Raw genomic sequence first — 205,504 nt, 5'->3', positions numbered from 1 at the left:
ATTAAGTTCTTAACCAGAGATACCACTGTATATTGAACAGGAAAATGTTACAGAATGCTAGCTGGAAGCAGAAATACTAGATTGTCTGTTATCTAACACCCCCCCCCCAATTGTTTCGTGTCCGGATGTTCACTTTTTGAAATATGGGAACCCTAAAAAGGGGGGGGAAAGAAAAGGAAGACGTTTCCTTCCTAAAGCCCAGTGGCCATCTGGCAGGGGCTTCTCTCTAGGAAATTAATAAAGGGAGGTGGGCGAGGAAGCAGAGGACGGAAATGAGAAGTGTGGAAAGTCGTGTGCGTGTGGATGAGTCAGAGGCGGAGGGTCTCCTCTCGCTCTATAAAGCGCGCCTGGCGAAGGTTGCGGCTCAGCCCTCCAGCCGCCAGTCCTTCGCGCTCGACGGCGCGTCTCTGCAGGACTCCGAGCCGACGTCTGCAGGACTCCGAGCCGACGGAAGGGCGGGACAAGGCGGCGGCCAAAGGCAGGAGAGGGCGCGCGTTCGCCATGAGGCTCCGCGGGCTGCTGCCCGTCGTGCTGCTACTGCTGACGACCGAGCTGACCTTCCGGAGCTCCCCGGCGGCCGGAGCCTCGGCATCCCCCCAAGACGGCGAGTACGCCGTGAAGCTGTGCGGACGAGAGTTCATCCGCGCCGTCATCTTCACCTGCGGAGGGTCGCGCTGGAGGAGGGTCGCCGAGAGGCCCACGGCGCAGGCACCACTAGGCTCCGCCAGGGCGCGCGCTGGTAAGACGCTCGCGAGGCGCCGTCGGGGGAAACGGGGGTCGCGGGGGGGTCGGGGGCGTCTCGTCTTCCATAGTGTGCGGTCATTATTGTTAATAATAAAAATAATAACAATAAATTAGACGAAGCGCTGTGGCTCTTCCCGCTGAAACATGGTGCCAAACGAACATCTCCAATATCCAACCTCGTCTTCGTAAGACCAGGAAAAGTACAGATCCCCGGAGAAGGGGGGGAGGGAGTTTTCTCTGCTCGCCTCACGCTCAGACTTTCAAGATCCTCGCTTCTAAAGCAGGATTTAGGTCGCGATCCTGCAGAGTAGACCCATGTCTGGGGATAGGTCCCCTCTCCATGGAGCTCGAGAGAACCATTTGGAGACTCGTGCGTAAAGACGCACTGCCAAGTCCGTTCTCCCGAGCTGGATGTGGAACAGCACCCACGAGGGTCATCTAGTCCGACCCCCTGCCCCTGCACTGCAGGAATCTTTTGCTCAGCAGTGCGACTCGAACCCACGACCCTGAGACGAGGAGGCTGCCGCTCGACGCGAGCTATCCATAGGGCCGCTTCTCAACACAAAACGCATCGCCGAAGATCGAAACGTCAAGAGCGCCCCGCCACTTTGCTTTCCCTACCCTTTAGTATAAAAGCAATGGTGGTAATTTTATTATTTCTGTGCCGACCATCTGACTGGGATGCCCCAGGAAAATATCCGTATAAAAACCACAATGAAACCTCAGACATCAAAAACTTCGCTATACAGGGCTGCCTTCTAAAAGTCGTGCAGTTGTTTCTCTGTTTGACATCTGGTGAGAGGGCATAGCTGTCAACTTTTCGCTTTTCTTGCGAGGAATCCTATTCGAAATATGGGAATTTCCCTTAAAAAAAGGGAAACGTTGACAGCTATGTGAGAGGGCATTTCCCAGGGCAGGCTCTACAGCCCCTCTCAGTATACCGTCTTTACCTCGTTGTTTCTGAGTCGCTAAAGCTTTAGCTCCCCAAAACTGTAAATTGCCCCTGTTGTATTTGTTTGAAAGTGGATCTAGGGAGCATCATTCTCACCTGAAGCCCCTGCATCATGGCAAAAACTGGAAACACAGAGTGGTAGGCAGCTCAGCTGATCTTGTGAATAAGGCGGTGACATGTTAGTTTTCCCCTAAACTTCAAGGAGGCAGATGCAAAAAAGTGATATCCAGTTTTAGGCTGCCATTGTGCCTTGCTCTAGTTTAACCTCAGATTAGTCTTCGAAACACTAGCAAGCGTGAATACATACAAAAGCAACTTCTCATTTAAAATAAATGGGGGGGGGGAGGCAAATGAAATATGTATAACCCAGCCAAAGTTAAGTCTTTCAAATGTCTTGCTGATTTCAGTGGTGCTTGTGCATTCTCTTTGTTTGATTTGAAGGAGACTTGTGGAATTTGCATACCACCCCCCAACTTGTTTGAATTCCAATTACTCTCTGTGTGTGTGTGTGTGTGTGTGTGTGCGCGCGTGTGCTTGCACCACACATAATCTATTGTTTCCTGTGATGATATTGGGTAACAAGTAGAAGACTGCCTGCTGCTCACAGCTTCTCTGATTGACATGCTCAACTGGTTAACTAATTCATAAAGAAATGTCTTAGGCGAGTGCTTGCAGATTATGTTAATACAATATAAAGTGGTAAATGAAAGTATATAGCAGTTCTACTATAAAGCCCCAGCATATGCTATAAATCTTGATTTAGACACTTGGTTTAGACCAGAAGCAGTTTGATGAATAAAAGGAACTTAGCATGGGGATTTGCCCCAGTTTGAAGATGAGCACCAAGAAAGGCAATAACAGCTATTTTAATTAGGACTTCCAATATTCCAATATTCATGTGCCTTTAAATTTCAACTATCCTTTTGAGGAAAAGACTGGAAACTCAAACATCTAAATCGAGGACTTATAAAAAACATTCTACCACATATAGTGGCACAATCTCATTTTATATAGCTGTTGCATCTGCAAATGTACATTTTTCTGCTGTATATATTGGAAATGCCATATCAAAATTCAGTTGCAGCATGAATGAGTTACAGAAATTGGGGGGTTAGAGTTCAAAACTCAGCCGCATCCAACAGCTATCTCTTAGATAAATTCCAAGTTTTAAAATGATGTATTGGGAATTTCCAATAGTGATGTTTGGCAAACAGGTGTTCTTTTTTAAAAAAAGCAAAATACATTGGATATTCTGCATGATTACCTAGTAAATAGACCTATTGAATTAAATATGGCAATAATAACTCAACCTGTATTATAGAATCAGTGAGCTTTTCGGAAACGTGGTGTGAAAAACCATAAGTGGTCTAAAATGGAGAAGGGTCAGTGCCATATCTCTAAATCACAACCTTACTACATGCTCAGTATTTCAAGCTGAAGACACTACAGTGGTACCGCAGGTTACATACGCTTCAGGTTACATACGCTTCAGGTTACACACTCCGCTAACCTAGAAATAGTGCTTCAGGTTAAGAACTTTGCTTCAGGATAAGAACAGAAATTGGGCTCCGGTGGTGCAGCGGCAGCAGGAGGCCCCATTAGCTAAAGTGGTGCTTCAGGTTAAGAACAGTTTCAGGTTAAGTACAGACCTCCAGAACAAATTAAGTACTTAACCCGAGGTACCACTGTATAAGAAAATGATGTGGTTGTTTCTTTTGACTGGGATAATTATACTTTCCTGTTTCCTGTAATATATTTCTATTCTTCAGATCCCTACCTCTTTACAGGAATCACATTTTGAGTCCCAGATTCTAGCAGCGAACTTAGAACATTTGCTCAGCAATTTCTTTTTGTACTTGAAATGTTTATGGGTAAAAGAAACCCCAATTATTGAATAATAAATCATTGGTATATTTTGGACTTGTTAAAATAAGATGTATTGTTTAGTCAGGGTTGCCATACACCCAGAATTTCCCATACATAGCCCGCAATCAGCCATCGGAAGCAGTGTCCGGGCTGAAATGTCTGGGAAAATCTGGACATACAGCAACCCATGTCGGCATCGTCTGGTTTTGGTGTTTTTCCTTCGAAATAGGTCAAAAACCTCATTTTTTTTTTGAGATTTTGTAAAAGAAAAAACCTCAACAATTTTGGGTAAAACCAAAAAAGCTCAACGACAATATGGCAGCCCTAGTTTAGTTAGCAAAATTTGCATATCACTACTTATTCTTGCAAGCTGCTCCTGAAATATTTTGGTGAACCAGTGGGGTAAAATGTGTATAGGTAAATGCATGAATAATACTCACAGTATCACTAACAAATTTCTTCCAGAAAATTCAGTAGACATTTTACAAAGGGTCACCTTTTGATAGTTTCCTTTGTTTTACCTTAACAGAGTTTCTTCAAACTAGCACGGACAAAGGACTGGATAATATTAACTTGCAGTCTGTCTTGGATCCTGAACTGGCGCAACTGCAAAGCATCAGTCAACAAGCTGGAAAGCCGTCGCTGAAAGACTTTTTAAATTTATATGATTATTTTAATGAATATGTTCCTACTTCCAGTGAATACAATGAATACATCCGTCAATTGGGAGATGCAGCCCACGAAAGGAGAAGCGAAACTGGGCTTGCCAATTCCATCAGCTCATATAGCTTCCCTTTGGTCAAACAGCCCAGAATAAAGCGTGCAACTCCTATGGGAATGGCCGGACTGTGCTGTAATTGGGGATGTACCAAAACTGAGATTAGTAGATTGTGTTAAGAATACCTTTATATTTGCACATCCAATTTTTCAGGAACACCCAAAATTCAGTGTTGTTTGCAGTGCTTTTTAATTGAATACTGCCTGTACGAAAAAGAAGATTGCTGACTTGTAATCTATTTTGTCTCCAAATTATTGATGGTGTCCTGGTTTCCTGTAAAAAAACCAAAACCAAAAAAACCCACATGAATTGCCATTATAATTATGTGTAAATGTATTTGCATTTTGTTATGCGTTCATTTTACTACTCCAATTCTTCTAAAATTATGCTGATTTCTGTGCCACATTTGCCACTCTGAAGAGAGAAACCCAACCTTTGATTAAAGTGTTATATAGTCTACATTCAATGTGCATGTGTGAAATTGAAAGCTAATGGATATAACTCAGCCAGGGATATATTTTCCTATGTGTTCCCAATGTGCCTGACTTCCATAAACACAAAGCTAAATACATACAATAAAATGTAGTTGTCCTAGATTACCATGAGCTGTATTGGTTACACATTGCACATAAAAGTGAAGAGGCTCTGTAAGGGAACTGCCATCAGCTCAGAGGCGAGAGGTGGAAGGGCAGCTGGATTACAGAGAGCCTCCAAAGTGTTAGGATATTTCCGTTCCACCTTAAAAGGGAGCAGGCTTTGAGAGTCACAGAGTCTGCGTATTTCCTGTTCACAGAATGTTTATGTTTTCTGTTGCTTTCGTTTTCTCTCTGTGTCTGGAGACACTGACGCAGGCAGTCATGTCTTTCTTTGTTCTGATCAACGCTGAATAAAACTTGTAAATAATGCTCTCCTGAGTGTGACTTTTGCTGTGCATTATCTGCTGATAGAGTGTGCATGAGCTCTGGAATGTGGCAAGATATTTTCTAGAAACTCATGTCGCTAATTGCTGATACTACGTGCCTACGGGAGATCGCTGGATCGTCCGGCAGACGGCTTGGGGCCATGATGGACTTTGTCTCTCTGGCAGTATCCCAACACAAAGACCGTGAGAAGCAGCACTTCCTCTGCGGAGGAAGGATGAATATGTTCCTACTTCCAGTGAATACAATGAATACATCCGTCAATTGGGAGATGCAGCCCACGAAAGGAGAAGCGAAACTGGGTTTGCCAATTCCCCACTCTTCCTCTAGTGGGGAAGAGATGCTGGGCTCAGAGGATGCAAGAGAGAGCCAAGACACTGTGAATGGCCAAAGGGGGGGGAGGCAGGTCCCCTTTTAGCCACGCCCTCTCTGCATGGTAGGTTTACACACAGAGAGATGAGGCGTCACATGGGGGTCAAGAGACTACTCTGCTGAGGAAAGTTTAAGGACCGCCCACTCTCAGATTCTGCTAGTGACTGAGCAAGACATGGAACTGAGATGTTCTGCACTGTAAATGTTTTTGCACTGATAACAAAGCCTTTTGAAAAGACCAGTGAGGATCTTGCCTGTTCGCTCTTGAGCAACCACGCCGGTAGGCATAACAGGCTCATTCAAGTAAATAGAGAAAACCATGCAGGAATTCATGGGCTCAGGGATGGCCACATCAGAATTCCCCTTTAAAACTTTCAATCTACTAAACCATGGTTTGCAGTTTTTCCGCCAGCATGCCTAGCTGTGGCCAGAGATATGGTACCCCAGAGCTCTCCAGGACTCTTCATCATAACACCCAGAGCCATGTCCTTTCTAAGTCGGTATAAAACATGACCAATCTGACTAATGCAGATAGGTGTTCTATACCAGGGGTCAGCAAACTTTTTCAGCAGGGGGCCAGTCCACAGTCTCTCAGACCTTGTGGGGGGCCAGACTATATTTTGAAGAAGAAAAATGAACAAATTCCTATGCCCCACAAATAACCCAAAGATGCATTTTAAATAAAAGCACACATTCTACTCATGTGAAAACACCAGGCAGGTCCCACAAATAACCCAGAGATGCATTTTGAATAAAAGGACACATTCTACTCATGTAAAAACACACTGATTCCCGGACCATCCGCGGGCCAGATTTAGAAGGTGATTGGGCCTTAGTTTGCCTACCCTTGTTCTATACCAAGCCAATCCCAATACCCTTTCCTGGTTTTGCTTAATGTCTAGCTTACCAAGAGTACCGGTGGACTCAAATTCTTGCTCACTATTTTATGACATCTTAGTTGATCACCACAAGGGGATTTTGGAATTCTTCAAACTAAAGGTAGAAGTTGATCCCTTAGCCACACATGCGTTTTGTTTTTCCCAAGGTTATAGGTTTTGCTAAAAAGAATCATGACATGAGGGCCACTGTTTTCAGTACTGGGACAACAAATAGTCTGTCTCCATCCTCATCACCAACTCCAGCTCCAACTTACTAGCCAACCTGGTTTAGCTAGATGACACATTCACATTTATTTCCTTAAGACATGCTCAAGAAAATGGTATTTAACCAAAAAATACCCTGGACCTCAGAAAACAAATTGGAAATACAGTGGTACCTCGGATTACATACGCTTCAGGTTACATACGCTTCAGGTTACAGACTCCGCTAACCCAGAAGTAGTACCTCGGGTTAAGAACTTTGCTTCAGGATGAGAACAGAAATCGTGCTCTGGCGGCGCGGCGGCAGCAGGAGGCCCCATTAGCTAAAGTGGTGCTTCAGGTTAAGAATAGACCTCCGGAACGAATTAAGTACTTAACCCGAGGTATCACTGTACTATCATCTGAAGTCACCAACAACGCACAAACCACCCCAGGGCAATGGAGTGAATGGAACGCTTTTGTTAATCCTTTGCTTCGTATTTCCTATCACCATACATCCCCAAGCCACAATCTTACTTAGATGAGAATCTGTGAATGTAGTCAATATAGAAGATGCTCGTTTCACTATCTGCATCCTGATAACCAAACTGTCACAATTTCCAGACGATTCTTCAGTTCTCAGATAATGTCTGAATGAGTATAGAAATATGATACCAGAAACGGAAGATATGGTATTTTTAAAAAAGGTAAAGGACCCCTGGACCGTTATGTCCAGTCAAAGGTGACTATGGGGTTGTGGCACTCATCTTGCTTTCAGGCCAAGGGAGCCGGTGTTTGTCCACAGACAGCTTTCCGGGTCATGTGGCCAACAGGACTAAACTGCTTCTGGTGCAATGGGACACAGTGACAGAAACAGTGACAGAAACCAGAGCACACGGAAACAGCATTTAGCTTTCCGCTGCAGCAGTACCTATTTATCTACTTGCACTGGTGTGCTTTCGAACTGCTAGGTTGGCAGGAGCTGGGACAGAGCAATGGGAACTCACTTTGATCGACAAGCCCAAGAGGCTCAATGGTTTAGACCACAGTGCCACCTGCAGCCCAGATAAGCTATTAGGGGAAAGGAGGGGGGTGGCTATCCTGTACTTGTGTAGTCTTGCATCTTGAAGCTGAAATATTCTGAAAATCAAAGGCATCTGCTACAGTACTTTAAGATAACTCATGTTCTGATGATGAGAATGCAGGTGAGGAACAGAAGGCACACAAAGTAGACAGCAGATACTGTATGTTAAGGCTGGACATGTGGCTAAGTTTTGCATTTGTTGACTAGGACAAAGCTACCTGGTGACAATAGTGTGGATGATCTGATGCAGTTCTGCACCCAAGAAGTAATCATCAAACTACCGTATATGGACTTAAGTGCAATCAAGCTTGCATATGGAACCAGAAGACTAGTGTGAATGGACTGATGCAGTTCTGTACCCAGTATAATAATTCCTATTGCTTTCATCCTGGCAAGTGTGGAGAGGCAATTTGGAGAGGGAAGCAATTCTATGTTTGCGAAAGCAATCTGAATCAATAATTCCCATTGCATTCATGATGGCAAGTGTGTTATGAATCACATCTGCAACCAAATATTTTATTTCCGTTGTGCTGGAGGTCAAAGAACCACAATTCTTTGCTCTCGTACTACTTTAATTAACAGTGTTAAGTCTCTCTTAAGGAATTATAATTTCCATGGAAAGTACAGCATGAGATCCAAGACAAGTTCTAGAAGAGAAGGGGTGTGGATGCATCTCAGCAAAACTACTGCAGAATTTTGCAATAGTTTGTGACTGAATTTTCCTCCCACAGCTGCTGAGCGCCGCCGTCCACGGAGGAACTTTCCTGCCCTGCTCCGTCCGGGCGGCCCTGGTGTGCAGCAGTGCCGAGTCAGAGAGCAGGGGTGGGAACTTGCCGCCGGGAGAAATCACCTGCTGCACCCTGGCCACAATGGCGGGAAGGGCGGGTGGGTAGTCAGCCTCCAGCCCTGGGCTTCCTTGGGATCCCAAGAGTGGGAAGGAGGTCAGCGTCGCCTGGCACCTCATGGCTCTCCTCCTTCTCCTCCACCCCCCACGGAATAAGTGGGGAGAGCCCCGGACTGTGGGAAATCATCCGGAGCCTTCCCATCAGTAGGGATGACCCTGGCACTGCAGAGCGGAACAGAGTCCTAGTGCCTTCAATGGGCGCTGGACGCATGCAGGCACCAAATCCCCACTCCGCCTTGCTTACCTCCCTGCTCTCCCCTCCCCAGACTCTCCTCGGACTCTCCGCTGGGCGCCCTCGAGAGCGTAGCGCCCTGGCGCCATGCACCACTTGCTCCACCGGGTAGAGACGGCCCTGTTTTAAAGCATCTGAATGGCCAAGCCCAAACCTCTCCTTCTCAGAACAGCTCTGATCCCAGTTCCGCATGGATACGTAGCCATAGTATCATTGTCTTTTGGGCCAATAACAATCCAGATTGTCAAGCCGGGGCTCACATGCCGTTCACCTTTACCTGGTTCCGTATCAAGGAATGATCTGGGATCAGCTTTGGTCACTAAGCAAACAGGCAGGTGCAAGGCAGCTACCAGAGCTGGTAAACTTGCAGCTGGGCAAAAATGATCTGGAAAACAGAGAAGGCCTCAGCCTCACAGCCAGGTTGCACGATGACCAGCTGCTGTCCCCCTCAAGCTCAGTCACTCTGCTCACCAACAGTGTCCCTTTGAGCTCCTGCTTTCCTAGTCAACAAATGCACACCTTCGCCTCCACCTGCCCAAACTTCACATGATGTCCATGTACTCTGGCTTCTGTCTACTTTGTGCCTTCTGATCCTCTCCCTCACTGCTTTCTCATTATGATAACATGGGAGATCTTAATGTACGGGAACAGGTGCCTTTGATTTTCAGACTATTTCAGCCCCCACATGCAAGAATGCACAAGTACAGGACACCTTCGCTTTCCCTCAAAGGCCTTGTCTTCTTTTTCCAGATCACAAAGTGTTGCACCTTATTTAAAGGCCAGGCAGGTGGAGGCTGAGCTCAGTGTTTGCTGGCTAGGACAGAGACACCTGGGAGCTCAAAGGCAGACTGAGGGAGAGCAGAGTCAGTGGAAATGGGCAAGATGAGCTTGCTATTGCTGTTAGTTACACTGCCAATAGAAGTGCTGCCCCAACACATAAGAAAACATTGTGCCCGCCATTACTTCAAGGCAGTTGAGTATATCTGTGAAACTTACGATCATGCAAGCTCCCTGCTGGACGATCTACGCTATTCCGGTCCCCCACGTGTTGGTAAGTGATTCAGCCAAAGTTGAGCTACCAGCCAGTCCTTCACCATGTAGCTTGCTGCTCTTTTGTATTCCTGTTCAAGAGAAGTAAGGTGGCTTCTATAAGGGAGTGCATGGGATTTTCCATATTTCGGGCCAAAGCTCCAGTTTTTAGTTATAATCTGTATAAGTGGGTACAGGAAGAAAAGAAATGGATTAGAAAGCAGTTCGGTTTAATGCACAGTCTGCAGACGGATGTTTTGTTTTGTTTTTAACCCAAGTGAAATGATCCATGGTCAGCTTTCGGAGAGAAAATGTTTCTTTTTACTGCTGTAGTTGATGTTGGATTTTGGCTTTTTACGACTCAAAAGACAAGATTTGATTCCATTCAGAATTCATCAAGGATATCTAGTCTGACATAGTAGTAGTAACTTAATTTAAATTTAAGTTATTTAATTTATTTATTTAAAGTAATTTAAATAAATAAAAGATAGTGGTCTTTTGTCAACCATCCTTTTTTTCTTGCAAAAGAAATGTGCATTTGTTTCTCATTTGTTAATACTAAGAGTCATCTTTCAGTATTGTAGTTCTGTTGAAATGGGAGTATGGAAATCTTTCTAGACTCTTTCGTAATGGTCAGACCATTTTCTGGTAGGACTTAGGCTTACAACTGCTTCTGCTCTTCACAGGTATTTAAAGTGGGTTTCCCCTGAAGGTTGATGGAATCTGATAGATTCTTAAGGGTCTTTGGGGAGTTTACAGCTAGCATGGCTGGCATTCTCTCAAATAACTAGTTACTCCATAGAATAGAGAACCGATTGATTATTTCACCATTACTTGCAAATGCCCTTTCTCACAGGGCACAGAGTCTTGCTGCTAATTTACTAGAGAGCTGGGGTCAATGAAGCAGATAGGCTTGAATCCAAGTGGCAGAAAATATCATGCGGAAAGAAACACAAGAGCACATTGGCTTTGCAGAGAATGTATTACAATAAATCATTAAATTTATTTAGTTCTGAAAATTGTTAGGTGCTCTGTTAAAAGCAGAGATAAAGAAATATTCTGAAGAATCAATGAATGTTCTCTGAGATGAGAGCCCAAACTTTGTAACATGCAATGCATTGTTTTTAAATTATTTTAATTCCACTGTTAATCTTTATTTCTAAAAAATGCAATTTGTTGGTACAAACCAGAATATCGAATGAAGAGGACCAAGCAATGAATGATATTGTGCAGTGTTATCAATACTTGTTTCTCATCAATAGTTGTAGTACAATTTTTTTAAAAAATTAAAAATTGATTACTTAAACAAACCACCCCAAAATCTATTCCCAGCACCCAATAAAGCTAGCATTCCAATATGTCAACAATACTTTTCTTAGTTAAGATGCACAGAGGATTCATAATTGATAAGGACTTTTGCAAACCAAAGTCAGATAAATTTTATTTAAAGTAACTGAGGCTGCAATCCTGGGCACACTTAGCATGTGAGTAGCACACATTTAATAGGACGTACCTGTGTCAGAGAAGGCCCTAAAGGATGACGGCAATGGAAACCAAATCTTCTGTTTAACTGCATTTCCTGTATGCAATAGTTTCAGAAGATGAGCTGAGAAGCATAATGGTTTTGTCTTTCCTTTTCAGAGTTAGCTGAAGACCACCACCGACCCAATGCAGAGCCACCGCTGGGACATTTCTTTGATTCAAATAACCCTCGCAAGAATTCTATGGATGCAGCTGAGGAGAATTCTTGGCAGAAGAGAAAATCTCCAATAGGCATTGCCAGCCGTGTTAGATCAGGTGGAGATTTCGATTTCTGCTGTAGTTGATGTTAGATTTTGGCTTTTTAAGACTCAAAAGACAAGATTTGATTCCATTCAGAATTCATCAAGGATATCTAGTCTGACATAGCAGTAGTACCCTGTGATTTAAATAAATAAAAGATAGTGGTCTTTTGTCAACCATCCTTTTTTTCTTGCAAAAGAAATGTGCATTTGTTTCTCATTTGTTAATACTAAGAGTCATCTTTCAGTATTGTAGTTCTGTTGAAATGGGAGTATGGAAATCTTTCTAGACTCTTTCGTAATGGTCAGACCATTTTCTGGTAGGATTTAGGCTTACAACTGCTTCTGCCCTTCACAGGTATTTAAAGTGGGTTTCCCCTGAAGGTTGATGGAATCTGATAGATTCTTAAGGGTCTTTGGGGAGTTTACAGCTAGCATGGCTGGCGTTCTCTCAAAGAACTAGTTACTCCATAGAATAGAGAACTGATTAATTATTTCACCATTACTTGCAAATGCCCTTTCTCACAGGGCACAGAGTCTTGCTGCTCATTTACTAGAGAGCTGGGGTCAACGAAGCAGACAGGGAAATAGCTTGAATCCAAGTGGCAGAAAATATCATGCGGACAGAAACACAAGAGCACATTGGCTTTGCAGAGAATGTATTACAATAAATCATTAAAGTTATTTAGTTCTGAAAATTGTTAGGTGCTCTGTTAAAAGCAGAGATAAAGAAATATTCTGAAGAATCAATGAATGTTCTCTGAGATGAGAGCCCAAACTTTGTAACATGCAATGCATTGTTTTCAAATTATTTTAATTCCATTGTTAATCTTTATTTCTAAAAAATGCAATTTGTTGGTACAAACCAGAAAATGGAATGAAGAGGACCACGCAATGAATGATATTGTGCAGTGTTATCAATACTTGTTTCTCATCAATAGTAGTAGTAGTAGTACAATTTTTTTAAAAAAATAAAATTGATTACTTAAACAAACCACCCCAAAATCTATTCCCAGCACACAATAAAACTAGCATTCCAATATGTCAACAATACTTTTCTTAGTTAAGATGCACAGAGGATTCATAATTGATAAGGACTTTTGCAAACCAAAGTCAGATAAATTTTATTTAAAGTAACTGAGGCTGCAATCCTGGGCACATTTAGCATGTGAGTAGCACACATTTAACAGGACGTACTTCTGTCTGAGAAGGCCCTAAAGGATGACGGCAATGGAAACCAAATCTTCTGTTTAACTGCATTTCCTGTATGCAATAGTTTCAGAAGATGAGCTGAGAAGCATAATGGTTTTGTCTTTCCTTTTCAGAGTTAGCTGAAGACCACCACCGACCCAATGCAGAGCCACCGCCGGGACATTTCTTTGATTCAAATAACCCTCGCAAGAATTCTATGGATGCAACTGAGGAGAATGCTTGGCAGAAGATAAAATATCTACCGGTAATAGGCATTGCTGGCCGTGTTAGATCAGGTTTCCCACAAGTCAAACGCTTCAAAAGACAAGAGATGTACCTGCCAAGGAAGTGTTGCACAGTGGGATGCAGCGTGGAGGAAATTATTGATGCCCACTGTTAGAAATACTGGTTCAGTTGCAGTGCTGCTTGACCATTGTGTACACAAAGGAGAAGCACAGATGATTTTTAACCCCGTCTTGTATGCAATTAATTGTAGGCTTCTTAGTGCCTTGGGAAAATCTGGGGTGGTGTCTTTGCATTGTGACAGCAAACCATAACAAAATTCTGCAGTGGTTTTGCTGAGATGCATCCACACCCCTTCTCTTCTAGAGCTTGTCTTGGATCTCATGCTGAACTTTCCATGGAAATTGTAATGCTTAAGGGAGACTATTCACTGTTAAATAAAGTAGTACGAGAGCAAAGGATTGTGGTTCTTTGACCTCCAGCACCATGGAAATAAAATATTTGGTTGCAGATGTGATTCATAACACACTTGCCATCATGAATGCAATGGGAATTATTCAGATTGCTTTAGCAAACATAGAATGGCTTCCCTCTCCAAATCTCATATTGTTACCAAAGTTGCACACCCAAGAGGTAGCTAGATTTTGGGTTGGGGGGGGCAGTTTCTAGGCACTCACCCAGGGTCTGTATTCCTTTGAGAATCAATACGTGGTGGAGACTGTCATAAATTTAAGACTCCTGAGTTTAGATGGAGGGAGTCCAGATCTTTAAGTCACAGGAAAGGGGTCTCCAATTAAACATCAGGAAGAACTTTCTGACAGTAAGAGCTCTTCAATAGATGAGCAATCTCTCTCGGGAGGTTATGAACACCTTTATTTTGTAAGCAGAGGTTGGATGGCTATCTGTCACAGATGCTTTAGCTGAGACTCCTGCATAGCAGGGGGTTGGACGGAATGACCTTTGGGTTCCCTTCCAGCTCTACAATTCTATGATTCCACAGCACTGTGACAATCCTGCCCTTGCTACTGGCCTTCACAGAAGCTTCACCCTTCTCCCCCCTTCCTCCAGCCTCCCGAATTCCAAAGCTAGATTTTCCTGTAACTTCACACTCAGGTGTGCTAAACCTACAGAGAAGGCCCTCTGCCTGGTGCCCTGTAACCTCACTTCTTGCAATGAGGGAACTGCTGGAAGACCCTCGGAGCTGGACTTCAGTGTCTGGACAGAATGATGGGGGTGGCGACGCTCCTTCAGGTATACAGTGCCAAGGTCATTTAGGGCTTTAAAGGTCTCACTAACACTTTGAATTGTGCTCAGAAACAGACTGGTAGCCAATGTAGACCCTTCAGGACAAGAGTTATGTGGTCCTGTTAGCTGCTCTCAGTCACAACTCTAGCAGCCACATTCTGGGTTAGTTGTAGTTTCCATGTCACCATCAAAGGTGGCCCCAAGTAGAGCGCATTGCAGTAATCCAAGCAGGAGATAACCAGGGCATGCACCACTCTGGTGAGACAGTCTGCAGGCAGCGTACCAGATGGATCTAGTTAACAGCCACCCTGGAAACAGAACTGACCTGTGCCTCCATGGACAGCTGTGAGTCCAAAATGACTCCCAGGCTGCGCACCTGGTCCTTCAGGGATACTATTACTCCATTCAGAACCAGGGTGTCTCCCCACGCCTGCTGGTCTCCTGTCCCCCAGAAACAATACTTCTGTCGTGTTGGGATTCAGTTTCAATGCATTAGCCGCCACCCAACCACCTCTAGACACTCACACAGGATGTTCACTGCCTTTACTGGTTCCAATTTAAAGGAGAGGTAGAGCTGGGGATCATCCACATACTAGTGAGCGCCCAGCCCAAACTCTGTGATGATTTCTCCCACTGGCTTCATATGGATGTTGAAAAGCATGGGGGAGACGATGGATCCCTGAGGGACCCCACCAGTGAGCTCCTAAGGGTCCGAACACTCATCCCCCTACACCACTTTCTGGACACAGCCCAGGATGGAGTGGAACCACTACATGACACTGCCCCCAGCTCCCAACATCCCCTAGATGGTTTAGAAATATACCATGGTCAATGGTATAAAGAGCCACTGAGATACAGCAGAACCAGGAAACAGCTTTTGCTGCTGTCCCTAGTTCACCAGAGATCATCTACCAGTGCAAACAAGGTGGTTTCAGTCCCATGATGGGGCCTGAATCCCAGTTGGAAGGGATCTGTCAGGGAACTGACATCGGAGCAGAGTGGAGAGGCTAGGCTCCCAGATTCTGCAGGAGAGGGAACGAGTAAGGGAAGAGAGAGGACGTCCTCTGGGGAAAGAAGTCCAGGTGACACCAGGAAGAAGGGAGAGGCAGAGAGCACTTCGGAGGGGAGGCTCCGAGACTCTTCCAGTGAAGTCAGTGAGGAGAGTGGAGGACCACCGCTTGGCACGCCCACTCTGCGCAGAAGGCTTCCGTGCAGAGAGTCGAGGCGAAGGTTGTCCATTAAGGAATTCTTATGCTGGAGGAAATTTAGGAGACACCCACTGACGGATTCTGCCAGCGATTGAGCAGCAGCGCATAAGGGCTGCTCAGCCGGGGAAAGACGCAACCACCCCAAGCAGTTGGGAACGGCTGGAGGTTTACACACAAGCAACCCCAATTCCCATGATAGGATCCAAATGGTCTTCATCCTCCAGGCGTGCTTGGAGTTGTTCAGTGACCCCCCACCCTTGCCCAAGAATGGAAGATTTGGGGTCGGGCAATAATTGACCATAATGGCCAAATATGGTTTTTTATGAAGTGGTTTAATAATCGCTTCTTTAAGTGGGTCTGGGAAGACTCCCTCACAGAGGGAAGCATTCACCACTCTACATTGTCCAGCACTTCCTGGCTCGGTTTTATGAGGTGCAACCCCTTTTACATGAGGTTCAACACTTTGTGATCTGGAAAAAGAAGACAAGGCCTTTGAGGGAAAGCGAAGATGTCCTGTACTTGTGCATTCTTGCATGTGGGGGCTGAAATAGTCTGAAAATCAAAGGCACCTGTTCCTGTACATTAAGATCTCCATGTTATCATAATGAGAAAGCAGTGAGGGAGAGGATCAGAAGGCACAAAGTAGACAGAAGCCAGAGTACATGGACATCATGTGAAGTTTGGGCAGGTGGAGGCAAAGGTGTGCATTTGTTGGCTAGTAAAGCAGGAGCTCAAAGGGACACTGTTGGTGAGCAGAGTGACTGAGCTTGAGGGGGACAGCAGCTGGTCATCGTGCAACCTGGCTGTGAGGCTGAGGTTGAGGCCTTCTCTATTTTCCAGATCTTTTTTGCCCAGCTGCACATTTACCAGCTCTGGTAGCTGCCCTGCAGCTGCCTGTTTGCTTAGTGGCCAAAGCTGATCCTGGATCATCCCTTGATACGCAACCAGGTAAAAGTGAACCGCATGTGAGCCCCGGCTTGACAATCTGGATTGTTATTGGCCCGGAAGACAATGATACTATGGCTACATATCCACACGGATCTGGGATCAGAGCTGTTCTGGGAAGGAGAGGTTTGGGCTTGGCCATTCAGATACTTTGAAATACTTACGGAACACACGCACACACATTTTACACAGCTGCCTGAATGCTCATGAAGTTGTGTGGGAAGAACAAGGGACCCATGAGGAGATTGGTGGGGAAGATGAACCATTCTCATTCCAGACATATTCTGCTATGATCTGTCCTTTGGCATAGACAGAAAACAGTGCAACAAAGAAAAACAGATTGAAATTGATCCCATACAACATGGCTAGTCAGAGTTCTGGTGCTTCCTGGTACAGATTTCCCGTTCGCCAAGAATTTGCAAAGGTCATAGACAAAGGTTCTGAGATTATATCCACAAACTCCTTTAGTACCATTTTACCAATCTTGGGTTAAGTACATCTCATTGCCATCACAATCCTGCTAATCTCATAGAGAATATATGGTTTATCAGAGGTATGTGAGCTACAGAAAGTAATTGGTCTCTCTGCTAAAGGGATTTGATAATTATATTGCGTTGGATAAATATGTATCCAGTTGTGGATGTCATTTTGCTAAAAAAAAGGACTTTATTATTATATAAATTTTCTGGGTGGTCCCTTCCAACTATTGGATTCTGTAATTCTATGGACTTTTGGTTCTATATGTGAGCTTTATTGCACTTAATTCCATAGTTTTCTCATTATATCTTGGGTGCAGAACTGCATCAGTCCATTCACACCACTGTCCTATCCCCCTTCTTCTTTTCGTTTTTCTTTGTTGCACTGTTTTCTGTCTATGCCACGGGGCAGACCATGGCAGATGTCTGGAATGAAAACGGTTCATCTTCCCCACCAGACTCCTCATGGGTCCCTTGTTCTTTAATACTTACTCAATTAAGGAGGCAGCCCAGTATCTTTGGGAGGGTTTCTCCTCTGGTTTTCGAATTCCTGTATCATTCCCCCCAAATTCAAGAAACCCACTGTGGCGTTTGCCTCCTAGGTGGGTCATATGGAAAGGGTTAAATGCGTGTGATGTGATTGGCCAGAGAGAAACTGAAAGGAGTTAGTGTGCGGAGTGTGTGGGTCAGTTGAGAGTTGGTGAAGGAAGAGGGAGGATATAAGTCTGTGGGGGTTGGTCGTGTTGTGTGGTGAGAGTGTGAGAGGAATTGTTAGGTGGAGTCAAATAGCTAGTTGGAATAATCAGTTTGAAGTTGTTAGGAACGCATAGGACAGTTAAGGAACTAAGATTAAGAAACTGCCAAGAAAAATTAACTGAAACCATAAGCTTGTTCATGCCTATAAATAAACTTGATTATTAGTTAATGTTAACAACTGTCTGGACTCCGTGTGTACCCGAGGGAAACGGGTTGGTGGCAGCGAAAAAGCAATCACAGTGGTGGCACAGGGTCAATGGACAGTCAAACGTCTGGGGACCCTGTGTGATCGCCACACCCACCTAACCAAAGTCAGTTAGGGAGATGCCTGAGGTGGCAAGAAAAAAGATAATAAAGGAAATTTCTGCAGGGCCGATGTCCGGCCCCTTTGAAAGTCACCCTATTCCTAATCTGCATCTCTCACCATTAGGGATCGTATGCAAAAAAGCCCCGGGGGGATTTCGCCTTATTCACAACTTCTCTTATCCCAAAGGAGGCTCTGTAAATGACACTATCCCAGCCGAACTGCGTTCTGTGAGATATGCCTCCTTGAACCAGGCAATTAAGCTCATTAGGAAATTTGGTAGGGGGACCCTGCTGGCGAAATATGATGTAGAATCTGCTTTTCGCCTTCTTCTTGTACAACCTCAGGATTTCCAATGGTTGGGTTTTAAATCTGATGGGGCCTTCTATGTCGACAAGGCAAAGCCTATGGGATGCTCGGTGGCTTGCGCCGCCTTTGAAACATTTAGCACCTTTATAGATTGGACTCTTCACTTCTTCGCTGTTCAGTCCGAAGGCCTCAGGTTTTTTTGAGGAAGCTTCAAGGGTCACGCGCCAGTGGTGGGAGGGTTAAAAGCAGAAGTGAATGGAGCAATGGTTGCTATGCACAGCCCTCTCTATCCAGGCAAGCAAGCGTTATTATCCAAGCTCAAGACACATTCCAATCAAAGGAAAAACACTGGAGGCGAATGTGAATCAGAGACCGTGAGAGGTGTGGCCTGGGGACAGAGGTTTTGGTCAGATAAGAGGGCCTGGAGAGTTGCATTTGGCCTCCTGGCCTGAGATCCCCCCCACGATTGCAATCACAGAAGTGTTCAAAAGATTACCACCATCATCATGAGAATGTAAGTCAATCATACTATACTAGATCAAACAAATACATTTTTATTTACTTAAAAACCACTATGGAAGAACTCTTTGTTGCATTACACAAAATTCCCTGAGGTTTCTTCCTTTTTTTTTTTTTTAAAAAAAATGGAATATGAAATCCTTGATCACATAGAAGATGCGCTTCTGTCATGGTCAGACGGCTGCATCTGTTTATCCTGGTACCTGTTGTCGCTTTAAACCTTATGCTACTATGATTTCGGTTAATACGGAACCTAAACAAAAACAATACACGTAAATAGTCTACAAAAAAGAAAATATATTTCATGTACAACCTGTTTTAAAATCAACTTCAAAGCAATGTACAAATGTGCAATGTATTCGACCAAAAGCAATTTAAAAATATACATTGTGAAACTGTCTCTTATAATGCAAACATTTCCAGCCATTTAAACATAACGTGATGTTACAAAACATGGCTACCCACAATTTCAATCCCACGTTCTCCTCCTTCTGCCAATCCCCCGGCAGTTGCTTGCATAATTCTCTACTCTTACAAATAAGCGCGTGTGAAACACCCCTGAATGATAATCTCCTGCATGTGTGAAAGGAGAGCTTCACACGTACCCAAGAGCCATTAAATCAGCACATGCCGGAGCACACAGGGGCACAAAATATTGGTAGACTGGAGCTCACTTGCTAAGTAATTGCAACTTTTGGAGGTACTTCTTAGCCTCATGCAAAACTCACATCGCTGCACCCTCCTCCATTTTTGAAGTAGGTACATAAGTTCATAGCACATCTAAGCACGTTCTGCCATACACCGAAGTACATTTCAAGTTTTCATTCCGTCTCCATAGTGGAAAGCAACAACCTCTTTCAACCGACCTCCCCCCTTTTTGATTTTAGGAAGCAAACATCTTCTCAGCACCTTCTCCCAAGGAGGATACTTCTATCGCAAGTCACCAAAGCAAGGCTTGGTGGGCAACCAGTGAGAGAAGAGGAAATACCCAGTGCCCTTCTGTTAAAGTACTCTGGCCAGCTCTGAAGCGGACAGCCAAACCATTAGGGGCAAGAAAGAGAGTCTGATGCTACTACCTGCTTATTACTCTCTGCGTTCCTAGGCTGGCAAATGCAAATTTGCGCCACCGAGTCCGGTGCGCAAGGAGTTACAGTGTCTTTACATTTAATTTACAACTTAGGCTGTGTACAAGTAAGGAAAAATCACATGGCTACCCTTACACAAAGCCAAATTGTTCAGTAACCTGAAGAAGACTAGGAGGGGCCAGATGGGTGACATTTGTTCTTCGTAACATCGGAAGCCTGCTTTCTATTTCGTGCTGACTGGGTCACCCAGTAAAAAGTTGAAGAGGGTAGAAAGGAAAAATGCACCATCCATGAAGGTTGGCGATGCTAACAAAGTTTAGCATGGGGAACATATTAAGCTGCTGCCGATGACATGATTTCAAAAAACTGTGCCTTAAGGAAACGCGGTCAGCGCTTGACATAGCCACAACATAAATAGGAAAATAGACTGCTATATATACTTGTTCATTTAAAAATGCAATTTTCAGCAGGTGTTTGTTTAAAAAAATATCTCTTCTTATTTGTTCCCTTTCCTTTGAAGTATTTACAGTACATCACACTGCCTGAACAGACATCTCTTCTCTGGCTGGCTTAGACAGGCACACAGAAGTTGCTTAAACGGCTATTTTTCTTCTCTTTTTTTTAAGCCTTTCTTCTACACATTAAAGCCGTAACGGCATGACAATGTAAAAAAAGTTTTAAAACTAATAAACAGCAACAAACCCTTTCATAAAACAGTGGCTCTTGTGCAATGCATGGAACAGGAGGCTAAATCGCTCAGATTTCACTGCAGGAAAAAGTCAAAAAGGTATTCCAGCGGCTTCTTTCTGCAACTCAGGCTTACTCAGCAATGGCTTGCAGGGCACAAAACACTTCTGCAACTGAGCCTCAACTTTGTACTGCTGCCGTGTTTTGAGCGGATCTTTGGCTGGCACAGCATTGGGCAGTTGTATGACATAAAAGCTATCGCCAGGACCCATCAGCAATCTTCTCTCATCCTGACTGGTGCTTTGTGTTTCTCTGCTACACTTATATTATCCTTTTTATATATATATATAAATCTTTAAGTCTCTCACAGAATTGCATAACTGCACACACCTAAAGAAATGTTCATTTATGCAAAGGAACACACCATTCCAAGCTACGTGAAAGGTAGCCTCGTCTGGTATACCATCACCTCTTACGGCAGGCAAAAGTGGACAAAGGTAGCAGGGGGAGGGAACAAAATAAGGGGTAGCGAAAAGAGGAACCCATGCACTGGTAATTCCATTAAGTGCAAACATTTGCTCTTTTTCAAAGTGGTGCAGCTGGAAGGGCAAAGTCTTCTGGTAGCTGTGCTACCAGAAACCTTGCAAGTCAACTGCTGCTGAAGAGTCCTATATATAGCTCCTTAGAAGTAAGTCTCATTGGTCAATAGCAATCCACAGGTAAGCAGGCACACGATTGCAACCTAAATCGCCCAATCTTCTTATCTTTCCATAACTCCCCTGTCTGACATCATCATTTTTTTCTGCAGTTGTCCTATTAGGCAAACCACGGTGATGCTTACTGATCACGCTGCGCTATTCTGCTTCAAGATAAAGGGGGGGGGAAGCAATTCCTTCGCTATCAAAGTGCTTTTCATCAATGCATCGCGCTAGTATTCCCGATGAAGAAACTAAGCCGCATCCTTCGTCATCACGGGCGAGGTTGGATGGGATTGTTTTGCGGCCGTCTCTGAATGGGTGCGGGATAAGCAACGATCTGCAACGTCCCGAAGAACAGGACACACTTGCTGTGCGACAGGTCCCTTTGGGTGAATTCCGGCATGTTCACCCACCCATGCTCTCCCTTATGAGATCCACTCTCAGAGCAAGATCCCTGAAGGAGGGTCTCAGGCTGGCGCTGTTGTTCCAGCACTCCGTCATGATGGCATAGACCTTGGCAAGAGAGAAAACACCAGTATGAGATGAGCAGAAATAGAAGAAGAAGAAGAGTTTGGATTTGATATCCCGCTTTATCACTACCCCAACTAGAGCCAGGGCTTTCTCGGCCGCGGCTCCAATCTGGTGGAACGCTCTGTCACAAGAGACTAGGGCCCTGCAGGACCTGACATCCTTCCGCAGGGCCTGCAAGACAGAGCTGTTCCGCCTGGCCTTTTGTTAGGGCGCAGCCTGACCCCCTCCTCTGGCAATCTGCACAAAATTTTGCTTGATGGTTGCCATTAATTTGATTTTAATTTGATTTAATTAATTTATAATGAATGTTTTAGAATGTTGGACTATTTTGATTGTTGTTAGCCGCCCTGAGCCCAGCTTCGGCTGGGGAGGGCGGGATATAAATAAAATTTATTATTATTATTATTATTATTATTATTATTATTATTATTATTATTACCCTAGGGAGTCTCAAAGCGGCCAACATTCTCCTTTCCCTTCCTCCCCCACAACAAACACTCTGTGAGGTGAGTGGGGCTGAGAGACTTCAAAGAAGTGTGACTGGCCCAAGGTCACCCTGCAGCTGCATGTGGAGGAGCGGGGAAGCGAACCCAGTTCACCAGATTACGAGTCTACCACTCTTAACCACTACACCACACTGGCTCTCAGTGCGGTGCGAATACTCGTGCGAAACCTGTCAGCAATCCCAGGCCAGCACATTTCTTCCATACCTTATGCAAATCCCCTCTCTTCATGGTTTCCACCATATACTATATCATCATCATTAGTATAATAAATAATAATAATAATAATAATAATAATAATAATAATAATAATAATAATTTATTTATACCCCACCCATCTGGCTGAGTTACCCCAGCCACTCTGGGCGGCTCCCAATTGAGTGTTAAAAACAATACAGCAATAAATATTTTAAAACTTCCCTAAACAGGGCTGCCTCCAGATGTCTTTTAAAAATAGGATAACTGCTTATTTCCTTGACATCTGATGGGAGGGCATTCCACAGGGCAGGCGCCACTACTGAGAAGGCCCTCTGCCTGGTCCCCTGTAACCTCACTTCTCGCAACGAGGGAACTGCCAGAAGGCCCTCGGCCTTTCTTGTTTCTAAAAAACTAAGTTGCTCATGAATGAGAAAGCCCAAGTTTTTGGTTTTACAACAAAACTTTTGAAGGATGGGAAAACTGCCCACGCTACTAGGCTTCCAGGTAAACACGGGAGCAAGTGTTCTGCTATGGTTGTCTCTGCCACAGGAACAATTCAGAGGCACACCATGACTGACACGTTACACCAAGTGAGAGAACAGCATGATAAAGTGATACATTCAGGTACCTCATCCGGGCATCCATCAGGTCTGAGCAGCCTTCCGTTATTCTTCAACAGCTCTATCAAATGGAACACAATCATCTGGTTCTGCTTATCATTCCCAATCATGCGCATAAACTCCTAAAATAAAAATTCCAAGTTGAATTTCTGTTAAGGTTAATGACATCAAAGCATCAAAGAATTACCTAGTTTCATAGGAGGAGCTATGCAGAAGACACACTAGTCTTTGTTGGATAGAACACAATATGTCACAGAGGCAAACCTTTAAGGCCTATAGAACATCCCTCTTTCAAAAAAGTAAAAAAGAAAGTCTATGCCAATCTGAAGGTTTTGCAGACAGAAACTTGCTTTTATTTATTTGGGAAATTTATAGTTTGATTTTCAACATTTGTTCTTGCAGTAGGTTAATGCTGATTTTTTTTTAAAAAAAACTAAACACTAGAGCAACAATAAAATACTATCAAGAGTGAGATTTTTTTAAACAAAGAGCTGGTGCTAATATATTTAGTTATAAAAGGCTTGCTTGTTTAAAAAGGCCAGTCTCCCAGATTTACATACACCAAACCTGGTAACTAATTCCAAATCTTGGAGCCAGCTACTGAAAAAGAGCTACTTAACAGGGGGTTGGGAAGACAAGGGAAAAGGTATTTTCTTCTGTTATTCTGGATTCAGACTGTAAAGAACTTGCCCCTTACCACTTTCTGCCCCAGAAGTAAATCTCAGCACCTTGAATTTAGGCTGGAAACACACCAGCAACCACAGTGCTAGGAATCTTTGCTACGAACTCTGCAGCAATACTCTGGCCCTGCTGACATTTCTAAAGGGCCCTCAAGGGCAGTCCCATGCACAGCACATTGTGCTTAGAGCATGCCTCCTCCAGTGTAGACATCCCCAGGCATTAAGATCTGCCAGGGGTGGGGGTGCCATCACCAGTGGCTTTTGCGAAGCAGCAGGACATGGAGGGTCTTCTGCGTGGTGGCCCCCCTCGGTTGTGGAATGCCCTCCCTACTACAAGACACATCTCCTTGGAGGGTAGAGGTTGAGATCAGAGTATTACTCCCTCTGCAGTGTCGCTGCTGGTTTTGCTTCCTGTGTGACAGGATGTAATTGACGATTCAGCTGTTATGCCACTAAGTGGCTAACTTGTTTGAGGCTGCTGGTAATCTGAGAGCGCATGAAGCGTGGGCTACAAAAGCATATAAATAACTGCAACTTCAGACGACCCTAAAAGGCAGAAACAAACATTTGCAGGGAAAACGAGACCCTGCAGTATTTTGTGCTGATCAGCAGCTTGGAGGGAGGAGATTGTGCTGCTCATCTGACCGCAGCTCAGCAGGAGAGAAGAGGGAAAGTGAGAGATTCCTGCTGTTAAAAGTGAAAAACTTATGGGAAATGATATATAATGAGATGAAAAAGATGTTGAAATATACATTTATTAAGAAACCAGAAGCATTTTTACTTGGCATTGTAGGAGATGAGATTAATAGACAGGACTGTAAGTTGTTTTTATATGCAATGACGGCAGCAAGAATATTATTGGCACAAAAATGGAAGCAAGAAGAATTACCGACGATAGAAAAATTGGCGGATGAAATTGATGGACTATGCAGAACTGGATAAATTAACTGGAAGGATTCAAAACCTGTGGGATCAGAGATTCTTGGAAGACTGGAGTAAATATATGAACTATTTGAAAAGTAATAGTAATGAACAGATTACGCCAGTAGGATTGCAAGAAGTTTTGTAAGGAGAATTATATGAAATATTACAAGAAAGACTATGAGGAGAAATATTAGTTGATGATAATTAAGAGTAAAAGAGAAGCAGGGAGAAACAGGAGTCCCTTTCTCAATGTGCAGCAGAGAAGCCAAGGGAAGTAGCTGTTAACTCCTAAACACTTTGAATCAACAAAATACAGTGGTACCTCGCAAGACGAATGCCTCGCAAGACGGAAAACCCGCAAGACGAAAGGGTTTTCTGTTTTGGAGGCGCTTCGCAAGACGAATTTCCCTATGGGCTTGCTTCGCAAGAAGAAAGCCCATAGGGAAATCTCCGGGGACCTCTTTTAAATGCTGGTGGTGGGGAGCAAAGCCTCCCCCCCCCCGGCCTTCAGAAGAGGTCCAGGAAGGCCGGCGGGGGCCGAAAGGCTTTGCTCCCCACCGCGAGCATTTTAAAAGCAGTCCGGGATAGCAGGGAAGCGCTTCCCGCTATCGCGGACGGCTTTTGAAGGCAGGCGGGGGGGGGGGAGCAAAGACTTTCGCCCCCCCTGCCTGCCTTCCTGGGAGAGCGGAGAAAGGCAGCACGTTTCTCCGCTGTCCCGGACGGCTTTGGAAGGCAGGCGGTGGGGAGCAAAGACTTTCGCCCCCCACCCACCTTCAGAAGAGGTCCAGGACCTCTTCTGAAGGCGGGCGGGGGTCAAAAGTCTTTGTCCCCCCTGCCTGCCTTCCCAGGGGCTTTTACATCGCCCCGGACAGCGGAGAAGTCCTCCGCTGTCCCGGGCGATTTTAAAATGCCGCCCGCCAGCATTTTAAGATCGCCCCGGACAGCATAGAAGTCCTCCGCTGTCCCGGGGTTTTTTAAAATGCTGGGGGTGGGAAGAAAAGCCCTTGTCCCCCCCACCCAGCCTTCAGAAGAGGTCGGGGGACAGACTGTCCCCGGACCTGGTCTGAAGGCGGTTTCCATAGGAACGCATTAATTGATTTTCAATGCATTCCTATGGGAAACCGTGCATCGCAAGAAGAAAAACTCGCAAGAAGAAAAAACTTGCGGAACGAATTAATTTCGTCTTGTGAGGCACCACTGTATGGCCTAGTAGGGGCAAAAGGTCCCCCACCCTCTTCTAAAGGGGATAGTCATAGCCCTAGACCAAGTATACACATGTCGGTTATATACAAACCGCTGGGGGGCTTTTGTTCTTGTCTATATATGTGAAGAGTTCATAGAGGACCACACCAAAACTCCACATATCAGAAGCCACAGAAAACTTGTTGTCCGTCAGTGATTCTGGAGCATACCTATAGCATAAGAAGCCGGGGGAGGGGGGGGAGAGGAGAGATAGGGGACAGGAGGGGGGAAAACAACAGATCTATAAAACGAAAACAATTTAACACATTATACCCTTAACAGGTCAATTCTGTGTCCAGGGGGGCTGTCTACCAGCTCCATCTGATACGCCAGCTGAGACCCTACCTGCCTGCGCATTGTCTCGCTAGAGTGGTACATGCTCTGGTTATTTCCCGCTTGGACTACTGCAATGCACTCAGCGTGGGGCTACCTTTGAAAGTGACTTGGAAGCTACAACTAATCCAGAATGTGGCTGCCAGACTGGTGTGGCTGCCGAGACCATATAACTCAGGTCCTTAAAGGTCTACATTGGCTCCCAGTATGTTTCCAAGCACAATTCAAAGTGTTGGTGCTGAGCTTTAAAGCCCTAAACAGCCTCGGCTCTGTATACCCGAAGGAGCATCTCCACCTCTCTTGTTCAGCTCCAAGAGCCTTCTGGCAGTTCCCTCAATGGAAGAAGTGAAGTTACAGGGAACGAGGCAGAGGGCTTTCTCGGTAGTGGCACCTTCCCTGTGGAATGCCCTCCCATCGGATGTCAAGGAGATAAACAACTATATGACTTTTAGAAGACACATGAAGGTAGCCCTGCTAAGGAAAGTTTTTAATGTTTGATGTTTTACTATGTTTTTATATGTGTTGGAAGCTGCCCAGAGTGGCTGGGGTAATAATAATAATAATAATAATAATAATAATAATAATAATAATAGGTAGGTAGTCGTGTTGGTCTGCCATAGTCGAAACAAATATATATTTTTTTCTTCCAGTAGCACCTTAGAGACCAACTAAGTTTGTTATTGGTATGAGCTTTCGTGTGCATGCACACTTCTTTAGATTCACTGAAACAGCAGTCACCGGACCCTTATATACAGTGAGAGGGTGGGGAGGGGTATTACTCAGAAGGGTGGTGGGAATGGGTGATTGGCTGATAGGTGTGGTAAACCTGTTAACGACTGTTAATGACTGCAATTGGTCTTACAGGAAAAAGTAAGGGGTGAGATGGCTAATGAAGTAAGAATCTAATGTCTCTATTCAGACCAGGTCTCTCCATGGTTTTAAGTTTGGTAATAAGTTGCAATTCAGCAACTTCTCTTTCCAGTCTATTTCTGAAATTCTTTTGTAATAAGACAGCTACTTTGAGATCTTGTATAGTATGTCCTGGGAAACTGAAGTGTTCTCTTACTGGTTTCTCTGTCTTGTGATTCCTGATGTCAGATTTATGTCCATTTATACTTTGGCGTAGGGTTTGGGCACACCTCTCAGCCAATCACCCATTCCCACCACCCTTCTGAGTAATACCGCTCCCCACCCTCTCACTATATATAAGGGTCTGGTGACTTCTGTTTCAGTGTATCTGAAGAAGTGTGCATGCACACGAAAGCTCATACCAAGAATAATACTCTAGATTGAGTAAGTTTTAGATGCATCGATTTATTAAATTCCAAGGGCCAAATAATTTATGCAGTATTGCATTCCCCCCAAATCATTTGCCTTGTAATCAAGCAGCAGAGAGAAACATACCAAAATATGGGACTCTCTCCTGGTTCCTTGACTTTGTAGTATTCTTTGTCCTGAGGCAAAACTTTTGTCAAGCCAAAGTCGCCAATTTTAACTCTGTTTTCATTCTCCACCAAGATATTCCGTGTTGCTAGATCTCTGTGAACGTATCTTTTTGAACCCAGATACTCCATACCCTGTGCGTACACAAATGGTGTTATGAAATCAGTGTTGATGGGTTTAATAAATACTGGCGGCTGAAGAGATGATGAGACATGTAATTAATGCCTGGCTGTCAGAATCCCCCCCCCCCCAATGCTTATGAACATCCCGCATATCAACATAATCCTATGCTATTAGGAAACAATTAACAGACAGGAAGGAATAGGCAGCAGCTGTTCCTAAAGTTCACCATACCTCTACCAAACTGTGATCCAAGTACCACTAGATGTCACCATTGTGTCTGCTGCAAAGCAATTGTGCAGAACGCTGAGTTGACCAGCAGCGTTCTTGACCTTGCTGCATACAGCACTGACATTATAGACACACAGCTATCGTTCTGACCCTGAGAATAACCTCATCCATTTCATTGATGCTAGAAATTCTAAGTCTTCTCTCTCAGAACCAAACATTTATTTTATGTGTGTGTCTTTACATGATTCTCCTATTTTCCATCAGCGGGGGTGGTTCCCTGTGAAATTGTTCCATTTCTTTACTCCTCCCACATTCATTTCTGCAAATTTCACCTCGTGCATTGGACGAAACGTGGCCAAGAAATGCTCTGTGGGCCAGCAAAGGCTTGTTTATGTGACGGCTAAGCAGGCTAAATGGGAACTCTGGAGCAGAACATGACAACATCTGAAGAATAAATCTGCTGTCACCTCTATGCTGTTTGCTGTCTGGCATGAGTGAGTGGAAGAGAAGAGGCAACAGTTGTGTTTTCGATTATCTACAAGTTTCCTCCAACTTTATGGTTCTATGACCCTTCACTGTACTGGGAAGGAGAACTGCAAACAATCTGCCTGAGCGTTTACAGTGGTGCCCCGCAAGACGAATGCCTTGCAAGACGGAAAACTTGCTGGACGAAAGAGTTTTCTGTTTTGGAGGTGCTTCGCAAAACGAATCTCCTATGGGCTTGCTTCGCAAGACGACAATGTCTTGCGAGTTCCTGCTGGTTTTTTTCCCTCCCCCCTTTTTCTAAGCCGCTAAGCCGCTTATCAGCTGATCCGATCAGCAGATAAGCCGCTAAAAGCTGCTAAAAGCCGCTAATCCGCTAATCCGTCAATGGGCTTGCTTCGCAAGACGAAAAAACCGCTAGACGAAGAGAATCACAGAACGGATTCTTTTTGTCTTGCGAGGCACCACTGTATAGAGTTTGCGGCAAACAGCTCCGGTTCCCACACCACTTGCACCCACAGCAGAATTTGGTAGAGTTCAAGATACCAGTAAAATGTATTACCTTACATATCTGGGAGGCATAATGCAGGAGTTTCTTATGATCCAACCTGTCTTTGTGCTTCTGGAGATAGTCTCGCAAACTTCCGTGGGGCAAGTACTCCATTATCAATTTCAGATTTCTCCGGCCTTCCCAAACATGTGACGAAAGAAAAGAAAAAAAGATTCAAAATTATGCTTTACAGAGCTTCCTTCATATAGCACGTTATAAGCAAAATGCACAGACCATCTGCAGCATATATGCAGTGGAAGATTCCATTATGGTATTCTTTTGCCAAAAATCAAATTTAGCTAAGCTTGCTGTTTTCCAACTGCGTAGAAAGAAACTCTGAAGATCGTGAAACAGCTAGTTACACGAGGAAGATGTGTTTGATGAGTAGTAAGCAGAGTTACATGCTGCTACTTTAACACGGGCAACACTAAAAGATAAAGTTCAAAACAGTGACAGCCCAAAATGGGCTACCCTGGCAAATGCATTTCTGGAATGAAATGAAGTTGTGTAGCAAGGGTTGACAGTGCCCGGGGCTGCATGAAGTGAGAGGGAGTGAAATGGAAGGAGTACACATGCGCATTCAACTGCCTAAAAGTGTCCCTGTCACCCAGGAGATTGCAGTCACAGAGATTAAAAAAGAAGAGTTGTTCCATTGTTTGGAGAGGTCACTTCCTGGTTCGCACGAAGAACATGTTTTCAACGGAGCCCAGCGAATGGGAGCGCACAGCTGTATTGGAGCAGCAGGCCGGGAGGCTGGCGCCGCAGCAATTTAGGCTGCTGTACACGCCCCCTCGAAGGCACCTGGTTGGGTGCCTGGCCGTGGGCGCCAGCCAGGTGAGTGGGAGGCAGGGAGCTAACGCCCCCTGCTTGAGGCGGAGACCGGCTCCTGCCCACAACCACTCCCCTCGCTTGCAGGAGGAGAGTCTTTCCAGAATTCCCTGCGAAGAGGGATTTTGACTGTTAAAACCATGCAGGGAAATGCAGCTCAAATGCTGGATTAAAAGCTAAGCCTTAAACAAAGAAGGATGCAATGACATTTACTGAAACCACATCTCGTTTAGTTGATGTTTTGGAAATTGTTGCAAGTATATGCTAATAATTGCAGAGACTCTTGACAGTGTGATCGTGGCTGCTCTTTAAAATGTGAACAGGAAAGGTCACTCTCTAATTTAAAGAGAGACTGTTCGGACATCTCCGAATTCATGCTAATGGGGAACAACTAATTCACACTAATGGGGAACATCTGATAAGTTATCAAGGGATTGCTAGCTTTTGCTTAACAAATAACATTAGAAAACGCATGTACCGGCACTGTAGCACACGCCTTTGTACTTCACAATGTTGTCATGTTGCAGAGATTTAAGAATTTCAATTTCTCTTTCGAAGTCCCGCAGGTGTTCTTCCGTGCTGTGCTGCAGCTTTTTAACAGCCACCACTTCCCCTGTGTCGTCCTGTAGTGGGTCATACCGGCACATCTCCACACTGCCAAAATTCCCCTGCAAGGAATATGAATAGAAACATTTATTTATCAAGCCCGGGGGCATGGCGGGGCAGGGGAGGAACCCTGCACTATTGTTTTGACAGCTGATATATTTATTTCTATTTTATTATTTTTATTTTATTTTTATTTTTTATGATATATTTATTTTTTATTTATTTATGAGACTCTTGAGAGTCCCATGGACTGCAAGAAGAACAAACCTCTCCTTTCTTAAGGAAATCAGCCCTGAGTGCTCACTGGAAGGACAGATCCTGAAGCTGAGACTCCAATACTTTGGCCACCTCATGAGAAGAGAAGACTCCCTGGAAAAGACCTTGATGTTGGGAAAGATGGAGGGCACAAGGAGAAGGGGACGACAGAGGACGAGATGGTTGGACAGTGTTCTGGAAGCTACCAGCATGAGTTTGACCCAACTGCGGGAAGCAGTGGAAGACAGGAGTGCCTGGCGTGCTCTGGCCCAGGGGGTCACGAAGAATCGGACACAACTAAACGACTAAACAACAACCTATTTATTTTTAGGAGCCATCCAACTCATCCTATAGTTGTAAGCTGCCCTGGGACTTGATGGGCAACAAAATCCTAGAATTGAAAGAAAAGACAATGGGTTGTTTCCCCAGTGCCACACAGTACAATTCGTGCCTGCATAATGAGTGATCTAGCTGGTGACACAGCCAGGAATGGGATCCCACCAATGACTGAGCAGCGCACAGAAATGCTGTTTACCTTCCTGCCAGAGTGGTACCTATTTATCTACTTGTACTTTGAAGTGTTTTCAAACTGGCAGGAGCAGGGACCGAGCAACGGGAGCTCACCCCGTCGTGGGGATTCGAACCGCCGACCTTCTGATCGGCAAGTCCTAGGCTCTGTGATTTAACCCACAGCGCCACCCGCGTCCCTCTGTTAAAACAAGCACTTCCAAAAATACTATGCAAAGTATGCAAATTATTTCAAATTAGCCATGGTTTTCTATTCTATATCTTATTTGTTTCTAACGGTATCGCATATCCTTGCAATAAGACATCTTCTTACCTTGCCAAGTTGTTGCAAAAATTTCAGGTGCCGCTCTTCAAAATAAGTCGGGTCCCTGGCTTCGAAAGCGCCGGAAAACCCAAGAGCTCCAATTCTCATATTTGGTAACATATCACTTTCTTTCAATAGTTCGTAATCTTGAAGAAAACACACACACACACACACACAAAAGAAAATATTATGTTCAGCTAGGCTCCCCTACAGCATCTGAACAGAAACAGATCATCAGCAGCAGACAAATTAACTTGTGCAGCCCTAGAAAATATAAACATGCTATCTTAATTTTCAATCACAAAATACTGTCCTGCGTGGGAAGATAATAGTAAAGGTAAAGGTACCCCTGACCGGACGACTCTGGGGTTGCACACTCATTTTGCTCTATAGGCCGAGGGAGCTGGCGTTTGTCCACAGACAGCTTCCGGGTCCTGTGGCAAGCATGACTAAGCCGCTTCTGGCAAAACCAGAGCAGCGCACGGAAACACCGTTTACCTTCTTGCTGGAGCGGTACCTATTTACCTACTTGCACTTTGACGTGCTTTCGAAATGCTAGGTGGGCAGGAGCAGGGACCAAGCAACGGGAGCTCACCGTGTTACGGGGATTCGAACAGCTGACCTTCTGATCGGCAAGCCCAAGAGGCTCAGTGGTTTAGACCACAGTGCCTCCCACATCCCATGGGAAGATAATAGAAGCAGCCTAATCCCTAGTGCATTTCAAAACTTCCCACTCATGGTTCATTTGCTCATTAACTCTACAAGCGCAAACAAATTTTGATACAAGAAGAAAAGTTATGTGTGCAACTCAAATATATCTGCAGACAGACATGTTCTATAGCAGTGGTGTGGAATCTCCTGCCTACAGGTCTAATTAACCCCACTAAGCCAGAAATTGGCCCACCCAATCATTGGTCAACCATGCTCACCTTTCCCAAGCCTCTGATGTCATACAACATCAGAGGTGGGGAAGTTCAAGCTGAAAAAAAAATCAAAGCTGTGTAATGTGCAAAATGGCCCTGATTGGTTTAACACAGCTTTTAATTATTATTTTTTTAAGTACTATGGATCTACAGCCTTGCATTGTCCCTTCCCCAACACACACAAGTTTAAAATACTGGGTTAAATTGGAGAATATTTATTAATAGGCTTCACTTGCTGTACGGCAATATTAAGAGAGATTTATCCATGAAGTAAAGTGTTTCAGATAAATAATACATTACATTCATGTAGCTCTTTACAGAGTTCATAGTGCTTTCACATACATCAACTCTATAAAGTGAGCCCAGTGTTGATATTCCTATATTGCAGATGGGCGGTGAAGCTACAAAAGCTGTGACTTGCTTGACAGGGCTCGTGACAGATTAAGGAGCTGAAGCAGGGATTTCTCGATCCATCATTCTGCCCGGACACTGGGGTCCAGCTCTGAGGTCCTTCTGGCAGATCCCTCACTGCAAGAAGTGAGGTTACAGGGAACCAGGCAGAGGGCCTTCTTGGTGGTGGTGCCTGTCCTGTGGAACGCGCTCCCACCAGATGTCAAGGAAATAAACAACTATCTGACTTTTAGAAGACATTTGAAGGCAACCCTGTTTAGAGAAATTTTTAATGTTTAATGTTTTATCGTGTTTTTAATATTCTGTTGGGAACCGCCCAGAGTGGACGGGGTATGTATGTATGTACGAATAAATAAATATTATTACTGTATCATCATCATCATCATTTCTCGATCCATAGCTTAGGCTCTTAGCCACTAGGCCACACCAGGTGTTATGAACACATTCGGAACAACATCCTTCTCCCCTGCAACAGTTTGCCTATGCCAGTGATGGCCAGACTTGGCCCTCCAGCTGTTTTGGGACTACAACTCCCATCATCCCTAGCTAACAGGACCAGTGGTCAGGGATGATGGGAACTGTAGTCCCAAAACAGCTGGAGGGCCAAGCTTGGCCATCACTGGCCTATGCAGTAGATTCTACTCTAACTGCAGATCAGAAAACATATTGCGTCTTCCACCAAAATTTAGTTACCTCTTCTCCATTAACATACCTGGAGCGAACAAACTGTTAAGGTCACGTATAACCGCTCTAAAAGAGGGTCTGAAGTCTGGCTCATAATCCATGCAGTTGTTTATAAGGTTTGCTAGTTCTGTCCAATTAGGAGCAGGAAGTTGATGCCTATCCTCATAAAACTGTAATTTCTAGAATTCAAGAAATGACGGTGATTTAGGACAATTCTGAGTAGCTTTTTTGGGGGGAAAGAAAAGAGATACTTTCAGCAGCAAAGGAGATTCTTTTACACGTCCAAGCAAACATCAAATACAACACTTCTTTGTCTCTGACACAAACAACTTCGGTTTAAGAGATGGAGAGGTTCCCTCGTACACACAAATCGTGTCCACATGCTGGTTTTCAAACCATACCATAAAATACAGGGTTTCACTATCAGGGGACATGTTGCACCTGCCACATGGTGCGTATCCTTTGTGCCATGTGACTTTAAATCACAGCATGTCTGAATCGCTCCCAGGAACATGGGAGCATGACAGATTTTGCCATAGAGGCCCCAATCTACTTGGGACAAACGCCACACTTACTCTCTGTTTCCCAGAAGAGAAAGAGGAGCACAAGGAGATTACCAAAAACTAATTACAGGCTTTATCCAATCGTTGCTTCTGGGGAAAGACTATTGTTTACAAGTTCCCCTGTAGTTTAAATAAACCTGCCTAGCAGGCTAAGGAATCTTTACTAAACGTTAAACCCGATGAGGGGCAGAATCACATGTGGAAGCTGTGTCCAAATACTTTAACCGTGGCTTATGCCCATCGCTGCACAGTATGTTCACCAAGACAAAGATGTTCAACTTCACATGGTACTTACTCTTTGAGAATCCAGCAAACTGAGAGGCTTGTCTCCTCCGCTGCAGATTTCCCACAGAGTGGTTCCAAAACTCCACTTGTCCGCTGCCAAACTCAGCTGCTTTGGATTTTCGATACATTCAGGTGGAACCCATGGTATTCTCTCAAGGAGAACTAGGCAATCGTGAAAAAACAAGGCAATTTGTTACTAGGATGAATCAGAAGGCATTTGATTTATTTACTTTTTTTGGTAGGATGTTTAAATTGCTGCTCAGCTGTATTAGGTAATCTATGAGGACCTCTGGTGCAAATGTGGTCTATAAATATCTTTAGGGCTTGTAAATGACAACAAACAAGCAAGCAAACCTGAAGCTCCATGTCTGCGGCCTTTAAGAAATATTTTAGAAATTCTCACATGTAGACTTAAGCATAGGAGGCATGAGCTAAAGGGTGCAAACACAGTGAGAGCTTTTGATTCTCTTGGTTCCTTCAGATAAAAATCCTAATCCCAAGGAATTCAATTTGTAAGGAAATAGAGAAAGGGTATCTCACGTTACTCTTCAGGTGAGACAAAAATGCTTTAAATCCAACAAATGGATCAGTTTGTGTGGTGTCTTCCAGGTGGACTCATCCTGCTGGCTGGATCTAATGGGAACTGGAGCTCAGCATCATATAAAATACATTGCACTGGCTACTCCTGAACCAGATTTACCCTTTTCAGAGTGTTAAAGGGGGATTCTCAGTGGGTGAAAGACTAACATTGGCTACAACTCTTTAAGAACTGAAACTGATGGGTCTATTCTGCTGGGTTTTCCATTTCCAGCAGTATTTTTGTTAAGTTGTGGGTGAACATATCAGACGACACAGCGATTCTTCAAACAGCTCTTGTTTATTCACAGGCCAGAACAGAACTGAACTGAAGGGTTCAGTCAGCCTGCTTATATAGAGCTCCAGTACAACGTAACTGTAACAACTTTCTGTAACTATCCAATCACTGAACGTCACTTTCGATCCCTTATTTGCATATGTGGACCTGAACTATCTACAGTATTCCCCTGCTGGCCCAGGGTGAGAACTTCAGTACATAACAGTTTCCACCCAATCCTTTCTCATTCTTCTTCTGCAGAAACGAAACAATAACAACCAGGGTGACTCTTTTTCACGGGCCAGGCCTCTTCCAAGGACATGCCAAAATCCTAACATCTTTCGGGCTTTTGTTGCTTTTGTCACTTTCGATCCCTTATTTGCATAACTATCTACAGTATCCCCCTGCTGGCCCAGGGTGAGAACTTCAATACATAACAATTTTCATACCAGTTTCAATGGAATATGCATTGCTCATTTTGTGCAACAGGCATGCCCGCTGGCATGAAAATAGTTTTAAGTAGCAAAATGATGCCGGCAACAGAAAAAAGCAAAAGCACGCCCCAAGCTTGTGGGAGGTTCATGGCTTCCCAAACAAGAAAAGCGGTACACAACGAAATGAATTTTAAGTGCAATGAGAGGAGGAGATAATCACTCAACGACATTTTCAAGGTAGCAGGTGAGTTGCTGAAACAGAGGAGTCAGAGACTTACTGTCTTTTGGCAAAACTGTAATGCTGATACCAGGATCGCTGAGCTTGATAAAAGGAAGGTTCCCAGATTTCCTATCTTCTTCTCTGATAAGCAAGATGTTTTTTGCACATACGTTCCCATGAACAAGGTTTTTATCTTCCTAATAAAGGCAAACAAGCATTGCTTATTTTTCCTCCTGAGCACAGATCAACCGCCAACTTCCTAACTGCATTTCAAGCTGACACATTTTGACATAAGCAAACACTTCGAGAAATGGACGTAAGAAGGAACTGGGACGCAGCTTTAAATGGCTAATTTACACAGTACAGTGCCTGGCTTGAATTTAGTGGCAGCAGTCCAGCACCTCATTAAATGCAGTGAAGAGGAGCATGGCAAACTTCACCACAGAGGCCCTAATCTATCTGGGACAAACTCCACACTTACTCTCTGTTTCCCAGAAGAGAAAGAAGAGCAGAAGGAGATTACCAAAAACTAATTACAGGCTTTATCCAGTCGTTGCTTCTGGGGAAAGACTATTGCGTACACAAGTCTGCTTTACTCCTGCTCCCCCCCCCCCCAGATAAAGCAGAAGTTTCCTGCATTTGTTTAACAGCACAACTCAGATCATAGTCTTATCACACATAAGACACCAGATTTTTAAAGGAGTGAGCGTGAAAACAAGACGTGTGTGCAAGCTGTCTGGATCCTACAAAGAGAAACACCAATGAATATGTCTAAAAATCTTAACCAATATCTACTAGGGGTAGGGGGAGTGAATCCCTGACCTTCGGCATTTTGCTAGCGGGAAATGTAAGATACTTACGAAAAAATGCATTGCCATTGCCAGCTGCTTTGCAACTTCCAGCTTCCACAAGATGTTTATAGAATTTTTATTCTTCTTCAAATAAGTATCCAATGACCCAAATTTCACATATTCCTGTACCAGAATATCTAATTTGAAACACAGGTGCAGACAATAATTAATAATAATAATAATAAAATAATAATAATAATAATAAACGGAATTTTAAGCCAGCCTTGCTTTCTAGCCACAATTCCTTCCAGCCACATTTGAAAACATCTGTTTCATCCCTGCAGACTGGTGCGTGCTGCAAATTATGGAACTGAGACGCTTTGTTTCCTCAGCAAAATTAATGCTAAGCCATTCTTGGGACTCAGAGATTGTAGAAATGTTTTCTAGTTTACACCCCAATCACAAATCATTTAAACGTCAACACAACTTTGTTCAGATATACAGAGAATGCAACCACAAAATAGCAACACCGTGAAGTGAAAGGTAAGATTCTGATGTAAAACTTTTAATTACATACTGTCAATGTATTAAATGCGTACTAGCTACAGTTTCTATCATTTCTTTTCAACAGCTGTTTGGTTTATTAAGTTTTGGGTTGTTGTTTTTTTAATGGAAAGATCTATACAGTGGTACCTTGTTTTGAGTCTGGGATCCATTTCGGAGCCCTGGACGCTCGACGAAAGGGATGCTCGACAGGGCAGCTTCTGTGCATGCGCGAGCAGCAAACCCAGAAGTAACCCATTCTGGTACTTCCGGGTTTGCTGTGGATGTTCTCTGAAACGGATGCTAGACAAGGCGGACCTTTGTGGAGGTATTACTGTACCAGACATGTTCAACCAGTCGACCGCGATGTACAGTTAGACTGATGTGGTGCTCCAGGTAGATCGCCGGGATGGTCCTGACTGATTGCGGGGAAAAAATTAACTGGGCAATGAATGTCACTGCCGCCTGCCCCTGGCGCAAGATGCCATCGCTGTGAAAGCTTGTCTTCCCTGTGGCGCTGCAGATTCAGTGGCGCGACAGATTACGTTAGAGAACCAAGGTACCACTGTACAGCCTGGAACAAACTGATTACATCAACCTAGGGCATTTGTATCTCTCATTGTTTCGCACCGACACTTGTAGTTCCTTGCCAGACAACATGTACCTGATAAGAAGGCAAATGTGTTTGGAAATAGCTATTTGCATACAGGAAGGTAATAACAGAACTCCAATTAGGGCACACAAAACAGTTAATTGGCTTTACTCACTTTCTTCTCCGTAGACACAAACTCCATAATTTAATACCAAGTGCTTGTAGGATAGCTGGCTCATCATGCTTGCTGCTTCGAAAAAAGACTGCAAGAGATAGGGAACAATAATTAGCAGAGTGAACCCTAATGGGAACTGTTTGGAATAAAACTTAATTAAAAACCGCCTGCACTTTCACATAACTTCAGCTCCCCACCTTCCGCAACGATACCGTGTAATTAATATGGTGCCGTTGTTCTCTGCAGGCCTGTTTTTAATCATTGTTTCTCACAACGCCTAACTGCTTTAATAGTGAATCATGTCAATTTACTGGCAGTAGGAAAATCCCCCATGAGGATACAAGGACTCTGACATCTGCCCACAGCGGGGGGTGATGATGGCGCTAGTTTTCAATGCATGTAACAATGCATGACAGCTCCAACCGATGAGTAACTGGCAAGCGTTTACCGTAAATTTCGCTCTATAACACGCAGATTTTTTGTCCTAAAAAGTAAGGTGAAATGTCTGTGCGTGTTATTGAGCGAATGTGTGGTCCCTGGAGCTCACTCGCCGGAGCGCAGGGGTAAAATAGGCAAAAATAAGATCGGGCGGGCGGGCGGAGGGAAGAGGGAAGGCAGAAGCTTTCCTGCATTCTGCCTCAGGGTCTTACTGCCCGCCTTTTTCTGTTGCTGCGTTTGCTCAAACTCAACAAAGAGCAGGGAATCCCCTGCCCTCCTGGCAAGCAGAGGGTTAAGGAAAGGATCGCGTCCTTCCTTCTAATCTTCCCTAGTCACACTGCGTGCAGGCTCCAGCCCACCACTTCCTCCTCTCCGTGCTCTAGGGACTCGCAGCTGCCGAAAAGCATGCAGGTGGGAGAGAGAGAGAGAGGGCTGGCTTGGGTGGGGGGGGGGACGACTTTTGCTTTACAATGGTAGGTTTCTCATTTCTTTTCCAAAAGCAGAGAGCCCTGCCCCCAGGCCCCCTCCAAATTACAGCTTCTCCAAGCAATGTACTGCTGGAGGGAGACAGTATGCTTGTTTGGAAGAGAAACCCTGCTTCCCTGCTCGTAAGTAACAGCAGGCTGGATTGCAGAGTGAGACATGGAAATCTCTGGATTTATATGCTGTATATCAAATATCTTAATCTATACTTTCTACACGCGGCTGGTAAATCAGAATCTTTTTTTGCTTTTTGCTTTCCTTCCCTCCCCATTTAAAATGTGGTGACAAAGCACAGATCCACATGGATCCTCAGGATTTTTGCATTGGGTCACCCCAAATTCACCATCAGATCACATTACATGTCCATGGCTACAGTCTGTACCAAAAAAATCACGCACCCACTGTTGCCTGGGGCTGCAATGGTGCAAAAATGTGGTTACAAAGCATGGATCCACAGGATCTTTGCACTGGGTCACCCCAAATTCACCATCAGATAACATAGCATGTCCATGGCTACAGCCTGCACCAAAAAAATCACGCACCCACTGTTGCCTAGGGTCGCAGTGGTGCAAAAACGTGGTTACAAAGCATGGATCCACATGGATCCTCAGGATTTTTGCATTGGGCTACTCCAAACTCACCGTCAGATCACATGTCTGGCCACAGCATGAACCACAAAAATCATACATCCACTGTTTCATTTAGAATATTTTTTTCTTCTATCAGCTACGTCGTTCAATCAGATTGAGCAGCCTTGACCTCACATTACACAGAGACACTGTGAAAATGTCCATGTTTATCTCATGAACATCTGATTGTGTGAAACAGCAATCATCCCAGACAGGGCCGGATTTCGGTTTGATGAGGCCCTAAGCTACTGCAGGTAATGGGGTCCTTTATATGTTCAGCTGTCCTTTGTCAACAACAAACTGTCACTATTTTTTGTGTTGAATACAGTGGTACCTCGGGTTACATATGCTTCAGGTTACATACACTTCAGGTTACATATGCTTCAGGTTACAGACTCCGCTAACCCAGAAATAGTGCTTCAGGTTAAGAACTTTGCTTCAGGATGAGAACAGAAATCATGCTCCAGCAGCAGGAGGAGGCCCCATTAGCTAAAGTGGTGCTTCAGGTCAAGAACAGTTTCAGGTTAAGTACGGACCTCCGGAACGAATTAAGTACTTAACCTGAGGTATCACTGTACTCTTGTCTGTGGGCAGGGAGAGTAAGTGGAGTCATACTGCCTGGTCAGACTGTGGATAAAAGGATCTGGGCACTGTATAAAGGACGGCCAAATGCACCCCCCCCAAAAAAAACCCCACTCAGACTTTCTCTAGGGCAGCGGTTCTCAACCTGTGGGTCCCCGGATGTTGTTGGACTACAACTCCCATCATCCCTGAGCTCTGGCCTTGTAGGTAGGGGTGATGGGAGTTGTAGTTCATCAACATCTGGGGACCCACAGGTTGAGAAAGGCTGCTCTAGGGAACATGGATGTTCTGCAAGGTGTTTTCATGCCGTACACTGCCAGGGATCTTCTGGTAAAGGGCTGTATATAAATTGAATTCATCATCATCATCTTAAAAATTAAAGCTGAGATCCCATATTTGCTGAACTCTGCATTCCTGCTCTGCTGAACTAGCCCTGCATATGAACTATTAAGCATATTATCCAAGGAGTATGAATACAAACCTCAGAATAATTCCTGTGCACTTTATCCAGGACTTTGAGCAGCACTTCAGTCTGATACAACTTGCCATAGTCGCCCACTTCTTTCCTCACACCTTTGAAAATTTTAGTGAAGGTGCCCTGGCCAAGGCTTTCGTTCTAAAAGAAACCCCAAATAAATAAGGGGGGGAGGAGTCAATCGTCTGCAAAATTCCTTCACGCTGATTTTAAACAAAAGCATACCTAGTTTCAAGACTAATACAGGAGCTGTCTCAGCTGAAAGGAAACAATCATAATGTAAAAACAGTTTAGCTTAATAACTGAACAGATCAAATGCTTCATATAATTGCATATTCCGCGAGAGAGGCTTTGAGACCAATCCTTGTGGGTTCACCCAAATGGAAGCACAACTGAGTTCAAACTTGCTTTGAAGCCATTCACCATTTGCCCTGCAAGCAGCCACCTTGAACGGTGTTGCTGGAATGCAAAAAATGACTTCTCTGAGGGTGAGTGGAGAGACTAGGGTAAGCTAGGGGCTTCTCATTTTCCCTCCTGGGGAGACAGCCCCAAGTGATCCTACATGAAGTCATGGGGGGGGGGAGTTACACCAAGGGAGGTCCTTTCGCTGTTAGACAAGGAAAATTATGTTATTTGTGAGTTTCTCTAATTGCGTTGGCAGCCTTGAAATCAACAGCCAGATGTGTGGCTGAATTCCAAAAGTCTTTTAAAATCTTTGCTATGGTTTACAACATGGGATGCGGGTGGCGCTGTGGGTTAAACCACAGAGCCTAGGGCTTGCCGATCTGAAGGTTGGCGGTTCGAATCCCCGCAATGGGGTGAGCTCCCGTTGCTCGGTCCCTGCTCCTGCCAACCCAGCAGTTCGAAAGCACGTCAAAGTGTAAGTAGATATTAATAATAATAATAATAATAATAATAATAATAATAATAATATCTTTATTGTCATAAATAGGTACCGCTCTGGCGGGAAGGTAAACGGTGTTTCTGTGCACTGCTCTGGTTTGCCAGAAGCGGCTTAGTTATGCTGGCCACATGACCCAGAAGCTGTACGCTGGCTCCCTCGGCCAGTAAAGCGAGATGAGCGCCGCAACCCCAGAGTCAGCCACAACTGGACCTAATGGTCAGGGGCCCCTTTACCTTTACCTTTATGGTTTACAACAGGGCTGGGAGATATCTTGTTTTCAACATCGTGAAATATCACCAGCCCAAAAATGTGATATACAAATAGATCACAATGTCTAAAATTAAGGATGGAGCTATGTAGAAACAATGGCTGGCTTCACGGTTTTCCCCGCATTGTGATTTTTGCCAGCGCCTGCTCTTGTGATTCGCTGCTGCCCTACATGAAGCAGGGGAGAGCTGTGCTGCCAGAATTAACAGTGGCTGCAGGAATTGAGAGAAGCCTTGACTGGCTTCACAATTTTCACCACATTGCAATTTTTGCACAGCACACACAGACACACACCATGATTCGTGTGATATATTGCCAGGTCAAAAATTATGAAACCGATATCACAATATGGACCTCAAACTGGTTTTGGACAGTATATCGAATATTGATATATCACCCAGCCTCAGTTTACAGCTAAAGAAATAAAATTGTTGCTGCTGCTACTACTACATGGGGTAGTAACTTCCATTTAATTCAAGGGGACTTGAATTTCAGAGGAAAGTGGCCTAGGGTGAAGTTGCCACACAAACATCTCTCTGATATATGCTAGTTGTCTCTGTATTTCTCCCGTTCCTGGCTGATGCATGCACTATTATTGGTGAAGAGGCTTCAGGAGTGCAATACTCTATAAAGTTAAAAGCCACAAAACTAAATTGATTAATTTGTTTGAGAACGGAAGGTAGGAAGGCTGGAAGGGCTACTGAAAAGAAAATATGATGATTAGGACATCACTCAGTTTAAACTCCCACATTTATCTTAATAATAAAAGTATGAACCCACATTAAAAAGAAAAACCACACATGCTGATTTTCAATTAATTTAGTCACACAGCAAATGAATTTATGTAACGGAGTGAACACTTCCACTTCCAGGTGCACTTATCACAATAAATACCTAGTTTTCTGTAAATACAATTTCCCACCAATGTGCACATTATTTCCAGTAACACACACCACTGAGAAACAACTCTGGTGCCTTTAAATTAATGGGACTTAATTCAAAGGACTGCGCTGAGGATCAGAGTATTACACAAGCGAGAAGATACGTCTCGTGAACTTACAAAGATCAGGTCCTCATTCCGGATTTTGTGGAAGACCATCTGGTTAACGTTATTATGCCTCTGCAAGGTGGGCGATGAGGGCAGGTCAGAAATTCCATTGCTCCTGAAGACAAGAAGGTTGGACTTATCTGTAAGGAGAAGGTTAACAGAGTCCTGGTTCACAAACAGACAGACTTAATTTCATTTTATTTATTATACAGTGGTACCTCAGGTTATATAGGTTTCAGGTTACAGACTCCGCTAACCCAGAAATAGTGCTTCAGGTTAAGAACTTTGCTTCAGGATGAGAACAGAAATTGTGCTCCGGCGGCGTGGCGGCAGCAGGAGGCCCCATTAGCTAAAGTGGTGCTTCAGGTTAAGAACAGTTTCAGGTTAAGAACTGACCTCCAGAATGAATTAAGTACTTAACCCGAGGTACCACTGTATTTATATTCCACCTCATCCTCCTGGGAGCTCATGGTTTTCTCCTCCCCATTTCTGGCCTCAAAATAACCCTGTGATGCAGGTTAGGCTGAGAGACAGTGATTGGCCAAAGGTCACCTGGTGAGCTTCATGGCTGAGTGAGGATTCGAACCCTGGTTTCTAAGTCAACACTCTCCTACCACCACCACCGTGGGCCACAAATCCCTGTTGCTTTTATTACTCATGCCACGTTTTGGAGCTTGAGTGTGTATTGGTTATTGCGTCAAGTAGATTCCATATTGTATATGACACTGTCCGTCATAGAAATATATAATATACTGAATGCTACCTATAATCCACATAGATAAAATTGATTAATCAAGCCACTCTATTAAACTGAGAACCTGCTTTTGAAAAGTCTGACTCCAGTTCTCTGACTTTATTGCTTTCATTGCAGAGTTCTTCTCATTTCAAACCCTCCCCACCCCCCCGGTGCAATGTATTCATGTTTTTGCAAGTCGCTCTGGTCAGATTTTATTACAGAAAAGCAAGGTCTAAAACCAAAAAACATTAACACCACCGCTTAAGGGAGTTGTGAATCAGTTACCTTTTGGCTTTGGAGGGCAACATCTGGTAAACTGAAAAATTATACTGTCCGACCGGACAGTTTCTGTCCGATAACAGTTCAAGAGATCCATGAGGTTTGTAAAACTTCTTCTAGTTCCAGTGAGATTATATTCGCCGTTCTCATTTTTTGTGATCAAGCAATGTTTATAGTCCGTGGTACTGTCCCGCTGAAGATTAAGAAATGGTAAGAAAGATGTTGTTTTGAAACAGCTCTTTTGTTAATAATTGAATTTAAATTAGGAATCATACCTTTGTAGACAAAATGGCGCCATCCATGCATGAGAGGGAGGTACTAGCATAGTAGGCTCAGAGAAACCCCCAAAACTTATAGAACAATAATAAAAACTTCAGTGACACATCCAGCGGATTCATGTGGGAGTTTATTCTGCATTCCTGATGTTCACCTAACTATTAATTTCTGCATTATATTCGAGCCTTTACCTGACAAAAAAGCCACTTCCAGAAATATAGCAGATTATAGCACAAGTTTAGCGCTAATTTCTGTATTATTTACGAATGGTTTTTTTCTCCCTGGAAGCAAACAAAACAGAAACGAGTACTAAATTTGAGCTACGTTTCCAGAAGGGGCCTTTACATTGTGTGGAAACTCAAATATAACGTGGAATTTAACAGAATCAGAAATCAAAAAAATCTGATTATCCTGGAAGATGACATGGTTTGCTGGCACTGTGAACAGAAGCGTGTTTCATTGCAGGTTCCACCTGTATCTGTCAATATTTTACCATCACACACTGCATGTCGTTTGATGAACAGCAGAAAACCTGTCCTTTAATCTTGCTTTAAGCACTCTGCTAACATGACATTGATGGTTAAAGCAAGGATATAAAACCCCAACCTTATCAGATGCTTTTATGAGACTTTTGAGGCCTTGAAGAGTCTGCTAAGGTTCCCTAATATAGTCTGGCAAATTTGCTCTTTTCTCTTTTTTTAACTAATTTTAAACTAAAGAAGCTGATCATTTTCCAAGGAATAATTAGGAATAGCATTTTGAATACAGTACTTTCATTTGTATTTAAAACTAACTATGTTATATTAAGCAACTGCACAGATATAAGTAAATAAATCTTTTTTTTAAGATAAGCTAGTGAGAGTATGTAGAAAGCCCATACTCATATGAAAATAGCATCAATCTCTTGTTATGAAGGGACAGAATACCCGAATCCTGTCTGAAATCAACCCAGGCTTCAATAATCACCCCAGGCCTCAAAACTGTCCAAAACTCCTTTTGTCTTCTAAAAATCCAAAACAGCTTTTCTCTGTTTGTCTCTGCTTTTCTCACAAGTTGCTGGTACATAGGCAAAATGTTACTTTTAAAGGCTAATGAATAGGCTCTGTCATTGCCAAGAATACTCAGGCCTGAGAAACGAATCTTATCTCATTCTAGTTGCAACACATCTGAACAAGCTGAACGCAAGGCTTCTCACACACACACCCACCTTTCCTGGGAAGAGTCCAATAGTCCCAAGACAGCTTTCTGTTCATGCTCAGAGGAACTCATGGGGCAGGACTCTTCAAGAAGGAGGAGAAAGGTGGAGGGAACTGGAATGGGTATATATGCTTGTGCACATGACTGTGAACTCGTGCATGCTTTTTGTGAACTATCACACTTGCTCCTTCTACCAGTTCATGGATAGTAGAAATAAAAGTCTTTTCTCCGAAACTATTCCTTGAGTGTCTGTTGACTCCCACTTCCCTTTCCCGGGCGCAATATTTTTCCCACCCGAGGGCAAAGCCTCATAAGGCTACAGTTACTTGTAGCACAAATGGTGCCTGGTTACCTACAGATTGTCCAGATATGCTAATATTAATACAGGTTTATTTTTAAGTCACAAATAGAAGATATGGCTAAATTCTAACAGTTAAATTACCATTACTCGGTGCCTGAATGAACATGTCAGAAGAAAAGGAAAGTTTTATTTCTTCACTTTTTCCTGATCTTTGCGGACTGTCATGGGTATGTGCACTGTTCACAAAGCACAGAGATTACTGAGAACTAGAGGTGGCTGAGCTTTTAAAAAATTATTCAAAAGCACAGTGGTTTAACAGGTAACACTTATAATCAAAGTTACTCTGAATCCTCTCTTGTTCACAGCCAAAGTAACAGCCTATTCTGCTCCTATTTACTAACCTGAACTGCAAAGGTAAGAAAGTATTTCCTGAACTCCTTTGGACTGCAACGAAGAACGTAATAGCCCGTCTGATTGCCAGCTTTCTTCAGTTTATTGATTGCGAAGTCCATGCTATTTTGGAAAAACAAGAGAGAGGGAGCACAAGTGTTAAGAGCAAGCTTTTAAAAACTAGCAACCTTTGAGCTATGCAGAACATCTAGAGATTATCATATTTCTATCCCCGGTAAAAGTCTGTGACCATCCACTTACAGCTGCCTGCAGGTTACAACATCTGGGCACTTATGGCAAACTCCTTTGGCAGCGCGAAAGGGAAACAGACTTACTACGAATTTCTAAATTGATGCTAGAGAACAGTCTCCCCTCTGAGTAAGGGAGGCAGAACCAAATCCCCGTTTCGCTAGCTGGAAGGGGTTCATTCGGTGTCTCATTTGAAACCTGGCAGAACAGAAGAGGCCAAACCACTAACAATACTAACAGATTGTTGAAATCATTATGGCAGCAGTTCAAATGCAAGGGAAAAAATCTGGCAAGAAAATGGGGAGGGCATAAGTATCTCTAGGATCTATTAAGTGTGGTCAGTGCCAAACTTGGATTTTATTTATTTATTTCCCACCCTTTCCCCCTGACAAGGACTCAAGACAGCTAGTAGATGAAACAGGAAATAAAATAAAATAGAAACAAATAAAAGTAATAATATCATTTTTCTACACAAGAGGCAGCACATGCAGCTGCAAATAGGTAAGTAAAAATGCATTTGTTTTAGACCCCTAAGTAGTAGCAGTTGGCCAGGGCATCGCCCCATTCACCTCTACATAGCTACATCCTTATTTCATACTGGTATATCGCAATGTTTAGCTGGTGATATATTACAGTGTTGAAAACCAGACATCCCTCAGCCCCACTGACAGCAAAAGCTGAAAATGACCCTATAACACAATATTGCCTTTCCTATGGAAAGCACGATGCCTCTCCTCATGTAACCTCCTTAAACTTTATTTAGAAAACTTATGTCTCATTTGATATCTTCAGGAAGTTCTCAGAGTGGCTCACCAAAAGATTCTCACACTCAGAATCTCGTAATATAGTATAGGGTCCTCATCCTTATTCCTGCCTAGTGACATCTAGAAAATGTGGCTCCTTGAAAGCAGTTTCTTGCTTGGGGTGGCTGAAGGGTTACTGGGTTAATTCCTACTTTTGCACAGGAGAATGCCGTGACTAAGTTTTTAGGTCTATCCTCTTCCTTCTGACACCTCCCTAAGTTTCTGTCCAGCTAAGAGACAAAGATCTGAGGAGGAGGTGTCAAACAAGGGAGGAGAAATGTGGCTTGGAGTCCAGCAACAAAAGCCCGAAAGATGTTAGGATTTTGGCATGTCCTTGGAAGAGGCCTGGCACGTGAAAAAGAGTCACCCTGGTTGTTATTGTTTTGTTTCTGCAGAAGAAGAATGAGAAAGGACTGGGTGGAAACTGTTATGTACTGAAGTTCTCACCCTGGGCCAGCAGGGGAATACTGTAGATAGCTCAGGTCCACATATGCAAATAAGGGATCGAAAGTGACGTTCAGTGATTGGATAGTTACAGAAAGTTGTTACAGTTACGTTGTACTGGAGCTCTATATAAGCAGGCTGGCTGAACCCTTCAGTTCAGTTCTGTTCTGACCTATGAATAAACAAGAGCTGTTTGGAGAATCGCTGTGTCGTCTGATATGTTCACCCACAACTTAACAGAAACTGAACAGAGGAAGACAGTAAAGGTAAAAAAATGCTGGAGTTGGAAAGTTGCACAGACAAAGACACGTGTTCTGCCCTGGACGAGGCAAGGCAAGGAAATTCGAGAGAAGTCACCAGGAATGGAATGGACCTCAGAATGTGGTCTCATGGTTCCTTGCTACTCTTGGACAGAAGCAGGGATGAAGTCAGTAAATGGATACCTCCTTGAGCCCAAGGAGAGAGTAGGAATTAACCCGTGTCAAAAGAGACTTACGAGACTGTGCTTGTGCTCTGGAGGTGTATGAAGGAAGGTGAGCAATCCAGTTACCCACTTGGGGAACTCCTTTTCTCTGTCTCTCCTACAAAGGAGTGGGCGAGCCAGCAGCTCATGCTCAAAGCACCTTTGTCACCAAGCCCAGGTGGAAAGGAGGAACTGTAGGCTCCTCCTTCCAGCTGTAGAAGAGGAAGTGCAGTTTGTTTGGGACAAAGTAAACCACAGAGCCTAGGACTTGCCGATCAGAAGGTCAGCGGTTCGAATCCCCACAGCGGGGTGAGCTCCCGTTGCTCAGTCCTTGCTCCTGCCAACCTAGCAGTTCGAAAGCACGTCAAAGTGCAAGTAGATCAATAGGTACCACTCTGGCGGGAAGGTAAACGGTGTTTCTGTGCGCTGCTCTGGTTCGCCAAAAGCGGCTTAGTCATGCTGGCCACATGACCCAGAAGCTGTACGCCGGCTCCCTTGGCCAATAAAGCGAGATGAGCGCCGCAACCCTAGAGTCGGCCACGACTGGACCTAATGGTCAGGGGTCTCTTTATCTTTAGCCAAGAGCAATCTTCAGATGCTTCCTATAGCTGTATTTCTTCCCAAACCGGGGTGGAGAATAATAATAATAAAAAAAAGAATGGAAAGGACAGAAAGTAGAGCTCAAAAGAGACAGTCTGCAACTCTTGCCCAACCTGGAGGTGAGGACAATCCTTTGCCTTCCACTAGCAAGGAGGTGTTTTCTACCCCTCTGGTTAACAGGCTGAGAAATCCCTATGACAGACTTTTAACTGAAGCGCACAGAGACACTTAGCTCTTCAGAACCAGGCAATACTACACTAAAGTACAAAAACAACCCTCACAGCCGGAAATATTTCTTTTTCCTCAAGCCTACAGAAAAGTTCACAAGAAGGGAACACTTAGCCCAAAAGCAATTTCCTTTGCTAGCAATGTTCTGTGCTCAATTCCAGATATTGATATCTGAATTGCCTTTTCTTCCTCCACAATTTCAAATTCTATTTCTGCCAGATCCTGCAGTGAACCTATTAAGAAGTTCTCTGTCTATGACCGCATATACCATCACCATGGTTATGGCTGGGAGACCTTAAAACTCACTGTTCTCTATTCACTGCATGACACATTCAGAACTGAACTGAGAATGAAAGAAAAAACATCTTAAAACTTTGCATTAAGTGTTGTGGCTGAATAAACATGAATTCATTACAAAAGGAAACACTGACAGACCTTCCCACATGTTTTTATCAAGGTTTCACAGTATTTCCAGGGGGAGAGAGAGAGAGATAGGGGAAATATATTATTGTGTATTTAAAAAAACTCAATGGCAGGTGCATTTTTTAAAGTGTTCCTGGATGAAGGTGTATACATCCAGCCACTTCCTGCTGTGCCAAAATGAGCACCACGAGCCAAATAAAGCACGTATCCAGCTGCGCATCTGTACATACCTAAAAGATTTGGCATTAATTATCCTTGATGAACTAGGCAATTGCCTCCCAAGCAAAGTGGAGTTTCTTTCAGGGTTAAAGGGGGGAAAAAACTTTTCAACATCTTATAAAACATGCCACTTACGAAATTGGCCCATGACAGTTGCTCTGAATATTCTCAATGATGGAAGGGGGTGCTACTTCTTTACAGAGGAAATGATGGGCATCTGCGGTTAATCTGTAATATCCATCAATCAATGCCACGAAAGAAAGAGCCTCTCTTAGTGAATGAAATTCAGCTTCCTGCAAAGGCAAGGGAGAAAGATAGTAAGATATTTATTATTTTTCTGGTAACACTAATCACATGAATATGCTTCTGATGGTTGATCATTTTGTTGCGTTACCCACAAACGCTGAAATGAATAATCCATTCATTTCCATGACAAGGATTATGAACGGTTTGGTCAATGCATTAAGCCATGGGTAGGTAAACTAAGGCCTGGGGGGCGGATTCGGACCAATCGCCTTCTAAATCCGGCCCGCAGATGGTCCGGGAATCAGTATGTTTTTACATGAGTAGAATGTGTGCTTTTATTTAAAATGCATCTCTGGGTTATTTGTGGGGCATAGGAATTCATTCATTTTTTTTCTTTCAAAATATAGTCTGGCCCTCCACAAGCTATATCGTTCCGTGTGTGTGTGCAGAAGCAGAGCTCCAGTTATGGGGTGCGAATGGCACCCCAGAATGGATCGAGTTTGTAACTAGAGGTACCACTGTATATCATTAGACTATTGTATTTTAATATTCTGTTGGAAGCCACCCACAGTGGCTGGGGAAATCCAGCCAGATGGGCGGGGTATAATTACTAAGTTGTTGTTTTTGTTGTTGTTACAGTATTATATTGCCCAGATATTGCCCAGCCCTACAACCTAATGGGGATTAAAAAACAAACAAAAACCACACACATTAGATTTTTAGTAAGGTTTGTCTAACAAAGAATGGGGGGGGGGGAGAATGTCTTCCACCCATTTTTCAAAATTGTGTAAATGTGCCATCGTGTGGGGAAAGACAGACAACTATGTTGGGATATTGCCAGGGAGATATAGTCCATCATGGCCCCTAGCCGGCTGCCGGACGTCCATCCATCTCCCGTAGTCAAGCAGTATGAGCAATTAGCGACACGAGTTTCTTCTAGAAATACCTTGCCACATTCCAGGGCTCGTGCACACTCTTATCAGCAGATAATGCACAGCCAGAAGTCGCACTCAGAAGAGCATAATTTACAATCTTTATTCAGCGTTGATCAGAACAAAGAAAGACATGACTGTTCTGCGTCAGTGTCTCCGACAGACAGAGAAACGAAAGCAATAGCAAACTTAAACATCCTGTGAACAGGAAATACGCAGGCTGTGACACAAACATCCTGCTCCCTTTTAAGGTGGAACGGAAATATCCTAACAAACTATGGGTCTCAGGCTAGATAGAACTGAACAGGACTCCACTACCTCCTTATGTGCAGGTATTTCAGGAGAATGTTTCTAAGCCACATGCTCTGCCACAGCCCTTTACCATGGGCAGAAAACAGGGACTGTGCTAAGCAGAGATACCGTGCTCAAATATATGTACGATCTCCATGTGGAATCACTGCCTTCTTTGTGCCGGGAAGGAGATTGGATTGAGCATGTGAATTTGAGATGCACTCCCAATCTCAGCAGAGGGAGAAGGAGCATCTGAGCAGGCTATGATTTGTTGCACATGTGTGTATTTACATCGTTCTTCTGTGGTTTAATGACTACGGCTAGGAATCTCAAAATGCATGAGGAAAGGAAAGGCCTATGGTGTGGCCGCCTCAAAATGGAACAGGAGGGTTGTTGTTTTTAAGAACACAAAGATTGCTTTGGCTACATTCTGCGAAAGTCACAGTCTAACTTACTTGCCTAATTGCCCGACACTGCAGATATATACATCCTCAAGGTCCCAGGCCTCAGAGAGGTTAGGCTGGCCTCAACTAGAGCCAGGGCCTTCTCGGCTGCGGCTCCAAACTGGTGGAATGCTCTGTCACAAGAGACTAGGGCCCTGCGGGACCTGACATCTTTCCGCAGGGCCTGCAAGACAGAGTTGTTCCGCCAGGCTTTTGGTCAGGGCGCAGCCTGACTCCCTCCTCTGGCAACCTGCTCAGAATTTTGCTTAATTGGTTGCCATCAATTTGATTTAATTAATTTTTATAATGAAGTATTTTTAGATTTTGTGATTATTTGACTGATTATTTGATTGTTGTTAGCCGCCCTGAGCCCGGCTTCGGCTGGGGAGGGCGGGATATAAATAAAATTTATTATTATTATTATTATTATTATTATTATATGCAAACAAGGCAGGGCATCAAAATCCAATTTGTTTAGATGCACAGAAATGTAAGGTAATCAAAAGAGACAGCCACTCTTACCAAATTCTTGCTGTCTTGCTTGTGAATGGTTACAATTCTATTCTCGCCAGAACCTTCCTGGTTTGCTTGCTTAATACTGACATCGATAATGTCGGGGAAATCGCAATAGGTCTGTATTTCCTGCGAAAAGATGTTGCTTTATTAGGAAACGAGTTATTTGTGAGTGTTTTAGTCAACCTTCTAGCCATCAACTGAAACAGAGCAATTGTAACATTATTCTCAATAGCATGATTCTGAGGTAATAAGAAACATCCTTTCCTGCCAGAAAAACAAGTTTGAGCCTGGTGTTTGCACGTTACTTCTCTACTCCCCTTTCACAATATTTATCAATGGCAGCTAAATTCTTGGTTTTTACATCTTTACCACAAGCTGCAAACCTCTGAATCAGGCAGACCTTCAAGGGAAGAGTTTCCCAAGGGAAAAATCCCTCTCTATGGACTGATGTTCAGAATAAACTGATGAAAGGCTAACCTTGACCAGTTGCACATATTGCAGAGAAACAAGAGCAGGATTGGGGTCTTATTTCTAAGAAGGCTACCATCTGTGTGCACAGACAGCATTACTCAAGTTGCTTATCTCTGTTTAGATAAGAATCATCACACGCTTTAAGTGATGCTGCCACCACTAACAGATGAAATTTAAATTACAGAGAAATTGAAATAGCAATGTTCAAGCAGCAAAATCCAAAACACTCAAGAGAAAATCCCCCCTTTGCTTAACCCAACCTACAGTCTATAAAGTACCTAGAAAGGAAATATTTTATCAATTGAGTTAATTGTGTACCCCCGTGCATTAAAAAATAATAATGAACTGTCAATGTATTATCCTCCTAGAACACCACTGGAGAACAGAAAATGGTAATCTTCACTTCTCAGGCACATCTACTGCTAATCCAATTTATTTCCATGACAGTAAGGGACGCGGGTGGCGCTGTGGGTTAAATCACAGAGCCTAGTACTTGCCGATCAGAAGGTCGGCGGTTCGAATCCCCGTGACGGGGTGAGCTCCCGTTGTTTGGTCCCTGCTCCTGCCAACCTAGCAGTTCAAAAGCACGTCAAAGTGCAAGTAGATAAATAGGTACCGCTCCGGCGGGAAGGTAAACGGCATTTCCGTGCGCTGCTCTGGTTCGCCAGAAGCAGCTTAGTCATGCTGGCCACATGACCTGGAAGCTGTAAGCCGGCTCCCTTGGCCAATAAAGCGAGATGAGCGCCGCAACCCCAGAGTCGGCCACGACTGGACCTAATGGTCAGGGGTCCCTTTACCTTTAAGGCTAGTAATCTTAAAAGACTTGGGTGAAATCCCATTCAATGCTAGGCACAAATAAAAGCCAATAGGAACTAGAGTCTGCATTGATACTAAGGATTGGGACCCTGCATTGCCCAAGCCACAGAACAGAACTGGGTGTGCACTAAAAACCCACAGAACCTTAAACCAGCCTCCCACTCCTCCCTCACCATTTATATTCTGCAAACCTTTTCCTGCAAAGTACTTGCCACAATACTTTCAACTGACTGTACATTGCTAATTTCTACTTGGCCAGTAAGAATTCTATTGATGGAACAAATCATTCTGCTTCCAGTGGTATTCTCGAGGCTTTCATAGTAAACTAAATACAGAAGTACAGTCGTACCTTGGAAGTCAATCGGAATCCGTTCCGGAAGTCCGTTCGACTTCCAAAACATTCGGAAACCAAAGCACGGCTTCTGATTGGCTGCCCCACCAGACATTTGGCTTCCAAAAATAGTTCGCAAACTGCAACAGTTACTTCCAGGTTTGCGGCATTCGGGAGCCAAAACGTTCGGGAACTAAGCTGTTTGAAAACCAAGGTATGACTGTATATTATATGAAATTACCTGTTCTGCCAATGTCTCACTATCCTTATGCTTCCCTCTTGAGCATTGAATTCCACCATTTCCGGATATAACAATGGTTGCAAAACTTTCTTCACCCGAAGGCTCTCTGCCGGGTTCCTTCACTTCAAACACTTCTGAATAAAAGGCAGACTGGAGGGTCTCCAAATTTATGAGATATTTCAGTTTCAAGTTTCTGGCGGTTGCTTTGCACTGGCCAAACTGCTGGATGAATCTGCGGAATCTGTATCTTATCCTCTTTCGTGTCAGAATGTGATAATCCTGGATTTTTTCCCTGATGCATTTTGGCAAAAACATCTTGTAGCTGTGGACACAAAGACAACCAAGTGTGTGGCAAAATATTGATGAGCAGCTCAAAGGGGGCAGGTGGTATTCTTCTACAGAAGATGCAAGAGCAACTATCAGGTAAGTCCTAATTCCTAAAATCTTTTAACTTATGAGCAAGTGGGACAGAAAACTGGGAGGCGAATTCCGCTGGCGATGTCAGGGTTTGCATCCTCAAACTTTCTCTCTGCAACGACCAGAACTAGGAACCACCAGGCTGTATAAAAGAGGAATGTCACATCTGGTGAAATGGAACAGGCCGCAACTTGCTCAGATCTGCAAATGCCTTATCCAAGTTCAAACTCTTGCTTTGCGGTGAAGTTGACTGGATCACCTTGGGCCAGACACTTATCTCTCAGGCTAATCTTAAAATGGGGAGAGTCATGAACTGGAAACAAGTTCTTTGGAAAAAGGGGTAAGGCAACAGGCAATAAAAATAATAATGGTTTGGATCCTTATTTCCATTTCATGCTTTCCTGCCTCCACCCCACCCCCCTTTTACTCCTCCCTTCCCCATTTGCACAGCTGCAGAAGACGACATCGCAAAGAGAGTTACCTCATAGAATTGTAGATGCCTAGTGGAGTTTGGTCCTTTTCTTTGGCCATCCTCATCATATCAAGAACAGCCATGCCAAGACATTCTTCTTGTGTTTCATGAGTGACAGGCATCTTCACCCACCCATGGACAAAGTCTTCCCGCCACTGGAGGCAAAAAACGAAGGCACAGAAATTCTGATGAATTTGGCCTACTGCTCTTTTCATTTATTTTCATCGCAGCTTGAGTTGTCTTCTATTGAATCAACTCGGAACTTAATTTGAACGAAGAAATCAGCTCAGATCTCAAAGGGGAATCAACACCTTGGTGCTTCTCTCAAAGCTGTCGTATTTTTATTTCACAGGATAATTACATATAATTATTATTATTCCTGTGAAAATATCCATATTTGGATGAAGACATTCATTTCCAGCAGTAAAAATGCGGAGAAGAGCCAAATATTTTTTTTTTTTTACAAAATTTTTATTGGTTTTACAAACTTTTTTGAAAACAAACAAACACTTAAAAAGACAAACATACACGTATAATATCATAACATATTTTCCTAAACCTCTTTTCTAGGACTTCCCCATACCCCCCCTTTCTGCATCCCAATGTCCAAAATTTTTAGCAACTCCCAATTGTTACTTTCAATCTCTGTCATCCTAATCCTCTCTATGTTCTAATCTTATATCGCTGTATCCCTTTGTTTCTAGGAACCACAACACTTTAACATTCATTAAGTTTATGATAGTCCTTAAGATAACTTTTAAATTTTTGCCATTCTTCTTCCACCGTCTCTTTGCGTTGGTCGCGGATTCTGCCTGTCATCTCAGCCAATGAGAAGAGCCAAATACATCCATACCCAAATAATACGTTGTCAAAATTTTACCTGAGCAAACAAGTAAGACATGACAATGTCATCAAGGACAGGACTCTCTGCACCTCGGGAAACTCCGTACCGAAATGCTCGTACATTGCTGTTACAATACCAGTGAGGGAAATAAAACCTGTTAAGAAACAAAGACACATATCAGTGCTTTTGCAGCCAAGACCACACATGTTACAAACATGTTTTTAATGAAATTCAGGCTGCTTAAAGGGCAAGGGCTTTGAATACTTTCACACAAGTTCAGATTGCCACTAAATTATTCCAGCTTGAAATGAGCCATCTCCACTGGAGTTGGTATTTAGCCAGCAAATAACCAAACATCAAAACTCATAGCCAATTTACTGGTCAAATACCACCACTCATTCCCCCCCCCCCCGCCTCTTATGTTTCTATCTCAACTTTCTTCCATCGTGAAACCCAGAGTGATGTACAACTGCCCATTGAGACACTGACCAGACCCAGAACTACTTAGCCTCAGTAAAGCAGTGGTCTTTAGATAGTAGTGAATGGGGCATTAGGGTGGCACTGCTTCCCTGGCTTCCTTCAAGCCAAGTTGCTCCTGAATACCAGGATGGAGAGTGGGAGAGGCAAGGCAGCAGTGGTGCAAACGCATTGGCAGAGGCAATCTGGTGCTCCTGCTGGCGTATTTGCACCACACTGAGTTCTCTGCTTCTTCCCTCTCCCTCTTTATTCTGGAATGCCTTAGATATACTATTGTGGTCTGACTCCGAAGGAGGGAGGTCACAAAAGGAGCACACCTCCCTGGCGTTGTCTGCAACTGCCTCTGGGACTTACATTCATGCCTTACAACTGCTACTAAATAATTTTGCTAATTTTTAAAGCCTTGTCTTCTAGAGTTTGCAAAGTACTATGTCAGATCACAGAGAGGCAAATACAGCTAGTTCTATGAAAGTCTGGATTCCTGGGCACTTGCGGCCTGTGCTACTGTGATGAGTAGAATTTGGACCTGCTCATATGTCATAAGCCATGGCTTCCTGTTCGGGGATTCTTGTAGTTCCAACACATTGTCAGAGCAGGGGAGCACAGAAAGTAGGGCTGGTTTTCAACATTGTGATATATCAGCAGCTAAATATCTCAATCTATGGATATATCGTGATGCCTGAAATGTATCTCAGCTGCTTCTTCCTCCCCACCTTAAGCAGCTGAGATACATCACCCAGCCCAACAGTTGAGTGAGCCCCCATACTACTCTCGCTCATGTGAGCAAGGGGGGGAGAGCAGCTTCTTCAAAGGCCCACGCACGGAAGACAGAGCCCTAGAAGGTGCTCACCTGCCTGCCTCCACCTTCGCCCAATTGGCCGGGCTGCCTCTTTCCTCCCCGTCAGTCGTTCCAGGAGTGACCAACCAGGAGGAAGCGGCAGCCCACCTGCAGGGGAAAACTGGAGGCAGTCAGGAGGGTGGAGCCTGTGTACGTTGCAGGTGAGCATCTTCTCAGGATCCCGTCTACCTGCCTGCCTATGCCTTTGCTGTCTCAGGGCAATTTGAGCTGGCAATACATTGCGGATGTATCGAGTCTGAAACTGGTATCACGGTTTGAACGTCATACGCCGGTTTCAGACAATTTATCAAAATATATCTCAGCAATATCGCTTTAGCATACCCAGGAATCAAAAGTTTTGTGTCTCTTTTGTAGTAAATGTATACTTTCTTGTGCATTACGCAATCTCCATTTTAGGAAGCATGGCTTAGTTGGGAGAGGATAAGCTGTTTCGAGACAATTGTCAGGCATGGTACATACGCTTCTGAACAAAGCCTGTATCTATGTATTTTATGGACTCTGGCAAGCTTCCCGAAACTCCTACCCTTGACACGATGACATAAAGGAACGGGCGGTTTGGCCTCCCCAGAAACATCATGGCAAAATGGTTTAAAAATCTCCTTTATGTTTGTGATGCAAGTCACACTGTGGTACATTGAACCTTAAGATGGGGACTACTCAATGGAAATTTTTCTAGACTACAGAAGTACACACACTGATCCGCAGATGTTTTACATTCTGGAAATATATGCAAAATGGTTATATGACTAGAGCAATGGGAATGCCTTGGTTGCTAGGACACAGTTGAAATGCAGCCATTGTCCAGACACAACTGCTTATTTAAACAAAATGCTGCAACCTCATACATGAATACCTGGAAGTAAACACCCACATCTGCATGCTTAGAATTGTACAGTAATTGCAATACAATCCATTTATTTGAAGAAGAGGAGAACATTCCACTGAAATTATTTTTTATAAATGGGCCCATCAAATAAATTAAATAGCTCTGGGTTTAAATAAAATAGATAATCAAGTTTACTCCAAGGAGGTCATCAAGGAGGTCATCAAGGAGGACCAAAAGTGGTCACCAAGTGATTCTGTCAGCTTTCAGGGGTCTGCCCCTGCCTCCATGTGCATTTGCTATAACCTCCATAAAACAACACATGGAATAAAACTGACTGTAAAATGTATGGACAAAGAGTGTTATTCTTATTATGAACCCCTCTGATGTTTAAATGGAAATAAAAAAGTCGTAGGAAATTAATCAATTATTTCAACCTACATTATAGTCCTTTAGTTTAAGAAAAATCTAATTAAACAAAAACCATTTTGATTTAAACAAAAACAAGCTATGATATTAACCTTATCCGGTAGAGAACAGTGAGACTGGTTGATCCCTCTACTTGGAAGGTGTGGTTTGGGGGATACCAACATCTGTCTGTCTGATTCATTAGTGCAAACATGTTATGGTACACCGGCAAGATACCTAAGGAAAAGAAAAGACAACGATGTTTTATTTGCAAGATCTTTTTCCTGTGTTGAAAAGGTGTTGCTAAGCAGTGTTGTACTTGTCACGCCTGCAAGGTTTTAATACTTTCTTTTGGATTTTAGGTATGAAGAGGTTGCCATGGGAAAGCTTATGAAAAGAAAACATTCAGATCACACTGAATTTGGTTCGGCTAAAGCAACAGATAACGCCAATACAATAAATAGTTATAACATTGCAGAAAGAGGGCTGAGACAGGCTTGTTCATCCCTTAATGTGGTACCCATTCCAAGACATGCTTCAGTAAACAGAACATCTGCTTCTGGAATACTTTTAACAGCTCCAACACCCAACTAGAACAATTCTTTGTTTGCTTGTTTTTGTTTCTTTAAGGTATGTTTATACCACTATTTGGATGGATCTCACAGAGAGGTTTATAAAATGTTATTTATATCCTGTTTTTCTTTTTTCTTTTTTGATACAGTGGTGCCCCGCAAGACGAAATTAATCCGTTCCGCGAGTCTCTTCGTCTTGCGGTTTTTTCGTCTTGCGAAGCACGGCTATTAGCGGCTTAGCGGCTATTAACGGCTTAGTGGCTATTAACGGCTTAGCGGCTTTAAGAAAAAGGAAACAAACTCGCAAGAACTCGCAAGACGTTTCGTCTTGCGAAGCAAGCCCATAGGGAAATTCATCTTGCGGAACGACTCAAAAAACGGAAAACTCTTTCGTCTTGCGAGTTTTTCGTCTTGCGAGGCATTCGTCTTGCGGGGCACCACTGTATTTTATCTATTTATTTATACTTTTCAAGTTTATACATTTCACTAGTTTTATACATCTCACTAATTTTACATTCATTTTGACATTTCAAAACTTGACTTCCATCCCCCTCTTTCTGCAGTTCCTTAAATTTGTTTTTAATATCTTCTGCACATCCAAATTAACTTAATTTGCACATTTATTCATCTTCTTTAAATATATACACCCTGTTTTATATCCTGTTTTTTCAATACACAATCCTACCAGGGCAGGATCTTTACGAGAGGCATTAAAATAAGTTTTAAAAAACCACAGCAAACAATAGCAAGCGTTTCCCAAACTTGGGTCTCCAGCTGGTTTGTTTTTTTACTGCAACGCCCATCATCCCTAACCACTGGTCCTGATAGCTAGTGACGATGAGTGTTGTTGTCCAAAAACAGCTGGAGATCCAAGTTTGGAGAAACCCTGCATACAGCTCTATCAGCATACAGCCCAGTTCACAGTTTTCCTCACCTGGTTACATTCATGTGCATTGTGGAAAGGAGGTTGTGAGTGCACATGGGAAGAGCAAAGTGTGAACTAGCCCCACGACAAAGCAAGACAATCAGCAAAATCAGGGAATGGTGCTCAGTGAAGAGAAAGGTTGCTTTTAAGCACCAGTGCTCTGCGGACTGGCTCAGGCAACATGATGAGAGACAACAGTACTTTTGTGTAACTTCTGTCTCCTTGTGTTTTGAAAACTATGGCTCTAGATGGATTAATATATACAAGGTTTAAGACATGGCTAAGAAAAGATGCACAACAGAAGATGGGAGAACGTTACCGTGAGAACTCTGCTTGACCTTGTCTGGGGCAAGAGCAGCTCTTCTTCGGCTAAAAAGCCCCAAATTTCAACCAAAGCAAAGCAAAACATTCAACAGCTTCTGTTTGCATAGAACCAGTCTTCACATATTGCAGCAATCACTTGCTAAGCAAAAGGTGACTCATTTGTGAGTCACTTTGGACATCAATTTGGCAGAACAGCATTCAACCATAACTAGAGGGAGATGAAGCTTTAATGAAGCACCTCTCTCGGTGCCAACGGAATGGCAGAATGAGCCAACATTTGTTTGGACTGGTTTGGCAGCTGGTGGTTTCAAATATATGGAAAGTCCCAGCTTTAAAGCAACGTGAGATTGGTTAGCTTAACAGCTTTCCATTTGAAACAAAAAGCTTATTTGCCTTCTATAAAAACACCCGAGAACAATGGCCAATGAACAATTCAGCCTAAAACAGCAATTCATATTTATTATTTGCAGGAATGTGTTGAAATTTCATGTTGTAATAAGCAAGCTGGACTCTTTACAAACCTGGTGAAGAAATAATGATTCAGGATGAACGTTTGATGTAATTTCCCGTCATTTCTACAAAGCAGCCCACAGCTATTTGTATAGAAGAGTGTAAAATACAGATATTTGGGGCTATGGATTATGTGGGAAAGGCTGGTGTCACACCGGGGATTTTCCATAACCAACACAAAAAGGTGCATTTATCCTTTCCTTATACACCCTTGTAGCACTTCCATGAACTCCAGCCGTTCCGCAGTCATTTCAAAACGTAAGTAGATAATGAATAATGATAAAAACTAATGCACTTCAGAAAGGCTAAAAGCACCAGAATGGAAGGAAACTAATGAAATACTCTGAACCTCACTGTTTATCCCAGTCCCTACACTTCTGCCATGACATACAGGTGGCGCTGTGATCTAAACCACTGAGCCTCTTGGGCTTGCCGATTAGAAGGTTAGTGGTTCGATTCCCTGTGATGGGGTGAGCTCCTGTTGCTCTGTCCCAGCTTCTGCCAACCTAGCAGTTTGAAAGCACGCCAGTGCAAGTAGATAAATCGGTACTGCTGAGGTGGGAAAGTAAATGGCATTTCCGAGCACTCTGGTTCCTGTCACGGTGTTTTGTTGCACCAGAAGCAGTTTAGTCATGTTGGCCACATGACCCAGAGAGCTGTCTGTGGACAAACGCCGACTCCCTTGGCTTGAAAGCAAGATGAGCGCCACAACCCCACAGTCACCTTTGACTGGACTTCACCATCCAGGGGTCCTTTACCTTTTTTTTACCTTACTTTTTGGATACTGGGTGAAAATCTAGTTTTCAACACTGTGATATATCAGCAGCTAAATGCTGCCATGTACTGATATATGGACCATAAAGAAGGCTGAAGGCTGATCGCCGAAGAATTGATGCTTTTGAATTATGGTGCTGGAGGAGACTCTTGAGAGTCCCATGGACTGCAAGAAGATCAAACCTATCCATTCTTAAGGAAATCAGCCCTGAGTGCTCACTGGAAGGACAGATCGTGAAGGTGAGGCTCCAATACTTTGGCCACCTCATGAGAAGAGAAGACTCCCTGGAAAAGACCCTGATGTTGGGAAAGATGGAGGGCACAAGGAGAAGGGGACGACAGAGGACGAGATGGTTGGACAGTGTTCTCGAAGCTGCCAGCATGAGTTTGACCAAACTGTGGGAGGCAGTGGAAGACAGGAGTGCCTGGCGTGCTCTGGTCCATGGGGTCAAGAAGAATCAGACACGACTAAACAACAACACCAACTGATATATCACAATGTCTGAAATTGCCCAGCTGTACCCCATACAGCTCCTGCATGCCGGGTTGTTTGGTCTGGGGACTTGCACAGGTCAACAAGCCCCCATACCATTCTGGCTCCCATGAGCAGCAGCTATATGGGGACAAGGGTGGGCAGCCTCCTGCTGGCCCCTGAGCCTGCTGGCCCCTCAGAGAAGCAGTTTAAACAAGCTGGCCCCCACTTCAGTTTGCAGGAGGTGGACGGGGCTTGATCAGCTGAGAAACGAGTTTCCGTAAAGTGCCCACCTCACAGCTGATCAAGGCAACGTGAGCTGGCCCTACATCTTGGCTTCCCGGCCACCAGCTGTGGGCCAGCTCAAAAAGTTTGAAACCGGTATTGCAGTTTGAACATCATACCGGTTTCAGACAATTAATCGAAATATCGCCCAGCTCTACTCTGCAGTGCCTCCTAAAACAACCCAGCTACCGTTAAAGGGCTACCATTATGCATTCTGGAAGGGCATTGGTCATTAAACTGCATCATCATCTGCTAAATACTCTACCTAATCTCGATTAAAACTAGTTTTCCTTGCACAAGAAGGTGAGCGATAGGGAGCACGGCAATCTTACTTTGCAGAGATTTCAAGAGGAACTAAATGTGTCTGTAACTTGAGCTTTCTGTGAACAAGAACAAAAACCACTTTTTTAAAAAAAAAAGAGCACGGGATTAGGTGATTTACCATTTTGGCAGCAGGTGTTAACCCAGATAGAAAGGCTAGCGATAGAAAAGCAAGATTTTCCAGCTCTGGCAATTACTGTGGAAAACTGTAAGTGAAACTTTCTGGCTGTGGGAAAAGATGGCAAGAATGCTAGAGGTCACAGACACATCTTAATCCCCTGTCTGACTCGGCTGTCATCCCAGATGGATAATCTTAGCACCAGAATGCATTTCTGCTCTGCGGACTGATAGTCAAATCTAAACCCTTCTGCAAAAGTGCAGTACAGATTTTGAGCTGGTTGTTTACATACACACACATTGCATACTGTTGAAAACTGGGTGTTATGAGTATTGCAAGCATTTTTAAAAATAATCGTTTTTATTAAATCTTCCAAATTATTACGTAACTCCAATCATGTGTATCCTTTTTTTGGTTGCACATTTTCTTCTTGACTTCCTGTCCCTCCTTTCCCTGATGTTTTCCCCTCTTAGTAGCTGCATTAAAACACATCTACAGTTGTACCTTGGTTCTCGACTGGAATCCGTTTGGGAAATTCATTCGACTTCCGAAAATGTTCGAAAACCAAGGCACAGCTTCCAATTGGCTGCAGGAGTTTCCTGCACTCAATCAGAAGCTGTGGAAGCCTTGTCGGATGTTCGGCTTCCAAAAAATGTTCGCAAACCGGAACACTCACTTCCAGGTTTGCGGCGTTCGGGAGCCAAAACTTTCGAGTCACAAGGCATTCGAGAACCAAGGTACGACTGTATATATTTATTTCCTAAGCTTCCAAAGTCCATTCTTTACATTCTTCTGTTGCTCCTATCTTAAATCCTGCACATGATTTCAAATAAGAATGATAGTTCGATAGGATATAAGAATGATAGTTCGATAGACATTTCAACCATTTTGTAGCAAGGCTTCTGTGCCACTACATGACAAGTAGAAAGGAACTGAGTGTGGCTTTCCTCACTAGGAAGGAAAATACTGAATTTACAGTTCCATCCATAAATACTACTTCCCAAAATTGCTGTCATTTCACAGGCTGGGTTGTTACTTACAGTAGCTTAACAAGTTCTAAATAAATTTCAGTACAGTGGTGATGCTGCTCTTGTCACAGAGCCAAAACATAGGGGAAGATAGATTGATCATATTTATTATTACATTGATGAAGGCTTTCCAGGCTTTCCAGAGAGACTACTAGGGCTGGGCAATATACCAATATATTCTCCAAAACCAGTTTGAATAATAATAATAATTTTATTATTTATACCCCGCCCATCTGGCTGGGTTTCTCCAGCCACTCTTGAAGTCCATATTGCAATAACGGCTTCATAATTTCTGACCTGCCAATATATCGTGAATCATGGTGTGTGTGTGTGTCCTACGCAAAAATCACAATGTGAGAAAAAACTGTGAAGCCAACCAAGGCTTCCTGATTCCTGCAGCCCCTGTTAATTCTCCCAGCTCAGTTCTCCCCTGCCTCTTGCAAGGGGCAGCGAATCACCAGAGCAGGCACTGGCAAAAATCACAATGGGGGGAAAACCGTGAAACCAGCTAACGCTTCCACATAAAGGTAAAGGGACCCCTGACAATTAGGTCCAGTTGTGACCGACTCTGGGGTTGCGGCGCTCATCTCGTTTTACTGGCCGAGGGAGCCGGCGTACAGCTTCCGGGTCATGTGGCCAGCATGACTAAGCCGCTTCTGGCGAACCAGAGCAGCGCACGGAAACACCGTTTACCTTCCCGCCGGAGCGGTACCTATTTTTCTACTTGCACTTTGACGTGCTTTCAGACTGCTAGATGGGCAGGAGCAGGGATGGAGCAATGGGAGCTCACCCTGTCATGGGGATTCGAACTGCCGACCTTCTGATCAGCAAGTCCTAGGCTCTGTGGTTTAACCCACAGCGCCACCCACGTCCCTGATAACGCTTCCACATAGCTCCATCCTTATTTCAGACATTGTGAACTATTGGTATATTGCAATGTTTAGCTGGTGGTATATCATGATGCTGAAAACCCAATATCGTCAAGCCCCACGTGTTCACCTCTTCCATCCTTATTTCAGACATTATGAGATATTGATATATATTGCAATGTTTAGCAGGCGATACATAGCGATGTTGAAAACCAAATATCGCCCAGCCCTAGAGACTCCTGCTTATTGGGCCTCAGTCACTCCCCTGCCTCCAATAGTATTGTTTTTCTTGTTGTTATTAGGATTCCTACTGCATTTATATCTCACCTTTCCCCCAAGGAGCTCAAGGTGGTTCTCCTCCAATTCAATTTTATCATCACAACAACCCTGTGAGCCAGGTTAAGCTGAGAGACTGCGACTGGTCCAAGATCACTCAAGATGCTTCATGGTTGAGTAGGGATTTGAACCCTGGTCATAGAATCATAGAGTTGGAAGAGACCACAAAGGCCATCGAGTCCAACCCCCTGCCAAGCAGGAAACACCATCAGAGCCCTCCTGACATATGATTGTCAAGCCTCTGCTTAAAGACCTCCAAAGAAGGTGGAGTCTCCCGGTCCATCACTCTTAACTACTAAACAACACTGGCATATTCTTTTTATGCTATCCATTCAGTTCAGCTAGGGAGAACATTTGCTGCTTAGGTATTTGAATAATTTAAGTTGCTTTCAGTTGTACATTTATGTAACTGAACTAATTTATTTCCAGTGCTGCATATTCCAGAATAGGAGACTCATGCATGTATGCAAGTGTAATAAATAGCTTTAGACCAGGACTGAAAAAAGCTTCTACTGGGCATATTTATCTTGGGGATATTTAACTTGCAAGTGGTTCTTTTTTGCAGTTGGAATGCTCTAGCTGAGCTCAACGGAGGGGACAGCAGTGCAGAACCCGTACTTTATGTACAGAGACAGACAAAAGCCTCCTTGTATTTCAAGCCAACATGTCGGTACGCTGAAGAGCATTTCAGATCCTTGCTTGTGCCTGTGCGAAATTTCACGGCTAGCGAGGGCAGTAAACTGAGATCGGGTTTGTCCCTGCTTGCAAAATAATGAGGGCTTTAGAACTTATCTCCTAAGTAACCATGTAATGGACATGTGCCTCCTTCTGTGCTTAGTAGTTCAACATAAATCATGGTAGATCTGCTATCCCCGTGTGTTGGCATCTTAGCCGCTGGAGAACAGTTCCTGTAACACCCATTAAAGGTGAATCAATCAATCATTCTCAAACTTTTATTGGCATATAGACAACATTCCCAAAGGCTCAGTACAAGAAAACCACTCATCTAACAATTACAATACTGTTGTATAATATCCACTGATCCTCACTGCTTGTTGCAGAAACCTGGCTACTATCTTCATCCTATGCCTGTCCTGGGTCAACATTAGGAAGGCTACTTTACATTCATCTAAATGCTACTCTCTGCTAATAACCAACTGATTAATGAACTTAAGATGGAATTCTCTGATATGAGGGGCAGTGCAAAAGAACATGCACAACGGATTCTATACAACTCTGTCCAAAGGGACATGGTCTCTCTGCAAGCGGTATTTTCTGGACTCTCCCCTGTAGTATTGTCGATGGCAGCACATTCAGTCTCGCTAGTGTGTATACCCTGCATTGATTCGGTTTGGCCAGGTGGTAGAAGTAAGTCGCCATTGGCAGTCCACACTGCAGCATCCCCAAACCTGCACAGACACTATCCCGATTTGGCTACTAATTTCTTGAAATTCATTGTCTAACCATCTGCATTTAATTGTCTCAAAAGTGTTTGATAATCTTATTTACATAAGACGCAGGGTACACGAAAAGTACCCACTAACGTGCCAATCTACCACGTTTGGATTTTGCAGCCAACCCTGGTTTCTTTCACTCCATGGATTGCTCAAACTCGCCCTGTATTGCCATTCACGTCTTAGTGGTAAAAGTATAAGGCCCTCCGTTAGGACATTGCCTTTGATGGTAAGGAACCACATTTGCAGATTGCAGGGTGGGGGTGGGGAGGAACGGATTGTGGTTTTCTGCCATGATTGTATGTTGTGTGATATAATAAATTAGGCAGAGGATTTGGGGAGGAGCAGAGTACTGGCCTATTTCAATCATCATCATCCCAAGAAATCCCTGTTACAGGGATAAGGGCCAGAGAAAGTAACCAATAGATCAAAGTCCATGACTCTGTAGCAGAAGGTACCAGGTCCAATCTCCAGATAGGCCAGGGAATGTCACCTGGTGTGAAACACTTGAGAGCAGCTGCCAGTTGGTGGAGAGAATATGAGCTAGATGGGCCAACAGACTCATGTGGTATAAAACAGCATCCTACGTTCTATGAAATGTGTTTAAAGAAAGTCCCCGGATCTTGAATATGTTGAATGGTTTCTTTAAATGTAAAGGTTCATCATTGTTCCACCCGATGTGTGTGTCTTTAAGGGGCCAGAGCAAAATAACTAGACCCAGCTTTACAGCTGTGAAACATAGCAGGTGCTGCTGAGTTGTATTGATTAAGCTGTGTCAGCAATTGGGTGTAGTGTATAAGGAGCAGCACCTAGCTCTCCCATTACCCTGGGGGATGGGTTGGTGGTTGGGTTGGGTCTGGTTTGTTGATGTATTTAGTGTAAGTGGAGTTTTTGTTTTTCTTATTAAAACCTTCTTTAAGTACGTTTTGAGTCCCTTTTTAATGCATGGTCTCCCCAGCAAGCTCTCTGCAGCGTTACTATACTGCAAATAGCCAACAGAATGGTGAGGAACTTTGCTTGAGACCATGGAGATCTGGATTCCATGGAATGGACTGAGTTAGGAAAACTACTGATTATTAGCCAAACCTCTGGTACCCAGGCACCCTTCTGTCTCTTGCATTCGGTCTCTTCCATTTTACTTCCTAGATCAGCGGTTCTCAACCTGTGGGTCCCCAGATGTTGTTGGACTACAACTCCCATCATCCCCGAGCTCTGGCCTTGCTAGCTAGGGGTGATGGGAGTTGTAGTTCAACAACATCTGGGGACCCACAGGTTGAGAAAAGCTGTCCTAGATTTATATGCTGAAGGCCACCCTGACAGAAGGGAGAGGGGATTGGAATTCTGAATGCAGAATTAATCAGCAGAAGCAGAACCTCTGGACCAAGGAAGGGAGGAAATGACAAGCTACATGTGCATATGCTAGCCTACTGTCTAAACAACACACTCCTGAAAAGCCACCTTCTCCCGAATACAAGATAAAGGCTAGGACTGCAATGAAGAACAAAGGCTTAAATAAATAAGTATTCCATGGCTCTAATGCATGGAAACGCAGAAAGGGACCAAGCCACATAAGATGCAAACCAAAGCTTAATTCAACAGTGCCAGACAAACAGCTCACATGGAGAGCCATAGTCTGATGGATGGTTCTATACCACACCCCAGAAAGGTGCAACACTTAGCACAGAAAGGGAAGTGGACTAATAACATCCTTCACAGAAGCACTGACAGAACAACAGAGTCCTAAGTTCATACTTGGAGGTACTAAGAAAATAAAGTCAGTAATAGATAAGGAAACTCTTTGCAAGCATGAATATTCATAGACCAGCAGCATGACCAAAAGCCAAACAAAGCTTCCTTAACCATGGTTTGGCATGTGCCCCATAACCTGCTTAAGACCACTCATTGATCTAAAGGAAAAACGATCATCAATGATCTACCGGATGCTAAGAATTCAGATTACAAACAGAACTGCACAACTTTTTTTTTGCAGTGCTCACATTCCTTGTTTTCCAAAACTCAAAAAGTAGAGCATTGTTTTGAATCAGTGTAACTTGGTGGGTTAAATCAAACCTTCATGAACAAGTAAAGTATAGATTGGAGATGGTGAAAAAGAAGGAATAAAGTGTTCCCTAGTACGTTCTCCTGACGCATCTTTTGACTCTAAGATGGAACTTTTATTTCCCCTAGGTTACATAAAGGCTCTATGAGGGCATCTGAAGGTATCTGGGGTGGGCAGAACAGACATGTTGTCCAATATGTACATTTTAAAGACACAATCTTAAATCATTTCCTGTGGCACCTTTCCCATTCTCCAGGATGACAGAACTTCTGAGATTACACCAGAAAGCTCCCCTACTACCCCAGGATACAATGCATATGGCCTTGCAATTACCTTCCTAGTAATTTTTTAAAATTGAGCACTCCGGCTTAAGCACTAACTACAGTATTTACTTCAATAACAGAAATACTTGGTAGAGATAAAAAAAGGAACAGCCCATGCAGGAGTTGTCACCAGAAAGTATACACCAGCAGATAATGTTATGCTATTAATCGAATTCCAACAGTTAGCAATGGACAATCTTAGATGACACTAGCAGCTTAAAAATATGGAACCAAACTATTCTCTAATTCCACAAAACAGACTGATTTCTTTTAATGACATTAATGGCACTAAGATTTCTGTTACGCTGAACAGGTTTCCTTCCCAAGTCTTCCCAAGAAAAATGTGCAGCCTCTGGGCTCTGGTCACATTTTCTCTTAAATGCATAGGTGCAAATTCTTAATCGGATGTTTGAAATCCTAAAATTGCCAGAGGAGCGAGAAGGACCGGTGACTGTCACCTACACCATCAAGATATCGTCCAGGCTTTGGGTCTCTTTTGAAAGCACCTTTTTTCCATTTGGTTCAGCAAAAGCTTCCTTTGTCTAGTCAGAGAATACCAGGGGCAGCTTGAGTGAAGAGGAACCTACGGTTTCAAAAGACAACCGCAGCTTCCGAGACGAACAGGAAGGTGTGAGCACCAGCCGCAGGTTCTGTTCTTTTCCTCACACCAACAAAAGCCTTGTTTAGGTGAAATGTTAAACTATGGTTGAGCATTATGTGAACGTGCCAGCATTATGTGAAGCATGCTCCCCCTCTAGTCAGAAGGAGACCATAGCAACTAACTTCAGGTTTGAGTTACGTCCAAACGTGGACAACCCAGTTAGTCTTAACTATGCTTTTTTCAAGCTATGTTTCATGAAGCTAGCTTGTTTCAATAGTAGTTAAGAGTGAGTACAGTTTAGTGTTCTGGCAATTCTAAACAGCAGTTAATGGGGGGAAGCAGAGAGGGGACCCCAAGAGTCATTTGCATGACACTAAACCATGGGTGAACCTCCAGGCTGTGGGTCAAACCTGGGGATGTCAGATGTGGGTAAGGGTGGGGCTGCAAAGGAACAATCTGGAACTTAAACGACCGTTCCTGTGCTGGAGCAAGCACACTCCCATCAAACCACTTCTCCCTCCCAGAACTGCTCTCTGAAGCCTCAGCTGTCAAGGCTTTGAGGTGCAGTACACAGCTGTTCCAACAGCCCCTGGGACACTCCTTCAAACATTTGATTGCAAAGCATTGAAGGAACATTGCTGGGGCTGCTGTCTGAGCCACAAAGTGCCATTCTGATCTGTGTTTTCTTGCCAAATCCCAGAAAAGTGAGGCTGAAACGGTTCCGTCGGTCAGAAAACAGGGTGTGTGATCTTACCACAGGCTTTACAAGCAGCAACACAGATCTCTTCTGCAATGTACTCTCCTGCTGGAAACTGTAGATAATCGCCGTCCATCTTTCCTTGGGAATGATACAAGTAAACTCGAAGCAGTGGCTCTGTGTGCGTGGAAACAGCCGCATTCCCAAGGACGCCACCATTCTGGTGAAGAGTAGATGAGGCCGGGCCTTCCATTTCTGTCACCGTAAGGCAAGCCATCATGACATTCTAAGGTTCACAGCTTTGGCCTGAAAGAAATCCACAAAGAAAAAATGTCAGTTACATTTTTAAAGAAGATATAGAGTACGTTGCATTGATTTGGAATGACAGTGAAGATTTGGGGGTTCTCCCCCCCCCAGCCTTTCTCTACAACGAGCTCCAAAACTCCTTCTCCCCCCCCCCGAAGTTTCATCCTCCCAGCAACCCTGTGAGGTAGGTTAGGAGGAGAAATAGGGACTAGCACAAGGCTTTCTGCCCCCCGGTTGAGCAGCATGCTGGGGCCAGCTGTATTGGCCACAGCCCGCAAGGTGCTGGGACGAAAGCACCTCAGCTCCCACAATGAGAGCTGCGACAATTTCACCCGGAATCTCGCCAGCTGGGGCCAATGCAGCTTTTCTCAACATCAAGGTATATCGCCAAACCACAATGTTTGGCTGGCAATACACTGCAATGCTGAAAACCCGACATCACCCACTTGTTTTCAAAAATTCAAGAATTCTACAAGCAAACAGAGAGCACTGTTGAAGGTGTTGCTTAATACCATCCATTCAAATCCTGAAGTGGCTTTCTGAAACCACTTATTGGAAACAGTGCCTTCTTTTAGAAACTGTTCTAGAACTCTCATCCCACAATGCTGTGGAAGCAACTTCTGAAAGTCATGGTGGAGAAATGGTAAAACAAACCAAGACAGACCACTGCTGTTTGTTGAAGAGGTGCAGGCTCTGGTCGTGCCAAGTTGCAGAAAGTTAAGGGAATTCTTATTCTCCACTTCCTGAACAAGCTCGTTCTACTTAACAAAATTTCCAGATTCAGAAGTTTCATTTCTGCATTAAAAAGGTAGCCCAGACAAAAATAGCACCCAGGTTTAGATCCTCTTTGGCTTAACTTCCTCAAATTAGACAACTCTATTGCAAAAAACAAACACACACATACCCCGAAAAACCCCAAAAGAACTTTTACAAAGTCATTGAAATGTGTTTCTGTATTCTTTATTACTACATAACATACTAAGCTATGCTTTCTGTTGTTTTCAAAGCTGGCAAAATCCTGATTATTTAGTTGTCCACATTATTATTATTATTATTATTATTATTATTATTATTATTATTATTATTATCATCATCATCATCATCATCATCATCACCACTGTTATTTAATCCTGGGACCAAGGAAACATTTCCCCTTTGATATCAGCTTTTCTTATTTCCCTCAGAAAGCACAGAGAAATGATTTGTTGTTTCCCCCCCAGAAAACTTCCAAATTCATCTTTCAACAAGAATCTTAATCCTCAAGACGTTAGTTGCGCAAACGTAAAAAAAAAACCAAAAAAAAAAACCCGCAAAGAAACGGTTAAAAGCAGATCTTCAGGAAAAGGACATTCAATTAAAGTACTATAACTTGATAAGTGGGTTAAACTAAGATTGCAATCGTGCTCTAGCATTATCTTACGTTTTTGTAATTCTTTTGGAGAGTCTATATACCATCCCAAAGGTCAACACATTTCCCTGACTGCTCTTTCTTGAAATCTGGAGATATTTTGTATGTCTAATGGGATAAATCTGTAGGATTCAAAATAAGTGAAACTATCAAAGGGAAATTTAATCTAAATAATTCGAGTAGGGATTTCTGGCAGGCTCACTTTGTCATTTTAATAAAGACCTCCTTCCTTATAAACTACAGAAGCAAGCAGGCATGATGCATGATGGTTTAGTGAGCTCACTACAATATTGCCTAGACTATATTTAACGGGGGGGGGGTGTGTTAGCTCAGTATTTAAGCGGCAGAAACACTGCAAGCATGAAGGTGGGAGCAGAACAACATTCGCCAATGTTCCGAAGCATCTCATATTCCCTCGGAATATGGTTCCATTCAGCTATCAGAACCGATGGCAGGACTTACATAGGCAGAGCAGGTGCTGAGTTTTGTGTGAGTGGAAGAAGAAGAAGAAGAAGAAGAAGAAGAAGAAGAAGAAGAAGAAGAAGACTGCCACAAGAAACTAAATAAAAACCAGAGTTATCCTATTGTAGGACAAGACCTGCCAATAAAAGTAAATAACTTATTTATGCATGCTACAACAGCGGCAAGAGTTTTGTTAGCACAACGATGGAAGAACGAGGAAATCCCAACGAAAGAACTGTGGCAAGAAAAATTGATGAGCTATGCGGAATTGGCCAAACTGGCATATAAGCTGCGGGAAAAGGACAACGGTGACTTCAAGGAAGAATGGGAACTTTTTTACAAACTATCTAAAAAGACAAGAAAATGAATTGGCCTCTGGCAGGTTTTGAATAAACATTCACAAATTTATTAGCTGAACATATGATAAAGTAAGCAGACGTACAATTTTACAACATGCAGAAAACAATATATGTAAAGAAATCAGGGAGGGGAGCTGAGGGAAGACCTTGGTGAGGGGGAGAGGGAGGGTTGGGGGGGAAAGGGGGTAAAATAATGTAATTGATTAAGAGGACTGACAAATTGTTATGTGAAAATTGGTTAATAAAAATATTTTAAAATGAAACAAAACCAGAGTTATCCTTAAAAAGAACTACTACTTCAGACATAGTCAAAATATCCCTTCCCCTACCTTTCCTTTAAATGGTGGTGAAAATAAATTGCCCAAAGAACTGAAGAATTTTTTTTATTTTTTAACTTCACTGGTCAGTAAATTATTGCATATTTTGTTACTGGCATATTGTCAAATCATAATGAGAAAATATCGTTTCACCACCATGAAGAACCTATGTTCTTGAACACTAAGTTGAAAAACACAAGACTTTTTCATGTTAGTTTATTTTGCCCTGAGTGGCCCGAAGTGTTTTCCGCAGCTACATATCTGAAAAGGGCAGATAGTCCGTAAAACAGATATAAGACAACTTGCAGAACGAAGATCGCTTTTATCTCTACCAATGCAGCTTGACAGAAAATGGAAAACCGCGAACACAAGCCAGGGCTCTGAAAGTAAACAGCATGTGAAAAAGGAAGAAGAAAAAAAGGAGGAGGAGGCAGCAGTGAAGAGGGAGCATTCATTGCTAGTGTAAACACTTGGTTTCTTATAAGGCTAAGAACACAGTCTGCATTTCACTGAATCAACAGAATGTTAGCAAGCAAGATTTCATTCTTCCTCCTATTACAACTGAACTGAAAAGAAACTGTTAATGCAAAACTATCCCATTCTTCAAGACCAATTTCAAGTTTATAATATTGTATTTACACTTAACGTTTTGTTTTGAAAGAAGAGTATTCATTCCAAAATGTATACCGTATTTTGAAATTTTGCCGGCAGAGTCGTCTTTTCAAATCTCCACACAGAAAGGGTGAATTTAAAACTGATGCAAATAAAATATCAAGAGTGCAATCTTATCCTTGAGTTTGCATCGGCCGAAGAGTTCTAGGATCTCAGCAGAAGCCCGGCAGCGGAACACAATATATTCTACCAGCAGATCAGAAGTCTCCAATGTGCTGTAGGGATACACCATCAACACAGCTGCTCTGCCAGAGAAAATACAGAGGCAGAGCAGCCAAAATAGGGATGGTGACACGGGCAGAGCACAAATTCTATGCCACGTCAATTCACAACACAACCATGTTCTGCCAGCACACTGGCGAGGTTATGCTGACTGTACACAGCCATGACCTTTCGTTGCCCAGACTGTACGATTTGTATATACAAAAAACTTGTACATGTTATCTGACCATACGATCTAAAGGGTAGGGTTGTGGCCTTCTGGTTTTCAAAAGGCAGCAAGTATTACTGCTGCAGTCATCCCAGAAGTCATAAAAGACCTTTCACGGGGAGTTTTGCTATATTAGCTCACAAAGACTTTGGCCAGCTATGCAAAAGTAGTCCAGCCATCTTTGCATCCAAACCAAACAAGCTGTTATTTGCACATTTATCTTCAGATTATGAATTCGCCTGGAGTTTATTTTGGTAAAGTAAATACACAATGTCAGAATGCAGTCACTGTTTGTTCTTGGTTTTTCTAGTAAACAAACAAAGCTGAGAACAGGTCATTGAGCAGAAAAGTTAATGATTTGGGGTGTCTTTTTGGGAAGGTTTAAAGTACATTTATAAACTTGTGTAGTGCTAAAGTGCTTCATTTAAGATGCAATCCTAAGAATGTCTTGCAGGCCAGGTGAAGCCTATGGAGAAAAAGATAAGATTGCACACAATCTGTTATAACAGAGCAAAAAAACAAATAAAGCTCTGCCCATAATCATAAAAAAGCAATTTTAACAAAATACATCGTAAGACAGCTCATTCTGCTTAGTGTTTCTACAATACCCTTTTCTCTCTTCTCAAACATACATTGCATTTGTGATCAAATTGCACTATTTAAAGGCATGGATGTTGCAAGTCAATATCACCAGTTATAGCCTTATCCTAGGAGGCTCGTTAACATATCACCTTGAGCTTCTCAACAGCACAGGTGAGGAAACTTTGGCTTGCAAGTCAAACTGGCAGGGATTCAAACATTGCCTGCAAGGCTGCATTCCCCAAACCATGCTTACCTGCCCCACACCTTTGAGCATATGTGATGTCTAGTACTGGGAAGGTACAGATGCATTGTCAGTGCACAACTGGAAGCCTTAAAGTGCATTCCTAATTGTGCATTGGCAAAGGACAACAGGCATTGGCCCTAGCAGATGGATTGGCGGTGCGAAAATGTTCCCCATGGGAACTCTTGGCAACCTCTTAAGTCCTGACTTCTGGACCAGATCTACTTGTAAAATCTGCCCCCACTGACTAGGGTCTGATAAGGATCCAGCCCATGTAGGCAAAATGTTCCCCTGTTCGAAATTAGCCAGGCACCAGGCGCATTTTGCACCTATCAGCCACTTGAGACCAAGTGAAGATGCCTGGGCTTATATTTTATCTGCACAATCCGAATGAATTTCAGGAACCAAAATGCTTTTTCTGAGCAGGAGCAGTGAATGACATTATAATTCATTGCTGTAGCTTGACCCCACTGCTCTGCTCACAGTTGTGAAAAATATTCCCACGGGAATATGGGTGGTCTGTGTCACCATTAAGAAAAAGAGGTCAGAATAGGCCAGTATATATGTGGACAGTCTCTGCTTCAAGCGACTTTTCTTCTTGAATTTCTCAAAGCTCTTAAACTAGCTCAAGGTTGTCCTCTGAACTAGCCAGATGTTTCGCTGAGAATCAATCCCAGTCAATCATTCATTTGAAAAATAAGACACTGCAGCCATCTTGCCCCAAAATGGCAACTAGAAAGTCTGTTTTGGTGAGTGAAACCTTGGTTTTAAGGAGCCATTTGCCACCTAGCTTAAATATCTGAGTTTCTAACACTGGCTCTAAGGCTTTGAGGAAGAGAAGCATAAAACCAACCAAAGAGCAAGAGTTACGGTGTTACATGCAAATGTATACAAGTCTTGCCAACCATTTTCCCCCCAGTTAAAAAGCGGTGTCAGGAGATTAAAGGTGTAACACAAACTTGGAGTTGGGACCTGTGTCTCTGCATTTGCTGGTTCAAGCTGGAACAGAATTGGGAGAAGAAAACTGGACCATGGAGAACAGATCAAGTGGCCAGTCTGCCAACAGCAATCCTGTGCTCAAATCTGTACCCTTATTGTAGCTGCTTTTATTGAGAAAAAACAAGTCAGGACTTCCTCTCACACTTTAGCATGCAACCAGGAACAGGCCTCCTTAGTGCACAGTGAGCCAGTGTGGTGTAGTGGTTAAGAGCGGTAGACTCATAATCTGGTGAACCGGGTTCGATTCCCTGCTCCTCCACATGCAGCTGCTGGGTGACCTTGGGCTAGTCACACTTCTCTGATGTCTCTCAGCCTCACTCACCACACGGAGTGTTTGTTGTGGGGGAAGAAGGGAAAGGAGAATGTTAGCCACTTTGAGACTCCTGAAGGGGAGTGAAAGGCAGGATAACAAATCCAAACTCTTCTTCTCTTCACAGGTGGGGAACCTGTGGCCCTCCTAATGTTGATGGATTACAACTCATCTCATTCCAGACCAATAGTCATGCTGGCTGAGGCTGGCGGGACTTGTAGTCCAAGAACATTTGAATGGCCACAGGTTCCCCACTCTACCCTAAGCCCTTGCCTTGGAAGATCACATTCAGATAGAGATTTGTAATACTTGGGTTGGGTAGGGCTGCTGCCTCTTGCAGTAGCAGTGCAAGGAATCTATTCCTTCAGGAACAGAGCAAAAGAGGGCCATTCAGGAGGGGGAAATGCTTTAATCTCTGTGATCATAGATCTCCGAGTTATTTCATGGAAAGCCATGTGCAGAAATGGACGCGATTGCTCTGCCTCCCCCGGAATAGCTTTGTTGTGCAAGCTGAACTCTTCCTTCTTCAGCCCTGCAACAAAATTACAACAGCAAATCAAAACCACAAGGTCCAGTTTCTGCAATCCCCTGAACAGTAACTTCGGTCACTCTTAAATGTTCAGTCACAATAGACCAGGGGTCTGCAACCTTTAAGACAAAAAGAGCCACTTGGACCCGTTACTGAAGAAAAAATAACAACTGGGAGCCGCAAAACCATTGCAACATTTAAAACAAATATATCTCTGGAGCCGCGATCTGACAGCGGGCGGGAAGGTGACGTCGGGACGGTGCGTGACTAACGCACACACCGCCCCATGCGACGTCACAGCCAGTACAGCGCCCGCCACAGTGAGGAGTGTCGGGGCGCACAATGCGCCTCCTCCCCTCGCTAGTATCCGCCCCGGAGCCGCAGCAAAGATGTAAAAGAGCCACATGCGGCTCCGGAGCCGCAGGTTGCAGACCCCTGCAATAGACTGTTTATTTTGCAGCTTCAGATCAACTCCTACTTTAAAACACTATGGCTGAAAAGCAGCAAACGGACTCGAAAGCCGTAAAATAATCCCCAGCAAAACTTGCCTCGTTATCACCACCAGATGCTTGAGATGCTTCCAGCACAATGTCAATCACACCATCCATTTCGGAAGAGCTCCTGTACATTCCTATTATCAGGGGTCTGCCGGGACTTGTGGCTATAAGAAGCCTCAATTCAGTGTCTTTCTAAGGTGCTGAACCAAAGCTAAAGATGAGGTGGTGGGAGAACTGAGGGAAGACTGGAAAAATGAGAAACTAAAATTGAAACCAAAAATGGCTGAGCACTGCTCTCTGAGCCTTGCAATGGTGGATTTCCTCCCCTGCCCTGCTTTCTCTCTCATACACCCCCAAAACCTCTCACTACCCTTTCTCCTAACTTCCTCTTTCCGCCTGCATCTGTGCAAAAAAACTCCTTTTGCATTGTTCCCATACTTAGCATCATGCTTCACTCTTAGGGCCCAGTTCCCACCAACATTAACCTGCGTCTTGGGCCAAACCACTTCAGGGTGCAGAGCATGAATCACACCTAAATAAGTAAAAATCCATTCTGCTCACGCACAGGCAGCATTGCAAACAATCCTAAATCACCTCGAATAAATATTTTGGAAGTTGAGAACACATCTTAAATTACACCAGTATTCCATGAACATTGTCCAATTCTGTCTAAATATATTAAACCCCCGTCTTCCTTCTTTCACCCTGAAATAAGACTGTAAGCTTTGCCATGGTTGTGTGTTCAGACATTTCTGTTTCCCATTCTATTATGAGTGGGTTGAAGACTTATCAAGGTTTTGCCTAACACCTTACAGCAATGATTATATACGACAGGCACGTCCAACTTCCAAGAGACTGCGATCTACTCCCACTATAAAAAAACTGGCAGTGATCTACCCAGTGAACTGGCAGTGATCTAGATCGCGATCAACCGGTTGGACATCCCTGATAAAGGATATTAGTTCTGTTTGCTGCTAAGGTGCTTTTTGATACTGGCTAATCAGAATAAAACAGGACCTGGAGCAAATTGTTTTTCTCTCTATTCTGTTTGAGACCAAAATTCATTTGCTTTGTTACACGGCCAGTATATTTGGACAGAGTTTCCAGGACTCAAACCACATCGACAATATTTAACATCTTAAGTTTACATTTACTGTATGAAGTATTTCCAGAGCTGTACACCATTTGGCCATCAGACTTTATCCATGAGAGGAAACAAGATTCCAAGTCCATTTCCCTCTCACTGAAGTCTCAGTGGCACAAACCACTTTCTTGATACCCTGTAGTGTAGCTTCAAGCTCACCAACGCCTCAAACCATTTCTGAACAGTGCAGGCAGCTAAGCGCCTCTATTACTACCAACACGGAGAGGGCTAGTAGAAGCCCCAAGTTCCCGTTTGTTTCAGGAGGGAGCAGAGCTGGGTCACAGTGTTGGGTTCAATGTCTTTATAAACTATTTGGATGAAGGGATTGAGGGGACGCTCATCAAATTTGCAGGTGACACCAAACTAGGAGGGGTAGCTAATGCCACAGAAGGCAAAAATCAGGATTCAGAATGACCTTAACAGATTGGAGAACTGGGCCCAAGCTAACAAAATGAATTTCAAGAGGGACAAATGTAAGGTTCTGCGCTTCGTCAGGAAGAACCAGATGCACAAATATAGGATGGGGGACATTTGGCTTGCTATCAGTACATGTGAAAAGGATCTTGGGGTCTTGGTGAACCACAAGCTTAACGTGAGTCAACAGTGTGATGAGGCAGTAGCAAAAAATGTTGTTGCTATTCTAGGCTGCCTCAGCTGGTTTTTATGTTGGACCAATCAAGTGGGAAAACATCCCTTCTATTTTGCCTTCCTGTGTGCACCTGCTGCTAAAGAGCTATGGTTGGCACCCATCTCTAGAGATGCCAGCTGCCATAGCACTATACTTGCAGCTTTCGCCCTCTCTCAGAAGCCCTTTAGTGGGCAGTACAGGATGAGGCCATACAGCCAGCCATTGTGAATGTACCAGTGTAGCTCCATGGCAGCTGCCCACACCAGCTCTCACTGTAAAAATTAAGAAGCAAGACATACTTTAATGACCTGTCGTCCAACGTCCAAGGGCAAAAAGGCAGCTGTATTGACACACACAGAGGGCATGGTGCCCGCCATTCTGAATTTGGAAGAAAAAGAGGGGTGGGAGGAAGCAGCAACCAACTCACAAGGCCACAGTTATCTACTGTGTCACCATGTCCTTCCAGAGGTAAGGAGACTTGGCTTAGACAAAAGTCCGGCAAGAGTAAACATCAGCACAGACAATGCCAATCAATATATGGTTGCTCCAGCTTAAAATGAAAGGGCATTGAACTCATTTTGGCTATCTGTCTTTACAAAAGAGATTATCTTCTTTGTATTGTGAAATAAATGGCTGTGGCAAGCAGAACATTTTCCAGTTCAGAATTGGCTCATCGACTATACCCAAAAGAGCAGAGTTAGTTCATAATCTGGTGGTCCATTCTTCATCAACTAATTCGACACGCAGTTGTACAAGTCCTCAATAAAACCATACAAACTATATTTATTGTGGCTTCCATTTGGGCAATATTGCCACAATATTGTATACAATACAGTGGTATCTCGGGTTAAGTACTTAATTCGTTCTGGAGGTCCGTACTTAACCTGAAACTGTTCTTAACCTGAAGCACCACTTTAGCTAATGGGGCCTCCTGCTGCTGCCGCGCCGCCGCACAGCTGTTTGTTGCAGCAGCCCTTGCTACAAGCTCCACAGGCAAATGGTGGCTCTGGCGCTGGCCAAGGGGTGCTTCCCAGGCCCCTGTGGGCAATGGGAGAAGGCACTTTTCTTTGGGGCAGGGGGAGGCAGTTCAGAGACCAGGAGTGGCCCCCGTGGCTGCCCAGAGGACTCCCAAGGGGAGAGGAGGCTGAGGGAACACTCCACAAGGGAAGGGTGTTTGAAAAAGGTTGAGAGACTGCCAGTTCTGCAGGCAAAGGGTGACACAACTGGGCTCCTGAGCCCCACAGGGGTGCAGCAGAAAGAATGTAGTTGGTCAAGGGAGCCGTGGACCCAAAAAGGTTGAAAACCTCTGGTGTAGGGAAAAGCCACTCATTCCTTGTCCAGCACTGATTTGAGGACAGGATTGCTGTTGGCAGCCTGGCCACTTGATCTTTTCTCCATGGTCCATTTTTCTTCTCCCAATTCTATTCCAGCTTGAATCAGCAAATGCAGAGACACAAGTCCCAACTCCAAGTTTGTGTTGCACCTTTAATCTCCTGACACTGCTTTTTAACTGGGGAAAAAATGGTTGGCAAGACTTGTATACATTTGCATGTAACACCGTAACTCTTGCTCTTTGGTTGGTTTTATGCTTCCCTTCCTCAAAGTCTTAGAGGCAGCGTTAGAAACTCAAGATATGTAAGCTAGGCGCCAAATGGGTCATTAAACCAAAGTTATAATCGGTGAAACGGAATGCCTTGTTGCTATTTTGGGGCAAGACGGCTCTAAAGTCTTATCTTCCAAATGATGGACTGACTGTGACTGATTATGAGTTAAACATCCTGCTAGTTCAGAGGACAACCTTGAGCTGGGTTAAGAGCTTTGAGAACTTCAAGAAGAAAAGTCACTTGAAGCAGGGGCAGTCCACATATACACTGGCCTATTCCAACCTCATTTTCTTAATGGTGACACGGACCATTCATAACGTGAATTTCCCCCCCCCCAACTATGAGCAGGGCAGTAGGGTGGGGTAAGTGAAGACAAGCTACAGCAACTAATTATAATGTCATTCGCTGCTCCTGCTCAGAAAAAGCCTTTTGGTTCCTGAAATTCATTCGGACTGTGCAGATAAAATCTAACTGACAGAATTCTACAGGATGTGGTCTTAGTGTGTGCAAACAGTCCAGGTCCAATGATTCCCCAGGCATGAAACTCCAGATTGTGGACATGTTAGGTGCATAGCTGTCAACTTTTCCCTTTTCTTGCGAGGAATCCTATTTGGAATAAGGGAATTTCCCTTTTAAAAAGGGAAAAGTTGACAACTATGGTTAGGTGCCCTCCTGGAACCTAGACATCTTCACTTGGTTGCAAGCAGCTGATAGCCAGGTGCAAGGTGTGCCTGACGACTGGCTAATTTCGAAAACTGCTGTCTAGGCAAGCTGATCTGTACTTGAATTTGTGACTTTAGACTGCACAGTGCAATTCGAAAAAAGAAACCACACCTACCGAACAAGGTGAAGCAACTTAAGTAAGAGTATTTCCCCAGTAAAAACAGGGAGAGGAAAGAGTATTTGCGCAAGGCAAGTGGTAATTAAGAACATGAACTCTTAACCTAATCTGCCAACCTTATAACCACTGAGTTGAAAGGAAGGGAGAGGTTACATATGTATCCTTCAACTCTTAACTGCCTTGCATGCATGAAAAGGCCACTGCAGATAGATTCCAGCGAACCCAGTCAAAAGATGTGTATTCCAGTGAAAACAGCAGAAAGTGCTATTTCAAACTAAGCCTACAACTGTATCTTTAGCTACGGTACTGTACCAGAATGATATAGCCTGCAACAGAATGCATCTGGTGGAAGGGAACGACATGACGAAGGTTAGCTATGCAAAGCACAGGGCGTGCACCCACCAAGAGGTACAAAGAGCAGTACAAAAAAATTAATAATACCCATGTGCCCAAGTTGTTAACCAGATTTTTTTAAAAAAGAAATCAGTAGGTTTAAGATTAAAAACATGTGAACCTAAGGCAAACAGAATGCATTGTACCCTAAGTAAAAGGTGAAGGACCCCTGGACGGTTAAGTCCAGTCAAAGGCGACTATGGGGTTGTGGCGCTCGTCTCGCTTTCAGGCTAAGGGAGTTGGTGTTTGTCCACAGACAGCTTTCCGGGTCATGTGGCCAGCAGGACTAAACCGCTTCTGGCACAATGGAACACCATGACAGAAACCGGAGCGCACGGAAACGCTGCTCACCTTCCCGCCACAGTGGTACCTATTGTATCTACTTCCACTGGTGTGCCTTCGAACTGCTAAGCCGGCAGGAGCTGGGACAGAGCAACGGGAGCTCACCTGGTTGCCGGGATTTGAACCACTTGTTGGCATACAACCAAGGAAGCAGGGGCAACTGGCAGGCCCCCAGCTGGCTCCATCCCACCGGCTGGTGTACCGGACAAACTCCAGTCCTTGAATCAGTGACCTGAACTTCAAAAGCTAGGGCACGCTCCACTCAGCAGAGATAACGTGCAAACAGAAGTGGCAGGAGAGGCTGTGTGAGCATATTTGCAAGCAGTTTATTCAGCATACATCAGGACAGAGGAAACATGTCCAATCTCCTTTGTGTCCAAAGCAAGACAGCCTAAGAAAAAGCTATATACAAATGGAAGTTCCCAGCAAGCTGTGCTGGAGTGTAAACAGGCATGTGACACACAACAATCATTCCTTAAGGTGGAACGGAACATCCCAACATCCTTCCCCTTTCCATGTAACCTGTGTCGACATATTTTGACCCAACTGCAACCGCTGTACATAAACCTTAAGTTGTTCTGTGTTAACAACCTTAGACAACAGATCTGCAGGAATTTCGTTCCTGGCATGTAGGACACCTGAATGAGTCCTTTCTGGATACATTCCCTTGAATGATGTAACTTTATCTGCAAGTATTTGGTTCTTTGCTTGCAACTCTCTGAGGTTAGCAAAGCCAAACAGGATCTGTTATCTTGATACACCTGTATCAAGGACATGTCACCTTGACTCTGACATTCTGAAACAGTTTCATCAATCATTCACAATCCAGGAGTGAAAATGACAGGGCATTGAGTTCTGCTTCACAGGAACTTAGGCTTACTGTCATCTGCTTCTTGCACAGCCAGTCAAACAGACAGTGGTTGTACATGTAGCATACTCCAGAAGTGCTGGTACTATCAGTGGTGTCACTTCCAAAACTAGCAACTGCAAAGATTTCAAGACCTCCAGTCTTCTGACTCGTGAACCTCAGTCTGTAGTGCAAAGTGCCCTTCAGATAGCGTGCTATGCGTTTGAGAGCTTTCCAATCCTGAACAGCAGGATTGTTAGCAGGTCTGCTAAGCATATTAGTGCTTACAGCTATATCAGGTCTTGAACATCTAGCAATGAAATTCAGTTTGCCTAGAATGCATCTGTACAGTGTAGTGTCAGAAAATGCTTCAGCAGTACCATCTACAGTGGTGCCTCGCAAGACGAAAATAATCCGTTCCGTGAGTCTCTTCGTCTAGCGGTTTTTTCATCTTGCGAAGCAACCCTATTAGCGGCTTAGCGGATTAGCGCTATTAGCGGTTTAGCGGCTATTAAAGGCTTAGCAGCTTAGTGGCTAAAAGGCTATTAGCGGCTTAGCGGCTTAGAAAAAGGGGGGGAGCGAAAAAAATCGCAAGACTTGCAAGACGCTTTCATCTTGCGAAGCAAGCCCATAGGGAAATTCGTCTTGCGAAGCGCAGCGAAAAACGGAAAACCCTTTCGTCTAGTGGGTTTTTCGTCTTGCGAGGCATTCGTCTTGCGGGGCACCACTGTACCTGGTAATCTGTTACCATTGGTGTGTTCATAGGATTTGAATCAACCAAATTCAGCCTGGTTAGTACCTTAGCAATTTTCTGTGTTTGGTGTACCAGAAAATTTCCTGCCTGGTCTTTGTCTACCTGCAGAGAAAGATAGTTGGCTACCTCACCAAGATCCTTCATGTCAAAGTGCTCCTTCAGCTGAGCTAGGGTGCTTTGGTACAAAGCCTGACTCTTCCAGAGCTGACCTTCTGAATGGGAAGCCCAAGAGGCTCAGTGGTTTAGACCACAGCATCACCCGCATCCCTCATGTGCCCTAAGTAGGCTTCTGCTGGCAAGAGCATCCCCTGAGCAGAGTTCCACTCATAAGAGGAGGCTGGGGTGACAATCTTCACTGATTCTCCCTTCCCTCTGAAGCCCTTTTTGCCCCACCATCTTCAGAGGGATGGGGGTCCCTCTGAGCAGCAAGAGGGACTGCAGGGGAGAAAGAAGAAATTGGAGAAATCTGCCTCTCCTCTTCTACTGTTAGGATCGTACATTGGATCGAAGTAGCTCTTCCATTTGTGGACAATTAGTCAGGATCCTGGCCATTGAAACCATTTAGTACATGTGTCAATTTATAACCACATTACAACTCTCTCTTTCTCCCCCTCTAGTCACCATGTTAACTATGATTATACTGCTCAGGATTAATATTCTGATATAAATTGCTTCATGCTTCACACATAGAGGATTATGCCTCTCAATATGTCACAGTAGTTTAAACATCCTTCATGTTAGGACTAGGGAAAGAAATACCTTACCCATGTCATGAAATAACCGTGTATACTTTAAAACATAGAACTATATCTATTTTCTTTTAAAATGATTAATAGCTCAAAGCTGTCATGCAGAATCAAGTTTCTAGCAAGCAAATGTGCATTATTCAGCAGCAAGCTTTTGATAAGATCCATGCATTTGTTCAATGCACGAGTCTCTGAATGACAGCAGGAAGACCACCGCACGTGTTAGGAAGAAAGAAGCCGTCAAGCTCTTAACAGGAACGAAAGGAAAGATCAAAGAGGCTTCACAAAAATGGAAAGGGCAGATGTTCCCACATATAGAAGCAATGTGGCGCTAGAACACTCCATAGTAACAACTAAATAAAAAGTGACTCTATTTTAGTCCTTCTTTAAATTTTACATGGCATGAAAACCTCGAGTTTTAAATCTTAAGGAAAATGTGCTTTTATCTTTTTGCAAACAATAAAGTTGCAAAACAGCTAAAAGTTGCAGAGCATTAAATCTTGCTCGGCTCTGAATGTTTGAGTTGTTTAACTTTAAAACATACAAATAAGTTATTTTCAACAAATCAGTTTTCCCCTACCCCACAGGATTCAACTGCCATGTGGATCAGCTTATATTTGTAACAAATAAATTTATGAAAGCTTATGGATCAGCTTATATTTGTAACAAATAAATTAATGCCAAACAACTCCACAAAATTGCGTACCTTAAAGGGGTTAGTGCCCCGGTTTGTCGAATGGCTCATCAAATGCAATTTCTGGCGGTACTGAGCTACCTAACACACACACACAAAACCTTATCGCTGCCATGAGGGTTAGCCTGTTCCACATGAAATAGAAACTCCAATGGCAAAGAGTGTGGCTTAACTATTAATAGTTCATAGTGGGATTTCCCTCACTGTATACTATTTACAATGTGGTTAATTGTTTTAAGCTGCACGTCATTGTAGATATCAATATAGCTTCAGCATTTCTTAAAAACCACCTCTGAATCTATTTCACCGCAAAACCAAACAGATCACAAAAGAAATATGCTCCAGTTTACAGCTCTGGTTCCTGGGTTATGCTGTAGCCTACAACAACCACAGACCTTTTCAGATTTCCACTTGTCAGAACTGCAAACGAATACAAAGCCAGTTTTTGAATTGCTTTTTTATATAGCCAACATGGTCTTCTGTAGTTTCTTCCTCCAAGGAATATTTCTTAACACTAACTTTGTCTCCTTGATGATCCACCAATAAGCCTGTGAGATGTACCAGTGTTGCCTGGAACACTTTCAACACTTCTCCTCTTGACAATCCAATTTCAACTCTAAACAGCCAGATTCAACTCTGAACTGAATTAGACAGCCTTTTATAGAGGCAGCCTATTTCCTTTGCCCACAGCAAGAGTGCGATTCTCTGAGGCACTAATAATATATGTTTTATCCGAGTACATAAACGATGCTGACGGACAGCCTTGTTATCAAGTTTCCCAACACGATTACCAGCAGCCTTGGTGCAATAGAACAGAAGTTATTGTTGCTTCCCACTGGCAGTAAAACGTACATTTTTCAATTTTATCACAACCACGTCAGCCGACCTAGCCAGGCAAACACACACCAAAATATGCTGCCTTGACCCAATATAATCAGTTACAGCTCACTATGCAACTATCCTAAGTACACTGGCTAAGTCTCTGCAAACAATTAAGAAATGGGATTAGGATTCTCTCCCCTCCCCCCCTTGGCAAAGTGGCTATGCCTTAAAACAACCTCAAGGCGAGCACAAAACCAAGATCTTAAAAAATAAAATAAAAAAATCTCCAGTGTGCAGACGCAGGGAAATAAACTAAATCGGTGGAATGATAAAATGGCAGCACTTCCACAGTTCCCTTTTTCCTTTGCATTTCAGTCCGTAAAACAAAAACAGTCACTTTCAGTTCCTTATCTCAGCCTCCTTCTGCTATTTTATGATAAAAACTACACACCATTAAAGGGGCTTTAATGGTAATTGTGGAAGTAAATTCTGGAGTGTCTTATAAGAGTTTCCTGCTTGTGCAATGGAAAGGCTGTGGTGTATTTATTAGGGTAGATTCGAAGCTGCTCTTGCCCTGAGCTGAAGGTGCTTTTGCTTTGTGCAAGGCACCCCTTCCCTGCTTTTCAACAACCTTATTTCCCTGCTGTAGCCGCCTATACTGCTTTCCACAGCTTTTTAGTGGGCTCAGACAGCAGTAATGGAAAGACGGGTGCAGAAAAGCCCCATTCAGTAAGTGGAAGAATCCAATCCACTATACAGTGGTACCTCAGGTTACATACGCTTCAGGTTACAGACTCCGCTAACCCAGAAATAGTACCTCGGGTTAAGAACTTTGCTTCAGGATGAGAACAGAAATCGTGCTCCGGCAGTGCGGCGGCAGCGGAAGGCCCCATTAGCTAAAGTGGTGCTTCAGGTTAAGAACAGTTTCAGGTTAAGAACGGACCTCCAGAACGAATTAAATTCTTAACCTGAGGTACCACTGTACAGGCTTGGTCTAATGAGAATACGTAATAACTCGGCCTGATAAGACATTGTGAGTTAAGTAGTTTCAAAGAGCTAGATTCATTTCTAACTCTTTCTAAAGTTTATCGAATACTAGTGTAACATTTTCCACCCGATCCAAAATATTCGAGATGACGTAATGCAACACCAAATTATGAATGTGATATATTTCCAGCATTTTTCTCTTTTGTTTCATTAGTTTCCTTTTAAAATATTTTTGTTTTATAAAAGTGGGGAGGGGGGAATTATAAACACTTGAAAAATTGTACAAAAATATTTGTATGAAATAAAAAATACCGTATTTTTCGTCCTATAGGGCGCACCAGCCCATAGGACACACCTCGTTCTTTTGGGGGGGGGAATGAATAAAAAAAAATATCCCCCCCCACTGCGGCTGCCGCCCCAAGCCTTGCGCACACCTGCCCGAAGCACGGGGCACCCTCCGGAGGGCTCCCCGTGCTTCGGGCAACAGGCTGCCGCCCCAAGCCTCACACACCCGGCGGGACCTCCTGCCGGGCGCGCAAGGCTTGCAGACACTCGCCGGGGCTGCAGGCTGCTGCCCGCAAGCCTTGTGAGCCCGCGGGAACTCCTGCCGGGCTTGCAAGGCTTGCGGATAGCTTCCTGAAGCCTGGAGAGCGAGAGGGGTCGGTGCGCACCGATGCCTCTCGCTCTCCAGGCTTCAGCGCTGGAGGGGAAAAAGTGCGTCCTATGGGGCGAAAAATACGGTATATATTCCATTCCCATTGTAAGCATACGAATTTCTTATTCTCAACAAGAGAAATATCTGAGAAATTTAAACATTGGAAGACCTTATGAAGAAATACAGAGAACTGTGTGGTCAGAATGCCATTCCCAGGCCAGCTAAGAATAGGCAATATTGCAAACTTTCTATGACCACATCAATATAATTATATACATGCATACACTCTTCACCTCCCCACCAAGATAAGCATTGCTCTTATCTTATAAATACAGAGTACAGTACCAGAGAAAATGAGTTCTGTATAGAAAGCAGCATCACTGAAAGGTATTTGACAAAGCAAAAATGCTACATTTGACGACTCGCCATCCTCAAGAACAATAAATCACAACATGACACGAGGTCTCAGAGCAAGAGACTGCTATGGTAAATTTATAACTGTAGGATTCTGTAAAATCTCATATTCTAAGAAATGGCAAGTTCCAAGACTGCCAGAAAAATCATTTATTGCAAGGAGGAAGAAATGCAGCATTTATATATATTTTTCAGATTAATTTTAATTGAGTGTCCCCAAAGAGAGGCATGAATGGAGCTAACACTACTAATCTGTGCTCCCAGCTGCCAAGTTTCCATAATTAAAAAAAACTTTTTAGGTAGGTACCTTCATGGAACTATGAGGTGCACACACAAAGACGTTACTTATACTAGCTTTAAGTGTGTGTGTGTGTGTGTGTGTGTGTGTGTGTGTGTATTTCTCTTTCCATGGTTCATTTACATATCATAAATCCCTGCATATTTTACATAAACTAAGCCAAAATTTGTATACACTGTTGGGTTTATCTGAACGTTGCCAACATTTTCAAGTGTACACAATTTCCTCCCGTATATTCAACAAACATTTTCGAATCTTCTTTAAATGTATGTTCTTCTTGTTCTCCAGCAAACTTTTTCAGCAGGGGGCCGGTCCACTGTCCCTCAGAACTTTTGGGGGCTCGGACTATATGGGGGGGGAGAGAGAACGAATTCCTATGCCCCACAAATAACCCAGAGATGCATTTTAAATAAAAGGACACATTCTACTCATGTAAAAACACCAGGCAGGCCCCACAAATAACCCAGAGATGCATTTTAAATAAAAGGACACATTCTAATGTAAAAACACACTGATTCCCAGACCGTCCGCAGGCTGGATTTAGAAGGCGATTGGGCCGAATCCGGCCCCTAGCCCTTAGTTTGCCCACCCACATCTTACTCTATCCTAGCTTGAACTGTAAGCCACTTTTAAGTACCTGCACCACAAAAAGTGGTGGACATAAAATTACAAAAAATAAATAAATTAGGCATTGTAATCCGAAATAGTTCTGCTTGCATACACTTTTTGTACAGCATTTCCTAATGTCTAAGACAGATGTGGCCCAATCGCCTTCTCAATCCGGCCCGTGGACGGTCCAGGAATCAGCGTGTTTTTACAGGAATAGAATGTGTCCTTTTATTTAAAATGCATCTCTGGGTTATTTGTGGGGCATAGGAATCTGTTCATTCCCCCCACCCCCCAAAAAATATAGTCCAGCCCCCCATAAGGTCTGAGGGACAGTGCACCGGCCCCCTGCTGAAAACGTTTGCTGACCCCTGGGTCTAAGAAATAAGCTGCTTCTCAAATTGACCAGGAGTTTGTCTCTTGCAGCAGCGAACTGTTGCAGCAAAACTAAAGCAATCTCAAGGAGGGTACATTATTTCCTCAGTGTCTGCCTGCATTGCATCCAAGAGGCCGTACCGGGGCTAAGAGAGGTCCATTTCATTGTGAACAAGGAGATACACAAATAGCACAAAACTGTTAATCGCCGAAGACTTTAAAAAGAACAGGATAACTTGAGTTGTCTGAAGGAATATGCAACGTAGTAAAAGCACAGGGGACACTCCTTGAGAAGGCAAAAGCCCTGGCTGAGGAAGTGACTAATTGTGCCAAAAGGTAATAAAATCCCCTGCTAATTTAAGTTACAAAGTATTGTACCCAGGCTATTGCAGTCCTCAGCCACTGCTTCTCTGTTGATTTTTATACAGGAAACGATCGAAGTAAAAATCCAATAATAGTTCAGGGACCAGCGAACTTTTTCAGCAGGGGGCCGGTCCCTGTGGGGGGCTGGACAATATTTTGAAAAGGAAAAAAAATAATGAACGAATTCCTACGCCCCACAAATAACCCAGAGGTGCATTTTAAATAAAAGGACACATTCTACTCATGTAAAAACACGCTGATTCACCAGACCGTCCGCAGGCCGGATTGAGGAGACTGGGCCGCATCCAGCCCCCGGGCCTTAGTTTGCCTACCCATGGTCCACACGCACACCAACCAGTCTTTATAAATGCTTATGGATGGCCACTATTGCTGAGCCGGAGCTTTTCTATCCAACTGGTTGTAGCAAGTTGGACTTCCCCCTGCCCCCACTTAAAGAGAGTTTTCTATCCTTGCTTCATGGCATTGGCTACCACTGACTGTGGCAAGGAAACTCAGGGTGGTCAAAGTGCGTCACATAGCAAATTCTCTTAGAACAGGGGTTCTTGAACTATGGTCTAGGTCTAGGAGCTGCACCAGGTGGTCTACAGGGCACCTGTGGATTTGTGGTTGAATATGGGAGGTGGCATGTGGGATGCGGGTGGCGCTGTGGGTTAAACCACAGAGCCTAGGACTTGCCAATCAGTAGGTCAGCGGTTTGAATCCCCGCGATGGGGTGAGCTCCGGTTGCGCGTTCCCTGCTCCTGCCCACCTAGCAGTTTGAAAGCACGTCGATGTGCAAGTAGATAAATAGGTACCGCTCCGGCGGAAAGGTAAACGGCGTTTCTGTGCGCTGCTCTGGTTCACTGGAAGCGGCTTAGTCATGCTGGCCACATGACCTGGAAGCTGTACGCCGGCTCCCTCAGCCAATAAAGCGAGATGAACGCCGCAACCCCAGAGTTGGTCACGACTGGACCTAATGGTCAGGGTTCCCCTTACCTTTATAGGAGGTGGCATATCGGTGGCATTAAATATCCGTATTGATTTTAATTGCATTTTATTATTTCTTCTGTTTCTTATCTTGCATTTTTTGGCGTTACAATTTGAATTCCATGAATTTCAGGCTTAATATAATAGCATGCAATATATAAGAAATAAAAAGGCAATTTTAAAAGCGTACAGCATTTAACCCAATGCATTGCCATAGTTACAACAAGCAGAAATATCGTGAGTGGTCGACCAAGTACTCTCAACAATTTTCAAGTGGCCGAGGTGTGTGAGAGAGTGTTTTGGAACCATTGTCCTAGAGATAATATGATAGGGAGAGGTGTAAGTAGGGCTATTTTATTTCCAACAGCATCCCCCTTGGTGGGAACAAAGTCTAGCTTGGCTCTAAGTCAGTACTAGGAAAACTCAGTGGAACAGAAATGTATTCAGAATGAGGTACTTTGCAATGTTAATACAGGGTTGTTAGAAATATTAGGGACACCCCCAAGTTTGACATTTGAGAGGTACTTTTCCAAGCTACAACTCATACAATTTCCATACCAGCAAGACTATTCCTTTCAAGTAGTATTCTGCTGCATTGTATGACTATACAAGGTTGCTTTCATAAGGGGCGAGAAGAAAATATTGGCTCGTGTTCTTGAAAGACACTTGGACTACATGAGAAATCTGTCATTAAGGCAGTGGCATTGTTCAAAAGAATTCTGTTGGGTGGCATCTGGCTAGGTCTCTCTAGTGATGAATCATGCAATTGAACATGCATATTCCCCCGTTTCCTCTGAATAATGCTATATTAAAATATACACAGGCTGACTCAAAATTAGTTCTGGCAGTTTCAGAAGACAGAAGACCAATCCTTATACGCAAAAGGAAGCAAGCCAAAGGAATTGAAAACAACTGAGAGGCAGGATAGAACATACATATGCCAATTTTTAAAAAGCTGGGTTTTTCAAAAATAAAAGAAACCAAATCTGTTTCAATCATTTTGACAATGTTTTTGGGACTTTAACTTTACTGTAGACTTTGGGTCTACAGTTAGAATGAGGAAGGAATTTATAATTCAAAACCCATTTCCAGGTCATTAGGTTCATATCATTAGTCACCCGTGACTTTTTCTCTGAAGCTAGTTTCCATTATTATTTCTCCTTTCTCACGATCCTTTTTTATACCCATCCCATCCACAACAGTCTTCCATTTAATCCATCATATAAGCTTTCATGAGTCCAAGGGCTTATTTCAGATGAAATGCAGTCAAAGAATGCCTCACTTGCATGTATGTTTCTGCCTGATTGTTCCCAAGTCAAAGGCAATAGGATACACATCACAATTCATACATAGTGGATAATGAAGGAATCTTGCAGCTAAGGGGATGGAGAGTGATCTCATTGGCTGAGTCTATGCTGGTGCATTAGTCACATGGCACCAAGCCACCAAAAGTAGTGGAGGACCTTGGGGTCACAAATTTCATTGGTATGTTGTTTAGTCGTGTCCGACTCTTCGTGACCCCATGGACCAGAGCACGCCAGGCACTCCTGTCTTCCACTGCCTCCCGCAGTTCGGTCAAGCTCATGCTGGTAGCTTTAAGAACACTGTCCAACCATCTTGTCCTCTGTCGTCCTCTTCTCCTTGTGCCCTCCATCTTTCCCAACATCAGGGTCTTTTCCAGGGAGTCTTCTCTTCTCATGAGGTGGCCAAAGTATTGGAGCCTCACCTTCACGATCTGTCCTTCCAGTGAGCACTCAAGGCTGATTTCCTTCAGAATGGATAGGTTTGATCTTCTTGCAGTCCATGGGACTCTCAAGAGTCTCCTCCAGCACCATAATTCAAAAGCATCAATTCTTCGGCGATCAGCCTTCTTTATGGTCCAGCTCTCACTTCCATACATCACTACTGGGAAAACCATAGCTTTAACTATACGGACCTTTGTTGGCAAGGTGATGTCTCTGCTTTTTAAGATGCTGTCTAGGTTTGTAATTGCTTTTCTCCCAAGAAGCAGGCGTCTTTTAATTTTGTAACTGCTGTCACCATCTGCAGTGATCATGGAGCCCAAGAAAGTAAAATCTTTCACTGCCTCCATTTCATTGGTGTGCAACACCCAAATTTGCCCCCCCTTGTGCTCCATCCTAATCATATTTACAGCCCCCCATGGCACCCCCAAGGCTTCATGCCCGGTGTGACCAAACCAGTCACTCTCCCCTAAATCTGTCAAAAGCTAGTGTTTGGACACGCTAAAAGTTTATCACCATGTCAATTGCAATTTTCCAGAGTAGCTCTTTGAGACAAGTCTCTTGCAAAGAAGGGGGGGCGTTATTTGATGCTTGACACTATTTTGAATCGAGATAGTGGACGGAGAAGTAACTTTGGTGTGTACCCACTCGATTTTTGGTGTGGCAGGTCCAAACTGCCAAATTACACTACAGTGGTACCTCTGATTACGTACTTAATTCTTTCTGGAGGTCCGTTCTTAACCTGAAATTGTTCTTAACCTGAAGCACCACTTTAGCTAATGGGGCCTCCCGCTGCTGCCGCACCACCACCACACGATTTCTGTTCTCATCCTGAAGCAAAGTTCTTAACCCGAGGTACTATTTCTGGGTTAGCGGAGTCTGTAACCTGAAGCGTATGTAACCCAAGGTACCACTGTATTTAAAAATCACAATATATTTGGGTTTCTACGAATTCCCAGGCAGCCCTGGGCATATAACCAGTGCTGATATATAAGCAGTGGCATTATATATCAGCAAGAGAAAGGGTCACAGCAATATGCAAAGCCACAAACACAGTTTATTGCCAGGTGTTCCTACAAGAACCATGTCTTTTCTCTGTTGCTTCCTGTCACAATAATGAGCATTTTGTCTGTGTTGTTGTAATTGCTAGTCAACTGCATAAACACTTTTACAGTGAAGCAGTGCTGCACAGCCCTCTCCTACTACAACTATACGAAGCAAGTGGATATTTTCCCCATTTTACAAATGCAGAACTAAGTCTGGAAAACTGTGACTTGATCAAGACTGTCTAGTAAGAACAATGATTCATAGAATCATAGATGGGTGGGTTTGTAATTTATATCTCATAGTAGTCCTGAGTTCATCCACTGAGAACATGTAGATTTTGAACAGAGAAGCGCAGATGCTTTGGGATAAAAGCACTGGTAGAAAAGCAACAAAAATTAGAATTGGTCCCCCTAGTTGAGAGAACAAAGGTTCAATAAATATGCCACGGTTTGATTGAGAAGACAGCACCTGCAATGCAAAGTCATAAAACTCTACGTTCTATTGATGCAGTGTCAGAATTCTACCATTTATATAACTGGTAAAGCTTTCCAAAGAATACAGCAAGGGAAATTTAAGCAATTAGTTAGAAGTTCATGATTTGCACTATTCCTCTTGGGTAGGAAGAAAGGGGTGGAGATAGGTAGAACTTTACCAAGATTAGGGATAGGATTTTGAATTCAGGTGCCACAAAGTGACACCCCCCCCACACTCCTGTGCATTGTTGGCAGAGATGCAGACATTGTTTCCCTGGAAGTTGAATTATTTTCAGCACCAACCAATATACAATTATAGCTATCTTTTAGGATAAAGACTGAAGATAAAATGTAACCATGAATAACTGTTTTGAGAAGGAAAGAATGTCAACGTATGTTATTTTAGTTCTTTAGATACGTGACATTTCCCATGCAAATATACAATGAGAAAACACACAGTTCCGTGATTGCATCCATAGACTAAACAATATTAGTTATATTTGTCTTATTATGTAAATATGGCTTGCCACAAAAAGATAGCAGACTAATGATTAGCTTGTATACTTTCAGTTTTGCATGTTCTGTTTCTGCAAAATATATCTAACATATTCCAGCTAACCTGAGATGCCTGATTATAAACTCATGCAGCTGTTTAGTGTGAACGAATCTGACAAAGTGTAAACAAAAATTAATCAATACTTATTTTTATAACCAAGAAAGGAACTGCCTTAACAACGGTCTTAGGAAACAACTGTTCCAACGTGCAGCTGCTTAACTGCACAAAAGAGAACCATCACAAGCAAGTTAATAATATGTGTGAATACACTACACCCATCAAAGGTAGCTGGTATTGGCGGCCACGAAATTAGGTATTCACTTATCAAAAAGTCGGGGTACTCTAACAATGCAATTTGTGTGCCACAGGCATGAAGCCCAGAAGCTATTTAACTTACATCAGTTGCTCTCTCTGACTCAATAAGCCCATCATCCCAAAATCTATTAAAAATGTACAGAATCAAATTATTTCTGATGTCAACTGATGACTGAGCACTAAAGATGCCCAACTAAGATAGGAAGTTTTTGAAACTGCCATTCTAAGGCTATAGCAGGTGCCATTCTACTTACTGTAAATCTAATTATAGCAGATAATTAGAGGATAGGAACATCAAGTGAGTAAAGGATACATTCACACATCAGAATAAGATTCTGATCCTATCCCCGAACCAGAAAACCACTGATCTATGTGATTCCTTTGTTTTCTAAAATTTGGACCAGATTCAGGAGTGGTTCGGTTGCATTAGTTGAATATCCACATCTGTTATGAGACAGGCATAAAATTATATTTACACTTTTTAATTAAAAGAAGTGTTCTCCCCCATCCTTTCGCCTATTGCCATTTTGGCCTGAATATATGCTGCAACCCCCCCCCCCCCAATTCCAACCGTGAAAAGTGCGGCTTAAATTCATGACCTTACAAAAATTGGCTTTTACTATGTTGCTGCTAAAAGGGACATACGGTAAAATGGAACGGGTGTGAGTGCCTGCATAATTTTAAGGGAGCGGCTTATATTTGGGTATTGTCTCCCCTCCCCCCCCCGAATTTTAAAGGTGCGGCTTATACTCGGGCCAATACAGTACTCAGCGACAGGGGATATATGCAAACCTATGAACCAGATAATGGGACGCGGGTGGCGCTGTGGGTTAAACCACTGAGCCTAGGGCTTGCCAATCAGAAGGTCAGCGGTTCGAATCCCTGCAACGGGGTGAGCTCCCGTTGCTCGGTCCCTGCTCCTGCCAACCTAGCAGTTCGAAAGCACGTCAAAGTGCAAGTAGCTAAGTCTGGGGGGAAGGTAAACAGCGTTTCCGTGCGCTGCTCTGGTTCGCCAGACGCGGCTTAGTCGTGCTGGCCGCATGACCCGGAAGCTGTATGCCGGCTCCCTCGGCCAATAAAGCGAGATGAGCGCCACAACCCCAGAGTCGGCCACGACTGGACCTAATGGTCAGGGGTCCCTTTACCTTTACCTATGAACCGGATATTCACCACCAACGTTAAACAGAGTTGCAGTATATGCATATGTGTTCAAAGACTTAGAAAAGCTTGACACAGGTCACAGGACATGAATCCATTCACATGCAGAATCACCACAACACCTGTCTGGGCCAACATACCAAAGCCCAAAGAACCTCATCAGAAGGCAATTGTTTGACAGATGCTTGGAGCATCTGCTCCCTGGTGTAGCAACTGTTGTTGGTACATGACACTCAGAAAGAAGAATGGAGGCATCCATTGTTTTCTATCAAAAGAAGAAGAAGAAACCCTAAATGTTTGATGCCAGCAAAAGAAATGGCAGATATTGCTGTCTGTGAGAACTTCCAATGCCAGTGTTTTCATGTTATTTATAAGAATGTTTACATGCTGCTAACTTGTGCCAAAAACATTTAAGCAGGATACAGCAAATATAAATATGCTTGTCAAGAGTCTGAACCGTGTTTTGGAATAATGTGCTCCCTGCCATGGAAACAGTTACCAAAAGATATTGCAGCAGAAGCTCAGAACTGTGGCAATGATACAAATGATCCAGATCTTCATGACTCACAACAGACTACACGGCTGCTCCTTGCTGCGTTCATATTCGCTTCCAAGTCTTGTGGCAGGTTTTCTGAATGTTTGCAACAGAAGCGTGCAAAGAAGGCAATGTGGGAGCACCAGGATGGATTTCCAAACCTGAGACACTGGTGATAGCATTGGTAAAAGTGTTTTCTGTTCCACACAGAGAGACAGTAAATAAGAAAGAACTGTAGCCTCTTAAATGGGTGTGATGAGATGGGGCAGGAAGGAGGGTTTGGGTCAGCACTGGATAAAACGTTTTCTGATCAGTGAAATCAGAGTGAGCATTCACTAGAGTTGAACTCTGCAGAAGAACTCTGATTGTGTGCAAGGAGCATTAACAAAAGGATATGGCATTAGAAGATGCTATTATCCCTGGGAGTAAAATGCATAGCAAATTGGATCCGTGAAACGGCAGATAACATTCAGCAAATATAAAGCAATGCACACTGTGTTGTTTGTTCTGTATATATTGATACAGACGCCAAATTGGCTCTAACTACATAGTTTAAAGACCTTGCGAGTCACAGTGGAAATCTGCTTTTTGCTGATGCACTGAAGGCAGAAAATGCAGTAATCTGGAATGGGGTTGAAAGGGAGGGAATAGAAGGCATAACTTGTTTGATGTTGGTTCTCCCTTTCTGCAAATATATGGAATCAACACTCAGTTCAACTAAAAACAATACCTAATTCATCCTCAAACAAGACTCACTGAAATCAATGGGTTAACTATGAGTTAGACTACTAACATTTTATATCACCTCTTACTTCTTTCCAACTCCCAAACCTAAACAAAATCCACATTTTTTTCCAAAATATCGAAACACATTTTTGCCACCATGGTTAACTAGAGCATTCTTATGTAAGTCAGAAGCATCAATTTACAAGAATTTACAGTGGAAGCTTCAAACTATGATAATGATACCAATGAGTGTATGTTATAGTACATACTGATACACTATTCAGTACTTTGGGATATGTTGAGTATATTGAGAGTGGAAAATTCTAGTTTGGCATTAGTTAAGACACTGGACACTAGGAATGGCAGATTACTCTTAGAGGGGTTTGTTTAACATTGAGGTTGTGTTTGCTGTCCTAGGCTCCTTTGGGAGGAAGAGCAGTATACAAATTCAATACATAAAACAAATATTTCACAGAACAGCGTATTCTGAAAATAAGTGCACTACATCAAATATGCAACAAAGTAAGTCAGACACACACATTTCAAAAATACATAATTAAACTTATATTCTTAATGCTCTGGTATATTAAAAAGTTGTAGTTGCATAGTTGTAACTCTCAAAGCACCACAGAAGTTGATTTTGGACACTGCCTTTGATATAAAAAAGGACCATGCAAAAAGAACTCAGTGACCAGGTTTTAAAAGCACAATAAATGCAGAGCAATTTTCTAAGTTGCCTCTTTCAAGCATATTTAACTCCCAATTGTGAAATAATTTGCCCTTCCCACAGCTGAATTAACACCCACTGCACGCGCACACACACACACACACACACACACACACCCTCCCAATAAATGAAGCTGTTATTAAAAGTAAAATGCCACCTGTAAAAATATACCAAAGCTAATATATAACCCTACAACCAGAAAAAGGTAATAATTATGTAATTAACTGGCACTGGACACGAGTAAGCATAGCGTACAGTTATACAGTTACACAAGAGACATTCCGTGTCCTTTAGTAATATTCTGTAGCTGAGGGCATTTTGCTTCCACTGGGTTAACTTTAAAGAGTTTGTTTCCAAAGCTGTACTTTAACTCCTGCATGACTGGCATTCGCAATGCAATACCAAGTGTTAAGCACCTTGCTTACCTTTCTTTTTCCAGTTGAACAAAGCCTCTGCAGCAGACATAGGCAAACTCGGCCCTCCATATGTTTTGGGACTACAATTCCCATCACCCTTGACCACTGGTCCTGTTAGCTAGGGATGATGGGAGTTGTAGTCCCAAAACATCGGGAGGGCCGAGCTTGCCTATGCCTGCTCTGCAGCTTCCAAGGCCCTTTGGAAGCTTCCCTTGCTTTTAAACATCCTCTTTCTGAAAGGCTTCACATTTTACATGGCAATCTTGTCTGCCATAGGAATGCAACTGTTACAGTAGTGTTTGCCCTCACAGTAAAGCTAAAAAGGGTAAAGGACCCCTGAATGGTTAAGGCGACTATGGGGTTGTGGCGCTCATCTAGCTTTCAGGCCGAGGGAGCTAGTGTTTGTCCACAGGCAGCTTTCCGGGTCATGTGGCCAGCAGGACTAAACCGCTTCTGGCACAGCACAACACCGTGACAGAAACCAGAGCGCACGGAAACACTGTTTACCTTCCCGCCACAGCGATACCTATTTATCTACTTGAACTGGCGTGCTTTCGAACTGCTAGGTTGGCAGGAGCTGGGACAGAGCAATGGGAGCTCACCCCATCGCAGGGATTCAAGCTGCCGACCTTCTGATTGGCAAGCCCAAGAGGCTCAGTGGTTTAGACCACAGCACCACCGGCATCCCTCACAGTAAAGCATTCCGGACAGGTCTCTAAACATGTGAGTATTTGTGACTGAGAGCCAGTGTCATGGAGGAGATGGCCAGATCCTGAGGAGGAATGGGAGGAGCTCAGAGAGTTGGAGCTGGGCAACCCTAGGCTGCAGGTATTTGATTCACTGGAGCAATTATGGCTAACAGAGCCATTCTGGGAAGACACAGGTGACTTGCATGCACCCAATTAACTGCCAAATTCCATTAATGCTATTTGGGCAAATCCAAACCTCATAACTGGGGTGGGGGCACTTCAGAAACAGGGCGATGCCATGAAGCTATTAAAGGTTTCATGCAGGGGGTGGTCAGATGCTAAGGAGGAACAGGAGGCACTCAGGGAGTTGGAGATGTCTAAACTTGGTGAGGAGGATGGATCCAAGGCAGGGGCAAAGTGGGTTGGCAGAGGACTGTTCCAGCCCTGTGACATTGTTCAACCCTAGGCAGACGTCTCCTTCTCCTGTCAGTGAGGATGTCCCTCTTTCAGGAAGGCAACTAATTGGGAGTTAATTGGGTGCTGACCACTTGCCACACTAAGAGCTGTGCTTAACCCACTCTTCAAAAAGAAGGTCCAGGGAGCATGTGGCTTATTGGATCAACATTATCTGCTTGCACTTAGCCATGTCTCTATAAAGGGTAAAGGTAAAGGGACCCCTGACCATTAGGTCCAGTCGTGGCCGACTCTGGGGTTGCGGCGCTCATCTCACTTTATTGGCCGAGGGAGCCGGCATACAGCTTCCGGGTCATGTGGCCAGCTTGACTAAGCCGCTTCTGGCAAACCAGAGCAGCGCATGGGAACACCCTTTACCTTCCCGCCTATTTATCTACTTACACTTTGCTAGGTCGGCAGGAGCAGGGACCGAGCAACGGGAGCTCACCCCGCCACAGGGATTCGAACCGCCAACCTTCTGATCAGCAAGTCCTAGGCTCTGTGGTTTAACCCACAGCACCATTCGCGTCCCCATGTCTCTATACCTAGCCCTTTATACAAGATACCTGCTACATCTTGTAACCTGCGCTTTGCCTATGTACCAATCTGATTTATGCATCAAAACCTTTAGCAGAAACTGTGCAGGGAGTTCCATTTCTTCATCCAACATTGAGGGCCACGACCAACAGCCAAGACTCTCATGGAATGTGTACACACATGTGAGGATGTGTTGTTTGTTCACAGACATCTCTGCTGGGGTGGGGGACGACAGCAGTGTAACAGTGGCAGAAAACATTACCATGAAAACTATGAAGCTCCTCGCTGCTTTGTGTTTAAGGGGGGGGGCTTTTTGCTCCAACTCGTAATCAAGGTTTTACACTCCTTTGCAACAGCCAACTTGGAACAGAGGTCCTGTACTCCTCTTCCAATGTCAGTAAAACACTACCAACTGCAGGGTGGAAAAATCAACTATTTGATTTGATGAAAAGGGCAATATTCTTATCTGTTGCCCATGGCATCAGCCCACAAGGAAATGACACCAAGAAGGCAGCAGTTGGCCAGGCAACAAAGCAACAAACATTTTACAGATGCCAGGAAGAGCTCGAAACCTTAACTTTTGACAGCAATATTAATGCTCTTCTTCTTAATGTATGAATTGCATATACAACACATGCACATTTGACAAAAAAATAAATTGCAAGTATATAAGGAATGAGTTTGCACAACACAATGAATAACCGAACTAGATAGATCGCAAGCTTCCTCCCACACCATTCAAACAACTTAAAATTTCTACAGGTACCTATCTTTCCCCCTCCATAGGCTATTAGCCAAGACCACATCACAGCTGTTTTTAATCAAAGAAAAGGATGTTGGAAGATACAATCATGTATCTCCCATATAATTCACACCGATTCTGCTGTCTGAAAACCAACAGCTCATATACAGACTCTGTTTTTTGTTTTGTTTTGTTTTGTTCTACGAAATTGCCTGACATGTTTCCTACTGGTATTTATCATTTCCTTCACCCTCCATTATTTTCCTAAAGCTACAATTCAGGAATGTCAAAGGGAAAGTTGGAGTGTTCAAGTAAGAGGATGGAGAGCTAAACAGCCTCACTGGCTTCTGTTACTGAAACTGAACATTTCATTACTCCTTCCCACCCCAGATAAAAAGTTCTCTGCCCCAGATCTCCCCTTCCCCAACAACCCACACAATCTTTCCTTCTTAAGAAGCAGACTAGCAGCTGGAAAACAAGTTCCATGCTGCGAAAGAGAAAGCACAAAATCAAACCATAACATAATGATATGCACTAGGACTACAATAATTACCCCTTAGCTGAAACACAATAGGCACGTGAGGGAAATCTCCTCAACCCTTTAACCATATTTTGAAGGTGCATTACTTAAACACCGATTCCCACCCCCCAAAAAGTTTTTTAAAAAATAAGAATACACACCATCGGCAAGGTGGAAGAAAGGCCTCTTCTTGTCCACGAGGAAAGAGTTCACATCTTTCTACCTCAGACTGCAACTACAGCCTAAATAGAGAATTATTATATTTCATTAATATTATTTTAATAGAAGGGGGGAAATAATGGGGAGGGGGTGGATTACAACCCTGGCCTTCATAACTCTTAATATCCCAAGCGATCCACCCCGTTTTGATAGGGTTGCACTTTGGTTTCATTCGTATCTGGGAAGGGAATTTCTCTGGGTGGGTGGAAGGAAGCCCAGCCCGCCCGAAGTTTCCTGCGTAAAATTAGTTTTGCTTTTGTGGTTTCAAAAGGAGGGAGTGAGAGAGAGAGAGAGAGAGAGAGAGAGAGAAAGAAAGAAAGAAAGAAAGAAAGAAAGAAAGAAAAGAGAGAGAGAGGCCGGAGTAACAACCCCACCAACGCTTTCTTTAACCTATCCTTTCCTCCCCACTCCCACCAGGCAGCAAACCCTCCGCTGCGCCCCCAAACTCGCCCCACCGGGGAAGCGAAAGCGCAGCAAGGCGCCCGGGCGCAACGCCGCCCCTGGAGAAGGACCGGGAGCTAATACCTCGGGAAACGGGCGCGTGGGGAGCTGGCCACCGACTCTCCCCGCCGCGACGGCGGCGCTGCAAAGGAAGCCGAGGTTTCCCTCCGGCTCCCCCCGCTACATGCAGGCAAGGAGGAAGCAGCCGGAGACGAAGCGACGCGCGTCGGGGCGGGCCAGCTGCTTGGCGCGCGCCGCAGAGCGCGCCCGGGCGGGTCCGCCTCTCTCTCCGCCGCCCGCCTCTTCCCTGTCGCTTCGCCCGGCGGCGCTGGGGAGCGAGGAGAAGAGAGGCGCCTCCTCCGCTCGGGACCGAGACGGCGCTGGACGCGGCGAAGGGCCTGCGCTCCGGACGCGCTCGCCAGCTGCGTCACGACGCACGGGCTCTCCAGGAGAGGCAGGGGCGCACGGCAGCGGCCGCCCCGGGGAGGAGCCGCGCCGCCCACGCCCGACGTCGGAGCGGGGAGAGCGATCCACTCGGAGAGGCGGAGCCTCGGGTGAAAGGGAACGCGAGGTCGGAGCTGGTCAGAGCGACCCGATGGTCACCTTGCGAGATGCGCCCCCGCGACCCCGATGCCTCCAAGATTTCTCGGGACGTCCTCTTCTTCTTTATAAAATATAATTTTTTATTAAATTTTCTTTTCTACAATTTAAAGTACTCATTTTTTACATCCTTAAGATATCAGTGACTTCCGTTCTTCTCTTTCCATGGTTCATTTTGCGTATCATAAACCCTTGCATATTTTACAAAAACTATACTATTCAGTATTCTATTATTGATGGTTGGACAGTGTTCTCGAAGCTACAGTGGTACCTCTGGTTGCGAACGGGATCCCTTCCGGAGGCCCGATCGCAACATGAAAAGAGCGCAACCCGCAGCGGCACGTCTGCGCATGCACGGGTCGCAATTCACTGCTTCTGCGCATGCGCGTGACGTCATTTTGTGCTTCTGCGCATGCACGAGCGGCGAAACCCGGAAGTAACCCTTTCTGGTACTTCCGGGTCGCCGCGGAATGTAACCTGAAAGAATGTAACACGAAGCGGACGTAAAATGAGGTATGACTGTACTTACATGAGTTTGACCAAGCTGCGGGAGGCAGTGGAAGACAGGAGTGCCTGGTGTGCTCTGGTCCATGGGGCCATGAAATGTTATTAGAACCCACCGGAAGCTCATGTAGAGTAAGTTATTTAGAAATGCAATTTTTCGGCAGAGGCGTAGATCTAAATCATTCTACTTAAACTTCTGAGAATCGGTATGTTTGTTCAGTTAGGTTCCATGGGGCACATTGCACCTAAATTTTCAGCACACTGGTTTAGGGGCAACTGTACAAAATGTACAGTGGTACCTCTGGTTACGTACTTAATTCGTTCCAGAGATCCGTTCTTAACCTGAAACTGTTCTTAACCTGAAGCACCACTTTAGCTAATGGGGCCTCCCACTGCCGCCACGCAATTTCTGTTCTCATCCTGAAGCAAAATGCTTAACCCGAGGTACTATTTCTGGGTTAGGGGAGTCTGTAACCTGAAGCGTATGTAACCAGAGGTACCACTGTACTCCTACATGTCTTACTTTACCATAAGAACATGTTATGGGAGCTATAGCACAGATGAGCGGGGTACAAATAATAAATTATTATTATTATTATTATTATTATTATTATTATTATTATTATTATTATATAGCACAGTTGCTTTGAAACCTCTGTGAATCAGCCCTTAGCCTGAGCATTACATTGCCAGCGTCATTTGTCTCCAAGCCATCGTTGCTGGTATCCCTAATTCACAAAGGCCTGCTTTCCTTCACTTGGAAGAGATTTAAAAAGCATTTGGATGCATTCTGCTCCTGCTTCATGGAGTACAAAACTCCCAGGCCCACCTTCTCTAGACTCAGAACAAGACATTCTGCGCAGATTGAAAGCTCAGAGGAAATGAGAAGTCGAGCTTCCAATCAAATGCGACTGATCATTCGAACAGAAGATCGCTATTGTGTTTCTTTCCTGGCAGTGAAGCTGATGGAACCACCCTAATAGGTCTAGTTCAAAAATAATTCCTCAAGTCAGGACAGGATTTTTGGGAAGCTGTTTTAATACAGAGTCGCTGTAAAGAAAGCACTCCCACAGGGAACAGAAATGAGCGTTTAAAAGGGCTTAGCTATTCTATAGCAGAAACCCTCCAGCAAGAAACAGAATCATTCATCCTAAATTTTAATGAATGCTGTTACATACAAGTACCAGACCTTTTTTCACTTGGTCCCACATTCTTTCCTAGTTCAGTTGATAGAGCATGAGACTCTTAATCTCAAGGTCATGGGTTTGAGCCCCACTGAATAAATTGGGGGGGGGCTAGATGTGTCCCCCCAAAAAACCCAAACAACTTTTGACCAAAATAATAATAATCAACTTTGTCTGGATTTTCACTTTTGGGAATGTGGCAGCCCTAGACTAGATGAGTCTCGTGGTCCCTTCCAACTCTACAATTCTAAGATTCTTCTTCTCTGGAATGTGTCTTGGGTGATATCCAGTGGTGCTCATCTGGAATAGATTCCTGCTCACACCTCAGAGCTGCTTCTTATTCTCCTCCCTCCTCCTTTAAAGCCCTATGCGGCCTAGGACCCTTGTACCTACAGGTCCGCCTCTCCTGGTATGCCCCACGGAGGACCTTAAGGTCCATAAATAACAACACTTTGGAGCCCCGAGCCTCAAGGAGGTTAAACTGGTCTCAACTGGGGCCAGGGCCTTTTCAGTACTGGCCCCGACTTGGTGGAACGCTCTGTCACAAAAAGCTAGGGCCCTGCGCGACTTGACATCTACCCGCAGGGCCTGCAAGATGGAGCTGTTCCGCCTGGCCTTCGGCTTAGAATCACTCTGACCCCTTATATGGGATTTGGTATATAAATCTTCCTATGGATAGCTGGCTTGGGAGAATATCTGATGTTTCCTCCCTTTATGGTCTTGATCTATGGGCTACTACTAAAATGAGGCTGCATTTTAAGCTGTATTTTAAGGAGTATTTTAACTTTTTTTCCCTGAGCCTGGCCCTGGCCAGAGAGGGTGGGGTATAAATAAATTTGACCCCCAAATCTGCTATGGAGAGCTGGGGTCCCTTCAGAGTACCTACTTTTGGGAGGCTACAACAGAGAGGAAAGGAAGGGGAATTCTGCTTGTGCCCACATTGGATATAAACACTTGTGTCTAGCTTTAGACTGTAAAGGGAAGTTCTCTTTCTGCACATAACTGTTGCATTATGGGGAAGCATTGCTTCTTTTCTCTTGCATTCTGGGAAGTCTTGCTTATAAGCTTTTCCCTGCTTCTGCACACACTGCACAACTTGTTCCAAAGACCAAGACATTCCCTCATTGCTAAGTTCATGAAAAACACTATGACCTGTAGTTAATACACAGCTGACGACATCTACGGAATTCAATTATTATATTCTTTCATGTTATGATCAATCATTAGTAATTGTTTTAGTCATGCTATATCAATCTTTAGTTATAATTTAATTAGGAGGTTTCATGCCTGTCTAGTTCCAGCTTCGTTTCCCAGCCTTTAATCTATCGGTGATTAATGTTCACATGTAATTCCCGCCTTGTACTTATGTTAACCAATCAGCAACAAGTTGCTTTGTGTTTGTATCAACCAATCAGCCACAAGCACACCTGTGGCAATGTTTGTAACATTCAATAAAAGAGAGTTCCCGGGGCTCGCCCCGGCAGACGCCTCTCAATGACACCTGCTACTCGTCTGTCGTGGTTCCATTCCAACAAGACTGAAAGTCTGTGAGTAGGGGTGACCAGCATACAACACTTAGGTGCACGACCTAGTGATCTGATGTACTAAATATATCATGCAATAATCTAAAAGTTACGGTTTTTACTCTCCATTTAGGAACAAAAAAGACTCCAAGGGCAAGGGCAATGGTTGGGTTAACAAACAGTTAGAAATCCAGTAAAGGTCTGAAAGATTTCTACCATTTGCCCTGGTAGAATGTGGCTCGGTTTCCAAGTGTTCATCTTTAATAAGGTACCAGTAAGTTTCTAGCCCTCATGACTGTGAGGGAAAAACTGAAAAACATACGTTACCTGGATCTCAACAGAAATGATCACAGATCAGACTTTTGTTCTGACCAATTGGAGAAAAGCTTGATATGTGTGCCAAGAAAGGGGAATGATACCGAATCTTTCTATCTCCTGCACTGACTGATAAAGAAAGGAAGCAGGACTCTTCTAATTCATTTGCTTATCAATTTCTGTCATGCATAAAAGTGTGTGTGTATACAGCCCTTTTATACTGATGCCACTGGTGCATATGTTGGTATGTGTGAGTATAACTGGTGGGTATATAAAGCCAATCCTTCCCTCAACATGTGAGGTAGTCAACTGAAGGTCGTCTCAAGAAAAAATATACTTTTTTGGAGAGCCACATTGCCTGGAAAGGCTCCTAGAAACTCCAAGGATGAGAAAAGACAAAGCAAGCAGAGCTACATTCATATCAGGCAATGAAACCAGTATCCGAGCTTCTTTTATCATGGCTTTAAATAACATCCAAGAGCCCTGAAGAGTTTGCATCTTCTGAACTGAAATGTGACCATACTGGGCTTTCGTGGCAGCTTTCCATTTACATATATGTTGATATTTGGGCTTTGACATTAGGCACACATTATTCCGCATCCTTTCCCACAAATATCCTGAGTGTCACAAAGCAAAGGCCACCATTCTGACTCGGGCAAAAATTGCACTTAAGTCTCTGAATTTAAGCGGGGGGGGGGGGGACCCTGCAGTTTCTGAGCTCTAAATGCCAAAGCACTTCTATATTCCACACTAAACGAATCTGGAATAAGCGCCATCGAACACGGTGGGACTTGCTCCTGAGTAAACATGCACACAATTGTGCTTTTTATATTTCGTTTGCAAGCCCCACATAATCTCAAAACCCATGGTAAAACACTATAGCCTTAGAGGGTTTCCTTAAGAAAAAAATATCCCTTTGAGTTTTTAAACAAATTTAAACAGATAACTTCAAGTCCAAATACAAAACATATATTTATCATCACTTCCCTTCGCTACCCCCCCCCATCCATGGTTATTGTTGTTGTTATGCTGTACAGTGGTACCTCTGGTTACGTACTTAATTCGTTCCGGAGGTCCGTTCTTAACCTAAATCTGTTCTTAACCTGAAGCACCACTTTAGCTAACGGGGCCTCCTGCTGCTGCCACTGCGCGATTTCTGTTCTCATCCTGAAGCAAAGTTCTTAACCCGAGGTAGTATTTCTGGGTAGCGGAGTCTGTAACCTGAAGTGTATGTAACCAGAGGTACCACTGTATTGTGTTTTTAATATTCAGTTGGGAGCTGCCCAGAGTGGCTGGCGTAACCCAGCCATATGAGCGAGGTATAAATAATATATTAATTATTATTATTATTATTATTATTATTATTATTATTATTATTATTATTATTATTATTATTAATTTTATTAACTCTTTTCTGCTACACAGTCGATTCCCCCCCCCCATTCTCGTTTCCTATCAAAATATTTCTTGCTGAATTTATTCTAACACTGTGAACATTTTAATGTGTTTACAATGATTCTTCAGATATTCTACGTATCCTTTCCAGTCATCCGTATACATTCTTTTCATCCTGCTGTCTTGGTCTACTCGCCATGAGACCTGTGAGTGTGTGATTCCCAGTGAAGTGTGTGGCTAGCCTGTGGGGAATGTGACTGGTAAGGAAAATCCTTCTGCCCTGTTACATGTTCATAAGGAGGAGGGGGGTGTCGTATGAAGCCCTTTACCAGAGCCATTCACATGTCAGTCCGCATATCCCTTCTAGAGTTCTTAAAATGGCGATGCCCTCTTTCGGAAAACACGGTGGTGCTCTCTCATCACACCACGTTGAGCAAGACTGATGAGCCAATACTTAGCCAAAGCCAACTTTTGTGTTAACAATGCCTAATGGCGCAGAGGGCAGCGGGTGGGGCTCACGTCAGATAGTTTTGATAGTGGCGATTGGGAAATCCTCCGATGGCTCGCAAAACTCCTCCATAAAAAGACAGGGAATGCCTTGCCAGAGCGGAAAATTGCAAGAGGCAGAACACGAGCGGCAGGTTGTTTGGAGAAACTTTTGAAGCGCGGCAAGGGTGAGCTTACTAGCATGAACACATCTCGCTCGCCCCCTCCCAAATAGCAAGTGGGGGAGGTGTGAATTGGGAAAATAAGTGGTAGAAGAAAGGATTGAATTCATCCCCCATTAATGCTCTTTGGGGGGGGGGGACAGAGAGGCGGAAATGTGTTATGATATAATGTAGTGGTTTCCAACCAGTGTGTCGTGGCACCCTAGGGTGCATTGAATGATAGTCAGGGGTGCTGTGGGAAACACTGACCTCTGTCCCTCTTTCGTCCCCTCCCTCCTCTGATGCCCTCTCACATCTCTGCCTCTGAAAGCATTGTGTGGTTGTTTTTTGCAGCAGCCCTGGCTACAAACACCCCTGGCAAATAATGCCTCTGGGGCTGGCCAGGGGGTCCTGGTTGCCAGGAGCTGAGGTGGCGTCGGAGTAAGCAAGAAAGGGGGTGAGGGAGCCCAGCCAGCCAGCCCCTGCTGTTGGGAATGGACAGACAGACAAGTGGGATGCCAGGCAGGTGCCACAATGGCCTTCCTTGTGCTTCCTCACGTTCACCTTTGGCCAGTCTCTGTCAGGCCACTAAGGCTGGGTGCATCCTTGTCCCATGTGCCTCTGGGGTGCTGTGAGGAGGCACCCCTCTCTGGGGCAGGGGAGAGGACAGCTCAGAGATCAGGGGTGGTTGTAGTGGCTGCTGGGAGGACTCCCAAGGAGAGGGGAGAGGAGAGGAGGTTGAGCAGCACTCCACAACAGAAAGTGTTCGAAAAGGGGTGAGGGGCTCCTGGCTCTGCAGGCAAGGGGTGACGTAACTAGGCTCCCGAGGCTCGGAGTGCATTTCACTACAGGGCAGCCCCAGGAAGAATGTAGTTGCCCAAGGGAGCTGTGGACTCAAAAAGGTTGGATACCCCCAATATAATAAAATCTTAAGAGTGTCATCACCCTGCAGTTCACCTGGCCACAGACAGGTGGCACCATGAAGTACAGCAGGACAACAGCCTTCAGAGAACTGCCAGCCCATCATAGAAGCATCGGAGGGTGGTGGCAGTCAGCCCAGGCAAACTACAGAGGAAGGGCCACAAAAGGCTGGGGCAGCTCCTCAGCTCTCCTGCCCGCTTCCTGTTGCTGCCACCTCACCAAAGATGCCATTCTCCTGCGAGCAGGGCAGGCGCTGAGAAGCTGCCCAGGCCTGTCGTGACCTCAGCCTCCACAGCTCTCCAGGAGGTGGTCTAAAGGGAATGGCTTGCCTGGGCTGTGTCAACGTCCGGTTCACGGGCGATCGAAGTCCCGGCTGGGGACGTCGGGACCAGGGGCAAGATGGCAGGGTGGGAGCAGGAACAGGAGTCCAGAAGCCAGGAGTCCGAAAGCCAAGAGTCCGAGGGTCAGAGAGCCAGGAGTCAAGAAGCCAAGGGTCCGAAAGTGTGATGGCCTGGGATTCCGATTCGGAGGATGAAACAGAGGAATCCCAGCCTGCACAGGAGTCCCCGCCTCCAGGGCCGGCTGAACTGGGGCAAGGCCTAGAGGCTGAAGAGCCTGCACCTGTGGCAGTGCAGCAGGAGCTGGCCCCAGGTGAAGTCCTCCTGGCCCCAGAGGAGCCTGATGACTCAGTGGCCACAGGTGAGCCTCCTCCAGGGCCCAGTAACCCTTCGGCCTCTCCTGATCTGCAGAGGCTTAGGGCAGAGAGGCGAAGGGAACTAGTTGCCCCCAGGAGGAGTGCTCGCCTTAAGGCCAGAGTAGGCGGGGCTCCTGGGGGTCGGGACCGCCCCTGACCTTAGAAGAGGATAAAAGCCCACTCATCCCGGCCCCAGGTTGCGGGAGCAACGTCGTTGTTGGCTTCGGACCTTCCTGTGATCCTGATCCTTGCTCGGCCTCCTGTTCCTGACTAACCGGTACTCCTGTTCCCTGCTCGGCTTCCTGTTCCTGACTATCCAGTACTCCTGTTCCCTGCTCGGCCTCCTGTTCCCGACCATCCGGTGTTCCTGTTACCTGCACAGCCTTCTGTTCCAGCGTTCCTGTTCCCCGCCCGTCTCTCTGCATCGGACCTCGCCCCGCTTCGTGTGGACTCTGCTACACTCACGGTACCTTACCCCCGGGACCAGCACAGAAAGCAAGGGGTCACGAAGTCAAGGGTCCAAAGATCAAGAAGCAAGGAGTCAAGAAGCCGAGGTTCAAGGATCAGGAAGCAAGAAGCCAAATGCAGCAAGGCAGAAAGCGTGTTGCTGTGGCAGAGCTGAAGGGAAATGCTGACCTTATATCCCTTCCCGGCTCTTGCCACCAGGTGCTGTGAGTAACCAATCGGCCTCACCTGTGAGGCCGCGCCTTGCCTCTTCAGAACAAACTTAGGGTGGCCCCAGTCCTGCAAAGTCTTACTGGTCACAGGGCCTGGCTCCTGCACGCACTCCTGACAGCTGCCATCTCCTCAGGAGAGATGGTCTAAGGGGGCAGAGGGGAAATCTGTCCCTCCATGCATTTCCAGACTTTCCTTCCCTCCAAGTAATGCCCAGATGCACCTGATTTGGAGGCAGAGGCCTTGGGATCTATAACAGCATGACGTTAAAAAAGAATGGGTTAACGGTAGGGGGCAGACTGAAAGTGGGAGGGTTGGAGGGGGCTGGTGGCTGAAGGGATGGGGGGGTTGGTGAGGGGGTTTTGCGGGGGTGGCAGGTGACATGAGCAGGAGACCAGCCCCTAGTATTCCCTTATCTCCATTGTTCTTGACAGTTTTTCCTTCAGTAAAAAGATTTGGATCCCTGTATTATTATTTTTGGGACGCAGGTGGCGCTGTGGGTTAAACCACAGAGCCTAGGCCTTGCCGATCAGAAGGTCGGCGGTTTGAATCCCTACGATAGGGTGAGCTCCCATTGTTCAGTCCCAGCTCCTGCCAACCTAGCAGTTCAAAAGCACGTCAAAGTGCAAGTAGATAAATAGGTACCGCTCCGGTGGAAGGGTAAACAGCATTTCCGTGCGCTGCTCTGGTTCGCCAGAAGTGGCTTAGTCATGCTGGCCACATGACCCGGAAGCTGTACGCCGGCTCCCTCGGCCAATAAAGCGAGATGAGCGCCACAACCCCAGAGTTGGTCACGACTGGACCTAATGGTCAGGGGTCCCTTTACCTTTATTATTATTTTTACCTCAAGGGGAAACTACTGAGAAAGAGCTGGAATAATAATACCCCACCCATCTGGCTGTGTTGCCCCAGCCACTCTGGCCAGCTTCCAACACATACAAAAACATAACAAAACGTCAAACATTAAAAACTTCCTGATCCAGGGCTGCCTTCAGATGTCTTCTAAAAGTTGTGTAGCTCCTCATCTCCTTGGCATTGAAAGGGCATCTCTCACAATTTACAAATCCACTCTTCCTTTGCTGGTGTGTCCTTAGATTTCCATTTAATGGATTTGTAAATTAAGTGAGTATATAGAATTGGCAAAATTAACTTCAATTATAAGATATCAATCCAATCAAAAGTTAAGAATGGAGTGGAAGTATTTCAAAGATTATATGTCAAAATGTTGTTCTAAAAATGACATGCAAATAGGCGTAGAATAAAAAAATGTAAGCAATAACAAAACCAATAAAGAAAGAAGGAAAAAATCAGAATTTAACAAAAATAATGTATTATAGAATGCAAGGGGGGGGGAAGGTAGAAAGAAATATAAAGAAGTCGAATTGCTGTGGAGGGAAGTAGAAGGTGGGTGGTGGGTTTTATAATTAAGTGTATAATTATGCAGCTGTTGTAATTTAGCTATTATATTTTATGTGAGGGAATCATTGGGAATTTTTGTTATTATGTATATATGTTAAGTTTCAATAAAGATCTTTGGAAAAATAAAATAATAAAATAAAATAAAAACCTCCTCTTGGGAAAAAACAAAAAACGGAAAAAACAAAAGGGTATATTTCCCTTGTCCACCACTCAACCTGAAACCACCAGTAACTTCTGCACGTGGAAAAAATGAGCATTCCTTTGAGGAAAAACAACACCCATGGGATAAACAAGTGCACAGCTTATAGCCAAGAGACAGTTCTACCCTAAGGGCAGGCTGCAGAAGCCGCTGGGCTTGCCTTTCCCAGAAGCAGTGCAAAGAAGTATTTACTGATGTATTTACCTGCAAAGGAAAATGCAGTCAGTACTTTGACCTAGCTAATCCTTTCGATTGCTTTAGGCTTCCAGAGTTTTGCAATAAAGGTTTTGAGTTATAGCCAGCCAGTTTTGTCTATAGCTAGAATGACCGAAAACAAGCACATATTGTTGTCCAGCCGTTAAAATTTTGTACTCTTGTCCTGCAGCTAAGTGGTGGTTTTATTTTCATGACACGGTAACTGCCTTGGAATGAAGACAAGACATGATAGGGGTACATATAACTGCACATGCCTATGAACTTTTAACACTCTCAGACCGGCAGATTGCTACAATATCCCTATGGGCAATGCATCACAATGTAGTTACAGTGAGCTGGGGTATGATCCAACCATTTCCTCATGTTTTTCAGCTTACCACTGTAACAACCGTAGCCTTTTTTGTATTAAATAGGGGCCTGGCAATTTAACTAGGCGAAAGGTACCTCCTTTTCAGTTATCTGATCTGGCCTGCACCGAACTTCTCATCTTAGAGTGGAACAAAGTTAATGAACTGAGCAGAGAGGATTGTATCCAACTAAGTTCTGCTCAGAGTAGAGCCGTTTAAATTAATGGTTTTCAGCAACAACAAAAAAGTGCTTGTATTAGTGCAACTATAACTGAACAAGTTGCACGTAGCACACAGGTGCATGAACAGTTTTCTGCAGCAGCGATGTAATGCCATGTAACCTGTATGCTTCAGGAAGCGAACAAAATGCTACTCATCTACAGAGAGAAAAGCTAGCAGCAACTTGTGGTGTTAAATACTAGTGTACTGAAAGAAGCAAAGCTCATCAGTGTCGCAGCAATGATTCTTCAACATCAGCTTCGTTGGACTTGTCATGTTGTGCGGATGCCTGATTATTGTCTTCCAAAGCAACTACTCTATTCCGAACTTAAAAATGGAAAGCGTAATGCCGGTGGTCAACAAAAGAGGTTTAAAGACTCACTCAAAGCAAATCTTGAAAAATGTAGTATAAACACCGACAACTGGGAAACACTGGCCTGCAAGCGCTCCAATTGGAGAACAGCCTTTACCAAAGGTGTCATGGGCTTTGAAGACGCTCGAACTCAGGTCAAAAGAGAGAAACGTGCTAAGAGGAAGCCACGATTGGCAAACCCTCACCTTCATCAACTCCCACCCGGAAACCTATGTCCTCACTGTGGAAGGACGTGTGGATCCAGAATTGGCCTACACTGTCAACTTACGGACTCACTGTTAAAACCGTGTTTGTGGAAGACAATCTTACTCAGCTACGAGTGGTCGAAGAAGAAGAAGAAGAAGATGATGAAGACTCATCTACAGTGAGAAAAGCCAGCAGCAACTTGTGGTGTTAAATACCAGGGAAGACTCATCATCCTCATTTGGTGTCAAGCAGGGATACAAGCCATATACAGCAATATAGAGGACACTGCACATCCGTTCTGTTTTTTAGAAGGCAAGTTAGCATCTGCATTCCTCCCCAGGATGCATGCACTAATTTATTTCCTACCGCTCGCTTCTTGTAAAACCAGTCTCGCAAGTTTCAAAAACTCTAAAAGCCAGCCTTTTCTTTCGGTGATGCAAAATGAAGCAATTGCCTCAGGTGATGGGAGCCAGGAGTACTGGGACTGGAAGCAAGAGGCATATCTAGGGCGCCTTCTGCCCTTGCCAAGGAACTGTATCGATGCCCCCCTGGAAAAAAAATCATTTTACCACATGCCTTTGTGCCACAGTGTGAGAAGGCAATGAAGCTTCTCCTGTGCTGGATCTGACTGTGACGGCAGCGCCACATATATACCGTATTTTTTGCTCTATAAGACTCAATTTTCCCCTCCTAAAAAGTAAGGGGAAATGTGTGTGCATCTTATGGAGTGAACGCAGGCTGCGCGGCTATCCCAGAAGCCAGAACAGCAAGAGGGATTGCTGCTTTCACTGCGCAGCGATTCCTCTTGCTGTTCTGGCTTCTAAGATTCAGAATAATTTTTTTCTTGTTTTCCTCCTCCAAAAACTAGGTGCGTCTTGTGGTCTGGTGTGTCTTATAGAGCGAAAAATGTGGTACATCGTACAATCCAGTCTGATATGTTATTTTTGCATGCCCGACCCTCCAGACCAGCGTCCCCAGCAGAGGCTGGTTTCACCAACCTTTAGGTACTCCTCTGACTGGAAGCCTACGTCAGATGACGGCTTTCCGTTCTGACTTTTGTGGAAGCCATGAATGTTTCCTGGTTCGAAAGCATCAGGAAGTGTTGTTAACTGGCTTCCTTGTTGTTTCCTCACTCCTACAAAAGGAGAATGGAACATGGGAAATTGCATCGCATGCAGTCACATCATCGGCCTATTTAGCTCAATACTGCCTACACTGGCTGGCAGCAGCTCTCCGGGAATTCAGACGGGGTTTCTTCCAGACTCACCTGAAGATAACGGGGATTGAACCTTGCACCTTCTGCACCCAAAGCTGCTCTCTACCACTGAACCATGGCCCTTTCCCAGATTTAATTTGATTCTGCAAACATAGCCGATAACTTCTGTGTTACAAAAAGGGAATTAGTTTAATCATACAAAAATCCACAGGCACATCATTTTACCGTCTTGCTAAGATTGGAAAACCCGATGCCCACACATGTCATTAAGACCTTGTCTCCACCTTTGCGTTCTTCGCCGGACGGTTTGCTTTCGATTTTAAACATAATCTGGAAGTAACTTCTCAGATGCCGCAGAAACTCAATTCTAAGAAAGGAAGAAAAAGCAAAAGTGAACGTCTTAACCTACACAAAAGTTAACGTGGGCAACATCTGGATGCCAACAGATACGCCTGAAATTTATAACCGGGGGGGGGGGGGGATACACACGATTTATTTTTTAAAAAATCTTTTCCAAGATTCTATATATTGAGCAAACTGGAAGTCTAGTACACACAGAAAAGTACACAACGCAATTAGCATTTGATTTAGTTATGCAAACAGATGGCTGGAGCTGACAAACTTATATCATAAGTTGTCCTAATATAACCAGCTAACTTATTAGACCTCACGATAATTTCACAATTATCATCTATGTATTTCTAATAGCATAACCAAATCAGTAATTTTTGATGTAACTGTAAAAACTACTCTGAAAATTTATTATTCCAAAAATGAAACCTTCATCTGGTTGTAAATATTAACATTATACCAGTAAGAATGAGTCTTTCTGTAAAAAAAATGATTTAAATCAAGTCTTACTGACTAGTGTTTTAAATCGGGATTTAAATCGATTTCATTTAAATCAAACCCACCCTGCTGACACTGGTGGGTTTCTTTTTATTGCTGACCGACACCGGATCCTGACAATTTGCAACTTGGTTTCTCCCGCTGGCTAATCCCTGCTCTACCTCTGCTCCTTATATAGGCTCATTGCCAACACAGGAAAGATCACTTGGTCATCTTTGCTACCAAAGGCATCCCCAGCTGATTGCATACCGCTCCCAAGTGTTATGTCTGAGAACTTCTGGATTACCACTCATCAGTTGGTAACACAGGCTCTCTCTGGTCTCCCTCCACCCCAATCACAAGATCTCCCCTTTGGCTTCCAAGGTCAGAGGCCAAGGTCCAGCAGTAGTTTCCCAGCACAGCACCCATGTCATTGCGATGGCACCATCATTCTTCAGTTATCACAGTACTGTACCTTTCACACATACAGCACCGGTACCATGATAACCGAAAAAGGACAGTTCACAGTCTAGTTGTTCTAACTGTCAGAACCGGGGGATGAAAAGCCAGTTGGCTACCCTCTCAGCCTTGCCGTTGCAGAGATCCATCAGTCATCTTCTCCGACATGCGTCTGTGACTCAAGCAAAGCAGTCTTGAGCACACATTACTCAGCAGTGTAAACTGCACAACAGATAATAATAATTTTTATTTATACCCCGCCCTCCCCAGCCAAGGCGGGCTCAGGGCGGCTAACAAGCAATAATAAAAACAAGTTGAATGAATACAACTTAAAAACAACATTAAAATACATTAAAATATTAAAATGTAGCCTCATCACAGGAGGAGAAAGGAAAAGAAAAAAGAAAGAGGGGGAGGGAATCAAATTGGCTCCAAGCCAAAGGTCAGGCGGAACAACTCTGTCTTACAGGCCCTGCGGAAAGAAATCAGACCCTGCAGGGCCCTGGTCTCATGAGACAGAGCGTTCCACCAGGCCGGAGCCAGAGTTGAAAAGGCCCTGGCTCTGGTTGAAGCTAATCTAACTTCCTTAGGGCCAGGGACCACTAGGGTGTTGCTATATATGGACCTTGAGGCTCTCCGTGGGGCATATGGAGAGATGAGGCTTGAGGCGTGGACTCAATACTTAACTACACATTTATTATACATAAATCAGGACAAAGAAAACATGGCTTCTCTCCTTGCCGCCTTCTCGGAGAGACTGAAAACAAAAGCAATACAGAGCGGAAGTTCCTCTCATGCCAGCAATCTGTGCTGGAATGTAAACAGGCATGTGACATGTAACAATCCACATATCTGCAGCAAAGGGTGGAATGGAATTCCCAACACTAACAGAATTCCAAAATAGATGCAGAAGCCAGCATGCAAGGCAAAGAAACCACAGCAAGCTCTCCGCTGGAAATGGTCAATTGCAAAGAAAGCAGGAGCTGCATCTCCCAATATTGACATCTCCTTCCACCAATATCAAAACGGGTCTTTTCCTTTGCACAGACAGCTTTACGCCAAATGCTTAAACACTCGCATTCCTCCTCCCAAACACAAAAGGGGATGCCTGGCAGTTTCTTTTCAATCTTCGCAAATCGAGTCAGAGAAGATGATTAAACGGTCCAAAATATTAGCCCTTCTATGCCACAGCTATTGGTATAAAGGGTCTCAGCCCTGTATACCTGAAGGAGCATCTCCTCCTGCATTGTCCAGCCTGGACACTGAAATCCAGCTCCGATGGCTTTCTGGAGGTTCCCTCATTGCAAGAAGTGAGGTTACAGGAAACCAGGCAGAGGGCCTTTTCAGTAGTGGCGCCCACCCTGTGGAACACTCTCCTATCAGATGTCAAGGAAATAAACAACTATCCAACTTCTGGGACACATCTGCGGGCAGCCATGTATAGGGAAGTTTTTAATGTTTGGCGTTTTATTGCGGTTTTTATAAATTGTGGGAAGCCACCCAGAGTGGCTGGGGTAACCCAGTCAGATGGGCGGCATATAAAATCATCAACATCACCATCACCACCATGGCCCAGAGGTTACGCCAGAAAACAAGCACCCAGCTAGTGTGCCCATTACTTGCCGCAGCATGTTTCAGAGCTCTGGAAACGTGGAGGATTGATGAGCAAGTCATCTGTTGGCTTTCCTAAAATCAGACAACAGGTAATATACTGCAAAGGTAAAGGACCCCTAGTAAAGGGACGCGGGTGGCGCTGTGGTCTAAACCACTGAGCCTCTTGGGCTTGCCGATCGGAAGGTTGGCGGTTCGAATCCCCGTGACGGGTGAGCTCCCATTGCTTAGTCCCAGTTCCTGCCCACCTAGCAGTTCGAAAGCACGCCAGTGCAAGTAGATAAATAGGTACCACTGCGACAGGAAGGCAAACAGCGTTTCCGTGTGCTCTGGCTTCCGTCACAGTGTCCTGTTGCTCCAGAAGCAGTTTAGTCATGCTGGCCACATGACCCAGAAAGCTGCCTGTGGACAAACACCAGCTCCCTCAGCCTGAAAGCGAGATGAGTGCCACAACCCCATAGTCGCCTTTGACTGGACTCAACCGTCCAGGGGTCCTTTACTTTTTATCTTTTTACCTAATACACTGCACTGAGGGCTTTGAAGAAGTTCCTTTCGCAGCTACAAATTAAGCATTCACAGTAGTAACAAAATCTGTTATTCTATGGAATTAGCAAATTGAACAGAGATGGGTAATTCCTTCTCAAGGGGGGGGGAATAGAAAGGACTTACGTGTATGGGGACAGAGGTCCTAGCAGGACTTTGGAGACGTCCTGCTGCCCAAGGGTCATGAGGAGAAGAATGAGGCTTTGGTTTGTTGAATCCACACAGCCTCCCTGCAAACGCAAACCATTTAATAATTAAGCTTTGCACTTAACCGGAAAATATGGGCGAAAAGGGGAAGAGGGAGGGAAAACCACAGAACAGCTACAAACTGCATTTCAAGGGTCAAAAAGATAACATGCATTCAATGAACCCAACGGCAAAAAAGGTGCTTGAAATCAGTATTGGGACCAATTTGTGTGTAAAAGCAGAGGAATTTGTAGGGCCAAAGAAATCAACTGCCCAATCCCATGTATGCCTACTCCATCACATTCTAACAGATTTACCCTCCGGGAAGTGGGTACAGGCACCCGGCAGCCCAAGTCAACCAAGACAGGTGGTTCAAGTGGAAATACAGTGGTGCCCCGCAAGACGAATGCCTCACAAGACGGAAAACTCGCTAGACGAAAGAGTTTTCCGTTTTGGAGGTGCTTTGCAAAACAAATTTCCTATGGGCTTGCTTCGCAAGACGACAATGTCTTGCGAGTTCCTGCTGGTTTTTTTTCCTCCCCCCCCCTTTTTCTAAGCCGCTAAGCCGCTTATCAGCTGATCCGATCAGCAGATAAGCCTCTAAAAGCCACTAAAAGCCGCTAATAGCGCTAATCCGCTAATCCTTCAATGGGCTTGCTTCGCAAGACGAAAAAACCACTAGATGAAGAGAATCACAGAACGGATTCTTTTCATCTTGCGAGGCACCACTGTAGCTCCATCATATGCTGAGATAGAGAGATTCCTTTCTGCAAGACCAACCCACCAGCCCAATCTGTGGCATGCGTTTTCTTTCTTTTGTTTTTAATTTTTTTTATTTTAAATGCAAAATTACAACAAAAATTACAAACAATGAATCCAAAATAAAACAGTACAAACAAGGGGGGGGGGACACAAGAGAAAAAAGAACAACAAAACAAAACAAAAAACACACATCTACAAATAAAACCATATCATCATTCTAATCGTTACGTCCATATACACATATTGACTTCCTTTGTTCTAAGACCTCGAAATTTTTACTCTTTCTAAATTGTTGTGTCTAATGTAGATTACCTCCATCTTTATACTTTTTGCGCCATTTTTCTCTTTCTTTAACCCTGCAAAGCTTCATCCGTTACATACCAATATACTTACTCCAGAACAATGTTTTTCATATACTCTTTAGCACATCCCCATTCTTTTAATAATTTTTGGTCCGATTGTCCCCTTATGAATGTTGGTGAGTCTTGCCAGATGTATATTCACAAAATTTAATTTGTCATTCTTTCATTGATGGAATTTTTCTCCCTTTCCAATTTTTTGCTATGAGCATCCTGGCAGCTGTTGTCGCCTAGAGGAATACTTTCCTTTGATTCTCAGGAATATCGTTTGTGATTATACCTAAAAGGAATGCTTCCGGTTTTTTACTAAAAGATATTTTAAACATCTTTTTGATTTCTTCATATATTTCACTCCAAAATTCTTTAATAGGTCGGCATTCCCACCTCTGGGGCATGCGTTTTCTTGACCTCAGATGCACTCAGGAAGAGCGTAGAAAGAAACATGACACTGGCTTTCCAACTCTATCCTGAGCCTTACAGTCCATTAGGCAACCATGAATAAGGCCCCTCTCTTTCTCCAGCTCTCATTAGGAAGTAAAACAGTCATTGGCATATCCAATGACTCGAGCTGACCACTAACAGATCAGGAACCCATTTAGCGCAGGGTGCATCAGCAGCAAGAACAAAATGATTCTGCGGCCTACAACCTTCCTAATCAAAGGGGCGAAGTCTTTCGAAACCAGAGAAGGGCTCTAATTACCTCTTAAAGAAGAGTCCTATTTCTGACCAAGATCACTTGTTGCATTAAGGAGAAATACATTACACACAGCGCAGGTTTTCTTTCGCCATCTGGAGAAGGAATACAACCTGGGCAGCGTGGAGAGAAAGAGTCTCCCTAATGCAAAGATGTAAAATGAAGTTATGAGACACCACCACAATTCTTCAGGGAGCGAAAACGAAACAGCTACTTACTCTGTGAATCTCTTCAAGTAGCAGCTTTGCACAGTTTATGGCCAGGTCTTCCGGGAGCACAGCTGCGCCCTGTCCCTGGGGGCTGGAGGCCAACTCAGCACTGAGGAAAGTACCATTTGTTGTCTCTGCAACCAGAGTGAGGCCGAAACCTGGGGACCTGAAAGAAGAAAGCACACAGGACACAGGGGTGGAATGAAAGGAATTGTTTCATTTTAAAATCCCGTGATGAAGGTGCCTGCTTGTTGCTTAAAGAAAAACAAAGCCTAAACTTACATGTAAAAAATTAACGTTCTGGTATAAAATAGTCAGCGACATTTACTCCCATCAGCACCCAATTGAGCCTGGTCGTTCTCCTTGACCCCTTGACTGTTTTGCACCAGGCCTGTCTAACTGAGCCCAGCAATGGCCATGCCAAGGTTTTGGAGGAGCCAGAGTGGGACCGAGTTTGGTCCTAGATCGTTGCTCCAGCTTCAGGAGAAGAAAGCTCACTTGGAGCATGCTGTGAGATAGCAAAGGTCTTTCCACTTGGTTTGATATCAGGGCAATACAGGACCTGAAGGGCAAGTAATTGCAGTGAGAGATTTTACTTTCTTGGCCTCCATGATCACTGCAGATGGTGACAGCAGTTACGAAATTAAAAGACGCCTGCTTCTTGGGAGGAAAGCAATGACAAACCTTGACAGCATCTTAAAAAGCAGAGACATCACCTTGCCGACAAAGGTCCGTCAAAGGTCAAAGCTATGGTTTTCCCAGTAGTGATGTATGGAAGTGAGAGCTGGACCATAAAGAAGGCCGATCGCCAAAGAATTGATGCTTTTGAATTATGGTGCTGGCGGAGACTCTTGAGAGACCCATGGACTGCAAGAAGATCAGAACTATCCATTCTTAAGGAAATCAGCCCTGAGTGCTCACTGGAAGGACAGATCCTGAAGCTGAGGCTCCAATACTTTGGCCACCTCATGAGAAGAGAAGACTCCCTGGAAAAGACCCTGATGTTGGGAAAGATTGAGGGCACAAGGAGAAGGGGACGACAGAGGACGAGATGGTTGGACAGTGTTCTCGAAGCTACCAGCATGAGTTTGACCAAACTGCGGGAGGCAGTGGAAGACAGGAGTGCCTGGCGTGCTCTGGTCCATGGGGTCACGAAGAGTCGGACACGACTAAACAACAACAACAAAAATAAGAAGCGCACTTGGGATGGAGGTGTAAAAAGGAGACTGATAGCTTGGGCCAATAAAGGTCAATAACAACAGGAGACAGGCAGAGCTGAACAAGCTGCCCTTAAGAAATTTCCAAGTCCATTGGATGGCAAACTCTCTCTTGAACAACCTGCTACAAAAGTATGGGTGGAAATGTAAGTATCCTCTTCCCGAAAGTTGTAGAGTTTGGGAGCAGGGTGGGCAGAGTTCAGGAGGGGTTTCCTTCCTTACAAAAGCTGGTTGTGATCAGAAGGCACAGAAGGTCAGGTGGACCAAGTGAAGCTCAATGAAACACTCATGCATTGTGAGAGTGGAAGCCAGGAGGGTCTATGGCTGCAATCCCATTTCATCTACAAACTCAGCAGTTCAGCCTATGACAGGCCACTGTTCCCCGAACTTCACTAATTCCTCACCTACAGTACAGATAGAGTGATATCTCGCAGAACTGTTGCAAAGATTACTGAGAGGCTTTGAAAACTGCAAATTGAGCTGTATCAATGCTACAAAATTGTTATTACCAGATTGCCTTCTGCCCCCACCTCCACCCCTCCTCCTTCAAGTAAGCATTATATTAGTAAACCACAAATAAATGGCCTATTAAAGAATACTGGGTGGAGGCATATATAAAATATTATTATTATTAGGAAAACTTACTTCCCAGAGCTTGTCCCTTTCATATGGTCTGTGTAGATGTAAATATCCGGTAGGAATCTATTCAGGATGCTCCTTGCAGAATCCACAATTCGGTTCGCAATCTGCGGGGACACTCTGACCGAATAGCTGATTTATGAAATTAAGGAATTTCTTATAGAAAAAGGCGTTAACACAAAAGCAGGCCAGTATACAGAAGAGGACTTCCTTATTTTATTTATATTTATTTACATTTTATACATCCTTTTTATTTTTAACAAATAATCATAAATAAATAAAAACGTGCGCCCCACCACCAAGACCATTCCATTATAACTATCCAACCTCCCAAAATTTCAACACCTCTTGTGATGGTCTGACTCCTTTCTGTTTTAACAGTACAAATTCTACAAGCATATCTCCTCTGAAATCATTTCTCCTGCGTATTCCCCATCTAACCTTAATGGCACATGTTAATTTATCATTAACAGCAATATCCCACACCTCTTTATACCATTCTTCCATTTTATATTCTGCTTGCCTCTTCCACTTCCTAGCTATAATAATTCATGCAGCTGTCAATAAATTTGTGACCAAGTCCTTCATAGCCAGAATAGGACTTCCAACACATTTCCTGCTTGTGCATTTTGCTTTTTTAAAATAATTTTTATTAGTTTTCCATTTAAACAATATACTCACATCATTATTATCCACTTTACTTCTTTGGCTCTTTAAAGCCTATCGACTTCCTTCCCTCCCACCTCTTGGCTTTCAAAAGTAACCTTGATATCACAACATTTTACAGTGGTACCTCGGGTTAAGTACTTAATTTGTTCCGGAGGTCCATTCTTAGCCTGAAGCACCACTTTAGCTAATGGGGCATCTAGCTGCTGCTGTGCCACCAGAGCACAGTTTCTGTTCTCATCCTGAAGCAAAGTTCTTAACCCGAGGTACTATTTCTGGGTTAGCAGAGTCTGTAACCTGAAGCGTATGTAACCCGAGGTACCACTGTACAGTGGTACCTCGGGTTAAGTACTTAATTCGTTCCGGAGTTATGTTCTTAACCTGAAACTGTTCTTAACGTGAAGCACTACTTTAGCTAATGGGGCCTCCTGCTGCCGCCGTGCCGCCGGAGCACGATTTCTGTTCTCATCCTGAAGCAAAGTTCTTAACCTGAGGTACTATTTCTGGGTTAGCAGAGTCTGTAACCTGAAGCGTATGTAACCTGAAGTGTATGTAACCCGAGGTACCACTGTATATATTTTCCAATTCTAATACAACCCACTACAAAATACCTCAAAATTTAAATAAACGTAGAAAGGTAAACATATTCTCATTACAAGCCTTCAGATAACCCTACTAGTGTTATTAATTGCTTGAAATGGTCTTTCAAATATTGTATAAATTTACTCCAGTCCTTTTGGAATACTTGATTGTGCTGGTTTCGGATTTTTCCCATCAGCTTCGCCAGTTCTGCAAAGTCCATCATTTTCATCTGCCACTCTACTTGTGAGTTTGGATGGTTTGCAAGTGTTACTTAACTTTCCATAGTCAAAAGCAGGGGTCAGCGAACTTTTCCAGCAGGGGGCTGGTCCACTGTCCCTCAGACCTTGTGGGGGGGACGGACTATATTTTGAAAAAAGATATATGAACAAATCCCTATGCCCCACAAATAACCCAGAGATGCATTTTAAATAAAAGGACACATTCTACTCATGTGAAAACACACTGATTCCCGGACAGTCCGCAGGCCAGATTCAGAAGGCGATTGAGCTGGATCCGGCCCCCGGGCCTTAGCTTGCGTACCCATGGTCAAAAGGGTCTGCTGAATGTATCTTGGGCAGCATCATGTGATTGCAGGAAGATGCAACACCTTTTTTTACTGAGTCCCTCTCCAACCCACCCACCCACCTGCTTGAAAGGGCTAAGCACACCACAGGGCTAGTCAACAGCGCAACAACCAATTCAACATGGAAAAAGGAGTGACAACTTCCTTCAGCAAGGAAGAATGGTATAATCTTTATCTTTCTGAGCATGTACCTTAAACATAAGTTGGGGGTTGGGGGCTTGTGTATGTAGCCATCCCCACCCCGAATTCAGAGTTTTAGAAGATCCTACACATGAAAGGATTAGGAGAGTGTCAAGAGTAAAAGATGAGACGAACCACTGGGTGGTTTCTTCTGCACTTCCTGGTTTTACTGCTTGACCGGTACGGCAGACAGTTTAACCCACGTGTCAATTCAGCAAAAACTCCAGCAAAGAGTGACAGGTTCCCGTGGACTTTTAGCTTTCACTTTAAATAGAGCGAGGAAGGAAAGCTGGTAGGAAACAGTTTTGTTTTGCAACAAAAGCGGAGGCTGAGAAAGAGCTGGGGTGTGTGTGTTCCCATTTATGCACAGAACTCAAGAGGATTTACTAAGCAGACATGGTTAGGACGGCACCGTTCGCCACAGCTCACCTTATCACCAGAGGGCAGTTACGAATCAGCAAACAAAGCGGATTCTTATTTTCCCTTTTAGATCACAAAATGCTTAAAACAGGTATGCCTGAACAGGTGGGGCCACTAAATGTAGCGTTTGGGCTAGCAATTTTTGAGCCTTTATTTCCACACTGTGCATGCATCCGAACAGCACATACGTATGCACTAATTTGCAGTGGAATGCTCTCCCCAGGGAGATTCGCCTGGTGCCTTCATTATACACCTTTAGGTGCCAGGCAAAACGTTCCTTTTTAACCAGGCCTTTCGTTAATCTGATTGACATCCTATACCCTTTTAAAATATGTGGGGTGTTGGGTTACTGGGTTGTTTTTGTTTTTATTTTCATTATGTATTTTGTGGTTTTATATTCTGATTTTATTCTGTGAACTGCCCTGAGGCCTCCGGGTATAGGGCAGTGTATAAATTCAATAAATAAAATAAAATAAAGCAAAACTCTGTGCCCCGTGGCTAAGGAGTTCAGACTGCTCTAGGTAAAGGTAAAAGGTAAAGGACCCCTGGACAGTTAAGTCCAATCAAAGGCGACTACGGGGTTGCGGTGCTCATCTCGCTTCAGGCCGAAGGAGCTGGCGTTTGTCCACAGACAGCTTTCCAGGTCATGTGGCCAGCAGGACTAAACTGCTTCTGGTGCAACGGGACACCGTGACGGAAACCAGAGTGCACGGAAACGCTGTTTACCTTCCCACCACAGCGGTACCTATTTATCTACTTGCACTGGCGTGCTTTCGAACTGCTAGGTTGGCAGAGGCTGGGACAGAGCAACAGGAGCTCACCCCATTGCACGGATTCGAACCGCTGACCTTCTGATTGGCAAGTGCAAGAGGCTCAGGGGTTTGGACCACAGCGTCACCCACGTCTACCATGGCTCCACCATCCACATCCTGGCACTGTGCGTCAGTTGTGCATACGACACTATGCCTTACTACCCACACAATCTAATACACATCTATTTGCAAGGGAACCACACTGAGTCAATGGGGCTTACTCAGGTCTGTGGATATTCGGATTGCAGCCTAACTCTTTCCCTTACAGTGTAAGGCAAGCAAAGAAATCAGTTTGGAAACTTTTCAAGAAGGATACGCCACACCTCTGATGCGCTTAATTTTGCCAGGATCAACGTACTGAATGGGCATCAATGCTTTCTTAACAGGACAACTGAATATCACTTCGCCACCTCCTTTGGGGGGCATGCCCCTCCTCACGATCTGAAAACAATAAATGAGAATTTTAAGCAGTAAGGTTTTTAAGTGCTCCGGCTTTTTCATCCAACAACATTTGAAGACAAATTCTAGCAAGGCAATGCAGCTGCCACAATGTATAGGAAAGCTCATTCAAATCAGGGAGAAAGGTTAGCACACTCGATATGAATAAGAACTCCTAGAAATAGTAATTTGAGGTCTTACCTTCAATTCCAATTCTTCACCGTCGATTCCAAATCTTTTCAATAAAGGCAGAGCTGTCACCTTAAGGCAATCCACCTGAAAGATATTCAGTGAGAAAGCCTCTTGACTAGAAGACAACACAAACAATCTTTGCACCCCAACCAATTAAAAGTTCGTTCTGAGAAGGAGTTTTTAATTCACAATGGGTTGGGGGGGGGATGGGTGATTAGATTTGCCAAAAGCAACACAGCACCAGAAATTGGTTCAATTACATGTACTTTGGATTCATAATCAACAATTCCTTTTTCAGTTTCTCCATTAACCCGTTTCAGTTAGAACAGCCTTGAGCTGTGACTACGGTGCATCGACAGAACATGGTCTCTTATCCCCGCAGCACTCCCAGTGGCAGACTCTTTCCCTTTCTCCGTGTTAAATGAGATGGACACAGTAAAAGGATTTGCCATTATAGACCAAACAAGAGCGGAGTGTGGGTGTGGGGGCACAACCCCCCCCCAATCCTCAGGGACCAAATTAAGGGGCCTATGTGGCCACAAATCAATGACTTACCAAGCTCTCTTCCCCCAGACTCCTCCTTGCTCTTGTCGCAGCCACCCTCCACTCTTCCCACCATCTCACTCCTAATAATTTTATTATTTATTCCCCACTCATCTGGCTGGGTTTCCTCAGCCACTCTGAACGGCTCCCAGCAGAATAGTAAAAACACAGTAAAACACCAGACATTAAAAGCTTCCCTAAAAAGGGCTGCCTTCAGATGTTTTCTGAAAGTCAGATTGTTGTTTATTTCCTTGACATCTGAAGGGTGTTTCACTGGGAGGGTGACACTACTGAGAAGACCGTCTGCCTGGTTCCCTGTAACTTGGCTTCTCGCAGTGAGGGAACCGCCAGAAGGCCCTTGCAGCTGGACCTCAGTGTCCGAGTAGAACGATGGGGGTGGAGACGCTCCTTCTGGTCTACAGGGCCGAGGCCATTTAGGGCTTTCAAGGGCAGCACGGACACTTTGAACTTGGAAACATATAAACACCATTGACATTTGGGACGATTCACAACTTACCGTAGGATCCACTTGATCATTGGTGGCACCACGGAGAACAATCCTTAGAGGGTGCTTCATGAACGGTGCTAAGCACAGCAGGCTTTCCAAATAATACCCAATGCTGCGGTTGGGGCTGCAGTCGTGTTCCAGTGAACCCCCGTAGAGCAGGCCAGGCTGATAGTATAAAGTGGTACCTTTCAAAGAGCACGGAAAACATTCTCCGCATTAGTTGTCCATGACTATAACAAGGTTGACATAAGCCAGTAGTTGGGCTTGCCCAACCCTGGAGGTCCATGATATAGAAGTGATTATTACATACACCTGCTGAAGGAGATGCCTGGTGACCCTTTTAAACCCACTGAAATGGGACGCGGGTGGCGCTGCGGGTTAAACCACAGAGCCTAGAACTTGCCGATCAGAAGGTTGGCAGTTCAAATCCCCGCAACAGGGTGAGCCCCCGTTGCTCGGTCCCTGCTCCTGCCCACCTAGCAATTCGAAAGCACGTAAAGTGCAAGTAGATAAATAGGTGCCGCTCCAGCGGGAAGGTAAACGGCGTTTCCGTGCGCTGCTCTGGTTCGCCAGAAGCTGCTTAGTCATGCTGGCCACATGACCCAGAAGCTGTACGCCGGCTCCCTCGGCCAATAAAGCGAGATGAGCGCCGCAACCCCAGAGTTGGCCACGACTGGACCTAATGGTCAGGGGTCCCTTTACTTTTACCAGCCATTGAAACAATTGCAGGAACTTTCCCGGCTTCCTGCCTCCCCTCCCCTTTGAGTATCCCGTTTCAAATTTAAGACAGTTAACTTCCGGGAGAAGAGCTATGCTCTCTTGCACTCCGTAAAGTGCTATACATTACACTGTGATGGTGCCAAGTAGTTAATAGATACATAAATACCTGTTTGGTTTATTTCAATCCTAGAGCCATTGGTTATTTTGTCAATCAGCCGGATAAAGTTTGCTTCAAAATCTGTCAGAGAAACAGAGATGCTTAGCGTTCAGTCACTATTCCGAGAACCTTAAGGAAATCCCAACAACATGCAATGTGCTACAATCAAAACATTTTCCCCATTTAAACTCTTTAACCAGTTTGCCAACCGTGCCGTTAAAAGTAGATGGGAGAGAGCAAAATGTGTCCCAATTTGGTAGCCGAGGGAACCGTAAGAATTTTGTCCGACTGAACGCAAGGCTGCGATCCTGCACAAACTCTTGAACGCCAGCCCAGTTTACACACAGCAAGGCTTTCTTCCAGGTAAACATGTGCTGGCCTGATCTGCAAGCCCCTTTTTCAGTGTTATGGGAGCAGTGCAGAGTTAGAAACTCAGATATATAAGCTGGGAGACTCCCAAAGAGCAAGGTAAAGTCATGCTGGAATCAGTAGCAGATCATTTAGCTCCTTCTAAACCCTGCAATGTTCTCAACAATAAGCTCTAGGGGGGGAACCAACTCAATGCAACTTGTATGGGAATTCAGAATTCCAACCCATCCACTTATCCTGTCCCCCACTGCTTCCCTACATATTGGCTACTGTGATTGGACATAGTCCATATTTGAGGAAAATCTTTTCTATTATGAGAGGGAGGGTGTGTAAACAACGGCAACAGAGTGGTACCTCAGGTTACATACGCTTCAGGTTATAGACTCCGCTAACCCAGAAATATTACCTCGGATTAAGTACTTTGCTTCAGGATGAGAACAGAAATCGTGCTCCGGTGGCACGGCAGCAAAAGGAGGCCCCATTAGCTAAAGTGGTGCTTCAGGTTAAGAACAGTTTCAGGTTCAGTACGGACCTCCGGAACGAATTAAGTACTTAACCTGAGGTACCACTGTACTATAACCCTTAAACGAACCTAAAAAGCAAGCTATACAGAGGGACTGTAATGGATCCAGTTCTGGTAATCTAAAAACACAGCCCCCTGAGTGCAGCCTCAAATCTGATAATACAAAAATGGTGTTCCCCACACCCTTAACCAGGCATAGGCAAACTCGGCCCTCCAGATGTTTTCAGACTACAGTTCCTATCATACCTGACCACTGGTCCTGTTAGCTAGGGATGATGGGAGTTGTAGTCCCAAAACATCTGGAGGGCCAAGTTTGCCTATGCCTGCCCTTAACCATTCACAGAATTGGAAAGGACTGTGGGAGTCAGCTGGTCCTGTGTCCCAGTTTTATGCCTATTTCCAAAACTAGCCCTCATTTCCAGCAACACTAATATAAATTTATCACTGATTGACAGAAGACATTTCAGGACAGATAAATGGAAGCGTTTCTTCCCTGAGTGTGGAACTCACCGCTACAAGATGTGGGTAGTAATGGCCACGAACTGAAGATGGCTTTAAAGGGGGATTTGACCTGGGATAGCTCTGTCAGTGGAGCATGAGACTCTTAACCTCAGGGTAAAGGGTTCAAGCCCCATGTTGGGAAAAAGACTCCTGCCCTGCAGGGTGTTGGGCTAGATGGCCTTTGTGGTCCCTTCCAACTCTACAATTCTATGATACTATGACACATTCATAAGGCTATCACCGGATACTAGCTGTGCTGCCTGCATGTAACTTTTGGGTTTAGAAGCCAGTATACCACTGAATATCATCAACTGCTGGAGGGCAATAGCAAGAGAAGGCTTTTGCTATTTGATTGTTTTGAAGTTTTATTACAATCAAATGGTATAAAAACCTTGGGGAAATAAATAAAACTGCCTTCATGACCTGCTTGTGGACCAGAAGCTGGGCTAAATGAGCTTTTGGTCAAATCTAGCGGGACTTCCACAATCTTACACTTATATCCCTACCCCATTCATCCCAAACATTCAGACTGGTATAGATGAGATCAACCCATCTTACATTCAAACCAAACAAGTTTACAGGTAATTCCAACTAGCCAAAGGCCAACCATTGAGTCTGATGGGTGAGGGAGAATCTGACGCCAAGCCCACCCAAAGCAGTCTGTCCTCGATGCACCACACCAGCTCCGAAAAAAAGAGGAAACCAGGGCTGCATTCCTAACCTCACTGAATTCAACAGAACTTACTTCTGATTAGAAATTGTTAGGCTTGTGCTTAGGTCCTCTCTGAATAATGGGGAGATACATAGCATGCATAGCTTCTTCCTATTCTAGAGCTAAAATGCCTGGAGTTATACTTTCATACATCTCTTCTCTGATACGCTCCAGAGGCTAACCTGTGTTTCCCAGATCATGACAAAGCATTCTGCATCAGTAAACAGAATTTCACTTCAGGCAGCGACAAACTGGTTGTCCTAGCAGCTGATAACTCTGCACAGAGGAAGCAGCATACAAGAAAGACTCAAGGATGCTCGGACTTGCCTCCAAGCAGGCTGGCACACCCGCCTCCTACAACCCCAAGACCAGCTACCCTTCTTGCCTAAGTGAAAGCGGGCAACAGCACAGCTGCTCCCTTGCAGCGCCCAGCCTAATGCTAACAAGAAGAACCTGTGGCCTCACAGAAGAGGTTGGATGGCCATCTGCCAGGGATGCTTTAGCTGAGACTCCCGCATTTCAGGGAGTTGGACTAGGTGACCCTCAGGGTCCCTTCCAACTCTACAACTCCATGATGCTAAGAGGGTCCCTTCCAATTCTAGGCTTTGCTGCCACTGCTTCCTCCTCCACGGGAACCCAACCGTCCTGCCCGACAGTGCTAAGGTTACACAGGTCTGATCCCCATAATGGGCAGCTGCTATTTTCCTGCACTGCAGGGGGCTGGACTAAATGACCATTGAGGTCCCTTCCAACTCTACAATTCCATGATGGTAAGAGACTGCCCCCTTTGGCTGGAACACGGTGCTGACAATGCCAAGGTTGTGCAGGTCGGATTGAGGTTTGATGAGGCCCTAAGCTACTGAAGGTAACGGGGCCCTTTATATGTCCAGCTGTCCTTTGTCAACAAGAAACTGTCACTGGTTTTTTGTGTTGAATATATGCTATATGGTAACTTATGGACCTAATAGGTATCTAAAGCCATTTGCACATAGCAAATATGTATTTTATCAAAGTAATTGTTGAACTCAAATACAATTAAGAAGTATATTAATAGTGAAATACAATTAAGAAGTATATTAATAGTGAAACAATTATTCAGCTCTAACTTAAAATGATTTTTTATTCATAACAAACTTAATAATGCAAACACATTGGCATTTGGCAATAACAAAAGTCCCTTTAGAAACACAATTTACAAAGACGCATAATCTAGTCTTTAGAAACTTGCTATAACATGAAATAATAATAGCAAACCAGTGATAATGGCAGGGCCTATTACCTACATCATAGGAGCCTACACAACACAAAACACTGTTGCTGTATGTAGGTTTTTATTTTATTTGCTTTTTATTGTATATTTTGGAAATGCACAGTCAGGTTTCTTTTTTCCTTTACATTTTGGGGGGAGGCCAAGAGAGTGGGGCCCTAAGCTATAGCTTGCTTAGCTTATACAGTGGTACCTCGGGTTAAGAACTTAGTTCGTTCCGGAGGTCCGTTCTTAACCTGAAACTGTTATTGACCTGAGGTACCACTTTAGCTAATGGGACCTCATCCTGAAGCAAAGTTCTTAACCTGAAGTACTATTTCTGGGTTAGCGGAGTCTGTAACCTGAAGCGTCTGTAACCCGAGGTACCACTGTACATAAATCCGGCACTGGATCCCCGTCAGGGGCAGCTGCAAATTCCTGCACTGCACGGGGGTGGGCTGGATGACCCTCAGGGTCCCTTCCAACTCTAGGTTTTGCTGCTGCTTTCTCCTCCACCCAACGCGCCTGCCCTCCTCCTCCTCCCCATGCAGCCCCTCTCCTCGCCCGCCTCCCTCCTCGCTCGCCCAGGGCAGATGCACCTCGGAGTCCGGGGTTCTCCTCCTTGGCCCGGATCTTGCGGATCTTGACCGGGCGGCCGCTGAGCGTGGAGAGCACCAGCCTCTGCCGCAAGAAGTTGCACCCGACGTAGCTGAGCGAGGCCGAGGCGCTCGCCATGTCGCCGGTTCCTCCGCACTGCCTCCGGGGAGAGCGAGAGGCGGCGGGGACGCGTCCGGCGGAGGAGCTCGAGAGACCGACAGGCAAGCAGGCGGCAAGCGCCGGGTTGTTATGGTCGCAGGGAGCTCCGCATCGCCCACGTGGTTTGGAGCAGGAAGAGAGAGCGCCGAGACGTCGCGGGGTCAAAGGGGAAGGGGCGGGGTTCCAGGGCCCGGGCGGCCAGTGGGAGGCGAGGCTGCTGGGGAAGCAGGAGGCGGGGCGAGGGAAGGAGGCGCGCCGTGCCAGGAAAAGGGCGGAAGTGCTAGCAAAGCATGGCAAAGCGGGGACTACCAGCAAAGGGTGCCATAGGCAGCGCCTGTGACTAGGATCTCAGGGTTCTCGATGGACCCCGAGCTGGACAGGCGTCCGCAGCAGAAAAGGCCGACGCATTAACATCTGTAGTGATGAAATGCTTTGAAAGCCTGGTCCTTCAACACCTTAGACAGCGGTTCTCAACCTGTGGGTCCTCAGCCGTTGTTGGACTACAACTCCCATCATCCCTGAGCTCTGGCCTTGCTGGCTAGGGGTGATGGGAGTTGTAGTTCAACAACATCTGGGCACCCACAGGTTGAGAAAGGCTGCCTTAGAACCTGCTTTCCAGCAGACTTTGATAATCATCAGTTTGCCCATAGAAGAAATAGGTCCACAAATGACGCAATAGCTACCGTCTTTCATCTTGCCGCAAGTCATCTAGCTTCTATCCGTGGGCTGTTAGGCTGACTGACTTTCGGGTTTGGGGTGTGTGTGTCAGTAAACGAAAGGAATTAAGACTAAGAGAGCTGAGTGGGGGGTGCTTGTGCAATCTCACTGTATACAAGTTGTACAAGTTACAATAAAGTATTTCAATTTCAATTATTCCCCCATTGCCAGGAAGTTGGATTAGATGACCCTTAGGGCTCCCTTCTTTCAACTCCACAATCCTATCATCAAAACAAACAAGAACAACAAATTCCTTCCAGTAGCACATTAGAGACCAACTAAGTTTGTTATTGGTATGAGCTTTTGTGTGCATGCACACTTCTTCAGATACATATGCATGCACACAAAAGCTCATACTTAGTTGGTCTCTAAGATGCTACTGGAAGGAATTTTTATTATTATTTGGTTTCGACTACGGCAGACCAACATGGATACCTACCTGTAACAATCCTATCATTTTAGACGTCTAGTGTCTAAATCAAGGGAAGCAATAGTTGCACTCTGTCCTGCCTTGGTCAGACCACACCTGGAATACTGTGTTCAGTTCTGGGTACATGGGCGTAGCCAAGGGAGTGCAGGGAGTTAATTGCCCCCCAAAAAATTCCTTTAAAAATATTGAAAAGTATTAAAAATACTCAATACAGTGGTACCTCGGGTTAAGAACTTAATTCGTTCTGGAGGTCCGTTCTTAACCTGAAATTGTTCATAACCTGAGGTACCACTTTATTTTTATTTTATTTTTTTCTTCTTCTTTTAAATTTTATTTCCATGCTTATTACATACAAAAAAGGGGAACAATACTGAAAAGGGGATACAACTTAAGAGAGGAGGGAAAAGGAAAGAAAATGAAATTTACACAATCTGTTATTAAGATAACAATTATGACCAAAAATATGATTACAATTTCATGTTACAATAAAAGTAAAAAATCTCATTATCTTTTATATCCGTCTTCCCATTTATTCCTTAATTCTTTTTACATAAATTTACTGCCATATCAAAATACTATTTCCTGAGGTACCACTTTAGCTAATGGGGCCTCCCGCTGCCGCCGCTGTGCGATTTCTGTTCTCATCCTGAAGCAAAGTTCTTAACCTGAGGTACTATTTCTGGGTTAGTGGAGTCTAACCTGAAGCGTCTGTAACCTGAAGCGTCTGTAACCCAAGGTACCCCTGTAAACTTTTCTGAGGGATCTACCCATGATCTCCCCAAAGTAGCTCATTAACTTTTTGGGGCTAAAAAATTCCCACTCCCCTAACAAAAATCCTGGCTACGCCCATGTCTGGGCGCTACAATTTGAGATGGATATTGAGAAGCTGGAACGTGTGCGGAGGAGGGCGACCAAGATGATCAAGGGTCTAGAAACCAAGCCTTATGAGGAATGGTTGAAGGAGCTGGGTATGTTGAGCCTGGAAAAGAGGAGTCTGAGAGGAGATATGATAGCCATCTTCAGATATCTCAAGGGCTGTCACATGGAGAAGGGAGCAAGCTTGTTTTCTCCTGCTCTGGAGGGAGGACTCGAACCAATGGCGTTGAGTTACAAGAAAGGTGATTCCGACGAAACAGGAAGAACTTTCTGACAATAAGAGCTGTTCCACAATGGAATGGTTTCCCTTGGGATGTTGTCGACTCTCCTTCCTTGGAGGTTTATAAGCAGAGGTTGGATGGTCATCTGTCATGGATGCTTTAGCTGAGATTCCTACATTGCAGGGAGTTGATGACCCTCAGGGGTTCGTTCCATCTCTATGATTCTGTAATAAAACAACAAAACCGCTTAGTCTCCAAAGTGCTGCCAGGCTCTCGTTAGAGATTTTTAGCTGTACAGAAAATGCACATCTTTGGATGCAAATGCAGACACAATTATCCTTTCCCCAGCATGTATGGAGAAGCCATCACCAATCTAACTCCATGGATGGAGATCTCTTCCCCCTTCAAGTGCAACACTGTTCAAAGGACCCCCCCAGCCACCCGCTTCACTGGGGATCAGACAGGCAATTAACATGAAGCGCAGAGTAGTCAAGTTATGTGTCTGCAAGAGTGAGTCATCTGTATTGGCATTTCCCCCCGGGCTTTTGGAGATGCACCTGTTTACACATGTGTCCCCTCGCCCTCTCAACTTGGGTCTTCTGTTTTAACTGCTGTGCTGCTTTAATTGGGTTATTTTACTGCATATTTTAATTATGTGTGTCTCATTTTAAAACGTTTGTGCAGGTGGTTTTTACAGGTCTCAGCTGCTCCCAAATCCTATTTTGGCAGAAAGCAGAAGATTAATAACAACCAGCAGCCCCATCCTCTGCTACCCAAAACTGTTTGTAACATCTGCAGTATTATAATGCAAAATATCATGAGTACAAACAGCAACAGCAGCTCTTAGAACATTTGCAGTAACAGGAACAATCACAATGAGAGCTCTGGCAAGCTAACAAGCGCAACAGCTACATGAAAGCACAACAAGGACGACAGAACTATTATTGTAACTCCTCATGTGTTTTCAGCTCCCTCATTTGGGACAAAAAGTACAGCTCTCTCATGTCTGTCATCCAATTTAAACATTGCAGCTTTTGCTGCGCATATTCAGGCTCGAATAACAAAGGCATTTATGTGTCTGTCTATGGTTGTGGTTCCAGCTAGTAGGTTGTGTGGGGTTGGAACTTGTGTATTAGTGTCTCTCTCTCTCTCTCTCTCTCTCTGTGTGTGTGTGTGTGTGTGTGTGTGTGTGTGTGTATTGTAATGATTCACTATTGTAAAACACCTTAAGGATCTTGCAGTCCAGAGGTGAGGTATAAAACCTTCTAAAACAAATAAAGATTTCCTCAGCCTATAATTTAAAGCCCACATTTATTTTATAAGCATTTCAAAACTAGCCAAGTCATTAAAAATATACATATTATCGCCATAAGATCATTAAGACTTAGGCCAGGCACGTCCAAAGTCCGTCTCGGGGGCCTAATCTGGCCCGCCGGTTGGTTTAATGTGGTCCCTGTGGCAGTTTATTTCCTGGGGTAAAATCCTCAACAACTTGAACCCTAAAAAAAAAGGTCAACAACTTTGTTTGGCCTTTTGTTGGGCCCTTCACTTCATCAAATCTGGCCCTCTTTGAAAAAAGTTTGGACACCACTGACTCAGGCACAGAAATGGGAAGGAACAAAAATGTATCCTAGACAAAGTGACATGGTATTAAAAGTTATATGCAACTCAAAGTTACCATGCTTGTGCAGAGAATTAGTGACCTCCATTGGCCCAAAATGGTATTAGCAACCACACAATCTATTTCTGGGCTTGTTTGTTTTTAAAGAAAATAACAGTATTCTTTTTATGAGCCGTGTTGCCTTCCTGCTGTTGTCCGACTCCTACTGCCATCATCCCCAGACATCACGTCCGATGACCTGAGATGATCTGGAGATATTTGGAGGGCCAAATTCCTCACCGCTGTCCTGCGTCAGGCGTGGAGAGTCCTCTGCCCCACCATTAGCATCAAAGGCAAGAATAACAAGCCGTTCATATTTTATAGTCCTTTTTATTCAGTCATCTGGTTGCAAGACAGGAATCCATGTTTCCACACAAAGAGAGACATTGGCTGCTTTGAGCCCCCCTCTTCCGTTCCCAACAACATCCTGAGCACCAACGGGAATAATAATATTAACATTAAAACCTTCCCTAAAGAGGGCTGCCTTCAGATGTAGTCTAAAAGTCTGGTAGTTGTTCTCTTTGACATCTGGTGGGAGGGCGTTCCACAGGGCGGGTGCCACTAGCAAGAAGGCCCTCTGCCTGGTTCCCTGTAACTTGGCTTCTCACAGTAAGGGAACCGCCAGAAGGCCCTCGGCGCTGGATCTCAGTGTCTGGGTAGAATGATGGGGTGGAGATGCTCCTTCAGATATACTGGACTGAGGCCGTTTAGGGCTTTAAAGGTCAGCACCAACACTTTGAATTGTGCTTGGAAACGTACTGGGAGCCAATGTAGGTCTTTCAAGAACGGTGTTATGTGGTCTCGGTGGTTGCTCCCAGTCACCAATCTAGCTGCCGCATTCTGGATTAGTTTCCGGGTCACCTTCAAAGGTAGCCCCACGGAGAGCACATTGCAGTAGTCCAAGTGGGAGATAACCAGAGCATGCACCACTTTGGCGAGACAGTCTGCGGGCTGGTAGGGTCTCAGCCTGTGTACCAGATGGAGCTGGCAAACAGCTGCCCTGGACACAGAATTGACCTGCACCTCCATGGACAGCTGTGAGTCCAGAATGACTCCCAGGCTGCACACCTAGTCCTTCAGGGGCACAGTTACCCCATTCAGGACCAGGGTGTCCTCCACACCGGCCCGCCTCCTGTCTCCCAAAAACAGTACTTCTGTCTTGTCAGGATTCAATCTCAATCTGTTAGCCACCTGGAAGTCCCAGGAGTCCCACCCCTTTGCCTTCTCTGTTCTAGGATGTGGAGGGACCGACGAGCCCGTGGAGATGGAGGATCCCCCATACTCTCCAGGGACGTCTCTGCCGGCTGTGCTCTCACCTCCCCTTCCTCTTCCACTATCTCGTAATTAGGCAATTCCTCTTCAAATGGTATAGCATATCTCTCTCTCCCTCTCCTCCTGAAACTGCTGGAGACAAGTGAGGTGAAACTTCCCCCTCTTTCTCCTCTTCAGAGATAAGCTGATCAGACTGAGTGCACACTACCCTGTCTTCCTGTTCCGACCATTCCCTGACATCCTAGATGTTTCAAGTCATGTCGGCTGCTATCATACACACCCACACACCCCTAGGAGTTTAAAGTGATGGACCTTAGTTCTTCTAAGCCAGGCCTAGCCAAACTTGGCCCTCCAGCTGTTTTGGGACTACAACTCCCATCACCCCTAGCTAACAGGACCAGTGGTCAGGGATGATGGGAACTGTAGTCCCAAAACAGCTGGAGGGCCAAGTTTGGCCATGCCTGTTCTAAGCAGATGTATATCGGACTTGCCACTTCATCATTTGAATCTTCTTATAGTTTCTACCTGATTCTTCTACTTGTCTATTTGCCATCAGATATGACCCACAGAACTATGGCAGCTGAGTGAGACTTTGCTGGCTGAAATTGTTTTGGGTTGAATCCAGCGTTGTCTCCATGCGAGTGGAATGGACTTCTGCTTATTTAACAGAATCTCCCCTTTGCCAAACCTCTGGAGCAGATGTTTGAGGGTGGGGGGGAGGAGAGGAAGTGGCACAGTTGTGTAAGTGGAAGTCGGCTCACACAGCGCTGGGATCTAACCTTCATCAATTGCAATCTTCAACTCCAAACCACTGAAATCCATGAGAAATCGGCCATGGATTTTCAGACAACTAAAGTGCATTAAGAGAGTGCTATATCAATAATACGTCACTTATACGATCTATTTGAAAGTCAGATAATTATGAATTTTTTGGACACTACACTCAGATGCCCTTGGTCTTTGTGTCCCTGAGGAAAAGCTAGCTATAGTTTTAAAACCACATTTTGTGTTGTTTTTGATGGTTGTCTAGCTTTGCCTTCTGTGTGCTGCTCTGTCAGTTGTTTTCTCTGAAAAAGCAGATCGTAACCTTCTTCAGATCACTACCATCTGCAGGTATTCTTCATAAAATAAGTTACCACAGTTTGTGGGTCACCTCTGCCTTTAGACACACACATAGGCGCCGACTCCATGGGGCTTGAGGGGGCCCGAGCCCCCTCAAAAATTCGTTTGGGGGGGCTCAGCCCCCCCAATAATCTCGGGCGGCGGTGGGCGCGTCCGCGGCTTTTATAGGGTGCCCGGCGCGCACCAGCTCGATAACGGGCACCGGCGCGGCGGGGGGCGCCGGGCCGGGGGAGGAGGGCGGCCGGCCTGTCTCCTTGGCAACCCCATTGAGCAGCGCCGGCTCCCCCGGGAGGGCCATCCCCCCGCGCCGCCGATCGCCAACACCGCCGACGCTGTGGCTGCCCGAGCCCGAGCCCGAGCCCGAGCCTGAGCCCGACCCGGAGCCCGAGCCCGACCCGGAGCCCGAGCCCAAGCCTGAGCCCGAGCCCAAGCCCGTCAGTCAGTCAGTCAGTCAGGAAGGAAGGAAGGAAGGAGAAATGGGGAGGGAGACGAGGGAGGAAAATTGCGCGCAGGGTGAAGAAAGGAGAAGGGCGAACGAGACGAGCTTCCAACCCCCAAAAGGGCTGGAAGACTGGGAGGATGCAGGATCGGGAAAGAAAGCGACGCCTTCCCCGCCCGCGACGTCGCCCGCTTGTCATTGGCAGCGCAGCGGGCGCCCAGAGGGGCTGGGCACCGGCGCAGGGCCGCTCCGCAGCCGCGGAGGACAGCTGCGCGGCTAGCAAGGTGTGCCGCGTAGAGCGCGGCCCTTGTGTGGCCCGGTGGCCAGGCAAGCTCGGGCGGGGACCCCCATGCGAATCTAAGACGGGAGAAGAGGGCAGAGCAAAGGGGGTCCCTTCCCCAACCTCCGGCTCTGAGACTTCCCTGCGCCCCAGAAAAGCGAAAGGATTTTCTCTCTTTTTTATATATATAAATATTTTATTAAGTTTTCAAATACAAAGTTAGAAAAAAGTAAAAGAACAAGAAAAAGAAAAAAAGAAAAAGAAGAAAAGAAAACCAACCATTCAACACATTTTTTATATAACTAACTGGACTTCCTCGCATCTCCCTTACCCTGCATTCTTTATAATAAAGATATCAGCAAATTATTACCTTGTTTCGTACCTTATTTTGTACTTTTCAAATACTATACCTCTAAATTTAACATACTTTTCATCAGTTACTTATATCTTAAATTAAACATAGTATTACCTTAGATTTTGACCTTTTCTTACTTAAAATATAATTTCCTGTTTCCCAAATCTACCGTATTTTTCGCCCCATAAGACGCACCGGCCCATAAGACGCACCTAGTTTTTTGGGGGGGAAATAAAGGAAAAAAATTTTATTTCCCCCCCCAGGTGCGCTGCGCTACACCAGGAGCTTGGGGCGTGCGGAGCTCAGCGCGCCCCAAGCTTCTGCGTGCAGGCAAGGTCTCCGCTAGCGTGGGAGAGCTGGGCGCCTCTCCCAGGGCTAGCGGACCCCTGCGCTAATCCAGAAGCTTGGGACGAGCTGAGGTCAGCGCGCCCCAAGCTTCTGCGTGCGCGCAAGCAGTCCGCTATCCTTGGGATAGCCGCGGGGCTCTCCCAGGGCTAGCGGATCGCTGCGCTACACCAGGAGCTTGGGGCGTGCTGAGCTCAGCGCGCCCCAAGCTTCTGCGTGCGCGCAAGCAGTCCGCTATCCTTGGGATAGCCGCGGGGCTCTCCCAGGGCTAGCGGATCGCTGCGCTACACCAGGAGCTTGGGGCGTGCTGAGCTCAGCGCGCCCCAAGCTTCTAGGTGCGCGCAAGCAGTCCGCTGCCGCCCTAAGCCTCGCGCACCCGGTGGGACCTCCTGCCGGGTGCGCGAGGCTTGCAGACACTCGCCCGAAGCAGGGAGAGCCCTCCGGAGGGCTCCCTGTGCTTCGGGCGACGGGCTGCCGCCCCAAGCCTTGCGCACCGGGCGGGACCTCCTGCCGGGTGCGCGAGGCTTGCAGACACTCGCCCGAAGCAGGGAGAGCCCTCCGGAGGGCTCCCCGTGCTTCGGGCGACGGGCTGCCGCCCCAAGCCTCGCGCACCGGGCGGGACCTCCTGCCGGGTGCGCGAGGCTTGCAGACACTCGCCCGAAGCAGGGAGAGCCCTCCGGAGGGCTCCCCGTGCTTCGGGTGACGGGCTGCCGCCCCAAGCCTCGCGCACCGGGCGGGACCTCCTGCCGGGCGCGCGAGGCTTGCAGGCATTCGCCCGAAGCAGGGAGAGCCCTCCGGAGGGCTCCCCGTGCTTCGGGCGACGGGCTGCCGCCCCAAGCCTCGCGCACCGGGCGGGACCTCCTGCCGGGTGCGCGAGGCTTGCAGACACTCGCCCGAAGCAGGGAGAGCCCTCCGGAGGGCTCCCCGTGCTTCGGGCGACAGGCTGCCGCCCCAAGCCTCGCGCACCGGGCGGGACCTCCTGCCGGGCGCGCGAGGCTTGCAGGCATTCGCCCGAAGCAGGGAGAGCCCTCCGGAGGGCTCCCCGTGCTTCGGGCGACGGGCTGCCGCCCCAAGCCTCGCGCACCGGGCGGGACCTCCTGCCGGGTGCGCGAGGCTTGCAGACACTCGCCCGAAGCAGGGAGAGCCCTCCGGAGGGCTCCCCGTGCTTCGGGCGACGGGCTGCCGCCCCAAGCCTCGCGCACCGGGCGGGACCTCCTGCCGGTTGCGCGAGGCTTGCAGACACTCGCCCGAAGCAGGGAGAGCCCTCCGGAGGGCTCCCCGTGCTTCGGGCGGCGGGCTGCCGCCCCAAGCCTCGCGCACCGGGCGGGACCTCCTGCCGGGTGCGCGAGGCTTGCAGGCATTCGCCCGAAGCAGGGAGAGCCCTCCGGAGGGCTCCCCGTGCTTCGGGCGACAGGCTGCCGCCCCAAGCCTTGCGCACCCGGTGGGACCTCCTGCCGGGCGCGCGAGGATTGCAGGCATTCGCCCCATAAGACGCACCCCGATTTCCCCTTCATTTTTGGAGGGGAAAAAGTGCGTCTTATGGGGCGAAAAATACGGTAATTGCTGAAGCTATAGTTTCCGAATCGTGTAAATTTTTAACATTCATACAACTTATATTGTTTTTGTAAATAGTCCTTAAATTTTTTCCAGTCCTCTTCCGTTGTTTCTTCTCCCAAATCTCGGATTCTGCCAGTCATTTCAGCCAGTTCCATGTAGTCCATCAATTGCGTCTGCCACTCTTCCAGTGTGGGCAAATCTTGTGTCTTCCAATATTTTGCGATAAGTATTCTTGCTGCTGTAGTTGCATACATAAAGAAAGTTCTATCCTTCTTTAACACTTTCTGGCCAACAATGCCCAAGAGGAAGGCCTCTGGTTTCTTGGGAAAGGTATACTTAAATACCTTTTTTAACTCATTATAGATCATTTCCCAGAAGGTCTTCACTTTTGGACAAGTCCACCAGAGGTGAAAGAATGTCCCTTCAGCCTCCTTACATTTCCAACATTTATTATCAGACAGGTGATATATTTTTGCAAGCTTGACTGGGGTCATGTACCACCTATAAATCATTTTCATAATATTTTCCTTCAAGGCATTACATGCCGTGAATTTCATTCCGGTGGTCCATAACCTTTCCCAGTCCTCAAACATGATGTTATACCCAATATCCTGAGCCCATTTTATCATGGCTGATTTGACTGTCTCATCCTGAGTGATTTTCTCTTCAACCTGCCCTCCATCCTCTTGCAGAAAACTCTTTGCCTGCCCTGCCCGTATCTCGTTTTTGCTTTTTAATTCCACACACGCACCCTTCGGACTTCGTGGCAATCGGGCGCGCGGGTGCGTTTCCTAAGAGAGTGAGGACCCCCTCCCCCTCCCCACCTGCTCCCTCGCCAGCCAGCCAGCCGCGCGCCCTAGCCGGAGAGCCCCGGCCGTCCCCGTCGCGCAATCGGCTGGATCTCCCTTCAGCAGGCCGTGCTCACAACTCGGCCCAGGGACCCCCAGCAGCGGATCTCCGGCTCAGCTGAAGAATCCGGCAACAAGCCCCCTCCTCCCCAATCGCCCCGCCGAAATACGCTCCAAAACCCCCCAGATAGGCCGCCAGCCGCCAAGTCTAGTGGCGCCCTGAGCGAGGGTCTCTCCCCAACACCGCCACCTCGAACTGCGTTCTCCCGGCTACCCGAGCGAACCAGCGGCAGGACCCCGGTATGGGCCCCCCCAATATTTTTTATAAGTCGGCGCCCCTGGACACACACACACACACACACACACACACACACACACTTTCTCTCTCTTTTGATGCTGCTCTCTGTTCTCTCCTGGCAAAAAGCAGGCCTGGCTAGTCCAAAAATGCCCAGCCTTAGATGGACATGGCATTTCAGTAATGTTCCTCATACATACTTTGAAGGGCATGTGGACACATGTAAAACAAAAATAAAATGACTTCAGGCTCAGCTCATAGGTCTGCTTATTCTCACTGCCGCACATTTTACACGGCTGAAGGAAATTAGCAGACAAGGCATGTAAAGTGCAATAGGTCTATTTCCAGCATATTAGAATTTAGTTAAGGAGTACCTAGGGTGTTTGGATAAGGAGAATCAAATCTCAAGGCTTAATCAGGTGACATCAAGGAAAATCAACCTTGTGCTTCGTTGGCAAGCCCCTTCTCTCTCCAAGGCAGAATTCCCCACCATGCCAGATTACCAGTTGAGTTCAACATCAGTGACTGGTTGAGCATTTAGCAATGCACTCTCCCAGGTTTCTTCAAAAGAAGTGCAACTTTCCTATGGCGTCAAGCATTGCTTTCCAGCAAGGCTTCAATACCTTTTAGAGCCATCTGGACTGCCTGGATGAAGAGGAGTGGTGGGAGCCACCAACTGGGGAACGCCCAAGGGGAGACGGCTCAGAGCCAGGGGATTGGTGGTGGGACAGTGATGGGTGTTCAGAGGGAGAAGAGGGAGCAGACTAGGAGGAGAAGGTTTCTGAAGTGAAGGACATGAGGAAGGAGTTGGTAATGCAGGTGAGCTGCAAGCAAGCTGCCATCTAACTCCATGGAGGCTCCTTTTATTGACACAATATGCAAACCCAGGCAGATACATTTTGGGCTGTGACCTTTACACATCTTCTAGTCCCAAGATCGTGGGGTGGGACAAAGTTATTTTGGCACCTGTTTCCACCGCGTCATTTTCCCCTTGCACAATGTATGACGAAGGAGACAAAGGTCTCAGAGACAAAAGTCACAGACAGGACACGGCAGACTACTGAGACCACAAAAGGTTAGACAGAGGGCAAGATGTTCAGACAGCTGTGGCTTTATCTGTGAGGGGGAGTGTGCTCTGCACCCCAAGGTCATGCGTGCAGAGAGCTGAGGCTGCCCGCGGGCGGGAGTGTGCTCCACAACCCAGCGATCATTCCTACAGTTTCAGAAGCTGAAGAGGTAACAGGCTTTCATGAGCAGGAAGAGACTCTGGTAGAGAGAAGTCCAGAATCAGAGGGAGAAGTGGAAGTTGGAGAAGAGGGGTAGAGCGGTAGAGATGAGGCTGGCAGTTAAAGAAGCCAGGGAGTCCCCCTCCTGCTGTGACCATTGCCTCCCAACCCTGGTCTCCTAGAACCTGCAGAGGTATGAAGAGGGCAGAGCAAAGAGAGACAAGGCAGAGAAGCTTCAGGTGGCTTGGGAAGGACCTGGGGGAGCAGGAGACTTAGGGAGCTACCGGAAGGAAGGGACCTTCAGTCCTCGCAACTGCCTCATTGGAGCAAGATCTGCTGGGAAGAGTGCTGTGCTCACTAAACATGAGCTGCTTTGATTCTTTGAATAGAGTCAACTTCACTGACACCTTGTGAGTTTTTCCTGACATGCTTGCATCTCCCGCCTTGACATATGGCATGCAGAAATTTAGGGAGTGATTTTTCCCCCCTAGCACGTAATTGTAGTGATGGGAATTGCTTCTTCTTCTTCTTTTTATAAATATTTATTAAAGTTTTCACAATATTACATAATGGAAAAGAAAAAATACAAAATACAAAATAAAAAACAGTTAAAAACAATTCCATCTTTTTGTCACTTATCTTTCATTTGCTTGTTTCCCGGACCTCCTCATACCTCCCTTTTTTGTATTCCAGTTCAATTTATTAGTTCAGCAATTCCTTTCCCTCCTTATTTTATCCTGATCTTTAATCTTAATATATTATAGCATTAAATTTTAACTGTTAAAATCCAATTTTTTCATATTCTTTTATGCCATTACAGCTAGAAACCACTTAACTTCAATCCAACATCATTCTAACATTCATTAATTTTGCAATATTTCTGTAAATAGTCTTTAAATTTCTTCCAATCTTCTTCCACCAACTCTTCTCCCTGGTCTCGGATTCTGCCAGTCATTTCAGCCAATTCCATGTAGTCCATCACCTTCATCTGTAGTGATGGGAATTGCTTCATTGGCAAGCAGTTATTCCAGAAGTCTTGTTTCTTGAGTGTTCATCCTAATTGGTAGACAACTTTGGGTCAAAACAAGTGTTATCCCACTCTCTCTAGAGCATTGCCCCATCAATATCCTTATCCCAAGAAGTATTTTGGGGGGGCAGATTCGTTGTGCGGGATTTCCCATCCCAACCAACTGTAATTGTGAGGCCCGATATTGCTGGGAAGTGATTGAATCCCACCCAAAAATAGGGACAGCTTTGACGTGCCCATTGTTTCTGCCTGCAGGGAAGTTTCTAAAGGTTAAAGACCTCTGTCAACCATTACATGGGCATCTAACACACACTTTAGCAAAAGATCCACTCAGCTCTGCTCCAAAGGGCTTGTCTGCTAAAAGTGTGCAGAGAAAGAAAGAAGAGAGATTGTCAAACCCCAGAAGGACACAGGACTCCTTCTGATAGCACTTGCAGACCTGTTTATTGAACACTCACATAGATTTTGTCTGCAAAAAGTTTGCAGGGAAGTTGCTCTCCGTTGACTATTTATTGAGCATTGATTCTGATTTGTTTGTCGGGAGGTGATGCAATATTGCATTTGAACGTGCAGGGATAACATTTGCTTGAAACAATTTCCCATCATTTTCCTTATCACAAAAAGTCAAATTTTGGGGTAGAAATGGGTTTGTCATGCAAGAGCAACAGATCAACTTTAGTTGCTCCTCCCGAATCTGTTGTTATGTGATCAAATTCCATCCCCAAATTGCAACAGTCTGGAAGAAGCAATTGTTTGTGTTTTTAAAATTACACACACACACAATGCACAAATTTAAAAACACACACAATTGCCTAAAATAAAATATCTGCCTTTTACATGAGTCTTGAGGTAATTTACAATTATACCATAAAAAGAGAGTGGGGTGAGAGGATATTGGAGAGTTTGGGGAGGCGGGTGAAGGCTGGGAGCTACCGTATTTTTTGCACCATAACACTCACTTTTTTCCTCCTAGAAAGTAAGGGGAAATATCTGTGCGTGTTATGGAGCAAATGCCTGCGGGTGGCGGGGGGGATCTGCTGCAGTCGTGAGCAGAGGATCCATGGTTCCCTTTCCTTCCCTCCTCTGTGGTTACAAAGCATGGATCCACATGGATCCTCAGGATTTTTGCATTGGGCTACTCCAAACTCACTGTCAGATCACATGTCTGTGGCCACAGCATGAACCACAAAAATCATATATCCACTATTTCGTTTAGAATATTTTTTTCTTGTTTTCCTCCTCTAAAAACTACGTGCGTGTTATGGTCTGGTGCGTGTTATAGAGCGAAAAATACGGTAATTGTTTTGATGAAAGGGAGAATGGATGAGCTAATGGTTACAATGGATGAGAGAGACACAAAGTTGCATGACTTCATTACATTGCTGGTCAGAAACGTTGTCAAAAATAGAAACCTGAAATGGATACTGCCAATTTCCGAATCTAATCAGCAGCTAACATTGCATTAACAGTCATAAGCTGTCCGGCTACCCCAAGATGAGATGGCAGAACTTGCGTCCCACAAATCATTTTCTCCCTTTGGCTTTAATTGGTCTACTCCATGGGTAGGCAAACTAAGGCACAGGGGCCGGATCTGGCCCAATCGCCTTCTAAATCTGGCCCGCGGATGGTCCGGGAATCAGCGTGTTTTTACATGAGTAGAATGTGTCCTTTTATTTAAAATGCATCTCTGGGTTATTTGTGGGACCTGCCTGGTGTTTTTACATGAACAGAATGTGTGCTTTTATTTAAAATGCACTACTGGGTTATTTGTGGGGCTTAGGAATTCGTTCTCTCCCCCCCCCATATAGTCCAGCCCCCCACAAGATCTGTGGGACAGTGGACTGGCCCCCTGCTGAAAAAGTTTGCTGACTCCTGGTCTACTCCATTCTGCATGAACTGGTTTGTGGACGACAGCCAGAAGAAATGAGTGCTTTGAGCTTCTTGCATCTAGAGATCTCATTCTGCAAAGGCAATAATAATAATAATAATAATAATAATAATAATAATAATAATAATAATATCATCAAAAGGGGGTGTCGGGAAGCACTAAGCTAAAATAAGTAAGTGGAAAGAAAACTAGCAGCAATCAAACAAAAGAAAAATGACAGCAAATCGTATCGTATCGTAAAATCTTTATTGGCATCACATACAACATCCAAAAGAAATCAGTACAGAATTACCTCTTCCTCAGTGTCACAAAACATTTGCTAAAAGAAAGGAGGCAGAGCAGTCTATTGTCAACAGTCTATCGAGTGTTGTGCTGTAATACCACGGTATGTATGTATGGGCAAGTTATAATTTGGGAATCTTTGCCTCAGTCCCCCCGCCCCCCGTCTTGCAGTTGGTGGAGAGAGAGAGAGAAGAGAAACTTAATCCCTTGCGATCCTAAAAACACACATTTCCAAAGGATTAAGAGAAAGATATAAGACCCCACTGGCTCAAGCCAAAGCCCTAGCTAGTGGTGCATTTTCTCACAGTGCCCAACCCGATGTCTAGAGGACATGAGCAGGACATGAACGCAATAGCAGAGGCCTTGCACGATCTCGTGGAGATTCCCGCATTGCGGGGGTTGGACTAGATGACCCCGGGGGTACCCACGATTCTTCGGTTCTTCTTTTCGATCTCTGGTAAGCCCTTTCTCTGAGCGAGAGGGAGACTGGCACACACAAGAGAGAGAGAGAGAGAGAGAGAGAGAGAGAGAGAGAGAGAGAGAAAGGGTTTTTTGGTGCGGTTGTGATTATTATTATTTTTTGCTCTTTCCAGGCAAACGGAAAGCCAACTGCAGCCGAGAGGAGAGGCACGACGTAGCGGAGTGCGCCCCTCTCCGCAGCCCTCCTCTTCCGACAGGCGAGGCCGGCCTCCGGGGCGGGAGCAGCGGGAAGAGCCGCCCCCCCGGCGGAGGGAGGAAAGGCGTCGCTGGCTAGGCAGCCGGAGGAGCCTCGGGGAGCGCGCTTGGCTGGGCGATGGCGGCGCGGCGGGCGCTGCTGCTGCGCGCCTTGATCATGGGCCCGCCGGGCTCCGGCAAAGGCACCGTGTCGGCGCGCATCGTCCAGCACTTCGCGCTCAAGCATCTCTCCAGCGGGGACATCCTGCGCGACAACATGAACCGCAAGAGCGGTAGGGAAGGAGCAAATCCTAGGTGCCAACTGCCCGGGGCCCTGGGTGCCCGAGCACCCACGAAATCCCCCACGAATGGCACGGGGCCGTGCACGCTGCAGGGCACCCACGGCTCAGGCTCCCACGGTCCTGGGTACCCACGGTCGCGGGGCCAAGCTGGCACTTGGTGCAAATCATGCCCGAGTGAGCCTCAAACCCCCCCCCCCGCGCCTTCCCCCCGGGACTGCAGACCTCGGGCGTCCAAGGGGCCGTTGCAAAATTAGGAGTGAATGTTGTTGTTTCCCCCAAAGCAAGGAAGGCTCCTCCAATGTCAAATGTGTAGCTTGCAAACAGACTCCTCCTCCCCCCGCTGCCTTTTTGCCCCCCCCCCCGCATATTGCTGGGATGCGCCTTTGCAAACTCCACGAGGAAGAGAAGCAGAATTTGTCGCTTTCTCTCCCCTCCCCTCCCCCTCTTTCTTTTTTGGCTGCGTTTATCATCCTTCTGGCAGGCAGAAATTCGGCAGGTGGGGAGGATTTCCTTTCAGTGTTGTTGTTGGGACGTTTGCCCTTACTGAGAGCTTCCACTTGTACAATTCAAAGTGTTGGTGCTGGCCTTGAAAGCCCTAAACGGCCTCGGTCCTGTATACCTGAAGGAGCATCTCCCCCCGCATTGTTCAGCCCGGACACAGAGATCCAGCGTTGAGGGCCTTCTGGCGGTTCCCTCATTGCGAGAAGTGAGGTTACAGGGAACCAGGTAGAGAGCCTTCTCTGTGGTGGTGCCCGCCCTGTGGAACGCCCTCCCATCAGATGTCAAGGAAATAAGCAGCTATCTTATTTTTAGAAGACATCTGAAGGCAGCCCTGTTTGGGGAAAAATAGGGGTTGTCTTACACATGGGGGCATCTTATACGCAGAAAAATATGGTACTGCTTGTTCTGCCAAGGCAGGAGTTCTTCTTGTTAAATATATTGTGTAAATGGAAGTGGAACGTTGCTGCAGAGCTACTGCTAGCTTTGTAATTATCTTTGTTTTTAAAATTCATTTGTTTAAAGTTGCTTCTATGTTGTAAGCTGCTTTGAGGACCAGGTGGCAGAAAAAGAGAGTATATAAATCTAACCCAGCATTCAGTTTCCAACAGAAGCTGGTTGAAAGCTTCTTAGAAGCTTGCTAGCAAAGCATGGAAACAGCAGTCCCGGTTGTTTTAAGTGTGTGACATTCAAAAGTGTGCTCATTCTGGGATTCCATTTATCTTTCCTGGCTCCTAAGTGCTGCTATATCTGTCTTCTGTTATTATAGTGCTGAAGTTTAAACCCCCAACCCCAGGATGTCAGATTTCAGGACTTGAACCTGTCTCTCCAGTAACTATTTTGAAAGCACACTGGTTAACTAGTTGCTGTGTTTCTGAGGTGCTGAGACAGTTCATAACCTACTTTAGAAAGACCAGGCTTCTGTGCAGCATGAACCCTGAGATGGTTTTTGAATTCCACTCTGTGTTACTTTCCCTTTCTATACTAAGGGTGAAGCAGCACTGTTTCTTTAAATATATTTTTATTTCTCATTTTTTTTATTATTATAACCATTCAAAACATGTTCATAATGCAACAAAGAAACAATAATTAACAAAACGGAGAAGAAAAGTGACTGTTCGCAAAGTATAAATATTAATGCAATTGTTTCAGTCTTGCAATGTGGATGTATACAGTACAAAAAGTTTGGTGCATTGTGGATGTATACAAGCCCCAGATTTTACTGCCTTATCCCTTACATACCCTTGAGTGTCTGCTGGATACAAAAACGGCAATCCTGGCTCTATTAGCGCTTTGTAATTTGCGCTTAAAGGTACTCGTTGGCTTGCTTTGCATGTAGCACTGAGCCAAAGAAGCATGCTGGTGTCTACAGTTACAAAAGTCTGGTGCCTGCCAAGTGGTGGAAAAGAGTCCATGGGGTCTCAGCTACTCACACGGGGTCTGTGTCCCTTTGGAGAATAGAAGACACGGCAGAGACTGTGGTGCTTTAAGAAATACGGTTTATTCAGCCAGGGACGCGGACTTAGAAAAAATATTGGGGGGGGGGCCTGGGAAAGCTCATGAATAATAAATAAGCTCATGAATATGCAAATAAAGTGGCTCCGGTCCTAAATAGGGCAAGCCACGCCCCCCAGCCAGCCGATTGGCTGGCTGGGAGGTGTGGCCAGTCGGGATTCCCCTGTTCTCGCGGGATTTCCGGCAGTGCCTCCGATTAGGGCGCGCGGCTGGCTGGCTGGCGAAGGAGCAGGTGAGGAGGAGGCGGGGGACGGCGGCGGCGCTCTGCTGAAAGGGCGCCCGCCCGAGATTATTGGGGGGGCTGAGCCCCCCCAAAATTTTTTTTGAGGGGGCTCAAGCCCCCTCAAGCCCCATGGAGTCGGCGCCTATGTATTCAGCTATTTACACCTTCCGTCTCCTCATGCTGCCAGGAGCTAAGCTATGGTTTGGCTTTGTGTTGCATCCCAAAGCAAGCTTGTGGTTTGTCTTGCTGCTGTAATAAATGAAAATCTGCCCTTATTCCCTTTTGGGGAAAACAAGAGCCCTTTTAGAGTCCTTTGTAGGTTCTTTATTGGTCGGAGAAAAGAACAGAGGCCAACCAGAGAATATTGAGAAGTGTTACCGGAAAAATCCGAGGGCTCCCTTGGACAAAAACAAAGACACCAACCAGGATAACTTGGAGCAAAACAGCAGCCTGTAGGCTTGGCCTTTATTGAACTGTTGCAACAGGGTGTTCCCCTCACTTGCAAGAGAGAGGAAAGACCCAGAAAGATGGTCTGCAAGACCTTATAAAAACTTTTGAAATTCCCATCCTCCAGGTCAAGCCCACCCCCAGAAACATCATGCATACATTACAGAAAGGAGGGGTTGACATCATGCATACATTACAGAAGGGGTTGACATCATGCATACATTACAGAAAGGGGGGGTTGAGGGAGGAGTTGTGGTGGTAACCTGAGTCTCCTGTCACCTGGCTTTCCCCCTCCCCATGAGTCACTTCCAGGAGACAAAGGGGAGTTGGCAGTTTCCTGCCCCCAGAGGGAAGATCTGATCATTGTCCTTTGTTTCAGTCCATGCTGAATCCACTCCCATATGCAAGTTCTTTGTAATCTTGATTGTCTTCTGTCTAGGACCATCAGGGTTGGCATAGCAGCTGGGCAGGGCTCCTGTGGATGTGCTGGGATGGTGAAGGGATTATGGCTGACCAGAACCAAGCCGCCACCCCCCTTTGATAGTCCTTGTCATATGGAGTAATATAAAATGGAACAGTGCAAATCTGATGTATGGTTGATTTTTCTATGAGTTTATAACAGAAATGTGGCGTATGTAGTGTGTGAGTGTGAGTGTGTGTGAAGTTTGTACAAACAGAATGATTGGGGTGGGGGGGTTCCTGCTACAGAAGCAAAGCAGCTGGTAAGCCTGATCTTTATTGAGCTGTTGCAACAGGGTGCCCCCTTCACACGCAGGAGTAGGAGGAGGACCCAGAACCTGGGTGTGCCCGCCCTTATATAGACATTTTAAATTGCCAGCCCTGGAGTCCAAGACCACCCCCAGAAACACCATACAGACATCACAGAAGGGGTGTAGCTCAAGACCATCGCCCAGACACATCATACCTACATCACAGAAAGGCGGTCCACAGCAGAAATCTGAGTGCGTTGTTTATCTCCTGTCGTTGTTTATCTCTTTTTTTGGCAGGTGACCTGTTAATGCTTGCTTGATTGGATACCCTGGGGAGCCTGGCCAGTCTTTTGTAATGATAAATACTTAGTTCCTGAGCCAGGTCACAGGCTCACCCTATTCATACACAGACATACCCTTAAGACAGGATTTGTGAAGGAAAAGACAATGGGGAGGCTTTTCCATTTTCCTTTGATTTTGGAAGAAAGCATTTGGTCCGTTTGGGAGCCAAAATGGCTTCATGGCTGTTTTCCTGTGCTGCTTCAGACATGTGATTTATATATTTATGTATGTGTTTGCTTGGTACATTTATGAACATTTTATATATATATAAGACCTTAATTTTTTTATTTCCCTGCAAACAAACAATGTTTGTTGCTGCAAACAAACAAAGAGGACTGCTCTTGGCTTACTGCTCATGGTCTTGTTTGCAGGATACAAAGCACCAGCCCAGGTTCAGACATAACACCAACCACATTCGCAGCAAGCCTTGGTTTGGCTTAATCCTGCATGCGAACTCTCGCCCTTTCCCCCTGCTCTGGCTAGTTAAAATCTCATGTGGTGCTGAATAGCAGGCAACTAGCCCTGTTCAAATAAACATTGCTACCCTTTGCAAGTTCATGAAAGTTAAACATTCACTTGTATTGACTCTCAGAAGGCCAGCATGCCTGTCTATGCAGATATCCCTTCCCGGTGCACCCAGTGACTTTATAGGCAATTCCCCATGGAGTTTACAACTGACGTGGGATAAAGTTAAACCCACACCATGGATGGAGGGGGAAGGCAAGGCAGATATGACACGCAGTTTGCCGAAGAAGTGGACTTTTAAAATGTAGCGCTTGAGGCCTTGTGCCAAAGAACCGGGGGGCGGGGATAGAGCTGCTTGGTTGGTACCATAGATGTAAGGGTAGAGATTAATGGTGGCTGCTCTGGAATGGTGTAAAGCAAGATAATATTCAGGCCCAATCCCATGTACATGCACCTGGGAATACAGCTGTGCTCAAACTTAAGGCACTCTTTCCTCTCAAGGAATTTTGGACACTGTAGTTTAGCCCTCGCAGAGTTATAATTCCCAGCAGCCCTTAACAAACTACACTGCCCAGAGTTCTTTGAGGGAAAGAATGTGCTTTGAATGTGTTTTAAAGGTGTAGGGAGTCCACTGAGAACAGTGAGATTTTTCTTCTGACACATGTAGAATTGCACTGCAACTGCAGTCAAAATGCAAAGGTTTTGGTTATGGGAAATGAGAGAAAAGGAAGGCGAAAGAGATGTTTATACTCTTACACAGCGTTCAGAATTTTCTGCCATGGGGCCGCTTGTGACAAGTGAAAATGCCTGGGAGGCCTGACAACTCCACCATCTGAAGGTGCATGCCTGGGGATCCTTGGATTTTGGCTGTTTTTACACACTAGTGTGCAAGTAGATAAATAGGTACCACTCCGGCGGGAAGGTAAACGGCATTTCCGTGCACTGCTCTGGTTCGCCAGAAGCGGCTTAGTCATGCTGGCCACATGACCCGAAAGCTGTACACCAGCTCCCTCGGCCAGTAAAGCGAGATGAGCGCCGCTACCCCCGAGTCGGCCACGACTGGACCTAATGGTCAAGGGTCCCTTTACCTTTACCTTAACACATCCGGTAGAATTCTATCCATTGTATTTTATCTGCACAATCAGAATGAATTTCAGGAACCCAAAAGTTGTATTGAAAAACCGTCTGCCCCAAAAACGGCAACTAGGCATTCTGTTTTGGTGACTGTAACCATGGCTTAAGGAGGCTTTTGGCGCCTGGCTTGTATACCTGAGTTTCTAACACTGCTCTTACCCTTAAGTTGTCAGAGGAGGAACTGAGGAAAAGATATTGCAGGCAATAGAGACAATCAGCTGGAGGCAGCTCCTGAAAAAGGGGGACAAGAGATTTTTTGTTTTTTTTTAATGGATCATTGGCCGGGTGATGCAGGGAGTAAAATATTGAATACAGATGTGTTCCTAAGGCTGCAGTCTTAAGCCTGCATGCTGGGAAGTCTGTCTCATTGAACTCAGTGGGACTTGCTAAGTTAATGTTTTTAGAATAAAGGTAAGAATACACACACACACACACACACACACACACACACAAAATGGCAACGGAAAAGAAGAGCTAGTGGACCCCGCTGAGGGAGAAGCCAGTCAGAGGAAGTGGCCTTGTTGAGCAAATACAGGAAGAACACTAGTTGCAGAAACTAGGTTGAAAGTGTTGAGACTGTCGAGCTCAATGGTGGGCTTGAAGAGTTTGGGAGATGGGAGATTTTGTTGAGGAAACCTGAGCAGATATCCCTCAAAATTTCTTTTTTTTTATTTAATAAGATATTTATTAAAGTTTCACAAATTATATAGACAAACACAATAATACAAACAAACACAAACAAAAAAGAAACAAGTATAATTTCAAACCCTTATTTTCTTGTAACTTACTTCTCGACCTCCTCATACCTCCCCTTTCTGTATTCCAATTTCAAATTTTAATTCAGCAAATCCTCACCCTTGGTTTTATCCAATTTTTAACCTTTCTTTTCTTTTAACTTAATCCTTACAGCTGTAATCCACTTAATGTCTAAAGCCGCATCAATCTAACATTCATTAATTTTACAATGTTTCTTAAGATAGTTCTTAAATTTCTTCCAATCTTCTTCCGCCGTCTCTTTTCCCTGGTCTCAAAATTCCCTCAAAATTTCTCCCATGTCACCTTTTCCTTTAATTTGGTTTTAAAAATATCAGCCATGCTACTTTAACTTAACAAGGCCTGGCATGGAAGAGACTGGAAAGATGAAGAATTAATTAGGACTAATTGTTTTGAAAACAGTGTGTATAATGTTTGGAAGAGGTTTGTTGAGCTTGTGCTTCTTCTCCTCCTCTATGCACGGCTCTCTGGCAGAGGCCTCACTCTCTAGAAGCGACTTCTCTCCCCTGATATTTCTCTACAAGTGCTTCAAATGAAAAGCAGAAAATCCAGAAAGAACTTTGGGCAAGTTGTGTTGTCCCACGTAGTCTTCTGATGACTTTTTTGTTGTTTTTGTTTTGTTTACGTCCACAGAAGTTGGTATCCTTGCGAAGTCCTATATTGATCAAGGCCGACTGATTCCTGATGACATTATCACGCGGCTGATGCTCAGTGAACTGAAAAACCTGGAGCGAAACAGTGTGTTGTTGGATGGTGAGAACTGGACAGTAACATCTCTGGCAGGGCTGTGGAAAGTGCTCTCCCGCCCATCCTTGCGTGGATGGAAACTATGAAGTGGAGAGGAATTCTGGAACATTTGGGGCAGACATAAGGGCTGCGGCTCAGTGGTAAAACCACTGGTTTGCAGTCAGAAGGTCTCTGGATCTCCTGGTAGTGCTAGGTGATATATCGATATATCGTCCTAAACCGATGCCGGTAGACCGCAGCTTCCTATGTTCCTGATTCTTGTGGGATGTGATACATAAGTAGCAGTCAAGTACAACATTCCTTGTTTTCCTAGAGTGGACATACGGGAGAATGTTTGGTCCAGCCAGTTGAAAACTTCCTGTTTCATCCTGGCTAGGACATACTTCCTTTTGCATGTGACTAGAGGTGGGTGTGACCTTACCTGTCCAGGCAAGAAAAGGGCAAGTCACACACCATACTCCCTCTCTTTGACTTCCTCCGTCGTTGGAGCGGCTTTTTTCTAGAAATGCTCTGTTGTCTCTCAGCCAGCAGAGGACACTGGGATTATCCCCGTATGGGATAGACTCACATGTATATACTTTTGTAACTAAGTCTGCTTTCAGGGATCCAACTGTGAACTGATGATGTGAGTAAACTTCTTTTATATACTTTACGCAAGAATGTGGCGTGTTTATTCTTTTAAGAGGGATATAAGGAAACTTACCAAGAACCTATTAGTGAGAGGCTTACACAAGCCTGCAACCAGCTTTCTGCTGTGCATTTAAAAAGGGAATGTAAAACTCTGCTAAGTAAAGGAACTTGCTAGCGCAATTTAGGAAGGATATTAATAAACAATATATCCTCTCCTGCCTCCCTGAACATCCCCACAATTCTCAGACTTGGGTGGGAGTGATTGCATAGCTATTTCACAAAGGCACCTGAGATTTCTACAGGGACGTTTCTTTTCTTTGTCACAGGCTTCCCTAGGACTGTTCCACAGGCCGAAGCTCTGGATAAAGTGTGTCCAATAGATACGGTGATTGATTTGGATGTGCCTTTTGAGACGATCCAGCAACGCCTGACTGCCCGCTGGATCCATCCTGCCAGTGGCAGGGTCTATAACCTTGAATTCAACCCTCCCAAAGTCCCTGTGAGTGAAGTTTGCTTCTAGTCCAGCACTGTAGGAACAAATATCCCCCAACCTTTTTTTGTCTGTGTGCCATTCAAGCAATGTACTAAATGCTTGGGTCACCCTGTATCTTATTGACAAATGCACTAATAATCTCTACTGTTCCTTATGGTTATGATTGTGCCATGAGTAGCAGTGGATCTAAAACAATTCTTACTAGCTGGGAATGCTTGAAACTGATAGCGCTCCCGCTTGTTGTTGTTTAGTCATGTCCAACTCTTTGTGACCCCATGCACCAGAGCACGCCAGGCACTCCTGTCTTCCACTGCCTCCCGCAGTTTGGTCAAACTCATGTTCGTAGCTTCAAGAACACTATCCAACCTTCTCGTCCTCTTTCGTCCCCTTCTCCTTGCGTCCTCCATCTTTCCCACCATCAGGGTCTTTTCCAAGGAGTCTTTTCTTCTCATGAGGTGGCCAAAGTCTTGGAGTCTCAGCTTCAGGATCTGTCCTTCCAGTGAGCACTCAGGGCTGATTTCCTTAAGAATGGATAGGTTTGATCTTCTTGCAGTCCATGGGACTCTCAAGAGTCTCCTCCAGCACCATAATTCAAAAGCATCAATTCTTCGGCGATCAGCCTTCTTTATGGTCCAGCTCTCACTTCCATACATCACTACTGGGAAAACCATAGTTTTAACTATACGGACCTTTGTTGGCAAGGTGATGTCTCTGCTTGCTAGGGGTTATTAACTGCAGGTGGGAGAATCGCTCAGCATATTTGTGATCGGTACTATTTGGGAAAACAGAGTGATAATTAGCTGATTACTAAATACCGTTGATGCTGCAAGTAAGTAAGTGCCTTTGTCAGTCTGCTCTAAAACAGATGAGCTGGTACAGCCCTGCATGGGTTCCACTGGTTAATACAAACCGACTATATGTATGTTTGTTCCCCGAAGCTCAGTGCTTATTGGGATATTGCTTAATGGTAAAATAACATGTCCTGATCAAGGAAAGGAGATAGATGCTCTGGGAGCACCTGACACCTGATGGTGGAAGGTGGAGAACAAAATTCAGACTGTCTATCCTGCCCCTCCCACATCAAAAAATACCTGTCAAAGCTGACAGTGGCAAACATTTGACCAATGTGCAGGTATGAATAGACTTGATACTGTAAGTATTTTTAATAGGCGATTGGTGGTGTCAGAGCTGCTTCAAGATCCTAGCTCACAGAGGATCACGCTAGCCAGCGGTCATTAAGTAAAAGTCTTTATTGAGTTACAGTTTCCATTCCCAAGCTGCTGCGTGCAACTCTACGTCTAATGGCTAGATCGGCGAAGCTCCGTCTGAGTCTCCGCCCCTTGTGCACCAACTTAATATCCTAGCCCTGCTCCACCTTTTCCGCCTGACTGCTCTCCTCTGGGTCCCTCTGCCCCCCGGGGTCTCTTCCTTCCGGGATTCTTCTGACGCCGACCCCCCGGAACTCCCTGTCTCCTTGCGCCGGGCTTTAGGACCTGGCTCCCTTTCCTGGCTGCCTACTGCGTCACTTTCCTGTGCATTTGAACTTGGCGCGCGCGCCCAACCTTCCACTTTCCGTCTGACCGTTTCTTCGCTCCCCGATGGAGGTGTGGCCACTCCTGACTCGTGCCCTCCCCCCTGTTGCGAGCTGCCAGCGCTTGATCTCTGGCGCTCCTCCTCTTCCCTGCTCTCTGGCTGTGACGCTGGTCCCGATTTCCAACTGCTCTCCTCTGAGTCCCCTTTGGCTCTATCTTCCTGGGGTGTCCCCCTAGGCTCCCCCCTTGCCCTGACCACTGGTGCTCCTTTCTGTGAATCTTCTGATTCACTGGAAAGACTCGGAGATCTCGGGTCGTCGTCATCACTCATCTTTTCTTCTGCCTCCTCCCCCTCGCTCTCTGTTTCCTCCCTTGCCCTTGCCTCTGCTCCTGAACCCCTGACATCCACCCCCCCTCGAAGCCCCCCGTTCCCCCCTCCCCTCCTTCCGGTGCGGGAACTGGGTGCTGCTGTGTCAGAGGGACGAACGTCGGATACAGTTCGCTTCCCGTGGCGGGCCTCCATCTGAAGTCTCCCGGTTCTGCCTCCCTGCTCTCGTCGACGACGGTCACCTCCGCTTCCATCTCTGTGCCGCCGTGCTCGAAACCAGGGTCGTCCCCGAAAACGTCCATGTCCGTCTCTCCCTCACTTCCTCCTGGCGGCGTTGCTCGTCCTGGACCTTCCTGCCACTTCCTGCGCCACTGCTCCTCTGGTCTATCGTCCCACCAATACGAGGGTTCTGAGGCAGATCCCGAGGGTGACCCCTCCGGGGAACGGGCGTCTCGTATCGGGTCCTCGTCCGAGTCGAACCCCCGGAACGTGCTGGCAGAAAGCGTTGGCGTGAAAAGCCAGTCGTCGAAAAATTCTGCTGGCATTGGTCTATGTGGGAAGAGGGCATGAAACTCGTCTTTGAGCAGAGGTTCGTCCAAGGCGTAGCCCGGCACCCAGCTGTTCGCACTGGCCGGGGTGCCCTCCTTGGCGAGAAGGTATTCTACCCCTTCTTCCCCCCATCTGGAGTCCAAAATCTCCGTGACTTCGTTGATGCGTTCCTTCTGTGCCACTCCCGCGTGCCCGGTTCCTTCTCTGAGCGGACTCGGTGCCGTTCCGGGTTCCTGAAACCTGTGCGGTGCCTTGTAGGGGGTGAGCACCGATCTGTGGAACACCGGATGCATTCTGGAACCCTCCGGAAGCGCCAGCCTGAAAGCCACCGGGTTGACCTGCTCTTCGACTTGGTAGGGCCCCAGTTGCTTATGCCCCAGCTTCTTCTTGGCCAACGACCTGGCCGGCACTGCGTGGGCTGCTAACCAGACCCAGTCTCCCACATGGATCTCTTCACCAACCCTTCTGTGTTTGTCCGCTTGCACCTTGTATGCATGTTTGGCCAGCTCCAGGTGTCGCCGCAGCTGATCGTGGACCTCCTGCAACTCCGACGCGAACGCATCTGCTGTCTGCGGCTCCCCCTCCCCCATCCTTTCCAGTCCCGGGAAGGTTCTGGGGTGCCTCCCGTTGTTAGCGAAGAACGGCGTGACCCCCGTGGACACGTGCTTCGTGTTGTTGTAGGCAAACTCGGCGAGCGGCAGGTAATCCACCCACGTCGCAGGCTGTTGATTCGCATAACATCTCAGGTACTGCTGCATGATGGCATTGACCCGCTCCGCCTGCCTGTTGGTCTGCGGGTGTCTCGCCGACGCCAGGTTGATCTTGACGTACAGGAAGCCCATCAGCTTCTGCCAGAAATTCGAGATGAACTGTCGCCCCCGGTCGGACAGAATAGACCGTGGCAGACCGTGAACCTTGAACACGTGGTCTATGAACAGTTTGGCGGTTTGCTCCGCCATGGCCACCTTGGCACACGGAATGAAATGTGCCATCTTGGAGAACAAGTCCACCACCACCAGCACGGCCGTCTTGCCCCTCGAGCTGGGCAGATCCGTGACAAAGTCCAGGGCCACTCTCTCCCATGGTTCGACCGGAGTTTGCAGCGGTTCCAACAGTCCGGCCGGCGGTTTGTGCACCGGCTTGGCCCTCTGGCAGGTGTCACACCTCGCCACGTAGTCCGCGACCTCCCCTCTCATTCCGGGCCACCAGAAGTCCCTGGCGACTAATTCCACCGTCTTATCCTTGCCAAAGTGCCCGGCAGTGGGCGCGTCGTGCAGCTGCTGCAGTACCTTGGCGCGAAGTTTGTCTCCCGGCACGTAGATGGCTCCTTTACGGATGAGCAATCCATCTCTCAGCTGGAACTCGTCGGTCGCTGCCGTGCCCCTGTGCACCTCTGCCATCTTCGCTTGCGCGAAGGAGTCATCCTGCAACGCTCGCCGCACCGCCTCCAGGTCCACTGTTGCCGCAGCGCACGCCCACACTGTTGGTGCGAAGATGTGCATGGCGGCCGCTGGCTTGGCGTCCTCCAGATATTGTGGCTTACGAGAGAGAGCGTCCGCCATGATGTTGGTGTCCCCCGGGACATACTCTATTCGGAAGTTAAAGTTCGCAAAGAACTCAGCCCAACGTATCTGCCTTTGGTTCAGGAACTGTGCCGTGCGCCAGTGCTCCAGATTCTTGTGGTCCGTGCAGACCTGCACCGTGTGCTTGGCGCCGATCAGGAAGTGCCTCCATGCTTTGAATGCTGCATGAATGGCCAGCAACTCCCTGTCCCAGATGGTGTAGTTCTGTTCGGACTTGCTGAGCTTCCTGGAGTAAAACGCTCCCGGCCGCCAAACCCCCTGCGGGTCTTTCTGCAGCAGGACTGCTCCCACGGCTCTGTCCGAGGCGTCTGTCTCCACCCTCATCGGCCTGCTGGGGTCGACATGCAGCAGCTGCTCTTCCGACGCGAAGAGACGCTTGAGTGCCTGAAAGGACTGCTCCGCCTGCTCTGTCCAGATGAACTTCTTTTTTTTGGAGCTAAGCGTGTCCGTGATGGCCGCTGTCTGCATAGCGAAGCCTTTGATAAACTTGCGATAGAAGTTCGCGAAGCCGACAAACCGTTGGACCTCCTTCCGGTTGCGTGGGCTCTTCCAGTCCAACACCGCTCGAACCTTGGCGCTGTCCATGGCGAGCCCCTTGTCAGACAACTTGTAGCCCAGAAAATCCACCTCCGTCACGTCGAATTGGCACTTCTCCAGCTTGGCGTAGAGCCTATGCTGCTGTAGCCTGCTTAGCACTTCTTTGACGTGTCTGTCATGCTCCTGCTGCGATTCCGAAAAGATCAGGATGTCATCTAAGAAACAGACGCACGTCTTGTAGAGGAGCCCCGCCAACACGTGATGCATGAACGCTTGAAAAACGTGGGAGCCATTTTGCAATCCAAAAGGCATAACTCTATATTCGTAGGTGCCCAGCGGCGTGAACATGGCTGTCTTCCACTCATCCCCTTCCCGCATGCGAATGAGGTTGTACGCCCCTCGCAGGTCTAACTTGGTGAACACGCTGCCCTTCCGTACCTTTGCGAGGAGGTCGTCGATTCGGGGCATGGGGAAGTCCGATGGCTTGGTCACACTGTTTAAGATGCGATAGTCCACCACAAGTCTTTTTTGGGGCGTGTCCCGCTTCTTAACAAAGAATACAGGACTGCCCCCCGCTGCCTTGGACTCCCGGATGAAACCAAATTATGATCTATGAACTCTTTGAGTTCCTGCAGTTCGTCCTCAGACATGGAATACAGCTTCCCTTTAGGCAGCGCCGCCCCCGGCAGCAGGTCAATTTTGCAGTCATATGGTCTGTGGGGGGGTAGCCTGTCTGCCTCCTTCTTGCAGAAAACCTCCAAAAATTCTGCGTACTTGTGGGGAATCGCTTGCAGCGTGCCTAGCAGCAGCTGTGTCTCCTCTTCCTCTCCTTCCTGCCGGGGGACGATGCAGTGTTCAGCACAAAAGGAAGAGCCGAAGGTCAGCTGCCTCTGGTACCAAGCCAGCGTTGGGCTGTACTTGTCCAGCCAACTCATGCCCAATACAATGGGCGTGTCCGATAGTTGAGTGACGTTGAAGCTGATGATTTCCTTGTGATTCCCAAGGCGCATCACCATTGGTGGCGTCTGCTTCACCACTTGCCCCCCTAGCAGCTCCCTGCCATCCACCGTGACCACCTGCAGGGGCAGCGTGGCCGGCAGCAACTGTATAGCGTGCCGGTCTACAAAGTCTTGCCCTATAAAGTCCGCATTGCTTCCCGAGTCAATGGTGAGCGGCACGTCCATGGTGATTCCATTGGGCAGCTGGAGCGATGCGGTGAGCCTCACTACTGGTTTGGGCGGGAGGGGGTCCATGGGCTGTGAAATCTCCGGGGACTTCTTCACTGACACGTCTGGCTGGGCCCCATTGCCTCTTCCTCCAGCCAGACATCGTCGTTTCCCTGCTGTGGTCCTCCTTGTTGCGTTGCTGCAGTTACCATTGCTGAGGCTGCAGTGTGCTTGTGGAGCCTCCGGGGACACTCTTTCGCCATATGCCCTGGATCCTCGCAGATGTAACACTTCCTGTTCCCTCTAGGAGGCTTCGCTTTCACTGTTGTCGGTGCTAGGGCTCTGGCTGCTGATTGAGCCCTTGCACTTCCAACCTCCATAGGTTCCACTCCTCCTCCTGGCGGAGGCGTGGATTGCGCACGCGCTGCTTCTCTGGGAAGGAAGGAGGAGCCCCTGGCTGGTTCGCGCCCTCCACGCCCCTCGTCCCTGCTCCACGGACGTTCTTCCAGCCGCACCCCCACGGCTAGCGCCCTCTGAACGATCTCCTGCGTGGTCCGGGGTCTCTCCCCCCTCGCAATTTCATCTTTAACAGAGCCGTGCAATCCCTCCCAAAACAGGTCTCTTACAGGAGCCGAATCCCTGTCCCATTCCAGAGCACTGACCAAAGCGAAAAAGCGGGCATGATACTGCCTTACGCTGGCCCTCCCTTGTTTCAGTCCATGTATCTGCTGCCGAGCAAGATCCACGTCAATGCTTGATAAGAAACACCCATCCATTGCTTTAATAAAGGCATCCGCATTTTGGAGCGCCGGATCCTTATCCCTCCACAAATTGCGCAGCCATGCTTTAGCTTCCCCATGCAAATGGGACATGATGAACCCCACTTTCTCTTGCTCATCTCTAAAGTCTTTTTTCAGCAGTTCCAGTGCGCACATTACATCTGCTCTAAAGTTGGGGTACTGCTGCAGGTTCCCATCGAAGTGAGAGACCAGACCGCCTGTTCGTCTCGCCAACCCAATTCCCTCCTGTCTGGGTGTCAGTTGCCCGTGCTTCGTAAGCATGTCCAACCTGACCTGGAGATCCCTGCAGGCGGCAGCTGCCTCCTCCTCTCTCTTCCTGGATGCGAGAGCCTCGGCATTCAGTTGTGACACTGCTTTTCTGAGTTCCTCTATCTGCTGCTCAGCCGTCATGTTGTCTGCCGTTCGTGAGCTAGCTAGTAGGCACCTGCTTCTCTCCTCTCCTCGAGGCTGTAGATGCCCACAATTTTGGAGACGGAGCTTACTGTCAGAGCTGCTTCAAGATCCTAGCTCACAGAGGATCACGCTAGCCAGCGGTCATTAAGTAAAAGTCTTTATTGAGTTACAGTTTCCATTCCCAAGCTGCTGCGTGCAACTCTACGTCTAATGGCTAGATCGGCGAAGCTCCGTCTGAGTCTCCGCCCCTTGTGCACCAACTTAATATCCTAGCCCTGCTCCACCTTTTCCGCCTGACTGCTCTCCTCTGGGTCCCTCTGCCCCCCGGGGTCTCTTCCTTCCGGGATTCTTCTGACGCCGACCCCCCGGAACTCCCTGTCTCCTTGCGCCGGGCTTTAGGACCTGGCTCCCTTTCCTGGCTGCCTACTGCGTCACTTTCCTGTGCATTTGAACTTGGCGCGCGCGCCCAACCTTCCACTTTCCGTCTGACCGTTTCTTCGCTCCCCGATGGAGGTGTGGCCACTCCTGACTCGTGCCCTCCCCCCTGTTGCGAGCTGCCAGCGCTTGATCTCTGGCGCTCCTCCTCTTCCCTGCTCTCTGGCTGTGACGCTGGTCCCGATTTCCAACTGCTCTCCTCTGAGTCCCCTTTGGCTCTATCTTCCTGGGGTGTCCCCCTAGGCTCCCCCCTTGCCCTGACCACTGGTGCTCCTTTCTGTGAATCTTCTGATTCACTGGAAAGACTCGGAGATCTCGGGTCGTCGTCATCACTCATCTTTTCTTCTGCCTCCTCCCCCTCGCTCTCTGTTTCCTCCCTTGCCCTTGCCTCTGCTCCTGAACCCCTGACAGGTGGCTTTTACATTTTCTAAAAAAGCAAAGCAAAACAAAACAGGTCATTCCAGAGGTATTTGTGCAATGATAATGGGACGCGGGTAGCGCTGTGGGTTAAACCACAGAGCCTAGGACTTGCTGATCAGAAGGTTGGCGGTTCGAATCCCTGTGACGGGGTGAGCTCCCATTGCTTGGTCCCAGCTCCTGCCAACCTAACAGTTCAAAAGCACATCAAAGTGCAAGTAGATAAATAGGTACCGCTCCGGCGGGAAGGTAAACGGCATTTCTGTGCGCTGCTCTGGTTCGCCAGAAGCTGCTTAGTCATGCTGGCCACATGACCCGGAAGCTGTACGCCGGCTCCCTCGGCCAATAAAGCGAGGTGAGCACTGCAACCCCAGAGTCAGCCATGACTGGACCTAATGGTCAGGGGTCCCTTTACCTTTACCTTACTGGATTAAAACCCAGTCCCTCCTTTAACTCTTAACTTTGCCACATACAAGAAGGGGCAAGATGTGTATACAAACATCACACACAGGGTGACACTTAAGCTACAGAGACGGGGGGGGGGAATCAGACAAAAGTTTTATTGTTCAGGTGATTGCATGTTTTAATGTGGTACTGTTTCTTGCATTCAGCAATCTCCTTGCTCTATGTAGGTGGGACCATAGTTTTATTGTAATGGCCTATAGCTAAATACAATAAAATCTGGCTTTACTTGAGCAACAGCACCAGTTTTATGAGAGCAGTTTTTGAAGTTTAGTCTACCTGGTTTGGAAATAGAATTTAATATGTCCCGTTATAATTTCTTTAGAGCCATCAAAACAAAGTTCACCAGGTGAGCAGAATCAATCCCTTTCACAGTAGATAAAGTCAGAGACCACATCCACAACATGCCACTTTAATAGTCATGCCTTCTCCAAAGATCCTGGGAACTGGAGTTTGTTATGGGTGCTGAGAGTTTTTAGAGATCCCCTGTTCCCCTCACAGAGATACAATTCCCAGAGTGGCTTAACAATCCATCTCTCTTCCTAGGAACTCTTGAAATTATAGCCCTGTGAGGGGAACAGAGGTCTCCTAAGAGCTTTCAGCTCCCTTAGGCAAACTACAGTTCCCAGCATTCTTTCCCTAAATGGCCTCGGCCCAGTATACCTGAAGGAGCGTCTCCACCCCCATTGTTCAGCCCGGACACTGAGGTCCAGCGCCGAGGGCCTTCTGGCGGTTCCCTCCCTGCGATAAGTGTGGTTACAGGGAACCAGGCAGAGGGCCTTCTCTGTAGTGGCCCCCTCCCTGTGGAACGCCCTCCCATCAGATGTCAAGGAAATAAGCAACTATCTGACTTTTAGAAGACATCTGAAGGCAGGCCTGTTTAGGGAAGTTTTTAATGACTGATATTTTAATATTTTGTTGGAAGCCGCCTAGAGTGGCTGGGGAAACCCAGCCAGATGGGCGGGGTATAAATAATACATCATTATTATTAACTTTGGGGGAAGCCATTACTGCGTAACATGGCGTAATTGTGTGCAGGTGTGTCTAGAGTGAAACAGCATTGTGCCTGAGACTTCTCCTTTCCCATAACCAGGGTTGTGATGATATTACCGGAGAGCCTCTTGTCCAACGAGAGGATGACAAACCGGAAACAGTTATGAAGAGGCTGAAATCTTACGAAACTGAAACCAAACCTGTCCTGGAGTATTATCGGTAAGCTCCTTACAGTCATACCTCAGGTTCCGAACGCTGCGGGTTGGCTGTTTTCGGGTTGTGGACCGCGTGGAACCTGGAAGTACCGGAATGGGTAACTTCTGGGTTTCGGTGCTCACGCATGCACAGAAGCGCAAAATAACATCACGTGCATGTACAGAAGTGCCGACGCAGCGCTTCAGGCTACGAACGCTGCGGGTTGCGAACGTGCCTCCCACACAGATCACGTTTGCAACCGGAGGTATGACTGTATTTCATTAAGCATCTTCTCTCCCTCTCTCTGTTTCCCACACCGTTTGGTACCTGTGGTCCATGTTCACTCCTGATAGGCCCCTCCAGTGTCAGGTAATGATGCTCCTAGCCGCTGAGTCAGTGGCTTCCTGAGCAGGATTTCAAAGAAACGCATGCTGATTTCTACAAGTCACAGAATCCTGATCTCCTTAGTTTGTTTCTTCCTCTTCAGATCCTAGATTGGATAGGGGAGGAAGTCTTTCGGCAAGGGAGTCCTTGAAGAGGTCCTTCAAGACCTCTGAGACTTAAAAGAAGAACTGTCACTGGTGATGTAAAAATTGGGGTTTGGCTTTTGCAGCCCAGCTCCCCATGGGACTCTGAGTCCCCTAAGTCCATGATCGGTCAGAGAAAAATGGATGGAGGCTGAATCCACTGACAAGCAAGGCAGATATTTATTTTTCTGTTGCAACAGAGTTCCCTCCGTCCAAGGAGGGAGAGACCCTGAACAAAAGTGTGCAGGAACCTTTAAAGACTTTTGACATTGCCCAGCCCCCTTAGCCAAAGACCAACCCAAAATGATCAATCATACATACATCATAGGAGGCAGTCTACAGCAGAAATCCTGTCTGTCAGGAGACCTGATAATGGTCGCAGATTGCATTACCTGGGCAGCCTGGCCATTCTTTTGTGATGGTTAAAACTTTAGTTCCTGAATCCAGGTCACAGGCACACAAAGACGCCCTTAAGACAGGATTTGTAAGCGAAAAAGACAATGGGAAGGCTTTCTCCATTTGCTTCCCTTACTGCAGAGGAATATTTGATGTCATTGGGAGAGTCAAATTGGCTTCAGGGTTGCTCTCCTGTCCTATACATGGTTTATATATTTAGATACGTGTGCATTTATGAATATTTATACTATATTTGAAACCTTAGAATACTTATAACACTGGGCAAACATGACTAACGTATCTCTTGTCTCTTCTGTAGCCGGAAAGGCGTGTTGGAATCTTTCTCGGGAACAGAGACTAACAAGATATGGCCCAACATTCATTGTTTCCTTCAAACCAAGCTGCCTGATATGAGCCAGAAGGAAGCATCCACCAACAGATGAAGGAAGATCCATTACTGTACTGATGGGATAGAGGCTGGTGGCCTTTGGTTAAGATTCCAGAAATATATTTTCTAATCAACAGTAGAATCATGGAGACCTGGTGGTTATTGTTGTTGTTGCAAATTGAATGTGCCCACAATGACAAATAGCCGACTTGAAATCTCAAGAAATGTCCACATTTGTAACTCTAGTGTTTTAATTTTTTTTGTCCTCTGGTATGTTGATTTTAAAAGCGCTAATTTTGTATTTAGATGGACCTGCATTTTGTAAAATAATTTAATATTAAATTGATTTTTTAACAAAATACAGCCGAAGAATCTCACGGTTTGTCAAAAGGAGGGTCCTGATCTGAAATGAAACATGGAGGATGCCGTTTTACCCAATGTGAACACGCATGTGATTTCAGTAAAAACATTAAGGATGTCTGTTTTGGACTCTTAACATAGTGAGGGGTTATGTGGCTTTTGGGAAAGAGTAATCCTCTCGATGTCCTTTGGGAATTTCAGTACAAGCCATCTATATTTTTATTTGTTTTAAGTTTTGTATGGCCACACAGCAGTAACTATTCCCTGGGTTGCTTACGAAGAAGATAGTAAAAATACCATAGGCCCTAATTAAAGTCAATAAGGAATAAAAATGGCAAAAAACCCTTTCCTCCTAACGGATACAGCACAAACAGTTGACACCTTGTACTGAAACCACCCTATGCCAAAGATTAGTTTTAATAACCCAATTAAGAAGCATAGGTGAATAGAAAGGTCTTCCTCTCATGACCAAAATACTGCAGAGAGGCTTGCCTGGGCCTCTCAGAGCTTTATAGGCACAGCAGAGACTGTACTTTTTGAGAATACTAAGGAAAAACCATCTTCCGCAGAAACTGCTGCTTGCCTTCTATCACTGTGCCATTGAGAGCGTGCTCACTTATGGCTTATGTGTGTGGTATGGAAGCTGTACTATCCAGGACAGGATGGGGTTGTGCAGGGTTGTTAAGGCAGCAGAAAGCATTGTTGGCTGCCCACTCTCCACCTTAGAGCAGATTTATGCCACAAGGTGCCATAGGAAGGCACTGGACATAGTAAAAGATCCATCGCATCCTGGTCACTGTCTCTTCGAGCTCTTGCCGTCGGGACAGAGATACAGGACGATGAAGACAAGAACGGGCCGTCTTAAGAACAGCTTCTTCTCCAGAGCGATCTCGGCCCTGAATGGGAAGCCCGGACTTTGAAAGTCATCTAATCTCCCTTGCTGTATTATACTGTATTGTTTAATTAGTGTTTTTATGGAGCAGTCAAGTAATTTCGTTGTCCCCGAAGGGGGCAATGACAATAAAGATATTATTATTATTATTATTATTATTATTATTATTATTATTATTATTAAATCCAGCACTTTTAAATTGAGTCCCGAAATGAATCAAGAGCCAGAGCGACCGCAGAAGAGCCGGCACGGTCAAATAATGCTCAGCTCCAGTTAATATTCTTGCATCCCTGTTTTGAAGTTGCTGCAGTTTCCATGTACAGTGGTACCTCTGGTTACGAACTTAATTCATTCCAGAGGTCCGTTCTTATCCTGAAGTACCATTTTAGCTAATGGGGTCTCCCGTTGCTGCCAGCGCGCAATTTCTGTTCTCATCCTGAGGTAAAGTTCTTAACCCGAGGCACTACTTCCGGGTTAACAGAGTCTGTAACCCGAAATGTTTGTAACCCGAGGTGTTTGTAACCTGAGGTACCACTGTACGAGGTGCTGCTGTCTAAAGATGTTGCCAGAGGGTGGGTCATTATGGCCAAGCTACCTGCAGCCAGGTGTGGTTGCAACTGGCCTTATCAGTCCAAGGTGTTCAGTGGTCCAGGGGGAAAAGTAATTCTTACAACTTCTTACTCAGAAGTCAGGACTGGACTTTGCTTCTCTGATTCTAAATACTTTTATCATTATAAAAACCTTCTATAGGTATTAGCGGTACTTAGCGGTATTGCTGCATCACCTTGTAATGCGACCATCAGGTGGGCAGAGTATAAATAGTAAAATCATTATTTTTATATTACTATTATATCTCTGACACACTGTCTTGTAGTGCCTGAGTTCAGCATTTGTACGCTCCTTTAAATTGAGAATTGGTCCAGATTAGAATGTCTTCTGTTTTGTTTACACAGCAAATCCTGCTGCAACACCAGGACAGTTTGCTTGTGTTGCTGTTGTCTTGTGTGTGTTGCATGCACACACGCAGCTTGCTTCAGCAGCCCGCATTGCTGCAATCCTCCTACTTGCATCACACCATCAGACTCGCTGTTTCATTGTCCTGTACTTTGAACTTTCCACCCCCAAAAAATATGTTCGCGGAGGGATGAGTAAGGAAGGGCAAAGGAGCCCTAACTTTCCAAATAGCAGGGAGGCAGAATCTGTTGCCTTTCAGAATGGCCTTTTGTTGAACTGATGCACACCCCACATACCAGGGGAATGCTGTCAGCTGTGGAGGGCAGGCCCCCAGGGCCAGCACTAGACAAGGAAGCAGCTGCAGAGAGTCAGCAGCCCCCCCCCAACCAAAACTGATGGACCCTTGCTGGTTTGAAGACGTTTAGATTTTCCTCGGTCAGGTAAATTGCTTCCAGCCAGCCAGAAAAGGGGAAAGGGACTTCAGGCACAGAGACTAAATGCACCCTCCAGCAGTGGCATAGCAGCATTTGCTGGTGCCCGGGGCATGCACCTGGTAGGGACAGGACACAGAGGGTGACTGGAGCATGCTGTGCCAGCCCAGCCCTCGCCACCAAAGCCAAGTGGGATTGTGCAGCACCACTTGCCCACCACACGGGGGGAGCCCAGCCAGCACTGGCACGGGCAGCCATTCAGCGAGGAAGCCAGGGACATGGCAGTGAGGCAAGGCTGGGGACCAGGGCTTAGAGACCATGGGCAGAAGGCAGGGGAGGGGGCTATGAGGATCTCTGCGTGGGTGCACCTGGTTCACACAACCCTCAAAATTGTGCACCTGGGGCCACAGCTCCCCTTGTCTCCCCATGCTATGCCCTTTCCCTCCAGACCTCTCTCGACTCCTCCTTGGCTGGCTCCACACCCTCTTTGAATCCTCGACTGCATCCTTGAATTATGTTCTCATTTGCCTAGATAGAGGATTGTACTGGTTTATTGGGGGGCGGGATGCAGCCCATGCACTGCACAAAGGGAAGTTACATGCGTCGCTCCACCTTCCTTTGCCCCATCCATCACAGGCACACAGAACTTGATAGAGCTTAAAAGTTTGCTATCAAATGAAACATGCATTGCAGCAAAAGTACACTTTATTAACAGCAAGTTGTATTTTATTTTCAAAACTCGGACAAGACAGTCTTACTGTGAAGCAATATTTTGTCGCATTATTCTCCTATTAAGGCTTTCAAGTTAGCTGCTTCTTTAAATACGTTACAAAGCCAAACTGTATTGCCTAGAGCAGTGCTTGTCAAACCTTCCACAGACCACTGGAAAAATGTTCAAGAGGTTTTACTGTACTACTTAATAAAAATTGCTTTGGACGAATGAAAGCAGAACTGCAGCTTACTTTAACAATGAGTGTCTTATTTCCTTTGTTTTTCAAATGAAGGAGGTTCGGTACAATATGTCCGGTTTCGCCCATGTGATGCTTTTGCCACTCTAGCATCAAAGTATTTACAACCCCTGTCTCAATAATATTGTGAGAAAACCAGAAATGTGGCCAAATATACATTCGATTCCTGTTTACATAGAATAATGGTGGCGGGGTCGAATTAAACACCACCACCCATTTTTGCTGCCCTGTTTCTTTTAACTTGGCCCAACCTTTTCTACTGATTCTTGAGTGTTGAGAGAAGGCCAGAATACTGTTGCTTGAGGGCTGTTTCACACATTGTGTTTGAAGCTATGCTCCTGTTTTCAGCTGATTGCAACAGAAATGTATTAGTCTGCCCACGTACCATGCCCCTACATTTGTCAAGAATTAATGATATCTGGAGCTTTTTGAGTGCACTTGACGACGAATCGAAGTTGGCTTGTGCGTGAAACAGCCCTAAGACAGGAATGCTAAGCACGCTTCTATGGAAACCGTCTTGGTTTCAATGAACACCTAAGTTTTGAATTGGCAACGTTAATACAAACGAATGTATTTCTCCCATATTTCCCACCCCATTTGACACTTGGAACTACAATACCACTAGAAATCCCAGGAAAGTGAAATGTGGAAGCCTTGCTGACTGACGCACGAGCTTGAAACACTGGCAAACTTCTGATCGTTTTCCAGTCAAGTGCAATTTACAGAAAAATTCATACCGGAAGAGTAAAGGAAGAGACATGGGGTGGCGAGTTTCATGCTACCCAGACTCTGTATGGTATGCAGATTCTTTCACTTCTGCTAGGTATTCTTTGTTGAAAAGACTGTGTGAGAATTATTGTTCAATTAATTCACTGAGAGACCAAGGCAGAGAACAGAAAGCCGCAGTGATCATGCTAGCAGTATAATCAGTATCCTGTCCAAGAACTCAACGTATTTATGCCATGGGAACATTAAAAATTATGCACTAGTAATGGATCGCTCCAATCCCTTCTTAGCTAAAGACAACTTAAGAAAGATTCCACAGGGATCTGTTATTCCCCCTGTGCCTTTTACTGAACAAGCGTGTTTTGCAAAATCCACATTGTTCTCCATTTCTGAACAAATCTCAGTTTCATCAAGAATTCTACAGAAGTCTTGCATTTGGTCGCATATTATTTGCACCTTGTTTGTAATCGTATGTATTTTGTTTGTTTGTTTATCTTCTATACAATTTCATTTTGGAAGCTAACTTAAAGCCAGACATATCCTTGTGCAGTTGGTAGTAGTCTTCATCAGGACTTGATTCCAGAATGCACTTTACCTAGGATTAAAAGTACTGTAATGCTGAGAAAAATGGCACCCATGAAGCTTCCAAAGGAGAAATGCAACCCCAACCCCCTAAAAGTGAGATTCAATGGATTCAAGTTACAAGAAAGGAGATTCCGACTAAACATCAGGAAGAGCTTTCTGACAGTCAGAGTTGTTTGACAGTGGAACAGATTCCCACAAGAGGTGATGGACTCTCCTTCCTTGGAGGCTGCATGGCCATCTGTCATGTCTGATTTAACTGAGATTCCTGCATCACATGGGGTTGGACTAGATGACCCTTGGGGACCCTTCCAACTCAACAATTCTATGATTCGAAGGTAAAATTACATAACTTTACATCACAGTTAATGTCTGTCCCTTTAGCTTTTATACCCAATGCCAAATATTGTCCCCATCACAATAGTTTGGGAACTCTCCAGAGCAGATTGGGAGGCAAATAGGAGGGAGGAGAGAAATCAGAAGTCTAGTTTCACAAGTGGATTTCTACTGCTCAAGCAGGCGGTTAACACTGCGTAGCGTAGAACCTAATATTATCAAGGCCCATCTGCTTTTGTCTTTTACACTGGTTCCATAGGCAACAGAATAATAAATTCTAGCTTTAGTCCCTTGCTGAAAGTTTTCTGCTTCTGCCCAAAATATTCCCTGGTCTCTGGGATTCATAATTTTTCCAAAATACAATTGAATAATTTTTTATTTCATATATACAACAAGATTATTCAAGGGAATTACTATTCAAAACACCATCTTTTACATGGAAGAAGCTTTTACATGCAAGCACTCAGTGTTACTATGCAGTCCCTAGAAACTCATGTATTCTTGGCCACCATCCCTTTTGTTCGAGGCATCCAGGAGTCTAACATTGTTTACACCCCGCCACACACCAAAAGTAAAATAGCTGCATTCATGATTCTCTCTCATCACATCTCACAATCTCAACTAGCCTCTCAGACTTCTCCAGTTGTATATTGGGCTTGACAATAATCATGTCCAAGGAAACAAGCGACCTTCATTTCCTTTTAACTGCAAAGTCCAGCCACAGTGGAAGGGAGTGATTTATATTTAACCAGAAAATGTTAGAGGAGGGAATTATGTTCCACATGTAGGCCAAGAGCCAAAGAATTACGGGAATGCCAGGAGACACAATCCCCATTGTGCACATGGAAGGCTGCCCCAGGCATGTATCTTGTTTCTTAGGAACTTAGCTATAGCCTTGTATACTTTTCCTCTACTTATTAGGCAGAGCAAGGGAGCAGAGTCAAACGAAAGAACTTATCGTATCAGATTCTACAGTACCTTCCTGATTCTGGGACTGATGCAACCCAAGGTGCTTCGCTGATTAAGACGCACTTAGTAAACATGGCTGTGCACTGGTAGAAAAAGCTAGCAGCACGTTCATGTTTTCAACACACAGACCTACATCCCTGGTTTAGCTAAGTGGAAGCAGTGTGTGATAACTGGATGAGAAATGGTGGTTTTTAGGGCTGGGCGATATCTGGTTTTCAACATTGTGATATACAGCTGGAGTTGCATTTTCAGCCTTCTTCAGTGTTATTTCAGACGTCGTGATGTATCACGACGTCTGAAATAACACTGAAGAAGGCTGAAAATGCAACTGGGCTGTGAAGGGAGGGAGGAGCGACCAGGAGGAATGGAAGGAGACTGCCCACTTGCTCGGGCAAAGGGACTCTTGCCCACTCCCTCCCTCCTTCTACAGCCCAGCCCTGACCTCAGGACAGGGAGCCGAGAAGGTGCTCTGCCTGCCTGCGCGTTTTGCCTTTGCCCGAGCAAGTGGGGCAGGCGCCTCTTGCCTCCCGGTTTGTCGCAGGAGGAACGGCTATCCAGGAGGAAAGATGCAGCCTGCCCCGCTTGCTCGGGTGAGGGCAAATGCGCAGGCGGGCGAGCACGCAATTTGAGCTGGCGATACATCATGGCTCCCCGGCCACAACCAGCACAGTGAAGGCGGATGGGAGCGATGTCTAGCCAGCTCTGAAAGTCCAGAACCGGTATCGCGATTTGAACTTCATACCGGTTTCAGATGCTGAATCGAAATATCGCCCACCTCTAGTGGTTTTATATACTTTGGGTATCACAAACAAAACACAGGGGAAAGAGAACAGAGCTCAGCCTACACTGACAACATCATTGGAGATGTTTTGGTTTTAAAACTGCCAACTGACGACATGCCCTGACGCACAGCTACCCTTCCAAAATAGATTTTAAGTGCCACACTCACAACACTTAACTGAAAACAAGGTCAAATCAGTTTGGCACCTGAATGCCCTTAAATGCTCATTTTAAAGACATCATAACAGAATATACTTTTTTTTTTAGGTACAAAGGCAGCCAATTAGTATTGATTTGTCTTCTCCTCTCTCACTAATGGCTGATAGTTTTAGCCAGTTCTGTCAAGGAAAGAAGGTTTTTTTTCATGAGTATGTCTCTAGAAAATACTGTTTTATAATTTCATTATAAGAAATTGTGGCCACTTACACATCAAGATATAAAAGTGGCAAAACAAAATATTAAAAGGTCTTTTTTCCCAAAAACAATCCCTGTAACAGAGTTAAAAGGCCAGTGCTTTTATCTGAGCCATTCAGATCTGCAAAGTTGATAGCAACCACTGATATATTGCTATTCATGATAAAATCAGATCTGAGCATCAACCATTGCACGCAACAGAATGCTTTACAGTGATTTTTAGTATCCCAAGGGAGACAAGGGTATTCCTAATAAGATTAAAGCAGATTCCTTCTAGAATCAATCAATTGTAAACATTGCAACTGTGCAGATTCTTTTTCAAACTCGGATTCCTAAAATTAAAAAGGCAAGGTTTAGTAGTAGCAGAAAAACATCCAGTTTCACATTCAGTAACACACAATAATCCCCCTCTCCTAAAAAAACCCCAAAAACATAGCAGCACATTTTCCAACAAAAAGACAAGTGTGTTTCTGGAATACCCTCTCTCCCAAAAACAAACACGCAAAATAAAGTGCAGTACCCATAAAAATAAGTCTAGGAAATTTGCCACATTCTTCTTTTTGTTAATAAGAAAACTTGGGCTCAGTCTTAGGAATACTATACTGTATCCATCATTTTAGGTTCGTCTTCGTCTCTGTGTACCACTGAGTTCAAACTGCAGCCCTGAAGTGAATCTGCATTCTGTAACCAAGAAGAGAACAAGAAACAAGTCAGCTGAAGACAGGAACTAGACACAAAACTCTGGTTTGAGTCGCAGAAAACTTCCTGCCTCCTAATCACCTGTAGGGTTGTGAACAGTTTATTTTGCAACATTCAACCGTAGTATAGTTGCCTTCCAGTCTCATAGTATACCAGCAGTCTCCCTGTTTTCGTCTTCTGAGCAATTACTAGCCACTGCCCAGAGGTAAGCCAGGAGCTTCGTGCAAGGCTACAAAACCGTTCTTTTGATGCAGAAAACAGAGCCGGCCTTGCACCGATTAAGAAACATGGACAGGGTAAGAAGCAACAGCAACGTCCAGGGAAGGCTGAGACTTACTGCATACATCTTCAAAGCAAGTAATCTGAGGAAATCCTCAAGAATCTGATGAGAGCCACTTCATCCAATAGTTTCATATTGGCTACCGGAAAGTTTATGCGTGGGGCGATGGCCAACATGAACTGGGGGCTGAGTGGGGAGAGACAGATGGTGGCTGGAAAGTTAAAACTGAACTGAATCACTCCATGGACTGGAAAAATAGAAACAGGGGCATATGTGCCATAGGTCTTAGATCAGGATGACCCAAGTTCAAATCTCTGTTCAGACACAAAGTTCACTGGATGAGTCACTATCTCTCAGCTACATTTACCTGATGGGTAAGTTATGAGGATAAACGGGGGACGGGATGACCCTATGTACCATTCTGAGTGCAGAAAGTGCATACATATAATGAACCAGTAAGCTATGTAGTAAGTATTCATAACCTAGAAATGTCAGTCTGCTGAAGCCAGGAAAGACATCACCCCCAACTTGACTCCAAAGCATCTGTATTAAGGTAAAGGACCCCTGGATGGTTAAGTCCAGTCATAGGCGACTATGGGGTTGCGGCACTGATCTCGTTTCAGGCCGAGGGAGCTGGCATTTGTCCACAGACAGCTTTCCGGGTCATGTGGCTAGAAAGACTAAACCACTTCTGGCACAATGGGACACCGTGAAGGAAACCAGAGCACACAGAAATGCCGTTTAACTTCCCACCACAGCAGTACCCATTTATCTACTTGCACTGGTGTGCTTTTGAATTGCCAGGTTGGCAGGAGCTGGGACAGAGCAACAGGAGCTCACTCCATCGCAGGGATTTGAACCGCTGACAAGCCCAAGAGGCTCAGTGGTTTAGACCGCAGCGCCACCTGCGTCCGTATTAACCACAGACCAAAGCAGGAAAACTGAGTAGACGGGTTTTATACAGCTGCACGGGGATTGACGGGTCTGGTTTCACATAGCTCATCCTACGGCCACAATTCCCAGAACAGACAGGTGGAAAACGAACCTTATTCTACGTTCCCATGCAATGAATGTGCAACACTGCTTGCCTGTGATTTGGGGACTAAACTTAATTCAGTACACCTCTGGGATGGTGCTATTTGAGTGCGAACGGCTGGAAGCAGTACTGTACAGTCCAGTTATACACACTGGATACAAAAGTCTCTTCGCTTGAATAAGTGCTAGTTTTGCCATTTTCAGCCCACAGAAAAAAAAATCTAATATTTTAGGTATATTACCCCCTCTCCTCTCCCCCAAACCATTTTAAGGTAGGAAGAGGAAACAAACACTTTTCTAGCAAGGCGCTCAAAGGAAAGGATGACAAAAGTATCTTAGGCCAGCTACCCATTCACTATAAAAAAGTTAAGACTTACCTGTGGAAAGGATGCAAGCCCTCCTATACAATTGAAATCAGGATAAAATGAAGGATTCTGAGCAGGATTAGCTTGAAAGTTCTGAGACTGTGAACAAAACCTCACTCTCGATTTGAATGCTTCAAGTTCATTTTTAAAAGCCTCCAAATAGCCTTCTTCTCCCGTCTGTCAAACAAACAACAAGCAATTATATAGTTTTTTTCACCCTGTGCTGGGGAAAAAAAAATGCAACATACAGTGACATCTGCCTGCTTGCCCAAAGGGACTTCCAGTTTGTCCCTCTCCCCCACAGCCTCCCAAATCTGCCCCCAACCCTTAAAAGCAGATTTTGAGGGAGAATGTACGGAAGAGGAGGGGAATGGGAAATCCCTTTGTAGGAGCAGGTGCTTGCTCATCCCCTAGGCTGGATCTCATCCAAAGTTTCTGTGGCCAGGAAAGTTATAAATAAGCTTAATTATCAGACCAGAATAGGCATTTTAGCATCTAAAACGAACCTTCTGCTAGGGATTGAATGGATTCCTCAAAACTATTCAGCATGCTCCACCCTAAATAGAAAGCCCAACTTACCCAAAGACAATCAACCACACCAAACCTCTGTCACCACCAAGGAAATACAAGAAGTGAAGAGTAAGAGAACCCATACAACCCCGCTAAGTAGAATAATAGAAGCATAACCACCCAACCCCACCCCACCTGCCACTCTCTTCTCCCCTTCTCCTTCCTAATTATTTAAACCAATTCATAAACCAAGGACTCAGACATTGACCACTAATATTTTGCAGATATTTCCCCACACTTATTATGCTATTTTTGTGATATACGTATGACATGAGAAAACTTGATATACTTATTTGTATAACATTATTCTAGTTTATAAAACACAATTAAAAACACACACACAAAGAAAGCCCAACTTACTTTAGCTCTTTGGAAAAATAGACGGAAACATCCTCGTGGATCCACGTTACAGCTTTTGGCCATTTCTATAATAAACTGCATTACCACTGCTTGGTGAGCTACTTGTTCCATCAAAGCGCCTTTCTGAAAATAAGGTGAAATCAATACGTAAGGAACCAACAACATATCCCCTTCATGGTTGTGTATGTGTGTGTGTGTGTGTGTAGCTATACACGGCTAGCTGTAATTAAGCTTAAGTTACAGCTAGGGCTGGGCGATATCTGGTTTTCAACAGCGTTATTATATCACCAGCTGAACATCGCAATATACTGATACAGTACGTTGTCTGAAATAAGGATGGAGCCATGTAAAGGCATTGGCTGGCTTCACGGGTTTTCCTGCATCGTGATTTTTGCCAGCGCCTGCTCTTGTGATTTGCTGCCTCTTGTCGGAGGCAGGGAAGAACTGAGCTGGCAAAATCAACAGGGGCTGCAGGAATCAAGAGAAAATGGCTTTGCAATTTCCCCCACATTGTGATTTTTACAAAGCACACACACACACACACACACACACACGCATCATGATTTGCAATATATTCCCAGGTCAAAAATTATGAAACCAAATCATGATATGGACATCCAACCAGTTTTGGACAATATATAGCTATATCTCCCAGCCCTAGTTATTATGGATTATTGTTGCAAAGCTGAGTCTCACGCATCGCACAACAAGCCTTTTGAGAGTCAGTTCTCAGAGATAGGGAGATTTCCAAGGGTCCGTGGGGAGGAATGCAAGGTACCTACACATTTTAATCTCTTTGCAATTCATACTTTTACATATAGATAAAAATAAACTGTATCTGAAGCCATTAGCTCACAGCAGGTGTACAGCAGGTGTACAGGAAGATCTGCTATTAAAAACACACAGGGCAGGGATGGGGAACTTGTGGCTCTTCAGCCTAATTCCCACCAGCCCCAGCCGGCATGGCCGATGGTCAGAGATGGCCATGAACTTCTAGAAAGCTGGTTTCCCCACCCTTGACGTGGGGTAAAGCAAAAACTTAATAGGCCCATAGGTAGATCAAACTTTTATCAAGTTGCAAAGTCTTAGGTTTGTAGACAGAAATGATTTGCTGTCCCATAATAGTTTGGTTGGTATTGTCTGAAGCCAAGCAAGTTTGGCATCTTAAACTACTGGAGTAGATTACGCTGGGCAACAATTTTTTACTTTTTGAATGTTGTCTAGATTTCTACAACTGATTTAGGGTATTTTTGCACTGCTGAATCAGGAAATGGCATCCGTTTCTCTCCATCTTTACTGTAAACTGAATGGTGGGCATTGATAAAGGTAAGTACACATAAATTGCATGTTGCTTCACCATTTTTCAAACTTCAGGGCTTGAACTTCCGTTTCTTGGAACTCCTGGAATGCTCAGCAGCAGGGAGGTCTCTCTTCAGAGTCCAACAGTAGTCAGCCATCATGACTGCGTCCCATCGACCCTGATACCTGGTCTCCATCTCTTTCATGTCCTGATGGAATCTCTCCCCCTGCTCATCACTCATTGAACCCAGGTTCTCAGGAAACCGGTCCAGATGTGAAAATAGGTAGTGCATCTTGACGCTCATGTTGCAGCCCAGGTTTCTGAAAGCAGTCAGTGTGTTGTTGACAAGTTCTGCATAGTTTCTGGCCTTATTGTTGCCAAGAAAGTTCTTCACTACCAGAACAAATGCCTTCCACGCTTCCAGTTCCACTTCGTTCATTGAGTTTCTGAACTCTGGATCTCTGATGAGCTGACGGATCTGAGGACCGTCAAAGATGCCAGCTTTCAACTTCTCCATGGTCAATCCTGGAAAAGCCTGGCACAAGTAAGTGAAGCAGTCACCATCCTTGTCCAGAGCCTTGGTGAACTGCTTGATTAAGCCGAGCTTGATGTGCAGCGGTGGGAAGAGTATTCTGTCTCTGTCCACCAGAGGGTCGTTGATGACGTTCCTTTCTTTGCAAGGCACCAATTCCTCCCGCACAGGCCAGTCCTTCGTGTAATGCTGAGCACGGTCCCTACTATCCCACATGCACAGAAAACATGGGTACTTGGTGAAGCCAGACTGTTGTCCCAACAAAAAGTTCACCATCTTCAGGTCAACACAAATAAACCACTTATGCTGATCACAACCAATTTTCTCCAGCACATACTTCACCGCTTCATAGTTCTCCTTCAGTGTAGTCGAGTGAGCCAGGGGTATAGAGGCAAACTGGTTGCTGTTGTGTAGCAGAACACATTTCAGTGATCGCTTGCTGCTGTCAATGAACAGTCTCCAATCTTTGGGTTCGTACTGTGGCACTCCAAGTTTGAGCAGAAGCTGCGCAATATCTGCACAGTACACCAAGTCCTTCTCTTCCGAGAAAAAACGGAGGTACACTTGATGCCTGTTGCGGAAGAAGCTGATGCGAGCACTGTCAGAGAGGAGGTTTTTTCCCCTTCAATCTGGATGCCAACAGTTCGGCAGAGTCCTTTGACAAGCTGAGGTCGTGAACTAGATCATTCAACTCCTTTTGGGAAAATGGATGTGGAGCATCATCTTCAAGAACCACTTCTTCTTCATGTCCTTCAACACTGGAGGCATCTTCGTCACTAATGTCAGGAAGTTCTCCGAAGATAGGCACTGGAATTTCATCACAATGAGCTACAGGACAACGTGCTGATTGAAGATCAGGATTAACTTAGTTTTGATCCCCCAACTTTATGCTTTGCCGCACCAATTTATGGAAGATTTCAAGGTTTTATGACTTCAAACTGATCCCTTTTTCGACATAATCACCCAGAACTATCGAACTTGAATACTTCTTGTCATTAAAATAATCATTTCCAATCAAAACAATTATTCAACATGGCATTTTACCCCCACCAACTTTTTCTAAAATGCTCCACGCAAGCAAACATGTGAACAAAAACCTAAAAAAAGACATGTGGCCATAGCTCAAAAACTTGACCTGATTGAGCAAAACCAATGTGATTTTTGGATTCAGCGCATCGGATTTGTCCTAAAACAACTGAAAAAACGCAGACAACAAATTTGTTGTTGACCAGTGTTACCGAGGAACCATATGGAAGCCATTCAAATCACACTCTTCCAAAGAGCTCAGGGTGTGACAAACAAAGCAAATGAGACAAAAAGAACCAAATTTGCAAGTTAACAAAGACATTTTAAAGTAAAGGTGTGTCTATAGCACTGAGCTGAGTGAGAAAGCTAAACAAGCAGCTGCCTATTGGGGCTTTGTAGCACCAGGAACACTCTCCTCTCCAAATAATAATAATAATAATAATAATAATAATAATAATAATAGTGCCCCCATGGCTGGCATTAATTTTAAAAGTACGATCTAACACAACTGAATGGGAGGTGAATCATCACCTTTTAAGAGCAGCAGCAAAGCAAAGGGTGGGTCAATGCCGTGAGGAGCTGCAGCTATCATGGTGCAATTTCAAAATGAAAAACTTCCTTGGCAGATGCTTGCTTGAGAAAGCCAGTTCACAGCTTGCAGGAGGACAATAATAAACCTAGCTGTGAGTTCAGGGCAAAAGACCTCCTTAAAAAAAATGTACTTATTGTTTGTGAAATCTCAATACGTAGTTTATCTGAGACTATATCTTTCCCTCCACAGATTAATGAAAGAGAAGATATGTTTATTAGTGCAGGGATTGCGAGGTCATATTACACCTTCATTTTACCCTCTCCTGATTTCTTGATGGTTCAATCTAGCAGATAAGATGACATTAACATGCAGTGATAGGCTACCGGTCCTCACCAGAGCATTCTAGGTTTCAGAACAGTCTTGATGTCTAGAACCAGATGGAAGGATAAAATCAGAAACCGATCTATTTGTACAACTTTCTCCATTTCAAAGTAGAATGGCATGTAAATTATACCTGTTCAGCTTCTAGATGGAAGCACCATAAAAGGAGGTATTGAGCTGTTTCTTCGCAGACAAGGTATGGGTGCTCAGAGAGAAATCTCTGACTGTCAAGCCATCTGCTCAACATGCCTGGAAAAACAATGAGATGCAACCAAAATAGTTCTTTTTCAAATTAAAAAATGGTCTTATGTGACTTGAGATCAAAGTTGTCTATAAAATCACCATAAAAGTTAGCCATGCTGTGCTCCCCCCCCCAACCATGAATTTAACAGTGGTCTGATTTCCATAGGGTTCAGCTCAGTCACCTAAAGATGGCACTAAAGGTAAAGGTACCCCTGCCCGTACGGGCCAGTCTTGCCAGACTCTAGGGTTGTGCGCTCATCTCACTCTATAGGCCGGGAGCCAGCGCTGTCCGCAGACACTTCCGGGTCACGTGGCCAGCGTGACAAGGTGCATCTGGCGAGCCAGCGCAGCACACGGAACGCCGTTTACCTTCCCGCTAGTAAGCGGTCCCTATTTATCTACTTGCACCCGGGGATGCTTTCGAACTGCTAGGTTGGCAGGCGCTGGGACCGAACAACGGGAGCGCACCCCGCCGCGGGGATTCGAACCGCCGACCATGCGATCGGCAAGTCCTAGGCGCTGAGGTTTTACCCACAGCGCCACCCGCGTCCCACTACTATGGCACTACTACCATATAAAATGCAAGCCCAAGAATCCTAAGGACTTAAAGCAAATTGCTTCACTTTTTAAAATGTGAATATACAGTGCTGGTGTGTTGTTACAGCTCATGATAAACAGAGGCTAAGAAAAATAACCAAATATAAGCTTACCAAAATGCCTAATCTTCTGCTCATGTTTTTGCATGAATGATTTTGTTGCATCATCTTCTGTTTCTTTCCTTTTCATTTGATTAATAAAACTCTGGCAAACAGAATTTCAGTGTTGGTTAATCTACCCCATCACAATACTTAGCAAGAAATTATTACAACGCTGCAATTGTTCAGGAGTCACTTATCAGTGGAAGATGTCAAGAGTATCTGTTGCAGAAGACAGATCATTCCAGATCACAAACAGGTATGGTTTGCATGGCATGTTAAGGCAACCATCGGCTCCTCCACAATCCTCTTTGCTGCTAGCACCACATCAAGCTAAGTCAAGATTTGGCTTAGCGTGTTATATGAACAAGGACTTGTGGTTAAGCGTGAGCTATAGCCAAGAATAAATCTGGGTTACAGGTCCTGATTCAGACAACACATTTAGCTTAGCTCAGCCACAAGACGACTTAATTTGCGTGTTGTGTGAATGCGGCCTTTAGCAGCTGATCAGCAGTTTCCCAAATAACTCAGTTCGAAGAAGAAACTATTTTGGAGGGCAGGTTGTGAAGAAAATCAGACCCTTTGCAAATTACTCCTAGTTCAGGTTGTGCATAATGTCTTTACAGCTTTTATTTCATAAGAGCTTGAATTTTAAAGACCTGGCACATGTGCTATTTAAAATTCCAGAGTGGCTTTCTCATTAACTCTTTGGTCTGAATTTGAATCATTCATTCGCCAGTTCAACCGTGCAAACCTAACCATGCCTACTCAGGAGTCCAATTGAATTCAATGGGGCTTACTCTCAGGTGGGTGGAGTCTGTATTAAGTCTGCCTACGAAAAGTCAATGGGAACAAGGCAAGTTAACACACAGTAGTCTAAGCTTAGTCGACTTGTGAAACATACCCTGCTTCTCTGATACGAAATACATTGTTTGAAATCTGAATACCCACAGCAGCACTCTTCGAGATGATTTCTGGGATGCAGCAGAACAAGAACTTTTAGCAGCTCACTCCTATACTGAGTTAGATGTGCCTAAACCAACTGAAATTAATACAGTCATACCTCGGGTTACGAATGCTGCGGCTTGTGTGTTTTCGGGTTGCAGACTGTGCCGAACCGGGAAGTACTGGAACAGGTTACTTCTGGGTTTTGGCGCTCGTGCAGAAGCACAAATTGACATCACGCGCATGTGCAGAATCGCATCACGCGCTGGTGCAGACGCGGTGCTGCTGGTTGCGAACGTGCCTCCCACACGGATCACGTTTGCAACCCGAGGTATGACTGTACTGGCAGAATTGTGGGCATTGGACAGCATTGAGATACAGTACAGTAGTAACATGTGTTACCTAACTGCTTTAAAAGTGCTCTGCAGCTTCTATGCATCTTTTGTGGCTGTGTCTTGGTTTTAGGCAATCTGAATTGTTCCATACCTTATTAAATACCTCTTTACTAACAACATCTGTATTCCACAGCTCCTGTCTTTCCTTTTGCCTTAACACCTCCTCCTTCCGCCGCCATTCTTCCTCCCTCCATTTCAACTCTGCAGCTTCAGTCTGTGCTTTGGCATTTTCCTGGTCCATGGACTCGGAGTTGTGCAACGCTAAACTGCCAAGTTTCTGCTGGGCTTCTGCTAAATTCCATTTGCACTCCACAGAACTCTTTACAAATTCCTTTTGCTGCTGACAAGCCAATTCAATCCCGTCATAAATCTGCGTTAAGAAAAAAAACCTTTTGATTATTTGGGAGCGAAACGGACAGAATTTACACAGTCTGTAGAGTGTAGACGAATGAAGAGCATTTTTCAAATGCATGCTTGCCCAAGGGACTGTATACAAAACAGATACATAAAAGTAGTGCTTTGTATCTAAGCAAAGACCTAGAAAAATGTGCAACCTTGTGTCCTCATTCCCCACATATAAACACACAGGGTGGAATGTAACACTGGGCAAGTGGACTTCTGTTCAGTCAAGGATATTTCTCCTCCCAGACGCAACCCTCAAAATCTGCTCTGGAGAGCTATAGGGCAGGAAGAAAACAAAGCAGATTGTGAGGGCATGCAGAAGATAGCATGGAGTAGGAGAAAATAATAATAATATTGAACACACTTAAGTCTTTTCTACTTGTGCAGGGACAAAATTGGATACAACCATCACAACTCACAGCAGGTCTCCATTGCAATTGTGCTTCTCAGGGGCTTAAAGCTACAACAAATGTATTTAATTACAAGGCTTTATGTTGTCTTTTCTTGCCTCTACGGTTTTATATTTTGATACATTTATCTTTAATTGTGAGGCAATCCAAGAGCCCTCAGAGCTGGTCAGTTCAGGAAATATGCCAGAAATAAAAATAAGAGGCAGCATGAGGCCGATACAGTGGTACCATGGGTTACAGACGCTTCAGGTTACAGACTCCGCTAACCCAGAAATAGTACCTTGGGTTAAGAACTTTGCTTCAGGATGAGAACAGAAATCATGCTCCGGCGGCACGGCGGCAGCCGGAGGCCCCATTAGCTAAAGTGGTGCTTCAGGTTAAGAACAGTTTCAGGTTAAGAATGGACCTCCGGAAAGAATTAAGTACTTAACCCGAGGTACCACTGTATTTGCTTTGACCCATTAAAAAGTTTTGGCAAAGCAAAGCTGACCAGGTTGACCTGCTCCACAAATGCAGGTCTATCCTCATTCCAGCGGTGAGATGACATTTACATTATTCCAAAATAAATATCACTCATTGGGTCTGGAATCACTATCATTAATAGCATTGAAACCTCAACATAAAAATGCACTAAAAATAGTGAGAAGGCAGTTAAAGGATGCTATTAATAACTTTGTGAATAAACCCTCGAAAGTTACTAAGCTTTTAAAAAGATAGCAGACTATACTTCTCTGCTGACTACAGAGAAGAAGAAACCCGCCCCCTCCATAGGTTTCAGATGCAGATGATACCCAGCTCTACCTCTCTTTCAAATCAGAACCAGTGATGGCGGTGAAGGTCCTGTGCGAGTGTCTGGAGGCGGTTGGAGGATGGATGGCAGCTAATGGATTGAGGTTGAATCCTGACAAGACAGAAGTACTGTTCTTGGGGGACAGGGGGTGGGCTGATGTGGAGGACTCCCTGATCCTGAATGGGGTAACTGTGCCCTTGCAGGACCAGGTGTGCAGCCTGGGAGTCATTTTCGACTCACAGCTGTCCATGGAGGTGCAGGTCAATTCTGTATCCAGGGCAGCTGTCTACTAGCTACACCTGGTACGCAGGCTGAGACCCTACCTGCCCGCAGACTGTCTCGCCAGAGTGGTGCATGCTCTAGTTATCTCCCACTTGGACTACTGCAATGCGCTCTATGTGGGGCTACCGGAAACTACAACTAATACAGAATGCGGCAGCTAGACTGGTGACTGGGGGTGGCCGCCGAGACCACATAACACCAGTCTTGAAAGACCTACATTGGCTCCCAGTACATTTCCGAGCACAATTCAAAGTGTTGGTGTTGACCTTTAATGCCCTAAACGGCATCGGCCCAGTATACCTGAAGGAGCGTCTCCACCCACATCATTCTGCCCATACGCTGAGGTCCAGCGCCGAGGGCCTTCTGGCAGTTCCCTCATTGCGAGACGCAAAGCTACAGGGAACCAGGCAGAGGAGCTTCTCGGTAGTGGCACCCGCCCTGTGGAACACCCTCCCATCAGATGTCAAAGAGATAAACAATTACCTGACATTCAGAAGACATCTGAAGGCAGCCCTGTTCAGGGAAGTTTTTAATGTGTGACATTTTAGTGTATTTTTGGTCTTTGTTGGAAGCCACCCAGAGTGGCTGGGGAAACCCAGCCAGATGGGCGGGGTACAAATAATAAATTATTATTACTACTACCTCTTAACACACTAATAAACAAATGCTTTCTGCAAAGCAGACTGGTGGGTAGAGGCTTGGAGTGATCAGTCTCTCCACTCTGACAGCCTGTTGCATTTCCATGCCAGTACTAAGTTGCCTGACAGGCTTAGGAGACAAGGGATTGCATAAAGGTGAATGGAATAGGATGAGAATGAAGTGGTGTAGGAGTAACAGGTCATGCCACCCTACCTCTGTTAGCCTGGTTTCCTTTGGTTTCCCTGCCAGAAGAAAGGAAGGTTTCATCCTTCACAACTGGCTGTACTAAAAGGTAACTAATCCATATTAAGTACTCCCAGTTGCCCTATGAAACAAACAATACCATCCAACAGAGTTCACTGAGTTCAATGGGGTTTCCCCCAGGTAAGTGTGAAATCCTAGGCATGCTTACTTAGGAATGCATTCCAAAAGAACACACAGGGGTTTATTTCTAAGCAAACATGCGTACGAAGCAGCTGCATGGCTTCAGCCCTTAGTGGTTACTTGATGTAGGTCTCAGTGAATACAGCAGGTGGGCCAATTGGCCCAGAGATGGAAAGAAGATAAAGTTCCTACCAGAGAAGAATGGCAGATGAAGTTGATGTACCATGCTGAAATGGCTAAAATGACCGGAAGAATCAGAAAGACTGAAATTTTAATAAGGAATGGGGGAAATTTATAACTTATCTTAAAGACCACTGTAAACAGTTAAAATCAGGGGTTGGCAAACTTTTTCATCAGGGGGCCGGTCCACTGTCCCTTAGACCTTGTGGGGGGCCAGACTACATTTTTAAAATAAATATGAACTTTCTATGCTCCACAAATAAACCAGAGATGCATTTTAAATAAAAGCACACATTCTACTCATGTAAAAACACCAGGCGGGCCCCACAAATAACCCAGAGATGCATTTTAAATAAAAGGACACATTCTACTCATGTAAAAACACGCTGATTCCCGGATCGTCTGCAGGCTGGATTTAGAACCAGATCCCATTTTGCCACCTCTGTTCTGGCAAAATAAAGGAGGGCATTTTTTTCGCCCATCTGGCGCTGAAGCAACTTCAAAGCAACCCATTACAATCTATTACAGCCTAACAGGATGCAATTTCTCTCTCCCCCCCCCCTTATGCACACAACCATGGATTTGTAACTCTGCCTGTGCTTGGCAGCCCAGAGCTTAAAATACACAACCTTTCACACGCATGCATTGGGAGAGGATCCCGAACTTAGCACAGAAAGAGAGAGGAGACCTGAAACACAGGACAAAACTCTCCAGGACGTGGCACTTTCACAATGAAATGCGGCACAATAATAATAATCCTGTAGATATTTATTATTATGGTCGGAGACCAGCTTATAAAATACACTTGGGGGTACAATCCCAGAAGGAAAGCAAACATTTAAAACAATGTACAACAATAAATTTAAAATTTATAAATGCGATAAGCACATAGACACTTAAAACTTTAAGATAAGCTACCACCGAGAGATGATCCAGAGTCACCCATGGAACTGAGTTTGGGGATTTTCTTAACGAACTAGTTTGGGTTGGGGGATGGTCTCTGCCTACAGATCTGTACACAGAATATGGCGATCAAATGGGTCGTCTTATGATCTTTGCCTAACAGGCAAAGGTCACATTTTTGCTTTTCCCGGAGGTCAGCGAGCCTCACCAGCAGGGGATCAATGGTCTCACTACGTGCCTCTTCATAAAAGGGACATCTAAAGAACAAGTCCTCTGGGCTTCCTATCTCCCCCAATGAACAGGAGCAAAGTCTCTGAGCATATGGGACTTTTTAAAAGGATCCTTCCAGGACCAGAGAGGGCAGAGCCGAGCTTCTAATCATAGCGGTCAACGTTTCCCCTTTTTAAAGAGAAATTTCCTTTTTCTGAATAGGATTCCTCACAAGAAAAGGGAAAAGTTGACAGCTATGCTTCTAATTAAAAAGCAGACATCACCTTGCCAACAAAGGTCCGTAGAGTTAACGCCATGGTTTTCCAAGTAGTGATGTATGGAAGTGAGAGCTGGACCATAAAGAAGGCTGATCGCCAAAGAACTAATGCTTTTAAATTATGGTGCTGGAGGAGACTCTTGAGAGTCCCATGGACTGCAAGAAGATCAAACCTCTCCATTCTGAAGGAAATCAGCCCTGAGTGCTCACTGGAAGGACAGATCCAGAAGCTGAGGCTCCAAGACTTTGGCCACCTCATGAGAAGAGAAGACTCCCTGGAAAAGACCCTGATGTTGGTTAAGATGGAGGGCACAAGGAGAAGGGGACGACAGAGGATGAGATGGTTGGACAGTGATCTCGAAGCTACCAGCATGAGTTTGACCAAACTGCGGGAGGCAGTGGAAGACAGGAGTGCCTGGCATGCTTTGGTCCATGGGGTCACGAAGAGTCGGACACGATTAACAACAGCATGCTTCTAATAATCCTGTATCATCCAGGATAGGGGGCAACCCTCAGACTCCAGGGGGCCCCAGGGAGATGGCCAAAGTGACGAAGTCGGGGGGGGGGGGATAAAGAGAGATCAGCAGCCAGGCCAGGCCCGCCAAGGCGCCTCGAGCGACGCCACCGACCAAGGGAGGGGAAGGAACCGGACCCCCCACTGCCCCGTTCCTGCGAGCGCCCCTCTCGGAGAAGGGGAGCAAGTCCTTCCGAGGAGCCTCTCGGCGTCTCTGCCGGAGGAGCGGCTGTACCTGAGTGCCTGGCCGGGGAAGGAGGTCTTCCTGCTGCCCCGCGCGCAGGTCCCGGGAGCGCGGCAGCCACAGAGCCATCCCTGCCCCGTCTCAGCCTGGACTTCCGGCTTCTACTACAAGGTCCCGCCGGAAGTTCCTGCGGGAGGCACTTCCGGCAACAACGCCGCGTCGCCGGCTTATGAGCTCACCGCGCCGCTGCCTCGTCCCGCCCCCTCTCCACGGCCGCGTCACGTGAAGGGGACAAAGCTGTCCGGGCGGTTGCTAGGAGACAGGGAGGGAAGCCTCGCGCTTGCGCGGTGGGCTGAGCCGGAGGCGCCGGCTCCTCTGGGCAGCTCAGGCAGCATCTGCCGTTGCTATTACGTATTACTATTATTATTATTACAATTACATAGGTTCATAGAGTGAGAAGGGTCCACGAGGGCTATCTAGTCCAACCCCACGCAATGCAGGAATTTTTCACCCAACGTGGGACTCGAACCCACAAACCTGAGATGAAGTGTCTCATGCTTCCACTGACAGAGCTATTCAGCAGCCCATTAACAACTTATTATTATTATCACCAGTGCTTTTTCTGGGGGGACATAGGGGCACGCATACCCCTAAACATTTTGTGAATCTTTGCACTTTTGTCCATTTACTGTATTTATTTTCCCCGATTTGAACTATAAAATTGTGATTTTCTTGATTCCAAATGAAAGCACCCTTAAACACTTTTTTTTAAAAAAAGCACTGATTATTACTATTACTACATAGGTTCATAGAGTTGGAAGGGGCCACGAGGGTCATCTTGTCCAACCCCCTGTAATGGAGGAATCTCTCACCCCTCGTGCGACTCGAACCCACAACCCTGAGATGATGAAGCCTCTCATGCTCTACCGAAGGAGCTATTCAGCAGCCCATTAACATCATCATCATCATCATCATGTGCTAGGGCAAAAGCTTTCTAGCTTGCAGGGCTCGGGGAGAAGGCAGAAAGGGCCATCTGCCGGCGGGACCGGTTGTTCCATTGCACCAGTTTCCCGGCTAGGACATTTTTGCTCGCGAGTAAACCCAGCCCCCGCCGTCAGAGAGAGAGAGGCGCCTCCTCCCCTCCCCTTCTCTCCCCGCGGCGAGCGAGGGACGCTGGAACGTTGGCGTCGCCATGGCAACACGACGCTTTCCCCCCCCCCTCCCCGCACGGCGACGGTGTGGCTGCCCTGGCGGAAGGAAGAGCCCCTCTCGCGCCCCGGAGGATGCCGCTCAAGGTGGTGGTGGAGCTGCAGATCCATGCGGTGAGGCCGGCAGGAGAGGGGGGCTGTGCAGGGCCAGATGCGGAGAACCTCAGAAATGTAGCTGCGAGATCCTATCAACACGTGTTTGTGTGCATACACGTATATACCTTGTCTACATGAATGTATATGTGTGTGTGTGTGTGTGTGTGTATGTGTGTTTGTGGTGAGGATGCCACTGGAGGTGGAGCTGCAGATCCACACGCCAAGGCAGGCAGGAGAGGGGAGGACCCCAGAAATATAGCCCCCCTCTATATAATATGTGTGTGCACATGTATGTATGCATGTATATACATTGTGTGTGTGTACACATACACAGTTGCCAACATAGCAGTTCGAACGCACGTCAAAGTGCAAGTAGATAAATAGGTACCGCTCCGGCGGGAAGGTAAACAGCGTTTCCGTGCGCTCTGGTTTCCGTCACGGTGTCCCGTTGCGCCAGAAGTGGTTTAGTCCTGCTGGCCCCATGACCCGGAAGCTGTATGCCGGCTCCCTCGGCCAATAAAGCGAGATAAGCGCCGCAACCCCAGAATCGGCTACGACTGGACCTAATGGTCAGGGGTCCCTTTACCTTTACACATACACAGTGCTTTTTTAAAAAAAGGTGCCATACTCACCCTGAAGTAGTTACAATCAGTGCCACACTTTTAACATTTGAAAAAAAAGGTGCCAGCACTGCATACTTTTGAGTAACCCCAGGAAAAAAGCACTTATGTATGTATGTATGTGTGTGTTTGTGTGCCTGTGTGTGTGCATCTATGTATATGTGTTTGTCTGTCTGTCTGCCTATCTATCTATCTATCTATCTATCTATCTATCTATCATCATCTGCTCTTCCCTTTTTCTTTTTTCCTTTTTGCCCCTAGTTGGGAGAGGGAAAGTTGCAGTGGAAATGAAGGCGGGAAGCCAAAGCCCTGTTTCTTTCTGCAAAAAACGCTAACTTATTTCCAAGGGAGAGAAGCCAGAGTTCAACCTCGATCGCGATGCCGTTAGGATTTGCCGTTCCCCAGTCCAGTTGGGGAGGGGGTGATTGCCTGTGCTCTACACATGCCCAGAGGTTTTCTCATCTATATGTGTGCTGTTTGAACTGTGTAAAGTTTCATCATCCAAGAACATTTGAAATATAGAGGAGAAGGCCCGGAGCGGGGAGGAATCAACAGAAAAACGGGGAGCTCCCTCATTTTTCCACATTCCATCCCACCCAGGCCTTCACGTCTCTAATTCACAATCAGTCTTTGGTTACAATTGTGGGGTTCTCTGCACTGTGGTTTAGAGTAGGGCTGGATCTCAGGTTATAGTTTAAAGAGAAGCCAGCAGCATAGAATGTAAACTTACTTTCCAAGCCAGAATATGTTATTGTTCTTACTTATCCAAGATTCACTGATGGAGAAAAGATCACTGGAGATTGTGTTCACTGTTTGAGCTCCCTCATCATGGCATCACCATTCATATTAATGGTGAGAAGGGTTCCTGGCAAAGTTTTGTGTGCTAGCATGACGTATGGAGCTGTGGGTTAAATCACTGAGCCTAGGACTTGCTGATCAGAAGGTCGGCGGTTCGAATCCCCACGACAGGGTGAGCTCCCGTTGCTCTGTCCCTGCTCCTGCCAACCTAGCAGTTCAAAAGCACATCGAAGTGCAAGTAGATAAACAGGTCCCGCTCCGTCGGGAAAGTAAACGGCGTTTCCGTGCGCTGCTCTGGTTCACCAGAAGTGGCTTAGTCATGCTGGCCACATTACCCAGAAGCTGTACGCTAGCTCCCTCAGCCAATGAAGCGAGATGAGCGCTGCAACCCCAGAATTGGCCATGACTAGACCTAATGATCAGGGGTCCCTTTACCTTTTAGACCAAGTAAATGTTTGAGTGAATTCTGGGTCTATGATGTTGGTGCTCGGAGCTGGCTCAACACATTTTGCTGGCTGAGGTGGAACAGCAAACACTGCCTGCCCCATTAAGTTATATATTTTGGCAACTGAGTTAGAGAATCCCATGAGCAACTCTTCTGCTTACCCAATGGCAGTAAAAATGATCATGCATGGAGTAACTAGCCATTTGCTTCCCTTTACAACCCTCAAAATTAGATGCCCGAGGCGGCTGCTATTTGTCATGCTATGTCTGTTCATCATTTTGCAGTTGGTAGCAAACAATCACGATGCACCTTCTGCTTCTGTCTCCTTTCAACTGTTCTGATCTTCTCTCCCATCACAGGTCTCTTGTCCTGGTGTGTACTTGACGGACAAGAATGATGTTTATCTGCATGTTTGCATCCTGGGCCAGTGCAAGGAAACTGAGAGCCTTCGACCCATCTTCCCTCTCTTGTTCCACGAGAAAATGTGGTTTGAAAAGGTAACCTAGGATTGCGTCTTGCAAAATCCTTGCCTAAGATGTATTTATTCTCTCCCCCCCCTTTTTTTTTGAACCTAAGCACTCATCTGTATCAGATCGAGAGTCTGGCTGAAGGCCAACAGCTCTGCATAGTCTTGGACACAACAAACGTAAATGGGTGAGGGGATTGTGTATGTTTTATCTCCATTTTGCATTTGCCATAGTCAAAAATGCCATGCTTGTTAGGAGGCAAGTATTGTTAACTGTGAGATGCAAGGCTCAGAGGCATCCTGAGGGAATTAACATGCTGCTGCCCAGTGCTACTCATTTCATCCCATAATAAGCCTTCTGGTAGGGGTTCAAGGCAGCACAGGGCAACACCTGACACATGACCCCCCCTCCCCTCAAACCAGCCCTGTTCAGTGGGATTGAAGATAACATCCATACTCTTCTAGCAGGGCTTGATCTTGATCAGTGGCACTATCAATTTAGTTCACAAAATCTATACGCATCTTGCCCATATATTGGAGTATTTTGGTGCTCTTTTCTTGGAATGTAGTTGATGAGTGACTGCAGGTTTGTTTGTTTTATCAAGGAATCTGAAAGTCATAAGCACACTTTTTAATTCTTGAGACTACTGTTCTTCGGCTTAATGCAGTAGAAACAAAATAGAAAAAGGGCATTTCCTTCCAATGATTGTTCTTTAATATACTGTATTGTGGGATATATAGAACTTTCGCAGGACAAAAGCATATAAATCTTTGGAAGTGCAGTAATATGTACATTTCTTTAAATTTAATCAGCTGATTGAGCAATCTGTTAAAACTGTGTGTGGTATTCAACTAGGTTTTACTCAAAGAAGACCGATTGAAATTAAAGGACGTTGTCATATTCATTAATTTCAGTGGGTTTATGCTGAGCACAACTTTGTGGTTTTAATCACATGGGAAATGATTTAATTGGTTAATAGCTTTAATAACTTTATCCTTGTCTTTGCCTTCGCTTCCGTTCTGTAGGTATTTGAAAAAGCTACAGATCCTGTTGCTGTTGTAGAACTTCTAGAAAGTAAGTTTTCCTTTCTGTTATCTGTTGCTGAAGGTACTGTAATTACTGCAGGTCCATGATGATATTTCCAATGGCTTGGTTCAGATGCAATGGAAAACTATGGTTTCCTTCTATGTGAATGGGCTACACAGTCCTCAGCCTTGCACCGGCAACCCCCTCCCAACTTCCTCTTTCATGTAGCAGAGGATAGAAGTGAAAGCGTCTCCTTTAAACTAAGCATAGTTCCCTGTGGCATCTAAACTTGGGTAGCCATGGTTGGAGAACTGTGGTTGCTCTAAAACTGGAAATGGAAGCTTTTGATCCCAGACACGAAGGAGAAGAGTGGAGAAGGAGGTGCATGCAAACCTTGGTGTGGCTTGTTCTCCTAGCAGGAAACAATGGTTTCACATTGTGTCTGGTCCAACCAGTGTGTCATGCTTCATATTTATTTCCCAGAAAAGCTTGTGGGTGATGTATAGTTTTTGACCATTCAGGGGGGGCTTCTTCTTTTCACCATAACAACCGGGGAATATAGTGTTATGAGTTTTGGGGGAGGGTAGACTGTATGCCTTTTTTTGTGGTGTTTCAAATCTATATGATTTCCACAATGTCCCAGGTAAATGGGGGGTTGCCTGTATATTCAAAACCCATTGAGTTCAATGGGGGTAGAATTGCCAGAGTCTACCCCCCCGAAGCCTGCCTCCTTTCCATCCCCTTTTATATTTTACATTTTTATTTTCCCCATAAAGTTGAACATGCACAAGTTGCAGGCTTAATGCATAGTTTAAATATTACATGTCTCTCTCATGAATAACATCGTTTGTTCCTCTTCTTTTAGGAAATGTAACAAAGTTCCGATTAGTCGAAGTGGTACCTTCAGGTAAACAGGAGAAACCTATTCTTCACAACTTCCATAAACTCTGCAATGAAAGAATGAATCTTGGATGATGTTGGGGTTAGACATGCTGATTTCTTTTCCCCCGTAGTGTTTCTGTATCTGCTGTTATTACTTAGGAGGAGGTGACAAAATATATATGCCATTTTAATTCTGGAAAAATATGTCCATCTGTGCAACATTCATGGAAATTAGCTGGCTGGTGGCATTTTGTTGTACAGGAGAACTGAACACATGGTGGCAGAATAAGCCTTCTATAAGATTCAGTCCTAAATGGCTTAGAAAGCTTGTGGTGTCACCTTGTTTAGCTGTTTGTGTGATCAGTTTGCTCTCAGAAGGGCTTTCAGGTGATGAGGAAAGACCTTTTTAATTCTTAAAACTGTACTCATGTCACTGCATGCAATTTATTTATTTTTTAACGGAATTTGGCCAAACTCAAAAATATTTTAAACCTAATTCTTCCCATTCCCCACTGCTCCATATATATCTTTTCATTTAACTGCTAGTATGATCAACTACACCTTGTGAGAGCGTTTAAAAATTCACAACGATTAACTGATCCAACAGTAGGAAAAACTCAGTAACCTATGCAGTTCATAGCTGTTGTAGTTTTCATCTATGAAGATGAGGGTGAAAATTTCAAGATCTTTGTTGTCAGGGCTCTTTTTCAGCCGGAACTCACCAAAACTCCTTAACTACAGGAGCTAGTTCCAAGTTATGAAAATCTAAGAAAAAAATTAATAATAATAATGGGGGAAAAACCCCTATAGAAGAAGAAGAGTTTGGAATTGATATCCTGCCCTTCACTCCCCTTCAGGAGTCTCAAAGAGGCTAACATTCTCCTTTCCCTTCCTCCCCCACAACAAACACTCTGTGAGGTGAGTGGGGCTGAGAGACTTCAAAGAAGTGTGACTGGCCCAAGGTCACCCAGCAGCTGCATGTGGAGGAGCGGAGATGCGAACCCGGTTCCCCAGATTACGAGACTACCGCTCTTAACCACTACACCACACTGGCTATAGGAGTTAGTTCCCACAGCACAACACAAATTCTAGTGGCTGAATTTCCTCTTACACCTCCACCGCTTTCTCCTAATCCGGCTCACGGAATTTCTGCAGATGTGTTGTACACTTTGCAACAGAATGTTTCTTGGAGAACCGTGAGCAATGAAAATGGCCTTTTTTGACTTGCACTGTGAAGAGGGCTTGTGATCCTTTGTGGGGGACAGGTTACAGTGTTTGCTTGCATTATCCTAGCACTCTTTCTCCTTTTGTTTCACATTTCAGGGAAAGGCGAGCTTGCATTTTATGAAGCGAATACTCGAGGTTTTCTGTTTCCAGAGCCTAAACTGACTCCTGCGTATCCCGGTGTGGACAGAGAGTTACTAATGAAGACACGCCCTTCTTTCCCAGTAAGTGGTTATGGAATGTGTATCCCAAAAAACAGAAACATCTGCTCAATAGCCGGTTCTTGTTTATGTCACAGTGATTCCTAACATGCAGTAAACATTTATCTTCTTTATTTACCTTGGTTTATTTAACACTGGAACCATTAAGCTATGGGAACCATTAGGAAAACAGCTGCGGCACCATCAGAACAAAACAGAACACAGCCCCTCACAGTCAAAATAGGCAGAAGAGAAAATAATTAAGTAGCATGGTGTGTCTCCATTAGAAAATTACGAATCCCTTGCTGGCCTAGTCCTCACACGATATGGCAGTGCATGGCTAGCAAAGTTAAATCTGGTTCCTTGTTTGTTGTACAGTGGTACCTTGATTCTCAAATACCTTGGAACTCAAATGCCTTGGTTCTCAAACACCGAAAACCCAGAAGTAAGTGTTCCGATTTTTGAACGTTTTTTGGAAGCCAAATGTCCAATGCGGTTGCCAGCTATTGTTTCCGGGGCACCTGAACCAATCAGAAGCTGCGCCTTGGTTTTCGAGCATTTCGGAAGTCAAACGGACTTCTGGAACAGATTACATTTGGTGCTTTTGTTATTTATTTTGCGTTATTGTTTTTGAGGCTTTTTCGGTTAATTTGTCTTTGTGATTGTGTGGAACCCAGTTTAGCTACTGATTGATTGATTGTGTGACTGCGGAAATGGATAAAAGCCCCCCATCCAAACAATGACTATCATCAGTGCAGGTAACAAAAAATAATAATTTTAATTTCTATCATCTACAATTCTGTCTTATTTATTTTATAGTACAGTATATTAATTTTTGCTTTCATTTTATGGATCTATACTATCGTTAGATAGTAAAATTCATGTTAAATTGCTGTCTTAGGAGTTGTTTTTAAAAGTCTGGAACGGATTAATCCGTTTTGCATTACTTTCTATGGGAAAGCACGCCTTGGTTTTGGAACGTTTTGGTTACAGAACGGACATCCGGAATGGATTAAGTTTGAGAACCAAGGTACCACTGTATCAGACTTCTCTAACGTCTGAGGAGATGGCTCTTCTGTGAACATAAGTTTCATGGGTGTCTGTTCAATAAACAAGTGTCTTTTATTGCAAGGAAAGATCTAATTGGTGCCAAGTGGGGGATTCCTCCCACCCAAATGCAAATAGCAGCTTCAGAGGAGGGTTCCCCCCCCAGCATTGCATCAGGGGTAGAATCATAAGGTCCATGGGATCCAGGCTACTTTGGGCTTTAAGGTAATGGCTAACACTTAGAATTGGGCCTGGAATCCATATTAACTGTCTCATACCTTACAGTCAGCTTCAGGAGAGCGGTTGCTGGATGGTGGGTGTCAGGGTGGACATCTGTCAGCAGGGCCCCACTGCCACTCCCTGGAGCCTCTCCTGGCTCTTTTTCTCCATGCGATTATTGCTGGTTCATCTGCTTTCTCAAAGTGAGCGAGCGGTGAGAAGAGGAGCTGTACACTCTGCATGCCTGCTCATCTCCTTTGGGGAGGTGGTGGTGCAGATCAGCTCAGAGGGACAAATAAGTACAGCAGCAACAGCTGGGAGGAAGGGGCAGGTAAGTGCTTTTAGGAAACAGGGTGCACTAGGAGCATGTTTCTCCCCAAAACCTGGATCCAGCCTTCTCTATGGTGGTGCCTCAGTGTGGAACATGCTCCCATGCCAGACCCGCCGGGGCCCTTCTCTTCTCGCACGTAAGATACATTTGGTTCAGCAGCCTTTGGATTATGAATAGCTACAATGTTGTGAGTTTTTAACTCATCCACCAGTGCTGTTCATGAGTCTTTCTATAGAGGTTTGTTGTGTATGTTTTAATCGTGAAATGTTGTTGATTTTGATATTTAATGGTGAGTTTTTAACCAGGTTGTTAGCATCTTACAGTGAGGGGGGAAAGTATTTGATCCCCTCCTAATTTTCCCGTTTGCCCTCTGACGAAGAAATGACCAGTCCATAATTTTAATGGTAGGTTTATTGTAACTGTGAGAGACAGAATAACAACAAGAAAATCCCCAGAATCCTAGAAGACAAAAGTCAGAGATTGATGTGCATTATAATGAGTGAAATAAGTATTTGATCCCCTATCAACCAGCCAGATGTCGGAGGGCAAATGGGCAAATTTAGCAGGGGATCAAATACTCCCCCCCCCCCACTGTAGAAATGCCATGAAGTAAAATAGGCAGGAAGTTCAATAGCACACACAAAATGGAGTCATGTGTGCTGAATTCTTTGACGCTACTGGAGTGCTTTGATTAAAAAGCAATACAAAACTTTGGGAAGTAAATAAATATCTCCAGCACCTGACAACAGCCAGGCTGCCGAATTCTGCATCCGTTGTCGCTTCTTTTTACTCCCGGGGATTTTAGCTGTGGTTAGAACTGGCTGACTTGTCCTATTTGTTAATGTAAGGATGCTTGTTCATGTACAGGTACAGCAACGCAGCAAAGCAGAGTGGGTTGCATCACCATAGGTACGGCAGTGGCAATCCTGTTATAAAATGTTTCTGCCACATATTAGCCAAATTTATTTCTTTTGAACTGTGCTATGTAGCCACTGTGTCGTGAACGATGGTCAAAATGTTACCACGCCGACATATTGCCCTACAAGCCTCGGCCACTTCTGGCGATGGCAGCTGTTTCACAATACCACAGTTGTGATTTTTTTTGTGAAGGAACAATCATGTCTTTTCCCAAACAGCATTTGATAGGATCTGGACTTTAATAGGTGAGTTTTAAACCATTACTATGCTGAAAGGTGCTTAATTATTTACAGGAATTTGCACCCTTTTCCAAGTAAAAGACATCTGCTCCAAATGTTGGGATGCTTCTGTAGGATTGTGAGGCAATATCTTAGCTGGTTTTGCTCGCCTAAGCTTTCTCTTCTAATAGTTACATACAATATTTGTCACTTTCATGAATAAATGCATTGAAAATGCCCAAGTATTTGATAATTTATCTTTGCTATAGCCTGGCAAAGGGACACAGGTGGCGCTGTGGGTTAAACCACAGAGCCTAGCGCTTCCTGATAAGAAGGTCGGTGGTTCGAATCCCCGCCATGGGGTGAGCTGCCGTTGCTCGGTCCCTGCTCCTGCCAACCTAGCAGTTCGAAAGCACCTCAGAGTGCAAGTAGATAAGTAGGTACCACTCCAGCGGGAAGGTAAACGGCATTTCCGTGTGTTGCTCTGGTTCGCCAGAAGCGGCTTGGTCATGCTGGCCACATGACCCGGAAGCTGTACGCCGGCTCCCTCAGCCAATAAAGCGAGATGAGCACCGCAACCCCAGAGTCAGCCATGACTGGACCTAATGGTCAGGGGTCCCTTTAACTTTACCTTTATAGCCTGGCAAAGATGTGGATATAGCAGAGACCTTTGGTAGGCATTTCTGTTTGTTCCATATTGAACACATGCAGCCATCCTAATTTCTGTTAAGTACTCAAATGGTCCTTTAATTCTGTTTTTCTTTTTCTTTTTTATCTTGGTTGGGAAATTGTTGACATACTTACACGGGGAATTTGCTGCTTACTGTTTTCAGTTTTACTTATAGCACATTGGCCGCCTATTCCTATGCGTGGTTTACTCAGGAGTAAGTGTCAATGAACTTGGTGGGAAGTACTCCCAGGTGGCCCATTTCATACTTTTTATGAAGGCTTAAAAAAACCTCTCACATGTAAGCCTGCCTAACAGGCCAGACCTATTCCTATATACCTGAAGGAGTGTCTCCACACACATCGTTCAGCCCGGACACCGAGGTGCAGCTCCAAGGGCCTTCTAACGGTTCCCTCACTGCGAGAAGCAAAGTTACAGGGAACCAGGCAGAGGGCCTTCTTGGTAGCGGCACTCGCCCTGTGGAACGCCCTGCCATGAATGTTAAGGAAATAAACAACTATCTGACTTTTAGAAGACATCTGAAGGCATTCCTGTTTAGGGAAGTTTTTAATGTTTGATGTTTTACCACTTTTATCACTATGATGACGATGTTGAGAGCTGCCCAGAGTGGCTGGTTAAACCCTGCCAGATGGGCAGGGTATAAATAATAAATTATTATTATTAAGAACCAAGCTCCACCAAACCTAAGGGAACTTTCACCCATAGGAATGAGTTTAGGCTGCACTTGCAAGAGAACACATCCCATTAAATCAAGTGGGGCAGGACTTATTTCCAAGTAACCGTGCTTAGGATTGCCTTGCAAAAGATTAAAATAGCAAAATCTGTTTTAAAATAATAATAATATCTAACTGCATTTCTTTTACACAAATTTCTCATTCTTTTTTTCAAATCTTTAAGGGCATTGCACCAAAATTAGAGTTTTCCACAAGGACAACTATTACAGAACTTCCACTTCTGTCCAGAAGATGGTATCGTGTAAGTAATTTTAGCTAATTAACGCAGAGATGAACGGCAACATCTTCAGTCGCACCCAATCTCTCTTAATATCTCATTGCATCTAGTATGACATAGCGGTCATAGCAATTCTGTATCTAGATAGTTCTTTTCAACTTCTGCTCAGATTATTAGCTACCTGGAATTAGCCCTAAGTAGCAGAAGGCTATAACCATTTAAACTTTTTATCATCCCTAAAAGTGGTTCAAAGATGATTCGGGGCTAGGCGTTGTCATCCTCTGGTGGGTGCCTGGGTCTCAGTTCAAGAGGAGACAAAGAAAGCGCAGTTCAAGGTGTATGCAGTGCTTTCTTACTGGGGTTATGCAGGGGTACGCATACCCCTAAACATTTTGTGAATCTTAGTTTGGCCTCATTGAGGGGCAATATTTCAATATGAGTAGGAAAATGAGAGTACCCCTAAACTTTTTTTTAGAAAAAAACATACCACTGCATGTATGAGTCTGTCTTTCCAGATTAGGGCAAAACAAAGTTAAACTGACTGAACAATTTCTAGTTACAGATGGGTAGCCGTGTTGGTCTGCCATAGTCAAAATAAAAAAAATTCCTTCCTGTAGCACCTTAAAGACCAACTAAGTTAGTTCTTGGTATAAGCTTTCGTGTGCATGCACACTTCTTCAGATACACTGAAACAGAAGTTGCCAGATCCTTCTATATATAGAGAAGGTGGGGAGGGGTATTACTCAGAAGGGTGGTGGGAATCGGAGATTGGCAGATAGCTGAGATGAGCCTGATGAGCCTGTTGACGACTCTTAACGACTGTAATAGGTCTTACAGGAAAAGGCAAGGGGTGGGAAGGTGAGAAATGGTTTAGTCATGTATAATGAGATAAGAATCCAATGTCTCTGTTCAGACCAGGTCTCTCCATTGTTTTAAGTTTGGTAATGAGTTGCAATTCAGCAGCTTCTCTTTCCAGTCTATTTCTGAAATTCCTTTGTAGTAAAACAGCTACTTTGAGATCTTGTATAGAATGTCCTGGGAGATTGAAGTGTTCTCCTACTGGTTTCTCTGTTTTGTGATTCTTGATGTCAGATTTATGTCCGTTTATTCTTTGGCGTAAGGTTTGGCCTGTTTGTCCAATATAGAGAGCTGAAGGACACTGTTGGCATTTGATGGCATACACAATGTTAGACGATGAGCAATTAAATAGTCCCGAGATGGTATGTGTGATGTTGTTGGGGCCAGTAATGGTGTTGTCCGGGTGTATGTGGCAGCAAAGTTGGCATCTGGGTTTATTGCAGGCTCTGGTGCCAGTGTCCGTGTTAAGTCTGGTTGTAGTATTATTGTGGGTTAGGAGTTGTTTAAGATTGGGTGGCTGTCTGTAGGCAATGAAAGGTCTTCCTCCCAGAGCTTGAGAAAGAGAACTGTCATTGTCCAGGAGAGGTTGTAGATCTCTGATGATGCGTTGAACTGTTTTAACTTGGGAGCTGTATGTGATGACTAGTGGTGTTCTGTTATTTTCTTTTTTGGGTCTGTCTTGCAGCAAGTTCTCTCTGGGTATCAGTCTGGCTCTGTTGATCTGTTGTCTAACTTCATCTGCTGGGTATTTTAGTTCTGAAAAGGTTTGCTGTAGATCTCTTAGGTGAGAGTCTCTGTCTGTAGAATTGGAACAGATGCGGCTGTAACGTAGTGCCTGGCTATATACAATGGACTGTTTGGTATGTTTGGGATGGTAGCTAGAGGCATGTAGATATGTTTGTCGGTCAGTTGGTTTACGGTATAAGGTGGTGTCTATGCGTCCATCCTGTATTTTTATAGTAGTGTCCAAAAAATGTATTTCTTGCATAGAATTATTCATTGTAAGGTTGATTGTGGGGTGAAAATCATTGAATTTCTGGTGAAAGGTGTCCAGGGTCTGTTGACCATGTGTCCAGATGATAAAAATATCGTCAATGTATCGCAGGTACAAGAGAGGTTTGAGTGGGTAGGAGTTTAGGAAACGTTGTTCTAAATCTGCCATGAAGATGTTGGCATACTGTGGGGCCATGCGGGTGCCCATTGCTGTGCCGCTGATCTGAAGGAACAGGTCATCACCGAATTTGAAGTTGTTGTGGGTAAGGACAAATTGGCAGAGTTTGGTGGCAAGGTCCGCTGTGGTTTTATCTGAAATGGTGTTCCTTATAGCTTGTAAACCATCGTTGTGTGGGATGTTGGTATACAGGGATTCCACGTCCATAGTAGCTAGTATAGTATTGTTGGGAAGGTTATTTAAAGATTGTATTTTCCTCAGAAAATCTGTGGTGTCACGTACATAGCTGGGAGCACTGATGGCATATGGTTTCAGAACAGAGTCCATATAACCGGAGACACCCACTGTAATAGTGCCAATACCTGAAATGATGGGGCATCCTGGATTTCCTGGTTTGTGTATTTTAGGTAGAAGATAGAAAGTTCCTGGTCGAGGTTCTGTTGGTGTGTTGGTGAGGATCTGTTCTTGGATGTGTGGGGGTAGCTCCTTAACAATCTTGTTCAGTTCTTTCTTGTATTCTTGTGTGGGGTCTGAGTCCAATTTTGTGTAAAAGGCGGTATTGGAAAGTTGTCTGTGAGCCTCCTGAATGTAGTCAGTTTTGTTCATGATGACGACAGCTCCCCCTTTGTCTGCTTCTTTAATTATAATGTTTGGGTTGTTTCTGAGATTATCAATGGCTCTCCTTTCAGCATGGTTTAGATTTTGTTGTAAGCGATGGTGTTTTCTGGTTACATCTGTTTGGATTCTGTGGCGGAAGCAGTCAATGTACAAGTCCAGTGTGGTATTGCGTCCATCAGGAGGGGTCCATGTGGAGTCCCTTTTTGTGTAACACTTTTTCAGTGGTAGTTGGTGGTCAGTGTTCTGTTGGGAGGGTGGTTGTTGTTCTCCAGTGGGTTGAGAGGTGTTGTGTTGTGAAGTTGTTGTTTGTTCTGATTTGTCTTGTTGTTGTGTGTGTTGAAAATACTCCTTCAGGCGTAAACGGCGGAAAAATGCTTCCAAGTCCCCGTAGAACTGGATCATGTGTGGGGATTTGGCAGGGCAGAATGACAGTCCACGTGAAAGGACTGATTCCGCGGCTGGGCTGAGTGCTTGCTGTGAGAGATTGACAATATTGTTGATCTTGTTTTGATTAGTAGCCTGTAGGTTGGAAAGGTTAGAGAGTTTCTTGTTTTTCTGTTTTTTCAGTAGCTCCAGATGAGAGTGGTAAATGTTTTGTTTTTCCTTTTGGAACTCTTGCCAAGCTTGGTGGTTCCTGATAGAGTTGTCTAATACAAGGAGTTCCTCCTTTATTAGCTTCTGTTTAGAGTAGAGAACGCTGATCAGATGTTTGAGCAGCTTCTTAGAGAAAGTGTTGCATAGTTTTCTTGCATATTCAGTGGGATACGTGGATTGTAGAGGGTTCTTAATTCTAAGACCCTTGGGTATAATGTCCAGGTTCTTGCATTTAGTAAGAAAGAAGATATCAGTCTGTACCTGTGCAAGTTTCTTGGTGAGGTTGATGGACTTCCATTTCATGCGGCTCAATGTGGTGCCTTCCATGGTTCCAGTTACAGATGGGTAGCCGTGTTGGTCTGCCATAGTCAAAATAAAAAAATTCCTTCCTGTAGCACCTTAAAGACCAACTAAGTTAGTTCTTGGTATAAGCTTTCGTGTGCATGCACACTTCTTCAGATACACTGAAACAGAAGTTGCCAGATCCTTCTATATATAGAGAAGGTGGGGAGGGGTATTACTCAGAAGGGTGGTGGGAATCGGAGATTGGCAGATAGCTGAGATGAGCCTGATGAGCCTGTTGACGACTCTTAACGACTGTAATAGGTCTTACAGGAAAAGGCAAGGGGTGGGAAGGTGAGAAATGGTTTAGTCATGTATAATGAGATAAGAATCCAATGTCTCTGTTCAGACCAGGTCTCTCCATTGTTTTAAGTTTGGTAATGAGTTGCAATTCAGCAGCTTCTCTTTCCAGTCTATTTCTGAAATTCCTTTGTAGTAAAACAGCTACTTTGAGATCTTGTATAGAATGTCCTGGGAGATTGAAGTGTTCTCCTACTGGTTTCTCTGTTTTGTGATTCTTGATGTCAGATTTATGTCCGTTTATTCTTTGGCGTAAGGTTTGGCCTGTTTGTCCAATATAGAGAGCTGAAGGACACTGTTGGCATTTGATGGCATACACAATGTTAGACGATGAGCAATTAAATAGTCCCGAGATGGTATGTGTGATGTTGTTGGGGCCAGTAATGGTGTTGTCCGGGTGTATGTGGCAGCAAAGTTGGCATCTGGGTTTATTGCAGGCTCTGGTGCCAGTGTCCATGTTAAGTCTGGTTGTAGTATTATTGTGGGTTAGGAGTTGTTTAAGATTGGGTGGCTGTCTGTAGGCAATGAAAGGTCTTCCTCCCAGAGCTTGAGAAAGAGAACTGTCATTGTCCAGGAGAGGTTGTAGATCTCTGATGATGCGTTGAACTGTTTTAACTTGGGAGCTGTATGTGATGACTAGTGGTGTTCTGTTATTTTCTTTTTTGGGTCTGTCTTGCAGCAAGTTCTCTCTGGGTATCAGTCTGGCTCTGTTGATCTGTTGTCTAACTTCATCTGCTGGGTATTTTAGTTCTGAAAAGGTTTGCTGTAGATCTCTTAGGTGAGAGTCTCTGTCTGTAGAATTGGAACAGATGCGGCTGTAACGTAGTGCCTGGCTATATACAATGGACTGTTTGGTATGTTTGGGATGGTAGCTAGAGGCATGTAGATATGTTTGTCGGTCAGTTGGTTTACGGTATAAGGTGGTGTCTATGCGTCCATCCTGTATTTTTATAGTAGTGTCCAAAAAATGTATTTCTTGCATAGAATTATTCATTGTAAGGTTGATTGTGGGGTGAAAATCATTGAATTTCTGGTGAAAGGTGTCCAGGGTCTGTTGACCATGTGTCCAGATGATAAAAATATCGTCAATGTATCGCAGGTACAAGAGAGGTTTGAGTGGGTAGGAGTTTAGGAAACGTTGTTCTAAATCTGCCATGAAGATGTTGGCATACTGTGGGGCCATGCGGGTGCCCATTGCCTTTTCCTGTAAGACCTATTACAGTCGTTAAGAGTCGTCAACAGGCTCATCAGGCTCATCTCAGCTATCTGCCAATCTCCGATTCCCACCACCCTTCTGAGTAATACCCCTCCCACCTTCTCTATATATAGAAGGATCTGGCAACTTCTGTTTCAGTGTATCTGAAGAAGTGTGCATGCACACGAAAGCTTATACCAAGAACTAACTTAGTTGGTCTTTAAGGTGCTACAGAAGGAATTTTTTTATTTTGAACAATTTCTGTTGATGATCTCATTTTTCAGCTGTCCAGTGAGATAGCTAGGGGGCACAACTTCTTGCTCTGTGGATTTTTCCTCTGCCATACCTATTCCTTTCTGTAGCCAGATCTCCAGGCAGCGGGTGTAGATATTAATGTATTTTGCAGGGCAGAAATAAGAGCAGGTTGAGAAGGGCTGCTTCAGCATCGCCCCGGCGGAGGAGCATTTCACCGGCACGATGTAAGACAACAAGAATAAGGGCTGTAGGCGATTCTCAAGATCATTTCCATCGCGTTCTCCGTCTCCAACAAGACGTCTCCAGGAGTTTTGCAGGAAAGCCGGCAGCAGACGCCTTCTCTGAGCTTGAGGTCTGTTAAGTTCCAGTCAGAATCAGACCCCAGGCCGCCTTTTGTAGTTCGACATGTAAGTCCTGAGAATGTAACTTTTAAAAAATTGCCTGGCCAGGTAAACTGGGCATTCATCACTGTTCCTCCCGGTAGATGACAAAAGGGAAATTATAGGAG

General features: G+C 45.1%; 6 protein-coding genes and 1 long non-coding RNA gene across 8 annotated transcripts in view; 4 read left to right on the top strand and 3 right to left on the bottom strand.

The window, feature by feature from the left end:
- The first annotated feature begins 380 nt into the window (after window positions 1–380).
- LOC308577218 (relaxin-3-like) lies at window positions 381–4,907 on the top strand. The gene is made up of 2 exons (XM_081177246.1): window positions 381–739; window positions 4,092–4,907. Exons 1-2 carry the CDS (start codon window positions 502–504, stop codon window positions 4,457–4,459), a joined length of 606 nt encoding a protein of 201 aa, XP_081033372.1. The 5' UTR covers window positions 381–501; the 3' UTR covers window positions 4,460–4,907.
- Window positions 4,908–9,824: 4,917 nt separating this feature from the next.
- LOC308577132 lies at window positions 9,825–13,633 on the top strand. The gene is made up of 2 exons (XR_014003467.1): window positions 9,825–9,982; window positions 13,067–13,633. It is a non-coding gene; the product is annotated as an uncharacterized lncRNA (long non-coding RNA).
- Window positions 13,634–18,956: 5,323 nt separating this feature from the next.
- JAK2 (Janus kinase 2) lies at window positions 18,957–102,240 on the bottom strand. Of its 2 annotated transcripts, XM_081176196.1 has the most exons (25): window positions 101,942–102,240; window positions 101,359–101,439; window positions 70,007–70,255; window positions 58,395–58,518; window positions 55,751–55,868; window positions 54,880–55,025; window positions 53,982–54,303; window positions 52,129–52,248; window positions 49,830–49,987; window positions 46,277–46,388; window positions 44,108–44,294; window positions 43,099–43,226; window positions 40,874–41,008; window positions 38,261–38,348; window positions 37,020–37,147; window positions 36,218–36,356; window positions 34,663–34,814; window positions 33,833–33,983; window positions 31,796–31,932; window positions 30,572–30,761; window positions 29,278–29,402; window positions 27,843–28,015; window positions 26,158–26,275; window positions 23,268–23,381; window positions 18,957–21,920 (listed from the first exon to the last, which is right to left on the bottom strand). In XM_081176196.1, exons 3-25 carry the CDS (start codon window positions 70,227–70,229, stop codon window positions 21,813–21,815), a joined length of 3,396 nt encoding a protein of 1,131 aa, XP_081032322.1. In that variant the 5' UTR covers window positions 70,230–70,255; window positions 101,359–101,439; window positions 101,942–102,240; the 3' UTR covers window positions 18,957–21,812. The 2 variants fall into 2 exon arrangements, with proteins under 2 accessions (XP_081032322.1, XP_081032323.1); XM_081176197.1 differs by lacking the exons at window positions 101,359–101,439; window positions 101,942–102,240 and adding an exon at window positions 73,489–73,672.
- Window positions 102,241–114,653: 12,413 nt separating this feature from the next.
- On the bottom strand, window positions 114,654–132,009 carry RCL1 (RNA terminal phosphate cyclase like 1). The gene is made up of 9 exons (XM_081176793.1): window positions 131,749–132,009; window positions 127,808–127,879; window positions 126,931–127,106; window positions 125,880–125,954; window positions 125,557–125,681; window positions 122,004–122,129; window positions 120,151–120,307; window positions 118,058–118,161; window positions 114,654–114,857 (listed from the first exon to the last, which is right to left on the bottom strand). The coding sequence occupies exons 1-9, from the start codon at window positions 131,882–131,884 to the stop codon at window positions 114,707–114,709; spliced, it is 1,122 nt and encodes a 373-aa protein (XP_081032919.1). The 5' UTR covers window positions 131,885–132,009; the 3' UTR covers window positions 114,654–114,706.
- Window positions 132,010–147,513: 15,504 nt separating this feature from the next.
- On the top strand, window positions 147,514–166,739 carry AK3 (adenylate kinase 3). Its single transcript, XM_081177022.1, has 5 exons — window positions 147,514–147,692; window positions 154,443–154,562; window positions 155,513–155,685; window positions 164,975–165,093; window positions 166,312–166,739. The coding sequence occupies exons 1-5, from the start codon at window positions 147,539–147,541 to the stop codon at window positions 166,433–166,435; spliced, it is 690 nt and encodes a 229-aa protein (XP_081033148.1). The 5' UTR covers window positions 147,514–147,538; the 3' UTR covers window positions 166,436–166,739.
- A 7,582-nt stretch (window positions 166,740–174,321) lies between these two features.
- On the bottom strand, window positions 174,322–188,550 carry CDC37L1 (cell division cycle 37 like 1, HSP90 cochaperone). The gene is made up of 7 exons (XM_081176880.1): window positions 188,377–188,550; window positions 183,242–183,520; window positions 181,826–181,916; window positions 181,006–181,121; window positions 177,102–177,224; window positions 176,184–176,348; window positions 174,322–174,473 (listed from the first exon to the last, which is right to left on the bottom strand). Exons 1-7 carry the CDS (start codon window positions 188,452–188,454, stop codon window positions 174,390–174,392), a joined length of 936 nt encoding a protein of 311 aa, XP_081033006.1. The 5' UTR covers window positions 188,455–188,550; the 3' UTR covers window positions 174,322–174,389.
- A 992-nt stretch (window positions 188,551–189,542) lies between these two features.
- SPATA6L (spermatogenesis associated 6 like) overlaps window positions 189,543–205,504 on the top strand; it is a 26,856-nt gene continuing 10,894 nt past the window's right edge. The window contains 9 exon segments of the mRNA XM_081177133.1: window positions 189,543–189,647; window positions 191,852–191,989; window positions 192,985–193,033; window positions 193,851–193,892; window positions 195,191–195,315; window positions 199,610–199,687; window positions 205,148–205,226; window positions 205,229–205,308; window positions 205,314–205,476. Coding sequence (XP_081033259.1) covers window positions 189,609–189,647; window positions 191,852–191,989; window positions 192,985–193,033; window positions 193,851–193,892; window positions 195,191–195,315; window positions 199,610–199,687; window positions 205,148–205,226; window positions 205,229–205,308; window positions 205,314–205,476 — 793 coding nt within the window. The 5' untranslated portion in view covers window positions 189,543–189,608.

The sequence above is a fragment of the Podarcis bocagei genome (genome assembly GCF_964188305.1).
Source record: "Podarcis bocagei genome assembly, chromosome: 17".
Lineage (NCBI taxonomy): Eukaryota > Metazoa > Chordata > Lepidosauria > Squamata > Lacertidae > Podarcis > Podarcis bocagei.
The sequence above is the reverse complement of the archived record's forward strand: the minus strand, read 5'-3'. Positions and strand labels throughout refer to the sequence as shown.

What these genes read in the sequence shown, in the direction of transcription:
- LOC308577218 (XM_081177246.1), top strand. Translation starts at nt 502, where the DNA reads ATGAGGCTCCGCGGGCTGCTGCCCGTCGTGCTGCTACTGCTGACGACC. An exon ending in CTCCGCCAGGGCGCGCGCTG is followed by an intron (nt 740 to 4,091) that starts GTAAGACGCTCG and finishes TTACCTTAACAG; the next exon opens with AGTTTCTTCAAACTAGCACG.
- CDC37L1 (XM_081176880.1), bottom strand. Translation starts at nt 188,454, where the DNA reads ATGGCTCTGTGGCTGCCGCGCTCCCGGGACCTGCGCGCGGGGCAGCAG. An exon ending in TCCATCTAGAAGCTGAACAG is followed by an intron (nt 177,225 to 181,005) that starts GTATAATTTACA and finishes CCTTATTTTCAG; the next exon opens with AAAGGCGCTTTGATGGAACA. An exon ending in TATTTTTCCAAAGAGCTAAA is followed by an intron (nt 176,349 to 177,101) that starts GTAAGTTGGGCT and finishes TTTGTTTGACAG; the next exon opens with ACGGGAGAAGAAGGCTATTT.
- RCL1 (XM_081176793.1), bottom strand. Translation starts at nt 131,884, where the DNA reads ATGGCGAGCGCCTCGGCCTCGCTCAGCTACGTCGGGTGCAACTTCTTG. An exon ending in GTGAAGAATTGGAATTGAAG is followed by an intron (nt 125,682 to 125,879) that starts GTAAGACCTCAA and finishes TATTGTTTTCAG; the next exon opens with ATCGTGAGGAGGGGCATGCC. An exon ending in TACTTGAAGAGATTCACAGA is followed by an intron (nt 118,162 to 120,150) that starts GTAAGTAGCTGT and finishes TTGCGTTTGCAG; the next exon opens with GGAGGCTGTGTGGATTCAAC.
- JAK2 (XM_081176196.1), bottom strand. Translation starts at nt 70,229, where the DNA reads ATGATGGCTTGCCTTACGGTGACAGAAATGGAAGGCCCGGCCTCATCT. An exon ending in AGCAAGACAGCAAGAATTTG is followed by an intron (nt 49,988 to 52,128) that starts GTAAGAGTGGCT and finishes TTGCCTTTGCAG; the next exon opens with GAAGCTGAATTTCATTCACT. An exon ending in TGCACAGGAATTATTCTGAG is followed by an intron (nt 38,349 to 40,873) that starts GTTTGTATTCAT and finishes TATCTCTTGCAG; the next exon opens with TCTTTTTTCGAAGCAGCAAG.
- AK3 (XM_081177022.1), top strand. Translation starts at nt 147,539, where the DNA reads ATGGCGGCGCGGCGGGCGCTGCTGCTGCGCGCCTTGATCATGGGCCCG. An exon ending in CAACATGAACCGCAAGAGCG is followed by an intron (nt 147,693 to 154,442) that starts GTAGGGAAGGAG and finishes TTACGTCCACAG; the next exon opens with AAGTTGGTATCCTTGCGAAG. An exon ending in CCTGTCCTGGAGTATTATCG is followed by an intron (nt 165,094 to 166,311) that starts GTAAGCTCCTTA and finishes TCTCTTCTGTAG; the next exon opens with CCGGAAAGGCGTGTTGGAAT.